The sequence below is a fragment of the Ovis aries genome, chromosome 1 (assembly GCF_016772045.2).
Source record: "Ovis aries strain OAR_USU_Benz2616 breed Rambouillet chromosome 1, ARS-UI_Ramb_v3.0, whole genome shotgun sequence".
Taxonomy (NCBI): Eukaryota; Metazoa; Chordata; class Mammalia; order Artiodactyla; family Bovidae; genus Ovis; species Ovis aries.
In genome coordinates, this window is record NC_056054.1 from 99,343,387 (window position 1) to 99,601,747 (window position 258,361).

The following is a 258,361-nucleotide window of genomic DNA, read 5'->3' on the forward strand; positions in this document are numbered from 1 at the left end:
TCTTCTCTTAGTCTCCCACAAGCGAATTATGCTCAGATCCTGCTGACAACCAACCACCCATAGGCTGAATCACTTTTACTTGTCTGTAATGTTCGCTTTGGTCAACAGAGTTTGGCCTAAATTCACAAGCGATTAAAAAACAAAACAAAACAAAACCTGCTATAGGACCTCTATATTCCTCAAGGAAAGATTCCTGGGAGAGCCCAGCTAGGGGCTTTCACGTTTCCGCTGATCGCAATTCAGGAAATACTGCAAACACGGGAAGCTGAGTTTCCTATTAGTTTTTAGGTCTTTTCTCCGGACATTTGTCTTTAATTTTGGACATTGCGATCGTGTGCATACGATCCTCACTTAGCTCTGGGAGCCAAGCTGGGGCTTTCTTTTCAGGGTTTTCTCCTTCAAGAAAAAAAAAAAAAGTAGTTTTGTACGAGGAAAAAGTAGTTTCGGTGGGGGGAGGGCCCAGTAGTGAAGAGTCTCAAAATCTAGATAGCTGAAAAAACACACGTCATAGAATGGGTAAGCAGAGACACACATTGAATTAGCCTCATATACTCGTTTCCGCAACACTCTGCCATCGTCCCTGGTGGTCTAGTGGTTAGGATTCGGCGCTCTCACCGCCGCGGCCCGGGTTCGATTCCCGGTCAGGGAAGTGTTTGTTTTCTCCCCTGAACTTTCTTACTGAATACTTTTAATGATTAACTTCGTTTGTTCTACTCAGTTCCCCCATGGGTGACCTTAGCTGAAACAGAGGAAATAGAGAAGAACATAAAAAATGGCTTCTACCCGTTTTTGAAATACAAGATAGAATAATGCCCTACATACTGTTTTATTACAAACTATTTTTAAAGTTAATATATTTCTAACACTTTTCAGTGGAAATAAATATGCTTAAGCAAAATCATATTTTCTTTCAATTTATTTAATTTCTGTAAAGGTAATATAGTCACATGGTTTAGGATTCAAATATGCAAAGGGGCATAACTATTAAACCTAATTTTCACCTCTGCCTTCTAGTTTTCTTCTAATAAGGCAGTCAATAGTAAGTTTTGTAATTATAAGTATACTATAAATATAAAAAATAAATTTATTCTAAATGCAAGTACATGCATACATACATATATCTAAATACGTTCCTCTTTCTTACACACATGATAGCAATCCATGCACACTTTTCTGAACTTTGCCTTTTCACTTAACATATATTTAAAAAAATAGTTCCAGATTACATATGAAGACCTTCCTCATTCTTTTCTACGGTACATAGTATTCCGTTGTATTGATACTCCATAATTAATGGAACCAGCTTCCTATTGATGACACTTAGCTGCTGCTGCTGCTAAGTCACTTCAGTCGCGTCGGACTCTGTGCGACCCCATAGCCAGCAGCCCACCAGGCTCCCCTGTCCCTGGGATTCTCTAGGCAAGAACACTGGAGTGGGTTGCCATTTCCTTCTCCAATTCATGAGAGTGAAAAGTGAAAGTGAAATCGCTCAGTTGTGTCTGACTCTTAGAGACCCCATGGAGTGCGGCCCACCAGGCTCCTCTGTCCATGGGATTTTCCAGGCAAGAGTACTGGAGTGGGGTGCCATTGCCTTCTCCACTTAGGATGTTATTCTAATCCCTTGTGGCCATAAAAATAATCTTCTACATGTCATTTTGTCCTCATTAGTGGCTAAGTCGTGTCTGACTCTTGTGACCCCATGGACTGAGGCCTAACAGGCTCCTCTGTCCATGGGATTCTCCAGGCAAGAATACTGGAGTGAGTTGCCATTTCCTTCTCCAGTCATTTTGTACATGTGTAAAATAAATGTCTAAGAACTGAAATGCTGGTTCACAAGATATGTGCATTTATGGATGGGTAGTGCCAATATGCCCTCCTTTGAGGTCCTATCAATTTACACTCCCACCAGCAATGTACAATATAAATATATTATTTTAAAAAAAAAGCTCATCTGGGTTTTCATCAAAATGAATTTGATCAATTGTGTTTCTGGACTTTTAGATTTTTATCCTTAAAATTTTGGCTTTACAAATAACACTTTAATGAACATCTGTGTGAATACATCTTTGTCTGTCCTTGGATACTGCTTTCTGATAAATTCATGGAAGTGGAATTACAATTTCATGTATTGTATGGATTAAATAATTAAATATAAGAACTGAAACAAAAATAGTGGATAATTATCTTATTGGGCTGGAGAAGACTTTTCAAGATAAAAACAAACATAGAAAGTAAAACTGACAGTTAAAACTATATAGAAACAGACAACTGCCCATCTGAAATCCTATAAATAATATTAAAAGACAAATGGCAAACTAGCATGTCAGTAATATACATATAATACAAATACCCAATAGAAAAAATCAACCAAGTGTATGATTTTTTTCTCAAAACTAATACAAATAATTAGTAAAGTTTATGAAAAATGATCAACTTCAGTAGTAGTACAGTAAATACAAGTTAAAATGAGACTCCAAATTTTTATGTTACACCTTCGTAAAAATAAAAAGAAAGATGATATCTAATTGACTGATGTAATTTGGTAATACACTTTGGGTGAGGTTTCGCCACACAGCAATTTGGCAATATGTATCCAAATCCTAAAAATGTAGCTTTTCAATGGCAACTTTACCTCTATGCCTTTGTGCTAAGGAAGCAGTCTGAAAAGCTTAACAATATATGTACAGAGATAACACCCACATTAAGGCCTGAACTTGTCCGCTGGATTTCAGAGGCATGGTTCAAAAGATAAATAAGCTAAATCGATTTTCCTTAAACCTCTGAAACAACTAAAAACTACCACAAAATTTTTAATATGCTCACAGAAGAAATCCTAGAGGTCTTCTTTTACTTTTCGTCCTTTGGCTTTGTGTTGAATATTTCTCAACATAAGTCCCTAAACATGGAACAGTCAGACCAAAATAATCAACTCGTTATAGTGAAGTAAACCAGGTTTATTTCCTGTGTGCGTTGGTGGTATAGTGGTGAGCATAGCTGCCTTCCAAGCAGTTGACCCGGGTTCGATTCCCGGCCAACGCAACAGCACTACTTTTATCTGCTTTATCTGCACAAACCTCGTGAAGGCCAAGTGCAGGGAGAAAGATCTTTGACCACCCGTTTGTCCTCAAACTCTAAGCCTTCAGGCGATAGATTCTAGCGAAAGTGAAGCTCCAGTTTTCTTGCAGCTACCAAGCCAAGCCTATCTGCTGGGTTTGGCCTCTTGCTTCGCACCAGTTTACGATAATTGTCCTCTGGGGGGCCTTTAGGTAATGTCTGTAAAGGAGGCTGGTTTGATTTGTTTTTCTGAATACTCCGGGGCGGCTTAGATTTACTGAAGAGTCAGCCCAAGAGTCCTTAGTTTCTGAGAGCGGGCGCCAAGGAACGGTGAGGGAAGCAAGAAAAAAATACAGGGATCTCAAAGCCGTTCATTGGAAAAGACTCTGATGCTGGGAGGGATTGTGGGCAGGAGGAGAAGGGGACGACAGAGGATGAGATGGCTGGATGGCATTACTGACTCGATGGACGTGAGTCTGAGTGAACTCCGGGAGTTGGTGATGGACAGGGAGGCCTGGCGTGCTGCGATTCATGGGGTCGCAGAGTCGGACACGACTGAGCGACTGAACTGAACTGAACGCAACTCACCAGCTCCGCTTCTCTTTCGGTTCCAACATTCAGGAAACAGAAATATCAGCTCCAGGGTACCAGGTGGAGGTGTAAATAGGCAAATGCTCTGGTTACCTAGGCCGAACGCCTTGAATATTTGAAGGGGAAAGAGAGAAGTGGTCTGAGGAAAGCGACTGGGGACGCCGTCCCCGGCTGCAGGCGACAGACCTCTCAGATCTCGACGGTGCGGCGCCGTCCAGCAGAGGGGGTGATATTGGTGCCGGCACCGCGGGATTCTCGGACCCAGATTCGGGTGTCAGATCTGGCTTCGAAGTTGTGAGTGGAGACATTTGGAATTTTCTGTGCGAATAGCGCCAACTAGGCAAAGAAAGCTACAGTAAGACAATCCTGTTTCAAAGGATATTAAATCCAGCCGCACTGCGCCGCCGCGAAGGTAGCGCGCCGTGATCGTATAGTGGTTAGTACTCTGCGTTGTGGCCGCAGCAACCTCGGTTCGAATCCGAGTCACGGCACATGACTGTAATTCGCGTTAGCAGCCTTTGTTTTTCGGAAACTTTTAGCGATTAAAAAAAAAGTTTTTAATCCACTTTTGCTCAAGACTGCACCGCAGAATATGCAGTCTATGGATTAGACGAATAACTGTCTCACTCCGTGGAGCTCACTCTGCGGCTCATCGACCTAGGGGAACCTGACCAGCCCCGGCAGAGGCACTTCAGGGCGATGTGCAGCGCCTCGGAGCTGCGAGAAAAGCCTGCCTTCACCTGAGCAGAGGAGACAGATTTTCGCGGGTGACTCGGGAACTCAGCGCCTCTTCCAGAAGTTGGAGAAATGAACGTTTCGGAGAATGGAGTGAAATCTCCCGTGAGCCCCCACGCCTGAGGCTCTGAATTCCATCCGACTTGAAATCTCAGTGGGGCTTTTACACGTAATGAATATGGTCTTTTACTCAGGTCACACGAAGTTTAGTATTCAAAAACAAAATCGTGCCCCAAATGAATAGTGAATTGGACCTGTTTTCCTAGAGACGCCTCCGTGAGCTCCACCTCCACCTCACCCCCTGGTCCTAATGGCTGAACCGGGAAAAGGGTTTCGGACCAGGAAGGAAGCAGAAGGCTCAACACCAAGATTTCGCGAGAGCAGGTTCCCGCGCCCCTCCTAGTCCCTGCGGCAGTTTGCGCCTGACATCCCCTTTCCCTCGCGCTTTTTCGCCTCCTCTTCAGTATTCCGGGTCCCAGACACCGGGTTCTCAAAGGAATTTGCTAACCAAAAGGTCTCAAAACCGGTCTAAAAGGAATCTGAAGGAACGTCGGGGTTTCAGGATTTGGGATTCCTGGGTCCTCGGCAAGCCCCCTTGGCCCCGCGCAGTCCCATCACTATCGAAGCGTCGAGTTTTTTGGTGGCAAAGGCTTCTAGTGCATTTAGAAAATCCTAAAGCCCGAGAATTCTTTCAAATTAAGTTGCGTATATCTTTGACCGTGCAGGTAGGCCTTTGAAGGAAACTATACTTGTGTACGAAAGGCTGCTTGTACTGGTGCCCGGCTAGCTCAGTCGGTAGAGCATGAGACTCTTAATCTCAGGGTCGTGGGTTCGAGCCCCACGTTGGGCGGCCTAAACTTTTGTTTTTCCTACCCACCTTCGGTTGTATTAAATCTTCCTTTATTCGCTGCCAACTAAACCAGCAACTTCTAAATAACTATTGTTGTCACTGCTGTTTCAAACTTCAGTAAACTATTCCAGAAATCGCCTCTATTTGCCCAAATTTCAGCAAAAAGAGGAATCTGGGCTACCGGTTCCGGCATCTCAGGTTGAGACCAGGGGTCCCTGATCCACGGCTCCCTGGAACCAGGTTCCTCCGAGGACCGAATCCGGGGCCCGCGGAGCTCCCCCTTGGTTCTGTTTCGACTTGCCCCACCTAGAAGACGTCTTAAGATAGGGGTCCCCAACCCTCGGGTCGTGGACCACTAGCTGTCCGCTGCCTGTTACGAACCGGGCTGCACAGCAGGAGGTGAGCTTCATCGGCTGTTCCCCATCGCTCCCCATCCTTCCTATTACCTCCCGAACACCATCCCCACACCCCGCACCCCCCTCACCCTCACCCCCACCCCAGCTGTGGAAAAACTGTCTTCCACGAACCTACTTCCTGGTGTCAAAAAATTGGGGCCTGCACTGTCTTAGGACACGACCAAACGGAAACACTTTCGTTCTCTCTTAGTCACTGGGAAATTTTGGATGAGGTTTTGAAGTGCCTTCTTAGGTAGTTAAAATGTTCGCCGTTAGGTGCTTAGCAACGTGCCTTTGCTTTCTGGGTTTTGAAACGTCCATCAGCCTCAAAGGACTGATCTCCAAAAGAAAAAGAGGAGAGGGAAAAGACGCTGAGAAGGAGGGACGCGGAAGAACAAAGAAAGGGAGAATGGATCGGGAGGAGCAAGGATGAAGGCCTGGAGCGGGGCAGATGGGCAGATTGCAGTGCTGTCTTTGGATGAACATATCCGGTCCCTCTGGAACGCTGTACTCAAGCTTTTTGAATTGGCTATTGATCGGTCATTTTGAGTTAACTATGGATCGAACTTTGCTCTAGCCGGAAGGCCCGAAGTTGTTTACATTGTCCCTGTTAAATCTCCCATTCAGTGTTGTGATGGGTGGTGTGAGTAAAGTCCGTGTTTTCAAGGTGAGTGGAAGCCGACTTTGGCACCAGTCATCAGGCTTCTCCACCACAATGCGGAGATTCCCTCTTAATTCGTCATACAGATCTTCCCACTTCTCCAGAAGGATCATTGGCCAATCCTACTTTTTTTTTAAGTTTGTAAATGTTTAGTCTCCATTATATATGGAACCGTCTCCAAAATCATCAATACAGTAGCCAATTCTCAAGGTATTGTGTCAAGACAAGCATCACCAAAATCATCTGGAAACTTTTGAGAAATGCAAATCCTCAAGCCCTACCTCAGACCTACAGATTCAGAAACTCTTGAGGTGGGCCCAACATACAGACTCACCAGGTGATTTGGATAAATGCTCAATTTCAGGAACAGCTGTATTAGAGCAACTTCCTTTCCTATCAACCAAGATGTACCATGTTCTTGGGTAGGATACTCAACATCAAAAGAACACCTCTCCTTAACCTGGTGTCTGAATTTAACAGTTTTCATTAAAATGTCAAGAAATTTTTAAAAATTCAAACCGGATAACATATAATCCTAAAGTTTAAATGGAAAAATAACAAGCAGTAACTATCAGGGAAATTCTTTTTTAGAAAGAGGAATGAGGACGGACTAACCCTATGAAATATTAAAATGCCATAAATTATAATGATTAAAGTTATAAAATATCTTGTATGAATGAAACAGCAATCAATAGGACAGCATAAAGTCCAAAAATAGACCAAAATACATAAAGAAATGTAATATAGTAGAAAGAGGGACTCGAATTAATAATTCTAATGAGCATGTTTTTAATAACTAGGTAGCTGTCTGAGAAAAAAATTACAGTCAATGAATATCATACCCTTTGAGTGTTCAGTTGCTTAGTCTTGTCAGACTCTTTGAGACCGCATGGACTGTACCCTGCCAGGCTCCTCTGTCCATGGAACTCTCCAGGCAAGAATACTGGAGCGGGTTGCCGTGGCCCCCTCTAGGGGATCTTCCTGACCCAGGAAGGAAACCACGTCTCCTGCATCACAGGCAGAGTCTTTACCACTGGAGCCACACCAAGGAAGCCCAGTGACATCCTTTACATAAAAGTAAATTCCAAATTGATCAAAGATTTAAAATAAAAATGAAAAGGAACATAAAATTCTTACAAGAAACATGAAAATTAGTTTGTTTTCTTGGTGTGTGTGTGGAAAAGGCTGTTCTAACTATTACACAAACTCAGTCCTGAGAGAAAATATTGATGAATTTCACTATATAAATGAATGGAATCTCCACAAGAAAAGTCGAAAGACAAATGACAATTTGGGGAAGTATTTGCAACTCATATTGTGTTAAAACCCCTCCATTTTGAGTTAATGCTTCAGTGTATCAGCATCCTTCTCACAGGCCCCTTGTGAACGCACACACAAAAACAACTGAAACCCCTTGAAAAGCAACCCAAACGGGACTCTAATTTTCCCTCCTTCCTCCACTTCCCTGACTCCCTGCTGCTCCCTCTTCCTCTTTCCTTCCTCTCTTTCTCCATCTTGGGTTGCTTTCTTTAGATTCCACTCAGGACCCCAGTGAAGGCTGCAGCCCACAGGCCCTGGCTCTCACTGCTCCCCACTTGTTCAATTGAACGCCCTACCGATTGGGCTTCTGCATGGCCCTGCACTTGCCAGCGGTGACCCCACTCTGGGACCTGTGAGTATAATAACCTTCTCTTCTGGTTCTCCTCCCTTCCTGTGGCTGCATCAAATGTATCATACCATGCTGGACATCTACATTCTTAGAACACACATCATGTACAAAAGACTAATTTCCCTAATATTTACAGAACTATAAGCCAACAAGAAATAAACCAATAACCCAATAAAAATAGCAAACATAAAGAAAATATAAAAGGCTATTGCCCATATGAGGCGATACTTAACATTCAACATTGCTATTAACAAAAGTAGTGCAATTTAAAATTAACTTGAAATAAATTTTCAGCTATAAGAAATGGTAAATTTTTTGAAGTTTAATATGTTGGAGAGTGAATAAACATTGTTAACAAGAGGGTAAATTGGTACAAGTTCTACAGGGTGCTTTTGAGCAATATAAAAACTTTTTTTTATTTCAGCAATCCACATTTAGAAGTTTATCCTATACAAGTGTGAAATTGTGTACAAAGTTATTCAAGAAACACTTTTTATTAACTAAAAATTGGAAATTCTCCAAAGGTCCATCAGTTTGGGGGTGACTAAATAAATGGCAATACAACCACACAATTAAATATAGCTGTAGAAAAGAATGAGAAAGCTCTTGAGAGAAGGCTTACAGAAATTGCTTATTAATTCAATAATAAATACATGGAAAATTAAGCAAATGGAGAAGCAATGTAATTGTTACTGCCAAGGGAAAAATATATTCAAAAAGTGATCACATTAAATTCTCTGTTAATAGTTTGTATAGTAAAAATGATAATCATTAATCTCTCAAAATTATGACATAAGCATATTGATATATTAGGGTTTCCCAGAGAAACAACCAATAGAAGATACACACATGTGTATATAGAAATTTAGTTTGTATACAGAGATGTTATTGTGGAGGGTGGTAAATCTAAAACTCTTCAGGGTAGGCCAACAGGCTGGAGACCCAGGGACGAATTGATGTTGTAGCTCTCACCTGAAAACAGAGTCTAGAGGCAGTATTCTTCCTTCTTTTGGGGATCTAAGTCTTTTTCTCTTAGGGCCTTCAATGGCTTGGATGAGGCCTACTCACATTTTGGAGGATAATCTGCTTTACTCAGAGTCTACTGACTTAAATGTTAATCTCATCTAAAAAATACCTTCAAAGGAACATCTGGATTAATATTTGACCCCAGTATCTGGGTACCATGGCCTAGCCAGACTGACACATAAAATTAACCATCACAATTGGGAAAATGGAAAAGTGAAAAATGTATATACATGTATGTAGTGCCAAGTGTAGTGGGAGTATGTAAAGGAGAGATAAAGTGCCTAAAACTAGAAAATCAAGAATTAACAATATTTGTTTATAGAAACAGATTAATAACCAATCACTGATTAAAAGAATTTAAAGTAGTTACTTCTAGGGAGCAAGAAATGGCAGAGAGGTTCAGGGGACTGTCGGTTTTCATTACCAGGTTTGTAAGTATTTGACTTCCTAAACTGTGTGCATATATAAGCTTGCTAAAAATAAATACTAAATAAAAAAGCTTTTCATATGTTGTAATGTTTCAAATGTTTTACCAATTTGTTGTCTTTTGAATATTGTAGAGGAACAGTTCTGCTGTGGTACCCAGGTGACCTTCTATGTATTTGCACAGGCCACACAAGGGAAGACTTGAAGTGAAACTATTGTGAAACTTACCACAAGGCAAAGCACCTTGTGATTGTCCCCAAACAGGGAGGATGGGAGGTGTGTAAAGAGCAGCCAGGAGGCAGTTTCTATTCCCCTCCCGGTCTACCCTGGGACAGTTTTTCATTGCCTTGCAACTTCTAATCACACTTAAGGCATTCTGCTTACCTCCTCACTCCTTCTCTGAGGACAGCTGCAGACTATAAAACTCTTAGCTGCAGTCTAGAATTAACTCCGCAATAACAGGGTATCCCACAACTTGCATTACAGTCACTGACCCCTTTTGTTTCAGTGACATCTCTTTGGATGTTGGAGATGAGGAGTCGTGAAGTCTATACCTTCAACTGCTCTTCCTTTTGCTGTATATGTAAGTAATAAACCGTCTGAATCTAAAAGTGGCTTGTCATTGCAATGAGAAGGCCATGTACCTCAACTAGAGAAAAGCCTGTGCAGCAACAAAGACCAAGCACAGTAAAAAATAAAAAAATAGTGACAATAATAATAAAAGTGACATATCTTTACAGGCTGAATCACCCAGGCCTTGGCTTTGCCAGATGTTGAGTGCTTCATTTACCTTTTTTTTTTTTTTAAGCTACATATGTACATGTGAAAGTGGCTCAGATCTGTCCAACTCAGTCCATGGAATTCTCCAGGCCAGAATACTGAAGTTGGTATCCTTTCCCTTCTCCAGGGGATCTTCCTGACCCAGGAATCAAATTGGGATCTCCTGCATTGCAGCCAGATTCTTTACCTACTGAGCTATCAGGGAAGCCGTTTTTTAGCTAAACAAATTCTTAAACCTTTTATGTAGGTAAAGGTATTGGGGTTTTCTTCTTTCCCTAGGGATTTTGAGTTTTATGTCATTCTTAGAAAAAAAAATTTCCCTAAAAGACAGTAGAAGTTTTATTAGGGGTATTTTCTGAAGGAAGAAAGTTGTAATTGTTCTTCTGCTAATGAGCTGAACAGATGAAATGAGCTCTCAGATAACTTTGTGGCATATTCCCTGCTGCTGCTGCTGCTGCTAAGTCACTTCAGTCATGCCCGACTCTGTGCGACCCCATAGACAGCAGCCCACCATGCTTCCCCGTCCCTGGGGTTCTCCAGGCATGAACACTGAAGTGGGTTGCCATTTCCTTCTCCAATGCATGAAAGTGAAAAGTGGAAAGTGAAGTCGCTCAGTAGTATCTGACTCTTTGCGACCCCATGGACTGCAGCCTACCAGGCTCCTCTGGCCATGGGATTTTCCAGGCAAGAGTACTGGAGTGGGGTGGGCATATTCCCTGAGGCCCTCTGAAACCCAGACCTGCTGAGGAGTAAGAGGGTTTCTTGGGACCTCCCAACTCAGGATTCTTGGGCTCTAAGAAGGGGATGCAGTCACTAAATAGATGGTGCAACATCTTAGGGCCAGCTATAGTGAAAAGCAGTTACTAGGCCTGATTGGCCAAGGGGAGAGAGCTGTTTCTAGAACCTGGGAAAGCAATAGTTGTAGGTAAAGCTGTAAATATAGTATAGTGGCATCGAACAGTAACTGTCCTGGGGAGTGGCCAAGAACACAACTACTGCCAACCTGCAGGAAACAATCATGCTGACTTCATATTCCTCCCACTCTCCCCATTCCCAGTAAGTACATCCCATTGGCTGTAGCCAACAAGAAGCAATGGGCAGTCTTTCTGCACAGTTCAAGAAGACTTTCTGGGGTAGCTAATGATGAGAATATATCTGTAGGAACAAATGCATAATACCCAGCAAATACGGTCTTTCCATTCTTGAGATTAAAAATAAATAGTCCCATGTGCTCCCTCTCCTCCACCTGCACTGCTTCCCCTGTTATTAACTTCTTGCACTGGTGTGATACATTTGTTACAATTGATGAACCAATATTAATTCATTATTATTAATGTTAATGGTTTCCACTGGGTTCATGCTTTGTGTCGTACAGTTCTAGTCCTGAGATTTTTAATTGTGAAAGCATCTCATTAGCTGCATTTTGGTATCAAACAGTTTTTTCAAAGAAGGTTTTTTTTTTTTTATTATTTCCTGAATTCTTTCATTTATTTGAGAATATTTATTTGTTGTTTTTAGACCTGTATGATATCTGGACTGGAGATATGTATGTATGTATACTTTTAACTGACTGTTTTTAATACCATAGCTAGATTCTCTTTTCCACAAAAATACTGGTAATGAAACTGAAATTTCAAAATGTAAAGGTTTTAGATTTTTTCTTTTCATTTTTATTTGTTAAATTAATTATCTGTGAGCTTCTAGCTCAAATCAGACAAGCAAACAAGGGGAGAAAGAAGCAAAAGAAAATTCTGTGGAATTTCTAGATCCCAATGCTTTAAGAAGTCATAGAAATTGGCCAGTCATGGCTGGCCTTTTGGCTTCAGCATCCTATAGTCAAGTTTGAGTTACAGCAGGTGAATATAGCCTGGCTTGCCCAAGGTTTTTAATATATATATTTATAAAGTAGGTGACTATTTTGTTATAAAAATCATAAAGTCAAGCTGTTGACTTTATTAAAAATAAATTTGTTTATTGATAACCATCAGGTTGGTATTTGGCCTTTGGAAATGAGTAGTGGAGGCGAGAATTTTCTCACTATATGTACCTTTCTATAATTCCTTGATTTTCTGTGTATAAATACACACACACACAATCTCTCCAGGAAGAAAAAATAAAAGAACTACACAGGACAACTTCTCTCCCACTCATGTGACTATTAAGTCTGTGCAATTAAGTCACTATGAAGGAAAGCATTTTAGACACTTGAGGAATGTCTATGTCCTAAGTTCATATGTTGAAGCACTAACTCCCCAGTGTAACAGTATTAGGAGGTGGAGCCTTTGGCAGGTAGTTAGGTTTAGATGAATTCCTGAGAGTGTAGCCCTCACTAATGCTGGGATTAGTATCCTTATAAAAACAGAAGAGACAGCAGTTTCCTCTCTCAGTGTACAGGCCTTCTACAAGCCTCTGGGAAGAAGACCCTCACCAAGAACTATATCTGTCCCGGACTCTGACCTTGGAGATAACCTGAAGTTGCAAGAAAGGACTTTGAGCAAGTAAAACGGTACGTCCCTGGGTGGGCTCGAACCACCAACCTTTCGGTTAACAGCCGAACGCGCTAACCGATTGCGCCACAGAGACACGGGAACTCAGTGCTCTAAATTTGTATCCTGATCCCAGAAATTGCTTTTCAGCCTCTCGCCGTGACTATCTTCATATTCCCATACTTCGGAAACCGGAGGTGTGCGCGAGACCCTGAAGCCCAGAGTTGGTGTTGCTGGTCACGTTTGGACATCGATAGAACTTCTGGGAGTCAGCTAAGGGGCTCTGACGGCCGAAGAAGGCCAGATCCACAGCCTTCCCACCGGCTCCTCCCCATCTCAACGCCCTCTCTGCGCCAGGTGACTACCGCAGCCTCCCGGGCTGAAGGCGTCCACGTTACCACCCCGTGCCAAGGACACGAACCGGCTGTGCCCCCACTGCGTTGCCCACGCCCTGTGCCTCCAGCTGTGGACTCCGACCCGCAGGCACCTCGGAATTGCTCGCGATGCAGCGGGTCCTCCAGGGCAGGGCCTCGCACCTAGTAGTTCAGTTCAGTTGCTCAGTCATGTCCGACTCTTTGCGACCCCATGGACTGCAGCACACCAGGCTTCCCTGTCCATCACCAACTCCCGGAGCCTACTCAAACTCATGTCCATCGCACCTAGTAGGCACTCATAAATGCTGGGTGAAGGATGCATACTACCCCAAGGTCCTAGGGCAACCAAGAATTCCAGTGTGTGCTTAACCCGGGTCTCCCAGATGCTTTAACCTCTGAGCCACTAGGGAAGTCCTTAAGCTTTTGGACCTATGAGGAACTCTGGAAACGGAAGGCGGGAAAGGTTTCTCCAAGCCGGAGGCGCTTTTGTTCCCAGAGCTGATTAAGAACAAGGCAAAGGTCCCGACTTTGGACATGTGCGCATTAGGACCGAAGCGAACTCCCCACCAGACTCAGCCGCAGTCTGGGGTCGTCCGTCCTGAGGGGAGGGGAGGGTCGACCAGGGAAAGCTGAAGAAGAGGAGAAGACAGCGAGTGGGAGTGGAGGCAGCCCGGGGAGGAACGGAGAGCGCGCTGCTAGTGCTCTGGCCACTGAGGGGAAAGGCCAAAAGAAAACGGAAAATGCCTATTTTGGTTAGATCGCTTTGATTACCCTTTCCCTGCTTCCTTTCTGTCCGCCACCGCGCTGATCACGATTGTTTACTGTTGTATGCTCTCGAATTGGAATGACTGATGTTCCTCTCTGAAATGCTTGGCTAAAGACCACCACGCCCTGAGGAGTCCAAACTTCTAAGCGGGTGGCCAGGGGCCCATGGCCCCGCGCGGTAGAGGAGCACACCTCCGGCTCCCCACAGGACTGTTGAAAACGCCCCCCAGGGGCCCTCTGTGGCCGGGAGTCGGCCGAGCGCTGCCTCTCCGCCCTCCTTGCCGAGGAATGTTAAATGTTACTAACCTGGCGTACTGTCAAGTAGGTGCACTGTCAGAGAAGGCCTAGTATCACTCCTGGAGTAATGCTGATTGGGTAGGATGATGACAACTGCAGCTTTAATCCCACATTAATAGAGCTGGAAGTCCACAATAGTTTTGTAGTCTTGTGTGGGCTACCTGCAAGCAGGAGCTCTGACTTTTTTCCCTCAGTAATAAAATTAGCTAATACTCTATTTATCAATACGAGTGTTCCTTTGAGTCTGGATTTCTTATTTCCTCAACAACCCCCACAGAAGAAGTAGAAGATGAGGCCTTGTGCTGAGACACAGAAAGTGCATTTGGTGCTGTATGAACTCTCCCTTGTGACCTTGGAGAAAAGTACTCAGAATTGTGGAGTGTCAGAAAATTCCAATAACAGGACTAAGAAGGTGGATCTGGTAAATCTCATTCTCGGGATGAGTTGGAAAAGATCATTCCGTCTTACATGTCTGAGGTTCCATCTGGGCGGAAATGGGCAGGGAGAGGCCTTTCTACAAGACCCTCTGGAGAGGGTGAAGTTGCTCCCTCATCCCGACCCCACCTCTGGGCAGTAGTTTCTACCCACGAGCTCGGTTTCTGCTTGAGCTCAGAAGCAGCACAGTAGTAGGCCTGGTCGGTGACTTACTGCCATGAACCTCGGGGAGGAGGGAGTCCATTACACTTTTTACAAACCTAGTTCCTCATTAGCAGCTCTCTGACTTTGCCTTTGGTCTTTGCTAAGCCGTTTTGCATTTGGGCAACTGATCCCGAACTGGTAGGCAGGAAAGCTCATGGTTCTTCGTCATCCTGCTAGCTCAGTTTGTAGCATGCAAAACTTCTAATTTCAAAGTCTTGAGCATAGCCCAGCATCCAGTGCATTTTATTTGGTTTTCTTTGGATTAGTAGCCGCAGTTTCAGGGCTGTACTGCTCCCCATAGTGGCCACAAGGGAGCTTGTGGTCCTTCTCATTGGAACTCTGTTTCAGGAACCACTACATTTTCTCAGTTTGGATAGTAAAAATAGTAATGTACAGTAGTTTTAATTCCTCTGAGGCTGGCCACCCCAACTCTAGGGTTATCTTGGGTCTAAGCATGGGAGATTGATTGTGTAAGCTCAGCCTTCCTGCTCATTCTTTCTATAATGCTGTGGAAGCCCCAGAGACAACTGTATTTGATTCTGTGCATTAAAATTCATTGATCTAAGAAGTCTGTGAAGGTTTCAGCAGATCACCAAGGGAGGTTTTTGGTAGAAGAAATATTAAAAACCCAAACACATAGAGGCATTGGTGGGACCAAGCCCCAGGCCCTGGGTGCTGCCTAATTACAGGCGGGAAGGAAGTGGAAAGGAAGACTCAGAAGAAAGAAGGGCAGAACTGGGAGGAAGAATAGGAAAGGAGAAGAAAGAGACAAACTCAAAGGAGAAATTTAGTCACTGGTCCCCAGTTATATGACAGCTTATCTCTCTGGGCCTCCCCTAGCAACCTTTGTCTTAAGGCAGACACCCTTCCATCCATCTGATTCTGGGAATTCTGACATTTACTATTAGGTCTACCAAGCCTACACCAAGTGCCCTCTTGTCCCTTTTAGATAGCTTTTTGCTAATCCTTTCTTTTGTGGTCCTAGGAGAGTTTGCAGGAGAGGCAAACTTCACCTTAAGCCTCTTGGGGTCTCCAGCTAGGCCTGAGAATTAGATTGACATAAGACAGACTAACAGGAGGAAAACATACTGATTGTCACATGACCATGGAAACTCCAATAGGAAAGTGAAAACCCAAAGAACTGGCTAGACCCAAGCATTTATATACTAGGTCAAACAAAGAGAGGTGATGATGGAAAAGTAAAATATATGGGAAGACTAAAGAAAGATATGAGTTAACAAAATCTGTTTGTGGGCCTTGACTTCCTGTCTCTGGTGATAAGAATGTACTTGCTGTTTTCCAAATGCCTTTAGCTCAAAATAATTCTTAGGACAAATTGGCATATTTTGGAGTAGCATGTAGTTGAAGCATTGGAACATAGCCAAAGAACAGGATACTGAGCCGTATCTCCTCGTGGTGCTGTGAGATTACCATGCTGAAAGTGAATTCAGCAGGCCCAGATCAGTCTTAGTAGCACTTGTTAATAAAGTTAAAAAAAAATTCTTAGGCCAGGAATTTGTAAATATGGAAAACAATGTTCAAATTATTTATATATCATAATGCTCCAGCCTAAGCCTTAATTATAAAGTCACTGAAAACAATCCAGGACTTCCACCTACAGCCATAGTATAATAATTTCACTAGATTAGACTTCCTGCCTTCAGTTCACTTCAGTTCAGTTCAATCGCTCAGTCATGTCCAGCTCTCTGAGACCCCATGAACCGGAGCACGCCAGGCTTCCCTGTCCAGCACGAACTCCCGGGGTTTACCCAAACTCATGTCCATTGAGTCGGTGATGCCAACAAGTCATCTCATCCTCTGTCGTCCCCTCCTCCTCCTGCCCTCAGTCTTTCCCAGCATCAGGGTCTCTTCCAATGAGTCAGCTCTTCGCATCAGGTGGCCAAAGCATTGGAGTTTCAGCTTCAACATCAGTCCTTCCAATGAACACCCAGGACTGATCTCCTTTAGGATGGACTGGTTGGATCTCCTTGCGGTCCAAGGGATTCTCAAGAGTCTTCTCCAACAGCACAGTTCAAAAGCATCAATTCCTCGGCGCTCAGCTTTCTTTATAGTCCAACTCTCACATCCATACGTGACTAGTGGAGAAACCATAGCCTTGACTAGACAGACCTTCGTTGGCAAAATAATGTCTCTGCTTTTTAATATGCTGTCTAGGTTGGTCATAACTTTCCTTCCAAGGAGTAAGCGTCTTTTAATGTCATGGCTGCAGTCACCATCTGCAGTGATTTTGGAGCCCCCCCAAAATAAAGTCAGCCACTGTTTGCACTGTTCCCCCGTCTATCTGCCATGAAGTGACGGGACTGGATGCCGTGATCTTAGTTTTCTGAATGTTGAGCTTTAAGTAACTTTTTCACTCTCCTCTTTCACTTTCATCAAGAGGCTATTTCTTCTTCGCTTTCTGCCATAAGGGTGGTGTCATCTGCATATCTGAGGTTATTGATATTTCTCCCGGCAATCTTGATTCCAGCTAGTGCTGCTTCTTGCCTTAAACAACCATAAAAATGGGCAAAATGTGTGAAGCACCTGGTTATACACACTGGACAGAGGCAGTGCAAGGCTGTGAGTGCCTGAGAGAGAGTTGTGGAAATGACCCGATGGTGGTACAGCAAGCTGGAATTCCAGCAGAGCATGGTGCTCACACAAAGCTAAGGCAGAGGTCAGAGGGCAACTGAAACAACTAGAATCTGTAGAGAACCAGAAAGGAGAGAACAGTTTACAGGCTAGTTTTCAAAAGTCTATATTGGGTCTCCTGCCAGTCATTTGCTGAGTGCTAGGCTGCTCACGGGTGGAGTGCTTATGCAAGGCTTATGGGACGACAGATGCTATTGGGATGAAAACCAGAACAGAACTTTTAGAAGTCTCTGCTGGCAACACAGGAATTCAGGCCTTGTTAACTCTGTATCACCCTGAGCATTCAGTTGATACTCCAGAAAGACTGTTTTAGGAGGAAAGACCATACCCTGGTGTAAGGCCTACTCTTGATCCTCCCCCCATAAGTGTAAAACTAAGACCTGACAAGGTTAGCAGCGTTTGGAGGTTGAGTCACATCAAGGAGGGCTTTGGATTTCCACAGATCTACCAACACAATCCATAAATCCAGCCGTACCCAAGTTCAAAGTCATTGGCCAGTGATCAAATTGCTTAGTAGAACAAAAGTTGATACATTTTGGAAAGATACCAGAATCCAGAGTATCTAGAATGTATCATTCAAAGAGTCCAGTAAACAAAAGTGAAACATGCAAAGAAACAGAAAAATGCTACCTGTTCAACACATAGTTTTAAAAAGAAAAGAAAAAAAATAAAAAAAGACAACTCCAAGATGTCTCAGATGTTGGATTTAGCAGACTTTAAAGCAGGGTTGTAGATACTAGCTGAGATTTGGAAAGGAGAAATGGAAGTGGTTGTCATATTCGTTTGGACCCTGGGAAGAGCTCCGGAGGTCTCCAGCACTGTTACCGCTCACAAAGGTACTTTATCTGCTGGTACAGACAGACTCGCAGCAATTCATACTTCCTACCAGATGTCCTCTTACTGTTTCACAGCTCTTGGGCCAGGTAACTGTTTTGTTCTTTGACACACAGCTATAGAAGGACACTTCTATTTTTAGGGTCGGGAGTTTAAAAGCAATAAGAGACTGAGGCAGTTTCTATCTGGCTCTTCTTTGTGGGCTTCAGTTCTCCATTAGGACCTGGAAAGCGTGGGCTCAGGTACCCAGCAAAAACTGTTGAATCTAACCTATTGCAAGTCTCTGTTATTAAGAACACACCAGGGTGCCCCTCGGAGAAGGCAAGGGCACCCCACTCCAGTACTCTTGCCTGGAAAATCCTATGAACGAAGGAGCCTGGTAGGCTGTAGTCCATGGGGTCGCTAAGAGTCGGATACGACTGAGCGACTTCCCTTTCACTTTTCACTTTCATGCACTGGAGAAGGAAATGGTAACCCACTCCAGTGTTCTTGCCTGGAGAACCCCAGAGACGGGGGAGCCTGGTGGGCTGCCGTCTATGGGGTCGCACAGAGTCGGACACGACTGAAGTGACTTAGCAGTAGCAGCAGGGTGCCCCTAGGATACATGTTTTAAAAACTCAAACTGTGTAAACTCTAAGGTGACACGGAAAGTGCAATCAAAATGGAAGCAAGAAAGGTAAAAAGGTAAAGTTCAGAGGATGTGTATGAAGAAGAACTTATCTCCTGGCAATAACGTAGAGTCGGGAATGACTTGGTGACTAAACCACACCAACATCATATCATATTACCAAGTAAGTACGTGCACAAAGTCGCTCACAGCATTAGAACACGACAATCAACAGTAACACCCGTAGCCAAAAAAAAAAAAAAAAAAAATCACCACTGTCCCGATTACAAGAGATCAAACCAATCAATCCTAAAGGAAATCAGTCCTGAACATTTGTTGCCAGAACTGATGCTGAAGCTTCAATAGTTTGGCCACCTGATGCCTACAACTGGTTTACTGGGGAAAAGCCCTAATGCTCAGTTCAGTTCAGTCGCTCAGTCGTGTCCGACTCTTTGCGACCCCGCGAACTGCAGCACGCCAGGCCTCCCTGTCCATCACCAGCTCCCGCAGTTCACTCAAACTCATGTCCATCGAGTCGGTGATGCCATCCAGCCATCTCATCCTCTGTCGTCCCCTTCTCCTCCTGCCCCCAATCCCTCCCAGCATGTCTTTTCCAATGAGTCGACTCTTCGCATGAGGTGGCCAAAGCATTGGAGTTTCAGCTTTAGCATCAGTCCTTCCAAAGAACACCCGGGACTGATCTCCTTTAGGATGGACTGGTAGGATCTCCTTGCAGTCCAAGGGACTCGCAAGAGTCTTCTCCAACACCACACTTCGAAAGCATCGATTCTTCGGCGCTCAGCTTTCTTCACAGACCAACTCTCACACCCATACATGACCACTGGAAAAACCAGAGCCTTGACTAGACGGATCTTAGTCCGCAAAGTAATGTCTCTGCTTTTGAATATGCTATCTAGGTTGGTCATAACTTTCCTTCCAAGGAGCAAGCAATTTCATGGCTGCAATCACCATCTGCAGTGATTTTGGAGCCCAGAAAATAAAGCCTGACGCTGTCTCCACTGATTCCCCACCTATTTCCCACGACGTGATGGGACCAGATGCCATGAACTTCGTTTTCTGAATGTTGTTGAGTTTTTCTAAGCCCACTTTTTCACTCTCCTCTTTCACTTTCATCAAGAGGCTCTTTAGTTCCTCTTCACTCTCTGCCATAAGGGTGGTGTCATCTGCGTATCTGAGATTATTGATATTTCTCCCGGCAATCTTGATTCCGGCTTGTGCTTCCTCCAGCCCAGCGTTTCTCATGATGTACTCTGCATAGAAGTTAAACAAGCATAGTTTTATACCATCACCGATTCAAACACGTGAATTTCACAAGAACTGCTAAAAAACCTAACGCAAAATCTGCCGGAGATCAGACAAATCGGTAAAATTTAGTCTATAGTTCGCCTAGATAACTCTGCAGTTTCTCAGTAACTCTGAGGAAATCATGTGGAAAACACGTCGAAAGCTGAACGTCCACGGGTCATGTAAGAACAGCGTTGGGGCACCTTTAGACCAAAGCTCCAGCCCTAGCAAAAAACTCTACTTCAACAGTCACTAAAGAGAACAAACAGACAACTGCTTATTTTCTTGAAGTGAGTAACAGTTAGCTCACACGCGAAGACCACCGACGTATTACTTCAGTGGTACAGTACGACCTCACAACGTTGAGCATAACCCTAGTCTGCTTTTGCAACAAACGGAACACAGGGGAAAGCGCGAACGCAGTCCCCCACTACCGCAAATTATGCAGTCGAGTTTCCCACATTTGGGGAAATCGCAGGGGTCAGCACATCCGGAGTGCAATGGATAAGCCTCGCTCTGGGAAAACCACCTTCGTGATCATGGTATCTCTCCTGCCAGGTAAGTATGAGTTGCTCGGCTTCCGCCCCACCACAACCTCACACGCCCTACACCGTACACACACGCTCACTTTCCTCCCACCCATCCCCGAGCCTTCTTGGCCCTTCCACACAGCGGATCCACGCACTTTCAAGCAAAAACTCCTCAGTTCTCTCCCACGCCACGGGAGACCATATCGTGTTTCAGCACCAGATGACGGACCAGCAGCCCCTGCGCTCGGATATCTACATACGACACGCCCCGTCCGTGACGTCACGGGGATCCCTCCAGCCCACGCCCCGCCCTAGCCCCCGCCTCCCTCCGCCCACGCCGTCCGGCCGGACCAACCGGCCGCCGGGCGCCCTCTGGGGGAAGCGACGTCCGCCCCCCGCCCCTGTTCTCCCACCCGCTACGTTTGGGACCCGGCGCGCTCGGCTGCCTGCCTAACTTTTGTCCTGCCCAGCCCCGGTCTGGCGGTCGGCTGAAACCTGTGCATCTTTTTTGCAAATAACGGCGGTCAGTGGGGAGAACAGAACATTTAGCAGTCCAGGGGAAACCGGTTCCTTTCAAATCCAGTTGTCTTTCTGACGTAGTATTGTGTGTATGTCCAGTAAAACGCATTAGGCGTCACGACCGGCCGTGAACTCAGTTCCATTCGTGAAAACTGGGTCATTCATCAGAAATTTCATTCATTTCATTTCCAGCTTCAGGTGTGGTTTTGACACTGAACAGATTTTAACACCTGTCTGTATCCTCTGTCTTATTGAGACAGGCTGGGACCTGGGACCTTTTGCTGCAGTGTTTGCACCTGGACACACTGAGGCAGGAATTCGATGGGCCCCAGGGTGAGCAGCTGCAATCTATCCCCTGTAGACAGTTAACTCCAGGCTAAGAGCAGGGACTTCTCTAGTGATCCAGGGACTAACTCCATACTCCGGTTCAATCTCTGGTTAAGGATCTAGATCCCACATGGGACAACTAAGAGTTTTCATGCTGCAACTAAAGATCCTTCATGCCTAATAAATAAATATTTTGTATAAAGATAAGATGCTCCAAGATAAGGATATTAGGAGGAGCAAGGAGGAGCTGAGTCCTTATTGGATAGAAGATAGAGACCACCTATTTTGCATTCTTGAGGTCCAGGAGACCTTCACAGACTACACATGCTCAGAAAAGTTCCTCCCAGGTTAAAAAAGGAGGGAGGAGCCACCCCGTGATTGTTGGTGTCAACCTCCCAGGAGGCCTCTGTGCTACAACCCTTCTTAGCAAAAAATTTCACATGCATGTCAGGAAGGGCCCCCAGGAGAGGTCAGGTGTGGAAAAAGAGATGAGAAAATTGGCCAAAATGGAAGAAATGCTCTATATAAGTGATTTGAATCGCCTGTCTGATGCACTGCTCCTCATTAAGGAGGACACCCACACCCTTTCCGAGTGTGCATCTCTGCCTTACTTCTGTCTTAAATAAGCTGTGTATCTACGTGCTCCCTGACTTGTGTTGTGGCTCTGATAATAAACTTTGTACCTACTTTTACAGCTGTCGCCTCTTTAAGAAATTCATTTTTCAGTAGAGGCAAGAGCCAGGCCAACCGTGCTTCTAGCCCTAGCTCCTGATGGAATGGTGGCTAGGATTCCTGGTTTTCACACAGGCTACCCTGGTTCAATTCCTGGTCAGGGAACAAAGATCTTGCTTCAAGCCACCACTCACTGCTTCAAGTCACCACTCACTGCTTGTGTCCTCGAGATCAAAATGTCTCCTCCAGCAACACAATGCAAAGAAACAATAGGGACTAAAAACAACTGCATGTATGCAGTTGGACAAAATTATGGACAAGATACAAAAAGACCAAAAGTTCAAGTGTCATCTATGAAGAGCTGGTGGCAGAAAGAGGATCAGTTCCGTTCGGTTCAGTCGCTCAGTCGTGTCCGACTCTTTGCGACCCCATGGACTGCAGCACGCCGGGCTTCGCTGTCCGTCACCAACTCCCGGAGCTTACTCAGACTCATGTCCATTGAGTCGGTGATGCCATCCAACCATATCATCCTCTGTCACCCCCTTCTCCACCCGCCTTCAATCATTCCCAGCATCCGGGTCTTTTCAAATGAGTCAGTTCTTCGCATCAGGTGGCCAAAGTATTGGAGCTTCAGCTTCAGCATCAGTCCTTCCAAAGAATATTCAGGGCTGATTTCGTTTAGGATAGACTGGTTGGATCTCCTTGCTGTCCAAGGGACTCTAAAGAGTCATCTCCAACACCACAGTTCAAAAGCTGAGAGCAAGAGCAGAATACTGCACGTTGCCCCTGCACACACCACCACCAAACTCACAGGCACACCACCTAAGTCACCTTTAAAGCCTGACCCCTCTGCAACAGGAGGGAAAGGGGCAGGGCACAACTTTTGAAATAATGACATAGCCCAAGAACACAACACAAACCGGTTTTAGACTCAAATGGGACCAAGATGGCAGACAAGACTAGACCTTGGTCCTCGACACATCCAGAGGTGCCGTGACAGTTCCAAGGCACTGTTAAAACACCAAGGAGTGGGCGGTGGCCCAAATCCTGGAAATCCCCACCCCGTTCCCAAAAACAGTTGGAATAATCCTCCCACTCCTTAGCATACAAAATTACCCAGCTTATAAAAACTAACCATGCCACCCTTCCCGACCCCACTCTTCTTCTGCCATGGCCCACACACTGTCTGTGGAGTGTGCTTGCTTCTCTTGCGTCTGAATAAATCTACTTCTTACCTATCACTTTGTCTCTCACTGAATTCTTTCTGTGGAGACATCAAGAACCTGACCAGGTACCGTGGGTTTTGGCTGGGTTTGAGTCCCAAAGCAAAAACAACACCCAGTTGTGGATGTCACTACTGTTGGAAGTAAAGTCCAATGCTGTAAAGAGCAATACTGCACAGGAACCTGGAATGTTAGGTCTATGAATCAAGGCAAATTGGAAGCGGTCAAACAGGAGATGGCAAGCGTGAACATTGACATTTTAGGACTCAGCAAACTAAAACGGACTGGAGCGGGTAAATTTAACTCGGATGAGCATTGTATCTACTGCTGTGGGCAAGAATCCCTTAGAAGAAATGGAGTAGCCATCATAGTCAATAAAAGAGTCCGAAATGCAGCACTTGGATGCAATCTCAAAAACGACAGAATGGTCTCTGTTCGTTTCCGAGGCAAACCATTCAATATCACAGTAATCCATGTCTATGCCCCAATCAGTAATGCTGAAGATATTTCATATGTGAGCAAGGAAACCTCCCCTTGTTGGAGAGACAGAGTAGGATGTTCTGCTTTCACTTTCAATGACCTAGATCCTCGATCTGCATCCTGTGTGCTTTCTGGTTAGTTTTCTTTGGACCTACCCTTAAGCATCACCCCACTCCCAGGCCCACTCCCAGCACCTCCTCCGATCTCAGAGGCTTCTTGGGGCTGAGCGGATCTGAGGGGAGTGCCGTCCCCGAGGCAGCCACGAGGGGGACGACAGTCCATCCCGCCATGGCCCTGCCTTTTCTGTTTAGCCCAGTGGTTTCTATTTGCCAGCAGGACTTTGTGAATCAGAAGTAAGCACAACACATCCTGAGAAAGGGGTTGGCAAATAGCCCACTAAACTGCCGACAACTTGGCCTGGTGTTTTCTGCCAATGTTTTCAGTTAGGAAGAAAAGGAAAACCACTTTTGACCGAAAAGGGGGGTGGGGGGTGGGGGTGGGGAAAGGTACGAATTCTACTGCCATTTAAGGAGAAGGGATGTTAAGGAGGTTTCCTAGTTTGCCAGACTACTGAAGCATGTCAGGTGCACCATCGAGGCTGAAACAGAGGTACTGCTTTCTGACTGGGAAGGTAACAGGAGAAGGCCTAGAGAGAAAAGGCAGGGGTGAAGAGAGAACTGGATCCAGAAATGCGAAGAAGAGCCCTGCTTGGGGTGGGAAGGGGTGAGTGGGATGGTATGTAAGCAGTATCTCCAGCGATGCCTAAGGCGTGTAGTAAGCAAGGCAGCTGACCACGCAAGAAATGAAGCCTCTGAAAGCAGAACACTGGTGGCGAAACCGGCTAGTGGCAGCCTCGCACAAGACAGGCCGAGGAGAAGTCCGTCACGGGGCGCCTCCTGCATCCGACTTCGCGTGTTTGGCCCAGGTAAGGGCCTCTCTGGTTGGATCCTGCGCCCCCAGGCAAGTCGAGATGAGCGAGCCTGCCATGAAATCAGCAGTACGTCAGACATCCGCACCCACGCGTAGCCCTGGGAGAGCTCCTGTTGCCACGAGACGGGAAAACAAGCACTCTTTTACAGAACGGAGACGGGCAAGCACTCTCAGCGCTCACTCCGGGATCCGAGCTCAACAACGGAGCAACAGTGACTTTCAGGACGCATCTGCTTGCTCCTGACTTCGCCTGACTGGCCGCGCAAACTCCGCAAGCCGGTCACATGCAGCTGGCTATGACGTCGCCTCCTGTCTAGCTTCTGTCTTTCTACACAGACTAAACCAGGGGAAAGCGCGAACGCAGTCCCCCACTACCACAAATTATGCAGTCGAGTTTCCCACATTTGGGGAAATCGCAGGGGTCAGCACATCCGGAGTGCAATGGATAAGCCTCGCCCTGGGAAAACCACCTTCGTGATCATGGTATCTCCCCTGCCAGGTAAGTATGAGTTGCTTGCCTTCCGCCCCACCGCAACCTCACACGCCCTACACCGTACACACACGCTCACTTTCCTCCCACCCATCCCCGAGCCTTCTTGGCCCTTCCACACAGCGGATCCACGCACTTTCAAGCAAAAACTCCTCAGTTCTCTCCCACGCCACGGGAGACCATATCGTGTTTCAGCACCAGATGACGGACCAGCAGCCCCTGCGCTCGGATATCTACATACGACACGCCCCGTCCGTGACGTCACGGGGATCCCTCCAGCCCACGCCCCGCCCTAGCCCCCGCCTCCCTCCTCCCACGCCGTCCGGCCGGACCAACCGGCCGCCGGGCGCCCTCTGGGGGAAGCGACGTCCGCCCCCCGCCCCTGTTCTCCCACCCGCTACGTTTGGGACCCGGCGCGCTCGGCTGCCTGCCTAACTTTTGTCCTGCCCAGCCCCGGTCTGGCGGTCGGCTGAAACCTGTGCATCTTTTTGCAAATAACGGCGTTCAGTGGGGAGAACAGAACATTTAGCAGTCCAGGGGAAACCGGCTCCTTTCAAATCCAGTTGTCTTTGTGACGTAGTATTGTGTGTATGTCTAGTAAAACGCATTAGGCGTCACGACTGGCCGTGAACTCAGTTCCATTCGTGAAAATTGGGTCATTCATCAGAAATTTCATTCATTTTATTTCCAGCTTCAGGTGTGGTTTTGACACTGAACAGATTTTAACACCTGTCTGTATCCTCTGTCTTATTGAGACAGGCTGGGACCTGGGACCCTTTGCTGCAAATGTTTGCACCTGGACACACTGAGGCAGAAATTCCATGCGCCCCACCTGAGCAGCTGGAATCTGTCTCCTGTGGACAGATACTCCAGACTAAGGACAGGGGCTTCCCTAGTGGTCCACTGGCTAAGTTTCCACACTTCCCAATGCCTGGGGCCGGAGCTGGATCCCTGGTCAAGGATCTAGATCCCACCTGGGACAACTAAGAGTTTTCATGCTGCAGCTAAATATCTGCTGCTACTGCTGCTAAGTCGCTTCAGTCGTGTCCGACTCTGTGCGACCCCATAGACGGCAGCCTACCAGGCTCCGGTGTCCCTGGGATGCTCCAGGCAAGAACACTGGAGTGGGTTGCCATTTCCTTCTCCGATGCATGAAAGTGAAAAGTGAAAGGGAAGCCGCTCAGTCGTGTCCGACTCTTCGCGACCCCCTGGACTGCAGCCTACCAGGCTCCCTCCATCCGTGGGATTTTCAAGGCAAGAGTACCGGAGTGGGTTGCCATTGCCTTCTCCAACTAAATATCCCATGTATCTAAAAAAAAAAAAATTTTTTTAAAGCTTCTTTAAGATAAGGATATCAAGGAGGAGCAAGGAAGAGCTGAGTCCCGCTTGGATAGAAATAAAGAGACCACATGTTTCGTATTTTTGAGGTCAAAGAGATCTTTGCAGACTACCCATGCGTACAAAGCTTTTTCCTGGGTCAAAAGGAGGTAGACGGAGCCACCCCTTAATAGGTGGTGTTAACCTCCCCCTAGGCCTCTGCGCTGTCGGACACGACTGAGCGACTTCACTTTGACTTTTCACTTTCATGCGCTGGAGAAGGAAATGGCAACCCACTCCAGTATTCTTGCCTAGAGAATCCCAGGGATGGGGGAGCCCGGTGGGATCGCACAGAGTCGGACACGACTGAAGCGACTTAGCAGCAGCAGCAGCAGGCCTCTGCGCTACAATCCTTCTTGGCAAGAAGATGCACATGCACGTCAGGAAGAGCCCAAGGACAGGTCAGGTGTGGAAAAAGAAATGAGATACTCATCCAAAGGTAAGCAAAGACCCGGAAGAAAGGTCCTATATAAGTGATTTGAATCACCTCTCTGATGCACTCCTTCTCGTTAAGGAGGACACACACACCCTTCCTCTCTGAGTGTATATCTCTGCCTTGCTTCTGTCTTAAATAGACTGTGTATCTGTGTGCTCTCCAACTTGTGCTGTGGCTCTAATAATAAACTTTGTACCTGTCTTTTCAGCTTTTGTCGCTTTAAGAAATTCAGTTTCCAGTGAAGGCGCTAGTCAGGCCAAGTTTGCTTCTAGCCCTAGCTCTTGATGGACCGGTGGCTAGGATTCCTGGTTTTCACACAGGCTACCCTGGTCCAACTGTTGGACAGGCAACAAAGATCTTGCTTCAGGCCACCACTCACTGCTGTGTTCTTGAGATCCAAATGTCTTCTCCAGCAACAAAATACAAAAGAAACAATAGGGGACAAAAAATAACTGCATGTATGCCGTGGTGGAAATTGTGGACAACAAGATACAAAAAGACCAAAATCCCAACTGTCATCTCTGAAGAGCTGGTGCCAGAATCAGGGTCCCCGGAGCAAAAGCAGGGTACTGTACATTCCCCTGCACACGACACCAGGAAACACGCAGGCAAACCGCCTGAGCCAGTCCTATAGCCTGACCCCTCCACCCACCCCTATCCTCACCCTGTGGAAGGAACCAGCACACCACCCCCCACCCCCCCACCCCCAGGGCAAACAAGGGAACCTGTTACTTGTTTTGCTGTAGCAGGGATCCCAGTAAAGCCTTACCTGAGTTTCTAGTCTGTCCTCTTATCAATTTCTATCGATTAAGGAAGGCTAAGGGGGTGGTTTAGTCGCTAACTCGTGTCTGACTCTTGTGACCCCGTGGACTGTAGCCTGCCAGGCTCCTCTGTCCATGGGATTCTCCAGGCAAGAATACTGGAGAGGGTTGCCATTTCCTTCTCCGGGGATCTTGCCCACCCAGGAATCGAACCCGGGTCTCCTAAGAACCCTTGATAAATAGATAAGCTGAAAGCCATCAAACAGCCAGTCTGGACTGGTTGATCTGGTGAAGATGACTAATCAGGTAAATATTTTTGGCTATGTGTGGATGCTCCAAAACTTCTTGAATGTTTAGTAGTGAAATGAATGTGGCCAATTTCCATGTGTCATACCTGCCAGAGTCCTCCCTTTGACACCTCTGAGATAGCTAAGCCTAATGGAACTACTTTCTTCATCAGGATTTCTCAATTTCACATACCACCCTTTTCCTTGGCTTATAATTATTTCTTTCTTCCGTAATTATTTATTCATTTTATTTTTGACTGCTGGGTCTCGCTGCTGCGCATAGGCGTCTCTCTAGTCGTGGCAATCAGGGGCTCCTCTGTAGTTGCAATGCTCCGGCTTCTCTTTGCGGTAACGTCTCTTGCTACAGGGCACAGGCTCTAGGCTAGCGGGCTCCGTAGGTGTGGCACCCAGCACATGGAACATTCCCTTACAAGAGATGAAACCTTCCCTTACAAGAGATGAAACCTGTGTCCCCGCATCGGTCGGCAGATTCTTAGCTATAATTATTATGATTAATTATTCTTAAAATAACACATTTTCTCTTTCACACAGTATTAACAGCTGAAGGTCAACTTAAGATAATGATTGTGAGCAGCATATAAATATGTAATCAGCTACCTGATAGTGAAGGAAAGCCAAAAGTCTGAGGACAGCAAAAATAGCCCCATAGATATTTCGCCTTTACTTTGCCTCCCAGCCCAGGCCAAAAGAAAAGAATAAGTATCACCATCACATTAGCCATAACCAAGTGGTTTTAAATGTTTGACAAAATGAGGAATAACATGTGTAAAGTACAAAGAGCATACGCTTCCAAAACGATTACCGGTGTACACCAACCGGAATAACTAGAGAAGCATCACCAAAGATCTAAGGTATGATGAGTCACCAGACCACGAAAGGCTTCCTCATGAGGTCCGTGAAAGAGCTCAGAGTAATCACATACACACACACCCCTCCGAAGAACTGGGTTTGTTTTTTTGGGAAGGAGGGGTATTGGGCCTGGCTTCTTTCACTCAGCGTAACGTCTATGAGATTTAACCGTAGTTTTCGGGTAGTTCTTTGTCTCTGTGTGTGTTCCTTGGAAGAATATATCTCTGTATACTTATCCAGTTGAGGATGTTCTGAAATGGCACGATACGAACATTCTTGTATGACTTTTCGAGGACATACACATTTCTCTAGGGCGGCCCATTCCAATAAAATAATGCCAGGGTTGACCTTTAGAATAAAACTTTTAGGGTTTTCTCCCCAGCAAAGTGGGTTGATTCAGAAGTAGCAGGGGAATCACAAAGCAGGACAAGCAAACTACGGCAAAAGCACAGGCAAATTGCACACATAGGAGAAGGAACGTTCTTCGAGAGAGAAAGAGAAAGAAGCCGAGAGGACTTGTTTTGAACCAAAGGACACTGGCGAAAAGGGAAAGATCAGGGTGGTGACAGTTTCTCATTGGCCGAGTTGCTGATATCTTGCAGGAGATACAAGGTACATCTTTTTCTGTCCGGGCCTATAACTGATTGTTCTTTCCTATTGATGATTCTTCTGTTTAGGTCTATGATTGACCATTCTTCCTGTATTTGAACTTGAGTGGTAATCCACGAGAGCTCCCACTTCTGGTCTCCTGACTCAGTTTTAGTGAGGTTTCCCTTTATTAGCATTACACCGGTCACCTGGAATTTAAAGTTTTCAATTACAACCTATTTAAAAAGTTTGTGAGACTGACTGCGTTAAAAGGAAAAAAAAAAAACTCATCATCACCACGTGTGACACTAGAAGCACTACAGGTGTTCAGTAGTTACCTGTGACTTGTACCTGTCGCATTGGACAGCAGAGGTCACATATATAGCAGAGACAAAAGTACGATTTCTGGGCCACGGCACGTGATAGTGTATGTACGACCCTTAGCTGATGCTGCCAAACTCCTCTCCAACTTTGTTGACCTTACTAACACTCCTTTTAGAAACGAAAAGAATTTACAGTGCTCTCCGTCCTGTGAAATTTTGGTGTTGTTTGCCTTTTACTTTTCTTTCTTGAGTTTATTGAGGTGTAATCTACATAGTAAAGTCTGCCAACATTAGACTATCTTACACTCTTTACTATGATATCATATCTCTGCAAAGCTGGATTTTGGTAGTTGCTATGATAGAAATCAAGTGCCATGCAAAAAAATGGATGCCTAATAAGAAATAAGGTGACGCTTCGAAAAGTTTGAGAAGCTGTGCAGCATAAAACATTAAGGTTATGATTCTGACGTGTCAGAGCACTAAAAACAACAAACCGCTGCACCGAACTTTCGTCGGGGGAACACGTAGTAACATGCCCGGCATCAGCCATATACGAACAAGCTATAGAAATATCTGTAAACGACAACAGCATTCCCCAACTGAAGCGGTATTTCTGCTGTCAGCCAATCTACCAGGAAATTAGGGCAAACGGGAAGGACAAAGAGAGAACAAACTTGCAGCCAACGAAAGATGATTCATTCGTTAAATCAATTTAATAGAGTCAAAGGATTAAGGTTAACTATAGATCATGAATCTGTCATTTGAGCAGACACGTGCTGGAACATGAGACTGTTGGAACCATATATTGGTGTATATATGGAATCATATATTACGGGACACCTAAAAATATACGCCAAACACTGTAGGGGGAATGATTGAGTCCTCTGGTGTCTAGAAATACCGTTTAAAGATATTAGTATATTCAATATACTTCAAGAGATAAATTTAAACTTTTAGAAGTTTAAATACCCATTGGCTATGTTGGCTTATCTGAGCAGTACAACCAGCATGGGAAACTTAGGAAGTCCAATGTAATTCAGATGTACAATTTTCAACCTAAATAAACCCAAGACTTAAATACTAAAACATTATACCACCATTATTTTCTACACCTTTATAAGATAACCTGAAAATACATATAGAGTTGGTGTTAGACCAAAATGAGAAAAACAATGTAATTTTTCTGAGTCGCTTCCATTTAAAAAAAAAAAAAAAAAGAGTAAACGTTTTGAAGGCCATTATATAAATTATTTAAGTTGTTTAAAAATATTAAGAATAATCTGTTATCAGTTTCATTCCTTCATGGTTGCTGTTCCAAGTAATCAAGACCATTTACTCAATCTACAGTTAAATGTTTTTTTTTTTTTTCCCTTGTCACAAATTTAGCAACAAAATTTTCCTTATATAAATACCACATGGAAGCATAAACAGTAGAGTATTTTCCCCAGAAATTCTTCATTTTTTAATTTTACATTTATGGAACCGATGATCACTTTCCTTAAGAGGAGTGACACCTTTAAATTTTGAGAGGCCTAACTTGTCTGTTCTCCCCAGAGTGAGAGAAAGTGTATTGACTTGTTTCTGAGAAAATGTATTTAAACAGGGGGAAAAAATGCTTCAAAGCAGTGGGCCTTGCTTGACTGCCCTGGGGGTACAGTGGATAGGAATCTGCCTGCTGCCAGTGGAGGGGAAACAGGTCCGACCCCTGGTCTGGGAAGACTCCACATGCCGCAGAGCAAGTAAAACCCTCGAGCCACCGCTCCCAAGCCTGTGTGCTGCCACTACTGAAGCCCATGCACCTAGACTCTGTGCTCTGAAACAGGAGAAGCCACCGCAACGAGAAGCCTGCACACTCCAACTAGGGAGAACCCACACAAAGCAACTAATACAGGGCAGCCAAAAATAAATAAAATAAATAAATTTTTAAAAAATTAGCGAGCCTTATTTATGGTGAAAGCAGAGTCAATGATGTTTATCAACAACACTTACCAGTGTGGGAAACAAAATGGAATACAATTAAGCGGTATTGGAGGAATCTCACTGAGGAAAATAGGAATTCTGTAACACACTTATGTGTTCCCAGTGTATAAAACTGTGCTTGGAGTCGTTGCCTGTCGTTCCTTTTTTCTTGAGGGCTGAGCTTGCTTATAGTTCTGGAAGTATTCAATCTTGATTTGCAGGCTAAGTGCTCACGTTGCTGACTTCATTGCTTCTTTGCAAAGATATAAATGTCTTTTCCTCTGCATTCTGTAGTCTGATTTCAACCATCCTTACCTCACTTGTTGAATGTTTTCAGCTATTTAGAAACTTTCATATACCAGTGAAAGAAACTGTCTGTTCCATGCTAAAAATTCAGTATCCTTCCTGTGTTAATCTCTTTTATTAATCTTGAGTTTCTCATGAGGGAACGATTGCATAGTAAGATCATCCTTACTGTAGAGACGACACTTGCTCAGTGCTTGACTAGGATAGACTGGGCCCACGTGGATTTGACCAAACAGTGGAAAGAGGAGAAGTGGACAACTTCTCACTGGGGCCGTGTCACATCCCAGGAAATACCAGAATCATCAAGACAAGCAGCAATGAAAAAAGCCTCATGGTCCAGCGTAACTGTCATCTTCTACCTCACAGGGAACGGACCCTTGTCAACCACCACTCAGTGTGGATTATCCCCAGGAGTTTACTTCCTAAAATGAGACCAGATTCCCACACTGAGAGGAGAAATTGCGCGTATGCGCGCTGAATTCCTTCAGTCGTGTCCAGACCCTGTGCAACCCTATGGACGGTACCCTGCCAGGCTCCTCTGTCGGATGGGATTCTCCAGGCAAGAATACTGGAGTGGGTTGCCGTGCCCTACTCCAGGGGATCTTCCTGACCCAGGGATCGCACACCGTGTAACTTACATCTTCCGCAATGGCAGGCAGGTTCTTTACCACTAGCGAGCGCCATCTTATCAGTGATGAACAAATCAGAGAGAGAACATTATTTGTCCCCAAACCACACGGTACAAAAACGTCAAAACGCACAGTCTCTGCACATAAGATTTAGTAGAAGAACAGTGCAAACTGGAGCCAATAGCTCTAAGGGTCCAGGTCTGAAGCAGGAGCCTGTGAGGGGCAGGATTCCGTGGGCTCTCACGACATGTGAGTTAGCCCATCAGTTCAGGTCAGTTCAGTTCAGTCGCTCGGTCGTGTCCGACTCTTCCAAAAAATAACCAAACCAAAAAACTGTCAAGGAATAGAGTAAATGGGGTGGTAACACCCCACTTTATAGGAGGAGGGACAGGCATCACATTTTTTTTCCTCAAGGTAAAAGTGTAACCAAAGTTTGTAAATAAAAGAAGGAAGGGGAGGAGGAAAAAGGCTCTGGGATCAGTGAGAGTTTTCTCTTTGGATAAGTTGCTCGGCAGAAAGGGGTCATCCTGGCCGTCTTCTCTGGACCCGGTTGACCAGGTCACCGGACAAAACAGTGGACGGTTACTGGAGGACTTTAAAAGTGGTCAGTGACTAACTCTCCACCATAAGCAGTAGAGTACCTCTGTGTAATGCCACAGCGTCCCTCTATTGTCTTTTCCCCTTAGTTGGGTCAGGAGGCCACTGCTCCCTTTGTTAGTTAAGAGACTCGTAGAGAGATGTATAGAAAGATTGTTGTGTTGCCAAAGTAATTGAAGAAAGGGACACTGAACGACTGGAAAATAATTTGAAATACGACTCAGTCCCACTTCTGTGGAAGGCAAATTTGCAGGATTTACCAACTTGAGAAGCATATAAACACTAAAGGTAGCAATTGCACTTCCAGGTTTCTACACTGTGGAAATAAATACCTGCACAAATGGTCAGAAGTGTGAGTACAATAACGATGGTTGCAGCGTATCTGTCATCATAAAACCACGTAAACCAAATAATGCATGAACCATGTAGGAAATGCCTTTCTAAAAAATAATGCAGAGGCTAATGATGACGGTGGGTTCACTGATAACATTGTTGACAGAACAATTGCTAAGTGCTGGCCTCCTTTTACAGGTGAAAAACCTGGGGCACATAAGGTATAACTTACTTGTCTAAGTCTATGTACTTGGCAGAATAAAGACTTGACCCCACCAGAAACTGGATCCCTTGATCTCTCTCAGGAGAGGGAGATACTCATGCCTTCGGCAAGTATGAGTGAACAGGAACGCACTTGCACTTGCAGAGTATAGGGCTGCAAAGGCGAGGTGGCCCAGACTGGCAGCAGTCCGGAGGTGACTAGGACCCCGAATGCAGGGGAGCATATGTTTGTGTCCAGGTAAGAATCGGCGTGGAACCGCTTGAATGGTCGTCAGCACGGAAAACCTTGAATGGGTTCTAAAACCTCGGCCGCCCGTCCCTGGGTGGGCTCGAACCACCAACCTTTCGGTTAACAGCCGAACGCGCTAACCGATTGCGCCACAGAGACAGCACCACACGGGGTTCCTCGACTCTTTGTGCCAAGACGTGCGAAGAAGTCCCAAGACGTGCCTCCTGCTCCGCAGAGAAACGGTGCCGGTTCCAAAGCCGCGGGAAAACGGAAAGATGAGAACGGTGAATAACACTGGACCTGAGACTGGGTCAAGGCCAGGAGAAGACTACGCCAAACACCATTATCCTAGGACAGCCACCCAAGCAGACAATTCCGGAAAGCTCTCGAGAATACTCCCCCTCCCTTTGATGCATCTCCCACCTGGTCCACTCATCCTCCCACCAGAGGAAAGAAGCCTTCCCCTTTGTGTTCTGGGCACAGAGAGCCAGGCAAGAGCCAAAGGGGAAGCTGCACTTCCCCCATGGGTCTTCCCAAGGTAGGTGGTTCTAGCGCTCAGGCTGACCCAAGACCCCACTGTCCACCAAGACGACCCCGAGGAGTCCAGATAGCAGACGGTCCCGGGGGTGGGTGGGGGTGGGTAGGAGTGGGGTAGTGGGGTAATCCTACAAGCGCAGAGCGTGCCTGGGCTGCACTTCCTGGAGATCCGAACCAAACTCCCCCGGAAGCTTCTCTGCATCCTAAAGAGAACGGATTTCAGGTTTCCATGGAGAGAGTGACAAAGCAAACGTGGGAAAATGTGAACTGTGCAGCTGAGTACAGAATACACGATGTTACTATTCTTGTAACTTGGATGTATGTTTTGGAGGGTTTGGGGTTTGGTTTTGAATGAATCTTTGGAACTCGAGTCCCTGATTCTCTTTGCATGAAAACTCTGTAAGGAAGACTCTGGGTTTCTAACAAGCAAAGAAAAAAGAGTGGAGAGGAGAGCTGGGCAGCCCAGGCTGTTCACTGCATCCGGGGAGTCTCCTCCAGCTTGCCTGATGTCAAGGACCCTGAGGCCGGGACTCAGTGCAGACGCTCTTCTGCATTGGACCTTGAAGCAAAAGACAATTCTGATCTGGACAGGAAGGCTCCGAGGAGTGGAGAAGAAAAGAGCTTTCCCTGACCGGGAATCGAACCCGGGCCGCGGCGGTGAAAGCGCCGAATCCTAGCCACTAGACCACCAGGGAACCACACAGAAACACGGACTTGGCCGTCCCGGTGAAAATTGAGGGTGGAAAGATGAACCCAGAGATGCAGAGAACAGGAAAGGGAATGTCCCAGCGCCCCCATGGCTGTATGCAGCTGTGCAAGGCTCCCAGCCCTTCAAATCCCCGTTCCTGGGCGACGCTTCTCGTTCTGAGACCAGGTCACAAAGTATCCGGTTGGCTCCCTCCTGGTCCAGCTCTAGCGCTGTGTGCTGCCGAGCCCAGGTCATGCTCTCTTTGTGAACCTCGGGTTTTCCCTCGAGTCAGGCGCCGACTTGGCTTTCAGCGAGTGATGAGCGGATCCGTCTACCTCCAGATCTCTGACCTGGCTCCGGGGCCTCTCCTGACGACCGCACGGGTACCGGTTCCTTTCCCTCCGCGACCGGCTCAGTTCGTGGAGCCTTAAATTCTTCACTTCCGTGTCTTTGGCTGGAGCCCACGGTGAGACCTTGGTGCGGTCTCTTTTCTTCTACCGGGGAGATAAAACTGCTCCTCTGGTGTTCCGAGGTGGGGGAAAGCGAGTGAGCGTCTCGGGGATCAACTCCATGGTTTTCAGAGACAATCTGTGAACACGTGGAAGAGACCCAGGGGCCCGAAGGGTGACTCGAAGTCAGTCTTGTCCTTGCCCTCCCCTCCTCCCCTCCCTCTCCCCCCCCCCCCCCCCCCCCCCTCCCCGCCCCGCCCCCGGCATGAACTGGGCCTGGATTCACAGGGACTCGGAGCAGAGAAAGGAGGGCTGCTTCCTAGTGCTGAGTAGACTCCCAGGTGGTCACCAACTCCTCCTACAGCTGCGTCCTCTGCTTCACCCCAAGCCTTTGGAACCTTTTGGTTTTGCCAATCAGAAAACAAATCTCGGTGGAGGAGCGTAGGGTGGGAAGAAAATAAGCGGTCTGTTTCCGCCCGGTTTCGAACCGGGGACCTTTCGCGTGTGAGGCGAACGTGATAACCACTACACTACGGAAACAGGACAATGGGTACCGCCTAACACTGTATCCATGAAAACCCGAGGTCCCGCCATCAGTACCTAGACCACCAGTTTCTAACACTCAAACAGGAACCCTGAAGCCCCGAGCTCTCTCAGGCACGGAGACGGCGGCTCCCGAGGGCTCTGCTTTAGGGTTCCTCATCTCCCCTCAAGTGAGGACCCTCGGGCCCCCACAGGCTGCCTTCGGGTTCCCGCACCCAGCGCAGAGTCGTCAGACCCTCAGCTCCGCACTCCATCGCAGGGGTCGCCCCCCGCCGACTCCCCAGCTCCTGGAAGCCGCAGGGGGCGGGGGGTGCGCCCGAGGCCCAGGAGACCCCGCAGCCCAGCAGTGTGGCCGCCGTCCCTCCGCCCCTGCGGACCCGCGCCTCGGTGGGCCTTTTCACGCGGCCGGCGGTCAGCGCTCTGGGCTCTCAGGAATGACCGACGCTTCCAATCCACCCGGGGCCCGCCCTCCCCGCTGCTCCTTTGCACCTGACTCCTGTGCTCTTTCTCCGCAAGCCGGCTCGCCGCAGCACTTCTCCGGTGTCCTCTTGGCAAAAGGGAGTCTCTTTGGTGGTCTCTAAAATCCCACCCCACCGTCCCTGGGTGGGCTCGAACCACCAACCTTTCGGTTAACAGCCGAACGCGCTAACCGATTGCGCCACAGAGACAGCAGTACAGGCCTATTCTGGACTCTGTATGGAGTAGACACGTACTCATTCCCAGGGTAAGTCCCCTGCCCCCAGGGATACGGCGCCACGTCCTTGCCCCCTACCCGCCACAGATACCAGCGCCCTCAGAGATACCGGGATCCAGGGTTCGGACCCTGCGGGCCTGAACCGAACGAGATCCAAGGAGCGCTGAACACCCGGGGGGCTCCCATGATGGCTCTTCCCGTATCCTCGCCTACACTCAGTGAGTGAGAGTTTGCCCACCCCGGCAAAGGCCTCCGGGGCCGAGGTTGTGCTTAGGTTTCCTGGGTCCACCAGGCGATTTCCACCAGGACAGAGGTCGCGGGGATGGTCGCCCCGCGTCCGCACGCCCAGGACAGGGTCTGGCACTCACCGGGACGCTCTAGGACTTGGATGAATATACATTGTCGTCTTTAGCCCTTCGTCCCATTAAGACCCCTGAGAATGGAAATACGGAAACGTTTTCGAAGAGCGAAAAGCTCTTTTTAAATGCCTTTATGCTGGTTCTTAGATTTCGCAGCATCCCGTGAGGCGGGTAAAGGAAAGGTCTCGGGTGCTCCGGCTGTGCCCAGCTGGGTAGGCTGCGCTCTGTGGGGTCCACGTGGGAGCGCGAAAGGGCGGGAAGTGAAAGCCAAAGCGGAGAAGGTAGGTTTGGGAGGAAGGCATTGAGACCTGCCAGGATCTTGGGCAGGGATCCCGAGAGAGGAGCATTGTCCCAGTCCGGTAACAGGGTGGGGAAGGAGGGAAAGAGCTGGTGCCCGCGGGAAAGCAGGAGGCAAGGCGAGGAGGGGAGGGGAGAGCTGAGAGGGGAAGGCCAGGGAGGGGAGGATCAAAGAATTTGTGCTTCCACCGGTCCCTGCTCCTTCTCTTGCCTTCTCTCTTCTTCTTGCTCTTCTTCCCATCCCTCCAACTGAGAAATGTTGACACAGCCACATCTGAGAAGAAAGACCTAACGCATCTGTGCTCAGGAGCACAAGCTCTGGGTTGTAAAAATGGTTCTGCCCTGTGCGGCCTTGAAGAAATAAAGAAAACGTTGGGTATCTCCCTACTCTCTTGTGCAAAATGGGAGCAATAAGAGCATTCTTCTTCATGCTGCTGTTGTCAGATGTGCCTCGGTTTAGAAACTACTGGATCAATAATGCTATAGGCAGCAAAATCATAAATACTATTATCATAATCCTCTGAATCTTTTGACAACCACGATCCTTATTTATTTCACCTGAAAGTCGCCTTCTGCCTCTAGAAATTTCTGTAAACTGATTGCTCTTGCGGTTTGCTCCGCTGTGGCTAGACCACCCCCTTCATCGCCAGTTCTCTGCTTGCTAGACGGGGACCCATGTGCAGGTTGGAGGAAATGGGAAGAGTACAGAGCGGTGGGGAAAATGAGCCTTTGCGCACCTTTTGGAGAGGCCTCTGGGACCGGTGGGGTCCTCCCACTGCCTTCTTTGGTTTCAAGGGAGCTCCAGGAGGGCAGGGATCTGGTGGCCGTCGCTCTTGTGTCCCCTCGCCGAGAACAACTTGAGGGCCTCCTCACTCAGTCTCCCAGAGACCCTCAGAGTGTCCTGCCCAGAGAGCAAGGTATTCGTGCTTCCTGGGATGGTGGGAAATACTCCGCATCCTCCTCCTAACTGCGGAAACCGGAGGTGGTGGAGGAGCGGTAGCGACAGAAGAAGGAGGTCCAGAAAGACAGGGCGGAATGGGAGGGGAAGGGGCTGCAAAGAGGGGATGAGGAGAAAGAGAGCGAGGAAGAAGGGAGATGAGAGCGAGGTGGAGCCGTACAAAGGGAGGACCAGGATAGAGCGGGAGGACCAGCGAGAGGAAGCGGCAGTGGAGGAGCGGTAGGAGGAGGAGTTACGTCCCCAGGGTAGTTCTGTTCACTGGCCCCCAGCACAGGCAGCCCCCACCACATCCCCACCAGCTCCTTAGCTCTCAGATCCAACACCCAGGCTTTCGTCCCTCAAAGACTGTCTCTCCACCCATTGCAGTTCTCACCTCATTTGATTTTTCTCCCTGCCCCTTGTGAGAGCCTGGCCATTCTGTGATCTGTGAACATACTTTCTGTGCATGTCTTCTATATCAGCCAGAGACCATGACTGGTCCTTGCACTCATAAACTTTGACCGACCTTCAAGGGCTCCTGGAGGAGCACTTTGTGTTGTTAGTTACCCTTCAGCTTCTTGATTTTCCCAAAGGAAGTTTCATCTTTTCATCCCGGAGCTGTGAACTTCCTCCTCCTAAGAGGAGCCTCCCCTTTGTCTCCTTCGTCCTGTGTCAACCTCTGTTCCAGTCTCTGGGAACCAAATACGTGTCTCCAGGCAACACTTGGCCACCTTTCCGACTCCTTTCTTTGGGCTGCAGCTCTCTTCTTCAGATGCTGTTTCTTCCTGTTCTGTGTATTGGATGAGGGAAGAAATGGCTCTGGGATAGAGTGAAGAAGTAAAGATTATTACTTTGAGACATCATGTGGATGTATACTTATTATACATGTAAATATTTAGTGTGGTGGTATTTTGTGTACATAAATACTGTCTACACTGTAAGACAACTTGGATACATACCTTCTAAATATGTGTACACTTTTCTTTTAAAAATCGTGCAATTTCTGGATATGTTAAGACATTGGAATGAAACTGACGTGACCAAGCTCTGACAAGACTCTGTGACTGCCTAAGTGTCAGAGCCCTGCCTCGTGGGCTCCACGACACGTGGTTGATTTTGAGCCACCCCAGGTGCTTTCGGCCTGGTTTGTCTGAGGGTTTTGTGTAAATGTTCCTCTTTCCTTATACTGTAAACCTGACAAATTTTGGGAGAAAAACTTACCCCCCAAATCAGAACTGTATGGAGAAGAAAAGGAGAGTTCTCCTGCCTCCATTTCCACTCCACACACTTTATATATTACACGTAAGAGGCGGTGGTGGTGGCTTTGGAGTGTAATTGGTGCTACAAGAGAGCCAAGGGACCCGGGAGATCCCACCTCCTGCCTTGACGTTCACCTGCCCTCTCTGGGCTCTGGGGAAAGGGTGAAGGCAAAGGAAAGGAAAATAACACTCTCATTTGCAGAAATTTTACCTCAGCATGGGACACTCTGGCAAACCGAGGCAGAATATGCGGTTGATGAGGGTGACTTAAGGGCCCTTCCCTGACCGGAAACCCAGAGTGGAACGTTTCCTTCATTTTCTGAGGTGCCAGTGAACTGAGAGATGTCAGTCAAAGGAGAGGAGCAGAGAGAAATCAAAGAGGCATGAACACCAAAGCGGGTCATCCGTATTCAGATCTTGTCGGGTCCTTGGAAGAGCTTCCCTGAGATTATGGGTGGGGAGTATGGCGCCTAAAGAAGCAGGAACCCTTCTCTGGCGATGGAAAGAGGTTGGCCTTCAGAGGGTTCCATGGTGTAATGGTGAGCACTCTGGACTCTGAATCCAGCGATCCGAGTTCAAATCTCGGTGGGACCTTTCTGTTTAATTACCAGAAGGACACGTTTTACTCCCCTCATAGGACCTGCTTTCCGGCTCCCGCGACCCCCCAGCGGCGTGGCTCACACGGACCCTGCGGACAGGTGTGGGACCGACCGGGAGCGGGGGCGTTATCGAAGGCCGGCGCCTCTCCTGCCCGCCCCCGGCCAAGCGCAGCGACCAACCAGTGCCGCCCCCTCGTCGGGTCCCCTGGGTCTCGGGGGTAAAAGGCAGAGGCTGCGCCCACCGAGTCCTGACCCGCGAGGGGCTTCACACCGCACGCCTTGTAACTGCGCGGTTGTCCCGGTGCGTAAACGGCGGCGGGGAGGGGCTGCGATGTCGCTGATCAGCCAGGATGGCAGCTTTCGAGTGGAAGGTTCCAGACCTGACTGGGATGAACTCTGTTTTATTCAGATTCTCTATCATTCCGAATGTTAATTGATCTTGTCCCAGTTTATTACGATTTTATTCAGAGTTTCTCGCTCCTAAGTCTCCGCTGGGCACGCAAAGCCGCTGTTCGGCCAAGATTTGAACCTTGACTCCTGGTAATCGCGTCCTCTGGTCCCAAGCTCAGCCCGAAAGAGGAGCGCGGGTCGCGGATTCCGGCCTCCGAGGAGACCCCAGGTCCCTGACCCACGGCCGCCCGGCCAGGCTGCTCGGGGGCCGAAGAGGAGACGAGCCGCTCGGAGTCCGCACCCCCAGCCGGGCTCCCTTCGTCCTGCCGGGACTCTGCTCCACCGAGAAGACACCCCACTTGTGTCCTCTACTGCTCGGGAGAAAAATATGGATGAGGCCCGTGATGGCCTTGAAAAGCCAGTTAAAGTGCTCTCTTCGCGGTGCTAAGGAGCATCTCGCTGACGCTTATATTTTGGAACTTTCAGCGGTTACAAAGGACTCAATGACGCAGCTGTCTTTGGAGGACGGGAAAAGAAGGGTGTGAAGCCGGCGAAAAGATCCGAGGAAGGAAGGGCAAGGGCAGGAGAGAAGAGAGGATGAGCCAGAAGGGAGAAAGGGACCGGAAGGGAGAGGAGCGGGCGGGTACCGCGGCGGGGACGGTCGCTGAGTTGGGGCGACCAGAGCGAGCGCCTCACTCTGGAGCAGTTCCCACCCTTTACTGACGTGTCCGGGAACCCGGTTCACCCTCAATCGCAAAGCTACTGGCCTGGCATTTGTCCTGGCCAAGATTCCTTCCCGGGTTCCGTGCGGAGCGGTGAGGTGGGCTGTGCGAGTCTGCAGGTGAGTGGAAGTCCTGGCGGCTGCCTTGGGGATGACTGGCGGGCAGGGAACCGCACGCACTCCACTTTTCCCCTTTTCAGGCCGGTCTGCAGGGCCTGAGGTGGGAAACTGGAAAATCGGAGCGTCAATATTTATTTAGAGATAAGGAGATAAATAGCCAAACAGTTGGTTACCTGACCTGAAAGTGTTTATTCTTGGAAAAAAAGAAATGTGGGATGGGATCAGGGTCCACTTTCTCCCATAACAAGCTTTGGGGCATATGTAACTGACTCTCTCTCTATATATAACTGTATATAATATATATGTACATATATTACTGCATATAATGTATACATATCTATTATATGAGTAAAACTCACTGCTTGTGTGTCCAACTTAAATTTTTATGTAATTATATGTGCCAAGCTTTTAAAATTCTGGGTCTAGTGCCACGTGTAGGAATGTTTTCCACTGTAAAAACGTAAAAAAAAAACGGGGGGGGCATTCTCGAAGCAAGCAGTTGGACCATTATTCCCCCTTTGATGGGCTGATCACATGAGGTAGTAAACAAACTGGCAGATCCTCTCAGCCCAGGAGGTCACTGCTTTCGTCTCTCTAGGAAGGTTCATAGTCACTGAAAAGTGTCAGTAACAAATAAAATCACACCCAATCTTTATGCAGTGTTGCTCCCAAAATGCAAGAGCTTACACCCAGTGAAGACATGCAAAGTGCCAAGTGCCCAGGCATGGTCTACAAGTTTTAAATGGGTTTACTCACTTAATCGTTTCAAAAGGCTTGCATCATGTCATCATCCTCATTTCACATATGAGGAACCTGAGACATAGAAAGGTTAAGTAACTTGTCAAGTCAGTCAGTGAGTGGGATTTGAAAGCAGGAATTTGAACTGAAGCCTTCCTGGCTCCACAGGATATCCTACCAGTCAAAGAGGAACACAAACCGTAAAAATGCTTGACAAGAAATTTAAGTCCGTATATATTTCCTTTGAAAAAACACCCAAGAGGAGTCACGTAACAGGCATTCAGTTCAGTCGCTCAGTCGTGTCCAACTCTTTGCGACCCCATGGGCTGCAGCACCCCAAGCTTCCCTGTCCATCACCAACTCCCGGAGCTTGCTCAAACTCCAGCCCATCCAGCCAGTGATGCCATCCAACCATCTCGTCCTCTGCCATCCCCTTCTCCTCCTGCCTTCAATCTTTCCCAGCGTCAGGGGCTTTTCCAGCGAGTCAGTTCTTCGCATCGGGTGGCCAAAGTATTGGAGCTTCAGCTTCAGCACCAGTCCTTCCAAAGAATACTTGGGGCTGATCTCCTTTACGATTGACTGGTTGGGTCCAAGGGACTCTCAAGAGTCTTCTCCAACACCACAGTTCAAAAGCTTCAATTCTTTGGCGCTCTGCTTTCTTGATGGTCCAACTCTCACACCCATAAACGACTACTGGAAAAACCCATAGCTTTGACTAGACAGACCTTTGTTGGCCACTGCTGAGTATTCCAAATTTGCCGGCAGAATGAGTGTAGCACTTTCACAGCATCATCTTTTAGGATTTGAAATAGCTCAGCTGGAATTCCATCACCTCCACTAGCTTAGTTCGTAGTGATGCTTCCTAAGGCCCACTTGACTTCACACTCCAGGATGTCTGGCTCTAGGTCAGTGATCACACCATCGTGGTTATCTGGGTCATGAAGATCTCTTTCGTATAGTTCTTCTGTGTATTCTTGCCAGAATACAGGACTGTTTCTGTCCTTTATTGTGTCCGTCCTTGCATAAAAATGTTCCCTTGGTAGCTCTAATTTTCTTGAAGAGATCTCTAGTCTTTCCCATTCTATTGTTTCTTTCCCTCTATTTCCTTGCATTGTTCACTGAGGAAGGCTTTCTTATCTCTCCTTGCTATTCCTTGGAGCTCTGCATTCAGATGGGTATATCTTTCCTTTTCTCCTTTGCCTTTCGCTTCCTTTCTTTTCTCAGCTATTTGTAAGGCCTCCTCAGACAACCATTTTGCCTTTCTGCATTCCTTTTTCTTGGCGATGGTTTTGATCACTGCCTCCTGTACAGCGTTACGAACCTCCGCCCACAGTTCTTCAGGCACTCTGTCTAAATATATGTATGTAAGAAAATAAGCTGCCACCTGTAGTCCCAACTCTCGGAATTAACTACTGTTCTTCTAAGTTTTGGCAAAACATATATGTGCTTAGTTTATAAAATTCAAATGCTGCAGAAAATACAAATATGTAAAAATTTGAGACATCTTAAATTCAAAAATAACTTCTGTTAAGGTAGTTACATATTGACAGAGTCATTTCGGTATGTCAACAGAGAGGAAAAAATACATCGTAGCTCAGTTGGTAAAGAATCTGCCTGCAATGCAGGACACCCGGTTTGATTCCTGGATCGGGAAGATCCCCTGGAGAAGGAAATGGCAACCCTCTCCAGTATTCTTGCCTGGAGAATCCCACGGACAGAGGAGCCTGGCAGGCTACAGTCCATGGGGTCACAAGAGTCGGACACGACTTAGTGACTAAACCACCACCATACTTTTTATGAAATAGAGCTCTTATAGATTCTATTTTTATTTTTAAGCATTCAACTTGATAGTGCATAAATTTAATGGAAGAAAAATAAAGAAATTGTTGAACTTTCAATTAAATTGTTTACACGAGAGATGCTTTTCTGAAAGGATTCCCTAAGGCTTATAATAATAATTTAATTAAGACATTAAATTTGGGAATGATTCTTCTCATTACTTTTAAAAATCAAATGTCTTAAGGTATAATTAGAAAATTATACAACGCATCCATTTCAAGTTTGATGGCTTTTGACAAACAGACGTACCCATGGAACCACTATCCTGTTCAAGGAAAAAGAATATCTCCGGAACTCCAGACGGTCCTCTGTGCCCCTTTGCAGTCAGTCCCCCTACCGCCGCTCCCTGACGCAGGTCATCAGTGATCTCGGGCCTGTCTCTGTGGATCGATTTTTCAGTTCTCGAAATTCACATAAATGGAACCCCAGAGTATGTACTTTTCCCCTCACTCAGCATGATGCATTTGAGAGTCATCCATACCGTTGCCATGTATCAGGTATTTGTACCACTTTAGCGAGGAGTACTATTCCTTTGAATGAATATGTCACAATCCTATATATCTATTCACCTCATGATGGACATTTGAAATGTTTTCAATTCGGGGACTATTATGAACAAAGCTGCTACAAACAAGTCCCTTTTGTGGGCTTATGCTTTACAAATTCCATTTACATTTTTTAAATTCTTTAATACGAATTTACTTTGAATGGATGTTACATTCACAAAGACAATTTATTGAAGAGTTACAAGCTCACCTTTGATTGTTTCCTATCAGGACATACGTAATATAAGCCACAGGTGTATTTCTGATTATCCCATTTAATCTACACAACAACTTTATGAAGTACTTTATGATTATTACTTTCCTATGACACTTGCAAAATTGGCCTAGCAAACGGGAGTCGGCCCAAGGTCAAACCAGAAGGCCAGTGGTGGCAACAGGACTGAAAAGGAGGCCCCACCCCGCACCCCCCAGAAGCTGCGTTCCTAACTGCAGACCCACTCCCAGTGTCTTCCTAATAACCTCGGTGTGTCTGCTGACAGGCCTGGAAACCAATATCCAAGCCGGTCTTCCTCACGGTATTATTTACTGATCGGCTTCTTTGGGTCAGAAACTCCTCCATCAGGGGTCCAGAGCCTAACAGCGTGCACAACCTTGAGGGTGAGGAAATCTGGTTAAAAAAAAAAATCATAAAACCGGTTTTCTCATCAGTAAGCCACTAAAAATTAACCTTGGTCTTGGTGCAGATATTTCATATTTGAGCAAAGAAATCTGTTGGGGAGACAGAGTAGGATGTTCTACTTTCGCTTTCAATGACCTAGATCCTCCATCTGCATCCTGTGTGCTTTCCGGTTAGTTTTCTTTGGACCTACCCTTAAGCATCACCCCACTCCCAGGCCCACTCCCCAGCACCTCCTCCGATCTCAGAGGCTTCTTGGGGCTGAGCGGATCTACGAGTGCCGTCCCCGAGGCAGCCACGAGGGGGAGGACAGCCCTTCCCGCCATGGGCCTGCCTTTTCTGTTTGGCCCAGTGGTTTCTATTTGCCAGGAGGACTTTGTGAATCAGAAGTGAGCACAACACATCCTGAGAAAGGGGTTGTCGAATAGCCCACAAAACGGCCGACAACTCGGCCTGGGGTTTTCTTCTAATCTGTAGCTCAATGTTTTCACACAGGAAGAAAAGAAAAACTACTTTTGATCGAAAGAAAAGAACAAAACAAAACAACACAACGTTAGGTACGATTTCTACTGCCATTTAAGGAGAAGGGATGTTATGGAGGTTTCCTAGTTTGCCAACTACTGAAGCATTGTCAGGTGCACAATCGAGGCTGAAACAGAGGTACTGCTTTTTGACTGGGAAGATAACAGGAAAAGGTCTAGAGAGAAAAGGCGGGGATGAAGAGAGAACTGGATCCAGAAATGCGAGGAGGCCTGCCTGGGGTGGGAAAGGGTGAGTGGGAGGTTAGTATCTAAGCAGTATCTCCAGCGATGCCTAAGGCGTGTAAAAAGCAAGGCAGCTGACGAGGTGGGAAATGAAACCTCTGAAAGCAGGACATTGGTAGGAAAATGACTAGTGACAGCCTCTCACAAGACAGGCTGACGAGAAGTCCGTCACGTCATTTTCAAGACGCTTTTTCACGTATCTGGGCTTGACCGTTGATTCTCTAGAAAGTTAGCAGGGTGGCCACGCACACACCCCGGCAGCTACAGCAAAACCCGCTTTTCTGTTTTTCCACAAACACAGGCCAGGGGAAAGCGCGAACGCAGTCCCCCACTACCACAAATTATGCAGTCGAGTTTCCCACATTTGGGGAAATCGCAGGGGTCAGCACATCCGGAGTGCAATGGATAAGCCTCGCCCTGGGAAAACCACCTTCGTGATCATGGTATCTCCCCTGCCAGGTAAGTATGAGTTGCTTGCCTTCCGCCCCACCGCAACCTCACACGCCCTACACCGTACACACACGCTCACTTTCCTCCCACCCATCCCCGAGCCTTCTTGGCCCTTCCACACAGCGGATCCACGCACTTTCAAGCAAAAACTCCTCAGTTCTCTCCCACGCCACGGGAGACCATATCGTGTTTCAGCACCAGATGACGGACCAGCAGCCCCTGCGCTCGGATATCTACATACGACACGCCCCGTCCGTGACGTCACGGGAACCCGCGCTTCCCTCCAGCCCACGCCCCGCCCTAGTCCCCGCCTCCCTCCTCCCACGCTGTCCGGCCCGGCCAACCCGGCGGAGGGCGCCCTCTGGGGGAAGTGACGTCCGCCTCCCGCTCCTGTTCTCCCACCCGCCGCGTGTTGGGACCCGGTGCGCTCCGCTGCCTTCCTATCTTTTGTCCTGCCCAGCCCCGGTCTGGCGGTCGGCTGAAGCCTGTGCACCTTTTTCGAATAACGGCGTTCAGTGGGGAGAACGGAACATTTAGCAGTCCAGGGGCAACCGGTTCCTTTCAAATCCAGTTGTCTTTGTGATGTAGTGTTGTGTGTATGTCTAGTAAAACGCACTAAGCGTCGCGACGGGCCGTGAACTTCTGTTCTTCAGAACTCAATGTCACTGATTGAGAATTTCACTTATGTTTAGTTCAAACATTTTTTATTAGTATTCCTAAATACCTTAGTTTATTCAGTAATTGATGTCTCAGTATCATTTTTTTTGAAACTACCTAGTTAGTTTACTTCCATCAGTTAAGTCTCAGCACAACTCTAGGACTTTACCAAATGATCTGGAAAGATCATTTGAAGTAGACATCTCTAAACTATAATTTTTTTAACAGCTTACCCAAAGCTCTTATCTCATTTACGTTTACTTTAAGCTTTCATCATATCAAGTTATTTTCCTCGCAAAAGATATAACAGGGTCTTATTTATTAAACCTAGGTACAATAAAGTTCAAAATTGGGAAAGGAGTATGTCAAGGCTGTAAAATATTGTCTCCCTGCTTATTTAACTTATATGTAGAGTACATCATGCAAAGTACCAGGCTGGATGCCTCACAAGATGGAGTCAAGATTGCCCAGAGAAACATCAACAACCCCAGATATGCAGATGATACCACTCTGATGGCAGAAAGCAAAGAGGAACTAAAGAGCATCTTGATGAAAGTGAAAGAGGAGAGTGAAAAAGTTGGCTTAAAGCTCAACATTCCCAAAACTAAGATCGTGGCATCTGGTCCCATCACTTCACGGCAAATAGATGGGGGAAAAGTGGAAACCATGGCAGATTTTATTTTCCTGTGCTCCGAAATCACTGCGGACGGTGACTGAGAGCCAGAAGAATCGACGGTTTCGATTTGTGGGTGCTGGGTAAGACTCTTGAGAGTCCTTTGGACAGCAAGGAAATCCAACCAGTCAATCCTAAAGGAAATCAACTCTGAGATTAACAAAACTATGCAGATGACAACACCCTTATGGCAGAAAGCGAAGAAACGCTGAAGAGCCGCTTGATGAAAGTGAAAGAAAGAGGAGGGTGAAAAAGTTGGCTTAAAACTCAACATTCAGAAAACTAAGATCATGGCATCTGGTCCCATCCCTTCATGGGAAATAGATGCGGAAACAGTGACAGACTATTTTTTGGGGGGAGGTTCCAAAATCCCTGCAGGTGGTGACTGCAGCCATGACATTAAAAGACGCTTGCTCCTTGGAAGAAAAGCTATGAGCAACCTAGACCGCATGTTAAAAAGCGGAGACATTACGTTGCCAACAAAGTTCCGTCTAGTCAAAAGCTATGGTTTTTCCAATAGTCGTGTATGGATGTAAGAGTTGGACCATCAAGAAAGTCCCCTCTACATAAGGCAGACACCCACCAAGGAAGTCTGTCCATTACTGATAAAGGCATGGCCCCAGAAACCTAACAGGTAAAAGTATTATGGAAGTTTTTATATGAGTGGGCCCAGGACAGGAACACATTATCCTGAGTTTGCAGTCCCAGTAGAGTCATCTGCCAATCAGGAACAGCAGAATTATTCACAGCAGCTCCATCCTGACTCTGTGGTCGCTGATAGAAAACGAAACGGGTCTTCAGTGGTTCCTTCGGGTCAGGAAGGAGGGTCCCTTTTCCTCTGCTGCTGTCTTGAGCCGGGTGTGGTGAATCTAGGGAGTAATACCCGAAACCTGAACTGCAGTGGGAGTGGATAGCACAATAGTGTATGGCCCTTTCCAGGTGGGGGATAATGTCTGCCGTTTCCCATCCTTTACCCATACTAAGTCTCCTGGTGAGTATGGGTGTACAGTAGTACCTAAGGAAAAAGGAATTCTTTCTTTTTGAACATAAGGGGTGATGTCATGGATTACCTTCCCCAACTGTTCCAGTTGCCCCAGTGTCAGGAAGCATTTAACAGGAGGCTTCCTGTGTGCAGTTTTGGATCTGTCAGGAATTCTCTGTTCCTTATTAGTTCCTGAATATTCAAGAATTAAGAGGAGAGGCAAGCCTGGGGGGGGGGCGGGTAGGGCGGGGGGGGGGGGGGGTGGTGGTGCTGAGAAATCCAGGCATTTCCTTCATTAGTTTTTCTATAGGGTGATAAGTACCCTCTTCCTTCTTATGAACCTTATGGTAAAAGTGATTATTTACAACCCTCTCTCTTTCATATGGATGACCCCATCTTTTCTTGATAGCTTGTAAGTTTTGATTTTATCTCTGCTGAAAATAGCTATAAAACACCTTTGCTCCATCAGAGCTTTGGTCCCCGTGTCTTTCTTTCTCTCTCTCTCTCTCTCTCCCTCCCCGTCTCTCTTTCTTTTTTAGGCTGATCCCCTGGAGCACAGAGGCTCTCTGAGTTCACTTTCCTGCCAGGGCTTCTAAGACTCTCTCGAGAAGGCGCTCTGCCCCTTCACCCCATCGAAAGGGCACCTGAGGCCTCCGTGAACAGAGCAAGCTCCGTGCCAGGGACTTTATTGGCTTTCGGCGTAAGCCAAGGAATATCAGCCTCTTTCTCTCACCTTTACCTTCTTATCCGTCCACTCCAGACCACCAGGTTTTGGTCCATTAAAGGACCTCAACACCGCAACGCCTCCATCCCTCCTCTTTGTAATGAATTTCCCTCTCCTTCTCGAATAAGTAGGGGGGGCCTCCCGAACATTATCTCATAGGGGGAATGCCTGTGCAACTGGGGCAGCAGGGCAGGGGCGGGGGTGTCATGCTGATCCTCTTTAACATTAATGGCAACAAGCCCATCGAGGGGGAGTGCCAGTTTCTTGCACCCATTTTGCCAAAGTCACCTTGATGGTCCGGTTCATTCTCTCAACCATTCTTGAGCTTTGTGGCCTATATGCTGTATATAGTTTCCATTTAATATTTAATGCATTGCAGACCAGTTGGAGTAATTCAGCCACAAATACGGTCTCATTATCTGATTCTACACTCAGAGGAAACCCAAACCTAGAAATAATGCCTCTCAGCAAGAATCAGGCCACTTCATTCACGCTTTTTCAGTCTTGGTGGGGTAAGCTTCTACACATCCCGTAAAAGTACATACCATCATCAACAAATATCTGTATCCTCGGCATGGATTTACATCAGTGAAGTCTACTTCTAGATGTTTAAATTAAACCCTTTAATTATAGGGTGCCCTATAATTGTATTCTGGGAGGTGTGGGACTCCCTGGGAGCTGGGTTATTCTTGGCACATCGGTAGCTTGCATCATAGCTTTTGACTAGACGGAACTTTGTTGGCAACGTAATGTCTCCGCTTTTTAACATGCGGTCTAGGTTGCTCATAGCTTTTCTTCCAAGGAGCAAGCGTCTTTTAATGTCATGGCTGCAGTCACCACCTGCAGGGATTTTGGAACCTCCCCCCAAAAAATAGTCTGTCACTGTTTCCGCATCTATTTCCCATGAAGGGATGGGACCAGATGCCATGATCTTAGTTTTCTGAATGTTGAGTTTTAAGCCAACTTTTTCACCCTCCTCTTTCTTTCACTTTCATCAAGCGGCTCTTCAGCGTTTCTTCGCTTTCTGCCATAAGGGTGTTGTCATCTGCATAGTTTTGTTAATCTCAGAGTTGATTTCCTTTAGGATTGACTGGTTGGATTTCCTTGCTGTCCAAAGGACTCTCAAGAGTCTTACCCAGCACCCACAAATCGAAACCGTCGATTCTTCTGGCTCTCAGTCACTGTCCGCAGTGATTTCGGAGCACAGGAAAATAAAATCTGCCATGGTTTCCACTTTTCCCCCATCTATTTGCCGTGAAGTGATGGGACCAGATGCCACGATCTTAGTTTTGGGAATGTTGAGCTTTAAGCCAACTTTTCACTCTCCTCTTTCACTTTCATCAAGATGCTCTTTAGTTCCTCTTTGCTTTCTGCCATCAGAGTGGTATCATCTGCATATCTGGGGTTGTTGATGTTTCTCTGGGCAATCTTGACTCCATCTTGTGAGGCATCCAGCCTGGTACTTTGCATGATGTACTCTACATATAAGTTAAATAAGCAGGGAGACAATATTTTACAGCCTTGACATACTCCTTTCCCAATTTTGAACTTTATTGTACCTAGGTTTAATAAATAAGACCCTGTTATATCTTTTGCGAGGAAAATAACTTGATATGATGAAAGCTTAAAGTAAACGTAAATGAGATAAGAGCTTTGGGTAAGCTGTTAAAAAAATTATAGTTTAGAGATGTCTACTTCAAATGATCTTTCCAGATCATTTGGTAAAGTCCTAGAGTTGTGCTGAGACTTAACTGATGGAAGTAAACTAACTAGGTAGTTTCAAAAAAAATGATACTGAGACATCAATTACTGAATAAACTAAGGTATTTAGGAATACTAATAAAAAATGTTTGAACTAAACATAAGTGAAATTCTCAATCAGTGACATTGAGTTCTGAAGAACAGAAGTTCACGGCCCGTCGCGACGCTTAGTGCGTTTTACTAGACATACACACAACACTACATCACAAAGACAACTGGATTTGAAAGGAACCGGTTGCCCCTGGACTGCTAAATGTTCCGTTCTCCCCACTGAACGCCGTTATTCGAAAAAAGGTGCACAGGCTTCAGCCGACCGCCAGACCGGGGCTGGGCAGGACAAAAGATAGGAAGGCAGCGGAGCGCACCGGGTCCCAACACGCGGCGGGTGGGAGAACAGGAGCGGGAGGCGGACGTCACTTCCCCCAGAGGGCGCCCTCCGCCGGGTTGGCCGGGCCGGACAGCGTGGGAGGAGGAGGCGGGGACTAGGGCGGGGCGTGGGCTGGAGGGAAGCGCGGGTTCCCGTGACGTCACGGACGGGGCGTGTCGTATGTAGATATCCGAGCGCAGGGGCTGCTGGTCCGTCATCTGGTGCTGAAACACGATATGGTCTCCCGTGGCGTGGGAGAGAACTGAGGAGTTTTTGCTTGAAAGTGCGTGGATCCGCTGTGTGGAAGGGCCAAGAAGGCTCGGGGATGGGTGGGAGGAAAGTGAGCGTGTGTGTACGGTGTAGGGCGTGTGAGGTTGCGGTGGGGCGGAAGGCAAGCAACTCATACTTACCTGGCAGGGGAGATACCATGATCACGAAGGTGGTTTTCCAGGGCGAGGCTTATCCATTGCACTCCGGATGTGCTGACCCCTGCGATTTCCCCAAATGTGGGAAACTCGACTGCATAATTTGTGGTAGTGGGGGACTGCGTTCGCGCTTTCCCCTGGCCTGTGTTTGTGGAAAAACAGAAAAGCGGGTTTTGCTGTAGCTGCCGGGGTGTGTGCGTGGCCACCCTGCTAACTTTCTAGAGAATCAACGGTCAAGCCCAGATACGTGAAAAAGCGTCTTGAAAATGACGTGACGGACTTCTCGTCAGCCTGTCTTGTGAGAGGCTGTCACTAGTCATTTTCCTACCAATGTCCTGCTTTCAGAGGTTTCATTTCCCACCTCGTCAGCTGCCTTGCTTTTTACACGCCTTAGGCATCGCTGGAGATACTGCTTAGATACTAACCTCCCACTCACCCTTTCCCACCCCAGGCAGGCCTCCTCGCATTTCTGGATCCAGTTCTCTCTTCATCCCCGCCTTTTCTCTCTAGACCTTTTCCTGTTATCTTCCCAGTCAAAAAGCAGTACCTCTGTTTCAGCCTCGATTGTGCACCTGACAATGCTTCAGTAGTTGGCAAACTAGGAAACCTCCATAACATCCCTTCTCCTTAAATGGCAGTAGAAATCGTACCTAACGTTGTGTTGTTTTGTTTTGTTCTTTTCTTTCGATCAAAAGTAGTTTTTCTTTTCTTCCTGTGTGAAAACATTGAGCTACAGATTAGAAGAAAACCCCAGGCCGAGTTGTCGGCCGTTTTGTGGGCTATTCGACAACCCCTTTCTCAGGATGTGTTGTGCTCACTTCTGATTCACAAAGTCCTCCTGGCAAATAGAAACCACTGGGCCAAACAGAAAAGGCAGGCCCATGGCGGGAAGGGCTGTCCTCCCCCTCGTGGCTGCCTCGGGGACGGCACTCGTAGATCCGCTCAGCCCCAAGAAGCCTCTGAGATCGGAGGAGGTGCTGGGGAGTGGGCCTGGGAGTGGGGTGATGCTTAAGGGTAGGTCCAAAGAAAACTAACCGGAAAGCACACAGGATGCAGATGGAGGATCTAGGTCATTGAAAGCGAAAGTAGAACATCCTACTCTGTCTCCCCAACAGATTTCTTTGCTCAAATATGAAATATCTGCACCAAGACCAAGGTTAATTTTTAGTGGCTTACTGATGAGAAAACCGGTTTTATGATTTTTTTTTTTTTTTAACCAGATTTCCTCACCCTCAAGGTTGTGCACGCTGTTAGGCTCTGGACCCCTGATGGAGGAGTTTCTGACCCAAAGAAGCCGATCAGTAAATAATACCGTGAGGAAGACCGGCTTGGATATTGGTTTCCAGGCCTGTCAGCAGACACACCGAGGTTATTAGGAAGACACTGGGAGTGGGTCTGCAGTTAGGAACGCAGCTTCTGGGGGGTGCGGGGTGGGGCCTCCTTTTCAGTCCTGTTGCCACCACTGGCCTTCTGGTTTGACCTTGGGCCGACTCCCGTTTGCTAGGCCAATTTTGCAAGTGTCATAGGAAAGTAATAATCATAAAGTACTTCATAAAGTTGTTGTGTAGATTAAATGGGATAATCAGAAATACACCTGTGGCTTATATTACGTATGTCCTGATAGGAAACAATCAAAGGTGAGCTTGTAACTCTTCAATAAATTGTCTTTGTGAATGTAACATCCATTCAAAGTAAATTCGTATTAAAGAATTTAAAAATGTAAATGGAATTTGTAAAGCATAAGCCCACAAAAGGGACTTGTTTGTAGCAGCTTTGTTCATAATAGTCCCCGAATTGAAAACATTTCAAATGTCCATCATGAGGTGAATAGATATATAGGATTGTGACATATTCATTCAAAGGAATAGTACTCCTCGCTAAAGTGGTACAAATACCTGATACATGGCAACGGTATGGATGACTCTCAAATGCATCATGCTGAGTGAGGGAAAAGTACATACTCTGGGGTTCCATTTATGTGAATTTCGAGAACTGAAAAATCGATCCACAGAGACAGGCCCGAGATCACTGATGACCTGCGTCAGGGAGCGGCGGTAGGGGGACTGACTGCAAAGGGGCACAGAGGACCGTCTGGAGTTCCGGAGATATTCTTTTTCCTTGAACAGGATAGTGGTTCCATGGGTACGTCTGTTTGTCAAAAGCCATCAAACTTGAAATGGATGCGTTGTATAATTTTCTAATTATACCTTAAGACATTTGATTTTTAAAAGTAATGAGAAGAATCATTCCCAAATTTAATGTCTTAATTAAATTATTATTATAAGCCTTAGGGAATCCTTTCAGAAAAGCATCTCTCGTGTAAACAATTTAATTGAAAGTTCAACAATTTCTTTATTTTTCTTCCATTAAATTTATGCACTATCAAGTTGAATGCTTAAAAATAAAAATAGAATCTATAAGAGCTCTATTTCATAAAAGTATGGTGGTGGTTTAGTCACTAAGTCGTGTCCGACTCTTGTGACCCCATGGACTGTAGCCTGCCAGGCTCCTCTGTCCGTGGGATTCTCCAGGCAAGAATACTGGAGAGGGTTGCCATTTCCTTCTCCAGGGGATCTTCCCGATCCAGGAATCAAACCCGGGTGTCCTGCATTGCAGGCAGATTCTTTACCAACTGAGCTACGATGTATTTTTTCCCTCTCTGTTGACATACCGAAATGACTCTGTCAATATGTAACTACCTTAACAGAAGTTATTTTTGAATTTAAGATGTCTCAAATTTTTACATATTTGTATTTTCTGCAGCATTTGAATTTTATAAACTAAGCACATATATGTTTTGCCAAAACTTAGAAGAACAGTAGTTAATTCCGAGAGTTGGGACTACAGGTGGCAGCTTATTTTCTTACATACATATATTTAGACAGAGTGCCTGAAGAACTGTGGGCGGAGGTTCGTAACGCTGTACAGGAGGCAGTGATCAAAACCATCGCCAAGAAAAAGGAATGCAGAAAGGCAAAATGGTTGTCTGAGGAGGCCTTACAAATAGCTGAGAAAAGAAAGGAAGCGAAAGGCAAAGGAGAAAAGGAAAGATATACCCATCTGAATGCAGAGCTCCAAGGAATAGCAAGGAGAGATAAGAAAGCCTTCCTCAGTGAACAATGCAAGGAAATAGAGGAAAGAAACAATAGAATGGGAAAGACTAGAGATCTCTTCAAGAAAATTAGAGCTACCAAGGGAACATTTTTATGCAAGGACGGACACAATAAAGGACAGAAACAGTCCTGTATTCTGGCAAGAATACACAGAAGAACTATACGAAAGAGATCTTCATGACCCAGATAACCACGATGGTGTGATCACTGACCTAGAGCCAGACATCCTGGAGTGTGAAGTCAAGTGGGCCTTAGGAAGCATCACTACGAACTAAGCTAGTGGAGGTGATGGAATTCCAGCTGAGCTATTTCAAATCCTAAAAGATGATGCTGTGAAAGTGCTACACTCATTCTGCCGGCAAATTTGGAATACTCAGCAGTGGCCAACAAAGGTCTGTCTAGTCAAAGCTATGGGTTTTTCCAGTAGTCGTTTATGGGTGTGAGAGTTGGACCATCAAGAAAGCAGAGCGCCAAAGAATTGAAGCTTTTGAACTGTGGTGTTGGAGAAGACTCTTGAGAGTCCCTTGGACCCAACCAGTCAATCGTAAAGGAGATCAGCCCCAAGTATTCTTTGGAAGGACTGGTGCTGAAGCTGAAGCTCCAATACTTTGGCCACCCGATGCGAAGAACTGACTCGCTGGAAAAGCCCCTGACGCTGGGAAAGATTGAAGGCAGGAGGAGAAGGGGATGGCAGAGGACGAGATGGTTGGATGGCATCACTGGCTGGATGGGCTGGAGTTTGAGCAAGCTCCGGGAGTTGGTGATGGACAGGGAAGCTTGGGGTGCTGCAGCCCATGGGGTCGCAAAGAGTTGGACACGACTGAGCGACTGAACTGAATGCCTGTTACGTGACTCCTCTTGGGTGTTTTTCAAAGGAAATATATACGGACTTAAATTTCTTGTCAAGCATTTTTACGGTTTGTGTTCCTCTTTGACTGGTAGGATATCCTGTGGAGCCAGGAAGGCTTCAGTTCAAATTCCTGCTTTCAAATCCCACTCACTGACTGACTTGACAAGTTACTTAACCTTTCTATGTCTCAGGTTCCTCATATGTGAAATGAGGATGATGACATGATGCAAGCCTTTTGAAACGATTAAGTGAGTAAACCCATTTAAAACTTGTAGACCATGCCTGGGCACTTGGCACTTTGCATGTCTTCACTGGGTGTAAGCTCTTGCATTTTGGGAGCAACACTGCATAAAGATTGGGTGTGATTTTATTTGTTACTGACACTTTTCAGTGACTATGAACCTTCCTAGAGAGACGAAAGCAGTGACCTCCTGGGCTGAGAGGATCTGCCAGTTTGTTTACTACCTCATGTGATCAGCCCATCAAAGGGGAATAATGGTCCAACTGCTTGCTTCGAGAATGCCCCCCGTTTTTTTTTACGTTTTTACAGTGGAAAACATTCCTACACGTGGCACTAGACCCAGAATTTTAAAAGCTTGGCACATATAATTACATAAAAATTTAAGTTGGACACACAAGCAGTGAGTTTTACTCATATAATAGATATGTATACATTATATGCAGTAATATATGTACATATATATTATATACAGTTATATATAGAGAGAGTCAGTTACATATGCCCCAAAGCTTGTTATGGGAGAAAGTGGACCCTGATCCCATCCCACATTTCTTTTTTCCAAGAATAAACACTTTCAGGTCAGGTAACCAACTGTTTGGCTATTTATCTCCTTATCTCTAAATAAATATTGACGCTCCGATTTTCCAGTTTCCCACCTCAGGCCCTGCAGACCGGCCTGAAAGGGGAAAAGTGGAGTGCGTGCGGTTCCCTGCCCGCCAGTCATCCCCAAGGCAGCCGCCAGGACTTCCACTCACCTGCAGACTCGCACAGCCCACCTCACCGCTCCGCACGGAACCCGGGAAGGAATCTTGGCCAGGACAAATGCCAGGCCAGTAGCTTTGCGATTGAGGGTGAACCGGGTTCCCGGACACGTCAGTAAAGGGTGGGAACTGCTCCAGAGTGAGGCGCTCGCTCTGGTCGCCCCAACTCAGCGACCGTCCCCGCCGCGGTACCCGCCCGCTCCTCTCCCTTCCGGTCCCTTTCTCCCTTCTGGCTCATCCTCTCTTCTCTCCTGCCCTTGCCCTTCCTTCCTCGGATCTTTTCGCCGGCTTCACACCCTTCTTTTCCCGTCCTCCAAAGACAGCTGCGTCATTGAGTCCTTTGTAACCGCTGAAAGTTCCAAAATATAAGCGTCAGCGAGATGCTCCTTAGCACCGCGAAGAGAGCACTTTAACTGGCTTTTCAAGGCCATCACGGGCCTCATCCATATTTTTCTCCCGAGCAGTAGAGGACACAAGTGGGGTGTCTTCTCGGTGGAGCAGAGTCCCGGCAGGACGAAGGGAGCCCGGCTGGGGGTGCGGACTCCGAGCGGCTCGTCTCCTCTTCGGCCCCCGAGCAGCCTGGCCGGGCGGCCGTGGGTCAGGGACCTGGGGTCTCCTCGGAGGCCGGAATCCGCGACCCGCGCTCCTCTTTCGGGCTGAGCTTGGGACCAGAGGACGCGATTACCAGGAGTCAAGGTTCAAATCTTGGCCGAACAGCGGCTTTGCGTGCCCAGCGGAGACTTAGGAGCGAGAAACTCTGAATAAAATCGTAATAAACTGGGACAAGATCAATTAACATTCGGAATGATAGAGAATCTGAATAAAACAGAGTTCATCCCAGTCAGGTCTGGAACCTTCCACTCGAAAGCTGCCATCCTGGCTGATCAGCGACATCGCAGCCCCTCCCCGCCGCCGTTTACGCACCGGGACAACCGCGCAGTTACAAGGCGTGCGGTGTGAAGCCCCCTCGCGGGTCAGGACTCGGTGGGCGCAGCCTCTGCCTTTTACCCCCGAGACCCAGGGGACCCGACGAGGGGGCGGCACTGGCTGGGTCGCTGCGCCCCTGGCCGGGGGCGGGCAGGAGAGGCGCCGGCCCTTCGACAACGCCCCCGCTCCCGGTCGGTCCCACACCTGTCCGCAGGGTCCGTGTGAGCCACGCCGCTGGGGGTCGCGGGAGCCGGAAAGCAGGTCCTATGAGGGGAGTAAAACGTGTCCTTCTGGTAATTAAACAGAAAGGTCCCACCGAGATTTGAACTCGGATCGCTGGATTCAGAGTCCAGAGTGCTCACCATTACACCATGGAACCCCTCTGAAGGCCAACCTCTTTCCATCGCCAGAGAAGGGTTCCTGCTTCTTTAGGCGCCATACTCCCCACCCATAATCTCAGGGAAGCTCTTCCAAGGACCCGACAAGATCTGAATACGGATGACCCGCTTTGGTGTTCATGCCTCTTTGATTTCTCTCTGCTCCTCTCCTTTGACTGACATCTCTCAGTTCACTGGCACCTCAGAAAATGAAGGAAACGTTCCACTCTGGGTTTCCGGTCAGGGAAGGGCCCCTTAAGTCACCCTCATCAACCGCATATTCTGCCTCGGTTTGCCAGAGTGTCCCATGCTGAGGTAAAATTTCTGCAAATGAGAGTGTTATTTTCCTTTCCTTTGCCTTCACCCTTTCCCCAGAGCCCAGAGAGGGCAGGTGAACGTCAAGGCAGGAGGTGGGATCTCCCGGGTCCCTTGGCTCTCTTGTAGCACCAATTACACTCCAAAGCCACCACCACCGCCTCTTACGTGTAATATATAAAGTGTGTGGAGTGGAAATGGAGGCAGGAGAACTCTCCTTTTCTTCTCCATACAGTTCTGATTTGGGGGGGTAAGTTTTTCTCCCAAAATTTGTCAGGTTTACAGTATAAGGAAAGAGGAACATTTACACAAAACCCTCAGACAAACCAGGCCGAAAGCACCTGGGGTGGCTCAAAATCAACCACGTGTCGTGGAGCCCACGAGGCAGGGCTCTGACACTTAGGCAGTCACAGAGTCTTGTCAGAGCTTGGTCACGTCAGTTTCATTCCAATGTCTTAACATATCCAGAAATTGCACGATTTTTAAAGAAAAGTGTACACATATTTAGAAGGTATGTATCCAAGTTGTCTTACAGTGTAGACAGTATTTATGTACACAAAATACCACCACACTAAATATTTACATGTATAATAAGTATACATCCACATGATGTCTCAAAGTAATAATCTTTACTTCTTCACTCTATCCCAGAGCCATTTCTTCCCTCATCCAATACACAGAACAGGAAGAAACAGCATCTGAAGAAGAGAGCTGCAGCCCAAAGAAAGGAGTCGGAAAGGTGGCCAAGTGTTGCCTGGAGACACGTATTTGGTTCCCAGAGACTGGAACAGAGGTTGACACAGGACGAAGGAGACAAAGGGGAGGCTCCTCTTAGGAGGAGGAAGTTCACAGCTCCGGGATGAAAAGATGAAACTTCCTTTGGGAAAATCAAGAAGCTGAAGGGTAACTAACAACACAAAGTGCTCCTCCAGGAGCCCTTGAAGGTCGGTCAAAGTTTATGAGTGCAAGGACCAGTCATGGTCTCTGGCTGATATAGAAGACATGCACAGAAAGTATGTTCACAGATCACAGAATGGCCAGGCTCTCACAAGGGGCAGGGAGAAAAATCAAATGAGGTGAGAACTGCAATGGGTGGAGAGACAGTCTTTGAGGGACGAAAGCCTGGGTGTTGGATCTGAGAGCTAAGGAGCTGGTGGGGATGTGGTGGGGGCTGCCTGTGCTGGGGGCCAGTGAACAGAACTACCCTGGGGACGTAACTCCTCCTCCTACCGCTCCTCCACTGCCGCTTCCCTCTCGCTGGTCCTCCCGCTCTATCCTGGTCCTCCCTTTGTACGGCTCCACCTCGCTCTCATCTCCCCTTCTTCCTCGCTCTCTTTCTCCTCATCCCCTCTTTGCAGCCCCTTCCCCTCCCATTCCGCCCTGTCTTTCTGGACCTCCTTCTTCTGTCGCTACCGCTCCTCCACCACCTCCGGTTTCCGCAGTTAGGAGGAGGATGCGGGAGTATTTCCCACCATCCCAGGAAGCACGAATACCTTGCTCTCTGGGCAGGACACTCTGAGGGTCTCTGGGAGACTGAGTGAGGAGGCCCTCAAGTTGTTCTCGGCGAGGGGACACAAGAGCGACGGCCACCAGATCCCTGCCCTCCTGGAGCTCCCTTGAAACCAAAGAAGGCAGTGGGAGGACCCCACCGGTCCCAGAGGCCTCTCCAAAAGGTGCGCAAAGGCTCATTTTCCCCACCGCTCTGTACTCTTCCCATTTCCTCCAACCTGCACATGGGTCCCCGTCTAGCAAGCAGAGAACTGGCGATGAAGGGGGTGGTCTAGCCACAGCGGAGCAAACCGCAAGAGCAATCAGTTTACAGAAATTTCTAGAGGCAGAAGGCGACTTTCAGGTGAAATAAATAAGGATCGTGGTTGTCAAAAGATTCAGAGGATTATGATAATAGTATTTATGATTTTGCTGCCTATAGCATTATTGATCCAGTAGTTTCTAAACCGAGGCACATCTGACAACAGCAGCATGAAGAAGAATGCTCTTATTGCTCCCATTTTGCACAAGAGAGTAGGGAGATACCCAACGTTTTCTTTATTTCTTCAAGGCCGCACAGGGCAGAACCATTTTTACAACCCAGAGCTTGTGCTCCTGAGCACAGATGCGTTAGGTCTTTCTTCTCAGATGTGGCTGTGTCAACATTTCTCAGTTGGAGGGATGGGAAGAAGAGCAAGAAGAAGAGAGAAGGCAAGAGAAGGAGCAGGGACCGGTGGAAGCACAAATTCTTTGATCCTCCCCTCCCTGGCCTTCCCCTCTCAGCTCTCCCCTCCCCTCCTCGCCTTGCCTCTGCTTTCCCGCGGGCACCAGCTCTTTCCCTCCTTCCCCACCCTGTTACCGGACTGGGACAATGCTCCTCTCTCGGGATCCCTGCCCAAGATCCTGGCAGGTCTCAATGCCTTCCTCCCAAACCTACCTTCTCCGCTTTGGCTTTCACTTCCCGCCCTTTCGCGCTCCCACGTGGACCCCACAGAGCGCAGCCTACCCAGCTGGGCACAGCCGGAGCACCCGAGACCTTTCCTTTACCCGCCTCACGGGATGCTGCGAAATCTAAGAACCAGCATAAAGGCATTTAAAAAGAGCTTTTCGCTCTTCGAAAACGTTTCCGTATTTCCATTCTCAGGGGTCTTAATGGGACGAAGGGCTAAAGACGACAATGTATATTCATCCAAGTCCTAGAGCGTCCCGGTGAGTGCCAGACCCTGTCCTGGGCGTGCGGACGCGGGGCGACCATCCCCGCGACCTCTGTCCTGGTGGAAATCGCCTGGTGGACCCAGGAAACCTAAGCACAACCTCGGCCCCGGAGGCCTTTGCCGGGGTGGGCAAACTCTCACTCACTGAGTGTAGGCGAGGATACGGGAAGAGCCATCATGGGAGCCCCCCGGGTGTTCAGCGCTCCTTGGATCTCGTTCGGTTCAGGCCCGCAGGGTCCGAACCCTGGATCCCGGTATCTCTGAGGGCGCTGGTATCTGTGGCGGGTAGGGGGCAAGGACGTGGCGCCGTATCCCTGGGGGCAGGGGACTTACCCTGGGAATGAGTACGTGTCTACTCCATACAGAGTCCAGAATAGGCCTGTACTGCTGTCTCTGTGGCGCAATCGGTTAGCGCGTTCGGCTGTTAACCGAAAGGTTGGTGGTTCGAGCCCACCCAGGGACGGTGGGGTGGGATTTTAGAGACCACCAAAGAGACTCCCTTTTGCCAAGAGGACACCGGAGAAGTGCTGCGGCGAGCCGGCTTGCGGAGAAAGAGCACAGGAGTCAGGTGCAAAGGAGCAGCGGGGAGGGCCCCGGGTGGATTGGAAGCGTCGGTCATTCCTGAGAGCCCAGAGCGCTGACCGCCGGCCGCGTGAAAAGGCCCACCGAGGCGCGGGTCCGCAGGGGCGGAGGGACGGCGGCCACACTGCTGGGCTGCGGGGTCTCCTGGGCCTCAGGCGCACCGCCCCTGCGGCTTCCAGGAGCTGGGGAGTCGGCGGGGGCGACCCCTGCGATGGAGTGCGGAGCTGAGGGTCTGACGACTCTGCGCTGGGTGCGGGAACCCGAAGGCAGCCTGTGGGGGCCCGAGGGTCCTCACTTGAGGGAGATGAGGAACCCTAAAGCAGAGCCCTCGGGAGCCGCCGTCTCCGTGCCTGAGAGAGCTCGGGGCTTCAGGGTTCCTGTTTGAGTGTTAGAAACTGGTGGTCTAGGTACTGATGGCGGGACCTCGGGTTTTCATGGATACAGTGTTAGGCGGTACCCATTGTCCTGTTTCCGTAGTGTAGTGGTTATCACGTTCGCCTCACACGCGAAAGGTCCCCGGTTCGAAACCGGGCGGAAACAGACCGCTTATTTTCTTCCCACCCTACGCTCCTCCACCGAGATTTGTTTTCTGATTGGCAAAACCAAAAGGTTCCAAAGGCTTGGGGTGAAGCAGAGGACGCAGCTGTAGGAGGAGTTGGTGACCACCTGGGAGTCTACTCAGCACTAGGAAGCAGCCCTCCTTTCTCTGCTCCGAGTCCCTGTGAATCCAGGCCCAGTTCATGCCGGGGGCGGGGGCGGGGAGGGGGGGAGAGGGGGGGAGAGGAGGGGAGGAGGAGGGCAAGGACAAGACTGACTTCGAGTCACCCTTCGGGCCCCTGGGTCTCTTCCACGTGTTCACAGATTGTCTCTGAAAACCATGGAGTTGATCCCCGAGACGCTCACTCGCTTTCCCCACCTCGGAACACCAGAGGAGCAGTTTTATCTCCCCGGTAGAAGAAAAGAGACCGCACCAAGGTCTCACCGTGGGCTCCAGCCAAAGACACGGAAGTGAAGAATTTAAGGCTCCACGAACTGAGCCGGTCGCGGAGGGAAAGGAACCGGTACCCGTGCGGTCGTCAGGAGAGGCCCCGGAGCCAGGTCAGAGATCTGGAGGTAGACGGATCCGCTCATCACTCGCTGAAAGCCAAGTCGGCGCCTGACTCGAGGGAAAACCCGAGGTTCACAAAGAGAGCATGACCTGGGCTCGGCAGCACACAGCGCTAGAGCTGGACCAGGAGGAGCCAACCGGATACTTTGTGACCTGGTCTCAGAACGAGAAGCGTCGCCCAGGAACGGGGATTTGAAGGGCTGGGAGCCTTGCACAGCTGCATACAGCCATGGGGGCGCTGGGACATTCCCTTTCCTGTTCTCTGCATCTCTGGGTTCATCTTTCCACCCTCAATTTTCACCGGGACGGCCAAGTCCGTGTTTCTGTGTGGTTCCCTGGTGGTCTAGTGGCTAGGATTCGGCGCTTTCACCGCCGCGGCCCGGGATTCCCGGTCAGGAAAGCTCTTTTCTTCTCCACTCCTCGGAGCCTTCCTGTCCAGATCAGAATTGTCTTTTGCTTCAAGGTCCAATGCAGAAGAGCGTCTGCACTGAGTCCCGGCCTCAGGGTCCTTGACATCAGGCAAGCTGGAGGAGACTCCCCGGATGCAGTGAACAGCCTGGGCTGCCCAGCTCTCCTCTCCACTCTTTTTTCTTTGCTTGTTAGAAACCCAGAGTCTTCCTTACAGAGTTTTCATGCAAAGAGAATCAGGGACTCGAGTTCCAAAGATTCATTCAAAACCAAACCCCAAACCCTCCAAAACATACATCCAAGTTACAAGAATAGTAACATCGTGTATTCTGTACTCAGCTGCACAGTTCACATTTTCCCACGTTTGCTTTGTCACTCTCTCCATGGAAACCTGAAATCCGTTCTCTTTAGGATGCAGAGAAGCTTCCGGGGGAGTTTGGTTCGGATCTCCAGGAAGTGCAGCCCAGGCACGCTCTGCGCTTGTAGGATTACCCCACCACCCCACCCCCCCCCCCCCCACCCACCCCCGGGACCGTCTGCTATCTGGACTCCTCGGGGTCGTCTTGGTGGACAGTGGGGTCTTGGGTCAGCCTGAGCGCTAGAACCACCTACCTTGGGAAGACCCATGGGGGAAGTGCAGCTTCCCCTTTGGCTCTTGCCTGGCTCTCTGTGCCCAGAACACAAAGGGGAAGGCTTCTTTCCTCTGGTGGGAGGATGAGTGGACCAGGTGGGAGATGCATCAAAGGGAGGGGGAGTATTCTCGAGAGCTTTCCGGAATTGTCTGCTTGGGTGGCTGTCCTAGGATAATGGTGTTTGGCGTAGTCTTCTCCTGGCCTTGACCCAGTCTCAGGTCCAGTGTTATTCACCGTTCTCATCTTTCCGTTTTCCCGCGGCTTTGGAACCGGCACCGTTTCTCTGCGGAGGCACGTCTTGGGACTTCTTCGCACGTCTTGGCACAAAGAGTCGAGGAACCCCGTGTGGTGCTGTCTCTGTGGCGCAATCGGTTAGCGCGTTCGGCTGTTAACCGAAAGGTTGGTGGTTCGAGCCCACCCAGGGACGGGCGGCCGAGGTTTTAGAACCCATTCAAGGTTTTCCGTGCTGACGACCATTCAAGCGGTTCCACGCCGATTCTTACCTGGACACAAACATATGCTCCCCTGCATTCGGGGTCCTAGTCACCTCCGGACTGCTGCCAGTCTGGGCCACCTCGCCTTTGCAGCCCTATACTCTGCAAGTGCAAGTGCGTTCCTGTTCACTCATACTTGCCGAAGGCATGAGTATCTCCTCTCCTGAGAGAGATCAAGGGATCCAGTTTCTGGTGGGGTCAAGTCTTTATTCTGCCAAGTACATAGACTTAGACAAGTAAGTTATACCTTATGTGCCCCAGGTTTTTCACCTGTAAAAGGAGGCCAGCACTTAGCAATTGTTCTGTCAACAATGTTATCAGTGAACCCACCGTCATCATTAGCCTCTGCATTATTTTTTAGAAAGGCATTTCCTACATGGTTCATGCATTATTTGGTTTACGTGGTTTTATGATGACAGATACGCTGCAACCATCGTTATTGTACTCACACTTCTGACCATTTGTGCAGGTATTTATTTCCACAGTGTAGAAACCTGGAAGTGCAATTGCTACCTTTAGTGTTTATATGCTTCTCAAGTTGGTAAATCCTGCAAATTTGCCTTCCACAGAAGTGGGACTGAGTCGTATTTCAAATTATTTTCCAGTCGTTCAGTGTCCCTTTCTTCAATTACTTTGGCAACACAACAATCTTTCTATACATCTCTCTACGAGTCTCTTAACTAACAAAGGGCAGTGGCCTCCTGACCCAACTAAGGGGAAAAGACAATAGAGGGACATTACACAGAGGTACTCTACTGCTTATGGTGGAGAGTTAGTCACTGACCACTTTTAAAGTCCTCCAGTAACCGTCCACTGTTTTGTCCGGTGACCTGGTCAACCGGGTCCAGAGAAGACGGCCAGGATGACCCCTTTCTGCCGAGCAACTTATCCAAGAGAAAACTCTCACTGATCCCAGAGCCTTTTTCTCCTCCCCTTCCTTCTTTTATTTACAAACTTTGGTTACACTTTTACCTTGAGGAAAAAAATGTGATGCCTGTCCCTCCTCCTATAAAGTGGGGTGTTACCACCCCATTTACTCTATTCCTTGACAGTTTTTTGGTTTGGTTATTTTTTGGAAGAGTCGGACACGACCGAGCGACTGAACTGAACTGACCTGAACTGATGGGCTAACTCACATGTCGTGAGAGCCCACGGAATCCTGCCCTCACAGGCTCCTGCTTCAGACCTGGACCCTTAGAGCTATTGGCTCCAGTTTGCACTGTTCTTCTACTAAATCTTATGTGCAGAGACTGTGCGTTTTGACGTTTTTGTACCGTGTGGTTTGGGGACAAATAATGTTCTCTCTCTGATTTGTTCATCACTGATAAGATGGCGCTCGCTAGTGGTAAAGAACCTGCCTGCCATTGCGGAAGATGTAAGTTACACGGTGTGCGATCCCTGGGTCAGGAAGATCCCCTGGAGTAGGGCACGGCAACCCACTCCAGTATTCTTGCCTGGAGAATCCCATCCGACAGAGGAGCCTGGCAGGGTACCGTCCATAGGGTTGCACAGGGTCTGGACACGACTGAAGGAATTCAGCGCGCATACGCGCAATTTCTCCTCTCAGTGTGGGAATCTGGTCTCATTTTAGGAAGTAAACTCCTGGGGATAATCCACACTGAGTGGTGGTTGACAAGGGTCCGTTCCCTGTGAGGTAGAAGATGACAGTTACGCTGGACCATGAGGCTTTTTTCATTGCTGCTTGTCTTGATGATTCTGGTATTTCCTGGGATGTGACACGGCCCCAGTGAGAAGTTGTCCACTTCTCCTCTTTCCACTGTTTGGTCAAATCCACGTGGGCCCAGTCTATCCTAGTCAAGCACTGAGCAAGTGTCGTCTCTACAGTAAGGATGATCTTACTATGCAATCGTTCCCTCATGAGAAACTCAAGATTAATAAAAGAGATTAACACAGGAAGGATACTGAATTTTTAGCATGGAACAGACAGTTTCTTTCACTGGTATATGAAAGTTTCTAAATAGCTGAAAACATTCAACAAGTGAGGTAAGGATGGTTGAAATCAGACTACAGAATGCAGAGGAAAAGACATTTATATCTTTGCAAAGAAGCAATGAAGTCAGCAACGTGAGCACTTAGCCTGCAAATCAAGATTGAATACTTCCAGAACTATAAGCAAGCTCAGCCCTCAAGAAAAAGGAACGACAGGCAACGACTCCAAGCACAGTTTTATACACTGGGAACACATAAGTGTGTTACAGAATTCCTATTTTCCTCAGTGAGATTCCTCCAATACCGCTTAATTGTATTCCATTTTGTTTCCCACACTGGTAAGTGTTGTTGATAAACATCATTGACTCTGCTTTCACCATAAATAAGGCTCGCTAATTTTTTAAAAATTTATTTATTTTATTTATTTTTGGCTGCCCTGTATTAGTTGCTTTGTGTGGGTTCTCCTAGTTGGAGTGTGCAGGCTTCTCGTTGCGGTGGCTTCTCCTGTTTCAGAGCACAGAGTCTAGGTGCATGGGCTTCAGTAGTGGCAGCACACAGGCTTGGGAGCGGTGGCTCGAGGGTTTTACTTGCTCTGCGGCATGTGGAGTCTTCCCAGACCAGGGTCGGACCTGTTTCCCCTCCACTGGCAGCAGGCAGATTCCTATCCACTGTACCCCCAGGGCAGTCAAGCAAGGCCCACTGCTTTGAAGCATTTTTTCCCCTGTTTAAATACATTTTCTCAGAAACAAGTCAATACACTTTCTCTCACTCTGGGGAGAACAGACAAGTTAGGCCTCTCAAAATTTAAAGGTGTCACTCCTCTTAAGGAAAGTGATCATCGGTTCCATAAATGTAAAATTAAAAAATGAAGAATTTCTGGGAAAATACTCTACTGTTTATGCTTCCATGTGGTATTTATATAAGGAAAATTTTGTTGCTAAATTTGTGACAAGGGAAAAAAAAAAAACATTTAACTGTAGATTGAGTAAATGGTCTTGATTACTTGGAACAGCAACCATGAAGGAATGAAACTGATAACAGATTATTCTTAATATTTTTAAACAACTTAAATAATTTATATAATGGCCTTCAAAACGTTTACTCTTTTTTTTTTTTTTAAATGGAAGCGACTCAGAAAAATTACATTGTTTTTCTCATTTTGGTCTAACACCAACTCTATATGTATTTTCAGGTTATCTTATAAAGGTGTAGAAAATAATGGTGGTATAATGTTTTAGTATTTAAGTCTTGGGTTTATTTAGGTTGAAAATTGTACATCTGAATTACATTGGACTTCCTAAGTTTCCCATGCTGGTTGTACTGCTCAGATAAGCCAACATAGCCAATGGGTATTTAAACTTCTAAAAGTTTAAATTTATCTCTTGAAGTATATTGAATATACTAATATCTTTAAACGGTATTTCTAGACACCAGAGGACTCAATCATTCCCCCTACAGTGTTTGGCGTATATTTTTAGGTGTCCCGTAATATATGATTCCATATATACACCAATATATGGTTCCAACAGTCTCATGTTCCAGCACGTGTCTGCTCAAATGACAGATTCATGATCTATAGTTAACCTTAATCCTTTGACTCTATTAAATTGATTTAACGAATGAATCATCTTTCGTTGGCTGCAAGTTTGTTCTCTCTTTGTCCTTCCCGTTTGCCCTAATTTCCTGGTAGATTGGCTGACAGCAGAAATACCGCTTCAGTTGGGGAATGCTGTTGTCGTTTACAGATATTTCTATAGCTTGTTCGTATATGGCTGATGCCGGGCATGTTACTACGTGTTCCCCCGACGAAAGTTCGGTGCAGCGGTTTGTTGTTTTTAGTGCTCTGACACGTCAGAATCATAACCTTAATGTTTTGCGCTGCACAGCTTCTCAAACTTTTTCGAAGCGTCACCTTATTTCTTATTAGGCATCCATTTTTTTGCATGGCACTTGATTTCTATCATAGCAACTACCAAAATCCAGCTTTGCAGAGATATGATATCATAGTAAAGAGTGTAAGATAGTCTAATGTTGGCAGACTTTACTATGTAGATTACACCTCAATAAACTCAAGAAAGAAAAGTAAAAGGCAAACAACACCAAAATTTCACAGGACGGAGAGCACTGTAAATTCTTTTCGTTTCTAAAAGGAGTGTTAGTAAGGTCAACAAAGTTGGAGAGGAGTTTGGCAGCATCAGCTAAGGGTCGTACATACACTATCACGTGCCGTGGCCCAGAAATCGTACTTTTGTCTCTGCTATATATGTGACCTCTGCTGTCCAATGCGACAGGTACAAGTCACAGGTAACTACTGAACACCTGTAGTGCTTCTAGTGTCACACGTGGTGATGATGAGTTTTTTTTTTTCCTTTTAACGCAGTCAGTCTCACAAACTTTTTAAATAGGTTGTAATTGAAAACTTTAAATTCCAGGTGACCGGTGTAATGCTAATAAAGGGAAACCTCACTAAAACTGAGTCAGGAGACCAGAAGTGGGAGCTCTCGTGGATTACCACTCAAGTTCAAATACAGGAAGAATGGTCAATCATAGACCTAAACAGAAGAATCATCAATAGGAAAGAACAATCAGTTATAGGCCCGGACAGAAAAAGATGTACCTTGTATCTCCTGCAAGATATCAGCAACTCGGCCAATGAGAAACTGTCACCACCCTGATCTTTCCCTTTTCGCCAGTGTCCTTTGGTTCAAAACAAGTCCTCTCGGCTTCTTTCTCTTTCTCTCTCGAAGAACGTTCCTTCTCCTATGTGTGCAATTTGCCTGTGCTTTTGCCGTAGTTTGCTTGTCCTGCTTTGTGATTCCCCTGCTACTTCTGAATCAACCCACTTTGCTGGGGAGAAAACCCTAAAAGTTTTATTCTAAAGGTCAACCCTGGCATTATTTTATTGGAATGGGCCGCCCTAGAGAAATGTGTATGTCCTCGAAAAGTCATACAAGAATGTTCGTATCGTGCCATTTCAGAACATCCTCAACTGGATAAGTATACAGAGATATATTCTTCCAAGGAACACACACAGAGACAAAGAACTACCCGAAAACTACGGTTAAATCTCATAGACGTTACGCTGAGTGAAAGAAGCCAGGCCCAATACCCCTCCTTCCCAAAAAAACAAACCCAGTTCTTCGGAGGGGTGTGTGTGTATGTGATTACTCTGAGCTCTTTCACGGACCTCATGAGGAAGCCTTTCGTGGTCTGGTGACTCATCATACCTTAGATCTTTGGTGATGCTTCTCTAGTTATTCCGGTTGGTGTACACCGGTAATCGTTTTGGAAGCGTATGCTCTTTGTACTTTACACATGTTATTCCTCATTTTGTCAAACATTTAAAACCACTTGGTTATGGCTAATGTGATGGTGATACTTATTCTTTTCTTTTGGCCTGGGCTGGGAGGCAAAGTAAAGGCGAAATATCTATGGGGCTATTTTTGCTGTCCTCAGACTTTTGGCTTTCCTTCACTATCAGGTAGCTGATTACATATTTATATGCTGCTCACAATCATTATCTTAAGTTGACCTTCAGCTGTTAATACTGTGTGAAAGAGAAAATGTGTTATTTTAAGAATAATTAATCATAATAATTATAGCTAAGAATCTGCCGACCGATGCGGGGACACAGGTTTCATCTCTTGTAAGGGAAGGTTTCATCTCTTGTAAGGGAATGTTCCATGTGCTGGGTGCCACACCTACGGAGCCCGCTAGCCTAGAGCCTGTGCCCTGTAGCAAGAGACGTTACCGCAAAGAGAAGCCGGAGCATTGCAACTACAGAGGAGCCCCTGATTGCCACGACTAGAGAGACGCCTATGCGCAGCAGCGAGACCCAGCAGTCAAAAATAAAATGAATAAATAATTACGGAAGAAAGAAATAATTATAAGCCAAGGAAAAGGGTGGTATGTGAAATTGAGAAATCCTGATGAAGAAAGTAGTTCCATTAGGCTTAGCTATCTCAGAGGTGTCAAAGGGAGGACTCTGGCAGGTATGACACATGGAAATTGGCCACATTCATTTCACTACTAAACATTCAAGAAGTTTTGGAGCATCCACACATAGCCAAAAATATTTACCTGATTAGTCATCTTCACCAGATCAACCAGTCCAGACTGGCTGTTTGATGGCTTTCAGCTTATCTATTTATCAAGGGTTCTTAGGAGACCCGGGTTCGATTCCTGGGTGGGCAAGATCCCCCGGAGAAGGAAATGGCAACCCTCTCCAGTATTCTTGCCTGGAGAATCCCATGGACAGAGGAGCCTGGCAGGCTACAGTCCACGGGGTCACAAGAGTCAGACACGAGTTAGCGACTAAACCACCCCCTTAGCCTTCCTTAATCGATAGAAATTGATAAGAGGACAGACTAGAAACTCAGGTAAGGCTTTACTGGGATCCCTGCTGCAGCAAAACAAGTAACAGGTTCCCTTGTTTGCCCTGGGGGTGGGGGGGTGGGGGGGGGTGGTGTGCTGGTTCCTTCCACAGGGTGAGGATAGGGGTGGGTGGAGGGGTCAGGCTATAGGACTGGCTCAGGCGGTTTGCCTGCGTGTTTCCTGGTGTCGTGTGCAGGGGGAATGTACAGTACCCTGCTTTTGCTCCGGGGACCCTGATTCTGGCACCAGCTCTTCAGAGATGACAGTTGGGATTTTGGTCTTTTTGTATCTTGTTGTCCACAATTTCCACCACGGCATACATGCAGTTATTTTTTGTCCCCTATTGTTTCTTTGTATTTTGTTGCTGGAGAAGACATTTGGATCTCAAGAACACAGCAGTGAGTGGTGGCCTGAAGCAAGATCTTTGTTGCCTGTCCAACAGTTGGACCAGGGTAGCCTGTGTGAAAACCAGGAATCCTAGCCACCGGTCCATCAAGAGCTAGGGCTAGAAGCAAACTTGGCCTGACTAGCGCCTTCACTGGAAACTGAATTTCTTAAAGCGACAAAAGCTGAAAAGACAGGTACAAAGTTTATTATTAGAGCCACAGCACAAGTTGGAGAGCACACAGATACACAGTCTATTTAAGACAGAAGCAAGGCAGAGATATACACTCAGAGAGGAAGGGTGTGTGTGTCCTCCTTAACGAGAAGGAGTGCATCAGAGAGGTGATTCAAATCACTTATATAGGACCTTTCTTCCGGGTCTTTGCTTACCTTTGGATGAGTATCTCATTTCTTTTCCACACCTGACCTGTCCTTGGGCTCTTCCTGACGTGCATGTGCATCTTCTTGCCAAGAAGGATTGTAGCGCAGAGGCCTGCTGCTGCTGCTGCTAAGTCGCTTCAGTCGTGTCCGACTCTGTGCGATCCCACCGGGCTCCCCCATCCCTGGGATTCTCTAGGCAAGAATACTGGAGTGGGTTGCCATTTCCTTCTCCAGCGCATGAAAGTGAAAAGTCAAAGTGAAGTCGCTCAGTCGTGTCCGACAGCGCAGAGGCCTAGGGGGAGGTTAACACCACCTATTAAGGGGTGGCTCCGTCTACCTCCTTTTGACCCAGGAAAAGCTTTGTACGCATGGGTAGTCTGCAAAGATCTCTTTGACCTCAAAATACGAAACATGTGGTCTCTTTATTTCTATCCAAGCGGGACTCAGCTCTTCCTTGCTCCTCCTTGATATCCTTATCTTAAAGAAGCTTTAAAAAAATTTTTTTTTTTTTAGATACATGGGATATTTAGTTGGAGAAGGCAATGGCAACCCACTCCGGTACTCTTGCCTTGAAAATCCCACGGATGGAGGGAGCCTGGTAGGCTGCAGTCCAGGGGGTCGCGAAGAGTCGGACACGACTGAGCGGCTTCCTTTCACTTTTCACTTTCATGCATCGGAGAAGGAAATGGCAACCCACTCCAGTGTTCTTGCCTGGAGCATCCCAGGGACACCGGAGCCTGGTAGGCTGCCGTCTATGGGGTCGCACAGAGTCGGACACGACTGAAGCGACTTAGCAGCAGTAGCAGCAGATATTTAGCTGCAGCATGAAAACTCTTAGTTGTCCCAGGTGGGATCTAGATCCTTGACCAGGGATCCAGCTCCGGCCCCAGGCATTGGGAAGTGTGGAAACTTAGCCAGTGGACCACTAGGGAAGCCCCTGTCCTTAGTCTGGAGTATCTGTCCACAGGAGACAGATTCCAGCTGCTCAGGTGGGGCGCATGGAATTTCTGCCTCAGTGTGTCCAGGTGCAAACATTTGCAGCAAAGGGTCCCAGGTCCCAGCCTGTCTCAATAAGACAGAGGATACAGACAGGTGTTAAAATCTGTTCAGTGTCAAAACCACACCTGAAGCTGGAAATAAAATGAATGAAATTTCTGATGAATGACCCAATTTTCACGAATGGAACTGAGTTCACGGCCAGTCGTGACGCCTAATGCGTTTTACTAGACATACACACAATACTACGTCACAAAGACAACTGGATTTGAAAGGAGCCGGTTTCCCCTGGACTGCTAAATGTTCTGTTCTCCCCACTGAACGCCGTTATTTGCAAAAAGATGCACAGGTTTCAGCCGACCGCCAGACCGGGGCTGGGCAGGACAAAAGTTAGGCAGGCAGCCGAGCGCGCCGGGTCCCAAACGTAGCGGGTGGGAGAACAGGGGCGGGGGCGGACGTCGCTTCCCCAGAGGGCGCCCGGCGGCCGGTTGGTCCGGCCGGACGGCGTGGGAGGAGGGAGGCGGGGGGCTAGGGCGGGGCGTGGGCTGGAGGGATCCCCGTGACGTCACGGACGGGGCGTGTCGTATGTAGATATCCGAGCGCAGGGGCTGCTGGTCCGTCATCTGGTGCTGAAACACGATATGGTCTCCCGTGGCGTGGGAGAGAACTGAGGAGTTTTTGCTTGAAAGTGCGTGGATCCGCTGTGTGGAAGGGCCAAGAAGGCTCGGGGATGGGTGGGAGGAAAGTGAGCGTGTGTGTACGGTGTAGGGCGTGTGAGGTTGCGGTGGGGCGGAAGGCAAGCAACTCATACTTACCTGGCAGGGGAGATACCATGATCACGAAGGTGGTTTTCCCAGGGCGAGGCTTATCCATTGCACTCCGGATGTGCTGACCCCTGCGATTTCCCCAAATGTGGGAAACTCGACTGCATAATTTGTGGTAGTGGGGGACTGCGTTCGCGCTTTCCCCTGGTTTAGTCTGTGTAGAAAGACAGAAGCTAGACAGGAGGCGACGTCATAGCCAGCTGCATGTGACCGGCTTGCGGAGTTTGCGCGGTCAGTCAGGCGAAGTCAGGAGCAAGCAGATGCGTCCTAAAACTCACTGTTGCTCCGTTGTTGAGCTCGGATCCCGGAGTGAGCGCTGAGAGTACTTGCCCGTCTCCGTTCTGTAAAAGAGTGCTTGTTTTCCCGTCTCGTGGCAACAGGAGCCCTCCCAGGGCTACGCGTGGGTGCGGATGTCTGACGTACTGCTGATTTCATGGCAGGCTCGTTCATCTCGACTTGCCTGGGGGCGCAGGATCCAACCAGAGAGGCCCTTACCTGGGCCAAACACGCGAAGTCGGATGCAGGAGGCGCCCCGTGACGGACTTCTCCTCGGCCTGTCTTGTGCGAGGCTGCCACTAGCCGGTTTCGCCACCAGTGTTCTGCTTTCAGAGGCTTCATTTCTTGCGTGGTCAGCTGCCTTGCTTACTACACGCCTTAGGCATCGCTGGAGATACTGCTTACATACCATCCCACTCACCCCTTCCCACCCCAAGCAGGGCTCTTCTTCGCATTTCTGGATCCAGTTCTCTCTTCACCCCTGCCTTTTCTCTCTAGGCCTTCTCCTGTTACCTTCCCAGTCAGAAAGCAGTACCTCTGTTTCAGCCTCGATGGTGCACCTGACATGCTTCAGTAGTCTGGCAAACCAGGAAACCTCCTTAACATCCCTTCTCCTTAAATGGCAGTAGAATTCGTACCTTTCCCCACCCCCACCCCCCACCCCCCTTTTCGGTCAAAAGTGGTTTTCCTTTTCTTCCTAACTGAAAACATTGGCAGAAAACACCAGGCCAAGTTGTCGGCAGTTTAGTGGGCTATTTGCCAACCCCTTTCTCAGAAGTAAGTGTTGTGCTTACTTCTGATTCACAAAGTCCTGCTGGCAAATAGAAACCACTGGGCTAAACAGAAAAGGCAGGGCCATGGCGGGATGGACTGTCGTCCCCCTCGTGGCTGCCTCGGGGACGGCACTCCCCTCAGATCCGCTCAGCCCCAAGAAGCCTCTGAGATCGGAGGAGGTGCTGGGAGTGGGCCTGGGAGTGGGGTGATGCTTAAGGGTAGGTCCAAAGAAAACTAACCAGAAAGCACACAGGATGCAGATCGAGGATCTAGGTCATTGAAAGTGAAAGCAGAACATCCTACTCTGTCTCTCCAACAAGGGGAGGTTTCCTTGCTCACATATGAAATATCTTCAGCATTACTGATTGGGGCATAGACATAGATTACTGTGATATTGAATGGTTTGCCTCGGAAACGAACAGAGACCATTCTGTCGTTTTTGAGATTGCATCCAAGTGCTGCATTTCGGACTCTTTTATTGACTATGATGGCTACTCCATTTCTTCTAAGGGATTCTTGCCCACAGCAGTAGATACAATGCTCATCCGAGTTAAATTTACCCGCTCCAGTCCGTTTTAGTTTGCTGAGTCCTAAAATGTCAATGTTCACGCTTGCCATCTCCTGTTTGACCGCTTCCAATTTGCCTTGATTCATAGACCTAACATTCCAGGTTCCTGTGCAGTATTGCTCTTTACAGCATTGGACTTTACTTCCAACAGTAGTGACATCCACAACTGGGTGTTGTTTTTGCTTTGGGACTCAAACCCAGCCAAAACCCACGGTACCTGGTCAGGTTCTTGATGTCTCCACAGAAAGAATTCAGTGAGAGACAAAGTGATAGGTAAGAAGTAGATTTATTCAGACGCAAGAGAAGCAAGCACACTCCACAGACAGTGTGTGGGCCATGGCAGAAGAAGAGTGGGGTCGGGAAGGGTGGCATGGTTAGTTTTTATAAGCTGGGTAATTTTGTATGCTAAGGAGTGGGAGGATTATTCCAACTGTTTTTGGGAACGGGGTGGGGATTTCCAGGATTTGGGCCACCGCCCACTCCTTGGTGTTTTAACAGTGCCTTGGAACTGTCACGGCACCTCTGGATGTGTCGAGGACCAAGGTCTAGTCTTGTCTGCCATCTTGGTCCCATTTGAGTCTAAAACCGGTTTGTGTTGTGTTCTTGGGCTATGTCATTATTTCAAAAGTTGTGCCCTGCCCCTTTCCCTCCTGTTGCAGAGGGGTCAGGCTTTAAAGGTGACTTAGGTGGTGTGCCTGTGAGTTTGGTGGTGGTGTGTGCAGGGGCAACGTGCAGTATTCTGCTCTTGCTCTCAGCTTTTGAACTGTGGTGTTGGAGATGACTCTTTAGAGTCCCTTGGACAGCAAGGAGATCCAACCAGTCTATCCTAAACGAAATCAGCCCTGAATATTCTTTGGAAGGACTGATGCTGAAGCTGAAGCTCCAATACTTTGGCCACCTGATGCGAAGAACTGACTCATTTGAAAAGACCCGGATGCTGGGAATGATTGAAGGCGGGTGGAGAAGGGGGTGACAGAGGATGATATGGTTGGATGGCATCACCGACTCAATGGACATGAGTCTGAGTAAGCTCCGGGAGTTGGTGACGGACAGCGAAGCCCGGCGTGCTGCAGTCCATGGGGTCGCAAAGAGTCGGACACGACTGAGCGACTGAACCGAACGGAACTGATCCTCTTTCTGCCACCAGCTCTTCATAGATGACACTTGAACTTTTGGTCTTTTTGTATCTTGTCCATAATTTTGTCCAACTGCATACATGCAGTTGTTTTTAGTCCCTATTGTTTCTTTGCATTGTGTTGCTGGAGGAGACATTTTGATCTCGAGGACACAAGCAGTGAGTGGTGACTTGAAGCAGTGAGTGGTGGCTTGAAGCAAGATCTTTGTTCCCTGACCAGGAATTGAACCAGGGTAGCCTGTGTGAAAACCAGGAATCCTAGCCACCATTCCATCAGGAGCTAGGGCTAGAAGCACGGTTGGCCTGGCTCTTGCCTCTACTGAAAAATGAATTTCTTAAAGAGGCGACAGCTGTAAAAGTAGGTACAAAGTTTATTATCAGAGCCACAACACAAGTCAGGGAGCACGTAGATACACAGCTTATTTAAGACAGAAGTAAGGCAGAGATGCACACTCGGAAAGGGTGTGGGTGTCCTCCTTAATGAGGAGCAGTGCATCAGACAGGCGATTCAAATCACTTATATAGAGCATTTCTTCCATTTTGGCCAATTTTCTCATCTCTTTTTCCACACCTGACCTCTCCTGGGGGCCCTTCCTGACATGCATGTGAAATTTTTTGCTAAGAAGGGTTGTAGCACAGAGGCCTCCTGGGAGGTTGACACCAACAATCATGGGGTGGCTCCTCCCTCCTTTTTAACCTGGGAGGAACTTTTCTGAGCATGTGTAGTCTGTGAAGGTCTCCTGGACCTCAAGAATGCAAAATAGGTGGTCTCTATCTTCTATCCAATAAGGACTCAGCTCCTCCTTGCTCCTCCTAATATCCTTATCTTGGAGCATCTTATCTTTATACAAAATATTTATTTATTAGGCATGAAGGATCTTTAGTTGCAGCATGAAAACTCTTAGTTGTCCCATGTGGGATCTAGTTCCTTAACCAGAGATTGAACCGGAGTATGGAGTTAGTCCCTGGATCACTAGAGAAGTCCCTGCTCTTAGCCTGGAGTTAACTGTCTACAGGGGATAGATTGCAGCTGCTCACCCTGGGGCCCATCGAATTCCTGCCTCAGTGTGTCCAGGTGCAAACACTGCAGCAAAAGGTCCCAGGTCCCAGCCTGTCTCAATAAGACAGAGGATACAGACAGGTGTTAAAATCTGTTCAGTGTCAAAACCACACCTGAAGCTGGAAATAAAATGAATGAAATTTCTGATGAATGACCCAGTTTTCACGAATGGAACTGAGTTCACGGCCGGTCGTGACGCCTAATGCGTTTTACTGGACATACACACAATACTACATCACAAAGACAACTGGATTTGAAAGGAGCCGGTTTCCCCTGGACTGCTAAATGTTCTGTTCTCCCCACTGAACGCCGTTATTTGCAAAAAGATGCACAGGTTTCAGCCGACCGCCAGACCGGGGCTGGGCAGGACAAAAGTTAGGCAGGCAGCCGAGCGCGCCGGGTCCCAAACGTAGCGGGTGGGAGAACAGGGGCGGGGGGCGGACGTCGCTTCCCCCAGAGGGCGCCCGGCGGCCGGTTGGTCCGGCCGGACGGCGTGGGAGGAGGGAGGCGGGGGCTAGGGCGGGGCGTGGGCTGGAGGGATCCCCGTGACGTCACGGACGGGGCGTGTCGTATGTAGATATCCGAGCGCAGGGGCTGCTGGTCCGTCATCTGGTGCTGAAACACGATATGGTCTCCCGTGGCGTGGGAGAGAACTGAGGAGTTTTTGCTTGAAAGTGCGTGGATCCGCTGTGTGGAAGGGCCAAGAAGGCTCGGGGATGGGTGGGAGGAAAGTGAGCGTGTGTGTACGGTGTAGGGCGTGTGAGGTTGCGGTGGGGCGGAAGGCAAGCAACTCATACTTACCTGGCAGGGGAGACACCATGATCACGAAGGTGGTTTTCCCAGGGCGAGGCTTATCCATTGCACTCCGGATGTGCTGACCCCTGCGATTTCCCCAAATGTGGGAAACTCGACTGCATAATTTGTGGTAGTGGGGGACTGCGTTCGCGCTTTCCCCTGTGTTCCGTTTGTTGCAAAAGCAGACTAGGGTTATGCTCAACGTTGTGAGGTCGTACTGTATCACTGAAATAATACGTTCGTGGTTTTCGTGTGTGAGCTGACTGTTACTTCAAGAAAGTAAGCAGTCGTCTGTTTGTTCTCTGTAGTGACTGTTGAAGTAGAGTTTTTTGCTAGGGCTGGAACTTTGGTCTAAAGGTGCCCCAACGCTGTTCTTACATGACCCTTGGACGTTCAGCTGTCAACGTGTTTTCCACATGATTTTCTCAGAGTTACTGAGAAACTGCAGAGTTATCTAGGCGAACTATAGACTAAATTTTACCGATTTGTCTGATCTCCGGCAGATTTTGCGCTAGGTTTTTTAGCAGTTCTCCGTCACCCTGACGTTAGTGAAATTCACGTGTTTGAATCGGTGATGGTATAAAACTATGCTTGTTTAACTTCTATGCAGAGTACATCATGAGAAACGCTGGGCTGGAGGAAGCACAAGCCGGAATCAAGATTGCCGGGAGAAATATCGATAATCTCAGATACGCAGATGACACCACCCTTATGGCAGAGAGTGAAGAGGAACTAAAGAGCCTCTTGATGAAAGTGAAAGAGGAGAGTGAAAAAGTGGGCTTAGAAAAACTCAACAACATTCAGAAAACGAAGTTCATGGCATCTGGTCCCATCACGTCGTGGGAAATAGGTGGGGAATCAGTGGAGACAGCGTCAGGCTTTATTTTTCTGGGCTCCAAAATCACTGCAGATGGTGATTGCAGCCATGAAATTGCTTGCTCCTTGGAAGGAAAGTTATGACCAACCTAGATAGCATATTCAAAAGCAGAGACATTACTTTGCGGACTAAGATCCGTCTAGTCAAGGCTCTGGTTTTTCCAGTGGTCATGTATGGGTGTGAGAGTTGGTCTGTGAAGAAAGCTGAGCGCGGAAGAATCGATGCTTTCGAAGTGTGGTGTTGGAGAAGACTCTTGTGAGTCCCTTGGACTGCAAGGAGATCCTACCAGTCCATCCTAAAGGAGATCAGTCCCGGGTGTTCTTTGGAAGGACTGATGCTAAAGCTGAAACTCCAATGCTTTGGCCACCTCATGCGAAGAGTCGACTCATTGGAAAAGACTTGCTGGGAGGGATTGGGGGCAGGAGGAGAAGGGGACGACAGAGGATGAGATGGCTGGATGGCATCACCGACTCGATGGACATGAGTTTGAGTGAACTGCGGGAGCTGGTGATGGACAGGGAGGCCTGGCGTGCTGCAGTTCGCGGGGTCGCAAAGAGTCGGACACGACTGAGCGACTGAACTGAACTGAGCATTAGGGCTTTTCCCCAGTAAACCAGTTGTAGGCATCAGGTGGCCAAACTATTGAAGCTTCAGCATCAGTTCTGGCAACAAATGTTCAGGACTGATTTCCTTTAGGATTGATTGGTTTGATCTCTTGTAATCGGGACAGTGGTGATTTTTTTTTTTTTTTAGTGCCTTTTTTTTTTTTTTTTTTTTGGCTACGGGTGTTACTGTTGATTGTCGTGTTCTAATGCTGTGAGCGACTTTGTGCACGTACTTACTTGGTAATATGATATGATGTTGGTGTGGTTTAGTCACCAAGTCATTCCCGACTCTACGTTATTGCCAGGAGATAAGTTCTTCTTCATACACATCCTCTGAACTTTACCTTTTTACCTTTCTTGCTTCCATTTTGATTGCACTTTCCGTGTCACCTTAGAGTTTACACAGTTTGAGTTTTTAAAACATGTATCCTAGGGGCACCCTCCTGCTACTGCTAAGTCACTTCAGTCGTGTCCGACTCTGTGCGACCCCATAGACGGCAGCCCACCAGGCTCCCCCGTCTCTGGGGTTCTCCAGGCAAGAACACTGGAGTGGGTTACCATTTCCTTCTCCAGTGCATGAAAGTGAAAAGTGAAAGGGAAGTCGCTCAGTCGTATCCGACTCTTAGCGACCCCATGGACTACAGCCTACCAGGCTCCTTCGTTCATAGGATTTTCCAGGCAAGAGTACTGGAGTGGGGTGCCCTTGCCTTCTCCGAGGGGCACCCTGGTGTGTTCTTAATAACAGAGACTTGCAATAGATTAGATTCAACAGTTTTTGCTGGGTACCTGAGCCCACGCTTTCCAGGTCCTAATGGAGAACTGAAGCCCACAAAGAAGAGCCAGATAGAAACTGCCTCAGTCTCTTATTGCTTTTAAACTCCCGACCCTAAAAATAGAAGTGTCCTTCTATAGCTGTGTGTCAAAGAACAAAACAGTTACCTGGCCCAAGAGCTGTGAAACAGTAAGAGGACCTCTGGTAGGAAGTATGAATTGCTGCGAGTCTGTCTGTACCAGCAGATAAAGTACCTTTGTGAGCGGTAACAGTGCTGGAGACCTCCGGAGCTCTTCCAGGGTCCAAACGAATATGACAACCACTTCTATTTCTCCTTTCCAAATCTCAGCTAGTATCTACAACCCTGCTTTAAAGTCTGCTAAATCCAACATCTGAGACATCTTGGAGTTGTCTTTTCTTTTTTTTTTTTCTTTTCTTTTTAAAACTATGTGTTGAACAGGTAGCATTTTTCTGTTTCTTTGCATGTTTCACTTTTGTTTACTGGACTCTTTGAATGATACATTCTAGATACTCTGGATTCTGGTATCTTCTCCAAAATGTATCAACTTTTGTTCTACTAAGCAATTTGATCACTGGCCAATGACTTTGAACTTGGGTACGGCTGGATTTATGGATTGTGTTGGTAGATCTGTGGAAATCCAAAGCCCTCCTTGATGTGACTCAACCTCCAAACACTGCTAACCTTGTCAGGTCTTAGTTTTACACTTATGGGGGGAGGATCAAGAGTAGGCCTTACACCAGGGTATGGTCTTTCCTCCTAAAACAGTCTTTCTGGAGTATCAGCTGAATGCTCAGGGTGATACAGAGTTAACAAGGCCTGAATTCCTGCGTTGCCAGCAGAGACTTCTAAAAGCTCTGTTCTGGTTTTCATCCCAATAGCATCTGTCGTCCCATAAGCCTCGCATAAGCACTCCACCCGTGAGCAGCCTAGCACTCAGCAAATGACTGGCAGGAGACCCAATATAGACTTTTGAAAACTAGCCTGTAAACTGTTCTCTCCTTTCTGGTTCTCTACAGATTCTAGTTGTTTCAGTTGCCCTCTGACCTCTGCCTTAGCTTTGTGTGAGCACCATGCTCTGCTGGAATTCCAGCTTGCTGTACCACCATCGGGTCATTTCCACAACTCTCTCTCAGGCACTCACAGCCTTGCACTGCCTCTGTCCAGTGTGTATAACCAGGTGCTTCACACATTTTGCCCATTTTTATGGTTGTTTAAGGCAAGAAGCAGCACTAGCTGGAATCAAGATTGCCAGGAGAAATATCAATAACCTCAGATATGCAGATGACACCACCCTTATGGCAGAAAGCGAAGAAGAAATAGCCTCTTGATGAAAGTGAAAGAGGAGAGTGAAAAAGTTACTTAAAGCTCAACATTCAGAAAACTAAGATCACGGCATCCGGTCCCATCACTTCATGGCAGATAGACGGGGGAACAGTGCAAACAGTGGCTGACTTTATTTTGGGGGGGCTCCAAAATCACTGCAGATGGTGACTGCAGCCATGACATTAAAAGACGCTTACTCCTTGGAAGGAAAGTTATGACCAACCTAGACAGCATATTAAAAAGCAGAGACATTATTTTGCCAACGAAGGTCTGTCTAGTCAAGGCTATGGTTTCTCCACTAGTCATGTATGGATGTGAGAGTTGGACTATAAAGAAAGCTGAGCGCCGAGGAATTGATGCTTTTGAACTGTGCTGTTGGAGAAGACTCTTGAGAATCCCTTGGACCGCAAGGAGATCCAACCAGTCCATCCTAAAGGAGATCAGTCCTGGGTGTTCATTGGAAGGACTGATGTTGAAGCTGAAACTCCAATGCTTTGGCCACCTGATGCGAAGAGCTGACTCATTGGAAGAGACCCTGATGCTGGGAAAGACTGAGGGCAGGAGGAGGAGGGGACGACAGAGGATGAGATGACTTGTTGGCATCACCAACTCAATGGACATGAGTTTGGGTAAACCCCGGGAGTTCGTGCTGGACAGGGAAGCCTGGCGTGCTCCGGTTCATGGTTCTGCATATCTGAGGTTACTGATCTTTCTCCTGGCAATTTTGATTCCAGCTTGTGCTTCATCCAGCCAGCATTTTGCATGATGCACTCTGCGTATAAGTTAAATAAGCAGGGTGACAATATACAGCCTTGAGGTACTCCTTTCCCAATTTGGAACCAGTCTGTTTTTCCGCGTCCTGTTCTGTTGCTTCTTGACCTGCATGCAGATTTCTCAGGAGGCAGGTCAGGTGGTCTGGTATTCCCATCTCTTGAAGAATTTTCCGCAGTTTGTTGTTTTCCACACAGTTAAAGACTTTGGAGTAGTCAAGAAAGCAGAAGTAGATGTTTTTCTGGAACTCTGTTCTCTATGATCCAATACATGTTGGCAATTTGAACTCTGCTTCCTCTACTTTTTCTAAATCCAGTTTGAACATCTCATATTTCTTGGTTCATGTACTGTTGAAGCCTGAGTTGGAGAATTTTGAGCATTACTTTGCTAGTGTGTGAGATGAGTGCAATTGTCCAGTAGTTTGAACATTCTTTGGTATTGCCTTTCTTTGGGACTGGAATGAAAACAGAGCTTTTCAAGTCCTGTGGCCACTGCCGAGTTTTCCAAATTTGCTGACATATTGAGTGCAGCACTTTAACAGCATCATCTTCTAGGATATGAAATAGTTCAGCTGGAATTCCATCACTTCCACTAGCTTTGTTCCTAGTGATGCTTCCTAAGGCCTACTTGACTTTGTACTCTAGGATGTCTGACTCTAGGTGAGTGATCATATCGTTGTGGTTTTCTGGGTCATGAAGATCTCTTTTGAACAGTTCTTCTGTGTATTCTTCCCACCTCTCCTCAATATCTTCTGCTTCTGTTAGGTCGATACTATTTCTGTCCTGGTGATCTAGAACTGGTGGTCTAGTGGATAGGATTTGGTGATTTCATAGCTGTGGCTGGGGTTTAGTTCCTGCACTCATAGGAGTTATCCTCTTTCTACCAAGATTGGAATTGTCTTTTGCTTCAAGGTCCAATGCAGAAGAGCTTCTGCACTGTGTTTCTGAATGCTACTAAGTCAGGGCCTAGGGGTCCTTGACCTCAGGCTGACTGTTAGAGGTGAGATACCATGAACAGCCTGGGATGGTCAGCTAGCATCCCCACTCTTTTCTCCTGGCATGTTACAAACCCAGAGTCTTACAGAGTTTTCATCCAAGGAGAATCTGGAACTCGAGTTTCAAAAAATTCATTAAAAACAAAAACCTTTTGTAGTATACTATAAAGTTGCAAGAATACTAATATCGTATATTTTGTACCTAAGTGCACAGTTACCATTTTCCCACATTTGCTATCACACTGTCTCCTCATATAAGAATTATGACACCACTTGATAGTAACTTGCCGATACCTTGGGATTGCTTCTTTCCTTTGGCGTCCCTCTCAAAGTTAACTTCTGTAGGACACGATTTCGAAGATCAGGGATAGCTTTGTCCTCTGGAAGAGGACCCTCTTGCCCCTTCAGGAACCTGGAATCCATTCTCTTTAGGATGCATAGAGGCTACAGGCAGTGTTTTATTTGACTATTTCCCAAGTGCAGGCCAGTGTTGCCCCTTGATTGTAGGAACCTTTCTAGGCTTCCATCTCCCTCCCTCCACAGCACCGGGTGCCCTCTGGCCCCTTGCTGGTTGCCTTGGTCAGCAGTGGCGTCTTCGGTTAATCTGAGCAGTAGATTCGCCTCATGTTCCTGGTCAGTCGCTCAGTCCTGTCTGACTCTTTGGGACCTCTGGACCATAGCCCATCAGGCTCCTCTATCCATGGGACTTCCACGCTCCTTTGCTAGAAACCCATCGAGGCAGTGCAGCTGTCCCCTTGGCTCTTGCCTGGCTCCCTGTGCCCTGCAGGGAGCAGAAAGTGTTCTGTCAGGACACAGAGGGAAGAATCCTTCCCTGTGCTTGGAGGAAGAGAGAAGCAGATGGGAAACATGTCAAAGGGAGGGGGAGTATCCTCAAGAGCTTTCCAGAACTATTGTGTGATTGCTGTCCGGTGGGGTGCTGCCCCAGGATAATAAAGCTTAGTCTTGTGTTGTTCTGGTCTTGACCCAGTCCCAGGTCCAGTCTGAATTCAAGCACAGAGGCATCCTGCTTTACCACACATATTCTGCCTCTCTCCAAAGTGGGGTAGTGATCCACCTTCTATTTCCAGGACTTAAGTGGATAGAAACCATGTGGGTTTGTTTTCTTTTCCTTGAACTTTCTGTTTTGCTGAAATGTAACTCAGGAATATAAAAAAGGTTTAGCTTTAGATAAATTAGTGCTCTCCATTCTAGGTACAAGAAAAAAAAAGCAAATTGATAATAAGGATGAAAATCAAAATACTTTTAACACTCTGGAGAGTTCTAATAATTGGTATATAATTAATTGCATAGAAAATGTTTGTCGTGTATAATACCAGAGATGACTCCTTGTATGCATCACACTGGTTTAATAATTTTGGTCTAAAAACTACTTCATGTTGACTTTCAGATTTTCTAACAATGTGGAAAATATTGGTGGCATAGTATTCTAGTTTTTACAAGTCTTGGATTGATTTTCTATTTAAAATCCTTATGAAAGTGAGGTACTTAAATTTCCTATGTTGGTTTTAGTTTCCCTTAAGCAAATTTGAATTCCAAAAAGTATTTACATTTATAAAATTTAAAATTATGTGTCCAGTATATTAAATATACCACATAATATCTTTGCAATGAAGATTCTTATAATTCTAGAAATCATAGGGCCTTAATTATTCCACTTAAAATTTAGGAGTAAGTGTTTTAAGTATCATCTAATATGTGATTCCAACTTGCATTTCTCTGTTACAGTTCAGCTCAATTTGTGATTTTAAGATCTATTGTTAACTTTAAGTTCTTTGATGTTAAATTGGCTTAATTATTATACAATCTTTGTCTGAAAAACTTCTAATTAAGGTAGAAATAATAAAATACTGTTTTAATATAATGCTGCCTCATATTTTTATAGATTATAGAATGGTCATAGGTTAACAGATTAAGAGAATGTATTTAAATCTTGATTCTTGGTTACTTGCCTTGTAGATCTCAAGTCACTCATTTTCACATGCTATGAAATTCTTATTTTACTCACTGCTGGGGCCGTTAGGCCCTGGAAGGTGGATGAACCTAGAAAGGACATGACAGATTGTGCTCCGACTGTGATTGTGCGTGTGTGTGTGTGTGTGATTCTTCTTTTGATGCCTCCCAGTATGAGTGCAGCAAGGACTGGGACCTTGACTTTGCCCCTGATACAGTGGTTTTCCTGGAGAGGGGCCTGGTACTTGGTGAGTACTTGCTTATTGAAGGAATCCTAATGCACAGTCCCAGAAAACTGACAAGGAGGAGAGAAAGTGGGCAATATCCACAGCAGCTTAGAGTATAAGGGACAGAGAGAAACAGAAGGGCACACACTGCAAGAGGGAGAGAGAGAGGCAGACAGAAATGTCCTAGAACCTAGAGACATCCTAGACTGAATACAGAAAATCCAAAGAGCTCCTGTTTCCTCATGAGCTTCAACAGAGGAATCAGTGGAAGGTGAACCAATAACTCTATAAGGATCCAGTTTTGCACACGATGTATCATCAGGTGCAGGATTCTGTCAGTTGCAACAATTTGTCTCAAATGAGATAATTTTTGCAGATTTAGCCATGTACTGTCAAGGTGTCTTATGAAGACAGTCATGGCCATGCAAATGATATTGGGGGGAGACCCCTCATTAGCTTGTGTGCATTCCACCAAAGCAAAAATGCAACTTATAAAGGAAAGGGAAGAGAATAAATGTCTGGGACCAGTGGATTTTGTTTTGTTTTCTCTTTAATCAATAAGCTGCTCTGCAAGAAGCTTTCCAGAGTTATTGTGACTGGTTTCTCATGGACTCAATTATGTAGGTCATCACTGAAAACAATTATAGTTATTGAAATACTTTCCAAACTTCTTGGAAATTTAGCTGCTGAACATGTGCAATATAGTATCTCTGGGTAATGCCCACATTGTCCTTCCATTGTACCTCCCATTAAGCTGAGTTAGTAGGTCACTACTTCCCTTGTCAGAATAATAGATCTATATATAGAAAGTTTGTTGTGATGGCAAAACCATGAAGAAAAAGACTCATATCTTGAGTTGGGAAAATACATTGGAATATAAATTAGTACAACTATTGAATAAAATTAAGAACATAAAGAGATGCCTTCAGTTTCTGGCAAAGGTGCAGTGTCAGGAATCAGACTTAAATCTGATTTAAATCCTCCTGCCTAAATTTCACTCTCCCCTTTTTCACCACTCCCAAAGGAAAAAAAGAAAAAAAACATAAGACATGAAATACTGGTTTCCAAGACACTGAAAATCAGGCAGCAAAGGAGAGAAGCCTTGAGAGATGAGAAACAAACAAGATGAGTTCTGCCACTGGGCCCAGCTTACTGCTTTCAGAGAATTCCCAGGCAGGGCACCAGAAGAGGGTTCTGAGGTCAACTCCTTGGACTGTGAAAATGAAGCTGAGTCTTGGTGGAGAGTAAGGCATCTAGAGTTCACAGGACAAAGATTCAGTTATTCTTATTTGCAAAGCAGAAGTAGAGACACAGATGTAGAAAATAAATGTTTGGGTATCAAAGGGTAAAGGGGGGCTAGTATTGGAAGATTGGAATTTACATATATATACTATTGATACGATTATAAAATAGATACCTAATGAGAATCCAGTGTATAGTATAGGAAACTCTTGATGTTCCATGGTTACCTAAATGGGAAGGAAGTCCTAAAAAGAGGGGATATGTGTATATGTATAGCTGACTCCCTTTGCTGTATAGTAGAAACTAACATAACATCATAAAGCAACTATTTGCCAATAAAAGTAAATAATAAAAAAGAAATATTTTTTTTTAAAAAAGGTCCAGTGATAAGAGAGAGAGTGAGTTGGGGAGAGAGAGAGAATCCAGGGATATGAAAGGGTTTCACTCATTACTCAGCAGAGTAATGATCAGTTTTGTTCAGTCGTTCAGTCATGTCCGACTCTTTGTGACCCCATGAATTGCAGCACACCAGGCCTCCCTGTCCATCACCAACTCCCAGAGTTCATTCAGACTCACGTCCATTGAGTCAGTGATGCCATCCAGCCATCTCATCCTCTGTCGTCCCCTTCTCCTCCTGCCCCCAATGTCTCCCAGCATCAGAGTCTTTTCCAGTGAGTCAACTCTTCGCATGAGGTGGCCCAAGTACTGGAGTTTCAGCTTTAGCATCATTCCTTCCAAAGAAATCCCAGGGCTGATCTCCTGCAGAATGGACTGGTTGGATCTCCTTGCAGTCCAAGGGACTCTCAACAGTCTTCTCCAACACCACAGTTCTAAAGCATCAATTCTTCGGTGCTCAGCTTTCTTCACAGTCCAACTCTCACATCCATACATGACTACTGGAAAAACCATAGCCTTGACTAGACGGACCTTTGTTGGCAAAGTAATATCTCTGCTTTTCAATATGCTGTCTAGGTTGGTCATAACTTTTCTTCCAAGGAGTAAGCATCTTTTAATTCCATGGCTGCAACCACCATCTGCAGTGATTTTGGAGCCCCCAAAAAATAAAGTCTGACACTGTTTCCACTGTTTCCCCATTTATTTCCCATGAAGTGATGGGACTGGATGCCATGATCTTCATTTTCTGAATGTTGAGCTTCAAGCCCACTTTTTCACTCTCCTCTTTCACTTTCATCAAGAGGCTTTTGAGTTCCTCTTCACTTTCTGCCATAAGGGTGGTGTCATGTGCATTTCTGAGGTTATTGATATTTTTCCCGGCAATCTTGATTCCAGCTTGTGCTTCATACAGCCCAGCGTTTCTCATGATGTACTCTGCATAGAAGTTAAATAAGCAGGGTGACAGTATACAGCCTTGACATACTCCTTTTCCTATTTGGAACCAGTCTGTTGTTCCATGTCCAGTTCTAACTGTTGCTTCCTGACCTGCATACAAATTTCTTAAGAGGTAGGTCAGGTGGTCTGGAATTCCCATCTCTCTCAGAATTTTCCACAGTTTACTGTGATCCACACAGTCAAAGGCTTTGGCATAGTCAATAAATGATCAGGGTATGGTTATGACGAAAGTACCTATGACCAAGGAAAGAAACTTTTAAAAAGATCCTGGAACAACGCCTGGTGCTCATACAGGACAAACACTTGTATTCAATACCCCCAGACAGACTGGACTACTTGTAGTTCATTGACCATTGGTCAGGAAACACTTTTTACAGTGATGGGAATAATTAGCACTAGACTGACCTACCTAAAAAATCAGGAAAACAAGATTCACAAGAATCTAACCATTTACAAGTCACTCAAATGTACCCCAGAGTAAAACTTAAGAAGATTTAGAAAAATATCAAAATAGCCAGTGTCCAGAAAGGGAAATTTTGATCATGTCTGGCCTCCTACCAAAGAATGACAATCATGCAAAGAGGCAGGAAAACAACAGATAGGGAAGAAGTCTCCTAATGAATGAATGAATCAATTAATCAACCCAAACTGAACCAGAACTGACACGATATAAAAATCAGCAGAGAAGACTTTAAACAGTTAATGTGACTGTGTGCATATGTCCCAAAAGTTAATTAGAACCATGGAATATACAAAAATGGCCAAAAATCAAACTTCAGAGATGAAAACTATAACATCCAAGACAATCAGATTGAATAGCAGATTAGACATTGAAAAAAAAAAAAAGCAAGATTAGGGAACACAAAGTCAAGGACAGTTGTTTCCAAAAGAAATTCATGCCAAAATAGAATTTTTAAATGAAAACAGACAAGGCTGTGGTCCTAGTGTGATTAGATTGACTAGTTTTCTGTGATTATGGTTTCAGTGTGTCTGCCCTCTGATGCCCTCTTGCAACACCTACTGTCTTACTTGGGGTACTCAAGTTCCAGAAAAACATATATTTCTGCTTTATTGACTATGCCAAAGCCTTTGACTGTGTGGATCACAATAAACTGTGGAAAATTCTGAGAGAGATCAGAATATCAGACCACCTGACCTGCCTCTTGAGAAACCTATATGCAGGTCAGGAAGCAACAGTTGGAACTGGACATGGAACAACAGACTGGTTCCAAATAGGAAAAGGAGTATGTCAAGGCTGTATACTGTCACCTTGCTTATTTAACTTCTATGCAGAGTACATCATGAGAAACGCTGGGCTGTATGAAGCACAAGCTGGAATCAAGATTGCCCGGAGAAATATCAATAACCTCAGAAATGCACATGACACCACCCTTATGGCAGAAAGTGAAGAGGAACTCAAAAGCCTCTTGATGAAAGTGAAAGAGGAGAGTGAAAAAGTGGGCTTGAAGCTTAACATTCAGAAAACGAAGATCATGGCATCTGGTCCCATCACTTCATGGGAAATAGATGGGGAAACAGTGGAAACAGTGTCAGACTTTATTTTGGGGGTCTCCAAAGTCACTGCAGATGGTGACTGCAGCCATGAAATTACAAGACACTTACTCCTTGGAAGAAAAGTTATGACCAACCTAGACAGCATATTGAAAAGCAGAGACATTACTTTGCTGACTAAGGTCTGTCTAGTCAAGGCTATGGCTTTTCCAGTGGTCATGTATGGATGTGAAAGTTGGACTGTGAAGAAAGCTGAGTGCTGAAGAATTGATGCTTTTGAACTGTGGTGTTGGAGGAGACTCTTGAGAGTCCCTTGGACTGCAAGGAGATCCAACCAGTCCATTCTGAAGGAGATCAGCCCTGGGTGTTCTTTGGAAGGAATGATGCTAAAGCTGAAACTCCAGTACTTTGGCCACCTCATACGAAGAGCTGACTCATTGGAAAAGACCCTGATGCTGGGAGGGATTTGGGGGCAGGAGGAGAAGGGGATGACAGAGGATGAGATGGCTGGATGGCATCACTGACTCGATGGACGTGAGTCTGAGTGAACTCTGGGAGTTGGTGATGGACAGGGAGGCCTGGCGTGCTGCGGTTCATGGGGTCACAAAGAGTTGGAGACGACTGACTGACTGAACTGAACTGAACTGAATGAAAACAGTGTCACTTAATGGTAGGGCAACATTAAAAGAGGTGATACATAGGTGATTAATGTTTCTGAAAATACCCAGGGACAAGAAATAGTTTTTGGAGGAACAATGTCAGATAATTCCAATTGTAGTAAAGATTATAAGCCCGCCAATCCAAGGAACCAAATGAACAAATGAGCACAACAGTATGAAAAAACCATGTCTAGTCACATCATAATTAAAGTGCTCAAAGCCTTTGAAAAAGAATACAATCCCCAAGAGACCAGAGGAAGAAGACCAGTATCTACAGAAGCAAAAATAAAGATACCAGGTTTCTCATCATAAGCATGTAAGTGAGGGACTTCCTTGATGGTCCTTGCTGTTGGTTGGATCCTTGGTTGGGGAGCTAAGATCCCACATGCCTCCTGGCAAAAAAAAAAAAAAAAAAAGAAAAAAAGAAAAAGAAACAGAAACAATATTGTAACACATTCCACAAAGATTTAAAAAAGAGAGAAGCATAGAAGTGATAAGACAGTGGAGCAACCTCTTTAAAGTACTGAAGCCTAAAAAAGTCAAGGTGGAATTCTATCACTATCCACCCACAAAAAGTCTTTCAAAATGAAGGTGAATAATGACCTTTACAGACATACAAATGGTGAAAGACTTCATCACCAACAGACCCACATTTCAAGTAATGTTACAGTAGCCCTCCAAGAAGAACACCACCAGGTGGAAATTTAGATGTACATACAGTTCAGTTCAGTTCAGTTGCTCAGTTGTGTCCGACTCTTTGCGACCCCATGAACCGTAGCACGCCAGGCCTCCCTGTCCATCACAAACTCTGGAGTTCACTCAGACTCACGTCCATCGAGTCAGTGATGCCATCCAGCCAGCTCATCCTCTGTCGTCCCCTTCTCCTCCTGCCCCTAATCCCTCCCAGCATCAGAGTCTTTTCCAGTGAGTCAACTCTTCCCATGAGGTGGCCAAAGTCCTGGAGTTTCAGCTTTAGCATCATTCCTTCCAAAGAAATCCCAGGGCTGATCTCCTTCAGAATGGACTGGTTGGATCTCCTTGTAGTCCAAGGGACTCTCAAGAGTCTTCTCCAATACCACAGTTCAAAAGCATCAATTCTTCAGCGCTCAGCCTTCTTCACAGTCCAACTCTCACATCCATACATGACCACAGGAAAAACCAAAGCCTTGACTAGACGGACCTTAGTCGGCAAAGTAATGTCTCTGCTTTTGAATATGCTATCTAGGTTGGTCATAACTTTTCTTCCAAGGAGTAAGCGTCTTTTAATTTCATGGCTGCAATCACCTTCTGCAGTGATTTTGGAGCCCCCAAAATAAAAGTCTGACACTGTTTCCACTGTTTCCCCATCTATTTCCCATGAAGTGATGGGACCAGATGCCATGATCTTCATTTTTCTGAATGTTGAGCTTTAAGTAAGTTTGACTCTCCTCTTTCACTTTCATCAAGAGGCTTTTTAGCTCCTCTCCACTTTCTGCCATAAGGGTGGTGTCATCTGCATATCTGAGGTTATTGATATTTCTCCGGGCAATCTTGATTCCAGCTTGTGTTTCTTCCAGTCCGGTGTTTCTCATGATGTACTCTGCATAGAAGTTAAATAAGCAGGGTGACAATACACAGCTTTGATGTACTCCTTTTCCTATTTGCAACCAGTCTGTTGTTCCATGTCCAGTTCTAACTGTTGCTTCCTGACCTGCATACAGATTTGGGAATGAAGGAAAAGAGAGACGGCATCTGCCTGGGAAAAATACAAGATTTTTAACTTAAATCTCTTTGGAAATATGGGAGAAATGTTTAAAAAGAACGGTGAGTTGTGGGGTTTATAACATGCACCGTGAAGGAGGAACGTGAAGAGATACAATTAGCTGCTCGTTGCACTCATTCTCGGAGCTGGAGGGTGGTTGTAAAAGGCTTTTTTGGCCTTTCCCAGAAAGGATGCGAAGAGTAGAAATAACCACGAAGTCTTTGAGTACTTACAGGTGCGCACAGGCAAGGAGTCCCTGTGTAGGTTTCAACTACCGAACCTTTTGCTTAGCAACCAAACGCACGAACCGAATCCGCCACAGAGATAGGCGTACGTCAGGTCCTTCTCATCCCCAAGGATGAGCGATCACTCCTTCCACGCCAGGCGGAGCCACCCGCCTTTCCCGGGAGAGCGGCGCCGGATCCAAGCCTCAGACAACCGGAGAAGCCGTGGGCAAGCCGGGCGTCGGGGGATTCAGAAGGCAAAAGTGCAGCCGAGCGTTCCCGCCGCAGAAGCAGCGCCCCGGAGATGCCCCGGGCCTGAGCCGAGGAGGCCCCAGGGAAGCTGAACGCCGGGTGGTCTCGTAATGTTTCTTTCGTTTCTTTGCTCCGCCTTCACCCTGCCGTCTGTGCCGCCGGCGCTGCCCTCGCTCCTATCGGCCGCGGTCGGTGGGGCAAGAGCTGGAACCAGCTGGTGGGGAAGGTCGGTAAGGGACAAACGCGAAAAGCCAGGAAAGAAGCTGGCGAGGTGGGAACGAAGACAACCCGACTTCCCAGAAAAAGCGTGCCAGATCTGGGGAGGTGAGAATTGGTTTTCGGTTTGGTTTCGTTTTCTCATCCTGTATCAGGATTGAGAGGAAGAGAGGGAAAACCAGGGATTGGAGATGAAAGAGAGAAAAAGAATACCTACAGTTTCCAAGAATAAAGCAGCGTAATGATTGGAATCATTTTAAGTCAAATAACACAGATCAAAGCTCATTGTTATAGCTTTGAGTGTGGCGCGCCGTGATCGTATAGTGGTTAGTACTCTGCGTTGTGGCCGCAGCAACCTCGGTTCGAATCCGAGTCACGGCATTAGAGTTACACTTGGTGTCTGTTTCCTTTTTTTCTAAAACCCGGTAATGGTCTACAGTGGGTTCTCTGCAATGTGACCAATTCTATCCAAAAAGGAAATTATTAAGATGTGTAATCACAGAACAAGATGCACAAATGAACAGCTATTTGATGTGAAATAATTACCAGGATCAAGATGTAGAAAATTTTTATTAGCCAAGTATGGATGATACATTGTGATACATGGATGAGGCCCTTCAATACATTTTCCAGGTAATGCCTATCCATCCCCTGCTACTCTAAGCTATTCTGATGGCCACTCCACAGTTTAAGCTTGTCCTTTCTTCAAACTCACCTAAATGAATATACACATTTTACTATCTAGGGATCATCAAGCAGCAATTCTGAAGTCGAGTTTCCCAGTAGTAAGGAAATCATAGAGTTCAGCACCACACGAAGGCAACGGACAAGCCTTTGCCCTGGTTTAAGCCCCTTCAAGATCACGGTATCTCTGCTGCCAGGTACCCCATGAGCCATCATCTTTCTTCAGGGTCACTCTCCTCCCCTTCACCCTTACCAAATCCCTCTCTGCAAAGTAATTCTAGCAAAGATCTCCCAATCTTTCTGCTCCTCCCCACACAGGCAGAGCACACACGCTCACCCTCCAGATTGACTGCCTTTCAGCAGCTCTTCCAGACCCCCCCACACCCACAACCGCTGTGCTGTCTTTCACTGCTGCCTCTGCAGGCTTGGTCCACATCCCCCACCCCTCATCTACCACCCCCACTCCCTCGCTCACCTCTTGCCCTACAGTGAACATAACATTTGTCCTAACAGGTCTTCTGAGCAAGTGTCCAAGGGAAAAGGGAAAATGTGCCCACTGCCTGGTAGAGACCACAGGGATTCCAAAGAGCAGCAGCTGGAGAGTCAGGGTATGTATCTGGATCACCCGGAGATGCCCCAGGCCTGAGCATTGATATTCTGGTGTTGATTTTTACAGGAACTGTCTGCTTATGTCACCAATAACAGGTTTTTCCTTGTGGTAATGAGACAAATTGGAGATTCCAATTACTCAGGGAAATGAATGTGAATGAATAGATTGAAAGAGAGTATTGTAAAAATATATTCCACCCTGCTCAACTGACAAGTGGGTGGAGATGACAAAAACCTGGGAGGTCGGCAGCATCTGCTTTTGCTGGGCCAGTCATTGAATGTGAACCAGTGGCCTCTGGGAACAACTCTAACTTGGGTCTCTGTCTACCAGAGATACTTTGTAGGATCCGTCTGCACTGTGGGGATAGATCACAGCACCCCTTTTCCTTTTCCTGGGAAACCTAAGCCGGGATCTTCCTGGATCACAAAGGTAGATATTTTAATGATCAGGAATTGTAACAAAATATTCGTGATAATTTTACTCATTAGGGCAATAAACATTAACACTATAAGGAGATATCATTACACACCCTCCAGCATGCTGTTGCTGCTGCTACTAAGCCGCTTCAGTCGTGTCCGACTCTGTGTGACCCCATAGATGGCAGCCCACCAGGCTCTCCCGTCCCTGGGATTCTCCAGGCACAAACACTGGAGTGGGTTGCCATTTCCTTCTCCAATGCATGAAAGTAAAAAGTGACAGGAAAGTCTCTCAGTCGTGTCCAACTCTTCGCAACCCCATGGACTGCAGCCTACCAGGCTCCTGTGTCCATGGGATTTTCCAGGCAAGAGTACTGGAGTGGGATGCCATTGCCTTCTCCGCCCTCCAGCATAACTATATTTAAAATAATTTGTATATCAAATGCTGACAAATTTGGAGCAATTGCATCTGTAGTAGTTGGTTTGATATCATTTTGGAAGACTGCTGGCAATTTCTAATAAAGTTAAACTTAATCTTTGATTCCATAACACAGCAATTACAGAACTTCTGTGGATGTACACGTACACAAAAAGTCTGTTATGGAATATTCATCAAAATACTAGAAATATTCATCAAGAACACCAATTAACACCAGAAAATCCTCACCAGAATTATTCCAATAATACCAAAATTAATGTGATATGCATAATAATATGAATATATTTAGTGAACAAAATTTTGCGTGAAATAGAAGTTATCAAAAATGTGCATTCATTCATCTGAATTTCAAGAGCAAGCAACAGTACACTATTGCAATACTACTACTACTACTACTAAGTCGCTTCAGTTGTGTCCAACTCTGTGCAACCCCATAGAAGGCAGCCCACTAGGCTCCTCTGTCCATGGGATTTTCCAGGCAAGAGTACTGGAGTGGGGTGCCATTGCCTTTTCCACACTATTGCAATAGACCTCACAATAATAATTAGCAATCCATCTAGTGTAGGGTTGCCTAGAAATGGGGCTCAAATAACTTTCTGGGCTGGTGAGAATTTTCTATAACTTGATCCAGGTAATGACTACATTTGCCCAAATTCAACAAACTGCCTATGAACTAAAGGTGTGTACTTTTTACACTATGTAAAATATAGTTCAATGATTTACTATTTCCATAAAAATCAGTGAATGGTGACTGGAGACAAGTTGTTGTATAGACTGTGAGGACTAGCTTGCATTTATTGTAAAGCCATTAAATACTTGTTTTCCTTTAGTGTAAAAAAAGCCCTCACTGATGGCAGAAATATCTTCACTCTCAGTAAGAGAAAAACAAATACTGTATATGAACACATATATATGGAATCTAGAAAGATGGTGCTGAGGAGCCTTGAGGGAGGATCAAGAGTGGACATACGTATACCTGTGACTGATTCATGTGGATGTAAAGAAATTTTGTACACAATATTGTAAAGAAATTATCCTTCAATTAAAAATAAATTAAATATGAATTTAAAACCAAAACAGAAAGAAATAGCTTTACCAGAAAAAGCCAGCAATTATCATGTTATTTCGTTAGTGCAAACTATAGACAAGTCTCCTTGAGAGGTGATATTTCAACTTTGGGGATGTGTTCTGCTTAACAGTGCAACAGGTAATTGTCCTAGGTTTTGCTTTGACCAGGAGATTTGTGCGCTTTGGGATTTACTCCTCTTCTCACGGTATATCACTGCAAGGCCAGTGGCAAACTCTGCTCTCCCACCACTGCTAAGGGACATAGCTGGTGCTGGAATTAAAAGCAAACAGTTGGAATAGTACTTAGATGTGTAAAAAAAGAATGAAATAATGCCAACTGCAGCAACATGAATGGACCTAGAGATTGTCACACTAACTGAAGTAAGCCAAAGACAAATATCATATGATATTGCTTATATGAGGAATCTAAGACACAAACCCAAAAATGACACAAATGAACTTATATACAAAACAGATGGCCCCCGCAGACATGGAAAACATGGTTACTGAAGGGGAAAAGAGGGAGGGATAAATTAAGAGTTTGGGACTAACATATACACATGCTATATATAAAATAGATAACCAACAAGGACCTACTGGATAGCACAGGGAACTATGCTCAATATTTTGTAGTAATGTACAAGGAAAATGAATCTGAAAAAAAAATAGACATATATGTATGTATAACTGAATCACTTTGTTGTACACCTGAAACTGACAGAACATTGTAAATCAACTATTAGTCAACAAAAAAAGAAAAAAGGCAAATGGAAAGACAGGTTATAGACACTACCTTGCTATAGCCTGGATCAGAACCGAGGTTGCTGCCACTACAATGCAGCACTCACACTATACAAGCACCATGCACCACAGACCTGCATAGCTGCAGCCGTAACTGCACAGACAGGTTCCACATAAATGTACCGCACTGTTTTTGCTGCTTTGTTCATGCACACGTACAGAAGTTCGTGCTTTTCCCTGTTTGATGTTTCCTCCGATTCTCCCTCCCTATTCTGCTACTTTATAAGAGTAATTTTTCTCTCTCAGGATCTGGTCCCAATCTCCTCACAGGCTTTCTGGGAGGTCTCTTTGTTTCATTCATGCCTTTTCTTGTTCTGCCTGATTTTTCCCTTTTCCTCTTGGAATCTGATCTCTTTCCCGCTGCGGCCACACGGACGTCACCTACTAAACCGCTGCCCAGCGGCGCAGGTGGTTGAGTAAAGGCGTAGCAAACAAGGAGCCATCACTGAGCCCACCGGACGTTCAGCTTCCCTCGGGCCCCCCTCGGTTCAGGCTCGGGGCGTCTCCCGGTGCTGCGTCTGAGGCGGGAGAGGAGCAAGGCGGGGCGGAGACGCTAGGCTGCGCTTCTGCCTTCGGCATCGCCCGGCTTCCCCACCGGATCCAACGCGCTGAGTGGACTCCATTCCCATGGTTGTCCGAGGCTTGGAGCAGAAGCTACTGTCATGTGAGAGACAGGTGGCTCCGCCTAGCTTGGTAGTTAGGCTTGCTTTCGGTGAGAATAGAGAGCAGTGTCCTGTTGTGTCTCTGTGGCGCAATCGGTGAGCGCGTTCGGCTGTTAACCGAAAGGTTGGTGGTTCGAGCCCACCCAGGGACGCGTGTCACTCTTTTAGAATGTAAATAATGAACGATTGTTTCTAGTTCGCGCATCCTCTCCCAAACCCACTACCCAACTGCCCCCTGTGTCTTGTACACACACACACACACACACACACACACACACACACACACACACACACACACAAGGACTTATGTCCATATATTCCTTCACCCTCTCTGGAGGAAAGCAGGTCACCGGGAATCCTGTAATTCATGAAAGAGTAGGCTTATCTTCTTTACCCTGTAAACTCCTTTTACCAATGAAGTTTTCCCACTGTTGTAGTAGTTTCTGTTTAACCCCTTCCATGTACTTTTGCGGTTAGGTTCTATGCTTTTCCTCTGACAGTCATCATTCTTGTACACATGGGGACAGGGTAGAATCCTGGAAGAGTAATTGCTCTATCGCAGCCTTTACATTGGAGAAGGCAATGGCATCCCACTCCAGTACTCTTGCCTGGAGAATCCCAGGGATGGGGGAGCCTGGTGGGCTGCTGTCTATAGGGTCGCACAGAGTCGGACACTGAAGTGACTTAGCAGCAGCAGCAGCAGCCTTTACATGGTTTTGTATGTGATTCCTTTTTCTTGTCTTTGTTGACTTATTGGTTATAAATATCTTGTTATTTCAGCAATTGTTTTAGGTGTGATAGCATACATACATCTGTAATTCAGTGCAGTCTGCCTTCGAGGGATGGACACCTCCTCACATTTCTCCTCTGCCTGCCCTTATGCTCTTGTTGTCTGGTATTTTACTTTGCATATGTTATGACCCCCAAATTCAAGGTTGTTACTTTTCCTTAAATTGTTCCATATTTTTAAACAGATTTAATTGATGTATTTTGCCATGCCTATGCCATGTCTCTTTTCTTTCATTTCCTTGGTGTCCATCAGGAATTCCATCTGATGTGAGTTCCCTTCTTGCTGAAGGATTCCTTTAACTTCTCTTGCTGTGTGAATTTTCTGGTAATGAAATCTTTCAGCCTGTGTATGTCTATAAATGTCATCATTCAACTTTTATTTCAGGTTTTTTTTTTTTTTTTTGGCAGGGATATCTCATGCCCAAGGTAAGAGAAACCCAAGTAAGATGGTAGGTGTTGCAAGAGGGCATCAGAGGGCAGACACACTGAAACCATACTCACAGAAAACTAGTAAATCTAATCACACTAGGACCACAGCCTTCTCTAACTCAATGAAACTAAGCCATGCCCCCAGGAGAACCCAAGACAGGTGGGTCATGGTAGAGAGGTCTGACAGAATGTGGTCCACTGGAGAAGGGAATGGCAAACCACTTCAGTATTCTTGCCTTGAGAACACCATGAACAGTATGAAAAAGCAAAATGATAGGCTACTGAAAGAGGAACTTCCCAGGTCAGTAGGTGCACAATATGCTACTGGAGATCAGTGGAGAAATAACTCCAGAAAGAATGAAGGGATGGAGCCAAAGCAAAAACAATACCCAGCTGTGGATGTGACTGGTGATAGAAGCAAGATCCGATGCTGTAAAGAGCAATATTGCATAGGAACCTGGAATGTCAGGTCCATAAATCAAGGCAAATTGGAAGTGGTCAAACAGGAGACGGCAAGAGTGAACATCAACGTTCTAGGAATCAGTGAACTAAAATGGACTGGAATGGGTGAATTTAACTCAAATGACCATTATATCTACTACTGCGGGCAGGAATCGCTCAGAAGAAATGGAGTAGCCATCATGGTCAACAAAAGAGTGAAATACAGTACTTGGATGCAATCTCAAAAATGACAGAATTATCTCTGTTCGTCTCCAAGGCAAACCATTCAATGTCACGGTAATCCAAATCTATGCCCCAACCAGTAACACTGAAGAAGCTGAAGTTGAACAGTTCTATGAAGACCTAAAAGACCTTTTAGAACTAACACCCAAAAAAGATGTCCTTTTCATTATAGGGGACTGGAATGCAAAAGTAGGAAGTCAAGAAACACCTGGAGTAACAAATTTGGCCTTGGAATGAGGAATGAAGCAGGGCAAAGCCTAATAGAGTTTTGCCAAGAAAATGCACTGGTCATAGCAAACACCCTCTTCCAACAACACAAGAGAAGACTCTACACATGGACATCACCAGATGGTCAACACTGAAATCAGATTGATTATATTCTTTGCAGCCAAAGATGGAGAAGCTCTATACAGTCAACAAAAACAAGACCAGGAGCTGACTGTGGCTCAGATCATGAACTCCTTATTACCAAGTTCAGACTTAAATTGAAGAAAGTAGGGAAAACCACTAGACCATTCAGGTATGACCTAAATCAAATCCCTTATGATTATACAGTGGAAATGAGAAATAGATTTAAGGGCCTAGATCTGATAGATGGAGTGCCTGATGAACTATGGAATGAAGTTCGTGACATTGTACAGGAGACAGGGATCAAGACCATCTCCACGGAAAAGAAATGCAAAAAAGCAAAATGGCTGTCTGGGGTGGCCTTACAAATAGCTGTGAAAGAAGAGAAGCGAAAAGCAAAGGAGAAAAATCACGATGGTGTCATCACTCATCTAGAGCCTGACATCCTGGAATGTGAAGTCAAGTGGGCCTTAGAAAGCATCACTACGAACAAAGCTAGTGGAGGTGATGGCATTCCAGTTGAGCTATTTCAAATCCTGAAAGATGATGCTGTCAAAGTGCTGCACTCAATAGCCAGCAAATTTGGAAAACTCAGCAGTGGCCACAGGACTAGAAAAGGTCAGTTTTCATTCCAATCCCAAAGAAAGGCAATGCCAAAGAATGCTCAAACTACCACACAATTGCACTCATCTCACATGCTAGTAAAGTAATGCTCAAAATTCTCCAAGCCAGGCTTCAGCAGTACGTGAACCGTGAACTTCCAGATGTTCCAGCTGGTTTTAGAAAAGGCAGAGGAACCAGAGATCAAATTTCCAACATCCACTGGATCATGGAAAAAGCAAGAGAGTTCCAGAAAAACATCTATTTCTGCTTTATTGACTATGCTAAAGCCTTTGACTGTGTGGATCACAATAAACTGTGGAAAATTCTGAGAGAGATCAGAATACCAGACCACCTGACCTGCTTCTTGAGAAATCTGTATGCAGGTCAGGAAGCAACAATTAGAACTGGACATGGAACAACAGACTGGTTCCAAATAGGAAAAGGAGTACATCAAGGCTGTATATTGTCACCATGCTTATTTAACTTCTATGCAGAGTACATCATGAGAAATGCTGGACTGAAAGAAACACAAGCTGGAATCAAGATTGCCAAGAGAAATATCAATAACCTCAGATATGCAGATGACACCACCCTTATGGCAGAAAGTGGAGAGGAACTCAAAAGCCTCTTGATGAAAGTGAAAGAGGAGAGTGAAAAAGTGGGCTTGAAGCTCAACATTCCAAAAACGAAGATCATGGCCCATCACTGGTCCCATCACTTCATGGGAAATAGATGGAGAAACAGTGGAAACAGTGTCAGACTTTATTTTTGGGGGTTCCAAAATCACTGCAGATGGTGACTACAGCCATGAAATTACAAGACACTTACTCCTTGGAAGAAAAGTTATGACCAACCTAGATAGCATATTCAAAAGCAGAGACATTACTTTGCCGACTAAGGTCCGTCTAGTCAAGGCTTTGGTTTTTCCAGTTGTCATGTATGGATGTGAGAGTTGGACTGTGAAGAAGGCTGAGCGCCGAAGAATTGATGCGTTTGAACTGTGGTGTTGGAGAAGACTCTTGAGAGTCCCTTGGACTGCAAGGAGATCCAACCAGTCCATTCTGAAGGAGATCAGCCCTGGGATTTCTTTGGAAGGAATGATGCTAATGCTGAAAATCCAGTACTTTGGTCACCTCATGGGAAGAGTTGACTCACTGGAAAAGATTTTGATGCTGGGAGGGATTGGGGGCAGGAGGAGAAGGGGACAACAGAGGATGAGATGGCTGGATGGCATCACTGACTTGATGGACATGAGTTTGAGTGAACTCCAGGAACTGGTGATGGACAGGGAGGCCTGGCGTGCTGAGATTCATGGGGTCGCAAAGAGTTGGACACGACTGAGTGACTGAACTGAACTGAACTGAAGCATAGACTTCCACCCTGACTTTTTCCACTCTCAGTCCTTTGAAAATGTTGCTTCACTGATTTCTCACTTCCATTTCTTTTGATGAGAAATCTGACACAAACTTTATTTTTTTTTTGTTTTTGGAATGTGCTGTGTCTTTTATGTCTGGCTGCATTGTGCGTGCGTGTGTGTGTGTTTCATTTTCAGTGGATTAGAACAGTTTAATTATAATGTGACTGGGCATGGTTTTCTTCCTGTTTCTTGTGGTCACATTTCATTTGGCTCTTTAGATTGGTGGGTTCATAACTTTCATTATGATTGGAGTATTTCCTGTTGTGTTTCCTCAAGGTTTTTTTTCTTCAAAGAATCTCTCCTGAATTTTCAGAGACTCCAACCACTGCTATATAAGTCCTTTTAAAGTCGCTCTACCTTTCAGTGGTGCTATGTTCTTCTTCTTCTTCTTCTTTTTTTTTTTAATTACTGGCATTTCATTTTGGATGTTTTTAGTTGTTCAAGGCTTAGTATTCCCTGAACTTTTCCTACAATGTCTAATCTGTTGTTGATTCACAGATATTATAATTTTCATCTCTAAAGTTTGCTTTTATGTCATTTTTGTGTTCCACATTTCTAATAAACTTTTTGATCATATGTAACATAGTCATGGTAACTGTTTAAAGTCCTCTCTATTGAGTTTTACATCATGTCAATTCTGGCTCAGTTTTGATTGATTAATTATATTCTTTCTTTTGCATCATATTTTCCTTCCTCTTTGCATGCCTGGCATTTTGTTGTTGTTCTTTGGATGCCAGACAGTGTCAAAATTTCCCTTCTGGCTAGTATTTTGGTATTTCCATGAATTACCTTGAGTTTTGTTTTGGGGTACAGTTAAGTGACTTGTAAACAGTCTGATCTCTTTGGATTTTGCTTTATGATTTTTTTGGTAGGTCATTCAAGGGCTGATTATTCTAGAGCTGTGGTCTTCTCCACGGTTCACAAGTTATATCAGTAGTCTAGTCTGACTGGCAACGGTGTGTACAATCGCCTATCCTAGATGAACTTTAAGCACTGTTCTATGATCGTGTTCAAAATTTCTTTTCTTGGTCTTGGGCATTTCTCCACAAGCCTACTCTTATCAGAACTCTGCTTACTACTTAAGGGAGACTTTTTCATATCTCTGGATCGCTTTCTCATCACTCGACCTTTGTTCTCTGAACCCTGGCTGCCTTGCTTTCCAGCAAAACTCAGCTTCCTCTCAACAGTCCAAAGAGTTGGTCTCAGATCTCCCTTCTCTTGCCCAACCTGGACACTCTCTGAAAGCATTAACATGGGCCAACGGCTGGACTCACTTTATTTCTCATCTCTCAGAGGCTGCTGTCCCCTTTGCCTGATTTTCTGTTTCTGGAAACTGATATTATATAATTTCTTTTATTTTTCCTTTGGGACCAAGCAAGAAGGGGAGGGTGAGTTCTGATTTCAGGCTGGAGGGTTAATCTGATTTTTCATTCCACCTTTGTAAGAAGCTGAAGGCATTTTAAGTGTTCTTAGTTTGATTTCAATAGCAGATGTGTCAATTTGTATTCCCATTTTTCCAACTCTATGAAACAGATTTTTTCTTCATATTATTGTCATCACGACAAACATGATATATGTCTATAAGATACTCTAACAAGGGAAGTGGTACCCTCCTGATTCAACTAAGCTAGAGGTACAACAAAAGTCCAAGTGGACATCACCCTGTTGCATATGTTCAGCAGCTAAACTTCCAAGATGTTTCTAGAAAGCGTTCCAATAACTCTAATTAGTTCTGGTGGTGACCTACTTATTCAAGTCCAGAGAAGACTGACCAGAATGACTCCGAATTGCTTCACACTAAATTTATTGGTAGGAGGGGGAAAACATTAGTCTCGGACATTTATTCTTCCCTTTTCTTCATGAATATATTTTTGCCATCTGGATATGCACATTTAATAAATGGCTGATCTCTTATTTAAGGCTACCTTAACATGCCAATCACTGTCTCTATGTGGTTCCTTGACAGTGTTTGGCTGTTTCTGCAAAAATTATCCCATTTGAGACAGTTGTTGGGACCAATAGGACTCTGCACTGACAATCCATCTTGTGCAGACCTGGTACCAAGAGTTATTAGTTGACCTTCCCTGAGTTCTTCTGTTGAATCTCATGAGCACTCATGAGCTCTTAGGGTCTCACAAAGTAAACCTAACTCTTGGAGATTCTGTCTGCTCTCTCAGTGTGTGTCTTTGTCTGTCTATCATTCTCTGTCCCTCGTACTCTAGGTCTCCCCAAATCTACGTAATTTCTTCTCCTTTTCATCTTTCCTTTCACCATTGCACTAGATTGCTTTTAACCACTGAGCACTACTCAGGCAATTATTAGATGCCAGGCCCTGCTGTGGGGGGAGGGGGAGAGAAATGCTGCATTTTGAGCCAACTCAAGGTCTCTGCCCTGCTGAGTCCACATCTGGAGGATCAAAAAGGGACAGTATAGTGGGAGCAGAACTGGTTCCTGGCAGTGTGTTTTTTCTAGGCTAATTTGCTCATCTTGGCCTAGGGTTCTAGCAGTGATGGAGATAAGAGAAGCACAATGAAGATGATAACAGGAAGATGGATGACTTCACATTTAGAAGGCAGGAAACCAAGAACCAAAAGCTTTTTTTTTTTTTTTTTTTAAGTATTATTACATAATCAAGCACTTTAAGGAAACAGCAGGCTTTCACTGACAGCATCCCACTTCCTGGAGCAGACATTCCATGTGTTCCACAATTCTTACAGTGATATTGATGGACACAGTCACTAACCTCCTTATAAAAGGTACCTGAGCCTCCTCTTAACCCATTCACATATGGCCATTCTATAATCTAGAAACATAGGAGGCAGCGCTAAAATAAAACAGCATTTCTCATTTCTATCTCAGTTATATATTATGCAGGCAAAGATCACACATCAATCAATTTAATATCAGTCAAAGACTTCAAAGATAAAATAGACCTTAACATCAAAAGTTGATCTGACATATAATAGAGAAATGCATATTGGAATCATACAGTTAATGAGACCCTAAATTGTAAGTAGAATAATTAAGTGACTATGATTTCCAGAATTATAATACCAATCTCCATTTAGCATATATGGTAAGCTTAATTTACTGGAACACATAATTTTAAATTTTATAAATGTAAATATTTATTGGATTAAAAAATTTTTGATGAACAAGTAAAACCAGTATAGAAAATTTAGTCAGTACAGTGTTATTAGAATTTTGAAGAGAAAATACACCCAAGACTTGTGCAAACTAGAATACTATGCTACCAATATTTTCCATATTATTACAATATTTGGAAAACAAAGTAGTTTTTAGACCTAAATTACTAAACTGGTGTGATGTATAAAAGGAGTCTTCTCTAGAAGTACAACATTTTCTGTATGATCACATATCAATTATCATAATTTTCTATAGTGTTCAAATGTTTGAGATTTATCCTTATTATCAACTTGTATTATTATACTAGCACACTAGGCACATACTTGGAGAAGGCAATGGCATCCCATTCCAGTACTCTTGCCTGGAAAATTGCATGGACGGAGGAGCCTGGTAGGTTGAGGTCCATGGGGTCGCTAAAAGTCGGACACGACTGAGCAACTTCACTTTCACTTTTCATTTTCTTGCATTGGAGAAGGAAATGGCAACCCACTCCAGTGTTCTTGCCTGGAGAATCCCAGGGACGGGAGAGCCTGGTGTGCTGCCGTCTATGGGGTCACACAGAGTCGGACACGACTGAAGTGACTTAGCAGCAGTAGCAGCAGAAGGCACATACTAATTTGTTCCTATGATAAAGTGAAACTAAACTTTTTTTTTTTCTTCAGAGTTACATTTCAGTGAGAAATGTCAACAAAAAACTCCTTGGATGTTATCCACTGGAATTCTCAACCTAGAAGCTGTATCAGTACCTTATTTTGGGGAGGGACAGAGTGGAATGAACACAGACCCAGTGGAATCAATACAAACTACAAATCAGAATGCCAGGAAAAAGGAATCCAACCCAGTCTGTGGTGGTGAAAGCCCCAAATCTTAGCCACTAGACCACCAGGGAACCTCACAAAGTGTCCTATTGAGCGTCTCCACATAAAAACTAAAGTAAATATTATATTCCATAGATGCTGAGAGCAGGAAAGGGGGCGAGTCCCAGTTGCCCAGCGCTGAATAAAGCTGTGCAAGTCTCCCAGCTTGTGCCCGGCTGTTCATTACCCTTCCCCTCTCCTCTCTTGGGCCATACTTTGGGCTCTGGGGCCAGGCTGAAAGGTGACAGGCTGGGTTCCATCCTGGTCTAGCTTTAGCGCTGTGTGCATCAGAGCTCTCTTTCTGAACCTCTGCTGTCCTTATGAGTCAGGTGCTGACTGGCTTTCAGGGGGTGATGGGTGGATTGCTCTACTTCCTGATCTCTAACCTGGCTCAGATGCCTCTCCTGCTAACGGCACGTGTATGGGCACCTTTTCATGCTCATGGGACAGCTCAGCTGAGCGGAGTTCTTTTCTACCCATCTTTGGCTCCAGCCCCCGGTGAAGAGTCAGTTCGGTTTCTATTGTTCTTTCATGCAAACCAAGTGTGCTGAGGTGGGAAAAAGCCAAGTGTGCTTCAGACGGATGAACTTCTTGGTTTTCAGAGCCATAATGCGTGTCAGGGTGTAGAGGAAATGTAGACGCCAGAGGAGCTGAGGGGATTTCCGGAGGTAAAGGTTTTGTTCTGTGCCCTCCTTGGCGTAACTGGTTGTGCCCTGGTGTCCACAGAGACTCAGACAAAGGAGGCTTGGTTTGTAGTGTGGAGCAGGCTTTCAGGCTGTCACGGAACTCCTGTTTCTTGGGGATGGAAAATGCAGCTGCGTTCGAGGTCTCTCATTTCACGCCGCTGGCCTCTTTTTTGTGTTTAAAATGTGAATCTAAAACTCCGGGAAAAAGTAAGGTTGTTTCCGCCCGGTTTCGAACCGGGGACCTTTCGCGTGTTAGGCGAACGTGATAACCACTACACTACGGAAACCAGATGGATACACGTTTCTAATGACATACCCAAGAATTCTATGTCTGACCACAATGGCCATCAGAAATTTTCGAAGGAAGGGGATCCTGGAAGCACAGGCTATCCCTTAGATAAGGAGACTGTGGCTTCTGAAAGGCCCTGGTTTAGGGCTCCTTGCTTCTCCTGGAGCGAGATCCCCGGGGATCCCTGACAGCTTAACCTCGGGATCCTGCAACTAGAGTACAGCTATGCACCGGAAAGCAGGGGTCGCCCTCGCTGACTCCCCAGTTCCCAAAAGCCGCAGGAGCCTGGGGCTTTAGGTGCCTCTCAGACCCAGACCACCCCGACGCCCAGCAGCAAGGACACAGCCCCTTACGGGCTGCAGACCCTCGCCTCGGTGGCCTTTTTCACGGCGCCGGCGGTCAGTGGGCTCGGCTCTCGGAAATGATCCATGCTTTAAAGCCACCCGGGAACCCGAGGACCCGCCCTCGCCTCTGTTCCGATGCGCTCTTTCCTCGCAGCCCTTTCGCAGCCTCGCTTCTCCAGCGTCGTCCCTGGGAAAGGGGATTCCTCAGATTCCTGCCTCTGTGGCTTATTCTAGTAGTCAGGTTTAAGTCCAAGACTTTGGCCACACTTTGACGTTTTAGCAGGAAGCGCAGCAAAGGCTGACGGCTCAGGTCTTTTGTCTGTTTGGAAATACCGGAACATGAACGCGGGTCGGCCCTCCCAGCCTGTACTGAGTTTGCAGATCAGGGCCTGCATAAGGCCGCGGAGGAGACAGGCTCGGTCCACACAGCTCTCATGGTGATTCATCCCTCCCTTATTGTGCTTGAGATTCTGCTTGAAGGAGAGCTTTGTTTTACCTTTCACAATGTTTGAAACGCCTTTTGTTTGCCTCTCCAACAGGTCTTGGAGCTCGAATTTTAACCTAGGAGGAGAGATAAAGGCAATTTTCCCGGAAAACAGTTTTCGGAGTGGGGGTGGTTCGTGTTCACCTCACAGCAGGCAGAGTTTCTTTTTGCTGAAAGACTTTAATGCAAAGTTGTCTGTCTGTCTCTGGTTTCCTTTAGAAGGGTAACAAGTTTGGAGGTGCATGTGCCGTTTTCTCCGGCAGTGTTTTCTCCTTTTCTTAGTGCGGTGGTCACCGCGTTTTCTTCTGGTCAGGGGCTCCTACTCCGGGGAGGGCGCGGGCCGCGTGCGCACCGGCCCCCAGGCCGCGGGGCTCCGCCTGGTTCCGCGTGGACTCCGAGTGCGGTCGAGGGTGCGACCGCGCGGCAGCACCCTCACCAGCGCTGGAGCCCGAGTCCCCAAAGAGGCGGACTTCAAAACAGCTTTAGATCAGGACAGTTCATGAGCTTTCCCCTGTTTTTCCTCCCCTGCAGGTCCTAGTTTTCACCTTCCACGTCCAGCCAGAGGAACGGATTCACCAACTTTCTGTCGCTTCCGGTGGCGCTGCCATCTCACGTTGACTGGACCAGGGGGCGGTGGTCGTTTCCCGGACGGGGCGGAGGGACAACAGACACCCGAGGGACCACAGACATACGGCTTCCTGTAGCCGCAAGGGAAGGCGCGGGGCTCCTGAGCCCGCGACGGGAGCGCGCTGAAGGGACCCGGCCCTGCCCCTGTCCATGAGGCTGGGCCCAGAAGAGGGAAGCGCCCCAGCACGGGCACCAACTAGCGCCCAACGCCCCCACCATCCTCATCCGAGCTTCAGGGTGAGGGAGCCGAGCGTTCCACTGATTTCCCGCCTTTATCAGGAAAGTCGTTTACACAAATACAGAGTCTAGAGCAAGAATGCCTGTGTCGACCAAAGTCCACATGGACCGAGAAGCAAACACGAAGTCCTAACTGGATGTGGGGTCTGAGGAAGGCCCTGCATCAGAGACTACTCTTGGTCTGAGCGCGAGGAAGTTTGCGTCATCCAAGGTGCGGACACGGCAGGCGCGGCAGATCATGGGGTAAGACCTGGAATTCAGGGTTGGTGAGAGGTAAGCTCTGCTTCTGAACATGTTTCCTTGTCAAGCAGGGGCCACTTGGCTCTCAGTGGGTGATGAGTGGGTCCATCTACTTCCTGATATCTGACCTATTTCCGATGAACTTCTTGGCCTCTCCTGATAATGGCACGAGGACCGGTTGTGCTGGGGTGAGGGAAAGCTCAGTGTCTTCATAAGGAATGAATTACTTGGTTTCCAGAGACATAGTAGGTGTCAGCGGTAGAGACTATTTAGGCCCCAGATGGGAAGGTGTGGGGATTTCAGAAGGTAAAGGTGTCCTGAAGTCACTCTTGTCCTGTGCCCTCCTTGGATTTACTGACTGTGGCTTGGTCTACATTGTGACTCAGAGAAGAGAAACCAGGGCTGGTTCTAGGGCCGATGGGGCTTTCAGGTAGCAAGGAACTCCTCCCATGTTTCTTGGGCCAAGGAAAATTCAGGAGAACCCACTACTGCCTGCCACACCTTGTGCTTCTTGAATGGGAATGTGAATCTCAGGAAAACAGCAAGTCTGTTCCTGCCCGGTTTCGAACCGGGGACCTTTCGCGTGTGAGGCGAACGTGATAACCACTACACTACAGAAACGAGGTCCGTGCCGCAGCTTGACTCTGTGTCCACCGAAACCTCAGGTCCTACCGGCACTCTCTTGGTCACCAGTCTTTCAAATTGAATGAACCTGGAACCACCAGTCTCAGGCGAGGAGACTGCGGCTCCCAAGAGCCCCTGCTTTAGGGCTCCTTCCCTCCCCCAAAACCGGGCCCCTCGGGCACCCCAAAGTCTGGCTTCCGGATCCCACACTCAGTGCAGAGTCTCCAGTTGTGCTGCTATGCACCCGAGGGCGGGGGGCTCCTCTGTGGACGCTTCAGCTCCGGGAAGCCACAGGAGTGGGGATGGGGGGTGGGGTTGGCTTTGTTTGAGACCCGGGCGACCCGGTTGCCCAGCAGTGTAAACGCCGCTCCTCCTGGGCTGTGGACCAGCGCCGGCGCACCGTGTTCAGTCGGCCTGTTGGGCGCTCTCGGAAATGATCGATGTTTCGAATCCACCCGGGAGTCGTAGGACCTGCTCTTCTCGCCCTCCCTCTGCTTCGAAGCGCCTGACCCGCGGGCTCCTTCCTCGCAAGCCCTTTCCCCGCTGCGCTTCCTCCATATTCTCCCCGCAGAGTCCTGGGAGTGGGACTGTGGGCGCCCCGGTCCTGCTGCTGTGGTGTGTGTCATTCGACTTTTAGAGTCCTGTTGTTTGAAAATCCCATTTTCACGTTTTAGCAGGTATTGTAATAAAGGCTCTGCTTTAGGGCTTTTGGCTGTTTGATACGGAACATCAACGCAGGCCGATCAAACTTTCTAGGCTTGTACTGAATTCAGTTGAAGCTCTGGTCACCAGACTGTTCAAGAACCGCTAGGGGCTCTCGACCTGCCTGAAGATCCTGGAAAAGTCAGTGCAGATTTCAGATCACAGGGTCTCTCCCTCTTTTCTGAGATTATTTTCAAAAGGGCAGTTGCCAGAAGCCAGCATGAGGAATTCCACCCTTGACAAGGTCATGCGGCAGAGCTCTGATGGCAAGGCTAATCAGACCTCAGGGTTTCCCCCTGGAATTTCCTGAGCATCTACCCCCCCCAAAAAATAAGAGTCTGCTTGCTTTTCCACTCTTCTAATATTCTCTGGAAAAAGTCAAATCAGGGCTTTAGTCTTCTGCATTTGAAAGGGATGTTTCCTAGCTTGCCTAACAGGTTCCCCCAGACCTCTTACAGCTTGTGAATTGCTTACAGCCCCCCCACCGGGAGAGGCACAGAGCTTAAAGCATCTTAAGATACAGAGCCTTTTCTAAGAGCTAAAAATCATATCGGTGACGGGTTTTCACTGTTGACTCAATGATTGCCGCCAGGCCTCCATATTCTTTATCTCTTAGGCACCTGGGAGGATGTAAATCAATGTAAACGGGATATGGAAAAAGACATATAGTAGTTTTGATGTTAGCAACACTAGACTTTTGAGTTAATTACTTTTCTTTGTTATATATCACTGCACTCCTCTTGTGTCCTTGCTACGTAAAAATGTAACTTTATTTAGTGCTTTCTGAGAGTGGCACCAGACTTTGGGAAGATCAACGCAAATAAGTCTTCTGGTTGACAAACCCTTATCAGAAAAAAGGCTGTAAAATGTTAATTGGCCTTTTTGGCCAGAAGATGATGTAAATCACCTAAGACTTGTGTATACAATTAGGTATGCAGAGAGAAAAGCCTGGTTTTGATAAGAGTCTGGGCTGCTAACGCTGCATAACTTTGTGTTACCCGTTGATCTCCATGTTTTATCAAAAGTATAAAAGGCCTTCTGAACAACAGAGGATGGGGACAGTCGCTGGACTGGTTTCCCCGTGTCTCCTCTCTAATTTCTGGCCGAATTCCCATCTGGGGCGTGGAGGCTCACCATGTGTACTTACTTGTCCCAGCTTTAAAGATCCACGTGAGGGGGGGCCCAAGGCGGGGCACCCCCCCCGATATTCAAGAGGACACCGGTGGCCTAACGTAGATGGTGCAAGCTCCTTGTCTGGAACTTTATTGGCTTCCCACGTAAACCAAGTTATTCAGCCTTCTTTCTCCACTTAGTTTTCCTACTACACTATTTCTTCCTAATCTAATCTTATATTAATAAATAAATAAGTTTTCCTCGCCAATGCTGTCCCCACTTCGAATTCCCTGGATCCACCGGGGCTGGACCCTGGCAGGCAGTTTAATTTTAACTATTAGAAATTAAACTTTATTTTATTTGCCTGCTTAATTTTCCTGCTTAGGAGGTCATGAAGTGGGGATTTTAACCATGAGGAAGAGTCAGTTTTCAGAGAAAGGTAGTATCTGAAAAGTTTCCATGTTCCCCACATAGCCAAAGACCTTGAGCAGAAAGCATTTCCTTTGTTGAAAGATATTAATGTTTTTTCTTCTTAAGGAGTTTTTGACATGAAGTTAAAAATAAAAGCTGGTTGAGGGGTATTCTTTTTTCTCCCATCAGTTGATTTTCCTTAAAAAAAAAAAAAAAAGAAAACCTAGGTATTTATTTATTGATGCTCTGGGTTTTCATTGCTACACTGGGTCTTTGTTGCTGCACTGGGGCTTTCTCTAGTTGCCGGCAGCTGGGTTACTCTTTCATGCTATGGGCCTGACAGCATGTGGGATCTTTCCAGATTAGGGATAGAACCCATGTCCCCTGCACTGGCAGGTGGATTCTTAACTGCTAGACCACCAGGGAAGTCCCCAGCAGTAGCTTTTCTTCGTATAATAAATTCCCTCAAATGTTCATACTCAAAAAATTCACCCCTCATTCCCCAAGGCAAGAACAGGAACATCCTGTCGTCAAGGTCAGTACTGTTCTGCTTTGGCTCAAAATGGGACAGGAATTGACTCTGTCGGCCACACCAGAGACTGGAATGACAGTTCCAGGTGAGGCAGACGTCATGATAGCTTAATCAGGAAATTTCCTGATACTTTCCTTCCCTCTTTGATCTATCTCCCTCTTTCCCCACCTATTCAGAGAACAGGATTCATTCTCTTCTTGCCTTGGAGGACACTTTGGCATCCCTTCTAGATAGAATAAAGGGAGTGGTTGCCCTTTCCCCTACAGGACTGGGAACAGCTAAGGGCCCCAAGGGAACCACAGACTCAGTTCTTGGACCCCTGGGCACCTACGCCTAAGGGGATCCTGACAAACCCCCAAAAGCACTGCCTGAAGCTTCTCTGCCAGCTGAACAGGGATGTGTGGGGTTCCTGACTCAGAGGAGCAGCCCAAACAGTCCTCAGATGTGTCCCTGAGCTTCTGGGACAGGCCTGGAAAAAAGCTGAAGTTAGGGGAGAGCCAGGGAAAAAGTGCAAAGGACAGGCTAACCCCACCACCTTGAGATTGTCTGGAACCTAAGATCTTGAAGGAGCTGAGGATCTCATTTATGTTGGTCTCTACTTTTATCCAATCTCATTTAGAGAACAGGAAAGGGTAGGATTGTGACGAGCAAGGTCCAGACTTAACAAACAAGAAAACGTGCATTCCTGACTAAATATGGGACTTGAGTAAAATATTGGCATCAAAAAGAACTCTATGGGGGATTTTTTACTCTAAGCATTGGGAGGATGGGAACAAAGAATTTCAACTAAGGATGAAAACAATACGAGTGCAAAAGGTTTTTCTCAGGGGAATATCTGAAGTTTTTCCCAGGCCCCTAGGCCTTGATTAAAAGTGATAATAGATTTGAGCAGATAGTTCAGAAAGGAAGATATATTCATGTCCAATAAAGCACATAAAAGTGTGCTCTGTATGATTAGCTATCAGATAAATGAATACTGAAACCACACTGTGAGATCACTATTCCTAGCATGGCTAAAATTAAAAAGACAAAAAAACACTCAATCTTGGCAAAGATGTGAAAAAAAATCACAACTTTCACACAATGTTGGCAGGGATATAAACTGATAACAACTGCTTCGGAAAATGGATTGGTGGGTTTTATGAACTTGAGCATATACCTTGCTTGGGTATCAGTAATTCTTCACCTAGATATTTTTCCAAGAGAAGGGGAAACATATATGCACAAAATCTCCTGTGTAAAGAATGTTCAAAGCAAATTTATTCATAACAACCAGGACTGGAAAAACTGGAATGTCCATTATCAGGTGAAGGGTAAGGAAACTTGGTATATCCAAGCAAAAGAATATCACTGAACAACAAAAAAAGGAATGGGTATCTGATATACTCAACAGTATGGATAAAATTTAGAGACATGGTGCAAAAAAGCTGGACACAAAGGAATACATATACTCTGCTTCTGTTTACACGAAGTTCTAGAAGATGCAAGACAAAAGTGAAAAAAAAAATAGGCCAGTGGTTGTCAGTAAATAATCCAGAAGATAAAGAAGATGATGTTGTTGATCCTAGTGATTTTACATTATTTTTAAGCTTTTTTATTTTAAGATGTATTTACTTACTTATTTGTTGGTGGCAGGTCTTAGTTGTGGCACACAGGATCTTTGCTGCATCAAGTGGGCTATTTCCTTGTGACCCATGGACTCTCTAGTGATGCATGGGCTCCAGAGTGCACGATCTTATTTGCTCTGCAGCATTTGGGATCTTAATTCCCTGACCAAGGACTGAACCTGAGTTTCCTACATTGCAAGGTGTATTCTTAACCACTGGGCCACTGGGAAAGTCCCCCTGAACTTATATTACTTTTATTGACGTGTAGTTGAACTACATATTATACTAGTTTCAAGTGCACAACATAATGATTTAATACTTTTTAAATGTTTTTAAAGACTTTTTAAAAATGTGGATCATCATTAAAGCCTTTATCAAATTTGTAACCATATAGCTTCTGGTTTTTGTATTTTGTTTTTTTGGCCACAAAACAAAGGGATCTTAGCCTCCTGGCAGGAGCTATTGAACCCGCACCCCCCTACATTAGAAGGTGAAATCTCAACCACTGGACCACCAGGGAAGTCCCGTGATCCCATAGTTTAATAGATTATACTCCACTTAAAACTTTAAAATATTGGCTATAATCCCTGTGCTACACAACATATAGTTGTAGCTTATTTATTTTATATACTAGCGTGTACTTCTTTATTCTCTATCTCTATTTTGCTCCTTCTGCCTTCCGTGCCACATCTGCTAACCATTAGTTCATTTTCCAAATATGAGTCTGTTTCGGTCATATTCATTCATCTCATTGTTTAGATTTCTCATATAAGTGATAATATACAGTATCTGTCTCATATAGCTCTCTGACTTTGTTCTCTAAGCATAATACCCTTCAGACCCAGGAAATGGCAAAACTTCATTCTTTTTTAAGGCTGAGAGCTATTCCATAGTGACGTGTGTGTGTGTGTGTGTGTGTGTACATTTATCTGTTGAGTGACGTGAATTGCTTCTATATCTTAACAATTGTAAAATAATGCTGCTTTGAATATTGAGATGTATGTATATCTTTTAGAACCAGTGTTTTCATCTTCTTTGGATTATGCCCAGGAGTGGAATTGCTGGATTATATGGTAGTTCTATTTTTAGTTGAGGAACTTCCACACTGTTTCTACAATAGTTGCATCAATTTACATTTTCACTAGTAGTGTACAATGGTTCCCTTTTCTCCACCTTCTCACCTACCTTTGTAATTTGTGGACTTTTTGATAATACTCATTCTGACAGGTGTAAGGGTTTTGATTTGCATATTTTAAACACACTTAGCTCATCCTCCTTCCTCGTCAGAAGCCCACTAATATTGTAAATACCTCAACTAGAAAACATGGCTGTGTCGGCACCATTTCATCAATGGAAGCTGCAGACAAGACTCCTTGAGAGAGCCAGTTCACTTTTGAGGGGGGGTGGTTTCTGAGCATGGGGCGTGTCCAAGGTTCCCAGTAGCCTAGCTCAAGGTTTGTTTGCTGCAGATTTTCCTGCTTTGACCGCAAACAAGGGTCACATTTGGTGCTGAGATGAAAAGCAAACTGAAAGATGTGTCACTCCATGTCCGGATAGATGCCAGACGCAGCGCTTTGAGATTGGAGCCAAGGTTACTGCAGCCAAAGCACAGACCAACTTTTCTGGGAGACTCTGCATTTCTGTTAATGTTTTTGACGTAAGATGTTACAATATTTAGCTGCTTTGTTCTTTCACAACTTGCTTCCTGACAAGATGCAGTAAGAAGCGAAATACTATGTGCTGAATCTTTCCAAAAATGTTCAGTTTGATCAGAATGTAGGACACTAAACAAGATAATTAGCCTGTCCTCTCCAGAAATTCAATACCATCAGAAACAACAAAAGCAAAGAAATCAGAAGAAAGTTCCAGGTAATAAGAACCAAAGTGCAATTTGCAAACTTTAATTGGAATGGGGGAGATAGCAGTACACACCCCTTATTCTTAATCTCTCACTCATATATATACATAATACAGATGCATATATTAAATGCATCTATATTTATATACATACCCATGTATATATCTATATAGATATGACATTTTTAAACATTGGGAAAATTTATACCTGAAGCACATATTAGATAATATTATTGAGTTAGTATTAATGTCCTAAGGTTTGACAACTGAATTGTATTGTGCTTATATTTCCTGGTATTAATAAATGATGTCCTTAATACCAAGAAATACATTCTAAAGTATTTGGAAGTGGGCTTTTATCTGCATTTATTAAAGCAATATGAATGTGTTGGGGGGGTGAATGCAGACCGAGAAAAGGAACAAATGAATGTTAACTGTTGTATTTAGATGAACAGAAGAGAGGTTCATTGTATGATTCTTTCAAATTTTCCATAGGTATGAAAAATTTCAAAGTACATAATTGTAGCGGGGCGGGGGTGGGGGGGGATGATTGTAAACACAAGAGGTTGTGAAGAGCTCAGTCCTGGACTAAAAATTGGCCTTCAGTGGTCTCTCCCTTTCAAAATGAGGTGACAGTGCTCAATGCCACCCACATGCGTAAGAAAATGTAAGTCATAGGTGTGCTTTAGAAACCTATCTAAAGGATCCTTTCCTGCCACCCAGGATTTGTCCCCCTTACATGAATCAACCTTCTAACCTAGAAAGCTGATGAATTGAATGCTACTTTATACCTTTCAGAGTTTCTGGATGAAATGTCCTGGTTTTATGTTTGATAGAAAGACAGGCAGATGGTTGTTGTTGTTTAGTAGCTCAGTCATGTCTGACTCTTTTGCCACCCCATAGACTGTCACCTGCCAGGCTCCTTCTCTCCATGGGATTTTCTAGGTAAGAATATTGGAGCGGGTTGCCATTTACTTCTCCAGGGGATCTTCCTGACCCAGGGATCAAACCCCTATCTCCTGCAGTGGTAGGCGGATTCTTTACCACTGAGCTTCCAGTTCTATCTAGGTATGTTAGATTTCTCTCATGGGTCCTAGACACAGACCTCTAGGATGGAACTTTCGCTAGAGTATATCAGAAGTACAACAGTAAGCAGTAGTTCCTCAGGATCCTTCTCTGGCAGAGAGTCTATCATTGTGTCCTTGGGTCCCCCATTGGGTGGATATGTAAGAGACTGCTGCCCTGCTTGCAGATGCCCAACATGGGTGCAGAACTTTTTGCCTGAGTATCTTGGTTCCCAGATGGTGAGACACAGTGAATTTTTCTGTGTAATATTAAGTGCTCAATAACACTTAATTTTGGAATGAAATGATGCATTGAAACTTAGTTTCTATCACTCTGGGTCGTAAATATAGTGGGCACATTAATGTTTGAGTTCTCTGTTTTACGTAGAAGAAAGAAAGCTTTATAATTTTGATTAATACAAAAAGATGATAGCCAACATAATATATATGAAATAAACTTTATTCTAGGATTGTTCTAAACCCTCAACCTCCCAGGAAAAGGGACATGGGCTAAAGAGCTGATGAATGGTTTGTAGTGACATTGTTCTGACTTATTGTTCACCCAAGTCCTTGCCATTGTCTTCCAGCTGCTGATGACTCCAGTTATCCACAGAAGGGAGATGGAGAGGAAGAGAGATTAGGGTTTTTCAAGATTATCTGTGACTCTAGGCACTGATGTCCCCTGAGCAGTTGTCATATTTGTAGGCTGAAGGGCTGTGTTTTCTGCAATCGAACTATCTGTTTGGAGTAAAAATCTGAGCTGGGTGAAATCTTGCTCTTCCTTTCAGATTTGGATTTTGATGTTTCATTGTTTTTCTCATCAGTTGGGGAAATGTTTGTGACTAAGCTTTGTTGAAATAAAACAGAACTTTTCATAGTTTCAGCATTAGTTTTTATAGAAACAGAAAACAAAAACAAAAACAGGATTTTCTATCAGATTCTGCTTATACCTAACTGAGGTTGCAGTGAGAATTAAAGAGGAAAGAGGCCATGTGCCACCTGAATCCATTACATGATAAGCTGTGGAGATCAGCTACAATCTGGAAAGAGAAAGCTGTGCTAGCAGATGAGAGGGAAAGTCCTCTGAAATATACCGTAGGAGCATAGGACTCCACTGCCCCAAAACACTGAGGGCCTTGCTCAAAGCTGCTGCAGGTGGGTTAGTCAGATCCCTATTTCCTTCTCCTCAGCATCAGTTTACTCTCCATTCTACTCTTGTAGAGAAAAATGAAGGCCTTTCACATCTCTCAGGAGAGAGGTGCCTAGCTTTAAGCATGCACATTCAGAAACAGCCTCTTCTAGGAAAGAGAGGCTATTTTGAATAGAAATCTGGCTCATAACTCCATGCCCTATCCCTTTTAAATAGGAGGGTGGTGTCAAGGGAACAGTCCTAGAATGTGAAACCAGGAGAGTCAGCAGACACTATCTGTATCAGTTCAGTTCAGTTGCTCAGTCATGTCCGACTCTTTGCGACCCCATGAATTGCAGCACGCCAGGCCTCCCTGTCCATCACCAACTCCCAGAGTTCACTCAGACTCATGTCCATCGAGTCAGTGATGCCATCCAGCCATCTCATCCTCTGTCGTCCCCTTCTCCTCCTGCCCCCAATCCCTCCCAGCATCAGAGTCTTTTCCAATGAGTCAACTCTTCCCATGAGGTGGCCCAAGTACTGGAGTTTCAGCTTTAGCATCATTCCTTCCAAAGAAATCCCAGGGCTGATCTCCTTCAGAATGGACTGGTTGGATCTCCTTGCAGTCCAAGGGACTCTCAACAGTCTTCTCCAACACCACAGTTCAAAAGCATCAATTCTTCAGCACTCAGCCTTCTTCACAGTCCAACTCTCACATCCATACATGACCACAGGAAAAACCATAGCTTTGACTAGACGGACCTTAGTCAGCAAAGTAATGTCTCTGCTTTTGAATATGCTATCTAGTTTGGTCATAACTTTTCTTCCAAGGAGTAAGCGTCTTGTAATTTCATGGCTGCAATCGCCATCTGCAGTGATTTTGGAGCCCCCCCAAAAATAAAGTCTGACACTGTTTCCACTGTTTCCCCATCTATTTCCCATGAAGTGATGGGACCAGATGCCATGATCTTCGTTTTCTGAATGTTGAGCTTTAAGCCAACTTTTTCACTCTCCTCTTTCACTTTCATCAAGAGGCTTTTGAGTTCCTCTTCACTTTCTGCCATAAGGGTGGTGTCATCTGCATATCTGAGGTTATTGATATTTCTCCCGGCAATCTCGATTCCAGCTTGTGTTTCTTCCAGGCCAGCGTCTCTCATGATGTACTCTGCATAGAAGTTAAATAAGCAGGGTGACAATATACAGCCTTGACGTAATTCTTTTCCTATTTGAAACCAGTCTGTTGTTCCATGTCCAGTTCTAATTGTTGCTTCCTGACCTGCATACAGATTTCTCAAGAGGCAGGTCAGGTGGTCTGGTATTCCCATCTCTTTCAGAATTTTCCACAGTTTATTGTGATCCACACAGTCAAGGCTTTGGCATAGTCTATAAAGCAGAAATAGATGTTTTTCTGGAACTCTCTTGCTTTTTCCATGATCCAGCGGATGTTGGCAAGTTGATCTCTGGTTCCTCTGCCTTTTCTAAAACCAGCTTGAACATCTGAAAGTTCATGGTCCACGTACTGCTGAAGCCTGGCTTGGAGAATTTTGAGCATTACTTTACTAGCGTGTGAGATGAGTGCAATTGTGCGGTAGTTTGAGCATTCTTTGGCATTGCCTTTCTTTGGGATTGGAATGAAAACTGACCTTTTCCAGTCCTGTGGCCACTGCTGAGTTTTCCAAATTTGCTGGCCTATTGAGTGCAGCACTTTCACAGCATCTGTATATTGTGATTTATAATGAGAAATGTATATTTATTTGGTCTTCATCTCTATTTCTGACTCAGAATGCCCAAAAGCCTTGGAATTTCCTAAGTGATAGAAGATAAAGGTTATTGTGTTATGTTAATGAAGCAATATTTGGAAGCAAGTAATGCTAGGGGCTTGTTGCCAGGAAGGTCCATCTTGTGATTAAAGGGTTGGAGCTTCCTGTCCCAGCCCCTGACCTATGGATGGGGAGAGGGGATGGAGATTGAGTTCAGTCACTATGGCCAATGGTTTCATCAGTGAGGCCAGTGTAATGAAGTCTCAAAGGTTTTTAGGGTTGTGAAAAATCTCCAAGTTGGTGACCACGTGGAGGTGCTAGGAGAGTGGATCTCTCCAAGAGGGCATGGAAGCTCCACAATTTTTCTCATGCCCTGCCCTGTGCATCTCATCCATTTGCTGTTCCTGAGTTATATCCTATTATGTAGTTAGAATAGGGAAAATGGAGTCCAAAATGGCTGTGGCTAAAAGACAAAGAAAGGAAAAAAGCCCTCGAAAGTGGAACAAAAGAAAATCCGTGGACAGGACTGAGAACTTCAGGGGAAAAAAACTTACCCCCTTCTTGGCTAGCCCGATTTACATAGGGCAGGCTCAGGAGGGAGGAGACAAAACTTATAAAAGGAGGAAGCCAAGACAGATTGAGGCCTCTCCTTTGGGGTCAGCCCACCCTCATGCCTTGAGGGTGTATTATTCTTTGCTTGCCAAATAAAACTGTGCTGTAACCAAGCTGTAACACTGGTCAGCTGTTTCAAATCTTTCCTGCAGTGAGACAGAACCGAGGAAATAACACACTCCCCCGACATATCCTTTTATAATAAAATGGTAATGTAGTAACTACAATGTCTCACTGAATTCTTGAGAAACAACTCTAGGAAAGGAAAGTATTATTGAGAAGAGGGTAGTGATAGATTCCAATTTTTAGCCAGTCAGTCAGTAGTACAGGTAATATCCTGGGTTTTCAATTGACCTCAGAAATGAGGAGAGTATAAGGCTATATAGCAGTCTTGTAGGACTTAACACTTAACCTTTAACCTGTGGAATGGGAAATCTCCCTTACCACCTTGGAATAGGTCAGTTCAGTTCATTCACTCAGTTGTGTCTGACTGTTTGAGACCCCATGATTCACAGCATGCCAGGCCTCCCTGACCATCACCAACTGCCAGAGTTCACTCAAACTCATATCCATCGAGTCGGTGATGCCATCCAACCATCTCATCTTCTGTCGTCCCCTTCTCCTCCTACCCCCAATCCCTCCCAGCATCAGGGTCTTTGCCAGTGAGTCAACTGTTCACATGAGGTGGCCAGAGTATTGGAGTTTCATCTTTAGGATCAGTACTTCCAATGAACACCCAGGACTAATCTACCTTAGGATGCACTGATTGAGTCTCCTTGCAGTCCATGGGACTCTCAACAGTCTTCTCCAACACCACAGTTCAAAAGCATCAATTCTTTGGTGCTTGACTTTCTTCACAGTCCAACTCCAACATCCATACATGACCACAGGAAAAACCATAGTCTTGACTAAATGGACCTTTGTTAGCAAAGTAATATCTCTGCTTTTTAATATGATATCTAGGTTGGTCATAACTTTTCTTCTAAGGAGTAAGCGTCTTTCTAATTTCATGGCTGTAGTCACCATCTGCAGTGATTTTGGAGCCCCCCAAAATAAAGTCTGACACTGTTTCCACTGTTTCCCCATCTATTTCCCATGAAGTGATGGGACCAGATGCCATGATCTTCATTTTCTGAATGTTGAGCTTTAAGTAACTTTTGACTCTCCTCTTTCACTTTCATCAAGAGGCTTTTGAGTTCCTCTTCATTTTCTGCCATAAGGGTGGTGTCATCTGCATATCTGAGGTTACTGATAGTTCTCCTGGCAATCTTGATTCCAGCTTGTGCTTCTTCCAGCCCAGCATTTCTCATGATGTACTCTGCATAGAAGTTAAATAAGCAGGGTGACAATATACAACCTTGATGTACTCCTTTTCCTATTTGGAACCAGTCTGTTGTTCCATGTCCAGTTCTAATTGTTGCTTCCTGACCTGCATACAGGTTTCTCAAGAAGCAGGTCAGGTGGTCTGGTATTCCCATCTCTTTCAGAATTTTCCACAGTTTATTGTGATCCACACAGTCAAAGGTTTTGGCATAGTCAATAAAGCAGAAATAGATGTTTTTCTGGAACTCTCTTGCTTTTTCGATGATCCAGGAAATGTTGGCAATTTGATCTCTGGTTCCTCTGCCTTTTCTAAAACCAGCTTGAACATCAGGAAGTTCATGGTCCACGCATTGCTGAAGCCTGGCTTGGAGAATTTTGAGCATTACTTTACTAGCATGTGAGATGAGTGCAATTGTGCGGTAGTTTGAGCATTCTTTGGCATTGCCTTTCTTTGGGATTGGAATGAAAACTGACCTTTTCCAGTCCTGTGGCCGCTGCTGAGTTTTCCAAATTTGCTGGCATATTGAGTGCAGCATTTTCACAGCATCATCTTTTAGGATTTAAAATAGCTCAACTAGAATTCCATCACCTCCACTAGCTTTGTTCGTAGTGATACTTTCTAAGGCCCACTTGACTTCACATTCCAGGATGTCTGGCTCTGGGTGAGTGATCACACCATTGTGATTATCTGGGTCGTGGAGCTCTTTTTTATACAGTTCTTCTGTGTATTTCTGCCACTTTTTCGTAATATCTTCTGCTTCTGTTAGGTCTATACCATTTCTGTCCTTTATCGAGCCCATCTTTGCATGAAATGTTCCCTTGGTATCTCTCATTTTCTTGAAGAGATCTCTAGTCTTTCCCATTCTGTTGTTTTCCTCTATTTCTTTGCATTGATCACTGAGGAAGGTTTTCTTATCTCTTCTTGCTATTCTTTGGAACTCTGCATTCAGATGCTTATACCTTTCCTTTTCTCCTTTGCTTTTTGCTTCTCTTCTTTTCACAGCTATTTGTAAGGCCTCCCCCAGACAGCCATTTTGCTTTTTAAAATTTCTTTTCCATGGGAAGGTCTTGATCCCTGTCTCCTGTACAACGTCATGAACCCCATTCCATAGTTTATCAGGCACTCTATCTATCAGATCTAGGCCCTTAAATCTATTTCTCACTTCCACTGTATAATCATAAGGGATTTGATTTACATCACACCTGAATGGTCTAGTGGTTTTCCCCTCTTTCTTCAATTTAAGTCTGAATTTGGCAATGAGGAGTTCATGATCTGAGCCACAGTCAGCTCCCATTCACATTTGCTGACTGTGTAGAACTTCTCCATCTTTGGCTGCAAAGACTATAATCAGTCTGATTTCAGTGTTGACCATCTGGTGATGTCCATGTGTAGAGTCTTCTCTTGTGTTGTTGGAGGAGAGTGTTTGGAATAGGTACCAGAACCTATATACATTCAGGTACACTTCCTTTGCCCATCGAGAAACAGTAGGTCAAGAGATTAAGAAGTACCTAAAATCACATGACCTGTAAATTGAGAAACCTGAGCCTGGAATTCAGGCTTCAATAATAGGGTGAATTTTGCAACTAAATGGTGGGTTTCCTAGAGCTCATTCCTGGAGCCTGGAGTTTGGAAATCTGTAGAGGGAGCATCTTTCTAGATAGAGAAAACTATAAGAATTATGAATTGTGTAATAGTGTTGGTCTCCACATCTTTTGTTTTGATAGTCAGATGCGGCAAGAAAAGAGAGCAAATCTGAAAGTGGTCTCCCTGTGGGTTTTGACTGCTTATCTCTGGAATATGACTCAGGTGAGGTGGAAGGCTCTGATTTTCTTCCCTGATGCCTGTGTTTTCATTGTATAGCTTTGCAGTGGATTCCAAGATTTGCCTGTAGAAGTAAGAAGTGCATCTTGTTCCAGGAAATTACTGTTTAGTCAAGTTACACACATTTCCTTCAGAGGATGCTCTCTGTATTTCCTTGTCCTGTGCTTCCGCCTCAGCCCAGAACAAAACCAGGGGCTCAAGGGTGGGGACTTGAGTGTGATGGGGGCAGAACCTTAACATTCACATGGCCCTTTATAAATGCCCAAACACACATACATATTATAACACCTAACAGCTGCAATTAGAAAGGGAGACTTTCCCATTAAAAAAGGCTGCTGCTTTGGTGTGGGAAGGGGCCAGGTCACTGTCCCAGCACAAGACTGTGGAATGATGACCACTGTGTGTGTGCAATCCAAGAAGAGGATGTCAGCACAAGAGCAACCATGGGGCCCATGAAAATTAACCAAGACAAAAGGGAGGGCAGAGGGGAGACCCTCACTCTGCTGCAAGAGGAGCTCAGCAACCTGAGTTCTGCTGAATGATGATCATACAAGAGGAGAAGAGCACAAAGTATATAGTAGTTCTGGATCTCATCTGCTGCAGCCATTCTCTCAGGATGTGGGATGAGGTAGAAGATGGAGAGTCTTTATCAGTAATGGAGTGGCCAGGGCCTTTCAGCAAGATCACTGACTTTCACCAGTCTTCTGCCAACTTCCTCTTCTCATCAGAAAACACCAGGTAACCTTCTGTAAGAGCCCTTAGGCTTTCAAACAAAGCGTGGCCCAGGGCTAAGCTCACTCCACAGGGTCACCTCCTACTTAAGGATCTGGGAAGTCTAAGGGGGGTTGATACAAGGTGGGAAAGGATTGAAGTCCTCTTCAGAATAGGGCTTGTCTAGCACTGGGAAAGGAGCGGCCCCCTTTCCATATGACTGTGAGTACTAGTAAGAAATTCCTCTCTACTAAATGCCTCTCCCACCTGATTTATGACTGAACATCTTCAAGAGATGGCAAAGACTTTCCTCTTCACCTCAGGGTGAAATGGGAAGCAGCAAATGAAGATGTCTTTGTAACGGAATGGACTGAGTAACAAAAGGCATATTTATACCCATCACTGGCAAAAAGACAATACCTGACACTGTTTATATCACTATGAAAAACTCAGTTAACAGTGAGCAACTTAAGATAGTCTCTTTCTTCTTCCTGGAAGAGAATATAAAACCTATTGTCCTCTAACAATTCAAACTTTTGTCTCCAAAGAAAAATCAGTCACATAGGGAAAAGAAGATGAATGTTGAGGTCTTCATCTGTGCACACACACCCATGAGTCTGCTAACCCTGGGGGTCTTACTCGTGGAGGAGTTTGGGTGGGTTTTTTGGAAAGGGACATTCTAGTGACATTGCTGCTAGTATCAGCCATTTCTCCAGCAGATATGTTGGTTGTTGGTTTAGATTAGAATACTTCACTGAAACTAAACCCATAAACAAACAAAAATAACCCCACCACATCTTGTGTTGCACAAAGAATGGGAACCCATGTCATTTACACAAGGGTTGCCAAGATCAGTGTTCATTTCAATCCCAAAGAAAGGCAATGCCAAAGAATGCTCAAACTACCGCACAATTGCGCTCATCTCACACGTTAGTAAAGTAATGCTCAAAATTCTCCAAATGAGGCTTCAGCAATATGTGAACCGTGAACTTCCAGATGTTCAAGCTGGTTTTAGAAAAGGCAGAGGAACCAGAGATCAACTTGCCAACATCCGCTGGATCATTGAAAAAGCAAGAGAGTTCCAGAAAAACATCTTTCTGCTTTATTGACTATGCCAAAGCCTTTGACTGTGTGGATCACAATAAACTGTGGAAAATTCTGAAAGAGATGGGAATACCAGACCACCTGACCTGTCTCTTGAGAAAACCTGTATGCAGGTCAGGAAGCAACAATTAGAACTGGACATGGAACAACAGACTGGTTCCAAACAGGAAAAGGAGTATGTCAAGGCTGTATATTGTCACCCTGCTTATTTAACTTCTATGCAGAGTACATCATGAGAAATGCTGGGCTAGAAGAAGCACAAGCTGGAATCAAGATTGCCAGGAGAACTATCAGTAACCTCAGATATGCAGATGACACCACCCTTATGGCAGAAAGTGAAGAGGAACTCAAAAGCCTCTTGATGAAAGTGAAAGAGGAGAGTGAAAAAGTGGGCTTAAAGCTCAACATTCAGAAAACAAAGATCATGGCATCTGGTCCCATCACTTCATGGGAAATAGATGGGGAGACAGTGGAAACAGTGACAGGCTTTATCTTGGGGGGCTCCAAAATCCCTGCAGGTGGTGATTGCAGCCATGAAATTAAAAGACGCTTACTCCTTGGAAGGAAAGTTATGACTAACCTAGACAGCATATTAAAAAGCAGAGACATTACTTCACCAACAAAGGTCTGTGTAGTCAAGGCTATGGTTTTTCCTGTGGTCATATATGGATGTGAGAGTTGGACTGTGAAGAAAGCTGAGTGCCAAAGAACTGATGCTTTTGAACTGTGATGTTGGAGAAGACTCTTGAGAGTCCCTTGGACTGCAAGGAGATCCAACCAGTCCATCCTAAAGGAGATCAGTCCTGGGTGTTCACTGGAAGGACTGATGTTGAAGCTGAAACTCTGATACTTTGGCCACCTGATGTGAAGAGTTGACTCATTTGAAAAGGCCCTGATGCTGGGAAAGACTGAGGGCAGGAGAAGAAGGGGATGACAGAGGATGAGATGGTTGGATGGCATCACCGACTCAATGGACAGGAGTCTGAGTGAACTCTGGGATTTGGTGATGGACAGGGAGGCCTGGCGTGCTGCGGTTCATGGGGTCGCAAAGAGTCGGATGCGACTGAGCGACTGAACTGAACCGCCAAGATCCCAGCTTGGCCTAGAGATACAACCAGACATTTTAATACTGAGATGGAACCTTAATGAGAGAGAAGCCACCCAAGGGAGGGTGGACACTGATACTTGAACACAGGAACCATGATAAGTGGACTTTGAATATGGGCAGGACTGTTCTCGGTCTTTGAAACTTGAAAAGGCCAAGACGTTGTTCAGAAGATGTAATTAGCAAGAACATTTCAGGAAAGCTAAGATGCTTCATCTTAAAGAAGGAAGTTTATTAGACAGATTCTGTACATGTGCTGAAGGGTGGCAGAGAGTTTTTCATGGTCCGTTTACTCTCTGCAGTCTCGTTTACTAGGGGTTCCTCAGCTTGCATTTGCCAGAGAGGGACAGAGGAAGGGAGGTGAGGTGTAGACCAGGAAGAATGCAAATGAACAGATCCACTAGGGACTGTTACTTGAAACTTGGTCCCAGAACTGTGTTCAGCCTAATCACTTTTTCAAGGTTAGTTCTTATGTTCTGCCTGCATAGGTGATCTCCATTAACCTAGACAGAAGTGGTTAGCAGGTAGCAGCTACCAGAGCTTTATTATTCAGTCTTCTATTTGTTGGGGGTTATTCTTTTTATATTGCGAGTACTCACTGGCTCTGTCCACAGCAGAACTGGCGTCCTGCACATCACACACACAGGCATTGCTGCTGGGAGGCTTGTGGGAGTCGTGCTGACTGGAATGCATCAGATACTTTTCATCTAGTGGGTCCTCTAGGACTTCATTCGCTTCTTCTTCCTGGAGCCCCATGCTGAGCTTGAGTTGGGGATGGAGAAGGAAGCAGACAAGACAGGAGATGAAAATAAGGCAAACTGAAACCACAGCCTGACAGCTGGTGCTCACCTGAAGCTCATGGAGGAGACACCAGAAACCAAAGGGGTCATCGTCTCAAAGAGGAAAAAAAAACCAACATAACAATTCACTTCTGATTGGTGTTTCAGTGTGCCCACAGTTGGGGTAGGAGAGAGAGCAATATGTGTTCAGTGGACTAACCTCATGGAGGAAGTAGACTCAATGTCACCTCTAAAATATACTCTGACACATAGGACACTCAGAGACCTATAATACTGACATTAAAATGCTGTGAACAAATTTTATGCAATAGTATATGAAAGGGTCCATCGAATACTGTCTCCTGACAGAATAACCTCCTAGGGCTCTTGTAGCTTTTAGGTCTCTCTCTCTCTTTAAATATTTGATGATTGACTTTACCTTGGACTGCAAGGAGATCAAACCAGTCAATCCTAAAGGAAATCACTCCTGAATACTCACTGGAAGGACTGATGCTGAAGCTGAAATTCCACAGTTTGGCCACCTGATGCAAAGAACTGACTCATTGGAAAAGACCCTGATGCTGGGAAAGATTGAAGGCAGGAGAAGAAGAGGATGACAGAGGATGAGATGGTTGGATGGCATCACCGACTCGATAGATATGAGTCTGGGCAAACTCCAGGAGTTGGTGATGGACAGGGAGGCCTGGTGTGCTGCGATTCATGGGGTGGCAAATAGTCTGGACATGACTGAGCGACTGAAGTGAACTGGACTATGAAACATCTCCCAACATATATTAGAACAAATGTGCAGGAAAATAAGGCAAGCATCTCACTTTGGTTTTTAACTAGGTTTTTAGAAAATAGAGACTAGATTCTCTGTTCAGTTTACCTTTAGTTCAGAATGACTCCAATTGAGTAAACTTGAGGAATTACTAATAAATGGTGACTAATACAAGAACTTCAGTGAGAACAGATAACATGGGTTAAAGGACACATCACTGTATGATGAATGAATGAAATAGGGACAATCAGCAGCTTCTGGTTTCTCCTGGATCTGGGACCTTTGGCCTCTGGGTCTCTTGCTTCAGGACTCCTCTCTAGGTTTCACCGCTCCATTACCAGCCCTTTCATCACTCAGAGTTACCTGGCTGCCAGGGACTCCTGTCTGTCTTCACCCTTCTTATCATGGTGATTTTCTGTGAACCAAAAATAGAGCTGGTGGGAAATTGAGCAAGGCCCATTTCATGTTTTACAGATACAAGGGCCTATCTGACCAGAGACATAATACTCTATATGTTTGTTCAGAATGCTCTGGGAGAATTATTCCAGGAGGGCTCCAAAAGTTGTGATGAAGGAGGCAGTTGTAACAATGCGGCCTCCAGCCCCATGTATGCTCTACTGTACTCGCCCCCAGCCAGTCTGTGGAGACTGTCATGGTCCCCAGAATACAAGCTGAACAGCAGGTGTAGTGTAAGCACCTGACAGTCTTCTTCTTTTAAAATTGTAACCCAAGTGAGTGATATTATTACTGCTTCCTGAGGCATTCACTTCAAAGACAGCTATTTCAAAGAATCACAAGGAGAGCTACAGGACTAGATGAAGAGGCGGGCTGCCCCATCTCTGAAGTTTCTCTTCTTTCAGGAGACCCTGCTTGATTTAAATAGCTGGTGTTTGACCATTTGTTTTTCCTTACTGTGGGGCTTCCTAGATAGCTCAGTGTTAAACAACCTGCCTGCCAATGCCGGAGATGTAGGTTTGATCCTTGGGTCAAGAAGATCCCCTAGAGGAGGAAATGACAACCCATTCCAGTATTCTTGCAAGGAAAATTCAGTGGACAGAGGATCCTATGGGGAGGGAGGTGGGAGGGGGTTCATGTTTGGGAACGCATGTAAGAATTAAAGATATTAAATTTAAAAAATAAAAAACTAAAAAAAAAAAAAAAAGAAAGCAAAACTATCAAAAAAAAAGAAAAAACAGAGGATCCTAGCAAGCTACAGTCCATGGGGATCACAATGAGTCGCACACAACTGAGCATGCACCATCTTCGCCTTTCTGCACTTTAATTCCCTCTTTTCTATTTTAAAGTCACCAATAAAGAGTGAATCTATGAAACTCTAGGGAGGGGGGAAGCCAGGTACAGAAGTGTTGGACAGGTACATCTGGTATTAATTGAAAGGATGAAAAGAAAAATCAGTGTTTGTCAAGATGAACAGCATTGTTTTGAATGACATGAAGATAAACCATATTAGTAAGGAGGCCTTTAAGAGTAATTAAAATTCTGACTAATAATTGCATCACTCTGTGGGATTTCATAATTTTGTAATTATGGTACCAATATTTCTCATAGATATCCAACTAGAATGTGAGCTCTGTGTGGCTAAAGAAAGTGCCGTATGACCCAACTTACAGTACCCAGTACAGCATGCACACCAGAGTAGGCAATCAGTTAATATTTAGAACCACGTAATCCTAATGCGAGACTCAACATTGACAGTCATCTAACCTATCTGATGCCTGAATTGCCTCACAAGTAAATGATCTTCTACAGATTGTCTTTCGAACTCTGTTCCTTGTTGTTGTTCAGTCACTGTATCCTGTCTGACTCTTTGAGACCTCATGGACTATAGCCCACCAGGCTCCTCTGTCCTCTACTAAGTTTGCTCAAATTCATGTCTGAGTCTCTATTCCTTAGAGTTGCTATAAAGTGTCAGAGGAGATGAAGGCAGAGACTAGGGAGAAAGAGGATCTCCAGACCTAGGCTTCCTTCAATCAAGTATCTCTGCTTTAGTGACTCTTTCACATTTGAGCTGCTCAGATTTTACTTCAACCAAGGTTAAAAGATGTCTTGAATGCCACAATCTATTAATACCTTTTATTTGAAACTCTCCAAGGATGGGCAATGCTGGTCCTTTCAAATTAATAATTCATTTTCTAAGCATAGCTGCTCAGTTATCTATCTAGTCAATGGCCCTACCAGCTAACACTCCTCATAGTCTGACACTTAGAAAAAAAAAAATCAAATGTGCCAGAGAAACATTATCATCAAGAAAGGCACTTGAGAATGTTGGAAATTAGGAGTGTACTTTCCCAGCCATGGCCAAGTTTCAGGCTTGTCAAGAGCAGAGTCCTCCCAGTCCCCTGCTGCCACTCCCCAGAGGCCTAGTCTTACAGAGGCCCAGGCCTGAGACAGGATAACCTGGGGCAGCCACCATCAGGAAGCCCCTCTCAGGAGCCAAGACTGTTTTGCCACCATGGATTCCTTGAGTCGGGACTGCATAGCTGAAACAATAGCCCGTGATTCATAGCTTATTTTCCAAATGTGATTTGCGGTTGTGTAGAAATACTTTGCCCTCGAATGTGCTCTACAATATAAATGAAATCTAATATTAAAAAAAGATGACAATCACCACACCTATTAAAAAAAGCAAGAATAAGTATTATAATTAAGCAAATATTTGTTGAGAGCTTCACATGTGTGTGAGATGGTTCTAACCACTGGTCATTGTGCATTTAATCTTCATAACCCTCTGAAGTAAATACTGTTGGTGTTCCCATTTTACAGATGAGATTGCTGAGGTAACTGAGATGAGTTCATTTGCCCAAGGTCACAGCTAGAAGCTACATTACTGGTGTTCCAACCCAGGCATGTGACTCCATTTTATTCGTATATTACTTCAGGGAGAATCCAGGGACCTAACTAGTCCCCCATCAGTTCCCACAGCTTCGCAGGCTGTCTTTGTCTAGCTCTGTGCCTGTGTGTACATTTCTGCCCTTCTGTTTTCTCTTTATTCTATCGCCTGGGGCTTCCCCACTTGACACACTTTCCCACACAGCTTCCTCCTTACCCAAGCCATGTAGCCAGTCTCCTCTTCTCTGCCAGCTCCCCTTCCTCAAAGGGCACTTTCTCCTCCAGCACAGATTCAATGAGGTCCTTGTACTCTTCACACTCTGGGGAAACAGAGACACTGTCTCAGGGGAAGCTGGCCCTGCTGCTTTGGTCCAGCCTTCAAGGGATGAGGAGGGGCCACCCCAGGATAGATATCACCTGGGTACCAGGCTCCACGCAGGGAATCCCACATCTGATTTCTCAGCCTCCCAGCTACTAGCATTTGATTCCCCCCAAATTAGAGCTGGGGAGAAAGAACCTCATAGAGGGTAAAATAACTCAAGATAATTCAACCGGAATGAAGCAAAGTCAGAATTCACATACTCTGAGTGTGACTCCCAATCTTGGGCCACTTTACCAAGCCTTGCAGCCTCTTAAGGAAAATATGAGCCTGGGCACACAGTAGGAATTCCCTGTGTGTTTGGGAAGGCTCTGAGGACTGTAGGCTGATAGTTACCCCATGCTGAGCTTCAGTGATTCCCTTAATATTTCAAAGTTTTTAAAGTTTACTTGGATACTTCTGTGGAAAAGTGCACGTGAAGAGAAAAAAGCCTGAAAGACATATGCTCAAACGCTAAGGGTGTCGTGTTAGGTTGGAAGGAGGACTAATGCACTGTGTTTGCCAAGGCCCTATTCTAGTAGTCATCATTCTGTAATCATCACCACTCCCTGAGGAGGTAGATACTACTCCTGTTACCATTACAGATGAGGAAACTGAGGCACGGAGAAGATGAGCAACATGTATTTGAACCCAGAAGTCTGGCATCAGGACACAGGCTCTTAATCCCTACACTGTGCTATCTTTACATGAAGATGTTGGATGGTATCCTTCCTTCTCTAATTTCAAAGAAGCTGTATTACGATTACAATAAAAGATGTAAAGAAAGAATCTCCTTACATTCCCATACCCCAATGCTTGCCATTTAACTTCTTTGATAAGTAGGCTTTAATTTAAACTTTTTTTTCTTCATGTAAAACAATAGATGACTTATTGTAGATATTACATTCAGCCACAGCTGAGAAGAGAACTAGTCCGTAGTATCACAGGTCCAGGGCAAACGACCAAACGGGGCAGCTTTGATACGAGTAAGGTGGGTCTCTCAAAGATAGCTGAGGCAATCAGAATGGTCCTAGATGTTCCAGATCCATTGAGACAAGTTCTAGATAGTAGGCATGCAGTCCACAATTTGTACCAGCAACTCTGGTGCTTGCTTCCCTTGTTTCTGCTTCTGTAGCTTCCATGGGTGTACAAATTCACTTGGACCTCTGCCTCATCTTTCTTCTTAGTGCTTCAGCCTGACCATTTGCTTCTTCCTCCACTTTGCTCACATGGTGCAGAGGTTTATCAAAAGATGGTGCTAGGGCCGAGAGCTAATTTTAACTTTTTAGTCCATGTCAGTAAGTTGGATAGAAAATTTTATCCCCCATTGGTTTATTGAAAAATAATCATAAAAAATTGAAAGCAAACAACTTCAGTGTCACTAAGAATCCTCCCCTTTTATCCCTGTCCCTCTTATTCTCTCATTCCCTCATTCCTCAGTCATGACAGCTCCACCCGTCCTCTCAATCTTGAACAGGCTTGAGATGCTCCAGTGGGTTTTCAAATGTGAAGGTTGACTGTGGAGCATGAAGTGCTAGTTTCTTCACTGACCTGGCCCATTCCTGGGACTGGAGGTCTCCTCCACTTGGCCTCATTTTCATTTGGGCTGTGTGTCTCAAAGTCCAGATCTTGGACTTGCTTGCTGTCTAATTCATATTCATATTCAGGGAGAGACAGCAAAGGTGTTAAGGAGCCTCTGAGTTCCAGGAAATACCTCAATCTTACAAGAGTGTGAGGAATGTCTTCTTTGAAGATATACGGGGAAAGGATCTTGCTCCAGACATCAGGACTTCCCTTGTTGTCTGCTACTGGTGTTCTCATTTCCGATTTCTATGGTTCAGTTGGGAGCAGACAGCTTTAAGCTCCTTTAAGATAGGCAGGATATCCTATCACTTCATTCTCCCCTCATGCAGCTAGCACAGTGCTTTGCAAATGGATGAGCTGCAAAAATTTGAATTAATCCTAAGACATTTAAGCCAACAATGATATTATATGTTTATAGAATCTGATATTATATTATATGTTTATAAAATCTGAAATGTATTCCTGGGAGAGAAAAGAAAGTTTACTTCCTGAATGAGACCTTTGCCTCTATTCCTCCTATACTCTCACGGCAAACTTTACTCCTTCGTGCCTCAGTGTCTCCATCCTCTGCAAAGTGGGGATAAACCACCTGTTTCTACCTTTCTAGGAGTGTGGTAAGGAAGAGATTATTTTGATGAAGGAGGGAAAAGAAAGGCTGGAGCTTGTTTAGTTTCTTTGGGGAAAGATGGACAATCTTTTATCACTATGGTGACTGTGACCCTGAGGACTTACTGTATTATTGCAACTGGTTAGCCAGGGAGTAAACAGTAGCTTGGGACATGAGGACTTTCTCTGTGAGTTTTTGAAAGTCCTGTTTCCTTTTTTCCAGCTGGGAGCTCAAGCACTGGTTGGTTTCCAGGATGCCCATTTCTGTCCTCAGACCAGAGAAAGTGGTAAGAGACACTGCCATGCTAAAGCTTAGGGTGGAAGAAGCAGAGCCAGAGCCTGGGGAGAAGAAACCCAAAGAAATAAGAAATTAGAGACAAATGAACGAATTATGGTGATGGATGTACTGCCTGGTAAATTACTGAAATCATTGAAGCATACAATGATACTGGGTGAGTATTATAGTATGTAAATTATACCTTAATAAGTTTTCATTAAGTGAAGAAATGTCTTTTAACAGGTTTATAAGGAATATAGATGTAATTTATTACTTACTTTTAGTCTAGACTTTGTCAGCATTCCACAACTCTGAGAATCCTCAACTGCAAAAACAAGGCACAAGAAGCCAAAGCTCAGAGGTCAGGCTCTGACAAGAGTGCCAGAGAGAGGACCCAGCATGCCAGGTAACCACGTGGAGCTGCAATAACAGAACTGAAGGGGGTGTCATGGAATCTCGGGAGCTCCTGTCTTCCAGGGGACTAGGCCAAACTGATACTAAAGGCCACCTGGTCTGTTCTGAAGGTCGCCACTGATGGGGACATTCCCTCAGCAGCCACTCTCTGTATTTGTGTACCCTTGTACTGATACCACAGAACTATCTCTTTCTAAAATTTAAACCTGCTTTGTATTGTTTACTCTTGCAAGCATAGAAAACATGAAGGAACTGAGGTTTTTCCAATTCTTTCATTGTTAAAGGACTGTCATGAAGATACTTTTCTTATAGAAAAATGGAAAACTTTTAGATATTCTTGATGTTCTTTGTTTCTCTAGTTTTTTCACACCATTTTAATATTGTAAGGGAAAAAATCCTGAGTATAATACAGTGACTGTAATGCAGCCTGGCCGAGTGCGGCCCTTAGCACAGGCTGTTGCTGTGAGCCATTACCCCACACCCTGTTAGCAGCACCGGTTACTGCGGGACCTTCAGTAGTTCTGCTTAGCCCTTGGTCCATGCCGCAGTGGGCCCTGTCCACAAGAGAGAAACTGTCAGTGAGCTTTCATCAGTGAGTGACTCAGCCAACAGTAGGTGGAGTGGCGGTCATCAGGTGGAAAGTGAGGTAAGAAGCGGATCCCAGCCTTCTCCCTGGGGCCTTCCAACTCACCTGGTCTTGGGGCAGCGGGTAAGCTGGGGGCCCAGAGAACAGGCTGGGGGACTGTGTCTTGTAGGGCTCCAGGGCCCTCACCAAGGCTGCCTGCTGACTGGGCCCAGGCCTTGAGGCAGCAGTGAATTCCCCTGCACCCCCACCCCACACATCCCTGTCTCTGCGACCTAATAGTAGTGTCAGTCTGCCTGGGTCACAGTCTTCGTGACTCCCACCTCCCATCCCACCCCCATTTGGGGGACCTGAGAAGCCTGAGGGTCAGTAGGTTGGGCACTGGCTCCCTCAGCGATGACTGCTGGGAATGGTCTGGGGACCTTGCCCTGTGCAAGCCGCCAACAGAAATCTGCTTTCTCTTAACCAAAACCAAGACCTTAGAGGATGAAAGCTGTGTTTTGGAATCCTGCCCTTTCTTGTAAAAACAGAGAATAACATTCGTTTGGAAGAGATTCACAGGAACATTGTTACCTGATCATGACCTGAACTAAAGAACAAATTCTCTGACACCAAGAAGTTTGCAACAACTAACCACATCCCTCCATCACTATTCCTATAAAAAGGCTTTGCCAAAATCTTTGGGTGAATTCTGTGTTTTTAAGGCACAAACCATCCATCTCCTTGCATGGCCCTACAATGAACTTTTCTCTGTTCCAGACTCCAATGTTTTGGTATTGTTTGGCCTCATTGTGTGTTGAGCACGTGAATTTGCTTTTAGGTAACAATTTAATTTACAAGGACTACTGAGCAAATTGCGCCTCTTTTATTATTTGGTTGCAGCATTGCATCAATTCTCTAGCTGTGGCTTGCTGCCTCAGTTGCTCCACGGCATGTGGAATCTCAGTTCCCCCACCAAGGGTGGAACCTTTGTCCCGTACATTGCAAGGTAGATTCTTAACCACTGGACCACTAGAGAAGTCCCCAGACTGTCTTAATTATGTTCTTGCTGTAAACCAGTGTTATGGAGGCTTCTTTCCTCTTGCCGGGGAAGCATATAGGCTTCTCATTAGACTTGAAATCAGGTTTGACCTCCTTGCCTCAGCCCCATCCTCCTCTTCTCCTGTGGGTTGCTTTGTGTTTTAATCTGTATATAAGATTTTGTGCTTGTCACTCATGAATGTCATCCTAGGACCACAGGACTTCTTTCCAACTTGTCAGAGTCACTGACATAGTTTTTGTATGTTTCCCTGAACATCTGTAGTGGCCCCCTAATTTGGTATGACTTGCAAGCAAGTGTTATTCCTTATGTCTAGAGTAGTTTTCATAGAACTTTGATTAATAGTTTGTGTTGACCCAAAGCTACTGACATGTATTTGCCTTCTCAGACAAAGTAAACATCAAGATGTATGTTTAGTAAACATCAAGGTCTATGGTGGTTTAGTAAACATCAAGGTCATAGTAAACATTAAGGTCTGTGGTTGTTGGTGGTAACCTACAACACTCCAGTGCAGTTGGATTTAGTGACATAGAAGCAGAGGTGTGTTTTTTTTTTTTTTTCCTTAAAAAGCTGAGGTTTTAAAGAGAGGCACAGACAAACAAGACAGTAAGTCATCCCCTGACCTCAGCTTACTTCCTACATATCAATTCCTCCCTGGTTTTGGAAGCCTGAGATTAGGGCAACTTCCCTGAAATATGTATTTGCCTAGCTTTTCCCCATGGGAGCAACCCCACGTCCAAGGAGCGGTGGCTGCACAGGTGCAGGAGGGCCTAGAGGAGCTACTCCACGTTCAAGGTCAGGAGGGGCTGCAGTGAGGAGATACCCCTCATCCAAGGTAAAGAGCAGCAGCTGCGCTTTGCTGGAGCAGCCATGAAGAGATACCCCACATCCAAGATAAGAGAAACCCAAGTAAGTAGGTAGGTGTTGCAAGAGGGCAGACACACTGAAACCATAATCACAGAAAACTAGTCAATCTAATCATTCTAGGACCACAGCCTTCTCTAACTCAATGAAACTAAGCCACTCCGTGTGGGGCCACCCAAGATGGGCGGGTCGTGGTGGAGAGGTCTGACAGAATGTGGTCCACTGGAGAAGGGAATGGCAAACCACTTCAGTATTCTTGCCTTGAGAACCCCATGAACAGCATGAAAAGGCAAAATGATAGTGTCACGCGAGTGTATGTTCCTCGGTTCGTTGTTTTGTCACAACAAAGATTTGGAGAGACGGACATTAAAGCCCTCAGCGCATCACAGCTCTTGGGTCTTGGACAAACCGTGTTATAGCTCTTAGGCAAATCAGTGTTACAGCTCTATTTTATTTAGAAGATAGCAGGAGAATCCATCCTCGAAGCGTGAGGGCATGCCAACCCAAAGACTTGAAGAGAACAGAGTGGAGGAGTGCGTGGGGGAGGGAGAAGGAGAGAGAGAGAAAGAGCGCACGCACACCAAAGAGAAAGAGAGAGAGAAAGCGCTTTGGCTCCTCCTTTTATATGTTTTTTCCTCCACCTGGACCTGCCCTATGCAAATTGGGCTTAGCCAGGAGTGCTGTTTGTTCTTCCTGAAGTCTTCACTCTGGTCCTCGGACCTTCCTTGTTTTTTAGCCACCGCCATTTTGGACTCCTTTCCCCTCTTCTACCTACCTAACAATACGATACTGAAAGAGGAACTCCCCAGGTCGGTAGGTGCCCAATATGCTACTGGAGATCGGTGGAGAAATAACTCCAGAAAGAATGAAAGGATGGAGCCAAAGCAAAAACAACACCCAGCTGTGGATGTGACTGGTGATAGAAGTAAGGTCCAATGCTGTAAAGGGCAATATTGCATAGGAACCTGGAATGTTAGGTCTATGAATCAAGGCAAATTGGAAGTGGTCAAGCAAGAGATGGCAAGGGTGAACGTCGACGTTCTAGGAATCAGCGAACTAAAATGGACTGGAATGGGTGAATTAAACTCAGATGACCATTATATCTACTAGTGCGGGCAGGAATCCCTTAGAAGAAATGGAGTAGCCATCATGGTCAACAAAACAGTCTGAAATGCAATACTTGGATGCAATCTCAAAAATGACAGAGAAACCATTCAATATCACAGTAATCCAAGTCTATGCCCCAACCAGTAACGCTGAAGAAGCTGAAGTTGAACGGTTCTATGAAGACCTACATGACCTTTTAGAACTAACACCTAAAAAAGATGTCCTTTTCATTATAGGGGACTGGAATGCAAAAGTAGGAAGTCAAGAAACACCTGGAGTAACAGGCAAATTTGGCCTTGGAATATGGAATGAAGCAGGGCAAAGGCTAACAGAATTTTGCCAAGAGAACGCACTGGTCATAGCAAACACCCTCTTCCAACAACACAAGAAAAGACTCTACACATGGACATCACCAGATGGTCAACACTGAAATCAGATTGATTATATTCTTTGCAGCCAAAGATGGAGAAGCTCTATACAGTCAGCAAAAACAAGACAGGGAGCTGACTGTGGCTCAGATCATGAGCTCCTTATTGCCAAATTCAGACTTAAATTGAAGAAAGTAAGGAAAACCACTAGACCATTCAGGTATGACCTAAATCAAATCCCTAATGATTATACAGTGGAAGTGAGAAATAGATTTAAGGGCCTAGATCTGATAGATAGAGTGCCTGATGAACTATGGAATAAGGTTCGTGACACTGTACAGGAGACAGGGATCAAGACCATCCCCATAGAAAAGAAATAAAAAAAAAGAAAAATGGCTGTCTGGGGGAGGCCTTACAAATAGCTGTGAAAAGAAGAGAAGCCAAAAGCAAAGGAGAAAAGGAAAGGTATAAGCATCTGAATGCAGAGTTCCAAAGAATAGCAAGAAGAGATAAGAAAGCCTTCCTCAGTGGTCAATACAAAGAAATAGAGGAAACCAACAGAATGGGAAAGACTAGAGATCTCCTCAAGAAAATGAGAGATACCAAGGGAACATTTCATGCAAAAATGGGCTCGATAAAGGACAGAAATGGTATGGACCTAACAGAAGCAGAAGATATTAAGAAGAGGTGGCAAGAATACACAGAAGAACTGTACAAAAAGATCTTCACAACCCAGATAATCATGATGATGTGATCACTCATCTAGAGCCAGACATCCTGGAATGTGAAGTTAAGTAGGCCTTAGAAAGCATCACTACGAACAAAGCTAGTGGAGGTGAGGGAATTGTAGTTGAGCTATTTCAAATCCTGAAGGATGATGCTGTGAAAATGCTGCACGCAATATGCCAGCAAATTTGAAAAACTCAGCAGTGGCCACAGGACTGGAAGAGGTCAGTTTTCATTCCAATCCCAAAGAAAGGCAATGCCAAACAATGCTCAAACTACCTTACAATTGCACTCATCTCACATGCTAGTAAAGTAATGCTCAAAATACTCCAAGCCAGGCTTCAGCAATATGTGAACCGTGAACTTCCAGATGTTCAAGCTGGTTTTAGAAAAGGCAGAGGAACAAGAGATCAAATTGCCAACATCCCCTCGATCATCAAAAAAAGCAAGAGAGTTCCAGAACAACATCTATTTCTGCTTTATTGACTATGCCAAAGCCTTTGACTGTGTGGATCACAATAAACTGTGGAAAATTCTGAGAGAGATGGGAATACCAGACCACCTGACCTGCCTCTTGAGAAACCTATATACAGGTCAGGAAGCAACAGTTAGAACTGGACATGGAACAACAGACTGGTTCCAAATAGGAAAAGGAATATGTCAAAGCTGTATATTGTCACTGTGCTTATTTAACTTCTATGCAGAGTACATCATGAGAAACGCTGGGCTGGAAGAAGCACAAGCTAGAATCAAGATTGCCAGGAGAAATATCAATAACCTCAGATATGCAGATGACACCACCCTTATGGCAGAAAGTGAAGAGGAACTAAAAAGCCTCTTGATGAAAGTGAAAGAGGAGAGTGAAAAAGTTGGCTTAAAGCTCAACATTCAGAAAACGAAGATCGTGGCATCCGGTCCCATCACTTCATGGGAAATAGATGGGAAACAGTGGAAACAGTGTCAGACTTTATTTTTTGGGGCTCCAAAGTCACTGCAGATGGTGACTATAGCCATGAAATTAAAAGACGCTTACTCTTTGGAAGAAAAGTTATGACCAACCTAGATAGTATATTGAAAAGCATAGACATTACTTTGGCAATAAAGGTTCATCTAGTCAAGGCTATGGTTTTTCCACTGGTCATATATGGATGTGAGAGTTGGACTGTGAAGAAAGCTGAGCACAGAAGAATTGATGCTTTTGAACTGTGGTGTTGGAGAAGACTCTGGACTGCAAGGAGATCCAACGAGTCCATTCTGAAGGAGATCAGCCCTGGGATTTCTTTGGAAGGAATGATGCTAAAGCTGAAACTCCAGTACTTTGGCCACCTCATGTGAAGAGTTGACTCATTGGAAAAGATCCTGATGCTGGGAGGGATTGGGGGCAGGAGGAGAAGGGAACGACAGAGGATGAGATGGCTGGATGGCATCACTGACTCGATGGACGTGAGTCTGAGTGAACTCCAGGAGTTGGTGATGGACAGGGAGGCCTGGCGTGCTGTGATTCATGGGGTCACAAAGAGTCGGACCCAACTGAGTGACTGAAACGAACTGAACACATGTCTTACCACTGCCACCTCCATAGGAGCCCCTGAACATTCATGACAAAGTGAAGGAAGGAAGACAAACTACGCAACCCCCTTGTCACCCTTGTTCTAGACCAGTTTTGGTGTGTCCCAAATTGTATATGACTTCAGTCCTTTTAAATGTATTTCAGCTTTTTTTATGGCTTAGTGTATAGTTTCCACTCTTGTTGGGTGGAGTGTCTACAAGTGCCTGTAAGGTCATGTTGTTTGATTGTAAGGTCATGTTGTTTAATTCTTATGTCTGCTTGTTATTCTTCTGACTGATTGTTCTATCCACTAGTCAAAGTGTGGTGTTGAAGTCTCCAGTAATTATTATGGAATTGTCTATTTCTCCCTTTGACTCTGTCAGTCTGTCAGTTGTTGCTTCACGTATTATGGGACTCTGTTATATATACTATGTTTAAAGCTGTTCTATCTTCCTGATGGATTAACCCTTTTATCATTATAAAACATCACTGTTTATCTCTGGTAACACCTTATCATTGTAAAGTCTCCTATTTTGTCTGATACTAGTATAACCACTCCTGGTTTCTTATGGTTGCTATTTGCATAATTATGTTACCTGGGAAAAGGTACTTCTGTAGATGTAGCACAGTTGATCTTGAAATGGGGAGATTATCCAGATGGACTGATCTAATCACAGAAACTCTTTCAATCTGAGTCAAGAGGTCAGAGAACTAGGGAGTTGGAGAGAGTAACAATTTAGACTAACGGTGGATTTTCATTTACAAAATCTTTTTCTTGATCTGATTTCGTCCTCGACTCTCCTGATATAGGCGTGGAGATAGATTCAGCTGACTTTAGGGTTTGACACTTTTAACCTCGGGTGCGTGGATTTCGGCAGCAGTTGAGGCTTTTCTTGGCTTAGTCTGTCAAAATCGGCCTCTCCCCGGCAGGTCCGGGGCCGCCGGGCCTCCTTAGCGCAGCCGCTCTCGCGGGATCGGAGCCGCACACCTCGTGCGACGCTGATGGAGGAGCTTCGGACGGCGTGGATTCAAACTACCTGGAGCCTGAGAGGCGCAGGTGCGCGCGGGAGCACGCGGAGACTTTGTGGTTCTCTGGCACCAGATGCCCGCCTCGTTCTGAGCCCCCGGGCAGTAACGTCTGAGCAGGAAGAGACCGGTAGGAGAAGGGCGGCCTCTCCTTTAAAGTCCTGGCCAGTCAGGATCCAAAAAACGATCTTGAGACGGAGGGAGAGGTGGAAATACGTTAAGGGAAAAGAAATCCTCAGTGATTTCCTCATCTAAAAGCACCCTGTCTGCCCTCTGATGGATAAGGGCAGACAACTGAAAACCACAATCACAGGAACTTAACCAATCTGATCACATGGACCACAGCCTTGTCTAACAATGAAACTATGAGCCATGCAGTGTGGGGCCACCCAAGATGGACAGGTCATTTTGGAGAGTTCTGACAAAACATGGTCCACTGGAGAAGGGAATGGCAAACCACTTCAGTATTCTTGCCTTCAGAACCCCATGAACAGTTCAGTTCAGTTCAGTCGCTCAGTTGCATCCGACTCTTTGTGACCCCATGAATCACAGCATGCCAGGCCTCCCTGTCCATCACCAACTCTCGGAGTCCACCCAAACCCATGTCCATCGAGTTGGTGATGCCATCAGTATGAAAAGGCAAAAAGATAGGATACTGAAAGATTAATTCCCCAGGTCAGTAGGTGCCCAGTATGCTACTGGAGATCAGTGGAGACTCCAGAAAGAATGAAGAGATGGAGCCAAAGCAAATACAACACCCAGCTGTGGATGCGACTGGTGATAGAAGCAAGGTCCGATGCTGTAAAGAGCAATATTGCATAGGAATCTGGAATGTTAGGTCCATGAATCAAGGCAAATTGGAAGTGGTCAAACAGGAGATGGCAAGAGTGAACATTAACATTTTAGGATTCAGTGAACTAAAATGGACTGGAATGGGTGAATTTGACTCTGATGACCATTATATCTACTACTATGGGCAAGAATCCCTTGGAAGAAACGGAGTATCCATTATAGTCAACAAAAGTCCAAAATGCAATACTTGGATGCAAGCTCAAAAACGACAGAATGATCTCTGTTCGTTTCCAAGGCAAACCATTCAATATCACAGTAATCCAAGTCTATGCCCCAACCAGTAATGCTGAAGAAGCTGAAGCTGAATGGTTCTATGAAGACCTACAAGACCTTCTAAAACTAACACCCAAAAAAGATGTCCTTTTCATTATAGGGGACTGGAATGCAAGACTAGTGTCAAGAAATACCTGGAGTAATAGGCAAATTTGGCCTTGGAGTACAGAATGAAGCAGGGCAAAGGCTAATAGAGTTTTGCCAAGGGAACACAGTGATCATAGCAAACACCCTGTTCCAACAACACAAGAAAAGACTCTACACATAGACATCACCAGATGGTTAACACCGAAATCAGATTGATTATATTCTTTGCAGCCAAAGATGGAGAAGCTCTATACAGTCAGCAAAAACAAGACTGGAAGCTGACTGTGGCACAGACCATGAATTCCTTAATGCAAAATTCAGACTTAAATTGAAGAAAGTAGGGAAAACCACTAGAACATTCAGGTATGACCTAAATCAAATCCCTAATGAGTACACAGTGGAAGTGAGAAATAGATTCAAGGGATTAGATCTGATAGAGTGCCTGAAGAACTGTGGAGAGGTTCATGACATTACACAGGAGGTGGTGATCAGAACCATCCCCAAGAAAAAGAAATGCAAAAAGGCAAAATGGTTGTCTGAGGAAGCCTTACAAATAGTTGAGAAAAGAAAAGAAGCAAAAGACAAAGGAGAAAAGGAAAGATATAAGCATCTGAATGCAGAGTTCCAAAGAATAGCAAGAAGAGATAAGAAAGCCTTCCTAAGTGATAAGTGCAAAGAAAAAGGAAAACAATAGAATGGGAAAGACTAGAGATCTCTTCAAGAAAATGAGAGATACCAAGGGAACATTTCATGCAAAGATGGGCTCAATAAAGGACAGAGAGGGTATGGACATAACAGAAGCAGAAGATATTAAGAAGAGGTGGCAAGAATATACAGAAGAACAATACAAAAAATCTTCACAACCCAGATAATCACGGTGTGATCACCAGCCTAAGGCCAGACATCCAGGAATGCGAAGTCAAGTGGGCCTTAGGAAGCATCACTACGAACAAAGCTAGTGGAGGTGATGGAATTCCTGTTGAGCTATTTCAAATCCTGAAAGATGATGCTGTGAAAGTGCTGCACTCAATATACCAGCACATTTGGAAAACTCAGCAGTGGCCACAGGACTGGAAAAGCTCTGTTTTCATTTCAATCCCAAAGAAAGGCAATGCCAAAGAATGCTCAAACTACCTCACAGTTGCACTCATCTCACACGCTAGTAAAGTAATGCTCAAAATTCTCCAAGCCAGACTTCAAAAGCACATGAACTGTGAACTTTCAGATGTTCAAGCTGGTTTTAGAAAAGGCAGAGGAACAAGAGATCAAATTGCCAACATCTGTTAGATCATCAAAAAAGCAAAAGAGTTCCAGAAAAACATCTATTTCTGCTTTATTGACTATGCCAAAACCTTTGACTGTGTGGATCACTGTGTGGAAAATTCTGAAAAAGATGGGAATACCAGACCGCCTGACCTGCCTCTTAAAAAATCTGTATGCAGGTCAGGAAGTAACAGTTAGAACTGGTCATTGAACAATAGACTGTTTCTAAATAGGGAAAGGAGAACGTCAAGGCTGTATATTGTCATCGTGCTTATTTAACTTATATGCAGAGTACATCATGAGAAATACTGGGCTGGATAAAGCACAAGCTGGAATCAAGATTGCCCAGAGAAATACCAATAACCTCAGATATGCAGATGACACCACCCTTATGGCAGAAAGTGAAGAAGAACTAAAGAGCCTCTTGATGAAAGTGAAAGAGGAGAGTGAAAAAGTTGGCTTAAAGCTCAACATTCAGAAAACGAAGATCGTGGCATCTGGTCCTATCACTTCATGGCAAGTAGATGGGGAAACAGTGGAAACAGTGACAGACTTAATTTTCTTGGGCTCCAAAATCACTGCAGATGATGACTGCAGCTATGAAATTAAAAGACGCTTACTCCTTGGAAGAAAAGCTATGACCAATCTAGACAGCATATTAAAAAAGCAAAGACATTACTTTGCCAATAAAGGTCCATCTAGTCTAAACTATGGTTTTTCCAGTAGGCATGTATGGATGTGAGAGTTGGACTATAAAGAAAGCTGAACACTGAAGAATTGATGCTTTTGAAATGTGGTTTTGGAGAAGACTCTTGAGTGTCCCTTGGACTGCAAGGATATCCAGCTGGTCCATCCTAAAGGAAATCAGTCCTGAATAGTCATTGGAAGGACTGACGTAGAAGCTGAAACTCCAATACTTTGGCCACCCGATGCGAAGAACTGACTCATTTGAAAAGACTGTGATGCTGGGAAAGATTGAGGGCAGGAGGAGAAGAGAAAGACAGAGGATTGCATCACCGACTGAATGGACATGAGTTTGAATAAGCTCCAGGAGTTATTGATGGACAAGGAGACCTGGCCTGCTGCAGTCCATGGGGTCTCAAAGAGTTGGACACGACTGAGCGACTGAACGGAACTGAACTGAAAAGCACCCTGAAGATGAAGGGGGCGTCCTCAGGGACCAGGTCCTCCCGATGCAGGTGAAGGTGGATGGTGGATCCCATCAGCAACTGGAGCCAAAGCAGACAACCTGGGACCAGTGGCCAGTGAGTAAGCAGCCCTTTTTCCCCTTGAATGGGCAGCAGTTGAACTTGTAGCACATGAGCTTCTCTCCTTTGGCTTTGCATGGATTCCAAGCATGCAACAGGTAAGTCTATTTTAAAAAATTATTTATTTTAATTTGAGGCTAATTACAATATTGTGGTGGTTTTTGCCATACACTGACATGAATCAGCCATGGGTGTACATGTGTCCCCCCATCCTGAACCCCCCTCCCTACTTCCTCCCCACCCCATCCCACCCTCTGTCTTGTCCCAGAGCACCTGCTTTGAGTGCCCTTCTTCATACATTGAACTTGCACTCGTCATCTATTTTACATACAGTAATATACATGTTTCAATGCTAAGTCTATTTTTTTTAACTCACTTACTTGGGGAGTGTGTGTTTGTTAGTCGCTCAGTCGTGTCCAACTCTTTGCCACTCCATGGACTGTAGCCTGCCAAGCTCCTCTGTCCATGGGATTTTCCAGGCAAGAATACCGGAGTAGGTTGCCATTTCCTTCTCCAGGGGATCTTCCTGACCCAGAGATCCCAGAGATTGAACCCGAGTCTCCCACATTGCAGGCAGATTTTGCGCTACCAGGGAAGCCCTTACTTGGGGTGAGAGTGCTTTAAAATCTTTTCGCCAAGAAAGTGATTTCTGAAGAGTTCTAAAGTGAGGACTTGTAGGTGTGGGGGAAACTAGACAAAACAACCACACTTTACTGAAAATATCTCACACCCAGGGCCACTTCAGCCGGCTAGGTTTGACCCTCAGATTGGGCCCATTTTTTTTTTTCAATGCATTGTTTGTGGAACTCAAATAAATATATATTATATGTAGCAGGGAGACTCCTGCAATGTGGGCTGGTGGTAAGAGACAGAGATCAGGCTCAACTGTGAAAACAGCAAAGAAAAGTGGGAATTTATAGCCAGGAAGCAGGGTGAGGGTTAGCGGACAGAAACATGAGGAGTTACAGGGAGATTATGCTAAGCCAACCTAAGGGATTCTTGCTGAATGCCAGCCAAAGTGATCAGGCATCAGCTGTGGTGTGGTGGTGGTGGAGGCGGAGGAGCCTTCTCAGGTATTATGGTAGGGGTGTTCTGTTTAAAATGACTTAGCAGGATTTTTGCTGAAATTGGACAATGCAAAGACCAATTCTGAAGACTGAAATTCAGGCTCTAGTTGAGAAGAGAGTTCAGAGGAGCCTGATCTAGAGTTTGGTCAAGGAGAGAATCTTTGTCAACAACTGTAGCTCTCATACACGTGTTGATGTAACTATAAGTTGGTAAAAGCATTTGGGGAAATATTTAGGCAGTTTCTTGTAAAATTAAATACTCACCCTTCCTCTTAGGCTCCAGTAGATCCTTCCTCAAGTAGTCAACCCAGAGAAATGGGGAAGCAGAGTATGCCCACAAAAACACTTTATAATAAGAATTCCCCTAGAAGCTTTTTCACAACAATCAAAACTTAAAACAATCCAAATATCCAACATCAGGAGAATGATAAAGAAACTGTAAAATATCTAGGCAATAGATTACTACTTAGCAACAGAAAGGAATGACACACTGAATGCAAGAGTTTTTAAAAGATGCAAAACTAATTTAAGGTGAAATAAATAGGGATAGTGATTGTCAAAAGATGAAAAGATAATGAAAATTATCTTGTCTATGATTTCTCTGCATATAACATTATTGAGCCAGTAGTAATTAAGTCCAGGCACATCTAAAAACAACAAAATGAAGAAGAATGCTCATGGCTCCCATTTTACAGATGAAAGAAGTGAGGCACAAAAGATTTACTTTATCCAAGGCCACACAAGGGCAGAATCATCTTTACAACCCAGAGATTGTGTTCCTGAGCACAGATTTAGTTGGGTTTTTCTTCACAGATGTCTGTTTATCAGAATTTCTCAGTTGTAGGAATGGGAAGAAGAGCCAGGAGAGAGTGGACAAGAAAGGGATCAAGGGAGGGGTAGAAGCACAGATTCTTTCCTACTCCTCCCTACCAATCCTGGGAGTTAGTATGTGTCTACTCCAGGGCTTTCCAGGTGGCTCTGTGGAAAGAATTCAGCTGCTAATGCAGGAGAGAAGGGTTTGGGAAGATCCCCTGGAGGAGGATTTGGCAACCTACTCCAGTATTCTTGCCTGGGTAATCCCAGGTTCAGAGGAGGCCTGGTAGGATACAGACCATAGCATCACAAAGAGATGGACACAATTGAGAGACTTAGCATTCACTCAGGCAGGCCCTCCATATGGAGTCCAGAAAATGTGACTACTACGGTCTCTGGTGCACAGTATTAATGCACTAGGCTGTTAGCCAGGAGGCTGCTGGTTCTAGCCCATCCAAGAATGGTGGGAGTGGTTTTTTTCCATTTCATTCGCGATTTTCTATTCTGGGTCCTATCTGCCTTACAACTACTGCCAGGTTAGTACTAGCTCTGTTCGCACAAAACAGCTTCTGTATGAGTGTTCTTAACTGAGAAACTGTGGAAAGAGACCTAAGAATCCATGTCCTGCTGGGGTGAAATATGTATTCAGTCTTTTAGGGCTTTGACAGTAAGTTAAAATATATTTGCCTCAAGTTTTTCACTTTTAATAGGAGACCAGTGATTAGTATTTGCTCTATCAATTATGTTATCAGAGAAATCATCATCATAATTATCCTCTGCATTATTTTTGATAAGGATATTTCTTCCATAGTTTGTGTATTACTCGGTTTCATGAGTAATGAATTAGGTTTTATGAATTTGCTGCAGCCATCATGATTGTACACATACCATTGACCACTTTTGCAGGTATTTCCATAGTCTAGAGAACTAGATGTACAATTGCTACCTTCAGTGTTTATACACTTCTTATGTTGGCAAATCCTGCCAATTTGCTTTCTACAGAAGTGAGACTGAGTCATATTCCAATTTATTTTCTAATCTTTCAATGTCCTTGTCTTCATTTACTTGCCAAAACAATGGTCTTTCTATACATCTCTCTACGATATTCTAACTAATAAAGGGAGCAGGGCCCTCCTGATACAACTAAAGAGAAGGACAGCAGATGGACACTGTAGATATTACACAGACATATTCTATATTGTATGTTGGAAAACTAAACAGTCAATATTTTTAGAGTCTTCTAATAACTGTAATTGCTTTCTCTGATGACTTAATCAAGGAGGTCCAGAGAAGACTGGCCAGAATGACTTCTTTCACAGCTTCCTACCAAGCAACTTATCCGAGGAGAAAAATCTCGCTGATCATGGATGTTTTATCTTTCTCCCTTTTCCTCTTTTATTCATATATTTGGGTTTGATGAAAATAATCTAGTGCCTATCCTCCCTCCTATAAAATGGGGAACTGGCATTTGAAGTTGTCTATTATTCTTTTTTTCCCCCCACTATGTCCATAAAAATCAGCACATCACCAGAGTCAATAGAATCCTGCCCCCGACAGGCTCCTCCTTCAGACCTGGACCCTTGGATCTAGTGGCTCATGTTTGTTCTGTTCTACTGTTGAACCCCATGAGCAAAATTGAGCTCTTTGGCTTTTCCATACTAAGTGTGCTTATTGGACAAGTCTTTTTTCTTCCTCTCATTTGGGCATTGTTACTTTCTCCCATCACTGTGGGATTCTGCTTGTAATTTTAAGAAGTGAACTTTTGGGGATAATCCATGTTGAGTGGTTGTTGACAGGGATCCATTTCCTGTGAGGTAGAAGTTGACAGCTTATCTGGGCTGTGAGTCTTTTTCAATTGCTGCTTGTCTTGAGGATTCTGGTATTTCATTAGTATGAAATAATAACACTGCAGCAGGAAAAAGGTGTCCACCTCTTGTCTTTCCACAATTTGGTAAAAACCACATGGGCCCAATCCATAGTGGTCAATAACTTCAAAATGGGAATATCTAAAATAAAGATGATCTTAATACACAATAGTTCCCCCCATAAAGAACTCTTAAAATTAATAAATAGCTACACTTAAAAAGAATTAGTACAGGAAGAATACTGTTGTGTGTTTCAGCATGCAATAGACAGCTCTCTTTCATTGGTATACTCAAGTTTCTAAATAACTGAAAAAATCATATAAATGACCTTTAGTTCAGTTCAGTTCAGTTCAGCCACTCAGTTGTGTCCAACTCTTTGTGATCCCATGAATCGCAGCACGCCAGGCCTCCCTGTCCATCACCAATTCCTGGAGTTCACTCAAACTCATGTCCAATGAGTGGGTGATGCCATCCAGTCATCTCATCCTCTGTCATCCCCTTCTCCTCCTGCCCCCAATCCCTCCCAGCATCAGAGTCTTTTCCGATGACCTTTAAGGATTGTTTAAATCAGACAACAGAAAGCTGTGGAAGAGACATTTATGTCATTACAAAAAAGCAATGAGTCAGCAACATGAGCACTTGTGACAGCTCTACTAATCAAGATTGAATACTTCCAGAACTGTAAGCAAGTTCAGTCCTTAATAAAAATGGATGAAAAGCAATGACTTCATGCACAGATTCATACACTGAAGACTCATAAGTGTATCACAGAATTACTCTGATTTTCAGCAATGCTGCTGCTGCTGCTACTAAGTCACTTCAGTCGTGTGCAACTCTGTGCGACTCCATAGATGACAGCCCACCAGGCTCCCCCGTCCCTGGGATTCTCCAGGCAACAACACTGGAGTGGGTTGCCACTTCCTTCTCCAGTGCATGAAAGTGAAAAGTGAAAGTGAAATTGCTCAGTCATGTTTGACTCTTAGCGACCCCATGGACTGCAGTCTACCAGGCTCCTCCGTCCCTGGGATTTTCCAGGCAAGATTACTAGAGTGGGTTGCCATTGCCTTCTCCGTTTCAGCAATGAGGGTCCTTCAAGATTAAGCAATAATGTTGCTTAATTATTTCATTTTGTTTCCCTCACTGGCAAGTGGTTTTGCTAGATATCATTGCCTCTGCTTTCACCTTAAATAATACCCTCATTTTGATGGAATTTTCTCCTTTTAAATAGATTTTCTTAGAAACAAATCAATATACTTTCTCTTCCTCCAGAGAGAAAGGACAAATTAGGTATCTAAAAATTTAGAGGAGCTACTGCCCCAATTAGTTTAGGGAAAGTAATAATCATTTATAGGACTTTAAATATAAATTTAAATGAGAAAATTAAGAATTTCTAGAGAAAGAGTTTTATGCCTATATTTAAATGCAATATTTCCTGAAAGAAAAATATGCTGCTGATTCCTAATATGAGAAAATAAAAGATTTAGCTATAGATTCAATTGACATTCTTGGTTACTTGGAAAAAAAGAAAAGAAAAATGAAATTGATAACAAAATGCATCTTAATATATTTAAGAAGTTATATAATTTAAATATTTGGTGTATAATGGTATTGGAAAGATTTATGTCATTTTTTTGAGGTGACTCAGAAAAGTTAGAATGATTTAATAATTTGGTCTAAAAATGACTGTATATTTTCTTTCACATTTTCTCATAATGTAGAAAATAATAACATAATAGTCTACTCTATAGAAGTCTTGGGTTTATATTGACTTGAAAATCCAAATTAAATTGCACTTCCTTAATTTCCTCTAGTGGTTGTACTGATCAAATAAACAAATACTGCATCCAATAAATATAGAATTTTAAATTTATGTGTTCAAGTATATCAAATGTACTAGAGAGGTAGTATCTTTAAACGGGAATTAACACTTATAATTCTAGAAACCAGAGTACTCAGCTATTACAATTATTTGTAAATATTTTTAGATGTCATCTAATATATGATTCCACATATACCACAAAAGTGACTGCAACATCCTCATGTTCCAACATGTGTCAGCAGAAACGGAATTGAATACGAACCGTGTGAACACTATGTGACAGAGCAATTACTCTCCCAGGACTCTTCGCTATAGAAGACCTTGTAGCAGGGGCCAACCATGTGTGTAAAAGGATGACCACAGCATTATTTGTAACCATGAAATCATAAAACCAGCTCAATTTCAAAAGCATATGGAAAGGGTTAAATACATACTCTATTTAATAGTACCTGCAATGGCACCCCACTCCAGTACTCTTGCCTGGAAAATCTCAGGGACGGAGGAGCCTGGTAGGCTGCAGTCCACGGGGTCACTGAGGGTCGGACGCGACTGAGCGACTTCACTTTCACTTTTCACTTTCATGCATTGGAGAAGGAAATGGCAACCCACTCCCAGTGTTCTTGCCTGGAAAATCCCAGGGATGGGGGAGCCTGGTGGGCTGCCGTCTATGGGGTCGCACAGAGTCGGACACGACTGAAGTGACTTAGCAGCAGCAGCAGAAAAAAAGACGGTAGTAACTCCCTCGTTACAAGCAATTCACAAGGTAACGATGACATTCCAGGCATTTCCAGGGGACCTATTTTCCCTTTGGGGTTTCCCTGATAGCTCAGTTGGTAAAGAATCCACCAGCAGTGCGGGAGACCTGGGTTCGATCCCAGGGTTGGGAAGATTACCTGAAGAAGGGAAAGGCTACCCACTCCAGTATTCTGGCCTGGAGAATTCAATGGACAGTCCATGGGGTTGCAAAGAGTCTGACACGACTGAGCGACTTTCATTTTCACTTTATTTTTCCGGGTGAGCTCTTCTGTAAGGCTCTTCTGATCCGGCCTACTGTCCCTGTCAGGTGGAGAAGACAGAGCAGACAAGAGGAGGAGCCTTTTTCAGCTTTTACAGTAGGGGATGGGCAGAGAAGAACCAAGAAAACCTATACGTTCTAAAAAGGTTAAACGGAAAACGTCCCTGGGTGGGCTCGAACCACCAACCTTTCGGTTAACAGCCGAACGCGCTAACCGATTGCGCCACAGAGACTAACGAAAGGTACTATTCTCTCAACGCCGCAGAGAAGAAACAGCCCTTCAACGCCAGGCGGAGCCACACGCCTTTCCCCGGACTGCTGCTGCTGCTAACTCGCTTCAGTCGTGTCCGACTCTGCGACCCCATAGACGGCAGCCCACCAGGCTCCCCCGTCCCTGGGATTCGCCAGGCAAGAACGCTGGACTGCTACACCCTCTCAAACCCTCGGACAGCCGGAGAGCTGGCTTCGACGCAGCGCGCTGGTTCTCGTGGGGAAACCGGGAGTCGGGCGATTCCGAAGCCAGAAGGGCAGCGGTTCGTCCCCGCCGCGCCTGGCTCCACACCCGACGCAGATGCAACGCCCCCGAGACGCCCCGGGCCTGAGCCGAGGGCGGCCCGAGGGAAGCTGAACCCCCGGTGGGCCCTGTGACGGCTCTCCGGTTGCTTCGCTGGCGCTGCCCTCCCTCCGCTGGTCCGCGGTCGGTGGGGCGGGAGCCGGAACCAGGGGGTGCGGGGGGCCGGTCCGAAGGGACAAACGCGACGAGCCGGGGAAGAAGCCGGCGAGGTGGGGACCGGCATAAACAGACTTCCCAGGAGGTCTGTGCAGAGGCACGTGCCTGATTTGGGGAGGCAAGATTTGGTTTCTGTTTTGATTGTCACCATGTATCAAAATTGAGAGGAAGGGACTGGAAAACAGAGCGGAGATGAAAGTCTGTGAATACCTGTTGTCGTCCAGCAACAGCGCAGTGACTGGAAGGAAATTACATCCGCCTTGTAAGAGCAAGGGCTGCGACGGCGGCAGGAGCTGTGGCGCGCCGTGATCGTATAGTGGTTAGTACTCTGCGTTGTGGCCGCAGCAACCTCGGCTCGAATCCGAGTCACGGCACTCTCATCCATCACTCCTGACGGCTACCCCTTTTTTCCTTCGGCTGGAAACTTGCACAAGTGTAGCCCCACACAGTACTCACTCAACGTTCTCCTGCCTGGTCTGAGCAGAAGGAAACTGAAGGCGGTGGTCTCTCCTTCTGTGCTGCTGTGACAGAGGGAAGCCCAGCAAGGAGCCTCCTGTGCTGTAAAGGGTGGAACGCCTGCTTTGTTACTCAAGATGCGCAGCATAAAGACCCGATACAAATTGTATCAGATAAGCGACTCCTCCTCCCTCGACTTGTTTGGCCGGTTTCTTCTGGGCTCCTGGGAATCTCTGCTCCGAGGACTTCTTCAGTCCTTGGCCGTTGTTCCCTTCCTAGTCATCGCACTCACCTCTCTAGTGCCCTTCGTTTTATACTCTCAAGGATCTTCAATGCCTGTCGGCAGCCACTCACTAGACAAATGGTATCCATCAGGACGGGACTACTGGAGGAGCTTAACAATCACCGCTTATAAGTGATCAAGAACGGTGACCACAGCCCCCTCTGCTCTGACAACCAACTAGTGGAAACAGCGAACATGTGATTCTTCCGCCTGACCACAGCTTTGCTGGCAACAGACAGGGAAGTTATACTGAGAGCAGGACCCAAAGCGGGGAGTTTGGGTCAATCGCAAATGGAGATCAGACTTCCCTGAGTACAGGAAACTGTTTAGCTGTGCAAGCAAAAGCTCCCTTAGCTTATTTTGCAAAATGAGTGAAACTTACCTTGGGCCATTCTTGTTTATGCCTCTGAAAACCAAAAACAAAACAAAACTCTTCGCCTAAATTGATAGAAAGCAACCACTTTTCACCAAGTCCCTATCACGAGGCAGACTCTACTTTATTGATACAACCAATCATCGGTGAAAAATAAACAGCCACTACTTCCTCACTGTATAAGCTGCTTTATAACAGTACACCTCTGAGCCTCCTTCCATAATAGGTTGGAACACTCCCTCTTCCTGAACCATCTTTTGGGGCACTGTCAACCGTTACTAATTGCTGTTTTGGTGGCCTGGTGTTTTTACTTCTGCTGTATATGGACTTTGACAGTGCCTCAACATTTTCATCTATCATACTGGGCCAACAAGGGAACTCCCAGCCCTACTGTTATTTTCCCCTTTGCCTGGATTTAGTGACTACTCAATCAGCAATAAGGAATCATTAAAATCATTGTAATTGTCCTCCGATTTGTTAACAATTACTGTCCAGACTCCTTTCATTTGTATATTTGCCTCTTCTAGAATGTCATGGAAATGGGATCATAGTGCAAATACTGTTGGTTTTTTTCACACCTCTTTATCTGCATAGTCTCTCTGACTTTATCCATTGTTGAGTAAAGCAGATTTTATTTCTCCTTCATTGTTGAGACATATTCCATGGCAGTAACACAGCACAGTCTGTTTACCATTCACTCAATAGAGAGCATATGAGCTGTTTCCAGTATTCGCTATTGTGAATGAAGCTGCTTTGAACATTCTCTTCACAGGGGATTTTGTAGACATAGGTTTTCATTTCTCTCGGAAAAAAAAATCCTAGGTGAAGAATTGCTGGTACCAAAGAGTAGCATATACTCAACTTCATGAAACATTAAAGCTTTTTCCAGAGCAGTTGTACCATTTTATATTACCCCCAACAATATGAATGAGAGTTGTGGTTACTCCATTTCTTTGCAATATTGTTGGGGTTTCTTCTTATAATTTTAGCCATGCTACTAAAAGAGTAGTGGTATCTCAATATGGTTTTGATGTCCTTTTCTCTGACAGCTACATATAGTGAGCACTCCTTGTATCCTTTGTTGGCCATGTGCATATCTTCTGAAGTACCTGTTCATATGTTTTACCCATCTGAAAAAATAAAAAGTTGGTTGTTCTTTTAAGAAAATTATTCCTGGATTGGAAAAGGTCATTATATATTATAATCATGGGGAGGTGGGGTTGTAAGCTATGTTTTGTGAATATTTTCTTTTGTTTGTAGCTTGCTTTTCCACTTCAGTGGCATCTTTGGCTGAGAAGACATGGTTAACATTGATGATGTCTAATGTATCATTTGTCTTTATTTTATATTATTTGTGTCCTGGTTAATAAATCTTTCAGTTCAGTTCAGTTCAGTCGTTCAGTCGTGTCCGACTCTTTGCGACCCCATGAATCGCAGCACGCCAGGCCTCCCTGTCCATCACCAACTCCCAGAGTTCACTCAAACTCATGTCCATCTAGTCGGTGATGCCATCCAGCCATCTCATCCTCTGTCATCCCCTTCTCCTCCTGCCCCCTATCCCTCCCAGCATCAGAGTCTTTTCCAATGAGTCAACTCTTCACATGAGGTGGCCAAAGTACTGGAGTTTCAGCTTTAGCATCATTCCTTCCAAAGAAATCCCAGGGCTGATCTCCTTCAGAATGGACTGGTTGGATCTCCTTGCAGTCCAAGGGACTCTCAAAAGTCTCCTCCAACACCACAGTTCAAAAGCATCAATTCTTCAGCACTCAGCTTTCTTCACAGTCCAACTCTCACATCCATACATGACCACTGGATAAGCCATAGCCTTGACTAGACGGACCTTAGTGGGCAAAGTAATGTCTCTGCTTTTGAATATGCTATCTAGGTTGGTCATAACGTTCCTAATAAATCTTTGCCTACCACCAAATCACAAAGTATCTTCAAAATGCCTTCTAACTTTTATGTCTGGGTCTACAATGCACCTCAGACCAATCCTTGTCTGTGAGATAGAAATAAACTGCCCCGTCCCCAATACTGAACCTATTTCCTTTCCCCATTGAACTGCTTTTCTTGAAAACTCATTCACTTACTGACCTAGGGTCAGTTTCAAGTCTGTCAACTCAGTCTATTTCTGTACTTTGATGCGACTTGCACTTTGTTGGTCTATAGGGGGGTCATAGTAACACTTCTAGTCAGGTAGAGCAACAAGTTTTCCTGTTCTGTTCATTTCCACACCAAATGATACATTTTGCAACATGTAATAACTCATATAACCATCACCCAGGCCAAGATATATCATCTCTTCCTGTGCTTTCCCTTTGGGACCCAGGCCCTCTCTCACATGTACTGGCTGCCCCCTTGTGGCCAAAGATCCTCTATTTCGCCCTCTTTGGAGAACAAATTCCCAGTTAACGGCAGTGCTGAAGAACCTGCAGGAAAGACCTACAAGTCTCAAAGCACTCTGCATTTCCAGATGATGGGGCTGATAGGTTGAGGAGGGTGGTGAAGGGAGGTGAGGAGGCAGCAGGAAGTTAGCTCAGTTTTTACTCCTTTGATCAAGAGGAAATCGTGCCTAGGGAAGTTCAAATACTACCAAGTGGGAAGACTAGGGATTGCCGACTCACTGGGACCCAGGCCATCCTTGTCTGCTTTGTCTACTTGGGTAGACTGGACAAGGGGACTCCATTCGCCTTCACCAGCCAGAGGGATGTGTCAGAGGTGGTGGACCTCAATGGTAACTCTAGATCCTGAAACCTCATAGGATTTTTCTTCACTTTCCCTTTGAATTCTCTTCCGCCTACTCAAAAAGAGAGATTCACTGCCTTTCTTTCCCAATCAGGACACTTTTGGGATCCACTGGGGACAGGACTGAAGTGAGCATCTGGTTTCCCCTAAGTGTCCCTCCTGGTTTGGGTGTCTCAGTAGCTCAGGCTGACCCAGTATGAACTGCCACTGGGCGGGACCCCTGGGAGACCAGAGGCTGCAAAGCAGGGGGCTGGAGGTGTGGCCTCACATGTTGGACACCATATTTAAACCCTATTCATCCCTGTGCACCTCCTCCTCAGGGAAGCCTGCTGCTGCTGCTGCTGCTAAGTCGCTTCAGTCGTGTCCGACTCTGTGCGACCCCAGAGATGGCAGCCCACCAGGCTCCCCCATCCCTGGGATACACCAGGCAACTCTCCAGTGTCCTCCAGAACACTGGAGTCGGTTGCCATTTCCTAGAGGAGCCCAAATACAGTAGCCCAAAGCTTCTCTGCAGGTTGAACTCAAAGAGACCTAAAATTCCAGATGGTGGTGACAGGACCCTCATTGAACAGACCCTACATCTGGCTGCCCTTGGTGGGCAGGCTCAAACAGGTTGATTTCAAGGATGGAGACAAAGAAAAGGCTTCTTTGTCAGACTTTATCAGAGTCACCACCTTCCCTAAAATCTCACCCACACCCCAAAAACCACCCCCTAAGATGAAAAAGATAAAAGACATGAAATAACCAGTTTTCCAGACACTGTAAACCAGACAGCAAAGGACAGCAACCCGTGAGACGTGAGAAACAAGATGAGCCCTGCCTTGACCCAGCTTCCTGCCTTCAGAGAGTGTCCAGGCTGCACACCAGGAGTGGGGATCTGAGGCCAAATCCTGGATGGTGGCGGTGAATCCAAGTGTCAGTTGGACAGCAAGGAAGCTAGAGTCCATAGAACAAAAATCCAGGGATAAGCGGATCAAAGATCCAGGGCTATGAACGGGTCTGCCTCAAATACTCATTAGAATAGAGGTCAGAAAATGCTTGTGAAGAAGCTGCCTGAGGCCAAGGAAAGAAACCTTTTGAAAGATCATGGTACATAAATAAATAAATAAATAAATAAATAAATAAATGAAAAGATCATGGTACAATGCCTAGTGCTCACAAAAGACAGGCAATGGTACTCCCCCCACAGCCAGACCGCACTACTCATAATTCATAGGCCATTGGGAAGAACATTCAACAAACTCTCGTTTCAGTAGTGGGAATAATCACCCTGAGAATAACCTACCTTAAAATGATAAAAGCAAGATCCAAAGAGATCTGCTTACAAGTCACTTAATTGTACCCCAGAACAAAACTCAAGATGACTTATAGGAATGCCAAAATAGCTACTATCTAAGAAGAGAAACTTTGACAGTGTCTGTCGAAGAATGCCAGGGATGCAAAGAGGCAGGAAAATGTGATGTGTTAAGCCGGAGACTGATCAATCCATTGAAACTGAACCACAACTGACATGATGTTATAATTAGCAGAAAGATAGCTATCACGACGGTGTTGCACATGACCCAAGAGTTAAGTAGAAATGTAGAACATATACAAATGGCCAGAAGCAAGCTTTAGACATAGAAATGATAACATCTAGTATTATATACTTCACCAGATGCAATTAATAGCAGATTAGACGTTGCTGGGGCATGCGGTGGGGGTGGGGGAAGATTAGGGAACACAAAGCCATGAAGAACTGACCATATCCAAAATGAAACCATGCACAACAAAACGCTTTTTAATGAACATAGCATCTCTGAGGGATAGGGTATGTTTAAAAGGCCCAATATATGAGTAATTTGGAGTTTCTGAAAAGACCAGAAGGGAAGAAATGATTTTTTGAGAAACTTTGACAGAAAAATTTCCAAAGAGCCAAATGAACATTATGAGCACAAGAAACATTAAACAAACCACAGGGAGCCACATCAGGATTAAACTGCTCAACTCCATTGAAGAAGAAACACATTTCCAAAGAAGTCAGCAGGAAAAGACACAGTACAAACAGAAAATGAAAATAAAGATTATGTTAGCTTTCTCGTCAGAAACAGTAAGAAGACAGTGGAGCAACATCTTTAAAGGACTGGGGGTCGGCAGTCAACCTGGAGTTCATGCCTCCTCCCCAAGAACTGTCCTTCAGAAATGAAAGTGAAAAATGACATCTACAGACCAACCTACAAATGCTAAAAGAATTCGTCACCAACAGACACACATTATAAGAAATGTTGAAGGAGTCGACTGACCTCAGATGGAAATCTGGATATACACAAAGGCACCAAGGACAACAGAAAAGGTATCTATGTGGGAAAATACATAAGCTCTTTCTTCTTATTTCAGTCTCTTTAGAAACTGGGGCTAATTTTTCTAAAGTAATCATGAGGGATTGTGGGGTTTATGACATATGCAAGTAAAATGCGTGATGACAATAGCAGAAGGGCCCGCAGCGAAGAAATCTGAAGATGCGAACTTGAAGGCAGATTGTGGTAAGTTACAGATGTCTGCTGTGAAGCTTCAAGCGGTCACTTGAATAAGAAAAGAAATTGTAGACAGCTAATAAGCCAACCAAGGAGTAGAAATGGGATTGTATATGAGCCATGTAAACACTGTCAGTTCAGTTCAGTCGCTCAGTTCAGTTGCTTCAGTCCGACTCTTTGCGACCGTATGGACTGCAGCACAACAGGCTTCCCTGTCCATCGCCGGCTCCCGGAGCTTACTCAAACTCATGTCCATCGAGTTGGTGATGCCATCCAACCATCTCATCCTCTATCATCCCCTTCTCCTCCCACCTTCAATCTTTCTCAGCATCAGGGTCTTTTCAAATGAGTCAGTTCTTCCCATCAGGTGGCCAAAGTCTTGGAGCTTCACTTTCCGCATCAGTCCTTCCAGTGAATATTCAGGACTGATATCCTTTAGGATTGATTGGTTGGATCTCCTTGCAGTCCAAGAGACTCTCAAAGAGTCTTCTCCAACACCACAGTTCAAAAGCATCAATTCTTCGGCGTTCAGCTTTCTTTACAGTCCAGCTCTCACATCCATACATGACTACTGGAAAAACCAAAGCTTTGACTAGATGGACCTTTGTTGGCAAAATAATGTCTCTGTTTTTTAATGTGCTGTCTAGGTTGGTCATAGCTTTCCTTCCAAGGAGCAAGCGACTTTTAATTTCATGGCTGCAGTCGCCGTCTGCAGTGATTTTGGAGCCCCCCCAAAATAAAGTTTCTTATTGTTTCCCTATCTATCTGCCATGAATTGATGGGACCAGATGCCATGATCTTAGTTTTCTGAATGTTGAGCTTTAAGCCAACAGTTTCACTCTCTTCTTTCACTTTCATCAAGAGATTCTTTAGTCCTTCTTTGCTTTCTGCCATAAGGGTGGTGTCATCTGCAAAGCTGAGGTTATTGATATTTCTCCCAGTAATCTTGATTCCAGCTTGTGCTTCATTCAGCCCAGCATTTCACAGGATGTACTCTGCATATAAGTTAAATAACCTGGGTGACAATATGCAACCTTGACATACTGCTTTTGCAGTTTGGAACCAGTCCGTTGCTCCATGTCCCATTCTAACTGTTGCTTCTTGACCTGCATATACAGATTTCTCAGGAGGCAGGTCAGGTGGTCTGGTATTCCCATCTCTTGAAGAATGTTCCAGTTTGTTGTGGTCCACACCTTCAAAGGTTTTGGTGTAGTCAATAAAGCAGAAGTAGGTGCTTTTCTGGAACTTTCTTGCTTTTTCGATGATCCGACGGATATTGGCAATTTGATCTCTGGTTCCTCTGCCTTTTCTAAATCCAGCTTGCACATCTGGGAGTTCACAGTTCACGTACTGTTGAAGCTTGGCTTGGAGAATTTTGAGCATTACTTTGCTAGCATGGGAGATGAGTGCAATTGTGTGGTAGTTTGAACATTCTTTGGCATTGCCTTTCTTTGGGACTGGAATGAAAACAGAGCTTTTCCGGTCCTGTGGCCACTGCTGAGTTTTCCAAATTTGCTGGCATATTGAGTGCAGCACTTTCACGGCATCATCTTCTAGGATTTGAAATAGCTCAACTGGAATTCCATCACTGCTAGCTTTGTTCATAGCGATGCTTCCTAAGGTCCACTTGACTTCGCATTCCAAGATATCTGGCTCTAGGTGAGTGATCACACCATGGTGGTTATCTGGGTCATGAAGATCTTTTTGTACAGTTCTTCTGTGTATTCTTGCCACCTTTTCTTAATATCTTCTGGTTCTGTTAGGTCCATACCATTTCTCTCCTTTATTGTGCCCATCTTTGCGTGAAGTGTTCCCTTGGTGTCTCTAATTTTCTTGAAGAGATCTCTAGTCTTTCCCATTCTATTGTTTACCTCTATTTATTTGCATTGACCACACTATGCATTGTAAACACCATGTGATAGAGCAATTGCTCTTCCAGGACTTGTCGCTATAGAAGACCTTGTACAAGGGGCCAACGATGTATGTACAAGGATGACTACGCATTATTTGTAACCATGAAAGCATATGGAAAGTGTTTAAAAAAAAATAGTATTAACAGTACGTGCAAAAAAAAAAAAAAAAGTAGTAACTCCCTCGTTAAAAGCAATTCAGAAAGTGACAATGACATCTCAGGAATTTCCAGGGGACCTGTTTTCCAGGTGAGCTCTTCTATCTAGCTCGGTGATGGCCTTCTGATCCCGCCTTATGTCCCTGTGAGGTGGACAGGAAACAGGAGCCAAGAGGGTGGGAGTGAAGGAGCCTTTTCCCGCCTTTACAGTAGAGGATGGCAGGAAAGAAAGAACGAAAAAGCTTCCACGTTTTGGAAAGGGGTAAGCAGAAGGCGTCCCTGGGTGGGCTCGAACCACCAACCTTTCGGTTAACAGCCGAACGCGCTAACCGATTGCGCCACAGAGACTAACGGGTGTCACACTGCTCTCAACGACGTAGAGAAGAAACTTAGCCCTTCCACGGCAGGCGGAGCCGCACGCCTTTCCATGGACAACGACACCGGCTCAGACCCTCGGACACCCGGAGAGCTGACTACGACGCAGCGCGCTGGTTCTCGTGGGGAAACCGGGAGTCGGGCGATTCCGAAGCCATAGGGCAGCGGTTCGTCCCCGCCGCGCCTGGCTCCACACCCGACGCAGATGCAACGCCCCCGAGACGCCCCGGGCCTGAGCCGAGGGCGGCCCGAGGGAAGCTGAACCCCCCGTGGGCCCTGTGACGGCTCTCCGGTTGCTTCGCTGGCGCTGCCCTCCCTCCGCTGGTCCGCGGTCGGTGGGGCGGGAGCCGGAACCAGGGGGTGCGGGGGGCCGGTCCGAAGGGACAAACGCGACGAGCCGGGGAAGAAGCCGGCGAGGTGGGGACCGGCATAAACAGACTTCCCAGGAGGTCTGTGCAGAGGCACGTGCCTGATTTGGGGAGGCAAGATTTGGTTTCTGATTTGATTTAGTCACCATTTATCAAAATTGAGAGGAAGGGACTGGATAACAGAGCGGAGATGAAAGTCTATGAATACCTGTTGTCGTCCAGCAACAGCAGTGACTGGAAGGAAATTACGTCTGCCTTGTAATAGCACGGGCTGTGACGGCGGCAGGAGCTGTGGCGCGCCGTGATCGTATAGTGGTTAGTACTCTGCGTTGTGGCCGCAGCAACCTCGGTTCGAATCCGAGTCACGGCACTCTCATCCATCACTCCTGACGGCTACCCCTTTTTTCCTTCGGCTGGAAACTTGCACAAGTGTAGCCCCACACAGTACTCACTCAACGTTCTCCTGCCTGGTCTGAGCAGAAGGAAACTGAAGGCGGTGGTCTCTCCTTCTGTGCTGCTGTGACAGAGGGAAGCCCAGCAAGGAGCCTCCTGTGCTGTAAAGGGTGGAACGCCTGCTTTGTTACTCAAGATGCGCAGCATAAAGACCCGATACAAATTGTATCAGATAAGCGACTCCTCCTCCCTCGACTTGTTTGGCCGGTTTCTTCTGGGCTCCTGGGAATCTCTGCTCCGAGGACTTCTTCAGTCCTTGGCCGTTGTTCCCTTCCTAGTCATCGCACTCACCTCTCTAGTGCCCTTCGTTTTATACTCTCAAGGATCTTCAATGCCTGTCGGCAGCCACTCACTAGACAAATGGTATCCATCAGGACGGGACTACTGGAGGAGCTTAACAATCACCGCTTATAAGTGATCAAGAACGGTGACCACAGCCCCCTCTGCTCTGACAACCAACTAGTGGAAACAGCGAACATGTGATTCTTCCGCCTGACCACAGCTTTGCTGGCAACAGACAGGGAAGTTATACTGAGAGCAGGACCCAAAGTGGGGAGTTTGGGTCAATCACAAATGGAGATCAGACTTGAAGACTCCCTGAGTACAGGAAACTGTTTAGCTGTGCAAGCAAAAGCTCCCTTAGCTTATTTTGCAAAATGAGTGAAACTTACCTTGGGCCATGCTTGTTTATGCCTCTGAAAACCATAGACAAAACAAAGCTGTTCGCAAAAAATGATAGGAGGTAACTATTTTTCACCATATCCCCATCCCAAGGAAAACTCTGATATAACCAATCACAGTGAAGAATAAACAGTCATTGCCTCCTCACTGTATAAGCTGCTTTATAACAGTATACCTGTGAGCCTCCTTCCATAATTTGTTGGCACACTCCCTTTTCCTGAACTGTCTTTTCAGGCACCGTCAACTGTTGCTAATTGTTGTTTTGGTGACCTGGTCTTTTTACTTCTGCCCTATCTGGACTTTGACAGTGCCTCAACATTTTCATCTGTCAGACTGGGCCAGCAAGGAAAGTCCTCATCATACTATCGTTGTCCCCTCTGCCTGAATTTAGTGACAATTCAATCAGCAATGAGGAATCATTAAAATCGTTGTCATTGGCCTCTGTTTTGTTTGTTGATCATCACTGTCCAGACTCCTTTCATTTGTATGTTTGCCTCTTCTAAAATGTCATGGAAACGCAACCATAGTGGAAATACGCTTTTCTACACCTCTTTATCTGTATAATATCTCTGACTTTATCCATTGTTGTGTAAAGCAGGTGTCATTTCTCTCTCATCGCTGAGATGCATTCCATGGCAGTAACACAGCACAGTCTGTTTACCATTCACTCTATAGAGAGCATTTGAGCTGTTTCCAATATTGGCTATTGTGGATGAACCTGCTCTGAGCATTCTCTCCTCAAGAGATGTTGTGGACATAGGTCCTCATTTCCCTTGCCGAGGGGTGGGGGGGAGGAAACTAGGTGAAGAATTGATGGTACCAAAGAGTAACCTTGTATGAAAACCACCAAAGCTTTCCCCAAAGCAGCTGTACCCTTTTATATTACCCCCAACAATATGAATGAGAGTTGTAGTTATTCCACATCTTTGCAAGACTGTTTGTTTGCCCTCCTTATAATTTTAGCCATGCTGCTAAGAGTAGTGATATCGCAGTGTGGTTTTAATATCCATTTCTCTAACAGCTAAAAATAATGAGCGCTCCTTGTATGCTTTGTTGGCCACGTGCACATCATCTTTTCTGATGTACCTGCTCATTATCTTTTACCCATCTGAAAAAACTTGGTTGTACGTCCCTTGAAAATAGGACTTTCCTGATACTAAGAATCTGCCTGTGATGTAGGAGGCCCTGGTTCGACTCCTAGATCTGGAGATCCCCAGGAGAAGGGATAGGCTACCCAGTCCAGTATTCTTGGGCTTCCCTTGTGGCTCAGCTGGTAAAAAATATTATTGGATAGGAGGAGGTCATTATATATTATAATCATGGAGAGGCAGGATTGTAAGCTATCTTTTGTGACTATTTTCTCCCTCTTTGTAGCTTGCTTTTCCACTTTAGTAGCATCTTTGACTGACAAGATATGGTCAACGTTGTTGAAGTCTAATTTATCATTTGTCTTAGTTTTATTTTAATACGTTATTTGTGTCCTGGTTAGTAAATCTTTGCCTAAGACCAAACCAGAAAGTATCCTCAAAATGCCTTCTACCATTAACTTTAATGTCTTGGTTTACAATGTAACTCACACTGATTCTTGTCTGTGAGGTAGAAATAAAGCTGCCCCACCCCCAATATCGAACCTATTTCCTCTCCCTGCTGCTGCTGCTGCTGCTGCTGCTGCTGCTGCTGCTGCTGCTGCTGCAAGTCGCTTCAGTGGTGTCCGACTCTGTGTGACCCCATAGATGGCAGCCCACCAGGCTCCCCCATCCCTGGGATTCTCCAGGCAAGAACACTGGAGTGGGTTGCCATTTCCTTCTCCGATGCATGAAAGTGAAAAGTGAAAGTGAAGTCACTCAGTTTGAACTGCTGTTCCTGAAAACTCATTCACATATGGAGCTATGGGTTTCAAATCTTTCAAATCAGTCCGTTTTCTATTTGTGTACCCTGATACCACTTGCACATTGCTGATCTATAGGAGGTCATAGTAACTCTTATAGTCAGGTAGAGCAAGTTTTCCTGTTCTGTTCATTTCCACACCGAATGATGCATTGTGCAAATGTAATGATTCATGCAACCATCACCCAGGCATCATTCCTCCTCTCCTTTTGCTGTGGGACACCAGCCCTTCCTCATAGGTACTGGCTGCCCCTTTGTGGCAAATAGCCTCTACTGTGGCCTCTGGGGAGGACAAATGCCCAGATGTCTGCAGGGCTGGAGAACTTGCAAGAAAGATCCGCAAGTGCCAAAGCAGTTTGCATTTCCAGATGCAAGTTGAGGGGGCTAGTTGAGGGGTGCTGGTGGTGAAGGAGGGGTGAGGAGGCAGCAGGAAGTTAGCTCACTTTTCAGACCTTTGATCAAGAGAAAGTTTTCTTTAGTAATTTCTAACTGTGGAAAGTACAAAACTTTGTGCTATTGAACATTTCCTCTTCTTTCTAGGGAAAGAGACTCCAGTGGAGGGTACCTAATTTGCAAAGTTGATCACTGGGTGTGATGTTGAAAACTGAAAGCTAGGGGAGAGCTCTTCTTTTGTTTTGTGCGCATAAAAGAAGATGAGGGAGAACGGGAGATAGAGAGAAGGGATAATAGGCTGGAGCCTGAAAACTGATCTTAGGGTCTGGCCCTGGATGTCAGATTTGGGGGAAAGAGAAGACATTGTTGATCATATCCAGGGAAGAAGGACTTCAGTGGAAATAGAGACGGTTAAGGCCATCTTATGACATTTTGCCTACATTTACGTGTAATTCTTCTTTCCCTTTTATTTTTATAGATGAGGCTCGGGTGAGATTGATTCGTTCATTTCTTTTTGGAATGAACATTTAAATAAAAATGAGTGCCATACTTCAAATAGTCATCCATGAACCTCATGGACTCTTCTGAGATTCTACCAGCTGTGCATCACAAGTAAAATGGGCCCAACCTGGGGACCCTGCTTAGGAAAGTGCAATGAGTTTTAAAGGGGTGGGTGGGAGAGAAATGAGACACTCTCAATAATACTTGCTTTCCTTACTGTAGTGGTTTTCACATATGCTCCACATCTGCTCAATCCTTTCAGTCAAATAAGAGCAGTTGGGAAAATGAAAAGAATTCAGTTACCTGCATCCTGGAAATGTATGGAAGTCATGCCTAGGGAGGCTCAAGTACTAGCAGATGGGAAGACTGGGGATTCCCTACTCACTGGTAGCCAGGCCCTCCTTGTCTGCTTTGTCTATTTGGGTAGACTGGACAAGGGGACTCCATTCCCCTTCACCAGCCATGGGGATAATCCACCTTCATTGGTAACTCTAGATCCTGAAACTTCATAAGATTTTCTTCATTTTCTCTTTGATCTCTCTTCCACCTACCTAATAAGAGAGGATTCACTGCCTTCTCAGTCGGGACCCTTTTGGGGTTCCTTGGGGACAGGACTGAAGTGGACATCTGGTTTCCCCTAGGTGTCCCTCCTGGCTTGGGTGTTTCCGGAGCTCAGGCTGACCCAGTATGGAACTCCCAGTGGGTGGGCCGCCTGGGAGGCGAGAAGGCTGTTTGCCAGTGTGGCTGGAGGTGTGGCCTCATGTATTGGACACCCCACTCAAACCCTATTCTTCACACGCACTTCCTCTTCAGGGAAGCCCAAATAATGTAGCCTGTAAAGTTTCTCTACAGGCTGTACTCAAAGACAGGTGAAATTCTGGAAGGCGTGAGAGGAGCCTCGCTGAGAAGACCCAGAGTTATTCCTGGCAGCCCCTCATGGGCAGGCTCAAAAGAGGTTGATTTCAAGGATGGAGACAAAGAAAAGGCTTCATGGCAGAAAACCCCGTGATCTTGAGATGAAAATCTTCAGTCCTAATGTCTAGGTGAGCAGGGGGCCGAGTTGAATCCACCGCTGCACCCTGACCAGGAGAGTCGTCTGCCCAAATTCAGAGGCCAGGACCAGGAGAGACTGGGCACATCACTGGTTCTCTATCATGAGCGATTGGGCTCCCGCCCTCACTCCCTGCCCGCTCTGTGACACTAGGCCCTGTGTGGAACATCTTTTACTCTTGAAGACTGGGGCAAGGGGGATGGAGAGTTTCTCCCTGGCATCTAGTCGGAGGAAGGCTGAGAGGGGAGGTCACTAAACACGCTTCGGTCCTCAGGCAGAGTCCTATCCCGTGAAGAATGATCCCATCCAAAATATCAACACTGGAGAAGTTGAGAAACCTTGGTGCAGATCAATGTTCATATACTAGAGAGACAAGAAAACACTAATTCCTGAGTAACTGGATGTGGGGTATGAGGAAAACTGTGGCGGCAGAGAGAACTCCAAGAGTTTTGACCTGTGTATAGAGAAGGATGGAGTTAGCATGGACTAAGGTGGGAAAACTGCAGGTTGTAGGGGGAACTCATCCTCTGGGATTTTCCCCAGCAAGAACACTGGAGTGGGTTGCCACCTCTTTCTCCAGGCAGACTTCCTGACCCAGGAACCAAACCCATGTCTCCTGTGTCTTCTACATCGCAGGCAAATTCTTTACCCACTGAGCCATCAGGGAACCCTATAGCGGGGAAGATCTGCTTTCAAATGGCACTCGGGTCCTCCAGCCCATTGCCCAGCAACTGACACCACGTGGTGGCAAAGGAAAGTACTCCTTTTACTGCAGGAGGACTGGCAGCCTATGCTCAAAAGACCCGAAATCATGGATGGCTTTCAGGCAAGTGTAGGTAAAAACAGTGTGGGGGAGAGGGTCCCAGGGTGTCTGATCAGTTGATGGTGAGGTAACAAGGTGAAGTTTCTGCAATCAACATCCTCATTCTGACCCTCTAACCTCTAACGGGTCCACGTGCTTGTGGTCTGTGAAAACAACCTCGGAATACGCGTCAAACATTGTTATCTATGTCCTGAAGGGAGAAACTACAGGTCCTGTGATGCTGCTCTATGACTCATTCATTGTGAAAACTGGGAGCAGGCCTCCTACCCGACTGCTGCTCTTTGTCTCTGCATGTTCTCATCCTTCTAATCACTAATTCTTGAGCCAGACTTTCGGCAACTCAGGGATGGCTCAGGAGACAGAAGTTTTTCTCCACGCCGAACTGGGGAACACTGAGGTGTGGGTTAACCGAGAAAGCCCATTCAGGGGTTGCTCGACTTTCGACCCAGAATCCAGTTCGCAGTCTTGGAGCCAGACTCCCGAGAGCTCTCCGTTCAAGCCCTCTCGGTTGCTGCATCCGCCCGAGTCCTTCTGGACCGTAGAGAGGCGGGGTGTCCGTGAGCGGTCCCTTCTCACCCCCGGCACAACGCCTCCCGCCTCCCGCCTCCTCCGGGCCCCTGGCCTCCGCTCCAGCTCCCCGGGCCCCAGCGACCTTCTGTTCTATTCACTCCCGGGCACCTCGCTAAGGCGGGTCACCAGTCCAGTTCTGAGGTGCGGCCCGGATGAGGCAAGTTGCTCCTGACTTGGGGACCAGGCGGGACTCGGGGGCGCTGGGTGCCTCACCTGCAGGTGCCTTTTCTGGGGGAAGAAGGGAAGGGATGGCCTTAGGAAAGGATTTCTGGCAGTGACGGCGAAGGCTCAAGACTTTAGAGAAGGCGCAAGACCTCCGCGCAGGAGAAAGGGAAACGGTGATTCTAGCCAGAGGCAAGAAGAAGGGTACCCGGGCCGTAACTCCCTGGTGGTCTAGTGGCTAGGATTCGGCGCTTTCACCGCCGCGGCCCGGGTTCGATTCCCGGTCAGGGAAACCTTTTGTGCAGCGTTTCATCCCCTGATTCACCGTGTCGAGGAAGACTACAGTCGCCGATTCTCCGACCAGACGAAAGCAGCTTGTAAAGTACGCGAGTGGAGTATATAGATGAGACGCTGCGGGGTCGGGGGAGTCTGGCGGAGTGGGCAGTCGGCGCCGTTCCTGGAACAGCTTTGAGCAGTGCGGTTTGGAAGGACAGCGAGGGCCGCGGGGAGGGCAAGGTGTTGACCGTGAGTGTCGGTGGAGGGATGGGAGGCTGCCCTGTGGCTGCGGGCTGTGGGCTCACACTTAACCGGGCACCGGAGAGCCTGCGGTTACGAAGGTAGTTTTTCCCAGGATGAGGCTCGTCTATTGCACTCGGGACCTGCAGATGCCGGGATCTCCGCTACTGCGAACCGCGTTCGTGCTCTCCGCCGGTTCCCCGCGGTTCATGACAGGCGACATCTCTTCCGTGGTGCCTCGCTCTGCTCCGCTCCCCAGATCCAGAGCGGGAGGCGCACCCACCTCCCCACCCCCACCCCCGCCCCCAGCCAGCGCGCCACTGCTTGGACCCCCATCTGCCGGCTTTCCTATTTCGTGACCAAAGCGTCTGGATGTGTCCTGCGTCTTGAGGCACGCCTCCTGTCAGTCCACAAGTGCCAGACGTGCCTTCTCCTGCAGCCTGCAGTCGGCCACGCGCGTGTGGGTGCGCGCGCCCGGCCCCCGCCCGCCGGGCTCCGCACTGGTCCGGGCCACCCGGGAAAGCGTGAGAGCCTCGCTCGCAAGCCTCGCGCTCCACAGTCCCTTTGGGGCCAGGTCAGAGGGAGGCACCCCTCCCAGGAATGCGGAGGTCCGAGGCCTGCCTCGGTCAGGAGGCTCCCGGGGCCGGCGCGCCGTATCCCTGGCCCGGCTTAGCCAACTTCCCACCCGGCTAGCCCGTCCCCCTTCTCCTCTTCCACCCCAGCCGTGTTCCCGCGGGGAGTCAGCGCTCCCTCCACGCGCCCCTCTGGCCCAACCCCCAGATATCACCTAGCCGCCTCTCCGGTGCCTGCGGAGGGAGTTGGAGCTCTCTTTTCCTGCAGCGGGAGGAGAGAGAACGTGCGGACTCAGGCGGCAACCCGTTCCCTTGCTGCTTCTCTGAGCTCTGCCCATCGAGGGGCCTAGCTCAGGACCCTGGGTCTCCCGCGGCCCAGGGAGCCGGCCAAGCTGGGGCCTCTCCCACTGCTCCTCAAGAAAGAGCAGGAATGTCCTCCCGGGTCCAGAAGAGGCACCCGGGAAAGCATCCAGCACAAGCCGGGACTCTGCGCAATGGACCCCTTCGGAGCAACGCTTCCGTCGGCGCGTCCTTCCCTCCGAGGGCTTCGGGCAGGCAAGAAATCACCTAGGACGATGAGCTTTCCACTGTCTTGACTGAGACCAGAGGAAAGGAGGGTATCTTCCAGGAGAGCAGCAGCACTGAAGCCTGTGGTCGCAGAGAGGCTTTTGGAGCCAGAGCGCCCTCTCTTCACCAGGGCTCTCCAGGGGCTGTAGAAATCTCACCCGGCTAAGGCCGCCTCCTCCCCTGCCCCCTCCTCCTACACCTCGCCCGGTCTCCTACGCCCTCCTCCCGTCTTCGTTTTCGGTCTTGTGGTCTTCGAGTGCCTCGGGACCTCTCACCTCCGCCACCGGTTGCTTTTTTCCGGTAGTTCTGAGCTTCAAATACGGAAATGTATGTAAGAGTGCAACGAATGCTCAACAACGGTGACCGCCCCCCCCCCCCATTTTTTGAATCAGTAACATTTTCTGAATTATCAGGATTGTCTCGTTTGTAACAATTGCATTTTCATTGTCGGAGTATACTGATGTACATTTAAACCTTACATGTTGAGTAATAAATGGGTTCTGCTATTTTCTGCTATTTTTCTTATGTGCAGAAGAATATTCTTACACGTACATCTTTGGCAATTCTGTAGGATAGAGACTGTTCTTTTATTTATCAGAGGACACTTGCAGGTAGAAAAGTAGAAAGTGGCCAGCGACGTGGTGACTGGGAGGCACGTCAAACGCTGCTCCGTCACAGCCCTGGGGCTCCGATACAGTCCCAGTTCCCACGACCCCTTAAGTATCTTCTGCTCAGGGCTGCCTTCGGATTATAGTCCCTTTTCTTACTCCTTGTGGGTAGAACCACGACATAACTGGACTTGGCGCGTGGAGCAGGCAAAACCAAGCAGTGAAAAGCTAACACGAGCACGATGCATTGGCCGGGAATCGAACCCGGGTCTCCCGCGTGGGAGGCGAGAATTCTACCACTGAACCACCAATGCCCCGCACGCTTGAGGTCCTGACGGCTCTCCGGAAAGAATCTCCAAAGCGACTGCGACACCCTCGGCGGGCAAACAGAAGGGATTCCGAAAAAGGCTTACACCGCTGTGTTTGGAAGACAGAGTTCACAGACTGACAGGCGCTGGAAGCAAAGGCTTGCCAAGAAGGGCTACAATCAGGCAACAGCATAAAGTGGGAACATCCAAATGAAAATATCAAAATACCGGCGTTATCAGCTCACACCACAACTCTGAGAAAGGCTCTTTATGACCATACCACAGACCCCTGCAGAAGATACATCGGAAATCCATCCAGATCCCTTGTTTATGACCCTCAACCTCAGACTCTTACCTTAGAGGGCCTGAGAAAATTATTCAACTTGCTAGGTTAGGCAAGCGAAATTCTAATCCAGGTACGAAATAAGAAACAGAGGCAGAATCAGACTGTAATCAGAGGACGGAAAGGGCCAGAATCTAAATAGAGATAATGAAGAAATATACCATTTTTGGTATAAAATAACGAGGCAGTCTTGTAAGCATTACAACGATAGTATGTGTCAAGCTTTCTAAGGTGTTCAAAGCATTTCGATGGATAGGTGATATGCATAACTATTTAAAGATTAATTAATACTGTTTGCAACCAATGTTTGATTAAATGGAAGAATCTAATCTCCTAAACTGGACTCTGTGTTGTGCTGAGTTTTAGCATTTGTGACTCTGAGATGCATATGGGGCGTATGTAGGCTTTGGTGTTTTGGTTGTGTAAGGAACAGACTAAATTCCAGAAAAGTACTGATGGGTGAAATGTTAACATATTGGTCCTCTGATGAGACTGAAGTACAGAGTGATGTCTTTCCCTAATTTTCCCTGAGGTACTTACACTGAAGAAAGGAACCTGGGGTGGGGACTCCCCACCTATTGGGACTTAGGAATCATTATGACTTTTTGAAAGATAGGAGCTGCAGATATGCAGTTATGGTTCTCTTGCTGAGAAGCCAAGCTAGGTGGAGGCTGAGTCGTAAACTTGAGCTCAACAAGGAAACTGACCATCACCTCGACCTTGAAGAACTGTGGCTCTGTCTGCCCTCTGTCCAACACCAGGGCTCACACCGCCTCTGGCCAACACGCTTTCATTTACCACCCACATCAACCAGATCGACATGTATTCCCGCACCTCTTTCTAAGCTGCAAACCTGCACTTTCAACTCACAACTCCTAATTCACAAGTCAATGCCTCCTATAGGTCTGAGAGTCACAAATGCTAAAATGCAACACACCATCGAGTTCCCTTTCAGCATCACATACCACCCTCTGCTGCAGCTCTCTGTGAGCAGACCCAGGCACAGCATCTTCCTAAGAGTAGTGGGCACTGTCTCTCCCGTGTTCCCGTCAATCACCAGAACACACCCAAATCCCTTCCGACCCTTACCTGGTGTGTTTACCCTCACCACCAGCCACCCTGTTGTCCAAAGCAGATCTTGTTAGCCTCTTTGTACATACTCTCTCATCTTCCTGGCACAGAAGTTTATGTCCAGTATAACCAATAGAGAATGCCTAACTAACCGGGTGCTTTTTTTTTCTTCTTCTTCTTCTTCAGTTTTTCTCTGCCTCTCTACCGAAGAGGCCTGTTCCAAAAAAAAAAAAAAAAAAAAAAAAGTCCTTCCTGAGCCACTTCCTGAGAAGCCCTAGTGCCCTGCAGAAGGTCAAGGCATTGGTGGTTCAGTGGTAGAATTCTCGCCTCCCACGCGGGAGACCCGGGTTCGATTCCCGGCCAATGCATGTGGATTTTCTTGTCGGCTTCCTGAAACTTAGACATCCACCAGCACCTAATGTGGTATAAGGGAGGAAAATAGCCCTTGCATACTTTGAAGAGAGCATGTCTGTGAAGCTCCAAGTGTGTTTGCTGAATCCCTGGTTTTGGAAAATTTGAAAGTAAAACCATTGTTACTTTTATCCTATCTTCTAGAAACGAAGATCACGGAAAGACAGTAGCTGCATCGGGAGAAGTGTTAAGGGTCCAAGAAGAAGGATGCAGTTCCTTCGGAGCTGCAAGAAGCTGGAGAGTGGGGCCTCTGATCTTCCTCGTGAGGTAGATCCCATTTCTCAGATCTTGGTAAAATTCCAGATAGGAAACGATTTGTCTAGGCCAAGGAAATTGGCCAGAGAAAAGCGGAGAGCCAGGAAACGATTTGTCTAGCCTAAGGATGTTGGCCAGAGAAAAGCGGAGAGCCGACCAAAAAGTACTTGCATTGGCCGGGAATCTAACCCGGGTCTCCCGAGTGGGAGGCGAGAATTCTACCACTGAACCACCAATGCCTTGACCTTCTACAGGGCACTAGGGCTTCTCAGGAAGTGGCTCAGGAAGGACTTTTTTTTTTTTTTTTTTTGGAACAGGCCTCTTCGGTAGAGAGGCAGAGAAAAACTGAAGAAGAAGAAGAAGAAAAAAAAAGCACCCGGTTAGTTAGGCATTCTCTATTGGTTATACTGGACATAAACTTCTGTGCCAGGAAGATGAGAGAGTATGTACAAAGAGGCTAACAAGATCTGCTTTGGACAACAGGGTGGCTGGTGGTGAGGGTAAACACACCAGGTAAGGGTCGGAAGGGATTTGGGTGTGTTCTGGTGATTGACGGGAACACGGGAGAGACAGTGCCCACTACTCTTAGGAAGATGCTGTGCCTGGGTCTGCTCACAGAGAGCTGCAGCAGAGGGTGGTATGTGATGCTGAAAGGGAACTCGATGGTGTGTTGCATTTTAGCATTTGTGACTCTCAGACCTATAGGAGGCATTGACTTGTGAATTAGGAGTTGTGAGTTGAAAGTGCAGGTTTGCAGCTTAGAAAGAGGTGCGGGAATACATGTCGATCTGGTTGATGTGGGTGGTAAATGAAAGCGTGTTGGCCAGAGGCGGTGTGAGCCCTGGTGTTGGACAGAGGGCAGACAGAGCCACAGTTCTTCAAGGTCGAGGTGATGGTCAGTTTCCTTGTTGAGCTCAAGTTTACGACTCAGCCTCCACCTAGCTTGGCTTCTCAGCAAGAGAACCATAACTGCATATCTGCAGCTCCTATCTTTCAAAAAGTCATAATGATTCCTAAGTCCCAATAGGTGGGGGAGTCCCCACCCCAGGTTCCTTTCTTCAGTGTAAGTACCTCAGGGAAAATTAGGGAAAGACATCACTCTGTACTTCAGTCTCATCAGAGGACCAATATGTTAACATTTCACCCATCAGTACTTTTCTGGAATTTAGTCTGTTCCTTACACAACCAAAACACCAAAGCCTACATACGCCCCATATGCATCTCAGAGTCACAAATGCTAAAACTCAGCACAACACAGAGTCCAGTTTAGGAGATTAGATTCTTCCATTTAATCAAACATTGGTTGCAAACAGTATTAATTAATCTTTAAATAGTTATGCATATCACCTATCCATCGAAATGCTTTGAACACCTTAGAAAGCTTGACACATACTATCGTTGTAATGCTTACAAGACTGCCTCGTTATTTTATACCAAAAAATGGTATATTTCTTCATTATCTCTATTTAGATTCTGGCCCTTTCCGTCCTCTGATTACAGTCTGATTCTGCCTCTGTTTCTTATTTCGTACCTGGATTAGAATTTCGCTTGCCTAACCTAGCAAGTTGAATAATTTTCTCAGGCCCTCTAAGGTAAGAGTCTGAGGTTGAGGGTCATAAACAAGGGATCTGGATGGATTTCCGATGTATCTTCTGCAGGGGTCTGTGGTATGGTCATAAAGAGCCTTTCTCAGAGTTGTGGTGTGAGCTGATAACGCCGGTATTTTGATATTTTCATTTGAATGTTCCCACTTTATGCTGTTGCCTGATTGTAGCCCTTCTTGGCAAGCCTTTGCTTCCAGCGCCTGTCAGTCTGTGAACTCTGTCTTCCAAACACAGCGGTGTAAGCCTTTTTCGGAATCCCTTCTGTTTGCCCGCCGAGGGTGTCGCAGTCGCTTTGGAGATTCTTTCCGGAGAGCCGTCAGGACCTCAAGCGTGCGGGGCATTGGTGGTTCAGTGGTAGAATTCTCGCCTCCCACGCGGGAGACCCGGGTTCGATTCCCGGCCAATGCATCGTGCTCGTGTTAGCTTTTCACTGCTTGGTTTTGCCTGCTCCACGCGCCAAGTCCAGTTATGTCGTGGTTCTACCCACAAGGAGTAAGAAAAGGGACTATAATCCGAAGGCAGCCCTGAGCAGAAGATACTTAAGGGGTCGTGGGAACTGGGACTGTATCGGAGCCCCAGGGCTGTGACGGAGCAGCGTTTGACGTGCCTCCCAGTCACCACGTCGCTGGCCACTTTCTACTTTTCTACCTGCAAGTGTCCTCTGATAAATAAAAGAACAGTCTCTATCCTACAGAATTGCCAAAGATGTACGTGTAAGAATATTCTTCTGCACATCATTATTCATAAGAAAATAGCAGAACCCATTTATTACTCAACATGTAAGGTTTAAATGTACATCAGTATACTCCGACAATGAAAATGCAATTGTTACAAACGAGACAATCCTGATAATTCAGAAAATGTTACTGATTCAAAAAATGGGGGGGGGGGGTCACCGTTGTTGAGCATTCGTTGCACTCTTACATACATTTCCGTATTTGAAGCTCAGAACTACCGGAAAAAAGCAACCGGTGGCGGAGGTGAGAGGTCCCGAGGCACTCGAAGACCACAAGACCGAAAACGAAGACGGGAGGAGGGCGTAGGAGACCGGGCGAGGTGTAGGAGGAGGGGGCAGGGGAGGAGGCGGCCTTAGCCGGGTGAGATTTCTACAGCCCCTGGAGAGCCCTGGTGAAGAGAGGGCGCTCTGGCTCCAAAAGCCTCTCTGCGACCACAGGCTTCAGTGCTGCTGCTCTCCTGGAAGATACCCTCCTTTCCTCTGGTCTCAGTCAAGACAGTGGAAAGCTCATCGTCCTAGGTGATTTCTTGTCTGCCCGAAGCCCTCGGAGGGAAGGACGCGCCGACGGAAGCGTTGCTCCGAAGGGGTCCATTGCGCAGAGTCCCGGCTTGTGCTGGATGCTTTCCCGGGTGCCTCTTCTGGACCCGGGAGGACATTCCTGCTCTTTCTTGAGGAGCAGTGGGAGAGGCCCCAGCTTGGCCGGCTCCCTGGGCCGCGGGAGACCCAGGGTCCTGAGCTAGGCCCCTCGATGGGCAGAGCTCAGAGAAGCAGCAAGGGAACGGGTTGCCGCCTGAGTCCGCACGTTCTCTCTCCTCCCGCTGCAGGAAAAGAGAGCTCCAACTCCCTCCGCAGGCACCGGAGAGGCGGCTAGGTGATATCTGGGGGTTGGGCCAGAGGGGCGCGTGGAGGGAGCCTGACTCTCCGCGGGAACACGGCTGGGGTGGAAGAGGAGAAGGGGGACGGGCTAGCCGGGTGGGAAGTTGGCTAAGCCGGGCCAGGGATACGGCGCGCCGGCCCCGGGAGCCTCCTGACCGAGGCAGGCCTCGGACCTCCGCATTCCTGGGAGGGGTGCCTCCCTCTGACCTGGCCCCAAAGGGACTGTGGAGCGCGAGGCTTGCGAGCGAGGCTCTCACGCTTTCCCGGGTGGCCCGGACCAGTGCGGAGCCCGGCGGGCGGGGGCCGGGCGCGCGCACCCACACGCGCGTGGCCGACTGCAGGCTGCAGGAGAAGGCACGTCTGGCACTTGTGGACTGACAGGAGGCGTGCCTCAAGACGCAGGACACATCCAGACGCTTTGGTCACGAAATAGGAAAGCCGGCAGATGGGGGTCCAAGCAGTGGCGCGCTGGCTGGGGGCGGGGGTGGGGGGTGGGGAGGTGGGTGCGCCTCCCGCTCTGGATCTGGGGAGCGGAGCAGAGCGAGGCACCACGGAAGAGATGTCGCCTGTCATGAACCGCGGGGAACCGGCGGAGAGCACGAACGCGGTTCGCAGTAGCGGAGATCCCGGCATCTGCAGGTCCCGAGTGCAATAGACGAGCCTCATCCTGGGAAAAACTACCTTCGTAACCGCAGGCTCTCCGGTGCCCGGTTAAGTGTGAGCCCACAGCCCGCAGCCACAGGGCAGCCTCCCATCCCTCCACCGACACTCACGGTCAACACCTTGCCCTCCCCGCGGCCCTCGCTGTCCTTCCAAACCGCACTGCTCAAAGCTGTTCCAGGAACGGCGCCGACTGCCCACTCCGCCAGACTCCCCCGACCCCGCAGCGTCTCATCTATATACTCCACTCGCGTACTTTACAAGCTGCTTTCGTCTGGTCGGAGAATCGGCGACTGTAGTCTTCCTCGACACGGTGAATCAGGGGATGAAACGCTGCACAAAAGGTTTCCCTGACCGGGAATCGAACCCGGGCCGCGGCGGTGAAAGCGCCGAATCCTAGCCACTAGACCACCAGGGAGTTACGGCCCGGGTACCCTTCTTCTTGCCTCTGGCTAGAATCACCGTTTCCCTTTCTCCTGCGCGGAGGTCTTGCGCCTTCTCTAAAGTCTTGAGCCTTCGCCGTCACTGCCAGAAATCCTTTCCTAAGGCCATCCCTTCCCTTCTTCCCCCAGAAAAGGCACCTGCAGGTGAGGCACCCAGCGCCCCCGAGTCCCGCCTGGTCCCCAAGTCAGGAGCAACTTGCCTCATCCGGGCCGCACCTCAGAACTGGACTGGTGACCCGCCTTAGCGAGGTGCCCGGGAGTGAATAGAACAGAAGGTCGCTGGGGCCCGGGGAGCTGGAGCGGAGGCCAGGGGCCCGGAGGAGGCGGGAGGCGGGAGGCGTTGTGCCGGGGGTGAGAAGGGACCGCTCACGGACACCCCGCCTCTCTACGGTCCAGAAGGACTCGGGCGGATGCAGCAACCGAGAGGGCTTGAACGGAGAGCTCTCGGGAGTCTGGCTCCAAGACTGCGAACTGGATTCTGGGTCGAAAGTCGAGCAATCCCTGAATGGGCTTTCTCGGTTAACCCACACCTCAGTGTTCCCCAGTTCGGCGTGGAGAAAAACTTCTGTCTCCTGAGCCATCCCTGAGTTGCCGAAAGTCTGGCTCAAGAATTAGTGATTAGAAGGATGAGAACATGCAGAGACAAAGAGCAGCAGTCGGGTAGGAGGCCTGCTCCCAGTTTTCACAATGAATGAGTCATAGAGCAGCATCACAGGACCTGTAGTTTCTCCCTTCAGGACATAGATAACAATGTTTGACGCGTATTCCGAGGTTGTTTTCACAGACCACAAGCACGTGGACCCGTTAGAGGTTAGAGGGTCAGAATGAGGATGTTGATTGCAGAAACTTCACCTTGTTACCTCACCATCAACTGATCAGACACCCTGGGACCCTCTCCCCCACACTGTCTTTATCTACACTTGCCTGAAAGCCATCCATGATTTCGGGTCTTTTGAGCATAGGCTGCCAGTCCTCCTGCAGTAAAAGGAGTACTTTCCTTTGCCACCACGTGGTGTCAGTTGCTGGGCAATGGGCTGGAGGACCCGAGTGCCATTTGAAAGCAGATCTTCCCCGCTATAGGGTTCCCTGATGGCTCAGTGGGTAAAGAATTTGCCTGCGATGTAGAAGACACAGGAGACATGGGTTTGGTTCCTGGGTCAGGAAGTCTGCCTGGAGAAAGAGGTGGCAACCCACTCCAGTGTTCTTGCTGGGGAAAATCCCAGAGGATGAGTTCCCCCTACAACCTGCAGTTTTCCCACCTTAGTCCATGCTAACTCCATCCTTCTCTATACACAGGTCAAAACTCTTGGAGTTCTCTCTGCCGCCACAGTTTTCCTCATACCCCACATCCAGTTACTCAGGAATTAGTGTTTTCTTGTCTCTCTAGTATATGAACATTGATCTGCACCAAGGTTTCTCAACTTCTCCAGTGTTGATATTTTGGATGGGATCATTCTTCACGGGATAGGACTCTGCCTGAGGACCGAAGCGTGTTTAGTGACCTCCCCTCTCAGCCTTCCTCCGACTAGATGCCAGGGAGAAACTCTCCATCCCCTTGCCCCAGTCTTCAAGAGTAAAAGATGTTCCACACAGGGCCTAGTGTCACAGAGCGGGCAGGGAGTGAGGGCGGGAGCCCAATCGCTCATGATAGAGAACCAGTGATGTGCCCAGTCTCTCCTGGTCCTGGCCTCTGAATTTGGGCAGACGACTCTCCTGGTCAGGGTGCAGCGGTGGATTCAACTCGGCCCCCTGCTCACCTAGACATTAGGACTGAAGATTTTCATCTCAAGATCACGGGGTTTTCTGCCATGAAGCCTTTTCTTTGTCTCCATCCTTGAAATCAACCTCTTTTGAGCCTGCCCATGAGGGGCTGCCAGGAATAACTCTGGGTCTTCTCAGCGAGGCTCCTCTCACCCCTTCCAGAATTTCACCTGTCTTTGAGTACAGCCTGTAGAGAAACTTTACAGGCTACATTATTTGGGCTTCCCTGAAGAGGAAGTGCGTGTGAAGAATAGGGTTTGAGTGGGGTGTCCAATACATGAGGCCACACCTCCAGCCACACTGGCAAACAGCCTTCTCGCCTCCCAGGCGGCCCACCCACTGGGAGTTCCATACTGGGTCAGCCTGAGCTCCGGAAACACCCAAGCCAGGAGGGACACCTAGGGGAAACCAGATGTCCACTTCAGTCCTGTCCCCAAGGAACCCCAAAAGGGTCCCGACTGAGAAACAAGGCAGTGAATCCTCTCTTATTAGGTAGGTGGAAGAGAGATCAAAGAGAAAATGAAGAAAATCTTATGAAGTTTCAGGATCTAGAGTTACCAATGAAGGTGGATTATCCCCATGGCTGGTGAAGGGGAATGGAGTCCCCTTGTCCAGTCTACCCAAATAGACAAAGCAGACAAGGAGGGCCTGGCTACCAGTGAGTAGGGAATCCCCAGTCTTCCCATCTGCTAGTACTTGAGCCTCCCTAGGCATGACTTCCATACATTTCCAGGATGCAGGTAACTGAATTCTTTTCATTTTCCCAACTGCTCTTATTTGACTGAAAGGATTGAGCAGATGTGGAGCATATGTGAAAACCACTACAGTAAGGAAAGCAAGTATTGTTGAGAGTGTCTCATTTCTCTCCCACCCACCCCTTTAAAACTCATTGCACTTTCCTAAGTAGGGTCCCCAGGTTGGGCCCATTTTACTTGTGATGCACAGCTGGTAGAATCTCAGAAGAGTCCATGAGGTTCATGGATGACTATTTGAAGTATGGCACTCATTTTTATTTAAATGCGCATTCCAAAAAGAAATGAATGAATCAATCTCACCCGAGCCTCATCTATAGAAATAAAAGGGAAAGAAGAATTACACGTAAATGTAGGCAAAATGTCATAAGATGGCCTTAACCGTCTCTATTTCCACTGAAGTCCTTCTTCCCTGGATATGATCAACAATGTCTTCTCTTTCCCCCAAATCTGACATCCAGGGCCAGACCCTAAGATCAGTTTTCAGGCTCCAGCCTATTATCCCTTCTCTCTATCTCCCGTTCTCCCTCATCTTCTTTTATGCGCACAAAACAAAAGAAGAGCTCTCCCCTAGCTTTCAGTTTTCAACATCACACCCAGTGATCAACTTTGCAAATTAGGTACCCTCCACTGGAGTCTCTTTCCCTAGAAAGAAGAGGAAATGTTCAATAGCACAACATTTTGTACTTTCCACAGTTAGAAATTACTAAAGAAAACTTTCTCTTGATCAAAGGTCTGAAAAGTGAGCTAACTTCCTGCTGCCTCCTCACCCCTCCTTCACCACCAGCACCCCTCAACTTGCCCCCTCAACTTGCATCTGGAAATGCAAACTGCTTTGGCACTTGCAGATCTTTCTTGCAAGTTCTCCAGCCCTGCAGACATCTGGGCATTTGTCCTCCCCAGAGGCCACAGTAGAGGCTATTTGCCACAAAGGGGCAGCCAGTACCTATGAGGAAGGGCTGGTGTCCCACAGCAAAAGGAGAGGAGGAATGATGCCTGGGTGATGGTTGCATGAATCATTACATTTGCACAATGCATCATTCGGTGTGGAAATGAACAGAACAGGAAAACTTGCTCTACCTGACTATAAGAGTTACTATGACCTTCTATAGATCAGCAATGTGCAAGTGGTATCAGGGTACACAAATAGAAAACGGACTGATTTGAAAGATTTGAAACCCATAGCTCCATATGTGAATGAGTTTTCAGGAACAGCAGTTCAAACGGAGCGACTTCACTTTCACTTTTCACTTTCATGCATCGGAGAAGGAAATGGCAACCCACTCCAGTGTTCTTGCCTGGAGAATCCCAGGGACGGGGGAGCCTGGTGGGCTGCCATCTATGGGGTCGCACAGAGTCGGACACGACTGAAGCGACTTAGCAGCAGCAGCAGCAGCAGCAGCAGCAGCAGCAGCAGCAGCAGCAGCAGCAGGGAGAGGAAATAGGTTCGATATTGGGGGTGGGGCAGCTTTATTTCTACCTCACAGACAAGAATCAGTGTGAGTTACATTGTAAACCAAGACATTAAAGTTAATGGTAGAAGGCATTTTGAGGATACTTTCTGGTTTGGTCTTAGGCAAAGATTTACTAACCAGGACACGAATAACGTATTAAAATAAAACTAAGACAAATGATAAATTAGACTTCAACAACGTTGACCATATCTTGTCAGTCAAAGATGCTACTAAAGTGGAAAAGCAAGCTACAAAGAGGGAGAAAATAGTCACAAAAGATAGCTTACAATCCTGCCTCTCCGTGATTATAATATATAATGACCTCCTCCTATCCAATAATATTTTTTACCAGCTGAGCCACAAGGGAAGCCCAAGAATACTGGACTGGGTAGCCTATCCCTTCTCCAGGGGATCTCCAGATCTAGGAGTCGAACCAGGGCCTCCTACATCACAGGCAGATTCTTAGTATCAGGAAAGTCCTATTTTCAAGGGACGTACAACCAACTTTTTTCAGATGGGTAAAAGATAATGAGCAGGTACATCAGAAAAGATGATGTGCACGTGGCCAACAAAGCATACAAGGAGCGCTCATTGTTTTTAGCTGTTAGAGAAATGGATATTAAAACCACACTGCGATATCACTACTCTTAGCAGCATGGCTAAAATTATAAGGAGGGCAAACAAACAGTCTTGCAAAGATGTGGAATAACTACAACTCTCATTCATATTGTTGGGGGTAATATAAAATGGTACAGCCGCTTTGGGGAAAGCTTTGGTGGTTTTTATACAAGGTTACTCTTTGGTACCATCAATTCTTCACCTAGTTTCCTCCCCCCCACCCCTCGGCAAGGGAAATGAGGACCTATGTCCACAACATCTCTTGAGGAGAGAATGCTCGGAGCAGGTTCATTCACAATAGCCAATATTGGAAACAGCTCAAATGCTCTCTATAGAGTGAATGGTAAACAGACTGTGCTGTGTTACTGCCATGGAATGCATCTCAACGATGAGAGACAAATGACACCTGCTTTACACAACAATGGATAAAGTCAGAGATATTATACAGATAAAGAGGTGTAGAAAAGCGTATTTCCACTATGGTTGCGTTTCCATGACATTTTAGAAGAGGCAAACAAACAAATGAAAGGAGTCTGGACAGTGGTGATCAACAAACAAAACAGAGGCCAATGACAACGATTTTAATGATTCCTCATTGCTGATTGAATTGTCACTAAATTCAGGCAGAGGGGACAATGATAGTATGATGAGTTTCCTTGCTGGCCCAGTCTGACAGATGAAAATGTTGAGGCACTGTCAAAGTCCAGATAGGGCAGAAGTAAAAAGACCAGGTCACCAAAACAACAATTAGCAACGGTTGACGGTGCCCGAAAAGACAGTTCAGGAAAAGGGAGTGTGCCAACAAATTATGGAAGGAGGCTCACAGGTATACTGTTATAAAGCAGCTTATACAGTGAGGAGGCAATGACTGTTTATTCTTCACTGTGATTGGTTATATCAGAGTTTTCCTTGGGATGGGGATATGGTGAAAAATAGGTACCTCCTATCATTTTTTGCGAACAGCTTTGTTTTGTCTATGGTTTTCAGAGGCATAAACAGCATGGCCCAAGGTAAGTTTCACTCATTTTGCAAAATAAGCTAAGGGAGCTTTTGCTTGCACAGCTAAACAGTTTCCTGTACTCAGGGAGTCTTCAAGTCTGATCTCCATTTGTGATTGACCCAAACTCCCCACTTTGGGTCCTGCTCTCAGTATAACTTCCCTGTCTGTTGCCAGCAAAGCTGTGGTCAGGCGGAAAACCCACATGTTCGCTGTTTCCACTAGTTGGTTGTCAGAGCAGAGGGGGCTGTGGTCACCGTTCTTGATCACTTATAAGCGGTGATTGTTAAGCTCCTCCAGTAGTCCCGTCCTGATGGATGCCATTTGTCTAGTGAGTGGCTGCCGACAGGCATTGAAGATCCTTGAGAGTATAAAACGAAGGGCACTAGAGAGGTGAGTGCGATGACTAGGAAGGGAACAATGGCCAAGGACTGAAGAAGTCCTCGGAGCAGAGATTCCCAGGAGCCCAGAAGAAACCGGCCAAACAAGTCGAGGGAGGAGGAGTCGCTTATCTGATACAATTTGTATCGGGTCTTTATGCTGCGCATCTTGAGTAACAAAGCAGGCGTTCCACCCTTTACAGCACAGGAGGCTCCTTGCTGGGCTTCCCTCTGTCACAGCAGCACAGAAGGAGAGACCACCGCCTTCAGTTTCCTTCTGCTCAGACCAGGCAGGAGAACGTTGAGTGAGTACTGTGTGGGGCTACAATTGTGCAAGTTTCCAGCCGAAGGAAAAAAGGGGTAGCCGTCAGGAGTGATGGATGAGAGTGCCGTGACTCGGATTCGAACCGAGGTTGCTGCGGCCACAACGCAGAGTACTAACCACTATACGATCACGGCGCGCCACAGCTCCTGCCGCCGTCGCAGCCCTTGCTCTTACAAGGCAGACGTAATTTCCTTCCAGTCACTGCGCTGTTGCTGGACGACAACAGGTATTCATAGACTTTCATCTCCGCTCTGTTATCCAGTCCCTTCCTCTCAATTTTGATACACGGTGACTAAATCAAATCAGAAACCAAATCTTGCCTCCCCAAATCAGGCACGTGCCTCTGCACAGACCTCCTGGGAAGTCTGTTTATGCCGGTCCCCACCTCGCCGGCTTCTTTCCCGGCTCGTCGCGTTTGTCCCTTCGGACCGGCCCCCCGCACCCCCTGGTTCCGGCTCCCGCCCTACCGACCGCGGACCAGCGGAGGGAGGGCAGCGCCAGCGAAGCAACCGGAGAGCCGTCACAGGGCCCACCGGGGGTTCAGCTTCCCTCGGGCCGCCCTCGGCTCAGGCCCGGGGCGTCTCGGGGGCGTTGCATCTGCGTCGGGTGTGGAGCCAGGCGCGGCGGGGACGAACCGCTGCCCTTCTGGCTTCGGAATCGCCCGACTCCCGGTTTCCCCACGAGAACCAGCGCGCTGCGTCGTAGTCAGCTCTCCGGGTGTCCGAGGGTCTGAGCCGGTGTCGTTGTCCATGGAAAGGCGTGCGGCTCCGCCTGCCGTGGAAGGGCTAAGTTTCTTCTCTACGTCGTTGAGAGCAGTGTGACACCCGTTAGTCTCTGTGGCGCAATCGGTTAGCGCGTTCGGCTGTTAACCGAAAGGTTGGTGGTTCGAGCCCACCCAGGGACGCCTTCTGCTTACCCCTTTCCAAAACGTGGAAGCTTTTTCGTTCTTTCTTTCCTGCCCATCCTCTACTGTAAAGGCGGGAAAAGGCTCCTTCACTCCTACCCTCTTGGCTCCTGTTTCCTGTCCACCTCACAGGGACATAAGGCGGGATCAGAAGGCCATCACCGAGCTAGATAGAAGAGCTCACCTGGAAAATAGGTCCCCTGGAAATTCCTGAGACGTCATCGTCACTTTCTGAATTGCTTTTAACGAGGGAGTTACTACTTTTTTTTTTTTTTTTTGCACGTACTGTTAATACTATTTTTCTTTTTTAACACTTTCCATATGCTTTCATGGTTACAAATAATGCGTAGCCATCCTTGTACATACATCGTTGGCCCCTTGTACAAGGTCTTCTATAGCGACAAGTCCTGGAAGAGCAATTGCTCTATCACATGGTGTTTACAATGCATAGTGTGGTCAATGCAGATAAATAGAGGTAAACAATAGAATGGGAAAGACTAGAGATCTCTTCAAGAAAATTAGAGACACCAAGGGAACACTTCACGCAAGATGGGCACAATAAAGGAGAGAAATGGTATGGACCTAACAGAACCAGAAGATATTAAGAAAAGGTGGCAAGAATACACAGAAGAACTGTACAAAAAGATCTTCATGACCCAGATAACCACCATGGTGTGATCACTCACCTAGAGCCAGATATCTTGGAATGCGAAGTCAAGTGGACCTTAGGAAGCATCGCTATGAACAAAGCTAGCAGTGATGGAATTCCAGTTGAGCTATTTCAAATCCTAGAAGATGATGCTGTGAAAGTGCTGCACTCAATATGCCAGCATATTTGGAAAACTCAGCAGTGGCCACAGGACCGGAAAAGCTCTGTTTTCATTCCAGTCCCAAAGAAAGGCAATGCCAAAGAATGTTCAAACTACCACGCAATTGCACTCATCTCCCATGCTAGCAAAGTAATGCTCAAAATTCTCCAAGCCAAGCTTCAACAGTACGTGAACTGTGAACTCCCAGATGTGCAAGCTGGATTTAGAAAAGGCAGAGGAACCAGAGATCAAATTGCCAATGTCCGTCGGATCATCGAAAAAGCAAGAAAAAGTTCCAGAAAAGCACCTACTTCTACTTTATTGACTACGCCAAAACCTTTGAAGGTGTGGACCACAACAAACTGGAAAATTCTTCAAGAGATGGGAATACCAGACCGCCTGACCTGCCTCCTGAGAAATCTGTATATGCAGGTCAAGAAGCAACAGTTAGAATGGGACATGGAGCAATGGACTGGTTCCAAACTGCAAAAGCAGTATGTCAAGGTTGCATATTGTCACCCAGGTTATTTAACTTATATGCAGAGTACATCCTGTGAAATGCTGGGCTGAATGAAGCACAAGCTGGAATCAAGATTACTGGGAGAAATATCAATAACCTCAGCTTTGCAGATGACACCACCCTTATGGCAGAAAGCAAAGAAGGACTAAAGAATCTCTTGATGAAAGTGAAAGAAGAGAGTGAAACTGTTGGCTTAAAGCTCAACATTCAGAAAACTAAGATCATGGCATCTGGTCCCATCAATTCATGGCAAATAGATAGGGAAACAATAAGAAACTTTATTTTGGGGGGGCTCCAAAATCACTGCAGACGGCGACTGCAGCCATGAAATTAAAAGTCGCTTGCTCCTTGGAAGGAAAGCTATGACCAACCTAGACAGCACATTAAAAAACAGAGACATTATTTTGCCAACAAAGGTCCATCTAGTCAAAGCTTTGGTTTTTCCAGTAGTCATGTATGGATGTGAGAGCTGGACTGTAAAGAAAGCTGAACGCCGAAGAATTGATGCTTTTGAACTGTGGTGTTGGAGAAGACTCTTTGAGAGTCTCTTGGACTGCAAGGAGATCCAACCAATCAATCCTAAAGGATATCAGTCCTGAATATTCACTGGAAGGACTGATGCGGAAAGTGAAGCTCCAAGACTTTGGCCACCTGATGGGAAGAACTGACTCATTTGAAAAGACCCTGGTGCTGAGAAAGATTGAAGGTGGGAGGAGAAGGGGATGATAGAGGATGAGATGGTTGGATGGCATCACCAACTCGATGGACATGAGTTTGAGTGAGCTCCTGGAGCTGGCGATGGACAGGGAGGCCTGTTGTGCTGTAGTCCATGCGGTCGCAAAGAGTCGGACTGAAGCAACTGAACTGAGCGACTGAACTGAACTGACAGTGTTCACATGGCTCATATACAATCCCATTTCTACTCCTTGGTTGGCTTATTAGCTATCTACAATCTCTTTTCTTATTCAAGTGACTGCTTGAAGCTTTACAGCAGACATCTGTAACTTAGCACAATCTGCCTTCAAGTTCACATCTTCAGATTTCTTCGCTGCGGGCCCTTCTGCTATTGTCATCATGCATTTTACTTGCATATGTCATAAACCCCACAATCCCTCATGATTACTTTAGAAAAATTAGCCCCAGTTTCTAAAGAGACTGAAATAAGAAGAAAGAGCTTATGTATTTTCCCACATAGATACCTTTTCTGTTGTCCTTGGTGCCTTTGTGTATATCCAGATTTCCATCTGAGGTCAGTCGACTCCTTCAACATTTCTTATAATGTGTGTCTGTTGGTGATGAATTCTTTTAGCATTTGTAGGTTGGTCTGTAGATGTCATTTTTCACTTTCATTTCTGAAAGACAGTTCTTGGGGAGGAGGCACGAACTCCAGGTTGACTACCGACCCCCAGTCCTTTAAAGATGTTGCTCCACTGTCTTCTTACTGCTTCTGACGAGAAATCTAACATAATCTTTATTTTCATTTTCTGTTTGTACTGTGTCTTTTCCTGCTGACTTCTTTGGAAATGTGTTTCTTCTTCAATGGAGTTGAGCAGTTTAATCCTGATGTGGCTCCCTGTGGTTTGTTTAATGTTTCTTGTGCTCATAACGTTCATTTGGCTCTTTGGAAATTTTTCTGTCAAAGTTTCTCAAAAAATCATTTCTTCCCTTCTGGTCTTTTCAGAAACTCCAAATTACTCATATATTGGGCCTTTTAAACATACCCTATCCCTCAGAGATGCTATGTTCATTAAAAAGCGTTTTGTTGTGCATGGTTTCATTTTGGATATGGTCAGTTCTTCATGGCTTTGTGTTCCCTAATCTTCCCCCACCCCCACCGCATGCCCCAGCAACGTCTAATCTGCTATTAATTGCATCTGGTGAAGTATATAATACTAGATGTTATCATTTCTATGTCTAAAGCTTGCTTCTGGCCATTTGTATATGTTCTACATTTCTACTTAACTCTTGGGTCATGTGCAACACCGTCGTGATAGCTATCTTTCTGCTAGTTATAACATCATGTCAGTTGTGGTTCAGTTTCAATGGATTGATCAGTCTCCGGCTTAACACATCACATTTTCCTGCCTCTTTGCATCCCTGGCATTCTTCGACAGACACTGTCAAAGTTTCTCTTCTTAGATAGTAGCTATTTTGGCATTCCTATAAGTCATCTTGAGTTTTGTTCTGGGGTACAATTAAGTGACTTGTAAGCAGATCTCTTTGGATCTTGCTTTTATCATTTTAAGGTAGGTTATTCTCAGGGTGATTATTCCCACTACTGAAACGAGAGTTTGTTGAATGTTCTTCCCAATGGCCTATGAATTATGAGTAGTGCAGTCTGGCTGTGGGGGGAGTACCATTGCCTGTCTTTTGTGAGCACTAGGCATTGTACCATGATCTTTTTATTTATTTATTTATGTACCATGATCTTTTAAAAGGTTTCTTTCCTTGGCCTCAGGCAGCTTCTTCACAAGCATTCTCTGACCTCTATTCTAATGAGTATTTGCTGCTGCTGTCACTTTCATGCATTGGAGAAGGAAACTGCAACCCACTCCAGTGTTCCTGCCAGGAGAATCCCAGGGACGGGGGCGCTTGGTGGGCTGCCGTTTATGGGGTCGCACAGAGTCAGACATGACTGAAGCGACTTACCAGCAGTCCATAACCCTGGATCTTTGATCCACTTATCACTGGATTTTTGTTCTATGAACTCTAGCTTCCTTGCTGTCCAGCTAACACTTGGATTCACCTCCACCATCCAAGGATTTGGCCTCAGATCCCCCGCCCCTGGTGTGCAGCCTGGACACTCTCTGAAAGCAGTAAGCTGGGTCAATGGCAGGGCTCATCTTGTTTTTCACGTCTCATGGGTTGCTGTCCTTTGCTGTCTGGTTTACAGTGTCTGGAAAACTGGTTATTTCATGTTTTCTATCTTTTTCATCTTGAGGGTGGTTTTTGGGGTGTGGGTGAGATTTCAGGGAAGGTGGTGACTCTGATATCACTCCATCTTTGCCAGAAGCTAAAGACACTCTTTTTGTGTTCCTATGTTCAATATTCAATTCAATAAGAGGTGTATCAATTTGTATTCCAATGTATTTTACTAATTAAATGAAAGAGCCTTTCCTTCATACTCTTGCCATCTCCATCTGATATGCTATCAAGTGGAGAGAGTCCCACGTGGTTCACATAAGCCAGAGGCACTGTAGAAGGACAATGCAGATGTTGCCCAAAAGTACCATATTTTGCATAGGTTTAGCACCTAAACTATTGAGATGTTTAGAAGGTCTTCCAAAAATTATAATTGTTTTTGGTGGTGACTGATTTAATCAGGCCCAGAGAAGACCGGCTGGAATGACTCCAGACTTCTTCCTGGTCCCAGACATTTATTCCTCTTCCCTTATCTTTCTGAATTGTGTTTTTGCTTTCTCTGGATGAATGCAATCTGATGACTGGTCTCCTTGCTATGCCTCCAGGTTGCATTTATGTGACCCTAACTGTCTCTGTAAGATTCTTCAACAATGTTGGGCTATTTCTGCAAATATTCTCTCATTTCAGACAAGCTGTTGGATCACAGGATCTTGCAGTTGATAATGCATAAGATTATGCAGACATGGGTCCTTAGGGTTTTTGCCTTCCCTTCTCATGGTTCTGTTGAATTTCATAAGCAAAAACAAGCTCTTCAGCTTTTCCATACCAGATCTGGAAGGACATTCTCTCTCTCCCTCTCTTGTGTGCCTGTCCATTTGTTTCTCTCTGTCTCTCACTCTCTAGGCTGCCCACAGTCTTACCCAATGTCTTCTGCTGTTCAGCCTTCCAGGACCTTACACTGAAGGCCTTCAACACCAAGCCTTTAGTTAGGTGCCTATGAGGTCCTGTTCCAGGTCCTGTTCAGTCACTTCCTGTTCCAGGAGAGAGGTTTGTCATGCAAATGTATGCTCCTTAGTTTTTGTCTTGTCACAACCAAGAATTGAAATTACGGACATTAACGCCCCCTCGGTGTGTCACAGCTCTCGGGTATTGGATAGATTGTGTTATAGCTCTCAGGTCTCGAATGGACCATGTTATAGCTCTTAGAAAAATCAGTGTTACAGCTCTATTTTATTTAGAAGATAGCAGGAAAATCCATCTTCGAGGCATGAGAGCACGTCGATCCAGACACAAAGAGAAGAGTACTCCAGCGCCTGTGCAAGAGAGAGAGAGAGAGCCCTTTGGCTCCTCTTTTTACGTTTTTTTCTTCCCCCTAGGCCTGCCCTATGCAAGTTGGGCTTAGTCAGGAGTGCTGTTTTACCTGTAGTCCTCACTCCGGTCCTCAGACCTTCCTTTGACCTACCTCTGTTCTATTTTGTGGGGCTTTTCCCTTCCTTGTCTTTTAGCCACCACCATTTTGGACTCCTTTCCCCTAGTCTACCTCCCTCAAGAGATGGGAGGCACAATTCTTTGGGAATAGGGGCGTCGAGGTCTTTCTGGCTACTTCCTGCTGAACTGGGACAGCGAGGGGTATTGGCCTCCCTCTCTTGCTAGTCTCAGGCCTCAGAGTCCTCATAGCGGTGTCCATCTAAGGGTGTGTGATATTTTCCATGGTCGGCTGTAGTTTTGTATCTTTGTTGAACTGGCACCGCATGTTGTAGCTCGTTGACCTGAGCAGAGACAAAACAGGTTAGACAATTGATAATGTATGGAACAATCATAAGCAGCATCAGTATGGTGTAACAAGGACTAGTAGGGGCATTCAGTTCAGTTCAGTTCAGTTCAGTCTCTCAGTCATGTTCGACTCTTTGCGATCCCATAAATCACAGCACACCAGGCCTCCCTGTCCATCACCAACTCCCAGAGTCCATCGAGTTGGTGATGCCATCCAGCCATCTCTTCCTCTCTTGTCCCCTTCTCCTCCCGGCCCCAATCCCTCCCAGCATCAGAGTCTTTTCCAATGAGTCAACTCTTCGCATGAGGTGGCCAAAGTATTGGCGTTTCAGCCTCAGCATCAGTCCTTCCAATGAACACCCAGGACTGATCTCCCTTAGGATAGACTGGTTGGATCTCCTTGCAGTCCAAGGGACTCTCAAGAGTCTTTTCCAATACCACAGTTCAAAAGCATCAATTCTTCGACACTCAGCTTTCTTCACAGTCCAACTCTCACATCCATACATGACCACTGGAAAACCATAGCCTTGACTAGATGGACCTTTGTTGGCAAAGTAATGACTCTGCTTTTGAATATGCTATCTAGGTTGGTCATAATTTTCCTTCCAAGGAATAAGAGTCTTTTAATTTCATGGCTGCAGTCACCATTAACAGTGCAGTGATTTTGGAGCCCAGAAAAATAAAGTCTGACACTGTTTCTACTGTTTCCTCATCTATTTCCCATGAAGGGATGGGACCAGATGCCATGATCTTCGTTTTCTGAATGTTGAGCTTTAAGCCAACTTTTCCACTCTCCTCTTTCACTTTCATCCAAAGGCTTTTTAGTTCCTCTTCACTTTCTGCCATAAGGGTGATGTCATCTGCATATTTGAGGTTATTGATATTTCTCCTGGCAATCTTGATTCCAGCTTGTAGGGGCATTAGCCAATTCTAAATTCCCATTGCCAGAATGGCTCAAATCCCTTCTTGTTTAGGGATCAGAAGATCTATCTCCTGTCTGTTTTGGAGTAGAATCTCTGCCAAGCTGTGTTGGCTCTTTAGAGCTATCCTGAGAAATCTTATCCCCAGAAACCAGATTTTGGGGGTGCTCATTAGAATGGCACTCATTGGCCTTCCTGAATAGGTATCTGAGATCTCCCAGGGTATTGAGATCTCCCAGGTATGTTGAGTGTCTTCTGTTTTCTTCCATGGCTTGACTCATGAGTAGTGAATCCAGGAGTCATGTCCTTGTACCTTGACTGCTGTGGGGGTAGAGAGTATTACAGGGTGGGGGCCCTTCCATGTGGGCTGCAGTTGAGCCTTTGGGGACCCATCTTTCCAGACTTTAATTAGGACTTGAGTCCCTGGAGCATATAGCGGTGACTCCTTAGAATCTTTTGGGTCCTGGTTCATACCCCACAAGCGTATATCCTGTTGGAATTGCCCAATGGCCATGGTATAAGACTGGAGGGTCTGAACCTCTGGATCTAGGAAGAGGTCATTTACATAAACAAAAAGTCTCCCATATAGCATCTCATAAGGACTAAGACCAACCTGTTCCTTAGGGGTGGTTCAGGTGCAGAGGAGGGCTATTGGTAAAGCCTCCTTCCATCCCAGGGAGGTCTCCTGGGTTATCTTTTTTATCGCTGATTTTAAGAATTGGTTGGCTCTTTCTACTTTTCCTGAAGCTTGAGGCCTCCGGGCACAATGGAGATAATAAGTAATGCCCAATGCTTTAGAGACCTCTTGGGTGACCTTAGAAGTAAATGATGTCCCATTGTCACTTTGTAATGACCTGGGCAGACCAAATCTTGGAATGATTTTGGAGCAGTTTCTTTATCACCTCCTCAGCCTTTTCAGTCTGGGTGGGAAGGCCTTCAATACATCCTGTGAATGTATCTATCATGACTAATATGTATTTATTCCCTTGAGAAACTGGCATCTGGGTGAAGTCCATCTGCCAATCCTCTCCTGGATAGGTCCCATGTCGTTGGATGGGCTGGGCCAGCTGGGGTCTTTGAGCTCTTTGGGGGTTGTTTACTTAGCAAGTGGGACAATAGGAGACCACTTTCCTTATAGTTGTTTGGAAGCCTGTTCCTCTGAAGGATCTTTCTAGTAATCTTTGGAGGGCCTTTTCCCCTAAATGAGTGGTGGCATGTAAGGAGTTAACCAACTTCCATTGGAGGTTCCCAGGCAGAAAAAGGAGTCCCTCCTTTTGGAACCACCCCATATGATCTTCTTGAAAGCCCTCACTCTTAGCTTTAAGAGTCTCACCTTCAGTATATGAAGGAGTTTCTGGCAAACTAATCTGTGGAACTAGGGTGGTAACCCCTATTAGGTCATGGTTCTGTAATGCTTCTCTCTTAGTTGCCTGATCGGCTGCTTGGTTCCCTCGTGCCACTTCTGTGTTCCCTTTTTGGTGTCCTTTACAGTGGGAGACTGAAACCTCAGTGGCCAGATGGACTGCCTCCAAGAATCTAAGAATTTGATCACCGTATTTGATTGGGGTCCCTCAGGTGGTCAGGTGGCCCCTTTCTTTCCAAATAGCCGCATGTACATGTAGCACCAGAAAGGCATACTTGGAGTCAGTGTAAATGGCTATTTTTTTCCTTTTCCAAGCTCTAAAGCTCGAGTCAGGGCTATGAGCTTAGCTAATTGGGCTGAAGTACCTGGTGGCAGAGGCTTAGCCTCTATGGTCTCAAAATTGGAAACTACTGCATACCCAGCTCTTCTTTTTCCATCCAAGACGAAGCTGCTTCCATCAGTGTACCAGATTTCCTAAGGATTGGTCAGAGGATCTTCTGACAATCCCTCTCGGGGTTTTGTCCAATGGTCCAAGGTTTCTAGAAAGAGTGAAAGGGGAGAGAGCCCTCGGGGGTAGGCAGGAGGGTGGCTGGGTTAAGAACCTCACAAGGGGATATAGTGAGGCCTGGATTTTCCATCAGCATTACTTGATATCTGAGGATTCTTTGATCAGACATCCATAAATGGCCTCTCCCATTTTGGAGTTGTTTTACTTGGTGGCTGGTAAAAATAGTTTGCCCCCAAAGAAGAGTTTTAAAGCATCTTCTATCATGATTGCAATAGCTGCAAGATTTCGAAGGCAGGTGGGCCAGCCGTGGGTTGTTGGATCGACCCTCTTGGGTAAATAAGCTACAGACTGGGACTCAGGTCCCAACCTTTGAGTTAACACTCCCAAGGCTATTCCCTCTCTTTCATGGACATAAAGTTGGAATGGTTTTTCTGGGTCTGGCAACCTCAAGGCAGGTGCCTGAGTTAAGGCCTGTTTTAGTGTAGCCTCCGCCTTCTTTTGAGGAGTTCTCCACATCAGTGGGATTGAATCATTTCGTCCCTTTAAGCTTTCATATAAGGGCTGGGCAAATAGACCATAGTTGGGTATCCAGATTCTACAATATCCAGTTAGCCCCAGGAAAGCTTGCAATTTTCAAGTCGTGGGGAGGGCAACTGGAGGATTCCTTGTATCCGATGAGAGGACAGCCTCCTGGACCCATGTATAATCTGAACTCCCAGGTAAGTGACCTTTGTCTTGACCATCTGTGCCTTAGCATGGGAGACTTTATATCCCCTTTCTGCCAAAAAGTTTAGAACCTGAATTGCATGTTGTTGGGCACTTTTCTCATCTGGAGAGCGGATTAGTAGGTCATCTACATATTGTAATATTTTCCCATTAGGCCCCAGGTTCAGGTCTAGGAGATCCTGGCTAAAGGCCTATCCAAACAGGTGGGGGCTATTTCTGAACCCGAGGTAATACTGTCCAAGTCATCTGTTGGCATTTTTTTCCTGGGGCCTCCCACTCAAAGGCATAAAGATATTGGGATTCTTAACCAGTGGTATGCAAAAAAATGCATCTTTGAGATCCAAGACTGTAAACAACTTGGCACTGGGTGGGATTTCTCCCAAAATTACATAGGGATTAGGTACTGTGGGATGGAGGGGGACTACAGCTTCATTTATGATCCGGAGATCTTGAACCATTCACCAGGTTCTGTCTTTTTTCTTTACTGAGAGGATTGGGGTGTTACATGGCGAACTGGTGGGGGCACGACCCCTGGAGTTCCTCTCAACTTTCCTGTTGAGAGCGCCTCCTCCTTGCCCACAAGCAAGGAATTTATTTATTAAAGGCTGTAATCCCTCCCGAGCTTCTCTTTTGAGAGGATATTGTTTTCGGGTTAAGAAGCTGAGTGGGGTCTTGGAGGACAATGATGACCGGTTCAGCTTGGTGGGCTCGTCCAGGAATCCCCTGGTCCCATGCCTGGGGGTTAATTGTGTCCTCCCATAGGTTTTTGTCTCTCTCTCTTGGAGAAGGTGTAATGGGTTCTTCAGTAGTAACCAGGAGTTGCAGGGCTCTAGTGGCTGAAATGCTTCCCATCACAAGGGTGGTCCCCAGTTTAGTGAGTATGTCTCTTCCCATTAAGGGAGTAGGACACTCAGGGACCACCAGAAACTGGTGGGGAAATATTTGTCCATCCCAGCAACAAAGAAGTGCTTGGGTAAATCTTTTAGTAGTTGTTCTTCCTGTAGCACCCCAAATAGTACAGGTTTGGGAGGAGAAGGGTCCGGAGTAGGAGATCAAGAAATTCTGTGTCAACCAAGAAATTCTCGGACCTACCTGCCACATCCAGTTGCACCCTTGGCTCCAGCCCCGTGATGGTTATCTGTGACAGGCGGGCTGGCTGGAGTGGGCCGCTTCAGTCCTCTTGAACCATTTTGACGGAAGGCTTGGCACTTGACCTTGAGGCTCTTGGGTCCCGAGGGCAGAGTGCTGCCCAATCTCCCAGTTGATGGCATTTGTGGCAAGCCGTTTTAGGAGATTTGTTTAGACACTCTTTGGCCCAATGCCCCTCCTGTCTACAGATTAGGCATTTGCCTTGTGCCTTGTCCTTCAAGGAATCGGGGTGTGCCATAGGGCTTCTCTGGAGGGTGGCCAGCATATGGGCATGCCTTGTCTCTTTCCTTCTCTCCCTCTCTTGGGCCTTGGCCTCCTTTTCCTGTTCTCTGTTATAAAAGGTATTGGTGGCTGTCTGGATCATCTCATCTAAAGAGGCAGTGGGGTCCTGCTGTTGTAGCTGTTGTAACTTAATTCTGATATCTGATGCACATTGGGACAGGAATTTGTCCTTTAAAATCACCTGTCCCGGGACTTCCCTGGTGGCTTAGACGGTAAAGCGTCTGTCTACAATGCGGGAGACCTGGGTTCGATCCCTGGGTCGGGAAGATCCCCTGGAGAAGGAAATGGCAATCCACTCCAGTACTGTTGCCTGGAAAATCCTATGGACAGAGGAGCCTGGTAGGCTACAGTCCATGGGGTCGCAAAGAGTCGAACACGACTGAGCGATTTCACTTTCACTTTCAATCTCTGGTCCAGGATCTAAGATCCTGCAAGCCCCAAGGCACAGCGGGGAAAAAAAAAAAAATGAAATAAAAATAAAAATAAAAAATAAAATCACCTGTCCCTCATAAGAGTCTAAGTCCAGATTGGTAAACTTTTGGAGGGCCTCTTTTAGTCTTCCCAGAAAGGCAATGGGGTTCTCGTTGGGCTCCTGAGTTATTGCTGAGACTGGGCACAGTCCCACAAGTAATAGGCTTCCTTCTGTCTCCATGGGTGGACTTCCTTAGGGGTGAGTCATTCTGAAGCTTATTCTACCCAGTACTGTTGCAACCTGAGAGCCAGGCAATCCTGGGTCAGGGTGCAGATCCCCAGGCAGGCTGAGGCATGACAGTCTCCTAGAGATCAAATCCCTGGGCAGGTCGAGGCCCGATGACCTCCTGGGACCCCCGGACTGGAGTTGGATGTCCCCAAGATCTCCAGTGTGGCCAATGCTGGGTAGGATTAGGGGGTTGGACATTACACAGTATTTCCCTCCCAAGGCCAGCTATTTTCTGGTTGTCCCTCCAGAAGATTGTAGGCAACATTGTGGGCCCAGATGGGGCTGAGGAAAGGAGCACAAAACAGGAGGGGAGGAGGCAGAGCACAACCTTTGAAAGAATGACATAGCACAACGGCAAAACGTAAACCTTAATCCCCAATCTATAAGCCAACAGACACACGCAGAGGTGGCAGGACAGCTCCAAGGCACTGTCAAAAGATGGAGGAGTGGGTGGTTCCCCAATGGTTGGGATGATCCTCTCACTCATTAGCACATGAATTCACCCCGCTCGAAAAATCTAGCCAGGCCACATTCCTTGGCCTGTACCCTGTAGAATGTGGCGCTTCTCTCTGAATCTTAACAACTCCAACTCTTACTTATCGCTTTGTCTCTCACTGAATTTTTGCAATGAGACATCAGAGCCTGAGCTCCATTAGGTCCTGAAGTTGGGCATTCTGGGTTTTGATTGGGCTCAAGTCCTGGGAGAGGGCTGAAGGACAGGAGGAAAAAGCAGTGGGAAAAACGTGCCAAGGAATCCCCTTTGCAGCCTGCCAGAAAATCCGCTAAATATCTGACCTGTGTTCACAGTTTTCATTGGCCTGATTCTTGGCACAGAGAAAGAGTAAGGACAGAAGAACCCCACCGGCTTGGGTAACAGCTACTGGGGCCCAGAAGAATTGTAAACAAACCCAGTGGCCCTGCTCCCACTGTGCCCATATCTTGAGGCATGAAAAAGGGGCAGCCTTGTGGGAGCACAATCAATCTCAACCACCTGCCAGAGCCTAACGGCAGGTTTCTCTCCTTGTGAGAAAAACAAGGAAAGGATAGCAAAGAATGGGAAAATGGATATGACTTCATTTCTATGGCAGGTAACCAAGAACTAGGATTTTTTTTTAATCAAACACCTGAGAAACACAGCAGATCTCCAGTGACAGCTCCTTACTTCCTGGAGCAGATATACCATGTGTTCTACTCGCCTTCAAATGACATATTGGCTGTGTTCACCACATCCCCTACAGGTACTCACACCTCCTCTTAACCCGTGCAACTTTGACCACTCAGCAGTCTACAAAAATATGCCTTAGCATTATAGTAAGACAGTGTTTGCTTTTCCTGTCTTAATTAGATATTCTCTGGGCAAAGATTATATGTTAATAACCTCAATTTAATATCAGTCAAAGAACTTAAAGAGAACAATAAGTCTTAGAATTGCAACTAAAACTGAATCATAATAGAGAAATGCATGTTAGAAACACATATTGAACGTTAATGTGAAGTCAGTCAGTCGTGTCCAACTCTTTGCGAGTCCCCATGGACTTTAGCCTACCAGGCTCCTCTGTCCATGGGATTTTCCAGACAATAGTACTGGAGTGGATTGCCATTTCCTTCTCCAAGGGATCTTCCCAACCCAGGGGTCGAACCTGGGTCTCCCGCATCGTAGACAGATGCTTTACCATCTGAGCCACCAGGCAAGTCCTCCTGCCCCCAATCCCTCCCAGCATCAGAGTCTTTTCCAATGAGTCAACTCTTCGCATGAGGTGGCCAAAGTACTGGAGTTTCAGCTTTAGCATCATTCCTTCCAAAAGAAATCCCAGGGCTGATCTCCTTCAGAATGGACTGGTTTGATCTCCTTGCAGTCCAAGGGACTCTCAAGAGTTCTCCAACACCACAGTTCAAAAGCATCAATTCTTCGGCGCTCAGCCTTCTTCACAGTCCAACTCTCACATCCATATATGACCACTGGAAAAACCATAGCCTTGACTAGACGGACCTTAGTCGGCAAAGTAAATGTCTCTGCTTTTGAATATGCTATCTAGGTTGGTCATAACTTTTCTTCCAAGGAGTAAGCATCTTTTAATTTCATGGCTAAAATCACCATCTGCAGTGATTTTGGAGCCCCCCAAAATAAAGTCTGACACTGTTTCCACTGTTTCCGCATCTATTTCCCATGAAGTGATGGGACCGGATGCCATGATCTTCGTTTTCTGAATGTTGAGCTTTAAGCCAACTTTTCCACTCTCCTCTTTCACTTTCATCAGGAAGCTTTTGAGTTCCTCTTCACTTTCTGCCATAAGGCTGGTGTCATCTGCTTACCTGAGGTTATTGATATTTCTCTTGGCAATCTTGATTCCAGCTTGTGTTTCTTCCAGTCCAGCGTTTCTCATGATGTACTCTGCATATAAGTTAAATAAGCATGGTGACAATATACAGCCTTGACACACTCCTTTTCCTATTTGGAACCAGTCTGTTATTCTGAAAAGTTATTGTTGAATTACGACGCCAGGATTCTTGGCCCCCGGAGGAGAAGAATTCAATCTGGGGCCAGAGACGAGGCTTGATCGCTCAGAGCTTTTGTGTAACAAAGTTTTATTAAAGTATAAAGGAGATAGAGAAAGCTTCTGACATAGGGATCAGAAGGGGGCAGAAAGAGTACCCCCCTGCTAGTCTTTAGCTGGATGTTATATAGTCACCAGCAGTCTGTTAATGAAGGAAAGGAATGTCTCAAAACTTAGAATGGCACCAGGCCCCTCACCCATAAGATGTATTTTTGGATAACCTTGGCTCCAAATGGTTTATCTTGGGCCATAAAATGATTAACTCGAATCGTGAAGAAGGGCAGATCACCATACAAATAGTTTCATTTACATAGATTAGAGGAACAATATTGGAGTATAACATACTGGTTTATCAAGTAGGTTCTGAGCCCAAAAAAGACAGAGTTTGGGGTAAATGCATAGTATATTAGCATAGCTTAAGATAAACATTTCCATAAGAAAAAGGCATTGGTTAACTTCAGGTGAAACCAGGTGTCGTTATGGCAACACAGAATTTTAAGAGAAACCTCCTTTTAAATTTGTATAGAGAAGGAAAAAATATCGCTAGTTTGTTTCCTCCTGCTGCTTAAGAGAGATAAAATGTCTGACACTTGCAGGCTATTTCCTCAGTTTGGAGACCCCTGGCCTTCCTGCCTGTTACCCTCTCAGTTCCATTGTCCACTTCTAACTGTTGCTTCCTGACCTGCATACAGATTTCTCAAGAGGCAGGTCAGGTGGTCTGGTATTCCCATCTCTCTCAGAATTTTCCACAGTTTACTGTGATCCACACAGTCAAAGGCTTTGGCATAGTCAATAAAGCAGAAATAGATGTTTTTCTGGAACTCTCTTGCTTTTCCATGATCCAGCGGATGTTGGCAATTTGATCTCTTGTTCCTCTGCCTTTTCTAAAACCAGCTGGAACATCAGGAAGTTCACGGTTCACATATTGTTGAAGCCTGGCTTGGAGAATTTTGAGCATTACTTTACTAGCATGTGAGATGAGTGCCATTGTGCGGTAGTTTGAGCATTCTTTGGCATTGCCTGGACCCCTAGACTTCTTATCAACCTGCCTAAGAAATGATTCTCACTCAGAGACTGAACTGAACTGAAAATTTGCTTACTGGATCAGTAAAATCAAAAGAGGAAATTTAGGCAGTTCAGTGCCATGACAATTTTGAAAAGAAAGTAAATCCAACATGTGTGCACATCAGAATACTGTGCTACCTATATTTTCCACATCATTAGAAAATCTGGAAGACAATATAAAGTAGTGTTTAGACAGAAGCTCTTAAACTGATGTCATGCATACAAGGAGTCATCTTTAGAAGTAAGACATAACACATTCTATTTTTTTCAGTCCTAGAATATTGTGAGTGAATGATGAACCTGTTGTGTGAAAAATGATGCATAATCTCATGATGTTATCTTTCCCTGAATATTATTTACCCTATTACCCCAGCAGGCAGCAGAAGACCCATCCCCTCAATTCAGTCTTTGACTGAGCTGATCTGCAGCTTGCTTGCATTCAAGGGAAGTCTCAGTCCATAACTAGTTTGCTCACACTGCCATGCTATAGATGGCTAGGGTCCCTGAGACTTGGAGGGTTTTCCTGGGCCCTGACTCTGGGTGAATTCTGAACTTCAGTTTTTATCTCTTTAGTACCATGCTGCTGCTGAAAATTCCACTCTCTTTCAGCGACACTGTCCAACTTCATAACCTCTTACATGAACATGGCTTAATCTGTAGATGTCTTAAGGGGAAATACTTGGAAGCAAGCATCCAGTTCACTCATCACCACACTCCAGGATCTTGGCTCCTCAAGTCTGAATACTTGGATAGTCCGTGGCTTTTTCTCCCCCGCCCCCCCCCCCCTTCTCATCTCCCTTCTTTTCCTCCTGCTCATCTCATCTTCCTTCTTCTCCTTCCTCATTCCTTCTTTCTCCCACCTCCTTCCCATCCTCCTCATTTGTTCTCTCCAGATTTGTTAGATTACTTAAACTGTTACTGTCTTCCCTGACCCTCAGCCGTTGCCCTCTCCCTAGCTTCTGGGTGGCTTGCGCTTTCTCGAGAACTGGCAAATGTCCTGAGAGGAAAAGGTAGAGAACCAGTTTCATTCCAATGAACCTCTCTCTCTCACTGGCGCTGACCCTGTGGGTCCTAGCTGCACTGTGTTTCTTCAAAGACCTCAAACAGAATTTCTTTAAACCATAATTAATTTGGTTGCCTTCAAGGTGAAAGCTACTTTGCTACAAATACTCCATTATAACTGAAAGAGGAAATCATCTACAACTTCCAGATAAATCATATTTCCCTCCTTCGATTTCTTACAAACAAATAGACAGACAAACAAACAGACAAACCCATGGGTCATGGGTACATACTTGAACGTTTCTCAAAATGTGAGATCACTCTTGACTATTACTAAAAGTTCTTTCTAGAAGCATGTGCAAAATATTGTCTATCATGAGCTAAATAATTATCATGCCTGTCCAAGGCCCAAGAATATGGTGAAGCTGGATACAGTCTGCCGCTGCAGCTAGATCATCAGCAAACCCAACCAGTTTCTGGATGGTGGTCACTAATATGGGAGAGAGGAGATCAGCGAAACCATTAAACACTCCTAATTTACTCTGAGGAATGCAGAAATCAGCAGTGGTACATACAGTTAGAAGTGGAAACAATACCAGCTTTCTCAGAGCTTTACTGTGTAGTTACTTATTAAGTCCACACTCTTCCCTTGTGGCTAAGAGGTTAAAGTGCCTGCCTCTAATGCAGGAGACCTGGGTTCGATTCCTGGGTCAGGAAGATCCCCTGGAGAAGGAAATGGCAACCCACTCCAGTATTCTTGCCTGGAGAATCCCATGGATGGAGGAGCCTGGTGGGCTACACTCCATGTGGTCACAAAGAGTTGGACACGACTGAGCGACTTAACTAACTAACAAACCTAAAAGATAATGTAAACTATTACCACTCCCTTGTTGCAGATGAGAATGCAGAGGTCCAGAAAGGCTGAGCTAATTTTAAGGTCAAGCTAAGCTAATTTTAAGGTCAAGTAGGGCTTCCCTGGTGAGTCAGAGGTTAAAGCGTCTGCCTGCAATGCAAGAGACCCGGGTTCAATCCCTGGGTCGGGAAGGTCCCCTGGAGAAAGAAATGGTAACCCACTCCAGTATTCTTGCCTGGAGAACCCCATGGACAGAGGAGCCTGGCAGGCTACAGTCCACGGGCTCGCAAAGAGTTGGACATGACTGAGAGACTTCACAAGCTAATTTTAAGGGTCCCGCTGATGCAGGAGATGAGATGTAAGAAACATGGGTTGGATTCCTGGGTCAGGAAGATCCCCTGGAGGAGGGCATGAAAACCCCACTCCAGTATTCTTGCCTGGAGAATTCCCATGGACAGAAGAGCCTGGTGGGCTACAGTCCATAGGGTCACAAAGAGTTGGACAGGCCTGAAGCAACTTAGCATGCACCTCAATGACGGTGAGAGCCAGCACTCAGACTGAGGCAGTTTGCCTCCAGAGCCCTTCCCCTTGGCCATCATGCTCAGTGGTCACTGAGAAGACTTCACAAAGATTTGCATTTCCTCCTTCATGTTCAACCTCAAGATTTCAAAGAGAAGAAGAATATTGAAAGGAAGGCCTAGGAATACTCACAACCACTTACTGAAAAGAAGAAAAGGAAAGAGTAAACAAAACCATTTATCCTTCCCCAGAAACAGATTCCCTGACTCTGGAGATGATTCAATCATACCTCCTAACCAGAAGTGTTTATGGGCCTTGAATTTCCTGGTCTGAAACAAGGGCATTCCCAGAGGAGCTCATAGGAAAGAGAGGTAGCAGTGCCTTCTGTGTTCAAAAGGTAGAGGGGACAGCTAAGGATTCCTGCCTTTCTTGACTTCAGGGAGAGGGAGTGCTCTCGAAGGGAAAAGAAGTAGGAGGACATCCAACAAAAATCAGACAAAAGCATGCTTTTTACAGTTCATTAATGAAGACATCACTTTAGCCACATCCATGTATCTTTACCTGTCATTTCCCATACTTGGATTCACATTTTTCATTCAGAAATTTTGTTTTGAAAATTAATTATATCTCATTATCTCAACTGAAAGGAAGCCTGGCATACTGAAGTCCATGGGGGTCTCAAAGAGTCGGACATCACTGAGCGACTGAATAAGCACAACCACAACTGAACTGCTACTATCAATTGCCACAAGCAGGATGCAATTATAAAATTAAATAAAAAGAAAGCAGCTGTTATTATGGTTAATAACAGAGTTAATAAGTGGAGCTCATGAGTTTGCACAAACATTCCCAGGGCATCCTCCTGGGCAAGGGTAGCCTTTAGAGGAACCTAGAGCAGCAGTGAGGCTGAAGTGATCACTGTGAGAAACCTTCGGTTGTGCCTGGTTTACCACTGCCCTGTAGTAGCCCCTAGAGCATGGAAGGCTCTTCATAGCAGCCAAGCAACACGCTAAATTCCTCCTTGCAACCGAAGCTCAGGGATGGCACACAGATCAGTACAGACTCACCAACTACTGGTACTACGGATGAAGGAAATGGAATAAAATGTCAATAATGTTGAGTAAGAAGACAGAATTTAAAATCTTAGAATTAAAAATCTTACGTGTACTGATTCACTAGATGAATGGCCTAGATCTGCATTTTCTAATACAGTGGCTGCTAGACAGATGTGATAGTTGAATGAACGACTGTGGAGATGTTGCATAGTTGAATAGTTCTTTTATTACTTCATATTACATAATTAATTTATATTTAAATACCTATATATGGCTAGTGGCTACACTGTAGGACAGCACAGGGTGGAGAATAACCAGTGTGCCATAAAGCCATCTGCTGTATTTCCCTGTAGCAATAAATGGGTTTTCATAAGATCTCACGTCTACTAACAGTTTTCAATGCCTTTCTCCATCTGGTTAGATACAGCCGAATGTCAGTTCATCCCCAGCATCTCTAGGGGCAGCTCTGCAGCAGCCTTTGCTTCCTCATAGATCCCCACACCTTCACCAAGGGACCAAGAGCCTTTCCTGTCTTGCTGTCTCACAGATGGGGTCTGAGATGCCTTGGTGGTAACAAGCCCTACCTCTGTGGTACTGCTTCCCTCCTTTCCTCCTACCTTTGATTAATGTTGCTGCAGCACTGTGTAGGCCCAGTGCTGTATACTGCAGGGGTTTCCTTGTTCTGGAAGGTACCTGGAAGAAGGGTAAGGCAGCCATGTCAGCAATAGCTGGACAGTGGTAGAACTTTTGTCCCATCCCCTGGACATTACTTTCGATTCCCAAGAACTGGAATTTACTGAATTTTTCAAAGCTATTTCTTTATTACACAGACAAGCTTGCAAAATCGAAAAGACTGCAGAATCAGAGAAATAACTCCCTTAGAGGACAATACAAAAAATGTTTTACAGTAGGGTTTGAGTGGTCCTGGAAAGGTCTTGACCTTCAATGGGAGCTAAACAACCAAGCCCAGGGAAGCTCAGCACCCAAGGGGCTTCCACTCTGGAGGCCTTTACTCCGTCATTCGCCAAGTCCCTCCTGAGAGCATATAGCATCATGGAGCAAAGTAAAAGCACAACAGGCCTCCCAGATCTACCAGGAACAGAGGCTGAGACATGAGGAGCACATTGGAAAAGCAAAGTGATTTAGACACTGAGAGAATTATGATGTACTTGTTACCCATACACTAACCAGAAACTGGCTTTATTTAAAGAGTAAGAGGTGCTAGTGTTCCAACAGTTCAAGGACTAAGTTTTCCACGAAAGGAAAATTTCCACTCTAGAACAGATGTCAAAGATACCCGTGTAGTATGTACAGACATTAATATAAAAATTATAATTTTATATTAGTAGTAAAGAGATTTTGAATGAGTTATCTCACATATTTACTCAGAAAAATTAGTTATTAGAATGTTGTCATTAAGCAGAGCCAAAAAAAAAAAAAAAAAGGATTTATGAAAAAGCCAGAAAAGAGAAAAGAAAGGAAAACACACACACACACACAAAATATTGGAAATGGGGAGTTCTGGTTTTTCTTTTCTTTGAAATAGTTGAGCTGGAGGTCATCAAACAGCTAGTCTGGATGGGTTGATCTGGAGAAGCTGAATAGCTAATCCGGTAAACAGGTTTGGCAATATGTGGACACTCCATCAATTCTTTTTAAAAAAATATTTTATTTATTAAGTATTTATTTATTTGACTGAACTGGGTCTTAGTTGTGGCATGTGGGATCTAGTTCCCTGACCAGGAATCGAACCCCAGGTCCTCTGCATTGGGAGCTCAGAGTCTTGGCCACTGGATCACCAGGGAAGTCCCACTCCATCAATTCTTGAAAGTTTAATTGTGAAATGAATATGGCAGCTTTTCTAGGTGTAATAGCTGCCAGTATTCTCCCTTTGGCATCTCTGAGTTGTTCAGTTGCTCAGTTGTGTCTGACTCTGTGACCCCATGGATTGCAGCACACCAGTCTTCCCTGTCCTTCACCATCTCCGGGAACTTACTCAAACTCAGATCCACTGATGCTATCCAACCATCTCATCCTCTGTCGTCCCCTTCTCCTCCTGCCTTCAATCTTTCCCAGCATCAGGGTCTTTTCCAATGAGTCAGCTCTTTGCATCAGGTGGCCTAAGTACTGGAGCTTCAGCATCAGTCCTTTTGAACATTCAGGGTTGATTTCCTTTAACTGATTGACTGGTTTGATCTCCTTTCAGTCCAAGTTAGTTAAGCCTAATTGAACTACCTTCTACATCAGGATTTCTCAGTTTAACCCCTCCTTCCTTGGCTCGTAATTGTTCCTAAAAGAGCAGATTTGATCATGAACACTTTGCTTTCTCTTTGACACAGTATTAACAGTTGGACATCAACATAAGATAATGGTTGTTAGCAACATTTACATAAGTAATCTGATAGTGAAGGAGAGCTGTAAATCTGACAGTAGCCAAAGTATCACAGTATTTTGAATTGACTTTGTCTCCCAGACTAGGCGAAAGCATAAGAATCTACATCACTCTGGCAATAGCCAAGTGGCTTTAAACTTTTTGAAACTGAGTTTTGTTTATGTTTTCTTGTGCTGTGCAAAATTTGTAAGTTTAATTGGGTCCCATTTGTTTATTTTTGTTTCCATTTCCAGTACTCTATGCTGCTGCTGCTGCTGCATCGCTTCAGTCATGTCAGACTCTGTGCGACCCCGTAGACAGCAGCCCACCAGGCTCTGCTGTCCCTGGGATTCTCCAGGCAAGAACACTGGAGTGGGTTGCCATTTCCTTCTCTAATGCCATTGCCTTCTCCGAGTACTCTATGAGACCAATCCAAAACGCTATTACTGAGATTTATGTCAAAGAGTGTTCTGCCTATGTTTTCCCCCAGGAGTTTTATAGTATCTAGCCTTACATTTAGGTCTTTAATCCATTTTGTGTCTTTTGTTTATGGTGTTAAGAGAAAGATCTAATTTTATTATTATTTTTTAGACTCCACTGGGTCTTTATTGCTAGGTGTGGGCTTTCTGTAGTTGCAGCGAGCAGAGGCTGCTCTTAGTTGCACTGTGCGGGTCTCTCATTGCTATGGCTTCTCTTGTGGAAAACACGCTCTAGGTGTACAGGCATCAGTAGTTGCAGAATGCTGGCTTAGTTGCTCCATGACATGTGGGATCTTCCTGGACCAGGAATGCTGTGCATCCTGCATTGGCAGGTGGATTCTTAACCACTGGACCATCTCTTAAGCATTGGACCACCTGGGAAGTCCCTCTAATTTCATTCTTTTACATATAGCTGGTCATTTTCCCAGCACCACTTACTGAAGAGACTGTCTTTTCTCCATCGTACATCCTTGCCTTCTTTGTCATGATGAATTGACTGTAGGTGTGTGGGTTTATTTCTGGGCTTTCTATTCTGTTCCATTGATCTCTATTCTGTTTTGTGCCAGTACTATATTGCTTTTGTTTTGTTTGCTCTTTCTGTGAAGTATGTTCTGAAGCCAAGGAAGCTGATTCCTCCAGCTTTGTTTGTCTCTGTCAAGATTGATTTGGTTATTCTGGATCTTTTGTGTTTCCATACAAATTAAAAACTTTTTTTTTCTAGTTCTGTGGGAAATGCCATTGGTAATTTGATAGGAGTTGCATTGAATCTATACATTGCCCTGGGTCATACAGTGACAGTGTAACGCAATATATCCTTCCATCTCCTTGTATCACCTTCAGTTTCTTTCATCAGTTAGTGTCTTACAGTTTTGGGAGTACAGGTCTTTTGCCTTCTAAGTTTCCAAAGTAAAACATAAACAAAACAAAAAGAATGAGAACCTACAGAATGGGAAATAATATTTGCAAATGATACAACCAAGGGATTAATTTCTAAAATACACGAACAGCCCATAGAGCTCAATAAAAACAAAAACAAAAACAGACAACCCAATCAAGAAATGGTCAGAAAATCTAAACAGACATTTCTGCAAATAAGAAACACAGATGGACAACAGGCACATGAAAAAATACTCAACATCACTAATTATTAGAGTAATGAAAATTAAAACTACAATGAGCTATTACCTCAGACTGGTCTGAATTGCCATCATAAAATATCTGCAAATAATAAATGTTGTTATCTCACCTTTTCATCTGGCCCTACATCATCTATACCTGCTACACTTGTTATGTCTCTGAAAGCCAAGAAGTTCATCCCTTGTGAAGACACTTAGCTTTCTTTCACCCCAGCACACAGATGGGACAATCTGATTTGTGTAACAGGACAAAAGAGAATGAATTCAATTCTACACCGCAGGCTGGAGCCAAAGACCTAAAGGTGAAGAGGGGTCAGGTTCTGCAAACTAAGCTGATCAGGAGAAAAAGCAGCCGGTCCTCGAGCCATTTTCCAGGTGGAGCCTGGAGTAGGTCAGAGATCAGGGAGTAGATGGATGGCTCACCACTGACTGAGAGCCAAGTGGCCCCCTTTCACAATGAAACAGGCTCAGAAAGAGAGCCTCTCACCAAACCTGGATTCCAATTCTTCCCCCATGACCTACGACACCTGTCCCTACCCTGGATGACGCCAACTTCCTCATGCTCAGACCAAGAGTAGTATCTGACGCAAGGCCTTCCTCAGACCCCACATCCAGTTAGGACTTCGTGTTTACCTCTCAGTCCATGTGGACTTTGGCCGACACAGGCCCTCTTGTTCTAGACTCTGGATTTGTGTAAACGACTTTCCTGATAAAGGTGGGAAATCAGTGGAACGATGGGCTCCCTCACCCTGAAGCTTGGATGAGGATGGTGGGGGCGTTGGGCGCCAGCTGGGGTCCGTGCTGGGCTGTGTCCCTCTTCTGGGCCCGGCCTCATGGGCAGGGGCAGGGCCCGGTCCCTCAGGCACTCCTCTCACTGATTTTGGAGCCCCGTGCCTTCCCTTGAGGCTGCAGGGAGCCGTGTGTCTGTGGTCCCTCGGGCACCCGCTGTCTCTCCACCCTGACCGGGAAACAACCACCACCCCCTGGTCCAGTAGACATGGGCCGGCAGCGCCGGGATGCAACTGCGAAGACCATGAATCCGTTCCTCTGGCTGGATGTGGGAGGTGAAAACTAGGTCGTGGAGGGGAGGAAAGCAGGGGAAAGCTCATGAAATGTCCTGATCTGAAGCTGCTTTCAAGTCCGCCTCTTTGGGGACTCAGGCTCCAGCGCTGGTGAGGGTGCTGACGCGCAGCTGCACCCTCAACTGCACTCGGAGTCCACGCGGAACCAGGTGGAGCCCCGTGGTCTGGGGGCCGGTGCGCACGCGGGCCGCGCCTTCCTCAGGTTGGAGCCCCTGAACCTCAGACCTGAAGGAAACGCAGTGACTGCCACACTAAGAAAAGAAGAAAAGCCACTGCAGGAGGAAATGCAAATGCATCCCCAACCTTGTTACCCTTTACTTCTAAAGGAAACCAGAGACAGACAGACACACGGACAACATTGCATTAAAGTCTTTCAGCAAGAAGAAACTGCCTGCTGTGAGGTGAAACCAAAAACCTCCCCAGACACCTGTTTTCTGGGAAAACCGCCTTTACCCTTCTGTTGTCCAAGGTTAAAATTCGTGCTCCATGACCTCTTGAACCAGATAATTTAAAAAGTCAAATAAAAGGCATTTCGGACATTATAAAAGGTAAAACAAAGCTGTCCTTTAAGAAGAATCTCAAGTACAATAAGGGAGGAATACACAACCATGAGGTCTGCTTGGACTGAGCCTGATCCCTCTGTGGCTTTATACGGGGCCTGGTTGGCAAACGAATTTAATACAGGTCAGGAAGCGAAACTTGGCCAGCGTTGATGTTCAGTATTTTCTTTTCTTTACATTTGTGTCTATACATTCCAGTGGGATGAAACTCCTAGATCTAGAATTACTGTTTCAAAAGGAACACACGTTTATAGAGCTGACAGGCCATGCCGCATTGCCTCCCCAAACCAGAGGAGATATCCTACATGAGTTGTGATGAACGGCCTCCTGTTTTCCACACTGATAAAGGTACAGCCTATTAACCAGGTTAGATTTTTGCCCATCTGAGGTCAAGATTTATTATAAATCTGTAATTTTCTGACCAAGGGGGTTAAGAGCCTAACACATTTTCTTTTTTTTTTTTTTCATTGACTCTTTATTTATTTTTCTGGACAGTGGGTTAGTCTTCCTGAGATTTTCATATTCTAGGTAATTTATTTTTTTCATTTTTTTAAAATTACATTTTCTTTATTAGAGTTCTTCAAGTATGACACACCTGTTGGTATGCACTGTCTATTTCCCTGACAGCTTTGTATGTGTCCTAGCACTCTGTTCTTAAACGACGTATTTATTCATACGTGTTGTGATTTTCTGCCAGTTGTGTATTACATCTTTTTGGCACCTTTTGCCGTGCTGAAGTTTATTTAAATCTTTGTACGGTTAGCTTACTCTCTTCCAGGGGTCCATGTCCCACTCAGTAAAGCCTTCCTCCTCTCTGTGTTTGCCTCTAATATATTGTTTCATAATTTCAGCCACTAAATACAATTGACTCATTGTTCTTTGTAAGGTATGCTTTCTTTTTCATTTGTAGCATGGTTAATTGATTGTTAAAACATCATTTCCACAATGATGAAAAACTAATCTTATTACATGTTGTTGTTTAGTTGCTAAGTGGTGTCTGACTCTTTGGGACCCCATGAACTGTAGCAACTAGGCTTCTCTGTCCATGGGATTCACCAGGCAAGAATACTGGAGTGGGTTGCCATTTCCTTCTCTGATGTTCAATATTTTTCAAACAGCCAGATGACCGGAGACGTCAGCCTTTGCTGCTCTTCCTGCTGAATGTGAAAGTGTGAGGAAAGTTTTGGACTTCAACTAGACGACTAGAATAAGCCATAGCAGCAGGAACTTGAGAAACCCCTTTGCCTGGGACGACGCCAGTGAAGCGATGCTGCAGAAGGAGCACGCAGGTCAGGTGCATCAGAGCAGAGGGGAAGGCTCTTTGTTCCCAGGTAGGATTAAAGCATCGATCATTTCCAAGAGCCAAGCCCAGTGACCGCAGGGGCAGTGAAAAGGGCCACGGAGGTATGGAGGTGCGGGTCTGCAGCTGGGTGGGACTTCGTCCACCCCACCCAAGCATCGGGTTGCCTGGGGCTCAGAGATGTCTAACTGCCCTGGCTCCTGCGGTTTCTGAGAAGTTGGAGAGTCAGCGTGGGTGACTGCTGCGCTCAGGCCCAAAGCTGTGTGTTCCTTGTGGGATCCTGAGGTCTAACTGCTGGGATGCTCACAGGGACCTCGCTCTGGAGAAAGCGAGGAACCCTAAACCAGGGCCTTTCAGGAACCTCAGTCTCCTTACCTGAGGGATCCTCTGTGCTCAGAGAGCTCTCTTTCTTTCAAAATTTGAGGGCAAGTTGTATCCAAACATGCTTTTCTTGGATGTCACTAGGTATACTTTAACCATATGGTTTCTGTAGTGTAGTGGTTATCACGTTTGCCTAACACGCAAAAGGTCCCTGGTTCGAAACCAGGCAGAAACAGCTTCACTTTATCCCAAACTTTTTGATGTGCATTTTAAATATAAAAAAGCCTGCAAGAATCATAGGAGGAGTTCTGTGACTTCCTGAAAACCTACTCAGCACTACAAACTAGGCCTCTTTTGTCTGAGTCACTGTGGACACCAGGCCCAAGGAGGGCACAGAACAAGACCAACTTCGGGTCACCTTTCAGTTCAGTTCAGTCACTCAGTTGTGTCCGACTCTTTGTGACCTCATGGACTGCAGCACAACAGGCTTCCCTGTTCATCACCAAGTCCCAGAGTTTACTCAAACTCGTGTCCATCGAGTTGGTGATGTCATCCAACCATCTCATCCTCTGTCGTTCCCTTCTCCTCCTGCCTTCAGTCTTTCCCAGCATCAGGGTCTTTTCCAATGAGTCAGTTCTTCACATCAGGTGGCCAAAGTATTGAAGTTTCAGCTTCAGCATCAATTCTTTCAATGAGTATTCAGGACTGATTTCCTTTAGGATGGACTGGTTACATCTCCTTGCAGTCCAAGGGACTCTCAAGAGTCTTCTCCAACACCACAGTTCAAAAGCATTAATTCTTCAGTGCTCAGCTTTCTTTACAGTTCACCTCTCACATCCATACATGACTACTGGAAAAACCATAGCTTTGACCAGACAGACCTTTGTTGACAAAGTGATATCTCTGCTTTTCAATATGCTATCTAGGTTGCTCATAGCTTTTCTTCCAAGGAGCAAGCGTCTTTTAATTTCATGGGTGCAGTTACCATCTGCAGTGATTTTGGAGCCCCCAAAATAGAGTGCTGCACTCAATATGCCAGCAAATTTGGAAAACTCAGCAGGGGCCACAGGACTGAAAAAGGTCAGTTTTCATTCGAATCCCTAAGAAAGGCAGTGCCAAAGAAGGTTCAGACTACCGTACAATTGCACTCATCTCACATGCTAGCAAAGTAATGCTCAAAATTCTCCAAGCCAGGCTTCAACAATACGTGAACCGTGAACTTCCAGATGTTCAAGCTGGTTTTAGAGGAACCAGAGATCAAATTTTCAACATCTGTTGAATCATCGAAAAAGCAAGAGAGTTCCAGAAAAACATCTACTTCTGTTTTATTGACTATGCCAAAGATTTTGTGTGGATCACAACAAATTGTTGGAAAATTCTTCAAGAGATAGGAATATGAGACCACCTGACCTTCCTCCTGAGAAATCTGTATGCAGGTCAAGAAGCAACAGTTAGAATCAGACATGGAAAAATGGACTGGTTGCTAACTGGGAAAGGAGTACGTCAAGGCTGTATATTGTCACCCTGCTCATTTAACTTCTATGCAGACTGCATCATGCGAAATACCAGGCTGGATGAAGCACAAGCTGCACAGGATTACCAGGAGAAATGTCAATAACCTCAGATATGCAGATGACACCACCCTTATGGCAGAAAGTGAAGCAGAACTAAAGAGCCTCTTGATGAATGTGAAAGAGGAGAGTGAAAAAATTGGCTTAAAACTAAGGTCATGGCATCCAGTTTCATCACTTCATGGCAAATAGATGGGGAAACAATGGAAAAAGATCACCTTTACCATCCGGAAATCCCCTCAGTTCCTCCGGCATGTAAATCTCCTCTATACCCTGACATGTAGTATGGCTCTGGAAACCAAGAAGTTCATCCCTCTGAAGCATATTTGGTTTGCATGAGAACAAAATAAACCAAACCCAACTCTTCACCTGAGGCTGGAGCCAAATACACAAAGAACTCCTCTAACTGAGCTGTCAGGCACGAAAAGAGTCTATACACATGCCATTATCAGGAGAGGCACCTGAGCCACGTCAGAGGTCAGGAAGTAGACAGATCCACCCATCACCCCCTGAGAGCCAGTCTGTACCTTTTTCTGATACAGACAGCAGAAGTTCAGAAAGGGAGCTTGACCTTGGCTCTGCTGCACACAGTGCTCAAGCTAAGCCAGGATGGAATCTAGGGGCAAGAGCTGGGAGACTTGCACAGCTTTATTCAGCCCTGAGCCACTGGCAATCACCTCCTTTCCCGCTCTTGGCATCTGAACAAGTTAATTTTTACTTTTATAGTTTTTACCTGGAGACATTAAACCAGATGCTTTGCAAGATTCCCTTGTGGTCTCGTGGCTAGGATTTGGTGTTTTCACCACCCCAGACCATGTTAGACTTCCGGCCAGGGACATCTTTTTCTCTCTGGCATGTGTGTGTGCGCCTGGCATGTGTGTGTATGTGTGCTCAGTCTCTCTGGCATGTGTTGTGTGCGTGTGCTCAATCACTCAGGCAAGTCTGACTCTTTGGGACCCCATCAATTGTAACCCGCCAGGCTCCTCTGTCCATGGGATTTTCCAGGCAAAAATACTGGAGTGGGTTGCCATTTCCTTCTCCAAGGGATGCCCAAAGTGGGGGTACTGATACTGCTTCTACAATGAGAATTCCAGCGGATAACATCCAAGGGGACTTTGACTTTTCTTACTGAAATGTAGCTTCATTTCCTACTGAAATGAAGAAGAAAAAACAAAAAGTTTAGTTTTACTTTATCATAGAGATAAGTTAGTATGTACCTGGTGTGCTAGGTATAAGAAAGAAATCAAGCTGAAAATAAGAATTCTCAAATATTATTAACACTGTATTCTAATAATTGACATAAAATCACACAAAATGTTATAGAGAATATTCCTTGTATGTATCACACAGGTAAATAATTTTGGTCTAAAAACTATCTTGCTTTTCAAATACTGTAATAATACGGAAAACATTAGTAACAAAGTATTCTAGTTTGCACAGTTTTGGATTTATTTTCCCTTCAAATTCTAATAACACTGAATGGCCTAAGTTTTCTATACTGGTTTTACTTGTTTATCAAAAAATTTAAGGGACTTTGCTGGTGGTCCAGGAGCTAAGACTTCTTGCTCCCAATACAGGGAGCCTGGGTTCCATCCCCAATTGTGGAACTAGATCCTGCATACTGCAAGGAAGACCTAGTGCAGATAAATAATGCAAATAAAGGAATAAATTAAGAAAAAATTTAAGTGGATAAACATTTAAGTTTATAAACTTAAAATTATGTGTTCCAAGAAATTAAATATACTATATAATATATGTTAAATGGAGATGTAGTATTACAATTCTAGAAATCATAGTCAATCCACTTAGACTTTGGGGTATCATTTACTGTATGATTCCAACATGCATTTCTCTATTATGTGTCAGCTCAACTTTTGATTTTAAGGTCTATGTTTATCTGAGTTCTTTGACTGATATTAAATTAATTAATGTGTGATCTTTGCCTGTATCATGTATAACCATGATAGAAATGAGAAACATTATTTTCCTATGATGCTGCCTCCTATGTTTATAGATTATAGAATGACCATATGTGAACAGGTTGAGAGGAGGCTCAGGTGCCTTTTATGGGAGATTGGTGACTCTTTCCATCAATGTCACTATAAGAATTGTGGAACACATGGCATGTCTGCTCCAGGAAGTGGGAAGCTGTTGCTGAATGTCTACTGTTTTCCTAAAATGCTTGTTTATGTAATTTAAAAGAAACTGTTTTGTTCTTAGTTTTCTGCCTACTAAATCTGAAGTCATCCATCTTCATTATGCTTCTCTCATCTCCATCACTGCTAGAACCCTAGGCCAAGATAAGCAGATTAGCTTGGGGAAAACTGCCAGGAACCATTTCTGCTCCTGCTGCACCGTCCCTTTTCAGTGCCTCCAGATGTGAGCTCCACAGGGCAGAGACCTTGAGCTGACTCACTATTCAGCATCTTTCTTCCTTTCCCCTGCCCATAGCAGGGCCTAGCATCTAATAAGTGACTGAGAACTGCTCAGTGATTAAAGGCAATCTAGTGTAATGTCCTGGAAAGGTGAAAAGGAGAAGAAATTAGGTAGATTGGAGAAGGCCTAGAGTATGAGGGACAGAGAATGACAGACAGACAAAGAAACACACTGAGAGAGTAGAAAGAATGTCTAGGAACTAGATTTACTGTGTGAAAGCCTGAGTGCTCATGAGATTCAACAGAAGAACTCAGGGAAGGTCAGCTAATAACTCTTGGTACCAGGTCTGGACAAGATGGATTGTCAGGTGCAGAATCCTATTGGTCCCAACAACTTGTCTCAAATAGGATAATTTTTGCAGAAACAGCCAAACAGTCAAGGAATCATAAAGACACAGTTATTGGCATTCCAACACAGTCTTGAGTAAGAGGGTGGCCAGTCATTAAATGTGTGTATCCAGATGCCAAAAATGTATTCATAAAGAAAAAGGAAGAACAAATATCTGAGACCAGTGTTTTTTACCCCTGTCCTATCCATAACTGGAAGTTTAGTGTGAAGCAACTGGAAGTCATTCTGCATAGTCTTCTCAGACTCAAATAAGTAGATCACTACCAAACATAATTACAATTATTGGAATGCTTTCTAAACATCTTGGAAGTTTAGCTGTTGAACATGTGCAGTAGGGTATATCTGGGTAATGTCCACTTAGACTTTTGTTGTACCTCTGGCTTAACTGAATCAAGAGGGTACCTGTCCTCTTACTAGAGTATTATACAGATGTGTACAAAGTTTGTCATGATGGCAAGAATATGAAGAAAAAAGCTCTTTCATGGATTTGGAAAGATAGAAATACAAATTGGCACACCTACTATAAATCAACTTAAAAACAGATAAGATGCCTTCAGTTCAGTTCAGTTCAGTCACTCAGTCATGTCCAGCTCTTTGTGACCCCACAGACTGCAGCATGCCAGGCCTCCCTGTCCATCACCAACTCCCAGAGTTTATCCAAACTCATGTCCATTGAGTCGGTGATGCCATCCAACCATCTCATCCTCTGTCATTCCCTTTTCTTCCTGCCCTCAATCTTCCCCAGCATCAGGGTCTTTTCAAATGGGTCAGCTCTTCGCATCAGGTGGCCAAAGTATTGGAGTTTCAGCTTCTACATCAGTCCTTCCAATGAACATTCAAGACTGATTTCCTTTAGGATGGACTGGTTGGGTCTCCTTGCAGTCCAAGGGACTCTCAAGAGTTTTCTCCAACATCACAGTTCAAAAGCATCAGTTCTTTGGTGCTCAGCTTTCCTTACAGTCCAACTCTAGCATCCACACACGACTACTGGAAAACCATAGCCTTGACTAGATGGACCTTTGCTGGCAAAGTAATGTCTCTTCTTTTTAATGTGCTGTCTAAGCTGGTCATAACTTTTCTTCCAAGGAGTAAGCGTCTTTTTATTTCATGGCTGCAGTCACCATCTGCAGTGATTTTGGAGCCCCCCAAAATAAAGTCTGACACTGTTTCCACTGTTTCTCCATCTATTTACCAAGAAGTGATGGGACCAGTTGTCACGATCTTAGTTTTCTGAATGTTGAGTTTTCAGCCAACTTTTTCACTTTCTTCTTTCACTTTCATCAAGAGGCTCTTTAGTTCTTCTTCACTTTCTGCCATAAGGGTGGTGTCATCTGCTTATCTGAGGTTATTGATAGTTCTTCCAGCAATCTTGATTCCAGCTTGTACTTCATCCAGCCCAGCATTCCTCATGATGTACTCTGCATATAAGTTAAATAAGCAGGGTGATAATATGCAGCCTTGAGGTACTCCTTTTCCTATTTGGAACCAGTCTGTTGTTCCATGTCCAGTTCTAACTGTTGGTTCCTGACCTGCATACAGATTTCTCAGGAGGCAGGTCAGGTGGTCTGGTATTACCATTTCTTTCAGAATTTTCCACAGTTTATTGTGATCCACACAGGCAAAGGCTTTGGCATAGTCAATAAAGCAGAAATAGATGTTTTTCCTGGAACTCTCTTGCTTTTTCGATGATCCAGCGGATGTTGGCAATTTGATCTCTGCTTCCTCTGCCTTTTCTAAAACCAGCTGGAACATCTGGAAGTTCACGGTTCACATATTGTTGAAGCCTGGCTTGGAGAATTTTGAGCATTACTTTGCTAGCATGTGAGATGAGTGCAATTGTGTGGTAGTTTGAGCATTCTTTGGCATTGCCTTTCTTTGGGATTGGAATGAAAACAGAGCTTTTCCAGTCCTGTGGCCACTGCTGAGTTTTCCAGATTTGCTGGCTGGCATATTGAATGCAACACTTTCACAGCATCATCTTTTAGGATTTGAAATAACTCAACTGGAATTCCATCACCTCCACTAGCTTTGTTCATAGTGATGCTTCCTAAGGCCCACTTGACTTCACATTCCAGGATGTCTGGCTCTAGGTGAGTGATGACACCAATGTGATTATCTGGGTTGTGAAGATCTTTTTTGTACATTTCTGTGTATTCTTGCCACCCCTTCTTAATATCTTCTGCTTCTGTTAGGTCCATACTATTTCTGTCCTTTACTGAGCCCATCTTTGCATGAAATGTTCCCTTGGTATCTCTCATCCTCTTGAAGATATCTCTAGTCTTTCCCTTTCTATTGTTTTCCTCTATTTCTTTGCACTGATCACTGAGGAAGGCTTTATCTCTCCTTGCTATTCTTTGGAACTCTGCATTCAAATGGGTATATAGTTCCTTTTCTCCTTTGCTTTTGGCTTCTCTTCTTTTCACCGCTATATGTAAGGCCTCCTCAAACAGTCATTTTGCTTTTTTGTATTTGGAGTGACAAAAATCAGATTTACCCTCGTGCTTGAAATTTCACCCTGCCTTTCTTGCCTGCCCCCACAGGAAAAAAAGGAAAACATATAATGTCAGTTTCTAGACACAGGAAAGAGGACAACACAAAAGAGGACAGCTGAGAATCAGCTGAGAATGAGAAACAAGGTGAGTCCTGCCATTGGCCCACATGACTGCTTTAAGAGCATGTCCAGGTTGGGCATGAGAAGGGTAATCTGAGACCAGCTCTTTGGATTGTTGAGAGGAAGCTGAGTTTTGGTGGAGAGCAAGGCAGGTAGGGTTCAGAGAACAGAGGTTCAGTGCTGGAGAGAAAAGGATATCCAGGGATACTAAACAGTCTCCCTGAGGTACTAAACAGAGTTATTCTAAGAGCTCACTTGTGGGGAATTACCTGAGACCAAGAAAAGAAATTTTGGTTCAGATCATGGAACAGTGCTTGGTGTTCACATGGGACAGGCAATTGTTCTCACTGCCATCAGCCAGACTAGACTATTTATATAACTCATGAGCCTTAGGGCAAGAACACAGCTCTAGAATAATCAGCCCTACACTGACCTTCTGAAAAAAATCATAAAGCAAGATCCAAAGAGATCAAACTGTTTACAAGTCACTTAACTGTATCCAATACAAAACTCAAAATAATTCATAGGAATATCAAAGTAGCTAGTATCCAGAAAGGAAAATTTGATAATGTCCAGCATCCAAACAACAACAACAAATGTCAGGCATGCAAAGAGGCAGAAAAATATGATGCAAAAGGAAGAATATAATCACTTAGTCAAAAGTGACCAGAACTGACATGATGAAAAAATCAGCAGAGAGAACTTTAAACAGTTACCATGACTATGTTGCATATGTCCAAAGAGTTCATTAGAAATGTGGAACATACAAAAATGGCAAAAAGCAAACTTTAGAGATAAAAACAATAACATCTGCGAATCAACAACAATTAGACATTGCAAGAAAAAAAAATTAAGGAATACAAAGCCTTGAACCACTGAAACTATTCAAAATGAAATGGCAGTAATTTTTTTAACTGACCATATTAATAGCATCACTGAATGGTAGAGCAACTTATTTATTTATTTTTTTCAAAGATTATGAATCTATATAGTTTTATTAAGACAAAAAACTGACAGTGTTGATATGAAGTTTACATTTAAACAAAAGTTTTCACAGAAAGCTAACACATGCCTAAAAACTGCAATGGAGTTCTAGAAGCAGATCAAGATGATGTCAACAACGGATGGATCTCATGACTCAAGACAGCGTTTTGGATTTTAGTTAATTCTTAGGATTAAAAAATTTGTTTTGTTTTAAAGTGAACCACTGCCCCAGTATGAAAATTTATCTTCTCTGAGACCAGGGATTTTGAAATCATTCAACTCTTGAACTTGTGCTGTCAGTGACTGCACCCTGCCACCAATGGTTTCAAAGTTCAAAAAACAGAGGCTCCAAGAGTTTTCCACCCTATGAACACCGGCTCTTGTCTTTCCCTACTCGCTTACCTCCTATACCACTCTGCCTTTACCTAAATACTTCACCAGTGGCTTGGATGGAGAAGCTGATATTTGTAACTTTACAATAGGAAAAGAAAGGGCCTTCTTGTCAGTTTCATGAGTAGCACCTCTAAGACAGAATGATCTGCCTGTGTATACACTCCAATAAGACTTTTCCTCCTAAACCAGTTTCCATCCGCCAAACGGCAGCTTTGGTAGCTTCTTATTCCTTTGTTGGGAACAGCATTAAGCTCAGGAGGGAATACCTTGGCTTCTAAATTTCAGGCTTTCACAGCTTTTAAACAGTCTCTCACAGTCCTCATTTAGGTTGCCAATAACATTTTTTGAAAGGATACAATATTCTGGACACTGAACCCAATCATCATTAGTTGTTCATTTCTTTGTTTCACCATTTCCCCAAATTTTAACAAAAATGATCCTAACCCATTTCCCTTCTTTCCCACCCCACCCCACCCACCCCAAATAATACACCAGTAATAGCCAAAAACTACATACATGCTATGCTGTAAAAATGCAAAGTTAACCCTATTGGGAAGAAGGCTGTGTGGGTTGTGGAGATGCTCTTTGAAGATCTACAGTATCTCTTGCTCTCCCACATCCCTTTCTACATTTTGTCCTTCATAGAAGGCCCTTTGCTGTTTTTTTCAGCAAAGTTCAGAACGGGTTGCCTTGAAACACTGACCCTCCTTCCCCTTCCCCAGGAGGGGTGTGCAAACTCTACAGCATGGAGCGGCTTTGAAGCCCTGGGCTGCTGTAGGGCACAGAAACTATACTGGCTCTTCAAGGACATCTTCTCAAGCCACCTTCATGGTGTCAAGACAAGGAGAACTCCTTCTTTCCCCACTTGAAACCCAGTCAGATGTGACAGGGGCTGGTATTCAAGAAAGTTAATTCTTATCATCCTTTTTGTCATCATCCTCTGAGGGGTAAGAATGCCACGTCAGCCTTTCCTCATAGAAGGATATGACAACCTGTGGGCACTTGACATCAGCTTCCTTGGCAGGGAACAGATCAGCTTCATCAGAGTTCTTCCATTTCATTAGGAACATGAATTCTCCACTGGAGTCCGTAGCTCCAATAATCCACTCTGGTTCCAAACCCCAGGCAAAGCCTCGTGGCTCTTCTGACTCTTTTTTCTTCTTCTTTGGTTTGCTCTCCTCCCCCTTATCTTCTGAATCAGAATCAGCTTTGCACTTGCCTCCCTCTGATTTATCTGTCTTGTGTGCTGTTTTCTGTGACTGCAGAAACTCAGCAATGAGGTCAGGGCAATCCAGGTTCTCTTCTGGTTCCCATGTGTTATCCTCATCTGAGAACCCCTTCTACTTTAGGAGATACTCCACTTTACCCTTTACCACTCAATGGTCTAGAACTTTTTCCACCATATATTTTTCTTCCTCTTCTTCTAGCACCTCCTCCACTTTCTTCTTGTTTTGTTTTTTCCCCATAGTGCCCGCCAGCTTTCTAGTATAAAGGATGATGCTGCTCGAGTCTTGCAGTCACAACCCTCCCTACACTGGTTCAAGCGCCCAGGCTGTCCTGCCCATCCTCTTCCCAATTTACTATGTTTCCTCTCCAGCCCAATCCCCCAGCCATCCACCCAACCCACGTAGCATTGTTGGTCTACTCAGGCCAAAGGGAGACCCGCAAATCAGTAGAGCAACTTTAAAAGGCCTAACATAAGAGAGTATTTGGAGTCTCAAAAAATACCAGGAGAAATTTTTTGAAGGAAAAAACTGAAGAAACCCAAGAGGACACACTCCAATCATAATGAAAATTATAAACCCACCCATCCAAGGAGACAAATGAACTGTGAGCACAAGGAACAGGAAGAAAACTGTGCCTAGTCAAAGAGTAATTAAACTGCTCCAATCCATTATAAAAGAAAAATAGATGTCCAATGAGCCAGAAAGAAAATACATAGTACATTCAGAAAACAAAAGTAAAAATTATGTCAGATTTCTCATCAAAAACAATGGAAGTGAGAAGACAGTGAAGCAACATTTTTAAAGGACTGAGAGTGAAAAAGAGTGTAATCCTATGCCTACTGACCCCCTTCCCAAATCTCTTTGAAAATATAAGTTGAATGATGACATTTATAGACATACCCATGCTTAAAGACTTCGTCACCAGAAAAGCCACACAGCAAGAGAAGTTAAAGGAGCCCTCCAAGGAGAAGGGAACTCACATGAACTGGAATTCCTGATGGACACAAAGGAAATGAAGGAAAAGAGACATGGTCTATGCATGGGAAACATATGATTTTTTATCAATTAAATCTCTTTAAAAACATGGGGCAGGTTTGTTTTTTTTTTTAAGTAATAACCTTGGATGTGGGGTTCAAAACATATGCCAAGTAAAATGCAGGACAACATAAGCATAAGGGCAGGCAGGGGAGAAATATGAGGAAGTGTGCCATCGCTTGAAGGCAGGCTGTGCTAAGTTACAGATGTATGTATGCTGTAATGCCCAAAGCAGTTGCTGAAATAACAAAATATTTACACCCAATAAGTCAACAAAGGCAAGAAAAAGGAATTATATACAAACCATGTAAAGGCTATGACAGAGCAATTACTCTTCCAGGATTCTACCCTGTAGCCATGTGTGCAAGAATGATGACTGTCATAGGAAAAGCATAGAACCAAAGTAATTACAAAAGTATATGGAAACCCGTGGTGGATTCATGTCAATGTATGGCAAAACCAATGCAGTATTGTAAAGTAAAATAAAGTTAAAAAAAAAAAAAGTGTATGGAAAGGGATAAATAAAGGCTACTACAAACAGTGAAAGAAACTTCATTGGTGAAAGGAGTTTACAGGGTAAAGATAATAAGCCTGCTCTTTCCTGAATTCCAGGACTCCCACTGACCTGCTTTCCTCCAGAGACCCTTTCTGAGGATCAGTGACTATCTGGATATAGGCTCTCGTGTTTGTGTATACAAGACACAAGGGAAAGGACTGTAGTAGTGGAGCTTGGGAACGATGTACAGACTAGAAATTATCAATCATACATCACTTAAACTCCAAAAGGCTGAGACACGTCCCTGGGTGGGCTTGAACCACCAACCTTTCGGTTAACAGCCGAACGCGCTAACCGATTGCGCCACAGAGACTCGACACTAGCTCGTTTTTGGTCTCAATAGAGTGACTAACACTCACTCACTCACTCATCCCCGCAGAAAGCGAGCAAAGCTTCAAAGGTAGGCGAAGCCACCTGCCTTTCTCGGGAGAGCAGCTCGGTCTCCAAGCCTCGGGCCATCGGAGAGACGGAGTCCACTCAGTGTTCGTTCCCGTTGGAAAGCCGGGCGTCGGGCGATTGCAAAGGCAGAAGTGCAACCGAGCGCCCCTGCCACGCGTTACTCCACACCCGCCTCAGATGCCAGCGCCCGGACGCCAGGCCTGAGCCGAGGGGAGCCCGAGGGAAGCTGAACCCTCGGTGGACTCAGTGACGGCTCCGGGTTTGCTCCACCTTCATTCGGCCATCTGCACCTTTGGGCAGCGGTTTAGTAGGTGTGGTCCGTGTGGCTTAACAGGAAAGAGATCACATCCAAAGAGGAAACGTGAAAAGGAGCGAGAGCAAGCAAAGACATGGATGAAACCTGCCGGCAGACCTTCCAGGAAGTCTGTGAAGAGGCTCGGGCCAGATCCTCAGAAAGAAAAATTGCTTTTTTAAGTAGCAAATTGGGGAGGAAGAATCGGAGAAGAGCATGAAAGAGAGAAAAGCACGAACTTCTGTAAGTGTCCAGGAATAAAACAGTGTGGATTTATTTATGTCGAGATAGTTACCCGAGGTCCTGTTGTGCACTGTGCTTGTATGGTGTATAGTGCTGTATCGTGGTGGCAGCAACCTCGGTTCATATCCAGGCTGTATCAAGTTAGTGTCTATAACCTCTTTCCATTTGCTTTTTTTTTTTTTAATTGGCATATAGTTGATTTACAGTGTTGTTAGTTTCAGGTGTACAACAAAGTGATTCAGTTATACATACATTTTTTTCAGATTCTCTTTCTATATAGGTTTTTATTACAAAATATTTTATTTATTTAAAAAATATTGAGTTTAGGTCCCTCCTTGTGCTAGAGGTCCTTATTGGTTATCTATCTGATACACAGTAGTGTATATATGTTAATCTGAAACTCCTAATTTATCCCTCTCTCTACTCTTTTCCCTTTGGTAACCAGCAGCTTGTTTTCTACATCTGAGGGTCTATTTCTGTTTTGTATATAATTTCATTTGTATCATTTTTGTTTTTGTGTTTTAGTTTCCACATATAAGTGATATCGTATTTGTCCATCTTACTTCACTCAATATGAGAATCTCCAGGTCATCCACATTGCTTCAAATGGCATTATTTCATTCTTTTTTTTTTTTCCTTTATGGTTGAGTAATATTCATTTTACTTTTAATTCCAGCACAAGTTATGCCACTTAGCAGTGGTTGGAGAGCAGTTTGCTGCTGGCCTTGCATTTGTATTCTGTGAGGAGTAAATCCCACAGCACACAAATGGGCTGGTCAAAGCAAAACCTAGGTCAACTTCTTGTCTCACTGTTGAGCAGAACATGTTCCAAAGTAGAAATATTGCCTCTCAAGTAGCTTTGTCTGTAGCTTGCACTAATGAAATGATATAGTCAATGACTTTTTTTCTGTAAAAGGTATTTCTAATATCAGTAGTTTTTTTTTTTTTTTACACTAAAGGAAAATGAGTTTTCAATGGGTTTACAATAAAATGCAAACTAGTCATCACAGTTTACAGCAGCTTGTCTCCACCCACCATCCACTGATTTCTATGGAAACAGTAAATCATTGAACTATACTCCACACTGTGTAAAAAGCACACATCTTTAATTCATAGGCACAATTTGTGAACTTGGGCAAGTGTAATCACCACCCAGACGAAGTTATAGAAAACTGCTACCATCCTAGCAATGTCATTTGAGACCCTTTCCAGGCAATTCCTACACTGCTGCTGCTGCTAAGTCACTTCAGTCGTGTCCGACTCTGTGCGACCCCATAGACGGCAGCCCACCAGGCTCCCCCGTCCCTGGGATTCTCCAGGCAAGAACACTGGAGTGGGTTGCCATTTCCTTCTCCAATGCATGAAAGTGAAAAGTGAAAGTGAAGTCGGTCAGTTGTGTCCGACTCTTAGCAACCACATTGACTGTGGCCCACCAGGCTCCTCTGTCCATGGGATTTTCCAGGCAAGAGTGCTGGAGTGGGGTGCCATTGCCTTCTCCGAATTCCTACACAAGATCACTTAATTACTAATTCTGAAGTCTATTGCAATCATGTACTGTTGCTGGCTTTTGAAACTCAAATGAATGAATGTACATTTTTTGTTACTGATTTTTGTTTCATGAAACATTTTGTTCATTAAACATATTCATACTGTTATGTATATCACTTATTAATTTTGGTATTATTGGAGTAATTTTGGTGGGTTTTTTGGTGTTAATTGGTGTCCTTGATGAATATTCTTGGTGTTTTGATGAATATTCCATATCAATCTTTTTGTGTACTTCTGCATTCATGGATGTACTGCAATTTTGGAGTCATGGAGTAGGTACAAGACTAACTTTATCAGAAATTGCCAACAGTCTTCTAGAATGATTTCAAACTGACTACTACAGATCCAATTGCTCCACAACTGTCAGCATTTGATGTATGAATTCTTTTAAATACAATCATGCTGCAGGATAATGATATCTCCATGTAGTATTAAGGTTTATTTCCCTGATGAGTAAAAATGTCAAGAATATTTTCTTATAACTTTTGGTTATTAAAATATCCATCTTTGTGATCCAATAAGACCCTGGCTTAGGCTTCCCAGGAAAAGGAAATCAGGTCCTGTGGTCCATCACTGCAGTGCAGAAGAATCCTTCAAAGCATCCCTTGGAGACACCCAAGCTTGGGGAGTTCCCAGGAGCAGCTGCTTCAAATCCAATGATTGGCCCACCAAAAGCAGACTCACCCAACCTCTCAGGCCTTTGCCATTTCCACCCACTCTTCAGTAGAGTGAGGGTGGATTATATTTTTAAAATATTCTCTTTCAATCCATTCGTTCACATTCATTTCCCTGAGTAATTTGAGTTTCCAATTCATCTCACTACCACAAAGGGAAGACTGTTATTGTTGACATAAGCAGAAAGTATGTGTAAAAATCAATACCAGAATATCAATAGGATGGTGATCCAGGGAAATGTCCTGACTCTCCAGCTGCTGCTGTTTGGAATCCCTGTGGTCTCCATCTGGTAGTGGGCACATTTCCCTTTTCCCTTGGACACTCACTCTGAAGACCTGTTAGGATAAATGTTATGTCCACTGTAGGGCAAGAGGTGAGTGAAGAAGAGGGGGTGGTGGATGGGGGTGGGGGTGTGGACCAAGCTTGCAGAGGGAGCAGTAGATGAGACAGCACAGTGGCTGTGGGTGTGTGTGGCTCTGGAAGAGTTGATGAAAGGCAGTCAGTCTGGTGGGTGAGAGAGTGTGCTTTGCCTGTGTGGGGAGGGGCAGGAGAATTGGGAGACTTCTGCTAGAATTACTTTGCAGAGAGTGATTTGGTAAGGGTAGAAGGGCAAAGGGTGACCCTGAGTGAAAGACGATGGCCCTCGGGGTACGTGCTTATAGTTAGCTGGCAGCAGAGATACCTGATCTTGAAGGGGCTTTATCCAGGGCAAAAACTTGTCCATTGCTTTCACATGGTGCTCAACTAACTCAGTGATTTCCTTACTAGTGGGAAACTCGACTTCAGAATTTCTGCTTGATAATCCCTAGACAGTAAAATGTGTATATTCATTTAGGTGAGTTTGAAGAAAGGACAAACTTAATCTGTGGGGTGGCCATCAGAATAGCTTAGAGTAGCAGGGGATGGATAGGCATTACTTGGAAAATGTATCAAAGGGCTTCATCATATATCAAAGTGTATCTTCCATACTTCGTTGATTAAAATTTTTCTGCGTTTTGATCCTGGTGGTGATTTCACACCAAATAGCTGTTCATTAATGATTTGTGCATTTTGTTCTGTGATCACACATCTTAATAATTTCCTTTTTGGATAGAATTGGTGGTCACATTTTGGAGAACCCAATGTAGACCGTTACGGGGTTTAAGAAAAGAAAAAAACAAGGAGATGCCAGGTGTAACCTAATGCCGTGACTCGGATTCGAACCGAGGTTGCTGCGGCCACAACGCAGAGTACTAACCACTATACGATCACGGCGCACCACAACCCAAGCGTTGACAGTTGTCCTTAATCTATGTCATTTGACATAAAATGATTCCAATCACTGCACTACTTTATTCTTGGAAACTTTACTCGGGTGTTCGTATTCTCTCTTTCACTGGCTTCCGTCTTCTTCCTCTCAATTCTGATACATGACGAGAAAACAAAACAAAATAAAAAATCAATTCTCATCTCCCCAGATGTGGCACATGCCGTCTGGGAAGTCTGACTGTCCTCGTCCCCACCTCGCCGGCTTCTTTCCCGGCTCTTCACGTTTGTTCCTTGGACCACCCTCCCCACCCGCTGGTTCCAGCTCTCGCCTCACCGACCGCGGCCGAGCGGAGGGAGGGCAGCGCCAGCGGCTCAGACGGTCTGGTGAAGGCAGAGCAAAGAACAGAAGAAATACTGGAGCCCAAGCGAGTGTTCAGCTTCCTTAGACCCATACGTATCCTCTCGGCTCAGGCCGGGGGCGTTTCAGGGGCGCTGTTTCTGCGAGGGGAGGGGAGCAAGGGGCAGCTGGGGCATTCGGCACCCAAGGGGATGAAAAGAAGGCCATTTGTATTGAGCTTTGAGGCGTGATTGTTTAGTGCCTTTGCCTGTTAACCGGAAAGTTGGTGGTTCTAAGCCTACCCAAGGATAACTTTCTCCTTGTACCTTTTAAGTAAGTACTCCAAGGCTTTGTGGTTCTTTCTACTCTGCTCTTCCTTTCCAAAAAATGCCTCCTTCACTACCCTTCTGTCCCTCGTTTCTGGACCTAAACCAAGAGCATGTTGCCTGGTCGGGGTCACTGGGAGTCCAGAATATCCTGAAAGAGTGCAACTAGCAACTTTATCTCTTCATGTTTCTCCTTTTCGGTGCACGTTATAAACCCTACAATCTTCTGTTCTTTAAAAAAAAATCTGTCCCATATTTCTAAGAGATTTAAATTTAAAATCTTCTATTTTTCCTTCATCCCTTTGTGTAAATCCAGATTTCCAGCTGGTGTCAGTGTTGTACTTCCTGGAGGACTCCTTTCACATTTCTTGTAATGTAGCTGATGAAGTCTTTAAGCGTTTTCATGTCTCAATTCAATTCAGTCTCTGTCTTCTCCGGTTCTTTGCAACCCCATGGATTGCAGCATACCAGGCTTCCTTGTCTATCCCCAACTCCTGGAGTTTGCTCAAACTCATGTCCATCGATCCTACCATGTCATGACATCCTACCATGTCATCCTCTGTTGTCCCCTTCTCCTTCTGCCATCAGTCTTTCCCAGCATCAGCATCTTTTCCGATGAGTCAGTTCTTCCCATCAGGTGGCCAAAGTATTGAAGCTTCAGCTTCAGTATCAGTTCTTCCAAAGACTATTCAGGACTGATTTCCTTTAGGATGGACTGGTTTGATTTCCTTGCAGTCCAAGGGACTCTCAAGAGTCTTCTCCAACACCACAGTTCAAAAGCATCAATTCTTCAGCACTCAGTTTTCTTTATAGTCCAACTCTCACATCCATACATGACTACTGGAAAAACCATAGCTTTGACTAGATGGAGCTTTGTTGGGAAATTAGTGTCTCCACTTTTTCATATGCTGTCTAAGTTTGTCATAGCTTTTCTTCCAAGCAGCATGTACTTAATTTCATGGCTGCAGTCACCATCTGCAGTGATTTTGAAACATAAGAAAATACAGTCTGTCATTGTTTAGATTGTTTCCCATCTATCTGCCATGAAGTGATGGGACAAGATGCCATGATCTTAGTTTTTTGAATGTTGAGTTGTAAGCCAGCTTTTTCACTCTCCTCTTTCACTTTCATCAAGATGCTCTTTAGTTCCTCTTCACTTTCTGCCATAAGGGTGGTGTCATCTACATATCTGAGGTTATTGATATTTCTCCCTGCAGTCTCGATTCCAGCTTGTGCTTCATCCAGCCTGGCATTTCACATGATATACTCTGCATAGAAGTTAAATAAGCAGGGTGACAATATACAGCCTTGATGTACTCCTTTCCCAGTTTGGAACCAGCCCATTGTTCCATGTCCAGTTCTAACAGTTGCTTCTTGACCTGCATAAAGGTTTCTCAGGAGACAGGTAAGGTGGTATGGTAGTCCCATCTCTTTATGAATTTTCCACAGTTTGTTGTGATCCACACAGTCAAAGGCTTCCTTTGACTAAAGTCTTAGTCAATGAAGCAGAAGTAGATGCTTTTTCTGGAATCCTCTTGCTTTTTTTATGAACTAAAAGATGTTGGCAATTTGATCTCTGCTTCCTCTGCCTTTTCTAAATCCAGCTTGAACATCTGGAAGTTCTCGGTTCACATACTATTGAAGCCTAGCTTGGAGAATTTTGAGCATTACTTTGTTAGCAAGAGAAATTAGTGCAGTTGTGCAGTGGTTTGAGCATTCTTTGGCATTGCCTTTCTTTGGGACTGGAATGAAAATTGACCTTTTCCAGTCCTGTGGCCACTGCTGAGTTTTCCAGATTTGCTGGCATATTGAGTGCAGCACTTTCACAGCATCATCTTTTAGGATTTGAAATAGCTCAGCTGGAATTCCATCACCTCCACTAACTTTGTTTGTAGTGATGCTTCCTAAGGTCTACCTGACCTTGCACTCCAGGATGTCTGGCTCCAGGTGAGTGATCACACGTCATGGCTATTGGGTCATTAAGATCTTTGTTGTGTAGTTTTTCCGTGCATTCTTGCCACCACTTTACTGTTTTTATTGTGCCCATATTTGCATGAAATATTCCTTTGGTATCTCTAATTTTCTTGAAATCTCTAGTCTTTCCCATTCTATTGTTTTCCTCTCTTTCTTTGCATTAATCACTGAGGAAGGCTTTCTTATCTCTCCCTGGTATTCTTTGAAATCTCACCTCCAACAGCCAGCCCCGGGTCAAGTGCCCTGAGGTCCAGACTCAGTGACATTTAGGAATTCAGTGCAGAAACTCTTCTGCATTGGATCTTGATGCAAAATACAATTCTGATCTTAGTAGGAAGAGGAAGTCTCCTGTGAGTATCGATGCAGAAAGAGTTTTCCCTGACCAGGAGTCGAACTCAGGCCACAGAGCGGTGGACATCGAATCCTAGCCACTAGACCACCAGGGAGCTGTACACAAAAGATGACTTAGTGCCTCCAAGTGAAAATTGAGAGTGTAAAAGATGAAACCAGAGATGCAGAGAACAGGAAATTGCCCAGCAGACCCCAGCTGTGTGCAGCTGTGCAAGGCTCCCAGCCCTTGACCGGCTGCTCATCGCCCTTCAAATCCCCTTTCCTGGAGGATGCTTCTGTTTCTGAGACCAGGTCACAAAGTATCTACTGAGTCCCTCCTGGTCTAGTTCTAGGGCTGTGTGCTGCCTTGCTGCTCTCTTTGTGAACCTCAGTTTTCCATCGAGTCAGGCGCTGACTTGGCTTTCAACCGGTGATAAGCGGATCTGTCTACCTCCAGATCTCTGACCTGGCCTCGGGGCCTCTGATGACGGCACGGGGTACCAGTTCACCGAGCCTTAAATTCTTCATTTCCGTGACTTTGGCTGGAGCCCACGGTGAGACCTGGGTGCGGTCTATTTTCTTCTACCAGGAAAATAAGACTGCTCCTCAAGTGTGCTGAGGGGGAAAAAGCAAGTGAGCTTCACGGGAATGAGCTTCTTGGTTTTCAGTGACAATTTGTAAACATGTGAAAGATCCAGGAGCCCGACAGGGAGCCGGAGGGGTTTCCGGATGTAAAGGTGACCCGAAGTCAGCCTTGTCCTTCCCCCCCTGGGATGAACTGGGCCTGGACTCCGCAGAGACTCGGAGCAGAGAAAGAGGGCTGCTTTCTTGTGCTGAGTAGACTTTCAGGTGGTCACCAACTCCTTCTACAGCTGCGTCAGCTGCCTCAGCTGCCTCACCCCGTGCCTTTCGCGCCTTTTCGTTTTGCTGATGAGAATGCAAATCTCAGCGGAAAAAAGCGATCTGCTTCCGCCTGGTTTCAAACCAGGGACCTTTCACTCGCGAGGCGAACGTGATAACCACTAGGCTAAGGAGAGGGGACACTCGCTGCCGCTAACCACTGTATCCAGGAAAACCCAAGGTTCTGCAGCCACTATCCAAGCCACCAACTTTTAACACTCATGCAGAAACCTTGGAGCCCCAAGCTCTCTCAGGCACGGAGACGGCGGCTCCCGAGGGCCCTGCTTTAGGGTTCCTCCTCTCCCCTGAAGTGAGGCCCCTCGGGCCCCCTCAGACTGCCTTCGGGGTCCCGCACCCAAGGCAGAGTCCTCATACCCTCAGCTACGCGCCCGAGAGCAGAGGTCGCCCCCGCCGACTCCCCAGCTCCTGGAAGCCGCAGGAGGCGAGGGGTGGGTCCGAAGCCCAGGAAACCTTGAAGCCCAGCAGTGTGGACGCCACCCCTCCCGGGCTGCGGACCTCAATGGCCTTTTCATGGCGCCGGCCGTCAGCGCTCTGGGCTCTCAAGAATGATCAACGCTTCCAATCCACTCAGAACCACACCCCGCTCCCCGCTACTCCTTTACACCTGACTCCTGTGCTGTTTCTCTGCAGCACTTCTCCGGTGTCCTCTTGGCAAAAGGGAGTCTCTTTGGTGTTCCCTAAAATTTCACCCCGCCGTCCCTGGGTGGGATCGAACCACCAGCCTTTCGGTTAACAGCCGAACGCGCTAACCGATTGCGCCACAGAGACAATGACGCAAACTGTTGTTTGCCTCTGCATGGAGTAGACACTTCCCTGGTGGTTCGACGGTAAAGCGTCTGCCCGCAATGCTGCAGACCTGGGCTTGATTCCTGAGTCAGGAAGATCCCCTGGAGAAGGAATGGCAGTACTCTTGCCTGGAAAATCCCATGGACAGAGGAGCCTGGTAGGCAACCGTCCACAGGGTTGCAAAGAGTTGGGCACGACTGAGCGACCTTATTTACTTACTTACTCATTCACAGGGTAAGACCTTTACCCCAGGGAAAGGGTGCCACGTCCTTCCCCCTACCCGCCACAGATGCCAGCGCCCTCAGAGATACCGGGATCCAGGGCATGGACCCTCTGGGCCTGAACCGAATGAGATCCAAGGATAGCATTGGCACCCGGTGGGCGCCAATGATGGCTCTTGCTGTATCCTCGCCTACACTCAGTGAATGAGAGTTTGCCCACCCTGGCAAAGGCCTCCGGGGCCGAGGTTTTGCTTAGGTTTCCTGTGTCCACCAGGCGATTTCCACCAGTGCAGAGGTCCGGTGATGGTCGCCCTGTGTCTGCACCCCTGGGACAGGGTTTGGCACTCACCAGGACACTCTAACACTTGGATGGCTACATTGTCGTCTTTAGCCCTTTGTCCCATGAAGACCCCTGAGGACATATGGAAAAGTTTTCAAAGTGAACAGTTCTTTTTAAAAAGCCTTTATTACCAGCATCCCATGGGGCCGGCCATGGAAAAGCTTATTGGACACCTCCTATCAGATGGAGTTTGGATAGCCCAGCTGGGTAGACTGCATTCTGTGGGGTCCACCTGGGAATGGGAAGGGGTGGGAATTGAAAACCAAGCAGGGAAGGTGGGTTTGGGAGGAGGGCATGGAGACCTCCCAGGAAGCTTGGGAGAGAGGAGCATTGTCTTAGTTCCCATAACAGAGTGGGGAAGGAGGCAAAGAGCTCTCCCCAAAAGGAAAGCAGGAGGCAAGGGAGGTGGGGAAGTAGGGGAGAAGAGAGGGGAAGGGGAGGGAGAGGAGAATCAAAGAATTTGTGCTTCCACCCATCCCTCCTCCCTCTCTTGCCCTCTCTCTCCTACTTGCTCTTCTTTCCATCTCTACAACTGAGAAATCCTGACACAAACACATCTGAGAAGAAAGACCCAACTAATCTGTGCTCAGAAGCATAAACTCTTGGTTGTAAGAATCATTCTGCCCATGTGTGGTCTTAGACAAATAAAGAAACTTCTTGTACCTCTCTTCTTTCTTCTGTAAAGTGAAAGCAATAAGACCATTCATCTTCATTCTGTTGTCAGATGTACCTGGATTTAGAAACTATTGTATCAAGAATGTTATAGGCAGTGAAATAATATTGTTGTCATTATTCTCTGAATCTTTTGACAACCCCTACCCTTATTTATTTCATGTTAAATTATCTTGTTGCTTCTAGAAATTTCTGTAAACAGAATCAAGACACTGGCTGCTGTGACTACTCTTCTTCACCAATTCTCTGATTGCAGGTCTGGAACCAATATATGGGCTGGAGGAAATGGGAAGAACACACATCTCCACCCAACACAATCTGACCTCACCTGATTCCCTCCTTGCCCCTTGTCAGAGCACGGTTTTCCAGGCATCCTGGCTATTCTGTGATCTCTCAACATATTTTCCATGGATATCTTTTCTTCCTATATCAGTCAGATACCATTTCTGATCCTTGCACTTATAAACTTTGACTGACCTTCAGGTCAGTCTGCCTGGAATGCAGGAGACCCGGATTCGATTCCTGGATCAGGAAGATCCCCTGGAGAAGGAAATGGCAACTCACTCCAGTACTCTTGCCTGGAGAATCCATGGAGGGAGGAGCCTGGTAGGCTACAGTTCACGGGGTCTCAAAGAGTAGGACACGACTGAGCCACTTCACTTTCACTTTCAGGTTCTCCTGGAAGAGCTCTTTGTGTTGTTTGTTACCACTCAACTTCTTCATTATACAAAAAAGTTTCATCTTCTCACCCCAGAACTGTGAACTTCCTCCTCATAAAAGAACTTCCCCTTTGCCTCCTTATTCCTTGAGTCAACCTCTGTCCAGTCTCTTGGAACAAAATAAGTCTTCAGGCAACACTGGGCTTCTTTCTGACTCTGTTTTTTGGCCATTAAAACAGATGCTACTTTTTCTGTTCTGTGTATTGGATGAGGGAAGAAATGACACTGAGTAAAAATGAAGAAGGAAAGACTAATACTCTGGGCCATAATGTGGATTTATACCTATTATTCATGTAAATATTTAGTGTAAAGGTATTTTGTGTACATAATACTGTCTACAATGTAAGACAGCTTAGATACACACCTATGATCCAGCAATCAGTGCTCTTGGGTACCTTGATTTTGTGTGCTTTTTAAAAAATTGTGAAGTTTCCGGATCTTGATATGTTAATTGGAATTAAATTGACTTGACCAATCTAGTATATCATGAGAAATGCTGGCCTGGAAGAAGCATAAGCTGGGATCAAGACTGCTGGGAGAAATATCAATAACCTCAGATATGCAGATGACATCACCCTTATGGCAGAAAGTGAAGAGGAACTAAAAAGCCTCTTGATGAAAGTGAAAGAGGAGAGTGAAAAAGTTGGCTGAAAACTCAACATTCAGAAAATTAAGATCATGGCATCTGGTCCTGTCACTTCATGGGAAATAGATGGGGAAACAGTGGAAACAATGTCAGACTTTTATTTTGGGGGGCTCCAAAATCACTGCAGATGGTGATTGCAGCCATGAAATTAAAAGACGCTTACTCTTGGAAGGAAAGTTATGACCAACCTAGATAGCATATTGAAAAGCAGAGGCATTACTTTGCCAACAAAGGGCCATCTAGTCAAAGCTATGGTTTTTCCAGTGGTCATGTAGGGATGTGAGAGTTGGACTGTGAAGAAAGCTGAGTGTCGAAGAGTTGATGCTTTTGAACTGTGGTGTTGGAGAAGACTCTTGAGAGTCCCTTGGACTGCAAGGAGATCCAACCAGTCCATTCTGAAGGAGATCAGCCCTGGATGTTCATTGGAAGGACTGATGCTGAAGCTGAAACTCTAGTACTTCGGCCACCTCATGGGAAGAGTTGACTCACTGGAAAAGACCCTGATGCTGGGAGGGATTGGGGGCAGGAGGAGAAGGGGATGACAGAGGATGAGATGGCTGGATGGCATCACCGACTCGATGGACCTGAGTTTGAATAAACTCCGGGAGTTGGTGATGGACAGGGAGTCCTGGCGTGCTGTGATTCACGGGGTCACAAAGAGTCAGACACGACTGAGCGAATGAACTGAACTGAATCTGACAAAAAATGCGTGACTGCCTAAATGTCAGAGCCCTGCCTTGTGGCCCCTGTGGCATGTAGTTGACTTGAGTCACCCCAGGTGAGTTTGAATTTGGCCTGATTTGTCTGAGTGTTTTGTTCATTTTTACTTATCTTGTAAATCTAACAAATATACACTTGTAAAAAAAAAAAAAAAAAAAGAAAGACTACCTTCCTATGAGAAGTGTGAAGAAGAATAGAATTCTCCAGCTCCACTCTCACTGGACTGCTGACACACTTTATATATTACACATAAGAGATGGTGGTGGCTTTGGAGATAATCCATGCCATGTGACCAAGGGAAATCCCACCTCCTGACAACCATCTGCCCTCTCTGGGCTATGGTGAAAGGGTGAAAGCAAAGGAAAGGAAAATAACACTCTTATTTGGAGAAATTTTACCTCAGGATGGGACACTGGCAAATGGAGGCAGAATACGTGGTTGATCATGGAGACTTCAGGGGCTCTTCCATGGGCCGAAACCCAAAGTGGATTTTACCTCATTTTCTGAGGTGCAAGTGAAGTGAGAGAAGTCAATCAGAGGAGCAGAAAGAACTCAAAGGGGATGAGCACCCACGCCAGTCAACAGTGTACAAGTCGGGTTGGGTCCCTAGAAGAACTGCCTTGGGATTACCAGCCAGATGGTAATTGTTCATTTCTGGCAACAAAGAGCAGGTATCTTTCAAAGGGGTTCCATGGTGTAACGGTGAGCACTCTGAATTCTGAATCCCATGATCTGAAAACTGGATGGGACCTTTCTGGTTAATTAGAACTAGTACAATTTTTACTCCCCTAATAGGACCTGCCTTCCAGCTCCCATGTACCCCAGCAGCGTGGTTCACATAGGCCCGACAGACAAGTGTGGGACCAACCCAGGGCATCCTCACTGGACCCAGGTGGCTCTGCACATCCCTGGCCATCAGAGGCCCAGCCCCTGCCCTCCTCTCTACCCCCGCCCAAGGGAGCAGCAACCCAGCCAGTGCCTCCCTCCCGTCGGGTTACCCAGGGTCTTGGGGGCAAGAGAGAGAAGCTGCACCTCCCAAGTCCTGCCCTGCAAGGGGGCTTCACACCACACGCCTTGTAGTCACTGATCAGACAGGATGGCAGCTTTCCGGTACAGGGTTCCAGACCTGCCTGGGAAGAACTACGTTTTATTCAGGTTCTCTATTATCCCGAATATTAATTGACCCTATCCCAGTTTATGAGAAGAAAATGGAAACCCACTCCAGTGTTCTTGCCTGGAGAATCCCAGGGAGGGGGGAGCCTGGTGGGCCGCCGTCTATGGGGTCGCACAGAGTCGGACACGACTGAAGTGACTTAGCAGAAGCAGCACGGAGAAGGCAATGGCACCCCATTCCAGTACTTTTGCCTGGAGAATCCCATGGACGGAGGAGCCTGGTAGGCTGCAGTCCATGGGGTCGCTAAGAGTCAGACATAACTGAATGACTTTGCTTTCACTTTTCACTTTCATGCATTGGAGAAGGACATGGCGACCCACTCCAATGTTCTTGCATGGAGAATCCCAGGGACGGGGGAGCCTGGTGGGCTGCCGTCTATGGGGTCGCACAGAGTCGGACACGAGTGAAGTGACTTAGCAGCTTAGCAGTTTATGGTGATTTTATTTAGAGTTTCTTGCTCCTAAGTCTCCGTTGGGCATGCAAAACTGATGTTCTGCTAATATTTGAACCTTGACTCTTGGAAATCTCACCCATTGGTCCCAGCTCAGCCTGAAAGAGGTGTGTGGGTTGCAGATTTTGGGATCTGAGGAGACTCCAGGTCCCTGACCCACGGGCCAGGGTGCTCCAGGACCAAAGGGGAGAGGAGCCATTGGGAGTTTGGAGCCGGACCGGGTCCTTCATCCTGCAGTTACTGCTCCACCAAGAAGACTTCCCACGATGGTGAGCAGAGCAAAACAATTGTGTCCTCTACTGTTTGGGAGAAAAATATGGATGAGGCCTGTGATGGACTTGAATAGCAACTTAAAGTGTTCCCTTCTGGGTGCAAAGGAGAACTTCTCAGATTCTTATATTTTGGAACCTTCAGTGGTTAAGGAAGGACTCAGTGACAGAGTTGTCTTTGTTTGTTAAGTCACTCAGTCATGTCTGACTTTTTGTGGCCCCATGTACTGCAGCACAGCAGGCTTCCCTGTCCATCACCATCTCCTGGAGCTTGCTCAAACTCATGTCCATTGAATTGGTGATGCCATCCAACCATCTCATCCTCTGTTGTCCTCTTCTCCTCCTGCCTTCAATCCTTCCCAGCATCAGGGCTGTTTCCAATGAGTCAGTTCTTCCCATCATGTGGCTAAAGTATTGGAGCTTCAGTCTCAGCATCAGGCCTTCCAATGAATATTCAGGACTGATTTTCTTTAGGATGGACCGCCTGGATATCCTTGCAGTCCAGGGAACTCTCAAGAGCCTTCTCCAACACCACAGTTCAAAAGCATCAGTTCTTTGGTGCTCAGCCTTCTTTACAGTCCAACTCTCACATCCATAAATGACCACTGGAAAAACCATAATCTTGACTAGATGGACCTTTGTTGGCAAAGTAATATCTCTGCTTTTAAATATGCAGTCTAGATTGGTCATAGCTTTTCTTTCAAGGAGCAAGAGTCTTTTGATTTGATGGCTGCAGTCACCATATGCAGGTCATTCATTTTTTTAATGTAAAAATGTTGAATACATATAAAGAAGAAAATAAGCCGTCATCCGTAGTCCCACCTCCTGGAATGAACTACTGTTAACATCTTTACATATGTTCCTTCAAATCTATTTTTAAATTTCCAAGTTTTAGCAAAAAGTGCGTGGGTGCATGCTCAGTAACTTCAATCCTGTCTGACACTTTTGGACCGTATGGACTGTAGTCCACTAGGCTCCTTTGTCCATGGGCTTCTCCAGGCAAGAATATTGGAGTGAAATATTCCAGGGGATCTTGCTGCCCCAGGGATCGATCCCAGATTTCCAGTGTCTTTTGCATTGGCAGATGGGTTCTTTACCATTAGCATTACCTGGGAAGCCCCTAAAGTATATATGTTTATTCTATAAAATTCAAATGATGCAGAAAATACAAATATGTAAAATTTTGAAACATCTTAAATTCAAAAGTAACTTCTGTTAATGTAGGTAAATGTTGATGGAGTCATTTACGCATATCAACAGAGAGAATATATACAAATAAACTTTTATATTTGAGCTCTTATAGGTTCTATTCCTATTTTAAAGTATTCCCATTTAATAGTGTATAAATTCAATGGAAAAACACAAAAATAAAGAAACCGTTGAACTTTTGACTTGTTTATCTTAAGAGAGATACATTTCTTTTGTGTGTGTGTGTGTGTTTGTAATAAAGTTTTATTAAAGTATAAAGGAGATAGAGAAAGCTTCTGACATAGACATCAGAAGGGGATAGAAAGAGTACCCAATTGCTAGTGTTAGCAATGGAGTTATATACTCTCCAATGAATCCAAAGAATGTCTGGAGGTTGTAAAGATCTCACCAGACCTACTCCCATAGTTTACATTTTAAGATAACAGAATTAGCCAGAAGGTTTAATCTGAGACTGCCCTCAGGCAGGATACATTATTACATAATCCTTGTAAAGACAAGACTTATTTTTAAGTATTTAAGTATTTAAAGTATTTTAAAGTATTCCCAATTAATAGTGCATAAATTCAATGGAAAAAAAAACAAAAATAAAGAAACTGTTGAACTTTCAACTTGTTTATCTTAAGAGAGATACATTTCTGACAGAACTCTAATGCTAGTAATAATAACAACAATGATTATAATTTAATCAAGCACTTAAAATTTGGAATAATTTTTCTCATTACTTAAAAAAATATAATTTCTTAAGATATAATTTTAAAATAATACAATGTATCCATTTCAAGTTTGATGACTTTTGACAAATGAATGTACCCATGGAACCACTACCCAGTTCAAGAACATCTCCAGCACTCCAAAATACCCCCTTGAGCCCCTTTGCCATCAACCCCTGCCACTCCCCTGTCCCAGGGGCTCAGTGATCTAGTTCTTGTCACTAGGGATTAGTTTGCCTCATCTAGTAATTCCCATAGGTGGCTCCGCAGAGTATGTACTCTTTTCATCACTCAGGGTGATGTTTTAATCCATATCATTGCCATATATCAGAAATTTGTTTCATTTTATTGAAGGGTATCATTCCTTTGAATGAATATATCACAACTATATCTATTAACCTCATGATGAACATTTGAATGGTTTTCAATTTGGGAACTATTATGAACAAAGCTACTATAAGCAAATCCCTTCTGTGGGCATATATTTTATAAATTCCATGTAAAATTTTTAATTCTTTAATATGAATTTATTTTGCAAATGGATGTTACATTCATAAAGAAAATAATTATTGAAATGTTTAAAAAATTAACTCAAATGTTACAAAAGACTGAAGTACCAGCTTATCTTTGATTGTTTCTTACGGAACATACTTAATATTAGCCACATGCTGTGCCAGCTGTAGTACTTGATTATCTCATTTAATCTACACAACAGTTTTATGAAGTACTTATTATTTCTTTCACATGACACCTACAAAATTGACCTAGCAAACTGGAGTTGACCCAAGGTCAAATGGAAGGTTAGTGGTGGCATCAGGACTAAAAGGAGGCCCCTCAGATGTTGGGCTCATTACATTTGGGCTAAATGTTCTCTGCTGCTCTTGGTTTCCTGTCTACCTTTTGCCCCTGATCTGTGTGCTTGAGGTTGACCCTGACAACCAGCATTTCCAGGTCTTTCTTGCCCACAGAATCCAATAGGTGCAGCCAAACAAATGAGATCAAAAGGGAGAGAGGAGGAAAGTGAATGATAACGGTTACCTGCCATATCAGCAAATAAAGGCTGATCTAGCCACCAGCCACTACCAACCTTAATGAAGTGAAGTGAAGTGGCTCAGTTGTGTTTGAGTCTTTGAGACCCCGTGGACAGTAGCTTACCAGGCTCTGCCGTCCACGGGATTTTCCAGGCAAGAATACTGGAGTGGGCTGCCATTTCTTTCTCCAGGGCATCTTCCCAACCCAGGGATTAAACCCGGGTCTCCTGTATTGCAGACAGACGCTTTACCGTTTGAGCCACCAGGAAGCCCTTAATAAGTATGTTAAAAAGAAATCTGCTATTCGAGAGGGAAATGGCAACCCACTGCAATATTCTTGCCTAGAAAATCCCGTGAAGAGAGGAACCTTGTGGGCTACAGTCCACGGCATCACACAAGAGTTGGATATGACTGAGTGTGCATGACTGAACACAGACTGTGGGATCTTAGTTCCACAAACTCTGGCCCACAGCTGTGAAAGCACCAAGATCTAACCACTAGACTGCCAAGGAATTCTTGTCACATCTTAAGGTGTCAGTTACCTGGGTGTAAACTTTGTCGAAGCACTTCATTATATGTGTACTTGAAAGATGCAAGACACTGGATTGTAAATATTCTCATCACAAAAAAGAAATGAGAAATTATGTGATGGGACGGAGGTGCTAGTTAATGCTCTGGTGGGAATCATTTTGCCATATATAACTGTATCCAATCAACATGCTGCACACCCTAAACTCACACAGTGTTATATGTCAATTATATCTCAATAAAGCTGGAGAAAAAAATTTATAAAAAAAGATAGAAACCTGCCTGTTACATCTTTGGAATCCATCAAAAGCCAAGGGGGACACGCTCCAGTGCCGCAAGTTCAAGTGCTACTCAGCTGGGGAGGAGGAAGGACTGCTTACTCACTGGTCACCTGCCCAAGGTTGTCTGCTTTGGCTCCAGCAGCTGGTGGGAACTAGACTGGCCTTCACCAGCGCCAGGAGGACTGGGTCCCTGCAGGCTCCCACGTCATCCTCATGAGGTGTTTCGATGAGGAAATCACCAAGGATTTCTTCTTTTCCCCTAATCTATTACCACTTCTCACTGTGTCTCTTCAAGACCATTGTTGGGTGCTGACTGGACAGGGCTTGAAGGAGATGCTGCCCTTCCCCTACTGGTCTCTTCTGGCCCGGAGGTTACTGCCCGCGGGATCAGAGCCAGGGGGCCGAGAGGGCACCGGCTCTCTCAGAACCAAAAGTCGCCGCGTGCACCCAGGTGCGCCGCTCACCTGCGCCTCGCCGGCTCCGGGCAATTTGAATTTATGCCCCCTCCGGAGCTTCTCCACCGGCTCCACACAAGTTGTGGGGCTCTAGACCTGGTGACAGCCTGAGGCAGCCTGGCCCTGCCCCTGACCCTGGAGGACAGGTCAGAGAGAGGCCAATATTGACCAGGCTGGCCAAGAGAAGTCTCAATCGTGGCCCAGGCCACAAACTGGAGGTTAATATTCTCAAACCCTCAACTTTTAGCGGAGCTATCGAGTTGAATCCATCTCCACGCCTTTATGAGGAAAGTTAAGGGAGGAAATCAGACCAAGAAAAAGATTATGTGTATCAAAATGTGCAACTAATCAAAGAAAAATGGGATTTTCTGACAAGTTGGCAGTATGGTATGAAGGACTGGTGTCAAAGAGAAGTGTGTTTGGTCTGAGCAAACAGAGCATCAGGTAAGATGGGAAAACACCCTTGTCACAGGGGTGGAAGGGGAAAGACCCAAAATTTTGCTTGGAGCCCTGGGGCCTTCCCTGATAGCGTTATCCATTGAGGCCATCCACTTTCCTGAATCCGCGGTCCTTAGTGATATTTGGGAACCCACGTCTCAGTTGGGGGCCTCCTCATCCCCTTCCTTTTTTCTTTCTGAAGACAGAATCCCAAAGGTTTCAGCACTCTGATGTTTGCTTTTCAACTATCAAGCTACCGTAAAGCACCTGGGCCTTGCTAATTGAACAAGTAACTGACCAGAAGCAGTTCACTGACTTGCCTGAACTTCAAGTTTGGGAGAAGAGTGGAGGGCGACAAGAGCAGATTGTATGGTTCCTGAGTGAATTCAAAGCTCTGATCATTTCTGAGGGCCAAGGCCACCGACTCCCTGCGTGATGAACAGGGCAACCCAAGTCCACAGCACTGGAGGAGCAGGGTCTACACTGTTGTGCGACAGGCTCCCTCAGGTTCAAACAAAGATAACCCCACTCCTGTAGCTTCCCGGAGCTGAGGCATCCACTGGGCCAACCGCTGCTCTCAGGGGCATAGCAGTGGGACTGGAGACTCTGCACTGGGTGTGGGATCTGGAAGCCAGACTCTGGGTGCTCAAGGGTCCTGGTTTCAGGAGGAAGGGAGGAGCCCTAGAGCAGGGGCCTCTTGGGAGCTGCAGTCTCCTCATCTGACATATCACTGGTTCATTCTTCAGTTTGAAAGACTGGTGACCAGGAGAAGGTGGGCAGTACCAGAGGTTTACATGGACATAGATATCATCAAGCAAAATACAGGCCTTGTTTCCATAGTGTAGTGGTTATCACGTTCACCTCACATGTGAAAGGTCCTGGCTGGAAACAGAACTTCCCTTTTCCTGAGATCTACATTCCCATTCAAGAAATACAAAGCAGGGTGGAAGTTGTGGCAGCAGGTGCACTTATATTTTCCTTGGCCCAAGAAACAGGGGGACAGAAAAAGAAAGGAAAAATGGTTGTCTGAGGAGGCCTTAGCAGTAGCTGAGAAAAGAAGAGAAGCTAAAGGCAAAAGAGAAAAGGAAAGATATACCCATTTGAATGCAGAGTTCCAAAGAATAGCAAGGAGAGATATGAAAGCCTTCCTTAGTGATCAATGCAAAGAAATAGAGCAAAACAATAGAATGGGAAACACTAGAGATCTCTTCAATAAAATTAGAGATACCAAGGGAACATTTTGTGCAAAGAAATGGTATGGACCTAACAGAAGCAGAAGATATTTTTAAAAGGGGCAAGAATACACAAGAACTGTACAAAAAGATCTTCATGACACAGATAACCACAATGGTGTGATCACTCACCTAGAGCCAGACATTCTAGAGTTTGAGGTCAAGTGGACCTTGGGAAGCATCACTACAAACAAAGCTAGTGGAGATGATGGAATTCCAGCTGAGCTATTTCAAATCCCAAAAGATGATGCTGTTAAAGTGCTGGACTCATATTCCAGTAAATTTGGAAAACTCAGCAGTGGCCACAGGAAAAGGTCAGTTTTCATTCCAATCCTGAAGAAAGGTAATACCAACGAATGTTCAAACTACTAAACTATTGTGCTTATCTCATATTTAGCAAAGTAATGCTCAAAATTCTCCAAGTTAGGCTTCCATAGTATGTGAACCAAGAACATCCAGATGTTCAAGATGGATTCAGAAAAGGCAGAGGAACCAGAGATCAAATTGCCAACATCTTTTGGATCATAGAAAAAGCAAGCGAATTCCAGAAAAACATCTACTTCTGCTTTATTGACTATGCCAAAGCCTTTGATTGTGTGGATCACAACAAACTGTGGAAAATTCTTTAAGAGATGGGAATACCAGACCACCTTACCCATCTCCTGAGAATTCTGTATGCAGGTCAAGAAGCAGCAGTTAGAACATGACATGAAACGATGGACTGGTTCCAAATTGGAAAATGAGTATGCCAAGGCTGTATATTATAACCCTACTTATATAACTTTTATGCAAAGTACATCATGTGAATAGCCAGGCTAGATAAAGCACAGGCTGGAATCAAGATTTCTGGAAGAAATATCAATAAATTCAAATATGCAGGTGATACCACCTTTATGGCAGAAAGCACAGAGGAAGTAAAGAGCCTCTTGACGAAAGTGAAAAAGGAGAGTGGAAAAGCTGGCTTAATACTCAACATTCAAAAAACAAAGATCATGGCATCTAGTCCCGTCACTTCATGGCAAATAGATGGGGAAACAATGGAAACAGTGAGAGACTTCATTTTCTCGGGCTCCAAAATCACTGTAGATGGTGACTGCAGCCATTAAATTAAAAAACACTTGCTCCTTGGAAGAAAAGCTATGACCAGCCTAGATAGCATGTTAAAAAACAGACGTTACTTTGCCAACAAAGGTCCGTCTAACCAAAGCTATGGTTTTTTCAATAATAATGTGTGGATGTGAGAGTTGGACTATAAAGAAAACTGAGCACCAAAGAATTAATTGATGCTTTTAACTGTGGTGTTGGAAAAGACTCTTGAGAGTCCCTTGGACATCCAGAAAATCAAAGCAGTCAAACATAGAGGATATCAGTCCTGAATATTCATTGGAAGAACTGATGCTGAAGTTGAAGCTCTAATACTTTGGCCACCTGATGTGAAGAGCTGACTCTTTGGAAAAGACCCTGATGCTGGGAAAGCTTGAGAGCCGAAGGATAAGTGGATGACAGAGGATGAGATGGTTGGATGGCATTACCGATTCCATGGACATGAGTTTGAGCAAACTCAGGAACTAGTGATGGACAGGGAAGCCTGGAGTGTTGCAGTCCATGGAGTCGCAAAGAGTCAGACAGGGCTGAGCAACTGAACTGAAGAAATTTGGGAGGAGTTCTTTATCACCTGAAAGCCCAATGGGCCCTACAACCAGCCCTCCTCCTTTCTCTGCTCTGAGTCACCTTGCAGAACAAGCCACAGTCTGAATCCAAGGAGGGGACAGGACAAGGCTGACTGCAGGATACTTTTACCTCCTGATATCCCTTCACCTTTTCATCTGGGCCCTACATTGTCTTTACTGGTGACATCTATTATCTCTCTGAAAACCAAGAATTTCATCCCTTGTGAAGAAACTTAGCTTCGCATCAGCCTGGTCCACAAGTGGGACAAACAGATTTGAGGTCAGAGAACAAAAGGGAACAAATTCAACTCTCCCCCAGGGCTCGAGCCAAAGACCCAAAGGTGAAGAGGGTCAGGCTCTGCAGATTCAGCTGGTCGCAGAGGAAAAGCAGTTGGTCCTCCTGCCATTATCAGGGGAGGCCCGGGAGTCAGGACAGAGTTCACGGAGTAGACTGACACGCTCTTCACCGGCTGAGAACCAAGTGGCCCCTGCTTCGCAAGGAAATAGGTTCGGGAAGAGAGCTTGACCTCTCACTACACCTGGATTGCAGGTCTTCCCCACGATCTGCCGCGCTTGCTTTGACCGGCCTAGGATGAGGCAGAACCTCTGATGGAGGTGTGAGGCAGCCGGTGTTGCGCTTTGTCTTGGGCTGCGTCTCTCTTCTGGGCATTTCGTCGGTGGCAGGGGATGGATCCTTCCCTTCAGCGCGCTCCAATCGCCGACTCTGGACCCCTGCCCCGTCCCCTGGTGCTGCAGGGCGCTGTGTGTCTGTGGTCCCTCGGGAGCCCGCTGTGCATCCACCCCTGACCGAGAGAGGACCACTGCATCCTCGTCCGGTCCAAGTGGGATGGCAGCACGCCGGACGCGACAGAACGACGACGAACCCGCTCCTCTGGACGTGGGAGGTGAAAGCTAGGACCTGCAGGGGAGGAAATCTCATGAAAGTCCTGATCTAAAGCTATTTTCAAGTCCGCCTCTTTGGGGACTCAGACCTCTAGACCTCACTCGGAATCCACGCGGAATCAGTCGGAGCCCCGCGGTTCTTGGGGCCGGTGCGCACCCTGGGTGCGCCTTCCTGGGGTTTGAGCCCCGGAACCTCAGACGGGAAGGAAACGCAGTGACCGTTGCACTAAGAAAAGGAGAAAAGCTACTACTGGAGAAAACTGCACATGCATCCCTAAACTTGAGAAGCTTTATTTCTAAAGGAAACCAGAGACAGACAGACATACAGACAACATTGGATTAAGGTTTTTCAGCGAAAAGGAACTCTGCCTGCTGTAAGGTGAAAACCGCCTTTACCTCTCTGTTAAAATTCACTCTCCATGAAATGTTGAACTGGAAAATTATAAAAGACAAACAAAAGACGTTTCAGGCATTGTAAAATGTAAAGCAAAGCTGTCCTTCAAGAATAATCTCAAGTTTGATGAGAAAGGAATGAAGACTGTCAGATCTGCGTGGACTGCGCCTGGCTCCTCCACGGCTTTATGCGGGGTCAGGTCGGCAAATGAGTGCAGCAAATGACCTGAGCCTCAGCCTTTGCTGCACTTCCTGCTAAACGTGAAAATGTGATGCAAGTCTTGTATTATCTCAGTGGCTCCTGAGGAACCCCTGCCCCCAGCCCCGCTCAGTGCCGGATGGCGCTGTAGAAGAGGTGCTGTGAAAGGGCTGTGAGAGAGCGCACGGGTCAGGCGCATCGGAGCAGAGGGAGGGCAGGTCAGAGGGGAGGGCAGGTCAGGGGAGAGGGCGTGTCATTCGTTTCACGAATGGACTTTAAAGCATCGAGCTCGCTGCCCGCTGGCGCCATGAAAAGGGACTCTAAAGCGCTCATTCGCAGCCTGGAAGGGCTGCGTCGACCTGCAGGACGTGGGCCTCCTGGGGATCAGACTCACCTAACTCCCCTGGCTGCTAGGGCTCCTGAAAACTGAGGACTCAGCGGGGGCGACCTCTGCACTTGGGCGCACAGCTGGCACACAGGGACATCGCTGCTGGAGAGGCGTGGAACCCTAAATCAGCCCCTTTCAGGAACTGCAGATCCTTACTGGATGGATTGCCTGTGTTTCCAGAGTCCTCTTCCTTTGAAATTTGGAGGTCAGGTGTGTTCAAACATACAATTCTTGAATATGTCACTAGACACAAGTGACCGTGTGGTTTCCGTAGTGTAGTGGTTATCACGTTCGCCTAACACGCGAAAGGTCCCCGGTTCGAAACCGGGTGGAAACAACTCGACTATTTTGCAAGCTTTTAGATTCATATTTTAAACACAAAATGAAGGCCTGCTGCGTGGAGTGAGGCTTGGAACTTCAGCTTCACCGTCAGTCCTTCCAGTGAATATTCAGGGTTGATTTCCTTTCCTGACTGGTTTCATCTCTCCTTGACCTGCATACAGGTTTTTCAGGAGGCAGGTAAGGTGGTCTCGTATTCCCATCTCTTGAAGACTTTTCCACAATTTGTTGTGATCCCAAAAAGGCTTTAGCGGAGTCAATGAAGCAGAAATAGATGTCTTTCTGGAATTCTCTTGCTTTTTCTATGATTCAATGAATGAAAAATGGAGGAAAAGAATAGAACAAAATTATTCAGAAAAATATATGGAAAAAGTGAAATAGAGACTACTACTAACAGTGGAAGAAACTTCATTGGTAAAAGGAGTTTACAGGGTGATGATGATGAGCCTACTCTTTCATGAATTCTAGGATTCCCAGTCAACCTGCTTTTCTGCAGAGATCCTCTCTGCGGATCAGGTACTATCTGGTCGTACGTCCTTCTGTGTGTGTATGTGTCACAAGACACAGTAGAGTAGGGTAGTAGTGGAGCTTGGGAGAGGTTGCCCAGCCTAGAAGCAATCATACATCGTTTACATTCTAAAATAGTGAAACAAGTCCCTGGGTGGGCTCTGACCACCAGCCTTTCGGTTAACAGCCAAGCGCGCTAACCGATTGTGCCACAGAGACCTGAGAAGTTTATTCCTCCCTCGCACCGAAAGCAAGCATACTTAGGGACCTAGGCAGAGCCACCTGTGTTTCGCAGTATGCAGTTTTCGCCTAATAGTGTGTCCGTAGCACGGCGTTTCTCCAGACAGCTGGAGAGATGGAGTCCACTCAGCCTTTTCCTTCCCATCGGGAAGCCGAGATGTTCCTAGGGCAGAAGGTCACCAGAGCGCCCCCGCCGCGCATTGTGCCCAAGAGTCGCCCCGAACTGGAGCCGAGGGGCCCCCGAAGGAAGCTGCTGGCTCTTGGTGTTTGCTATTCCTTCATCCGACCATTTGTGCTTCTGGGCAGAGGTTTAGTGCCTGTGGTCCATGTGGCTGCAGCTGGAAAGAGATCAGTTTGTCGTGATCCACACAGTTAAAGGCTTTACCTGTCTTTGGACTTCGGGAAAAGAAAGGTGTGAGGCCGAGGAAGGACAAGAGCAGGAGAGAACAGAGAATGAGCCAGAAGAGAGAAAAGGACTGGAAGGGAGAGGAGAGGGCTGGTACAACGGTGGGAGCCATCGCAGCGTTGGGGCATCGCAGCGCCTTACTCAGGAGCCGCGCCCACCCTTTACTGAGGTGTCCAGGAATCCGGTTCACCCCAAATTGCAAAGCTGCTGGCCTGGCATTTGTTCTGGCTTTTTCCTTTGCCTGTTCCATGAGGAAGGGCGAGGTGGGCAGTGTGGGTTTGCAGGTGAATGCAAGACCTATGGGCTACCTTAGAGATGACTGGTGGGGCAAGGAAACACACGAATTCACTTTCCTCTTTGCAGGCTGGTCTTCAGGGTCTGGGTGGGAAACTGGAAAATCTGAGTGCCAATATCAATATTTATTTAGAGATATGGAGATCAATAGCCAAGCAGTCAGTGAAAGTGGTTATGTTGATGGGGGAGTGGGAGTGGGAACCTGACTGGGGCCAGTGGAGTACTCTTTGGGGTATATGTAATTTGGTATCATTCACATGTGTGTGTGTGTGTATGTGTGTGTGTGTGTGTATACACACATATATACATAGTAAGGTGCATTGCTTATATTTTAACTTTAAATTTTTACATAGTCATAAATATATAAAATTCTGGGTCTTGAGTCACGTGTAAGATGGTTTTCCACTGTAAAACCTTAATTTTTTTTTTTATTGGGGGATTTTTGAAGCAAGGAATTGGACTACTGTTCTTTTGATGAACTGATCAGATGAACTAGTAAACTGGCAGATCCCACTAGCCCAGGAGGCTACCACTGCCGCTGTAAGGTATCAGTAACTTAAAATCGCACCCAGACTTTATGCAGTGCAGTGCCAAAATGCAAGATCTTACACTCAATGATGACATGCAAGGTGCCATGTGCCCAGGCATGGTCTACAAGTTTTACATGGGCGTACTCACTTTATTCCTTCAACAGGCTTCTATCATATCATCCTCATTTCACATATGAGAAATCTGAGACATGGAAAGTTAAACCACTCGTCTAGTCACTCAGTCAGTGAGTGGGAATCTGAAATCAGCATTTTGAACTGGAAGCCTGCCTGGCTCCACAGGATATAGTGCCCATCAAAGAGGAACACAAATGGTAAAAATGTTTGGCAAGAAATTTAAGACTGTATATTTCTTTGACAAAACACCAAGGAGGAGTCACATAACACAAGTAAAACTGCAGTATCCTCATGACCCACTTGCCTAGCAAACACCTTTCTTATTCCAAGAGCTGCTCCCCTTGAATCCCCAACTTAAACACACCTTCTGCAAGAACTAGATTTTCCCTCCCTTTTATCCTTTCCTCTCACCTTTCTAATACCTCTTCCATAACTCTTCTGTTCTTTCACTTCCAGGTCATTAATTTTTTAAATTAAAAATATTAAATATATCTAAAGAAGAAACTAAGCAGTCATCCATAGTCCCACTTCCTGGAAGGAACTACTGTTATCTTCTTTGCATGTTTTCCTTCAAATCTATTTTTAAATTATTCTAAGTTGTAGCAAAAGGTGCATGGGTTCATGCTAAGTCATTTCAGTCCTGTCTGACTCTTTTGGACCCCAATGACTGTAGCCTGCCAGGCTCCTCTGACCATGAGAGGATTCTAGGCAAGAATATGGAGTGGGTGGCCATACTCTCCTCTAGGGAATTTTCCTGAACCAGGGATAGACCCCATATCTCTTGTGTCTCTTGCATTGGCAGGTGGGTTATTTACCATTAGTATCACCTGGGAAGCCCCTAAACTATATAGATTTATTTTTAAAATTTCAGATAATGCACAAAATACAAATATGTAAAATTTTGAAACATCTTAAATTCAAAAGTAACTTCTGTTAATGTACGTAAATGCCGATGGAGTCATTTAAGTATATCAACAGAGAGAAGAATATATATAAATATGCTTTTATATGATTGAGCTCTTTTGGTTCTATTCCTATTTTAAAGTATTTCAATTTAATCAGTTCAGTTCAGTCGTTCAATCGTGTCCGACTCTTTGTGACCCCATGAATCGCAGCACGCCAGGCCTCCCTGTCCATCACCAACTCCCAGAGTTCACACAGATTCATGTCCATCGAGTCTGTGATGCCATCTAGCCATCTCATCCTCTGTCGTCCCTTTCTCCTCCTGCCCCCAATCCCTCCCAGCATCAGAGTCTTTTCCAATGAGTCAACTCTTCTCATGAGGTGGCCAACATATTGGAATTTCAGCCTCAGCATCAGTCCTTCCGATGAACACCCAGGACTGGTCTCCTTTAGGATAGACTGGTTGAATCTCCTTGCAGTCCAAGGGACTCTCAAGAGTCTCCTCCAACACCACAGTTCAAAAGCATCATTTCTTTGGCACTCAGCAGTCTTGATGGTCCAACTCTCACATCCATACATGACCACTGGAAAAACCATAGCCTTGACTAGTCGGACCTTTGTTGACAAAGTAATAGCTCTACTTTTCAATATGCTATCTAGGTTGGTCATAACTTTCCTTCCAAGGACTAAGCATCTTTTAATGTCATGGCTGCAGTCACTATCTGCAGGGATTTTGGAACCCCCCAAAAAATAAAGTCTGTCACTGTTTCCACTGTTTCCCCATCTATTTCCCATGAAGTGATGGGACCAGATGTCATGATCTTAGTTTTCTGAATGTTGAATTTTAAGCCAACTTTTTCACCTCCTCTTTCACTTTCATCAAGCGGCTCTTCAGCGCTTCTTCGCTTTCTGCCATAAGGGTGTTGTCATCTGCATAGTTTTGTTAATCTCAGAGTTGATTTCCTTTAGGATTGACTGGTTGGATTTCCTTGCTGTCCCAAGGACTCTCAAGAGTCTTACCCAGCACCCACAAATCGAAACCGTCGATTCTTCTGGCTGTCAGTCACCGTCCGCAGTGATTTCGGAGCACAGGAAAATAAAATCTGCCATGGTTTCCACTTTTTCCCCATCTATTTGCCGTGAAGTGATGGCACCAGATGCCATGATCTTAGTTTTGGGAATGTTGAGCTTTAAGCCAACTTTTTCGCTCTCCTCTTTCCCTTTCATCAAGAGGCTCTTTAGTTCCTCTTTGCTTTCTGCCATCAGAGTGGTATCATCTGCATATCTGAGGTTGTTGATGTTTCTCTGGGCAATCTTGACTCCATCTTGGGAGGCATCCAGCCTGGCACTTTGCATGATGTACTCTGCATATAAGTTAAATAAGCAGGGAGACAATATTTTACAGCCTTGACATACTCCTTTCCCAATTTTGAACTTTATTGTACCTAGGTTTAATAAATAAGACCCTGTTATATCTTTTGCGAGGGAAATAACTTGATATGATGAAAGCTTAAAGTAAATGTAAATGAGATAAGAGCACTGGGTAAGCTCTTAAATTATAGTTTAGAGATGTCTGCTTCAAATGATCTTTCCAGTTATTTGGTAAAGTCCTAGAGTTGTGCTGAGATTTAACTGATGGAAGTTAATTAACTAGGTAGTTTCAAAAAAAAATAAGATACTGAGACATCAATTACTGAGTAAACTAAGGTATTTAGGAATACTAATAAAAAATGTTTGAACCAAACATAAGTGAAATTCTCAATCAGTGACATTGAATTCTGAAGAACAGAAGTTCACGGCCAGTCGCGACGCTTAGTGCGTTTTACTAGACATACACACAATACTACATCACAAAGACAACTGGATTTGAAAGGAACCGGTTTCCCCTGGACTGCTAAATGTTCCGTTCTCCCCATTGAACGCTGTTATTTGAAAAAAGGTGCACAGGCTTCAGCCGACCGCCAGACCGGGACTGGGCAGGACAAAAGAGGCAGGCAGCCGCGCGCGCCCAGGAGCGGGAGGCGGACGTCACGCCCCCCCCCAGAGGGCGCCCTCCGCCGGGTTGGCTGGGCCGGACGGCGTGGGAGGAGGGAGGCGGGGACTAGGGCGGGGCGTGGGCTGGAGGGAAGCGCGGGTTCCCGTGATGTCACGGACGGGGCGTGTCGTATGTAGATATCCGAGCGCAGGGGCTGCTGGTCCGTCATCTGGTGCTTAAACACGACATGGTCTCCCGTGGCGTGGGAGAGAACTGAGGAGTTTTTGCTTGAAAGTGCGTGGATCCGCTGTGTGGAAGGGCCAAGAAGGCTCGGGGATGGGCGGGGGGAGGGGTGGGGGGAAGGAAAGTGAGCGTGTGTGTACGGTGTAGGGCATATGAGGTTGCGGTGGGGCGGCCGGTATGGAACTCATACTTACCTGGCAGGGGAGATACCATGATCACGAAGGTGGTTTTCCCAGGGTGAGGCTTATCCATTGCACTCCGGATGTGCTGACCCCTGCGATTTCCCCAAATGTGGGAAACTTGACTGCATAATTTGTGGTAGTGGGGGACTGCGTTCGCGCTTTTCCCTGGTTCGTCTGTGGAAAATCAGGAAAACCGGCCTTGGTATAACTGTGGGGGTGATGCTGTACGTGACCACCTGAAACTGCGTGTGGAAAAATGCCGTGGGTTTGTTGGTGGGCTCGAGTTCTAGTAAACTGCAGCAATTGGTTCCGGGGGTGCTGCTGTTTCTCTAGAAAAGTCATGTAAGACTGTGAGGTCCGTCACATACGTTTACTGCTTCATGAACCCTCTTCGTCGAAAGTTTGTGCGATAGGGAAGGCTTACCTGGGTTGCAAGATCCAACCAGAAAGTTCTTTACCTGGGCCAGTCCCACGAAGTCGGGTGAGAAAGGCAGGAGGCCTGTCTTGTGAGACGCTACCACTAGCAATTTTCCCACCAGTGTCCCTGCTGTCAGGCGCTTCATTTCTTGTGGTCAGCTGCCTTGCTTATTACACGCCTTAGTCATCGCTGGAGATACTGCTTAGATACTATCCTCCCACTCACCCCTTCCCACCGCTGGCAGGCCTCTTCGCATTTCTGGATCCAGTTCTCTCTTCAGTCAGTTCAGTCAGTTCAGTCGCTCAGTCGTGTCCTACTGTTTGCGACCCCATGAATCACAGCTGCCAGGCCTCCCTGTCCATCACCATCTCCCGGAGTTCACTCAGACTCGGCGTCCATTGAGTCAGTGATGCCATCCAGCCATCTCATCCTCTGTCGTCCCTTCTCCTGCCCCCAATCCCTGCCAGCATCAGTCTTTTCCAATGAGTCAACTCGTCGCACGAGGTGGCCAAAGTACTGGAGTTTCAGCTTTAGCATCATTCCTTCCAAAAGAAATCCCAGGGCTGATCTCCTTCAGAATGGACTGGTTGGATCTCCTTGCAGTCCAAGGGACTCTCAAGAGTCCTCTACAACACCACAGTTCAAAACTATCAGTTCTCCAGCGCTCAGCCTTCTTCACAGTCCAAGTCTCACATCCATACATGACTACTGGAAAAACCATAGCCTTGACTAGACAGACCTTAGTCGGCAAAGTAATGTCTCTGCTTTCCAATATGCTATCTAGGTTGGTCATAACTTTTCTTCCAAGGAGTAAGCGTCTTTTAATTTCATGGCTGCAGTCACCATCTGCAGTGATTCTGGAGCCCAAAAAAACAAAGTCTGACACTGTTTCCACTGTTTCTCCATCTATTTCCCATGAAGTGATGGGGCTGGATGCCATGATCTTTATTTTCTGAATGTTGAGCTTTAAGCCAACTTTTTCGCTCTCAATTTCATCAATTTCATCAAGAGGCTTTTTAGTTCCTCTTCACTTTCTGCCATAAGGGTGATGTCATCTGCATATCTGAGGTTATTGATATTTCTCCCGGCAATCTTGATTCCAGCTTGTGTTTCTTCCAGTCCAGCGTTTCTCATGATGTACTCTGCATAGAAGTTAAATAAGCGGGGTGACAATATACAGCCTTGATGTACTCCTTTTCCTATTTGGAACCAGTGTGTTGTTCCATGTCCAGTTCTAACTGTTCCTTCCTGACCTTCATACAGATTTCTCAAGAGGCAGGTCAGATGGTCTTGGATTCCCATCTCTTTCAGAATTTTCCACAGTTTATTGTGATCCACACAGTCAAAGTCTTTCTCATAGTCAATAAAGCAGAAGTAGATGTTTTCCTGGAACTCTCTTGCTTTTTCGATGATCCAGCGGATGTTGGCAATTTGATCTCTGGTTCCTCTGCCTTTCCTAATACTAGCTTGAACATCTGGAAGTTCACGGTTCACATATTGCTGAAGCCTTGCTTGGAGAATTTTGAGCATTACTTTACTAGTGTGTGAGATGAGTGCAATTGTTCGGTAGTTTGAGCATTCTGTGGCATTGCCTTTCTTTGGGATTGGAATTAAAACTGACCTTTTCCAGTCCTGTGGTCACTGCTGAATTTTCCAAATTTGCTGGCATATTGGGTGAAGCACTTTCAGAGCATCATCTTCCAGGATTTGAAATCGCTCAACTGGAATTCCATCACTTCCACTAGCTTTGTTTGTAGTGATGATTTCTAAGGCCCACTTGACTTCACATTCCAGTGCATATATTTAATGAAAAAATACAAAAATGAAGAAACTGTTGAACTTTCAAATTGTTTACCTTAAGAGATACACAGTTCTAAAAGAACCCTCTAATGCTAATAATAATGATGATTATAATTGAGTTAAGTTATTAAAATTTGGAATGATTCTTCTCATTACTTTTTAAAAATCAAATTTCTTAAGGATTAATAAAAATAATGCAATCTATCCATTTCAAGTTTGATGACTTTTTACAACTGAATGTACCCATGGAACCACTGCCCTGTTCAAGAACATCTCCAGCACTCCAAAATATCCCCTTGAGCCTCTTTGCAGTTAATCTCCCTGCCACTCCCTGTCCCAGGTACTCAATGATCTAGTTCTTTTCACTAGGGATTAGTTTGCCTCATCTAGTAATTTGTATAAGTGGATCCACAGAGTATATACTCTTTTCATCACTCAGGGTGATGTTTTAATCCATATCGTTGCCATCTATCAGGAACTTGTTTCTTTTTATTGAAGAGTAGTATTCCTTTGAGTGACTATGTCACAATCATATATATTCACTTTGTGATGGACATTTGAATGGTTTTCAATTTGGAAACCATTATGAACAAAGCTCTTATTAGAAAGTTCCTTTTGTGGGCATATGATTTATAAATTCCATTTAAAATTTTTTATAAATTCACAAATTTATTTTGTGAATGTGAATTCATTCACAAATTATGAATAAATTCATAAAGACAATTTATTGAAATATTTTAAAAATGTATTCAAATGTTACAAAAGATTGAAGTACCAGCTTATCTTTGATTGTTTCCTACTGGAACATCCTTAATATTAGCCACATGCTCTACCAGCTGTATTTTGATTATCTCACTTAATCTACACAACAGTTTTATGAAGTACTTCTTATTTCTTTCATATGACACTTGCAAAATTCGCCTAGCAAATTGGACTTGACCTAAGGTCAAAGGGAAAGTAAGTGGTGGCACCAGGACTAAAAGGAGGGCCCCCAGATGTTGGGCTCATTACACTTGGGCTAAATATTCTCCACCCTTCCTGGTTTCCTGTTTACCTTTTGCTCCTGATCTGTGTGCTTGATCTGTGTCCCTGGCAACCAGCATTTCCAGGTCTTTCTTGCGCATGGACTCCAATGAGTGCAGCCAAACAAATGACATCAGAAGGGAGAGGGGAGGAATGTGAATGAAAAAGGTTTCCTGCCATATCAGCAAACAAAGCATGCTGTGCCATCTAGCCACCAGCCACTACCGACCTTAATAAGTGCATTAAGAAGAAACCTATCTGTTGTTGGAGTAGAAAATAGCAACCCACCGCAGCAGCAGCAGCAGCAGTATTCTTGGCTGGAAAATCCCGTGAAGAGAGGAGCCTGGTGGGCTACAGTCCATGGCGTCCCACAGAGTTGGATATGACTGAGCATGCATGACTGAACACAGACTGTGGGATCTTAGTTCCACAAACCCTGGCCCACAGCTGTGAAAGCACCAAGTTCTAACCACTAGACTGCCAAGGAATTCTTGTCACAGCTTAAGATGTCAGTTACCTGGGTGTAAACTTTGTCGAAGCACTTCATTATATGTGTACTTGAAAGATGCAAGAGAGTGGATCATAAATATTCTCATCACAAAAAAGAAATGAGTATTATGTGATGGGATGGAGCTAGTTAATGCTCTGGTGCGAATCATTTTGCCATATATAACTGTATCCGATCAACGTGCTTCACACCCTAAACTCACACAGTGTTATATGTCAATAATATCTCAGTAAAGCTGGAGAAAAAAATTATAAAAAAAGAAAGAAACCTATCTCTTGTTTCTTTGGAACCCATCAAAAGCCTAGAGGGACACATTCCAGTGCTGCAAGTTCAAGTGCTACCCAGCTGAGGAAGAAGAAGGCCTGCTTACTCACTGGCCGCCTAGCCAAGGAGGTCTGCTTTGGCTCCAGCTGCTGAGAAGAACTCCACCCACCTTCACTGGTGCCAGGAGGGCCTGGTCCCTGCCTGTACTCACTTCATCCTCAGGAGTGGTTTAGATGAGGAAATCACCGAGGATTTCTTCTTTTTCCCTAATCTATTCCCACTCTTTCACTGTGTGTCTTCAAGAGCATTGTTGGATGCTGAAAGTATAGGACTTAAAGGAGATGCTGCCCTTCTCCTACTGGTCTCTTCTTGCCCGGACGTTACTGCCCTGGGGTTCGGAACCAGAGCGGCCCTTTGTCGCCATGTGCATCCAAGTGTGCCGTGCTGTGCCTCTCCAGCTCCCTGCAATTTGAATCCATGCTGCCCCTGAGCTTCTCAGGTGGCAAGAAGAGTAAAGCAGTCCTCTTTGACCTGCAGTAATCTCCAGGACTGGGAGGATCTGTGAGTTTATCAACTCATCTGATCAGCTCAACAAAAGAGCAATAATGGTCCAACTCCTTCCTTCCAAAATGCTGAACTTTTTTAAAAAAAATCATGGTTTTACAGTGGAAAACACTCCCCTACACATGACAATAGACCCAGAATTTTTAAAGAGTGATACATATGACTACACACAAATTTAAATAAAAAATACAAGCAATGAACTTTTGAAAATATCGTGTATATAATACAATGTTACACATGCCCCAAAACAGTAGTTTCCTGATCCCTTCCCATGTTCCTTTTTTCCAGGGATAACCACTTTCACTGACTGTTTGGCTATATATCTCCTTGTCTCTAAGCAAATATTGAGGCTCGGATTTTCCGGAGCCAACGCTGCAGACCGGCCTGCAAAGCTGAAAGTGGAGTGTCTGTGTAGTTCCCTGCCCGCCAGTCATCTCCAAGGCAGCTGCCACCTGCAGATCTACATAACCACCTCACCACTCCACACGGAACCCGCAAAGGGAACTTTGTCAGAACAAATGCCAGGCCAGAAGCTTTGCGATGTGGGGTGAATCGTGAATCGGGTCCCTGGACACCAGTAAAGGCTGGGTTGTGGTCGCCCCAACCCAGCGACCGCCCCGCTGCAGTACCTGCCCCCTCCTCTCTCTTCCAGTCCCTTTCTGCTTCTGGCTCATCGTCTGTTCTCTCCTAATCTTTGCCCTTCCTCGGATGTTTTCGCCGGCCTCACACCTTTCCTTGTAACTGCTGAAAGTTCCAAATTATAAAGATCAGAGAGATGTTTCTTAGCACCGCGAAAGGAAAACTATTCAGGTCCATCACCGGCCTCATCCGTACTTTTCTCCCGAGGGGTAGAGGACACAAATGCTTCCATCCGCTCACGTCGTGAGAAATCATCTCGGGGGAGCAGAGTCGCGGCAGAACGAAGGGAACCCAGCCCCTGGCTCCGGACTCCCAGCGGCACGTCTCCCCTTCGGGCCCCGGAGCAGCCTGGTCGGGCGGCCCTGGGTCGGGGACCTGGGGTCTCCTCAGACGCCGAAATCTGCGACCTCTTTCGGTCTGAGCTTGGGGCCAAAGGACGAGATTTGCAGGAGTGAAGGTTCGAATCTTGATCAAATAGTGGCTTTGCATGTCCAACGCAGACTTAAGAACAAGAAACTCTGAATAAAATCATAACAAACTGGGACAAGGCCAATAAAAATTCAGAAGAATAGAAAACTTGAATAAAACACAGTTCTTCTCATTCAGGTCTGGAACTCTCAACCCTAAAGCTGTCGAGATTTCTGGCTGATTATCGACATCGACATCACCATTTAGTCACAGGGACAACTTTTCTAACTAAACAGAAAAGTTACATGAGATTTGAACTCGGATAGCTGGATCCAGGGTCCTCACCATTACACCATGGAACCTCTTTGGCAGCTACCTTCTCTCCACTGCCAGGGAAAGGGTATCTGCTTCTTCAGCCTCTGTATGTCCCCTTTCTACTCCCAAGACTTGAACACAGGGTAGGTGCACATCCCTTTTGTTTTCTTTCTACTCCTCTCCTTTGATAGGCTCAGTTCACTCTCACCTCAGAAAATGAGGTAAAATCCACTTCCGGTTTTGTGCCAGGGAAGAGTTCCCTAGCTCTCCATTATCAACTACATATTCTGCCCTGGTTAAGCAGAATGACCCATCTTGAGGTAAAATTTCTGCAAATAAGTGTTATTTGCCCTTGCCTTGCCTTCACCCTTTTCTCATTGCTCCAAGAGGGCAGATGGTTGTCAGGGCAGGAGGTGGGATTTCCTGGGTCCCTTAGTTTTCCTATAGTACAGATTACACTCCAAAGCCGCCACCACCACCTCTTATCTGTAACATGTAAAGTGTGTCAGCAGTGAAGTGGGAATGGAGGCAAGAGAACTCTCCTTTTCTTCATACATTTCTGATTTGGGAGGGGTAAGGTTTTCTCACATCAAGTGTATATTTGTTAGATTTACAGTATAAGTAAAAATAACCATTTACATCAAACACTCAGAGAAACCAGCTATACTCACCTAGAAGTGAAATGAACCTCGCTCAGTCTTGTCTTACTTTGTGACCCCATGGACTGGAGCATACCAGCTTCCTCTGTCCAAGAGATTCTCCAGGCAAGAATACTGGAGTGGTGGCCATTCCCTTCTCCAGGGGACCTTCCCAACCCAGGGATTTAACCTGGGTCTCTTGGACTGCAGGCAGATTCTTTACCTGCTGGGCCACTAGGGAAGACCCAAACTAACCTGGGGTGACTCAAAATCAACCGCATGTGGAGGAGGACATGAGGCACGGCTCTGACACTTAGGCAGTCACAGACTGTTTGGTCAGGTCAGTGAAGTCAGTTTCTCTTCCATTTCTTAACATATCAAATCAAGAAATTGCAGTTTTAAAAAAGGCGTACAAATATCAAGGTACCCAAGAGCACTGATTGCTGAATCATAGAGGATGCACAGTCAAGTTGTCTTACAGTATAGACAGTACTTATGTACCCAAAATACCAACACATTAAATATTTGCATGTATAATAGGTATAAATCCTATCAGGGCTCAGAATAATAATCTTTACTTCTTCATTGTATCCTAATAAAAGTGTTTCTTCCCTAAGCCAATATACATAACAGAAAAAAATAGCACCAGTTTTTGGCTGGCCAAAAAACACAGAAGGATGGCTAGTATTGCCTGGAGATGTATTTTGTTCCAAAAGACTGGACAGAGAGGTTGACTCAAGGAGGAAGGAGGCAAAGGGGAGGCTCTTGTTATGAGGAGGAAGTTCACGGCTCCAGGGTGAGAATATGAATCTTCTTTTCGGAAAATCAAGCTGTTGAGTGGTAACAAACAACACAAAGTCAAGGTTTATGGACACAAGGACCTGAAATGGACTTTGAC

At 45.7% G+C, this 258,361-nt stretch overlaps 3 long non-coding RNA genes, 41 other non-coding genes and 1 pseudogene across 46 annotated transcripts; 23 read left to right on the forward strand and 22 right to left on the reverse strand.

Moving 5' to 3' along the window:
* The first annotated feature begins 577 nt into the window (after positions 1-577).
* Positions 578-649, forward strand: TRNAE-CUC (transfer RNA glutamic acid (anticodon CUC)). The gene has a single exon. It is a non-coding gene; the product is annotated as a tRNA-Glu (tRNA).
* Positions 650-2,967: 2,318 nt separating this feature from the next.
* On the forward strand, positions 2,968-3,039 carry TRNAG-UCC (transfer RNA glycine (anticodon UCC)). The gene has a single exon. It is a non-coding gene; the product is annotated as a tRNA-Gly (tRNA).
* A 1,025-nt stretch (positions 3,040-4,064) lies between these two features.
* On the forward strand, positions 4,065-4,136 carry TRNAH-GUG (transfer RNA histidin (anticodon GUG)). Its single transcript has one exon. It is a non-coding gene; the product is annotated as a tRNA-His (tRNA).
* Positions 4,137-5,157: 1,021 nt separating this feature from the next.
* TRNAK-CUU (transfer RNA lysine (anticodon CUU)) lies at positions 5,158-5,230 on the forward strand. Its single transcript has one exon. It is a non-coding gene; the product is annotated as a tRNA-Lys (tRNA).
* A 7,466-nt stretch (positions 5,231-12,696) lies between these two features.
* TRNAN-GUU (transfer RNA asparagine (anticodon GUU)) lies at positions 12,697-12,770 on the reverse strand. Its single transcript has one exon. It is a non-coding gene; the product is annotated as a tRNA-Asn (tRNA).
* A 3,118-nt stretch (positions 12,771-15,888) lies between these two features.
* LOC132659545 (uncharacterized) lies at positions 15,889-25,334 on the reverse strand. Its single transcript, XR_009600082.1, has 2 exons — positions 20,832-25,334; positions 15,889-20,112 (listed from the first exon to the last, which is right to left on the reverse strand). It is a non-coding gene; the product is annotated as an uncharacterized LOC132659545 (long non-coding RNA).
* Positions 20,549-20,712, reverse strand: LOC114111412 (U1 spliceosomal RNA). The gene has a single exon (XR_003587465.1). It is a non-coding gene; the product is annotated as a U1 spliceosomal RNA (small nuclear RNA).
* LOC114111383 (U1 spliceosomal RNA) lies at positions 25,171-25,334 on the reverse strand. The gene has a single exon (XR_003587449.1). It is a non-coding gene; the product is annotated as a U1 spliceosomal RNA (small nuclear RNA).
* Positions 25,335-34,319: 8,985 nt separating this feature from the next.
* TRNAN-GUU (transfer RNA asparagine (anticodon GUU)) lies at positions 34,320-34,393 on the reverse strand. Its single transcript has one exon. It is a non-coding gene; the product is annotated as a tRNA-Asn (tRNA).
* Positions 34,394-35,394: 1,001 nt separating this feature from the next.
* TRNAE-UUC (transfer RNA glutamic acid (anticodon UUC)) lies at positions 35,395-35,466 on the reverse strand. The gene has a single exon. It is a non-coding gene; the product is annotated as a tRNA-Glu (tRNA).
* A 909-nt stretch (positions 35,467-36,375) lies between these two features.
* TRNAV-CAC (transfer RNA valine (anticodon CAC)) lies at positions 36,376-36,448 on the reverse strand. The gene has a single exon. It is a non-coding gene; the product is annotated as a tRNA-Val (tRNA).
* Positions 36,449-37,045: 597 nt separating this feature from the next.
* On the reverse strand, positions 37,046-37,119 carry TRNAN-GUU (transfer RNA asparagine (anticodon GUU)). Its single transcript has one exon. It is a non-coding gene; the product is annotated as a tRNA-Asn (tRNA).
* Positions 37,120-40,519: 3,400 nt separating this feature from the next.
* On the forward strand, positions 40,520-40,591 carry TRNAQ-CUG (transfer RNA glutamine (anticodon CUG)). The gene has a single exon. It is a non-coding gene; the product is annotated as a tRNA-Gln (tRNA).
* Positions 40,592-46,653: 6,062 nt separating this feature from the next.
* LOC114111385 (U1 spliceosomal RNA) lies at positions 46,654-46,817 on the reverse strand. Its single transcript, XR_003587451.1, has one exon. It is a non-coding gene; the product is annotated as a U1 spliceosomal RNA (small nuclear RNA).
* Positions 46,818-52,366: 5,549 nt separating this feature from the next.
* Positions 52,367-52,529, forward strand: LOC114111388 (U1 spliceosomal RNA). The gene has a single exon (XR_003587453.2). It is a non-coding gene; the product is annotated as a U1 spliceosomal RNA (small nuclear RNA).
* A 6,059-nt stretch (positions 52,530-58,588) lies between these two features.
* Positions 58,589-58,660, reverse strand: TRNAQ-CUG (transfer RNA glutamine (anticodon CUG)). Its single transcript has one exon. It is a non-coding gene; the product is annotated as a tRNA-Gln (tRNA).
* A 3,404-nt stretch (positions 58,661-62,064) lies between these two features.
* Positions 62,065-62,138, forward strand: TRNAN-GUU (transfer RNA asparagine (anticodon GUU)). Its single transcript has one exon. It is a non-coding gene; the product is annotated as a tRNA-Asn (tRNA).
* Positions 62,139-62,724: 586 nt separating this feature from the next.
* TRNAV-CAC (transfer RNA valine (anticodon CAC)) lies at positions 62,725-62,797 on the forward strand. The gene has a single exon. It is a non-coding gene; the product is annotated as a tRNA-Val (tRNA).
* A 1,961-nt stretch (positions 62,798-64,758) lies between these two features.
* On the forward strand, positions 64,759-64,832 carry TRNAN-GUU (transfer RNA asparagine (anticodon GUU)). Its single transcript has one exon. It is a non-coding gene; the product is annotated as a tRNA-Asn (tRNA).
* An 8,959-nt stretch (positions 64,833-73,791) lies between these two features.
* Positions 73,792-73,955, forward strand: LOC114111391 (U1 spliceosomal RNA). The gene has a single exon (XR_003587456.1). It is a non-coding gene; the product is annotated as a U1 spliceosomal RNA (small nuclear RNA).
* A 4,241-nt stretch (positions 73,956-78,196) lies between these two features.
* Positions 78,197-87,306, forward strand: LOC132658131 (uncharacterized). The gene is made up of 2 exons (XR_009597255.1): positions 78,197-78,295; positions 79,027-87,306. It is a non-coding gene; the product is annotated as an uncharacterized LOC132658131 (long non-coding RNA).
* On the forward strand, positions 78,415-78,578 carry LOC114111395 (U1 spliceosomal RNA). Its single transcript, XR_003587457.2, has one exon. It is a non-coding gene; the product is annotated as a U1 spliceosomal RNA (small nuclear RNA).
* Positions 87,307-93,483: 6,177 nt separating the features above from the next.
* On the forward strand, positions 93,484-93,555 carry TRNAH-GUG (transfer RNA histidin (anticodon GUG)). The gene has a single exon. It is a non-coding gene; the product is annotated as a tRNA-His (tRNA).
* Positions 93,556-94,156: 601 nt separating this feature from the next.
* LOC121820199 (uncharacterized) lies at positions 94,157-140,962 on the forward strand. 3 transcript variants are annotated; one of them, XR_009600087.1, is made up of 4 exons: positions 94,157-94,466; positions 108,463-109,068; positions 133,690-133,918; positions 134,033-140,962. It is a non-coding gene; the product is annotated as an uncharacterized LOC121820199 (long non-coding RNA). The 3 variants fall into 3 exon arrangements; XR_006060650.2 differs by lacking the exon at positions 94,157-94,466 and adding an exon at positions 107,649-107,884; XR_009600088.1 differs by lacking the exon at positions 94,157-94,466 and adding an exon at positions 107,649-107,884 and having other exon boundaries at positions 108,463-109,038.
* TRNAN-GUU (transfer RNA asparagine (anticodon GUU)) lies at positions 97,933-98,006 on the forward strand. The gene has a single exon. It is a non-coding gene; the product is annotated as a tRNA-Asn (tRNA).
* Positions 107,029-107,101, reverse strand: TRNAV-AAC (transfer RNA valine (anticodon AAC)). The gene has a single exon. It is a non-coding gene; the product is annotated as a tRNA-Val (tRNA).
* TRNAV-CAC (transfer RNA valine (anticodon CAC)) lies at positions 109,584-109,656 on the reverse strand. Its single transcript has one exon. It is a non-coding gene; the product is annotated as a tRNA-Val (tRNA).
* A 10,938-nt stretch (positions 140,963-151,900) lies between the features above and the next one.
* On the reverse strand, positions 151,901-151,974 carry TRNAN-GUU (transfer RNA asparagine (anticodon GUU)). Its single transcript has one exon. It is a non-coding gene; the product is annotated as a tRNA-Asn (tRNA).
* Positions 151,975-161,183: 9,209 nt separating this feature from the next.
* On the reverse strand, positions 161,184-161,257 carry TRNAN-GUU (transfer RNA asparagine (anticodon GUU)). The gene has a single exon. It is a non-coding gene; the product is annotated as a tRNA-Asn (tRNA).
* Positions 161,258-161,950: 693 nt separating this feature from the next.
* TRNAH-GUG (transfer RNA histidin (anticodon GUG)) lies at positions 161,951-162,022 on the forward strand. The gene has a single exon. It is a non-coding gene; the product is annotated as a tRNA-His (tRNA).
* A 6,371-nt stretch (positions 162,023-168,393) lies between these two features.
* Positions 168,394-168,465, forward strand: TRNAE-UUC (transfer RNA glutamic acid (anticodon UUC)). The gene has a single exon. It is a non-coding gene; the product is annotated as a tRNA-Glu (tRNA).
* A 2,214-nt stretch (positions 168,466-170,679) lies between these two features.
* TRNAG-CCC (transfer RNA glycine (anticodon CCC)) lies at positions 170,680-170,750 on the reverse strand. The gene has a single exon. It is a non-coding gene; the product is annotated as a tRNA-Gly (tRNA).
* A 1,705-nt stretch (positions 170,751-172,455) lies between these two features.
* On the forward strand, positions 172,456-172,526 carry TRNAG-CCC (transfer RNA glycine (anticodon CCC)). Its single transcript has one exon. It is a non-coding gene; the product is annotated as a tRNA-Gly (tRNA).
* A 466-nt stretch (positions 172,527-172,992) lies between these two features.
* On the reverse strand, positions 172,993-173,063 carry TRNAG-CCC (transfer RNA glycine (anticodon CCC)). The gene has a single exon. It is a non-coding gene; the product is annotated as a tRNA-Gly (tRNA).
* A 1,702-nt stretch (positions 173,064-174,765) lies between these two features.
* TRNAG-CCC (transfer RNA glycine (anticodon CCC)) lies at positions 174,766-174,836 on the forward strand. The gene has a single exon. It is a non-coding gene; the product is annotated as a tRNA-Gly (tRNA).
* Positions 174,837-177,046: 2,210 nt separating this feature from the next.
* On the reverse strand, positions 177,047-177,118 carry TRNAE-UUC (transfer RNA glutamic acid (anticodon UUC)). The gene has a single exon. It is a non-coding gene; the product is annotated as a tRNA-Glu (tRNA).
* Positions 177,119-183,492: 6,374 nt separating this feature from the next.
* TRNAH-GUG (transfer RNA histidin (anticodon GUG)) lies at positions 183,493-183,564 on the reverse strand. The gene has a single exon. It is a non-coding gene; the product is annotated as a tRNA-His (tRNA).
* Positions 183,565-184,260: 696 nt separating this feature from the next.
* TRNAN-GUU (transfer RNA asparagine (anticodon GUU)) lies at positions 184,261-184,334 on the forward strand. Its single transcript has one exon. It is a non-coding gene; the product is annotated as a tRNA-Asn (tRNA).
* A 26,072-nt stretch (positions 184,335-210,406) lies between these two features.
* TRNAV-AAC (transfer RNA valine (anticodon AAC)) lies at positions 210,407-210,479 on the forward strand. Its single transcript has one exon. It is a non-coding gene; the product is annotated as a tRNA-Val (tRNA).
* Positions 210,480-219,078: 8,599 nt separating this feature from the next.
* Positions 219,079-220,087, reverse strand: LOC101119431 (chromobox protein homolog 1-like; annotated as a pseudogene).
* Positions 220,088-221,643: 1,556 nt separating this feature from the next.
* TRNAN-GUU (transfer RNA asparagine (anticodon GUU)) lies at positions 221,644-221,717 on the reverse strand. Its single transcript has one exon. It is a non-coding gene; the product is annotated as a tRNA-Asn (tRNA).
* A 4,026-nt stretch (positions 221,718-225,743) lies between these two features.
* On the reverse strand, positions 225,744-225,815 carry TRNAH-GUG (transfer RNA histidin (anticodon GUG)). Its single transcript has one exon. It is a non-coding gene; the product is annotated as a tRNA-His (tRNA).
* A 4,576-nt stretch (positions 225,816-230,391) lies between these two features.
* TRNAN-GUU (transfer RNA asparagine (anticodon GUU)) lies at positions 230,392-230,465 on the reverse strand. The gene has a single exon. It is a non-coding gene; the product is annotated as a tRNA-Asn (tRNA).
* Positions 230,466-245,396: 14,931 nt separating this feature from the next.
* On the forward strand, positions 245,397-245,469 carry TRNAV-AAC (transfer RNA valine (anticodon AAC)). Its single transcript has one exon. It is a non-coding gene; the product is annotated as a tRNA-Val (tRNA).
* A 5,421-nt stretch (positions 245,470-250,890) lies between these two features.
* On the forward strand, positions 250,891-251,054 carry LOC114111405 (U1 spliceosomal RNA). The gene has a single exon (XR_003587461.2). It is a non-coding gene; the product is annotated as a U1 spliceosomal RNA (small nuclear RNA).
* The last annotated feature ends 7,307 nt before the right edge of the window (positions 251,055-258,361 follow it).